A 232,993-nucleotide genomic window follows, 5' to 3' on the forward strand; every position below is an offset into this window, starting at 1 on the left:
CGGTGCAGGGTTCTTCTTCGTGTGGAAAAAAGATGGGACCCTCCGCCCCTGCATCGACTACCAGGGTTTTAATGATATCACAGTTAAGAATCGTTACCCCCTTCCTCTGCTCACCTCCGCTTTTGAGTTGCTCCAGTGAGCCACAATTTTCACAAAATTGGATCTCAGGAATGCTTACCATCTGGTGAGGGAGGGAGATGAATGGAAGACAGCGTTCAACACCCCAACAGGTCACTGAGTACCTGGTCATGCCTTTCGGCCTCACCAACGCCCCAGCAGTGTTCCAGGCTCTAGTAAACGACGTCTTGCGGGATATGCTGAACAAGTTTGTCTTTGTGTACCTGGATGACATTTTGATCTTCTCCCGAACCCTGACCGAACACACCCGCCACGTCCAACTGGTCCTCAGTCGTCTCCTGGAGAACTCCCTGTATGTCAAGGCAGAGAAGTGTGAGTTTCATGCTCGATCCATGGCTTTCCTGGGATACATTGTGGCAGAAGGGAGCATCCAAATGGACCCAGCTAAAGTCTCAGCAGTGACTTCATGGCCCGTACCAGAGAGCAGGAAAAAGCTCCAGCTATTCCTTGGTTTTTCCAACTTCTACCGCAACTACAGCACAGTAGCCTCTCCTCTCACCGTTCTGACCAGTCCCAAACAACCATTCGCCTGGACCTCAGCAGCCAATGAAGCCTTCGGTGTCCTCAAATCCCGGTTCACCTCTGCCCCCAATCTCCAGATGCCCGATCCAGACCGGCAATTCGTTGTAGAGGTGGACGCCACTGATGTGGGAGTCGGAGCAGTTCTCTCGCAACAAGCAGCCGAAGATGGCAAACTCCACCCTTGTGCGTTCTATTCTCACAGACTATCACCATCGGAACGCAACTACGACATAGGCAATCGTGAGCTTTTGGCTGTCAAGCTTGCCCTGGAAGAGTGGCGCCACTGGCTGGAGTGTTCAACTGTTCCATTCATTGTCTGGACTGACCACAAACATCTTGAATACATACGAACCGCTAGACGACTGAACTCTAGACAGGCCCGCTGGGCTCTGTTCTTTACCAGGTTATACTTTACCCTGTCATACCGCCCCGGAACACGAAACACTAAGCCTGATGGCCTTTCCCCTCAGTTCCAGAAAGACAACACTCACGCAAACAACCCAGCACCCATCCTGCCCGGTCCCTGTCTCATTGCCGCTCTGACTTGGGATGTTGAGGAACAAGTACGGGAGGCTCTTCGTGACCAGCCTGGCCCCAGTACGTGCCCTGATGACCGCCTCTTCGTCCAGGAAAACCTGAGGTCTCAAGTCATACAGTGGGGTCACAGCTCCAACCTCGCTTGCCATCCTGGGTCCACTCGCACCTGTCACCTTCTCACCCAGCGGTTCTGGTGGCCATCTCTGAAGGATGTGAGGGACTTTGTCCGTGCTTGCCCCACCTGTAGCCAGAACAAGTCATCCAACCAGCCCCCCGCTGGTCTACTCCAGCCTCTGCCCGTGCCCATGCGACCCTGGTCCCACATCTCTTTGGATTTTGTCACAGGTTTACCCCCATCTGACGGAATGACTGTCGTCCTCACAGTAGTAGACCGTTTCAGTAAAACTTCCTCCCTCTCCCAAAGCTGCCATCCGCCAAGGAAACCGCCCAGGTTGTCTTGGATCATGTCTTTCGTATACACGGGCTGCCCAAGATGTTGTCTCGGACCGGGGTCCGCAATTCACGTCCACCTTCTGGAAGGAATTCTGCCACCTTCTAGGAGCTACGGTCAGCCTCACCTCGGGATTCCACCCCCAGTCCAATGGCCAGTCAGAGCGGGCGAATCAGGAGCTGGAGAAGGCGCTCCGATGCATGGCATCTGGAAACCCCTGGGCCTGGGCGAAGCAACTGATATGGGTTGAGTACGCCCACAATTCTCTCACCTGCTCGGCCACTGGCATGTCCCCCTTTCAATGTGTGTATGGCTACCAACCACCTCTCCTCGCCAGCCAGGAGGGGGAGGTCACCTGTCCATCAGCCCTCGCCTATGCCCGACAATGCCGCCGTGCCTGGTCTCGAGCTCGTGCCACACTTCTCAAATCTGTCATCAGCTACTCTCACGGGGCCAACCGTCGGAGGACTCCGGCACTGACCTACCGAGTGGGCCAGAAGGTGTGGCTTTCGACCAAGGACCTGCCACTCAGAGTTGAGTCAAGGAAGCTGGCCCCTTGGTTCCTTGGTCCATTCCCCATCCTCAAGATCATCAGCCCAACTGCTGTCCGGCTCCAACTACCCAGGTCCATGAGAGTGCACCCCACTTTTCATGTCTCCAAGATAAAGCCGTCTCACGAGAGCCCGCTGGTTCCGGCCGCACCCCCTCCTCCTCCACCACATCTCGTTGATGGAGGCCTGGTCTACTCCGTCCGACGACTGCTCCGGTTCAGGCGAAGAGGCAGAGGTGTCCAGTACCTAGTCGACTGGGAAGGGTACGGTCCAGAGGAGAGGTCTTGGGTGCCTGCCAGACAAATTTAGGCTCTGACACTCATTGCTGATTTTCATCGTCTGCATCCTGACCAGCCCTCCATCCGGCGTGGCCACCCTAGGGGGCCCCGACAGGCTACCCGCTCGACACCTGACCCGGACCCAGAACCTGGCCTGTGTTCTAACGTGCTCCCTGCTGATGGGGGAGCAAGGCCCCTTGGCAATGTGGATTCACCGGTCCCCTCTGAGGACGAACCAATGGAGACTGATCGATCTGAGGAATTCTGACCCTCCTCCGGCTCCCCCCTCCGCCCTCCCTGCTTGGTGGTGTCTCTTGGGGACTTCTGGGGCCGTCCCTTGGGGGGGGGGGGTTCTGTCATGGTCTCTCCCCTGGCTCCTGGTAACAAGCACTTGTGCTTTCAATTACTCTCACTCTGCTCTGCTTAATTGCTACACCTGCATTCAATCTGCCGTTAACCCCTGTATATTAAGCTCTGGTTTTCAGTTCCACTATGTCAGACCGTCTGCGAACACGCTCCTGATACCTGTTCCCTGGCTAAAGTACTCTGACTCCAGTTAACAAACCCGGACCTGCTCTGAAACCCTGCCTGTTCTCCAGTCCTTGAAAACCCGACCTGTCTTCAGCCTGAAACTCTCCCTGATCACCTGCCCTGGTAATGTTGACCTGCCTTCCGCCTACCTACCACGATTCATTTTACTGATGCAATACGGCACTTTTTATTGATAGTTATTGTAGTTAATTGTTTGGGCTGTTTTTCAGGTGCTGCAACAACACGACTCTCATTGAGCTTAATAATGTGTGTTTGTCATCTATGGGGGAAACTGGAATTTTGGTACTTCTTTTTTTTGGGGCGGGTGCTGGTCTCGGCCAGTCCGACCCTGGTGGTAGAGGGGAAACATACTGATAAGCAGAGACAGATCTGAGGGGTTGAGTTCTTACCTGATTTCGTTCAAACATACTTTTGTCAATCCAAATGGCTAGGTCAATCAGACCATTTAATCTCTACCGAGCAGCCAACTCATCCTTTACTCTTTCCAACAGCCCCTTTAGAAAAATTGTATGTTGAGCCGATTCATTCCAATTGAAATCTGCTACCAATGTGCGAAACTCTATGGCATATTGAGCTACAATATACAACAAACATCCTACGGCCTCTATGGGGAAATCAGGCGTAGAACCATCAGCAGCACATGCAAGTACACAGCAACAACACCAGCAGCAAGTACATTTAACGTAACTGTGGATACGGATAGTTTGAAACCACAACTGTATGATAAGCATGTGACTAAGTGAATGAATGTATGTGTGTGTGTGTGTGTGTGTGTGTGTGTGTGCATGAACATGCAAAATATGCTGTACAGGTTTTACATGAACTGTGCTCAGTCATGAGTGCAGAGTGCCAACGCAGAATGTCCCACTTTGACTTTGAGACTTACAACATATACTTAATACACATGTTCCATTAAACTATTCAAGCCAATTGGTTATCGTATTTCAAGTATGAATACTGTGCAACTATATGTTGGGACTGTCTTGGAGGCCTCTTTGCACAGCCTGAACCTGAGGTTATGTGTCATGTAGTAATTCAACTAAGCACTTACAACACACATACATTCATAATTTACTGTTTTGTCATTTTTTTAAAAAAGGGACAATAGTTGACATAAAGCAAATGTTTCTGCTCCTGGTACTGCCTTCTCGGCACTGTAGGGTCATGACTTAGATACAGTGCTAAATAACTGTCCTGTGTTGTTTCCTGTTATGACTTATTCAAACAGACATCAACATGACAGTGTTAAATCATTGTAAGAACATAAGTAATTCCAGCTTGCACTATTCAATAAATATTGCATTCAGTATAAATTTGTTTGTTTTGTATTTATTCATGTAAAAAAAGACAGCATTAAACTTCAACTCAACATCTTAGAAAGCTTGGCTATGAACTGTTTTTTCATGATAATAGCGCTGATTTCATCATTTCAGAATATCCAGGTGCAGCTACTCCTATGATGCACAAGTAGATGTTGTTGTTTCTTTATGAAAAGTACTTCTCAGTTTTGCCATCATAAAACAGAATTTAAGTCCATTCACTTAAAAAAAAAAAAATCAAAATTCTCATTCTTGATTCTGTTAATGTGCCATCTACCATCCCTGTAATATCAAATACACCATCCAGTGAAAACCACTGCCGGATGTTATTCAGTTTTATCAATCCATTGTCTCAGATAACATTATTACAATCAAATTTGATTTGAATTTTGACAATAAAGATAAAAGAATACAGCTTAGAAATTCTCAGAAGAAACAATGGAGATGCCATTTTTCTAAAAATGCAATGATGAGGGCTTCAGTGCCCTCCTCTGTCTCTGATGCCAAAAAAGACATGTTAGTATTATCATAAAATTCTACATTTTAATTGTCTTTTTACCTATTATCTATAAAATTAAAGTTCCTTTGTAATATCAAACTCTAGTTTTCTTGGCTTTATGATGAAGATTGGTTATGTGTAGCAGGACAAATGTAACGGAAAGTTCTCCATAAAGCCTGTAGCTTACCTGCAATTCTTCATTCTTGTCATTATTAAAGATTAAAGTAGAATGAGAAAGTTATATTGAGTACTTCAATTTGCTGGAGTCATGTTTCACTCGCAATGAGGGAGAGAAGCTATCTGCCATTGATCTGGTTGTGGAGTGTTGTATTATGAGATACAGTATGCGAGGTGGACCAGTCAGTTTAACGCTGAAGGATTTTCTGAATTGATGCACCGTCCAGGTGTTTTTTTTTTTTTTTTTGCATACAGCAGATTTTGCAAAAGTTTGCATACTGACGTGCAGAAGAAAAATAAGAGGCATCATTCATCTGATGGAATGATTTGATGGGTACCTTCCAGTGGTAAACCATCTCGTCAATCTATTTCCCTATTTCTTGCAAGCAAATCTTTTGAATGACAGTATTCATAATACTTAACAAACAGGTTTCAGCGCCAACCTCGGTGCAGAAACAATCCTTCCCACAGTAATAAATGACTCGTGATCAACGGTAACTAAGAGAACCTCAATTTTATTTCAACTTGATCTCACTGCTGCCTATGACACTGTTGATAATGACATTCTAATCCATTATTCATTTGGTTTAACAGGTCAGGTTCCTAATTAGTATTCATCATGCTTAACAGACAGGAGTTTTCTTCTGTGTTTCAGTGGGTAGTCAGTAAATCAGCAGAAAGAAGAATTCTCATTCATACGCAGCTAATATACAATGATCCATATAATTTTCATTTGCCAATCTCACCTCTGTTTACAAATACAACAGTTTTGATGACATTTCTTGCTGGATGTGAAGAAACATTTAAAAGTTCAGCAGAAACAAGACAGAAATACTTGCTGTTGGCTCAAATAGTCAGAGACAGAAAATCAGTTCATAGCAGTTATGGCTAGCTCTAAAACACAATGAGAAAGTTGGGAACCGTGGCCTAATTTTTTGCATGATACTATGAATTAATCACCCAGTTCCTGTAATCACATTTTAGCATCACAAGGACTGTTTTGTGTTACTTAAAGCTGCGGTCGGCTACTTTTTTTTAGTCATATTTGCTTGAACTGTCATGGGATTCTGGAAGTAGAATATTAAATAGGCTGTTAAGGAAAAATAACGAATTCTGTAGCTCCCTCTGAAGCCTGTAATCATGCTTGCAAAAACCGAGCGCTCCCGGCTGTTTTTAACCAATCAAGTTAGGGTGGAGGAATCCTACCTGTCAATCACAGCTTGTGCACACGCTGCTGAGCGTGAGTCTGCCCCAGCTTGTGTGCGCTCACACTGGTGTGAACTCACGTGCACAACCTCGTCCACAGAGGGGGAGGGGTTTGGGCGGCGATTCGGACCTTTTAAGAGGTTTGGCGGGAGGGACCTGAAAGTTGTATCAGTTCGAATTTTCTGACTTTAGACTCGCAATTTTGAAAACCTGCCGACTGCAGCTTTAAGTTAGAATAGTCATATCTCATTCTGACTCTAGGAAATTAGTCGATGCATTTATACTGAGCAGTATAAAAGCATAAACAATGGGCCTCATGCAAGAACATTTTCGTATTTTTATTCTAAATTTCTCTTACTTTTTTTGTACGAAGGTCTCGTACGAACACGCCACCTCAGATTCAACAAACGCTCTCAATTTTGGAAAAAGTGTGTAAACAACCTGCGTAAATGATGAATGCCATCCGTGCGTATTTAAAGCTGCAGTCTGCAACTCTTTTTCAAGCATAATGCCGAAACTGTCCAGGGATTCTGAAAGTAGTACATTAAATACCCCAATACAAAAAAAAATGAGTTCTCTAGGTCCCCTATATGTCCCGCTAGGTCCCTCCAAAGCCAGCAGGTTTGTTTACAAAATTGCAGACCGGACTGGTAAAAGGTAACCAATCAGGTTATGAGCTGGGCTCTGCTGCCTGTCAATCACCGATTGTGCACGCGCGATACAAGGTAGGCTCGTCCCCACGCTTATTTATCTAGACTATTGAACTTCATTACGGGCTAGTCTACTTACTGTGTCTTCCATGATCACAAATGACAGGTGAGTTGATGAATGAGGAGTCGTGTAAGCGCATCTGGCATGCACGTCTACGTGCACGAGTTCTCATGTGTTTTGATAGGGCGGGACAGGAAGTTGAATAACTTTTTATTTTTCGGTTAAAAAATAAGCATTTCTTGCATTTTGCGACTACGGAGGTCACCGTTTTCAACTTCAAGCGTTCTGATAGATCATGTGAACTCTTAAAATGCCAAAAATTAGGACTTTACGTATGACAACAACAAATCCTGCAGACTGCAGCTTTAAGTGAACGTGCACGAGGATAGTAGACTTGCATACTCCACGCCCTAAATAATCCCATATAAGGCTATGCTTCCTCTCTCCTGTGCCAGGACTTGTTGAGAGTTGAGTAATGAAAACGGCATCAAGGAGCAAAAATAACAACTTTACAGGCTCTGAGATTGAAGTTCTTCTTTCAGGGATCTAGAAAGGAAAATCCGTCATTTTTAGCAGTGTCAGCAGGGGAATTACGGGACTTGCTAAAGTGAAGAAATGGGAAGCAATTATGAGCGCTGTTAATTCCGTGTCACCTGTAGTTCGTAATGTCACCGAAATAAAAAAGAAATGGTTTGATATGAAAATGGCTTAAAAAAAAAAATGTCTCGCCATGGGCAGGCGCTCGATGACTGCAACTAAAGCCGTGCAATCAGTTGTTGCCTCATCATGATGGCTCTTTGATGGGGCGGTTATGAGGGGGGTCTTCTGGCACCACACCTTCTGGTCTGCCTGGGCTGGTTCAGGTAGAAGGAGACCCTCGTTCATGGCAATATTGTGCAAATCTGGCATGTCTTCTCTGGCCTATGGAGCAGTTTGCCCCCCTCTGTATTGAGACACACCCACCTGGCCTTCAACTCACTAGTGCGCTCCACAAAGGCACGGGTGCTTTGATGCGTATATGTGTTCAGTCTATTCCTCCGATTATGATTGGCAGTCCAGCCATGGCATGAAAGTCCCTCTTAATTTGTACTTGTTGGACAGCGGTGTATGGGAATGTGATGTACCATGGGTGATAAACTGATGAGAGCTTTCATGACCAAGGGGAGCGCATGACTCACAGAGGACTGAGACACACCCGTTCTGTCTCCAATCTCCCTCTGAAAGATTCCAGTGGCCAAAAATCCAAGAATGGTGAGGACCTGGACATGTGGTGGAATTGGGTTTGATCGGCGTGTTTCTCTGGAGTTGTGTCTATAGCAAGCTGCATATATGCAGCAGCACAGTCCTTGGCAATCTAAATCGCGATGTCAGCCATTCGTCTGTCTCCGCAGGACATCTACACGGTCTCTTCCGAGAACATGCATCCAAAAGCATCCAAAAGTAGAAAGTTAGCCGCTGGTTACACTTCCCATTGAACTTGTTATACAGAGTCAAATTAACCTACAATTAGTGCATAATTTAAGTCAAACAGAATAATGTCAGCATCATTATGGGGTAAAATGTATATATTTATTATATTTATATCATATTTATTATTATAATATATTATATTTATGTTTGCTTCAAAGTAATTGAATTTACAATCTATTAGTCAAGCAAACATGATTGGAATAACAGCGGACTATTCTACGAAACTCCTATGACAGCTCTGGATCACTCGAAAATTCTGTTTGTACGTGAAAGAAAACGTAAAATACAAAAAGATTGGTGAATGCGCAAAATCTCTTAAATCACTCGTACGCATGATTTAAGAACAAATCTGTGCGTACGAACGGTTGTTGCATGAAGCCCATTGTTCTTATTGTAATAAGTGAGAATAGGCTGAATCAAAAGTAATTATTAATTAGGATTTGATTAAATAATCGATTAGAGTTTAGAAAGATAATTGTTTTTGCATTTATAAACCCTATATGTTAAATTATGTTAAAGGTTATAATTTGTTTTACAAAATAGCACCAACGGGGTCCTGGCTAAGCTCTATAACTAATATTAGGGTTCACCAAAGCTGTTACTTAGTTTAGATTTGGTTAACTATGTGAAGAGTTTTGGAGCTCAAATCACTATAGAAAGAGGGAAATATGAGGTCAGTGACACAATCTGAAAATAGCTATCAAAAACAAAATGTAGTTTTTCCCCCACAGTCACAACACCGAAGTGGAAAAGCAAATGTAAACCATAACATATGCAAGAGAGTTTGACAAGACGTTTTCATGGATCATCCACTGTCGCAGCCAAACAGGGCGTGAATCAGGGACTAAAAATGAAATCCCCGATTTTTTCCACACTATACTTAATTTTTGATTTTAATCATTTACAATTAACTACAAATGAGAATTGAATGATCAATATCAGTTTACTTTGATTTTGATAGCTCTGTTTGCTTGTTTTCTAAGAACTGATGGAACAGCGATTGTGGAGCTCCTACGTGCAATGGAAGTGAAGAGCTTTTGTTGTGAGGATCAAAACAAGATCTACTGGCTTTCACCTGCCTGCAGTTCACATCACAGGAGCTTTTCCCAACATTCACATGCAGTTCTTTTGTGTCCCTTTTTATATTTCCAGTGTTTATCATTTGGGGGGGATTTATTGACATAACTGCAAGATAAACGTCATAACCATGCCTTAATTGTTGTAAAATAGCTTGAAAACAGTTATTGTGGTGTTTAAAAAAATCTTACAACAGACAATTTGTATCTAAAACAACTGAAAAAACACCTCCATGTTACTACAGTGGCCCATTAAGGACAAAAACACTAGCTTCAGAGTGGGCCCTTCGTGTTTTTCATTGACACTTTGGTTTGAGGATAGGTGAGGGATATTCCCTTCATTGCCATTGGAAATTATGTAAAGCTGAATGCGACAAATCTGACACAAAGGAGTTTAAACTTTATTCAGATTGGCATTCCTTAAACAAGGACGAGCTGCTTTTGTGACTAAAACACAAAATATTATTATTTTTAGAGAGCTGCTATTAAAACGAAGAGGGTCTGTGGTATGTGGACTAAATTAGATGTAGCATGTTTGTGCTTTATATCTGCTGCACCAGATTAGGGATGGTTTGATGACAACATTGCCGTTTCATAGATATAAGACTTTCACTTTTTCCTTCATCAAAAGTTGGAGTTGGTAAAGTAAATAAGCCAGTTTTTTATTTCCCTCTGGATATGGGGACACACAGGCTTTCTATCTTTCAAAACTCTTCCCAAGTGCCCTTTATCCAAAGAGACATAAAAAGAAGATTTTTCTTTTTTTCATTATGTCCCACAACTGTAATCTATGGTTGACAGAATTGGGGATGTTTTTTTTCACGGAGAAAATTTCATACATTTTTTAAGATTTATACTTTTTTTTTAAAAACCAAAAAGTAAAATATGTACAGGTCATAGGAAGGTCTCTTACATTTTTAAGGACATGCTCACAAAGTCTACAAATGACAGGGCTGGTACTTAATTCCAAGCTGTGTATTTTATATCCTAACCATAACCAGGAAATTAATTTCATACAAATATAAACGTATTCTGTTTTCTAAATCTAAGTGGCTTTGTTGCATATGTCAAACTAAAGAAAAGTTAACAAAAGATAGAAACACAAAGACTGACGGGACTTAGCATAGATTGAAACAGAGACGTCCTTGGTAAAACATGTTAGATGCATCCACCCCACCAACCTCTTAAAGAGTCCCCATCTGTTTGATGAAGCTGAAGTAGGTGTGTGAATCAAAATTCCTTTGTACATAAAAACCCCCCCCCAAAAAACAAACAAGCATTAAATAGATACATAAGGCGTGTGGACAAGGTGCACATTTGTGAAATAAAACGTAAATACCTACATATGAAATGCACATTGTATCTATCTTTGGTTTCAAAAAACATAAATAGCAAAACCCACCAGTTGACTAGATGTCGTGCTCAGAGAGAAAAAAGTGGAGTGACATCAACTGTAAAGTTGAATATTAGAAAAAAAAAATTAGCGTTGAAAACTGCAATGATGATATGACTTATAATATATCAAGAAATATACTTCAGTGAACGGTGTTAATCCTGAGAGCTTGAATAAGAGCAACTGAACTTCTTTCACCTCTCATCAGAGGTTCATTTGTTAAGGTAAATGGTATTACGTTCAGGTGGAATAATGAGGGCTTTAGTTCCACTTCTGCGTCTGTTCGACGTAGATTAGAACATGCTTCCTGGAAGTGGAATGCAGCACACACAAATACACCTGTTCTTGTCATCCTATTTTAAGTCAAAATATCTGCTGAGAGAAAGGTCTATTTTCTACTATCTATTGTTGTTCAAGAAGACTTGACCTGCTGATATCACGATGATGACAAATTCTCTCTATATATGGCCCTAGTTGAATAACACTACACATGCAAATTAATAGGATTATCTTGATGTATGAGCCTCTTGCTCTCTCAACTCACCTTATCTACAGTAATTGTCCAAACTGAAAACCTTATAGGTTAACATTGTGAAACATCAACTTCAACACTAACAGCAAGACATGTAAACCTTTGGCTACCTGGCTACAACTATCTGCCAGATGCAGTTGTTGCTTTGGTAACAAAATGCTAATCAACTGAATAAACACAAGTACATTTGAATGAAAGGATATCAGAGTAAATATCTCAGGGATGTAAAGGATATTTTTTTCTCTCCAATATACAATACACCCCAAACACTATCAAATAATCTCAGTTACATTTCGTCAGTCTGACATTGAGGCTTTTATTAGGCTGGATTACTGTCTAACCTGCGACAGTCTTTGCCTGTGAACATCTGGTCTTGCAGACACAGGCTCCTCTCTCGCCACAGCTCCCTATTCATTATGCAACACCAATCTAATGCTCATGCTTAATAGAAGCCATTGTGTTGCTGAGCTGCTGCTGAATTAAGCAGCCGCATAGAAAAGCCCGGACTGCAGGCAGAACCAGCCGTACCATCTTCACTGTACCATCATCAGAATAAAGGAGTTAGAGAGTAAAGATAACATTTGCAATTGTAGGACAGAAGTATCAGAGTAAATATGTGAATGGACTGTCTCAGTCAGTGTCTCTAGAAAACTAAATCTATTGAGAAGCAAAGGTCCAGCTGAGACTTTTGTGTTGGATTTGTAAAGACTTCCTCAATAAACCAGGGTATACCCCTCCTTTTTGCCCTATGACAGCTGGGATAGGCTCCAGCTGCTCGGGGACCATAAATAGAATAAAGCAAAATAAAAAAGGATACGTTGACATGATCGTGGCACATGTTTCTGTAATTCTGAATATAATTTATTTTATTTTCAGTTACTCTATATATCTGTAAATGTAATGTAACAATTATCACCAACAAACGTGTTCCATGACTAAAGGAATGAACTGACATATGAAATGTAATCTGATACATCTGAAAATATTTATGTCTTACATGGTTTTTGTAAAGGGAACAAGACTTTAACTCATATATCATATGTGTTGTTTTGTTTATATACTTACAAACACACACACACGCAGACATCCGTTTTAAAATATTTTTTCATACTATATATAGAGGATACTTTTCTCTTGAGAACATTTTTCCTCAGACTTCAGATTAAGCTAAAGGATAATGGACAGAGGAAATTTAAGTCCTGCTTTATTTAAAGATGGTGTCTTTCTGCCTTTCGACTGATTGAGTTTGAATTGATATAAAGGATATTTCAATGAAAATATGGTTGTGGGTGGATAGAACAGGATAGCTTCTGTTAAATTATTCTTAGCATTGTGGATACAGAGTCAGTTATTGTGTCAATTCCATACTCTGCTCACTCACTACTCCATGCACAAACATAAGCATACTTGCGCACACACAGACAAGACGAAGCTGTTAAGTCATGATGTCACTCAACAGGACCAGAAATGTTAATCTCTGATCCTGTCTCCATGACTTCTCATGCTGATGTCAAATTGGGTCAAAAAGAAGATGGCAACAAATGCAAAATGATCACATTCAGAGCTTAACATAAGTTCTCCATCCTACAGGAAAAATAAGGACTGAAACTGAACACCTGTCATTTTGGAGCTAAAGCAAATATAGGCCATATTGCCATCCAGTGGCAGTGGGTGACATGACATGGCCTGAAATCATGTTACTCTCAGTAAAACCTTGCTACATTTCTGGGTTAACCAGTGAGGGTTTTATTTCAGGACTGAATGCAACTCTTTATGAACTGGATCAGTGGTAATCAACTTCTGGGTCTGAATATTTTTTATTTTGCTCTTCAATTTTTTCTTGCATAATGCTTGAAACTCAACGATGCTAAAGTTGCCTTCCCCCTTTTTTGGGTCTCTTTGAAGCAATTGGAGGAGGGAAGAAACTCAAAGTCTCACAGATACAAGACACATTGGCTGGAAACCAATGTTGAGGATATATCTATTTTCTTGATTTACGAAACCTTATCGAATACTAAAAGCTGCGTGACATTTTTCAGCCTTGTTACCAAAACTGCAGCAGTTGAAAGTAATTTCCTTCCAGCCTCTGTACCAAAGAATTCTGAGAAAATTGTGCTCGAGTTGAATTCCTGTTCAACCTTTAACACAGTAATACTGAACTTTCTTCTCCCAAAAATAAATATCTATACAGACATGCAATCAAAGACCACTTTATTAAGAATACCTGTTAAATGTAATTAGGTGTAGTATAACACCTGTACCATCCTTTAGTCTTCTAAATGCTCAGTTTTTCTTTAAATATGTTTGCTATTCTTGGAACATGCAGATAAACGCAGCCAAATGGAATTCTTACCTCAGTGTTCAGTCTTTAGTTTCATCATAGCTGCTTGAGAAGGAGTGAGTTTTCCAACTTTAAGTAAAACTTAAACCCAGTGGTTCCCAATTGAGGGGCCTGGGCCCTTCTAAGATGTCCAACATATGACTGAGGGGTCAAGAGATGACAAAGGGAACAAAAAGAAATATAAAATATAGCTAATCAATTGATATTTTATGACTTTATGGTTCTATTTAAAAGAAACTTTACAGAGAACATCCACATACACATCTGCAATTAAACATGGGGACTAAAGATTTACTTTATTAATGTTGATATCTTAATTTAGCTGTGAGTATGTCTGATAAAGTACTGTTGTGGATTAAAAAGTTACCCTACAATATTTCTGCCACTTTGATGGATTAAATGCAGTGGCCTACTAACGCCCACAAACTTAAATAACCTGATGTGGCAAAAAAACAAACAAACTAGGAAGCAGTTGTTGAAATACTTGCTGTCAAAAAGGCTACGTCTGTTCTTTTTCTTATCATCATCATCATCAACAACTTTATTATATAGCCTTTTAACACAGCCGTAGCTAAAACAAAGTGCTGTACAACACAAAATAAAACAAGGCGTAAAACACAAGAACAATGTAAAAACAACAATAAACAACAACAATATTAAAATAATAAAAACAATAAAACAATACTAGAAACAGAGTCTCATGCTGGGTTAAAAGCCAGGGAATAAAAATGGGTCTTAAGACGGGTTTATGTAGAACTGTTTGAGTTTGAATTTATTTATTTAAAGCAGGGACAATACATATTAATGCACATATACATGTAAATATGCAAGATTATATAGCCAATGGCTAATTTCCATCTTTAGTCCCTTCGGCAGAATGATGTCAACAACATGAGTAAAATCAATAAAACAACACTAACAACAATTAGAATAGTTAGCCTTCATGGCCAGAGTGAAAAGAGGGAATAATTACAGAGAGAGAAAACACAATAGGACAGAAAAGAAAAAAGAAAAGCAAGAACAATGAAGAGTTTAGTGGATCATAAAACACATAACCACACAATATACATGTTTAGGCAGGATTGTGACAACAGTGCTTTAAGATGTCCGCCCGGTAAAAGAGGTCAGAGTCGGGAGTTCACGTATTGTGTGTGGTTTTGAATTCCAAGTGTGAGAAGCACGAACAGAAAACGTGGTTTGAGTAAAGGCACTCTTTCTGAAAGGAACTACACAGTCAGCTCCAGAGCCAGCTCTTGTTGATGTTGATGTTGGACCTGAAAGGAAATATTTCACTTTCGGCTAATTTACTTGTACTTCAAGTACAAAGTCTGGAGAGCTTGTTGTTGCGCTGATAAATCATTACATTTGTGGATTTATGAGTTGAATCGACAGTTTAAACTGGCTCTTAAGGCTGCAGGTTGGGATTCTTTAATGTCACATTCCAGATGAAAAAAATAAATGAAAACATCCTGCTTCATAAAGAAGTAAAACCTCCTTTCAGAGTTACAGGTAGAGTTTGTATGTGCCCGACACTTCCTGTTCAGTTGGAGTCTGTTCAATAATTAACTGACCTTTCGCACACGAATAACCACCGAAAGAGCACGGGGATCTGTCATCTCCGTACCTTGAGTAGGTGGCTACTTCCTCCCGCCCCCCTTTCTTTCTTTCTTTCCTTCTTTCTTTTAACCCTTTCTGTTTATCTTCACCTTCCCGGGCGCACTTACAACATGGCGCACGTTTGCGTTTTATAAACCCGCTTGACGAGCTAAAGAAAGTGAAAGTTTAGTTTGTGCTGGTGAGTTAAAAGGGAAACTGGTGGAGTGTTTTCCCCCTAATGTTTTCACCTGAGTTGTCATTTACAGGTAAGGCGGCGCTTTTTCTGTTTTGTCGCTCAGTTAGTGTACAGTTTCAATGTACAGTATATACATTTGTCTTAGAAATCAAAGCGAGTGCTCACAGAGAGCTCTTTCATACAAATATGATGTGATATATAATAATTTTTGGTTTCTGAGTGACAGTCCTGACAAACTGTCAGACGTCGTTATCAGCAGGCAGGCAACTTCTTAAATCTTCTGAACTCTTTAATGATGCTGTATAATGTTTGATATATTTGACCAAAGTCTAAAATGTTTTGTCTGCATTTACATTGTTGAGAGAAAGTTGAGGAACTGTTTCAGTGCTGTACTTAGCTTCATAAATCATATTTCACTGAGTAAAGCTACTTTCATATTCATTCATATTCAGTCTTACCCCTTGGCAATCAGTTCATAAATTTATCTGTGATGTTTACAGTTGATGATAACAAAGGCACTACTGGCTTTGATAGTTTTGCTCTGTTTAAAGTTTAATTTGATTATTCTTGACAAAACATCTTATTCTTTCAATTGTAAGGTTAGAAACAGAAACTATGAGGCATTTATGTTTAAAAACATAAAAATGAACATAAAAACCCCTTGATTATTGATTTTTATTTGACTGACAATTCAAATAATTGATCAGTTGTTGCAAAGCTAATAAAACTACATGTAGAAACAGTTTAATAATATATGAGAGGGATTCATTCCAAAGGTCAAAACCATGTAAAGCAACTTCTAACTTTGCCTTTCAAGATCGTGTAGAAATGATGTCTAAAATCCCATCAATGTTTTATTATGACTCTATTATGGTTTTATAATGATTGAAGTTGATTTATAGCATTTTCTCTCTGCTCTTGCAATATGATCCAGATAAAAGCTGAGAGTCAGTGGACAATAAAAGGTTTTCAGTTAGAAATCCACCTGGACTACAGTAGAAGGGAACAGAGAAGGATGTTCAAAATAAGGAGGACAACACCCTTGAGTCTTTAAGTGCAGCTTTTGGTTGCTGTTGCAACAGATTCACAGTTTTTCTCGGGTTTCTTATCAGAGCTTCACAGACTGGATCTTGTGTTATCTGTAAACAAAACTGGTACACATGTCCCTGACTGTGGACCATAAACAAGGACCATAAACACCACTTTAGTGTTTCACATACTCCTGTCGAGCAGAGTGGAGGCAGACTTTTCCTCTTTAGAGTTTCATGTTCGGTTTTTATGTGTATTTATTTATTTATTTAGTTTTCATTACAGTTGGAAGTTATTTAATCAAATAATGGACAAGGTCAGTGAAAACCCAGACGAGGACAGGGTGTCCCTCCAGAGCAATGGAAAGATGGCGACCGAAGGAGCCGTAAAGGAGAACCTAGACATAATGAAGAAATTCAGAAAGAGCATGAAGATGGCTACGAAGCAAAGTCCTCTGTCACCCAAGAATTCCAAGGTCAAATTCAATGAAGGCACAACTGGCAGCGAAATAGGGTCTGCCTCTTCTCATCCACCACCGTCTCCCAGTGAGTATCATGACAGCCATTGTGAAATCTGCCGTGAAATGGAAGTTGTAGGCAAGTACAGTAACATGGCCTCTCAAGGTCAGTGGAGTGGGATTACCGGTAGCTGTATTTGGCACTAATGGCTGAAAATTCTAATTTTTCCACTCCAACGGCACAGGTGATGACATTTTATTGAACTTTTAACCCACTGAAAGAAGCCCTTAAAGGGATAGTTTGCCTCTTTTGACATGAAGCTGTATGACATCCCATACTAGCAATATCGTTTATGAACATCTTCTTACCCCCTGCTGCGTCCTGTGAGCAGAGTTCCAGCCTCGTTTTGGCGTTGATGAAAGTAGTCCGGCTAGTTGGCTGGGGTTTAAAAAATAAAGCGTTTTGCTTCTCAAAACAATATGCGTTCAAAAGAGTAATACATTTGCATCAAAAAATCGTTCTCCAGGAACAAGTAAAACCTCACAATCGCTTGGCGCTATTTTCTCTCCCTTTGTATCACTGCGTGCTGCCACCTGCCGACAGCCGCGCCTGTTACGCTGTTTGCTGCTCGGAAGCAGGGGACTGCTCGGTCTGCAAATAAGAGCTTGTAAACAACTGCAAATCTGGTGGTTTCTTGTCATTTTTTTTGACTGTCAGCAAAACTGGGTAGGCACTGTCCACAAAACTCTGCTGATGTCTTATACTTTTACATTGTGGGACTCTGCTGAAGCAGCTTCCTCTGTTTTCAACACGAGTTAATCTCTACATTCCTCAGTTTGTATGTTAGCTCACCATAAGGACAAAACCCCTTGAAGTCACCAGAACACACACGAATGCAAATGTGAGTCTTTAGAAACTGAAACTATTTCCCTGTTAAGACTGGCGTTTTCTTTCTACCAGACACAGAGAAATGTTTACAGACAGTTGTGCTGTTATTAGCCTCTATGTCTACCTCTCTACCAGGTTTGAGTGCCAGCTCACCAGCCACCTCTCCTCAGAAGAAGATTTTGGGCTTCTTCCAGAAAAAGGAAGATCCGAATCCACAGAAAGACAAACGGCTGACTCGTTCAAATACAGGTAAAGCGGTCATGTCATAGAGGACCAGTAAGCCTCTTGGCTGCTTATATTAAACTTCTATCTACATTAGAGTATTGTCCTGTTTATGTGTTTTTTTTTTGCTTAGATTTGTTCCCGTTTAGTTCTAAGTGAGCCTCATCACTGATGAGTCATAAGCTTAAGCTTGGGTGATAAGACATGTTTCAACTCATCTCAAAGGTGTTTTGAACAGAATGTGAAGGCTCATGTTTTATTTTCCTTGGCAAAAAGTCAAATGCTCTGTTTGCTTGTTGGTTGACATTGAGTCCTGTCACAACCCTTGGAAACTGAAAGTTAACAGAAAGATTTCAGACTAATTTGTGCAATTGTCTCAGCCTGCATGAAACACAGGGGGTGCTTGATCGTGAGACATTTTTTAGGTCAGTACTCCTGTTTCAAATTAAATGCCATCTCAGTGTTCTCTTGGTTTCTGAGGACAGAGTCCCTTCACTTGTTAACAAAGTTTTCATTGTGTTGTATTAATTAAGGGTAAAATCAGCGGAGAAAGACAGGACTGACAGCAGCAGCGGGGCAGGTAGAGGGAGGGAGAGTTGCTCTTTGCCTTCCTTTGCTCCCGTTGTGGTACTTTCCACACACTGTTATACTTAAGCTTTTGTTGAATCAAACCTCACCCACAAACAGACTAAAAAAAAAAATGTCATGATTGTGAGGTGTTTAGTAAGCAGAGACTCCAGTTGTGAACGCTATATGAAAACAGAGTAGTATAGTGTTTTTATTTCTCATTAATCAATCTCGAATTTTCTTTGCAAACTCAGACTATGAGGAACTTCCTACCCCTCTTTCCTTAAGAATGTGACAATGTCTTGGTTTATCCAAACAATCCAAATTGTGTTCATATTTATTTTCCAGGATGAATACGCTAGAATGTTTTACTAATAGACACACTTTTCATTAAGCATTAAGTTTTTCTCACATATCCTGTGATCCAGTATTGCAAGGTAATCAACATGGCTTACCAAGGCACATATAGATGGTGCAAAACCAGTAGTAATTAATGTTAATGAATTGTAAAAACTCAAAATGTCCACTTTGAAAAGCACCTATTATCGGTCATCTTATTTAATATTGTGGCATCATGAAAGTTTAAATCAAATATTCTTTACAGTGATCGAGTAAATAACAGTAGACTCTAAACAACCTGTCGTCTATTCTTTGACAGCTGACAGCAGAATGAACTGCTGGCTTTTGTTTGTGCTTTCCATTCTCAGATCCTAACTTTTCTAGGTTTAGTGACTCACTCATCAAAAAAGGAGAGTCCATTCGTAGGAGCCTGAGATTTCCCCAGAGGAGGGATGACAATGATAAAAGAGGCAGAGCGATGCCTCCTATAACTGACGCTAAAAGCTCGGCGGAGATGGCGGCGGAAGAGGAGGATGGGGAGATGGATGTGTTTGAGGAGATCGATGAGTTGTACACGCTGCCAGAAATACCTCACACACCACTGTCAGGTACAAACCCCTTCATATGATTTATTCCTTATTTTTCCATTGGTTGGTTCTGTAATGTCCCCCTTTTTCCCAAATCCCTGCAGCAAACGAGTACGAAGGGCTCTGATTATTCACTGGCATCGTTAATGCACTGGCAACCAACATATCGGTACATGTAACCTGTACATCCTCATATACTGAGAACACAAAAATACTTTGAGTTTATAGGGACACGAAAAGGAACTTTGATTCACTACATCTATACTTTTAACTCTGACCGCTCAAAATATCTACAGTGAATAATGCCCACAGTGGGTTAAATAGTAGAAAATGTGCGATTTTTGCTGTGAGTAATTGTTTAAATTAAGACATGCCAAATCCAAGAAAAAATTAAATGTGAAAAGTTATCTATTTAATATTTTCAAGTTTCAACATATTAGAACATAGAGTAATGATAAAAAACAAAAAACAAAAAAACATCTAGTCCTTCTGAAATAATACAATTAGGCAAATATAGCCTCGGATGAACAACAACAAATGACATATTAAATTGTATAATATATTGTACAGAATGTCACGTGCAAAAGCAGTGTGCACAAAGCTAAGTACACTGTGGTTCTGCAGTGTTGTAGAACCACCTTCAGCAGCAAAAGTAATCCTATTCTCTATTTTCACTGTTCTTTACAATGTTGTCTTAGTTAACTGAAGTTTGCATCCATTTGTTTATACACAGCTCTCTTAAGGTCCCACAGCAGCATTTCAGTCACGTTATGGTCAGGACTTTTACTTGATCATTGCAGCACCTTAATTATTTTCTTCTTCAGCCATTCTCTAGTAGATTGGCTGCTTTGTTTTGGATTGTTGTCATGTTGCATGACTCAGTGACCCATGCTGTAGCTGTCAGAACATTTGATGCTAGCATACTTCGGTATACAGAGTAGTTCATGGTCGACTCGATGACTGAAAGGCGTCCAGGCCCCATGGCTGGAAAACAAGCCGGAATCATCAGCCCTCCACCCCCATGTTTAACAGTTGGTGTGAGGTGTGTGTTCCTATATGCTGTGTTTGGTTTCGGCCAAACATAGTGCTGTGTATTATGGTCAAACATCTCCACTATGGTTTCATCTGTTCAAAATATATTATTCCAGAGCTTATTGTGCTTTGTGCAGTTTATTAAATATGAGATTTGAGCAGTCTTTTTCTAATTCTGCTGTCATCAACTTTAACATTTAACATATTTTTGCTGTTACTCTGAGCACCAAACCATCCGAGACCTGTAGAGTCTGAGATGTAGCTTTTGGCTTTTTTGCACTTTCTTCTGAGCACTGCATCATCTGACCGTGGGATGAACTTGTTGGAACGCCCACTGCTGTGAAGATTGGCCACTGACATCACTGTTTTCCATTATCTTTCTAAATATAGAATGACGAAACCAGTTTATCTTCAAATCAAGACAAGGGTTGCGAGATCACCGCGATCAAGCAAAATGACTTGAAATTATAATTTTTTTCTATTTTGTCACTTCTAGTCACAAGCACATATTCAAAGCAGCACCGGTGCTTCATAGTGTTCCCAAACCCCGAATCTGTCTGTACATGTAGCTCACCTTTTCTCTGTTTATGCAACTAGAGAATCTAGTGATAGGAATCATGTTCCTGGTGTAAATACTTTATATGCAGACAAAATGTTCACCATGGAGAGTCCCTGACTTAACTACTAAAAAAAAAGATGGTCTCTGATCTTAAGAGTTAGATGTTAGATGTAGACGAATCAAAGTTCTCTGCTGTCATTTGTCCTCTACAGTTAATATAAGAACATTATTAGGTGTAGGAAAACTTAATTAAATAATACTATTATTAATTATAGAAAACCTTTAGTTTAAAAAAAAAACCTGCTTTTAAATATAGAAAATACATTGATATATTACATTAGCCCCTTATAAATGAATTCATTGATAACTTTGATTAATTTATTGATTTATAAGGGGCTTATTTCTTTGATAAATGTATTTTTAAATTTGAATTACTGCAATGAAAAAAACACCCTACACGAGATGCTTATTAAACATAAACATTTTTTAACTAACTAAAGACAGACAACATAAACAGTCCATCTAAAATCAATGAAAGACGTGTAAACTATTTCTGAAGTGGGTTATGTGATGAACAGGAAAATATCTAAAAGGGTGAATGAAGGCTCAGAGAAAAGAAATGGATGTGATATTACTCTGGAAATTAACTTTAAGATTACCTGATCAAAGAACAAGGTACTTAATGAATATTCAATAAAATGAACCAAAAGAAATTCTCACGTCAGTTCAAATCACGGGCCAGACAGCGTTGCCTTGAAAAGGCATTTTCTGCCGTGTGTGATTTTGTGGTGAAACCAGTTTGTCTCAAATTCTTGGTTTGCATTTAGGCAAATGCACACCGGGTTGAAGTGGTTCTTTCCTGGAAATGGTGTGTCTCTTGCTCGATTGAGTTTTACCTTGGTTCTGCCAGTTCCATATCTGCAGCACCACACCTTTTGGGCCACACCGCTGTCCTGCCGGAGGAGATGGACCTCTCTGCTCCTTCTCTCAGAATCAATGATGAAGCTGACAAAACACAGTTTTTCATGAGATCGTTGGTCAACCATGGGTCATGGCCACCTGACACAAAAATAAATAGTCTTTCTTGTGAGATTGTGAGCACTTATCAACTTATAAACGGAAAAAAAATCAAATTGAATGCAGTCACTAATAGTGAAAACTGATGATGGAGATGACAACCAGTACATGGACAAGACAAGACAACAAAGGCGAGTTGGCAAGATGGGGGACAGTATGAGTTCGGAACAAAGATAGTACACGGATATAGACGCCAAGATTGCAACTGTTCCAAGTCAAGACTATGAGAAATCTCTGTTTTATGAATACATAACCCATTAGATCACCAGATACAAACAATCTGAAACAAATTGCCACTTTTACTTCAACGAGCAAATGTTTGATTCAAGTTAAGTGGTATATAGCCTAATGGTTCCCTACTAAAGTCTATGTTTAAGAAGGATATTTCCTTAGCTTGATGTCAGAAGCAGCAAAAATAAAAATATGCATATACGCATACTTTCACTGCTTTGCACAATGAGGAAAAGACATTGCACATATCTCCATACTGGTTTGCATCAAGTAAAGTTTGTGCACAGTCAAAACAGCACTGATGTGCAGGAGAGATCGGGGCTCTTCAGAATATCTTTTACATCCTTCTCTTTAGATGAGTTACTGCAAAGATCCTCCTTGGAGCCAGCTCAGCTGGTTCTTTGGCCAACAAATCTTTCCTGGCAGCCCTTTTTTACTTCTCTTTGGTACTTCTTATCCGTCTGTTGTGTTTGGCTTTCTGTTGTTTTGACATTTTGGAGTTGGATGGAGCATGCTCTCTTTTACTGGAGCGTCACCACAGCTCAGCATTCTTAATGGGGAGACCTCTCGTGCACAATTAGAAATATGTTTATGTAGAACAATATAAAAGATACCTTTAAAATGTATTGTAAAAAGTTCAAATTAGGAGAATAAAAATCGCAGTTCAGAGCAAAATAACAGTTTAAAAAAATCGTAATTTTATTTAACGTGAAAAGATGCTGTGGGAAAAAAGGGAATTCCTCTTCCATTTTTAGTTTTAACTCTGAACTGTATATATCTGAGCAGCTGATCAGAATTGTATTTTGGCCTGAAATCCTTCAAAACGTTTAATACAACAGTCAAATTTAAAATGAAATGCTTTGACACGCAGGAAGTATATGTAAAGATGGACTGATGTTGGATTGACACTGCTGGTTTATCAAGCATTTAGAGAAATTCCCCATGTGCTTTGTTTACCCTCAGTGATGGAGATCAACAAGCTGATAGTTAATGAGGTACTGGAGGAGGCTCACATGAACCTGCTTGCCCTGCGGCTGGAGTTTCAGCAGGACCAGGAACAGTCTGTCAAGGATTGTCCAGTGGAGCTGTGCACAAAAGAAAAAGACCTCAACCTTCTCTATAGAGACCTTATGAACAAAATCAGCTCCATAGTTCGTGACTCAAATTCATTTCCTGCTAGAAACAAGGGGCTGCTGGTTCATGTGGCCCGTATCATCCAGGAGGAGGAAAAGAGAGCTAAGGAACCAGGAGGGCTTTCAGACAGCTGGATGAATGCCTGGAAAGAGGCCGTGCGCCAGGGTGTGGAGGCGAAAGTGAAGAGTGTTCACCTGGATCACAAGGAGCAGAACGCTTCCTGGTTGGCTGTTCACCTGGGTCTGCTGGGTAAAGCCATCGTGGAAGATTTGGAAACAGTGAAGAGGGACCTGCGATGGTCCTACCCGCCCAGCTTTAAAGTCTTCAGCACCTATGTGAAGAGTTACCACAGAGTCGTCGGGCTGCATTTGAAGAAGCTGGAGCAGCAGGCGACGGAACTGAAGGATCTTTACCAGCTTCTGGACTGGATCCTCAACAAGTATAAAAGGTCAGTGGGTGTGGGCATGTCTTATTTACCATTATGTATCTAGGGAGTGTTTTTCAGGAACATTACTGTTCTCTACACAAATGTTGAAGATGAGAGATTAACTGTTTTACTTATGTTTGGGCAATTTGTAGAGGCATCCCAAAGGGAAATCGCCAACACAATTCCAGTGTAAATTCACCATGCAGGATACCTTCTTTCAATTTATAACACTGACTCCACAGAGGATTTCAAATGGTTTAATGTTGTAACTCCATGCCATGTGGTTGAACGTCAGGAAGTGTAGACCTGAGTCTGGATTTCACTCATCAAAATTTAAATACAAAGTATAGGTGTTTTTCATGTTCTTAGTTTACTTTTGGTTTCTGGGGGAGTCCCAAATGAAGTTTTTTTTGGTACATGGGCAAGATAATACTTCCATGGCTGAATGAATCAGGCCATCCTCCCAAGAAACCAAAAGTGTTGCAGTGTTGTTCCTTTCATTGCGTCATTGATGTCAATATCTAGAAGAATTGCTGTGTTTGGATGTTATTGTCCGAACCTAGTAGCCACAATTTCAGCTAAAATGAGTTCAGTGTTCACAGTAGAGCCCTGTGCATATTTCCTAATCCGGCCCCTGCCCACTCGTGCAGGATTTCTAAATGTTACTGCTTCCTCTTACGAGAATTGCATTGGAACCAACGAGGTCCCAGTCCCCATGCAGCCCTCTAGTGTACAACACATAACTGTGTAGGATTCCAATACCAATTCAATACCATTGTTCAGTCCTATTTGCATGCTTCGTGTGAATTATCTGCAACTATGCTTCAACTATCTGTTGAAGCATAAAGTTATCAAAATAAGAGATGGTAGAGTTAGATGAAGAATAACAATCACCATATATTAAAAATAAATCTAATACACTTTCTCTCAAAAATAATTTGTGAATCAAATTAAACTCAAACTATTAGCATAGGCATAAGTGGGCTTTAGAATGAGGCTTTCTTCCTTCTTCAACAGAAACTGAAAGTATTCATTTCACTACTGTTGTCCAAAGAAGAGATCTGGAACCAAGAAGGAATTATGTAGTGCCATCAGCGAGTAATCTCAACAAGATACACTGCAAAGCAGTTGCAATTATTGCATATTATATGAATAGGATTCAGATAGCTAATCCACAGCAAACTCTCCATGCTGTGTTTTTGCATACATAGATTATCAATATATGGCCTTCAGCATATAGAGAAAACCACATGTAAAACGAATCTTGACCACCTACATCAAAATGTATTTAAAGATGGGGAATACAGACATGTTTAGACAGTGGTCAACACAAATGTGGGACTTCAGCACCAGCTCGGGGAGGAGCAGGAGAGGAGGAAGCAGTGTAAAAACGAGCATCACTGCTGACATCTTTTGACGAATCAGGCCATGGTAAACCAACAAACTGTGCTTAAAACAACATCTGGGAGACCAAAAATAAACAGCTGATCTGATAAAAGGAAGAAGTTCAAGTCTCTCTTGAGGCCAAAATGGAAACACAAATCAGGTCATGCCCACATTTGTCACAGATTATGTTGATTAAAAACTTTCACAGACGAGTACTCGATAGCAGATTTTCCTTTTCATAAAACAAATGAAAGTGTACCCCTCTACAGAGCTGACATTGATGGCTGGATGCTCATGAAACTATCATCTTTCCTTACATTTCTGGGCCATATCTGGCCAATATTATGCAGCATTTACTTAGACACGGTTGGATTCGTAACTGCTTTGTGTTGTTCTAAGACCCTTTCATGAAACATCACAAACTGTCTGATGAAATCTGAATGAGCCATTCTTGTCACCTATTTTGTTCTGTGTCCCAGCATGAGGTGACATTCTTAGAGGACTTTATGTCGGCTTCACACGGGGAATGTGGCGTGTGCTTTGCTGAACTTCTACATTGTAATTGCATGTGTGTACCCACACCACCTACCTCTTTTGCACCTCAAATGGCTGCAGAATCGTTTTGAATACATTATGGCTTTGGTAATCACCATAAACACACTTATTTTGTGTGATTCAAAGAGTGAAGACATGGTAGTTCCCAGCTGTAGCTTGAGGGAAGCAACATGCAACTATCGAAGTAAACTAAAAGTAATTCATTATCATTATCAATAAGCAGTATCTTTTATGTCTGTGGTATGTTGCACGCAGCCTATGTGGCTGTTAACTAATCTGTTAACACGGGAGCTGAAATGAAAATCATAACGTTCTGCACACTCCACGCTCCTGGTGTGAGGCCAGCCTTTGGACCAGCAGGCCTCAGCAGCAACCTCAAATGTTGTGAATGGTATCTTGTTTCACCCCGGCAGTGAGATGATCATGGGAAGTCTCTCCCTGCAGCCAGACATGACGGATGAAAGCACAGATCTGCTGCTCGAGGAGGACTTCCTTAAGCATCTGAAAGAGAAGTACTGCAGCAGAATAAAGGTGAGGTGCTTCAGTGCTGGAGACTCCACTGAAGACGCCGCGTTGTTTTTAAATCAATTCTCAAACCCACTGTGTTTCTGTCAGGTTCCATATGAATTGAATTCCATTATTGAATATGTATGTACACGTTTGAATGTTATTTAATGTAAAATTTCCAAATAATCTTGCACCAGTATACTTGGTAATAACCAAGCTTTTTTTTTTTTTATAATGAAAGATTAGCCCGTTTTGAATTTCTAGGAAATAATACATTTACTGAGAGATTTCCTTGAAGCATTTGCTCCTTTTTTCATCAAACTGGTTCAAATAGTACTCAAAGAGCAATCTTTTCTAATCATAGAGTAATAGAATCTTCCCAAGCAGCAAACGTAACTAGTTGCTTGGCTTGCTTTAAGGAGACTGGTGTTCATTTGTTTCAGTAATGTTGCAACAATCTTTTCTTTAAATGGACGTGGCATCATTTAATTCTTAATCTTGGGTAAATCTAGATTGTTTTGCACACCTTATAACTTCAAATAGTTTAGAATAAGTTCAGAACGAGGGAGAGCTTTCTCTCAGGGGAATCCTCTCCATGAAAGCAAGAGGACTGACTAAGGTCTCTTCACATTGGTTGAATTCCTGGAGATTTTACTGATGAGGTGGGGAAACGCTACGTTTTCACGCACAACACAAAACACATTAGATTCAGCCATATGTGTTTGAGCCAGAATTGGATCCTGAATATCGAAGTGAGCAGCATGACGAGACAATGGCAACGAAGATCCCAGTAGGATCTGTCTTTTTGGTAAATTGTGCATTTGCTTGTGTGAGTTACTCCATGTTTCAGCAGATGTGAAAGAAACAAATGAGTATGTTCATTTGTCTTTTTTTTTTTTATATAGATTTATGAACACAAAGTACTGTTAGAGTACTGTTAAAAGTCTTGGAAAGCCCAGACCTCATTAAATTAGAGAAAAAATATTCATAGCTATGTTTTATATAATTGAAAGAAAAATCTGTTGCCCCTCCTTGCTTTCGAGAAAAGACTGGGCAAAGCAAACATCATCCATCCTCCACACGTTTCCCTACATGATCGGAAGGCGAGGGGATGTAAGGAGGTGTTTTATTGGATGCAAGACTGTTTACTGACATATTACAGTTTTTTGTTATGAATGACCTCTGATTTAAGGCATGGACGAAGCTAACAAGACTGTTTTTTACAGTGCTGACATCCTGCTTCTTTCTGTGCTTCAGGAGGACATGAGGACTGCACTGGGCCGAGTCATTGAGCTTGAAAATGAGTCAATTTGGAGGGACACGAAGCAACCGGAAAAAGATGACAACTTTCTCAAGTCTGAGCTTCCTATGGACATCTGGACTGTAGGACACTGTTCTTTATTGATTAAATATCTTACAATGGCTTTGTGTGAGAAGTACAAAAAAAACATTACCTTAAACATTTTTCTTGTATATGCTGCCATAAGCCTGCTTTAGGCTAAAAAAATGCTACGACCAAATGTACTAAACATGATTTACATTTTTTTTTTTATGGGGAAATACCAGTCAACACCACTAAATTCACCTGCACTACTTTATTTAGCCTGAAATGATATTTTACATCAAGAAAAAGTTTACAGTTTAGTTTAAAGTTTACATAAAAACTGAACTAAGTTTTGACTGAGATGATTTCTGAGATATGGTTGAGGTTCTTTTTTTGCTTACCTTTGTGAGCATAATTTGTTGCTATGTTTTCTTGCCTTTATTCCGTTTCTTTATTTTTTATTCTTTTGTGGCTTTTAGCATTGCTTTTTGTCTGCCTGTCTCTTTAATTTAATTGAACTAATCTGCAGGCTGAAGTTAGTTAGAAGTCTAAATAACAGCATCGGCTGTAGTGTAGTATAGGGACGCAGCCAGGAGATGGCAGCAGGGAGCTTTGTGTTGTGTTTTTCTGTTTTTTCTCCACAGTTTTTAACTGTATTTGTTTCCATCAACAGAAAGTAAAAGGATACATTCTGCATTCTCTTAGACTTCATGCTGAACTGGAACAGAGAGTGATCTCTTCCTTGCTTGAGGAGTTGAAAAACTTCCCCAAGAGGTATGTTAACACAAAGGCATATGAACCAATACACTTTTATATAAATCTATTACTATCAACGCATGTTATGATCATCATTACATTTTATGTTTGGTGTGAATCATCAACAAACAAGATCACCCATTTTAGACGGCAATATTTTCACTGTTTATGAAGCAAAACAGAAAGCTGTGGATGACACAGATAGTCCGTTCCACTATAAAAGCTGAATATGTTCCTCCATGCAGCCTTGAAATAAACATCAAGATATATATTTTTTTGCTGGACGTGTCTGCCTGAGCTTGTTCAACAAAGAATTTTTTTTTTTTCGATATTCTACATATGACTCAGTATGGGCCTATTTGTGTACCACCCCATGAAATTCCCATCATTATTTCTCCTTCATAATTCCTCTGTTGCATATAGGTTTAATAAACCCATGGGTTTATTAAACCTTCACTGTCACTTCATTCCTTGGGTTTTGTTTAGGTTGTGTGTAAGCTAATAAGAACTTGCTAAACATTTTTCTGGTTTTAGCAAGTTCTCTTCATGGTGGTGGGCAGTGTTCGAACTATGCCGAGATTTTCGGGGGATCCCATTTTTTTCTCGGATCGCGTCTGCAATCATGACTCGTCAGGGGAAATCACATTTTGCCAATATTTTAGAGACCCCCCAACATTTCCCAAATCATGTTTTCGGGGGGTCTCGTGTCAGTTTCAGGGTGTCTCGGATCCCCCGAGTCCCCCCGTAGTTCGAACCCTGGTGGATGGTTCCTGTTTTGTTCAACAATTCGTTACATTATCTGCACCGTACACCTGCTTCAGAGACAGTTTCCCCTCAAGTTAGGAAAAGTTCAATTTCAAGTTCAAAACCTCTGATGTAGGAGCTGAAAAAGACCCTGTAAATGCAATTCTATAAACAACGATGGGCTGCGAGGAAAGAAAATGTAAAGAAAAGGAACTGCGTCTAATAGTTATAAGAACTATGAAAATATTAATGCAGTCCCACAGCTCGTAGGTCCCGGGACGGCCATTGTTTTAGTCTTACGACAGATCAGTCAATGAGGGGGAATGGCGATGTCCAAAATCTAATGTCAGTGGCAGACCCAAAAAGGAAGAGATAAAGGGATATGTTGTGCAAATAAAGGTTTAGAATAGATATCAATAAGAAGAAAAAACAAAACACAGGAAAACAAACCTGTCTGAACTTTATCTTGACCTTTCTGAAAAATCCCACAGTTGAGACATTTTTGTTGTTTTGTAATCTGAGTCAGAAATGACCATGTGAGCGTGTTCCCCTCTTTTGGTTTTTATCTGATGAAATTGCAGACAGATCTGTGTTTGGTCCAGGAAAACAAAGCATAAACACACACAGTGGTATGGCAACATGAGAAATGACAAAGTGGATCAAAACAATATAGTTGTTTCTTTAATTGAACTTCTCCTGTTGCATCTTCATTACCTGTAAAATATAGTTGAGGATTTATTAACAGCTGTTAACTTGCAACCTCTTTTTAAACACAAATGAGTTAATTTTGAATTAGGCCAAAAGTATACAAACATCTGAACGTATGATTGTATAAGAACATTCATTTACTCAAGCCGCTTTTTTTTTGTTGTTGGTTTTTTTCAGAGGATTTGACAGTGAAGTTCGTGCTGTGGTTCAGCCCAGTTTTCAAGAGTTTTATTTTTATTTGCATTTCTCAGCTGTGAGTTGAGTTTCAACTCAAAAACATTAAAGCAGCAGCTTAGTTCATAATTGCGTTCATGTTTTACCTCATATTCCGAGTTAAAGTAGACCAGATCAGTCATGTGGTTCTACCTTGTGATTTGCTTTATTTCCCTTTTTGCAATACTGTCTCTTTGTTCAAAATGATTATTTCTGATACTTTTTTAGATGGTCCTTTATTAGACGGGCAGGAAGCATGAATGGTTGCACCAGGGCTTCAGTTTCAGTTACACTTTGCTGAACGCAAAGAAAAAAAGACAAAATGATAGTTTTCATAGTTTACAGTTTGTTATATCATCAATTTATCTAATTAGTTAGCATAGTGTGTGGTAATTTAACACTATTATGCTGTATCTTTTTAAGAAAGCACTGTACAATATATTCTTCTGCTTATCATCATAGTTCCTATAAACCACCTTGTCACAATGGATTTGCATAATAATATGAAAAATAAATGTATTCTACGGAAATCATTGGCTTATTTGACATGTGCCTATAAGTAAAAGTAACATTTGCAGACATTTAGAAATTAAATATGTCATTTTAGAAAATATGTGGTCTCAGAGTATTACCCCTTGAAGAAGATGTGCTTGAAGTATCTTAAGGCGCTGCTTGATATGATGCAGAATTTATATTTGAATCAGAGCTGCAAGCTGTCCAGTCCATCAAGCAGTGAAACAATCGTAAAGCACTGTATTTCCACCCCCATGCTTCACAGCAGATTAGATTATTTTCCGAAAAGGCTTTTTATTTTGTTTGTTTTTTGTCTGCATCAAACATTGTAAATTGTACTGTAAATTTGGCTTAACAACCTGCACAGAGGACATTATTCAAGAAAATATAGCCCTGATCTGTCCCTTTAGGTTAATTGGTAAACTGTTCTTTGTAGACTGCTTTATTACGGTACATGCGGGTCCATTTGGACGCAATGCTTTGACACAGAGTTGGAGAGTTATGACCTGCAAACCAGTTGAGGACATTTTAAACCTCTTTGAAGTCTTCTTTATGCACCAAGCATGATGATAAACTCAACTCAAGCAACTCTTAAAAAGTTGAGCTTAAATGTAACCATCTTAAAGTGGGACATTTTGCATTGTTTTGGCAACTTTAATTCTGCCTGAGAAATGTGCCTCCTCTGACTGTCTCTTCTGTCTCCTGCAGGTTTGAAACAGAGTTCCAGAGTCACTGCAGCGCCCTCAAGCCGCAGCAGCTTTGGACAGAGTATCAGATAACATATATTAACAGCTTCACTGTTTTACAGTAAGTCACATGACTTCCCGAGACTACCCATGATGCACTGCAGAATGAACAAGCCCTGCCAAAACCACAAACTGGCAGCATGCCTCATGTCTCCCTCTCACCACCAGAGAATGTGTGTGGGGTGAACTGTTTGTTGCCAGTTGGAGAACAGAAAAAGTGTTTTTTTTAAATTGAGGGATTTATGGGATTAGAATTACTACCTCACAGTATGCATCCATTTATTCCACCGTTCCCAAGTTATCATCTTAGTGTTTCATATTGCATGTTAAGATGTCACAGTGATGTTGAGGTTTTGTATATAAAAATGCACTTGTGTGAAATAGCTTTGTGAGTTTAGTGAGGTTGTTGGGATTTTAAACACAAAGTGTGTGTTTGAACCAAATGTGAAAAGAATCAAGGTGTTCCTGGAATGTGGGATCCACAAAGATTCAGGTGTCGTCTTGTCCCTTAAAGTGATATATATGTTTAGTTTTTTTTTCAAAGTGGGGTCTTATGAAGCACTTATGAGTCGTCAGTGTCTTACCTGGAGTGCAGAGCTGCCAGTTTGCTAATTGAAGCTTTCCTGATGGGCAAGCTAAAGCTAAATGCTACTCAGGTGGGGCTCACCAGATGTGCGTATTTTTCGCTAAAACAACTCAAACCAAAAAATGAAAAAAAGAAAGAAAAAAACCCTTTAAATATAAATTTAAAGACAATTTGTCAAATGTTTTGTGCTCTGGCAGTCCCTACAGTTGCGGAAGGTATCCTAAAAAAACAAAAATCCCAAAATCAAAACTCTATGTGAACACTGCATATGTACAGCCATACACATGAACTTGCTGTTATATTTAAGAGGCCACAACTACACCATCAAAAGTTCACAAAAATGTCAAGTTACTGAAAAGTAGGTGAGGTGTGGGGCTGGAATCCAAATTCATGAACTGTAGTATCTCAGCCCCTAGGTGCTCTGGAGCAATTTAAGGCCTGGAAATGTGCATAATTAATTCATTAATACATTAATGTATTTCAAAGCAAGTCAGAGGCACTTAGTTTAAAGCCAGCAGGGTTTACAGCTTTACAGAGTACTTTGACTGGGGTTTAGTTTGGATATGTTACCCAGTAGGCATATATCAGGGTCAATTGGAAACACAATTACATGAGTTTTCGCTTTGATAAGTTTTTGGTCATTAATGGAAAAAAAATAAAAATCAAATGCAGAGAACAACTGGTTGAAGGCCCAGTGGCAAGTATGAGAAGCTGTAAGCTTTTGTGGGGATGATTTATCTCTATGGTATGTCCTTGCTGGGAGATTCCCTGTCACTGTGCCAACCGGATGTACATTTAGATTAAACTGGTTAGCTTCCAAGAGTGAACAGAGAACTTTTTACAAGCGTGGAGTTGTTCAGAAGACGACTTCTTGATGAAGTGAAGACAACTTTAAGTGCACCTCTTACATTTCAGTGAAAGAGCCCTCACACGTGATTTCAAGAAATCAGGGCTGCAAGAGAGAAACAGGGCTGCCTAATAAGTGGGACGAAAGAGAAACTACTGAGAGCATGCATGCCTCCTGCTAAACCTCCGAAATTCTCCTAGCTGCCGCTGTCAGTCTCAGTTAAAGCAGATGTGGTTTCAGCCTGTTTATACTGAGACATTTAGACATATACTTATCAGCGAGCGTTTCTGCTGCAGCTGTCTGTGGGTGTTTCTGCAGCGATTTGATGTGTGCTTTCTGTTTTACTAGCTTTGGCATTTAAAGCAACACGTGAATCTGGTTGAATCATGTTACTAACACCGACACTGTCTTAAAATGAATGTTTTACAAGGAAGAAAGAAATTTCTACACATATTTTTTAATTTAAAGGGATAGTTTGCCTGTTTTGACATGAAGCTGTATGACATCTCATATTAGCAATATCATTTATGAACATTGACTTACCCCCTGCTGCGTCCTGTGAGCCGAGTTCCAGCCGAGTTTTGGCGTTGACGAAGGTAGTCCGGCTAGTTGGCTGGGGTCCCGAAAATAAAGCGTCTTGCTTCTCAAAACAATATGCGTTCAAAAGAGTAATACATTTGCATCACAAAATCGTCCATCCAGAAAAAGTCAGACCTCACAATCGCTTGGCGCTATTTCTCTCTACCTTCGTATCACTGCGTGCTGTGTAAACCGTGCAGACCGAAGTGCAGACCGAGCAGTAAACACTGTAACAGGTGGCTGAACGCATTGATATGAAGGGAGGCAAAAATAGCGCCAAGCGATGCTCTTTTGAACGCATATTGTTTTGAGAAGCAAGACGCTTTATTTTAGGGACCCTAGCAAACTAGGGTCGTCAACGCCAAAACGAGGCTGGATGCAGCAGGGGGTAAGAAAATGTTCATAAATGATATTGCTAATATGGGATATCACACAGCTTCATGTCAAAAGAGGCGAACTATCCCTTTAAGGCTGTGCTAAGTAGTTTCAAGTGTTTGAATATTCAGTAGGTAAAGCATTGCACTTGCACTCACAGAACATCAGTTTACATCCGAATTCGATGATAAAAGTTTTTAAGTTTGCTGACTGATAGCCAATAACAAACAAACAAAGCTGTTTCCTGTTTCGGTTGTAAAAATATAAACTTGTTTTTTTTATGAATATTTGTGTCTTTTGCTTGCAGGTCTTATTGATTTTTTGCAATTAACATGCTTTGAAAAACTGAGTGGAAGAAAATTGAGTGGATTTCAGTATGAAACTGTGAAGAGTGTTCAGTTCTACTGTGTGGATCCCATGATATTGTGACTTTACAGTTTACATACACGTGCACTGATGCATACACACTGGAAGAAAACATACACGCATACATAGTTCTGTCTATGCTTCATTCTCTTAGTCCTTGGTTATCACTAACTAACACATCCATCCATTTTCTATACCCGCTTAATCCAATGTAAGGTCACGGGGGGCTGGAGCCTATCCCAGCTGTCATTGGGCGAGAGGCAGGGTACACCCTGGCCAGGTCTCCAGCCCGTCACAGGGCCACACAGAGACAAATGACCACACACTCACACTCACTCCTAGGGACAATTTAGAGACATCAATTAACCTAACATGCATGTTTTTGGATGGTGTGAGGAAGCCGGAGTAACCACACATCCACGGGGAGAACATGCAAACTCCACACAGAAAGGCCCCAGCTGGGAATTTAACTTTTGCTCTGAGGCGACGGTCTAACACAGTTACACCCCAAATACATTGGATATTGTTATCAACACAAAAATAGTCAACAATGATCCTCTTTCTACTTTTAGATGTGCTTTGAACTCAGTGCACTCAGCCTCCATGCAGCTTTAGACTGGCGTTAGACTGGCGTAAAACTGAAATGACCTGACTTCACATGAAATGAAACACTACACATTTATTTCATGTTGCTGAAAGATTGCATTTTTTATTTCCATTTTTTACTGTTAAAAAAAAGTTTAGGCCAGCTGCACAGCTGGAACTGAATGACAGCCTGATTGAATGATCACAGCTTGTAAACACATGTCGTACTTAACTTCCCATCTTTTAATTCTTGTTTGATGGATCTTTGAGTGCCATTCTGCAATATTTTATGCTTGCCAGTGAAATGTACCCTGTGCCACTGGTTGCAGCAAAAGTCTGAACCACTTGTGTTGCTGCCAGACTTGTGTCCATAATTCCCTTAGGCTTATTTGCATATTTTGACTGAATCCTTTGATTCCATGAAAGCCAGATTTGATGCACAGTTAAATGAGTTTGTTGGTTTTTGCACCTGGTTATTTGGGAATTGTTGCATAGACTGGTAGAATATTCTGTTGTTAAATTTTACATTCAAAGTGCAGCTCTAAGGGAGGACTGAGATCCCATCAGACCTTTCTTGTGTCATTCTGGGAATTTCCTGTCAGTTTTGTTTCGCAAAGGCTTAGTTAATCCATATTGCATTCAAGCACACACTTCCGTTTTAGCTCCATTGTTATCCAGCCATAGTCATGCGAATAGTTTCCATTTTAAAGATATCATTCATCATTTTTGTCAGGAGAAAGTAGTGCCAATGCAAACAGTTGAAGGTCTGCGATTGTCCAAATAAAACAGAACACTTCGGTTTACACATATTTCGAATGACTTTTTATTTACTATTGGTCCAGACATTTCATTGTTCAAGAAAGTTAGATAGAATGTGTTGTGATGGCAGGCAATTATGTAGATAATAGATAAGATACATAAGAAACATAGCCACTGTAGACTCCAGCTGTCATCAATCTGAAATGCTTTACTGAAGAATAACAAATGAAATGATAAGTAGAACCCATGACCCAATACTGAGGGCATTTGTGACACTGTTATGCTAGAATGATGCATGATGATTCCTATTTTCAAAACATTTAACGTAGCAGTTGTTAACTGAGATGCTTCACAAACTGATGTTTTCTTGCTTTAACTCGATCCTTTTTTCTTCCTCCTGCAGGCAGCACATGGAGGGATACCAAGGCAGCTGTCCAGATGAGGTGGAAGGGTTCAGAAAAGAAGTGAAGTGGCTGATTGAGAGACTACTGCAAGGCCTGGAGAAGCAGTTCATAGAGGATGTCGAGGTTTGGAAATTCAGTGTGTGAAATACTATTGCAGTTTTATTAGGTGAAAACCCAGTTCTGGTTTTCATCGGTTCATTTCCTCACAGAGCTCAACTATTTCCAATATAGTTTCTGAAAGAGGAATTGAAAAGGAGATCCTTGCCTCTTGAAGCTCTAGTCAAGAACACCATTTAAATTTCTTGAAACAAGGCAATAAAAAGAAGACAGATGTGTAATATATAACAGACAACTTAAAAAAGAGCCATAGTTACATTGAGAGTTTTGGCATTTTGTTATTAGCAGCCTGTCACAAAGACACATCATTTGTTCCTGTTTCTTTAGTTGCATCTACACCAACTAAATTCTGAAAATAACACTGACATTAGTCCTGTCATTCACATTGAATAATATTTGGCAACAAGGTGATTCCCAAAGAGCACGTAGCTGATAATGTGGCATATCTCAAGTGGAGGGCAAAAAAAGAAGTGGCAGGCCTAAAAAACTATCTACAGCAGATGAACAGTATCTAAAAGGTGAAGGTGAAGCCTCATCAGAAATGGGCTCCATGGAAGGGTGGCTGTCAAGAAGCCGTTCTTAAAGTGATACTCCAGAGTAGATTCAACCTGGGGTCATTTGAACCGTGATATCCAGCCAAGTAGCCCACCCACAGTTTTTTCGATATTGGCTGAACATCAGCTGAGTTACTGAGTTATCCGGAATATCTTCGTACAAGGGTTAATGGATCCTGGTCCGTATCTCCAAAATTACCACACTAAAATCACATGCCATGACACCAAACTTCTACAGTAGTACAAATATGGTCTGTACTCACCAAACGATGCATTTGGAAGTTTGAAAATAGTCCAGGAGTTTATTATTATCAACACAAGCCTAATAGCTTTTCTGCTGCTAAAGCTGCGTCGACGTCACTTCAGAGAGCTGGGAGCTTCAAAGTAAGATGAGGGTTGATCTACTACTGTAGACAACAAAGCAAGGCTGCTCAATTTCTCCATTGATAAAATAATTTCACAACTCTACAACATAAAAATTCATAAAAAAAACATGTAGAATATAGCATATACTTTGTTGTCTACAGTAGTAGATCAACCCTCATCTTATTTTGAAGTTCCCTGAAGTGACGTCGGCGCAGCTTTAGCTGCAGAGAAGCTATCAGGCTTGTGTTGATAATAATAAACTCCTGGACTATTTTCAAACTTCCAAATGCATCGTTTGGTGAGTACAGACCATATTTGTACTACTGTAGAAGTTTGGTGTCATGGCATGTGATTTTAGTGTGGTAATTTTGGAGATATGGACCAGGATCCATTAACCCTTGTACGAAGCTATTCGGGATAACTCAGTAACTCAGCTGATGTTCAGCCAATATCGAAAAAACTGTGGGTGGGCTAGTTGGCTGGATATCACGGTTCAAATGACCCCAGGTTGAATCTACTCCGGAGTATCACTTTAAGGAAGGGAAACAGGGAGAAAAGGCTGAGCTGTGCCAAATGACTCAAGAAGTGGACTGAAAATCAGTGGCAACAGGTCTGATGGAGGGATGAATCCCCCCCAAAGCCCAGACATCAACATTATTGAAGCAGAGTGGGATCATCTTGACAGAGAATGGAACAAAAGGCAGCCGACATCCAAAAAAGAGCCTCACCAGCCATCAATAATCATGGCTTCTCTCTTATCTGAAACCCAGTCCTCTACTTGGATAGTGTTGTTTCCACTTTTATTCTGTGGAGCGAGAGACATTAAAGTCACGTCTCGCAGTCACAGTTTACAGGAAAAACTGTTTAACAACACTGCCCGACTCTTTTTTTTTCTCTCCCAGTGATCAAATCTAAGGTCAAAGTTCATTACAGCAACATGGCAAATTCATTCTAATGAAGACGATGTAATGTGGTGTATGAATAATCACACAAGTTTACTTCAGGTGACAGTGGTTACATCAACTGCTTCTACTGAAATGTGTTACCTGTGATGTGTTTCTGAACGTTATTTACATTATTTCACCCTTTGAATTACACAGAGAGAAAACAAAAGGATTTAAGAGGTTAATATCCAACCGTAAAGCCGTCAAATATGTGCAGTGAAGTGTAAAACTAAAAAGTTGTCACTAGATGCTGTGTTTTTGACTTGCTCTGTTTGTTTTTTTTAGTCATACCTGAGGAGAATGATGACAAGGAAGTGGCTAACCAGTGATGATGACTTTAATTACCTTCACAGGCGGATAGAGTTGCTTTCCGAGCAAAGTGATCTCATGAGGCCTCCACATGTCCAGGTGAGGAAGTGGGGGTGAGGAAGTGGGGGTGAGGAAGTGGGAGTTCTGGAAAACAGTGACGGACAGGTTACCAGCATCAGCCAACGATCATTATATTTACAGAAAATGCCAACACCCTTTAATCATAACTGGTTATGTGCCAAAAGGTTTTACTGGCTTTCGACTCATACTGACTATATAAATCCCACAAAACTGGAAGCCTCAACAAATTTAACAGGAGATTTTTGGTTTGAGCGTTGTATTTCTTTGATTTAAATTGTCTTAATAAGCACAAAAAATGCCCAAAATCTGCTAAATTAACATTTAAATGATAAAGTTTTCATTTAGGTGTTGATTTGTCCAAAGATCCACAGCCACTACAACTATAACTCACTCCACTGAATTAGATTAATTAAACTCAATTCAATTCAATTTTTTTTGTATAGCACCAAATTACAACAAATGTCATCACAAGGTACTTCAGTGATAAAATCAGATTCAAGCCAATTGGAATTGTAATCCAATCCAATTCAATAAATTCCAAATTAGTCCAACTCATACACACAAAGACAATTAAAAAAACAGTAGCCTAGCTAAGGAAACCAACAGATTGCACAGAAATGTGATCCAATCCCGTCCTGAGCGTGCACGAGGTGACTGTGGAGAGAAAAGACTGTGATCAAATTATTTCTTCTGCATGTGGTTGCCTGGATATAAAGCCTGTCACTTCAACTCAAGGCTGAAGGTCAAACTCACAATACTCTGTCTATACTCAATACTCTTGTCCACCATGGTGTCTATTCCTCAGAGTTATACCTGCAGGATGTGGAGCATCATACTGTAAGTAAAAGACGGACTTCGTGATATCACCCACTGGTTTGTGGTTTGTTTGTTTCTTTATTTGTTTTGTTTTTCCACAAAATAAACACCAGCCCACTTTTCTGAATGAGTGAAAATAGCTAACGACATCATGACGAATATTTATTGACTAATCCAAAGTAAGAGAAGTTAACCCTTTTTAAATCCGTTAATTAATTAGCATTAACGTACTCCAGTGCCTCCAGTGCTTTATTCTCATTGTTCTCATACTGTCACAATCACCCTTTTGCTTAGTTTATGTGGATTTGGAGTTGCTGTTCTAAGGTAATAATGACATTTACTTAGCTACTGACGTAATCTTTATGATGCCTCTGAAATGGAGATATTTTCCATATTAACATAATCCAGCTCTTGGAGGTGAATGATAACAGATCCGATTTAACTTGAAAGTCCCTGTGAATTTTATATGAGCACCATTGTTTTTGGTTTCTTGCTGTGACAAAAGAAAACATTTCCCACTATAGCAACAGAACAGGAATGAATAGGTGGAAGTAGAGGTGTAAGTTCACATGATCCAATGGCTGCTGGTCGTGTGACACAAAAACACACGTCCCCCCCCCCCCTCTTTTTTTTTGTTTATGTGCCCATCCTGTTATCTTGCAACATCACCCGCTCTGTGTATGTGTGTGTGTGTGTGTGTGTGTGTGTGTGTGTGTGTGTGTGTGTGTGTGTGTGTGTTTTCCGGAGATAGGAATTTGTGAGCCGACTGCATTATCATGTGGTCAGGGAATACATCGGCCAGCTGATGAAGAATAACTACACATGTAAGAATCAGAAGCATGAAAAGGCAGCAACCAAGATCCGCCAGCAGTGGGATAAACTTACGTATCTGTTTGAAGACATGGTAATAAACTTCTCTGTTTTCCCCTTTACATGAACAGCATCTTCTCCTTATATTTGTGTTGCAAAGCATATCAGCTGTCATGATGGATAAGAACGAACAATCTAATAATGTGACAGAAAGTATTTATATCGGTCACAGAGCAAATTAAACAGCATAATGAATTCTTTCAAGCATATTTTACTCACAGTATTTTTCTACAGAATTTCAATTGCAAGGCTTTTATATTTAAAGAGATAAAATGATCTTCAGAACACATTGTGACTTTCACTCCCCAGTATGGGTCAAGATCAAAAAATCCTGGGCCTTTCATTTCTTGTGATTCATCTTTAAAACATTCTCTGTCTTCGAGTCTGTGCAGAGCTGACCGATGAGTTATCACAGGACAGAATTTTACCTGCTTTGCAACCATATTCACGGGCCTTATGACGACTGAAGTCATGATCCGTAAAATTTGTGGAAATTAAATTTTTGTTATTTTCATTTTTAGCTATTTTTCTCTCATTTTGTGATACAGAACTGCAGACATCATTAAAAATCCCTCGTCATGTGCAACTGATCTCAAATATGAATTTATGAAGTGCTATTTTGTTATGTGCAGAAATGTAATCCTCAAATGATCCACTGTGTAATTAGAACTGTCGCAGTGACGCAACACGGCAAATTTCTGACTGATGTTACATTTCTCTATTCAGAGCTTCATGATAATGATATGCATGATAAAGAACATGCCATTCAAAGCCTAAATTGCTTGCATCTATTATCTCTGTGTAATAGAAAACATTCAAGGTGCTAAGTCTTTTTAGAAGAACTGAGGGCCCATCAGCATTTACTTGCTTTAAAGAGGAGGACCTATTGATTATCCAATTAGCCTGGCAATGTACAGAAGCAGCTCGTCAGATTTAACATCCAAACCTTATTGTGTAATATCTAGTTGATGTCAGCCTGACTATTGCTGTTTTTTTGTTGTGGTAAGTTTTGCTCAAACCAGCTTATAATAGCAGTAATATGCCCTGTTAAGATCCACCTGAACTATAACACTGTAAAAGCCAAAGTATTTGCTTTAATTGGAGGTAGAGGCCCACTTGTCTTTGTCAGGGTTCCTCAGCACTCCACCTACCCTGAATCATCCACTATGTTAAGCCATCTCTCCATCCATCCAGTTTCTATACCCGCTTAATCCGATTTAGAGTCGCAGGGGGGCTGGAGCCTATCCCAGCTGTTACTGGGCGAGAGGCTGGGTACACCCTGGACAGGTCACCAGTCCATCACAGGGCCACAAAGAGACAAACGAGACACACAACCAGGCACGCTCACATTTACTCCTAGGGACAATTTAGAGTAACTAATGAACCTAACATGCATGTTTGTGGAGGGTGGGAGGAAGCCGGAGTACCCAGAGAGAACCGGGAGAACATGGCAACTCCACACAGAAAGGCCCCAGCTGGGATTTGAACCTGCAACCCTCTTTTCATTCTTACATTGTTATACTTTACTTGGCTTAAAAAGCATTGTAACACAGTACTACTCAAAAACGTTGAACTTAACTGCATCTAAACTTTTGACTAATGTAGCTGCCACTCAGTCTCCCTACATATTAAGTTGCCCATAAATCTTTAAACTAAGCACCATCTTACCCGCTATCTTTCATATTTTGGTATTTTTTTGTGTGTAGAAGTCGACCCACGAGTGGCTGCACCCTGTGGGAGATGACCTGAGCGGCATTATTGGGCAGAAAAACAATAAGGACATTAAAAACCACCTGCAGCCTCTACTGGAGCATTACCCAGACTTCAAGTAAGCATTTTTAATTGCTCTTTAGAACAAAATGATTAGGCTTGACTGGGCAGTTTTCCATCATGCACTTTTTTTTTTTTCACGCATTGTTTCCACACAAGTAAACAAAACATCATGTGTTACAGCAGCAGACTAACTGTTGAATGCAGATTTTATTTTTGCTCTCTCTAGTTATAGTTGAAATATACTGCACTGTCTTTGTCAACACTAAAGCTTAGCTACAGTGATATTTGCAGTTTAACATGATTAAAATGTTCTCTATGTTAACATGGTCCTAGGAGAGGATCACTCAAACCCTAAGTATGTTCATCTTTTGAGGGACGTTAAAGGAGAATTCCATTATTTTAAGATCTGAGTCCTGTTTATCCTTAACTTTGGGTCCAAATAGTGTTAGTGAACAGTAATAATTGTTTGTCTATTTAGCAAGAGCACTAAAACCAGCAACATTTGATGCTGATGATCATGTGCCAAAAATAATGTCATCATTCAAGATGACAATGACAGGATTCCCTTTGGCTCAGATTGTGGAAGAGTGGTTCAGGGAGCACGAGAGTTCATGTTAACACATGGATTGGCCACCAAAGAGTCCAGACTTTAACCCATTGAGAATCTTTTGGGGTGTGCTGGAGAAGACTTTTAGTGACAGTCCAATTTTCTCCATCATCAGGACAAGAGCTCGTAATGCAACTCTATGGAAATAAATGTTGGGACATTACATGGGCTAATCAAAACTATACCATATATGTGCCAGAATCAAAGCCTGTGCGGGGGCAGGCAGTGGAGGTTCACAATCACAACATAAAAAAAAGCTGAGGTCCAGCCTAACATTAGAGCGAGACTCGGCTTTCCGGACCATAAGATTAACATCAACATTTCTCAACAGTGTGGAAGGTCCTGATTAAGATAATACACTGAAAATGAATTATGTCAGACCTCAAGGGAGTGATTGGTGCATTAGTGTTTGCGTGCAGCAGCTCAGTGTCACCCAAGGTCATCAAGTTTTAAGAGAGGATTTCCTATCCACCGTGGTCTGTTTCTATTAAACTGGGTAGGTTTGTCAAAGTCAAACATTCCTGGATGTTACCACAGTGTGACATGATATGTTGAAAACCAGTGGTTTTGCTGTAAAAATAATCACATACGCACACACACACACACACACACACACACGCACACACACACACACACACACATACTAACACACAAAGACAAAAAAAAAATCGAAAATGAAGACACAAATGATGTGTCAGAGCTTCCCTTTTGCGGTTGTGGAAGCACAAAGTGAAACTGTTCCATTCAGATGGAAGACGGGCAAATACACATATTAAAGGGGTACTTAAAGTCACAACAGTGACTTTCTGAGAAATAATTTACCCAAAACAAGGAGCAGTGTACGTGCTGCTGATTTTTATGTTTACATAAAACCTATTTGTATTTGCCATGAGGAAAGTCTCATGTTAGCACAGACACACAAAAAGTCTACGACTCCAATTATGTATTAAACATCCAGAAATAATGATGAGATATTATGACACGTTCGCTCAAAAACAAAAGTAGACTATGGGTACAGTTGGAAAAGTCGGAAAAATCCCCTATTGTCTTTTCCTTTGCACCTCTCCTTTAGCCTGGGTGCCAGCCAAACTTAGCCCCGCCCATAAAATTTTTGGTCGGGAAGTTTGGTCTGGCTCTGCTCAGTTGGGAAATCTCTATGCTCGACATCAAAACAGTCGACCCAATCAGATTGCCAGGGCGGGCTTTATACGATGATGGACAGATGATCAACAGGGACATTATCGACTACGGCACTAAAGAGCGCTTGGTTTGAATTCGTTTGAAACAAACATGGCTGCCGCTGGAGAGCTAGGGTGTGTAGATTCTGCCATCGAGTCTGTTCGACAGGATCTCCACATTGCATTCATTTTGAAAGACGAACAGAGGAACGCGATAAAGGCTTATATCGATAGAAAATATGTTTTTGCCGTCCTTCCTACAACAAGTGTGTGTCGCTTAATCTACGTCACATACTACATTGCTCTGATTGGTTGTAGGTCTATCCAATTGAGCGAAGAGGCATTTTTTCTCCGGTTTCGGATGAAACACGCCCCATACTCAAAACTCTATCCAGCGGTATCAGACTCACATTCTGACTAGAATCGTGAATATGACGTAGTCAGGCTATCTCTCCTTGGCCTTGGTGGAAAACATCCTTGGGTTAACAAAAGTAGGAGGAGCAATACTTAAGAACCGTGCTACAGTGGGAAGTTGACCAAATTTACACTAAGCTGTAATATGGGTCTGCTGCAGTGAATATCTACAGCTGTTAAAAGGAAAAAAAAAATTAATTATTTTGTCCAATGTGTTCACAAAGAGTCCACATGAGATGTATGCAAAAAACAAAAAGCCACAGAAGGGAAATATAATGTTCTTTGCATTTCAACTATAGGAAGCTTTTTTCCAGGAACTGGGGTCTTTCAGAGGGTCTTTTCCTCTGCCCCCTTCTTTTCAACTGCAAGAACCAGGGCCTAAAGTGATATGTCAGGCCTGGTTAACACTTCTTAGGCTATCCTGAAACTTTGAGGTGGGGCTTGCAACACTAAACCATTCTGATAAGCCAAGTATTTCCAGTCTTTTATTTCGCTTTCCGTCCAAGTCATGTCAGATTTAATATCCACCATAACTCATAAAGTCTCACTTGAAGTTGTTCTGCAGGAACTTTGTGAACGGGACACAGCTGAGGAGACAGTGCAGACCATGAACTGCTGTAGTCAAGGGAGCTCCAGAGTGAATGATATGCATACATATTTATACACACATACATACATGTTTTTTTTTTTTCCAGTCTACAGAGTAAAACCAAAGAGGACGTAAAAATATCTTCACCGGCTCTGTTGCCTGCCAATTTACCACTGACCCCTTTGATTTATCTGGAAAAAAAGATCTATGGAAGAAAAAATCACGTGTGATAACAAGAAAAGAGCTGACTCGCCATTCAATGACCAGATACGAATTTGAACTGAATGGTGATACTATACGGGTCGGTCATCATGACACAGCTACCTTGTGTGTGTACAGTTATCTTCATGCAATTAAAAACATCAACACAGTTGCCCTTTTCACATATGGGTTCTGCCTTATTGGGCAAAAAAAAGAGATGTCCTTGTTAACCCACCGCTGTTCCACTGTGGTATTTCACGCATTCTATAGAGAGGAGGCTCGGCACCGCATCATCGTGTCCTAGCTGTGAATATGGTTTCAGTGTTAGAGAGGATGGTGTTGAAGGTTATGTTTTCTTGCCATTGCTGTTTTTAGTCTGCTTTTCCCCAACTTCTACAGGCAGACAAGTATGCTACTGTTAGCACCAGCTTCTGCTTCGGCTTCTTCTCCTATTGGGCCAAGGAGACATGAGACACCACGGTGACTCATTTAGTGGTACAAAGTGGTACTATAGTTAAATGTAGCTCCACCCCAGAGGATCTTAATTTTATATATATATATCATCTGAGTAGTGTATAGGCGTTTTTATGTAATGTCTTAGGTAGGGCTGGGCAACGATTCAATTTTTTTATCTAATTAATCACATGATTTCCCTGATTAATCACGATTAATCGCATTTGTACGCAAAATCCAAAAATGAATCCAAAAGTAGTGTATAGCTTTTAGCATTTAGTTTTATTTTAAATGTGCTGCCATATGAATGAAAGTGCCATAACATTTATTGTGCAAACACACTTTTAACATCAGCATCTTTCTGTAGTTTTTATGTAGAAGCCTCGCTCCACTGTCTGTTTCCTTGAATGACTTGCTGCTATCAGTTGTGTGTTTTGCCTTTAAGTGATATTTTAGACTGGAACTACTACGGTGAGAAGACAATTCAACTTGGCAGTGTTTACAGATGACTTTGGTTCTGTCGACTCCGCCGTCTGGAAGAACTTTAACATGAAAATGGCCGAGTAAAAGTTCCGTACCCTTCTCCATGTTTGGTGGATCCGCCAATTACTTTCTTTTCTGGTTCCGCAGCAGACAGCAACAGACTTTAACAAAATAAAAGCCTGTGAGCAACAGACTTTTACAATAATAAAACAGGGTGGTCCGTGGCGTAGTCTGTTGAGCAGGCGCCCCATGTACAGAGGCTATAGTCCTCGCTGCAGCTGGCCCCGGTCCTGCATCGGACGGCCCTGTACTGCGTGTTCCCCCTCTCTCTGAACTTTCCTATCCATTAAAGGCACAAAAGCCCCAAAAAATTATATATATTTTTTTTTAATAAATAAAGTAAAATAAAACCTGCGTTAATGTGCGATTAAAATATTTATCGGCGTTAAATAATTAACTAGTTAACGCGATAATAACGAATTAACTTGCCCAGCCCTAGTCTTAGGGATTGATTTTTTTGTTATATCTGTCATTGATTTTTTTTAATGTTTCAAACAGGTTTTACTACAAAGAACACCTTTAAGAGAATAACTCCTATCGTTCAGAAATTCACACTGGCTGAAGTCAGCAGCAAATGAATTATCAGTTCTTAAACACCTGTGGTGCCAGTTTATATCCTGGTAAACTGGCCATCAAATGCAGTTATCAAAAAGCACGACGAGATTAAATATGTTTGTATGTTTCTGTTCTCCATCTGCAGCAAGAGGCATCTGGTTGCTGTTCTTCACTTCAGGGGCCTTACGAGTGGCCGTGAACACCAGCTCATCCTCCAGCGACTCATGGCGCTGAAAAAAGAAATGGACAGCCCCAGCAGTGTCAGATCCCAAGTTTTATTTGGGGACATGCAGGTCACAAGCAACACTGACTGCCTGCGCATCCTGCCTTTTTCCTGCCTTAGCTTCCGGCGGACAGACAGCTAAGGAAATACTGCAGTTGAAATGCTGGGTGCAAGCTCAGCATGTGGACCTGCAACAGGAAAGATCATAGTGCAGTTTATCTCAGGTGATTCGAATTCAGGTCAGTCATTGTTTATGTATCTAACAAGGCTGACATATCTTTCTCCTCTGTGCTGGAGAACTCATTCATTGCTATATATAACAATTAAAGAGACACCACTTGCACATGGTGACAATCAGGGCTCTAATTTGACACCAGCCAACCGGCCAAATGCTGATGAAATTTCAATTTGGCTGGTAGAAAAGACCAACTTACTAGACACTTTAACCCATTAGTGAGTGTGCGTTTGGCTGGTAAGTTTAACATCTACTAGCCATTTTGGCTGGTGATGAAAAAAGTTAATTTAGAGCCCTGGTGACAATCCAAACATAACCTCACTGTTGTTTATTTGGACTCAGTGCCGCATCCAGTCACACTGTCCAAAACTAACATTACAGCACCAGATGTGGACTATCCCAGAGCTTCAAATGCATTTTTTCTATTAAACACCATTTAAAGATAAAACTACATGTTTATGCTGTAATAATAGAAAACAGAACAATAGATTAATATGGTTGGGGGTCACTTTTGTATTTCTACGCTCAGAACCAGTACTTGGTGTTGAGTAAAGATAGGCTAAAAGAACACTTAATGGAAGAGAGCTCTTAATTCTGTCCTTCCATTAGTTCAATGTGGTCATTAATGTTGTAGATGTTGTGACGAGCAACTTGTGGTATCACTTCCAGAACTTAGTTTTTCCGTCTTTGCCAGGAATTGTGTAATTGTTTTCTGGGATGGAGATTTCACTGTTTGGATAACATTAAGTTGAGGAGACAAACACTGAAGCTTAATGTGCAGATGAATATGAGGTAAATTTATAGGATGATGGGGAAATTGTAAAGCCCACTTGTATAATGTGACTCTAACAATACTAAATTCTGTGAGACCTAATTTTAAAGCGCCACATGTGATTGCAAGAACCTCAGCCACGAAGGTGACATGTTTCAGGCAAGGATTCTCCACCTTTTGTAAAATATGAACGGTTCTATTGTCTTTCTCTTATTTATGCTTTCTTTTAATCATTCACTTCTTCCCATTGTGTTGTTTGTTTTTGTACAGTATGTATGATCAGCAGAATGAGGGTTTCAATCAGGGCTTTTCAGCTATTTCTTATCTGTAACACTTGTTTTAACACTAGAGGGTAATTTGGTAATGTTTTTTTTTTAAAGAAAAACTTTTTTAGTTTGAATATAGTGAACAAATGACCGTGACATTGTCAACAAACAGACACTCCAGAGACACTTTGCTTACATGACAATCAAGATCAAGTTTGCAGCCTAATTAAACTGTAATATCTTGTCATCTGTAACCTTTTCCCACGTGAAAATTTGTCGTGACCATGTTGGTTCACAGTACAAAACCCAAAAATAAAGGTTGTAAAATTGTTCAATGGTTTTTTTTCTCTCTGGTTGACTCTGTTGGTCGAGGTTCATGCCACACAATTATTTTTGCAGATAGAAAAACAAACAAAGAAAGACCTCCCAAAATCAGTGAATTGCTGTATATCAGACTTAGTTGTCTTTTCAGTGCCACTGTTTATTAGAAATCTCTTTGGACTCTGTCTTGACATTTGCTTTCACTGCCTGCTTACCTTGGTTATAGGTTTAGGAACGGATTACTACAAAAATCACACTATCTCCTCAAGTCAGCTCTGACTTCAAAACAAAAGACTATGATGACATGATCATTTGGAGGAAACTGAAGACCAATTGATAATCATGAGTCAATAAAGACGAGCTCTGTATGACATTAATGCAAAACATAAAGCACACGCTGCTATGCAGTCTTCCAGTTGCCTTTTTTGCATAACATGCATACTGCCATCCCCTTCCCATCTGGTGAATTATGTCTTCTTTCACAGGCATCGATATAGGTCCAGAAAGGAAGAAACAGCATCAGTTACGGTGCACAATAAGCTGAGCAGTAAAACGTACTCTACAGCAGAACTTTATGGAAAAAGAAATGGACAAAAAACACACTTTAAATTTGTTTGGATTGTTTGTCAGAGTCTTTTGTTTGAAGTGGAGCACTCTTCCTTGTTAGCTGCTGCAGATCAGAAAAAAACATCTCTTCTAATCATGATGTGTCCTGAGCAGGTCTGGCTTTAAATAAAAAAGGGGAAATTAAAACAGTCTTTGTTTTAGTGTTTCACCATCTGCTTCCACAGGTATTTGCTGATATAACAAGTTATATTAGTATAACCAATGTTATACCAACATATATTAAACTAAATGAGATGAGACACCACTCAGATAATGTTTCCTCCATCAGTGGAACAAGCAGCAACACTGAACAGTCACCAACAGTGAAGAAGACACTGGATCTTCTCACCAGCTTCCTGCTCTGAAGGAAACATCTTCACTCATCATCGTGGGCAGCGAGACCACACTCTTTAGAAACACATTCCTCAAGTCAGAAACTAAAGAAATGATCCCTGAAAGTATAGTCTTAGTTTGCTTTGGCTGTTGTTTGGCATCTTGTTTCTACAGTCATGGGTTTTTGCTCCTGGTGAGCTCCTGGCTTTCAGAAAGACTCCTCCTCTAACGTGATTAGAGGCTCAGCCACAGACAGCTGTTCTGTTTTGAAGTGGAGCAAAGCCAACAAGGCAGGTTTTAATCAAAATGTAGCATAAACTTCAACCATATTAGCACAAAAATGGCCAATGCAGCTCTTTACACCTCTGCTTTATGAAGCTTATTTAAAGGGAGAATAAAACAGAATAAAACTGTGATGTATTTCCCCCAAATACCAACTTCCACTGTGGGTCTTCAAAGGTCATAACCTTGAAAGATGTCAATTTAGAGCAGTTTTTGCATAAGAAAAACACAGCTTTAGGGGTACCCTTTGCCTTCAAATTGAACGTACAGAGACAGACAATAAACATATTGATAGGAAATATGGCGGAGAAAGAGGGAAAATGACATAAATGAAAGGTTTTGTGGCTGACAGCTGACCTATTCTTGACCCAGTTTATGTTGATAAGCTGCCAAGGCACACATACAAGCATATGGTTTTGGTATACTGGTTTTACTGGCAAACAATGTTGAAATACTGTCAGGGTTTCTCATTATAGTCATACCCCAGATACACCAATTTCTCTATTTCATGTGCCCTCAGATGACTTTTTGTTTTAAATCGGAGCTAACATTCAAATGCACTAAAAAATGTTCGATAACATCCTACATGACTGTTGTATTAAAGTTTGATACACACAACTAAATAATCACAGAATGTTCAACAAAAATAGTAGATAAGAGCCAAAACAAACTAAATAAGAAGAAGGCCTTGAACAGGGATACGGTGTGTGGTCAGAGTCAGGCTTAAACTACATTAAAGCAGATTCCCCATAACAAATGAAACCAGAACTAAAACGGGACTGGACGCAACCCCAGACTCAACTGATACAAATACACTCTTAGAATTCACACTTCTACAAAGACTGAGAAAAAAAAAACCTAATCATCATCATTATTTACAACAAGCAGTGGTTTTTTTTCTTTACAACAAACTAAAACAGTAAAAACAAGTCTAAGATGTTAAATTCAACTTTACCGAAATTCACTGGGATTGATAATGGACGAATGCTCAATACTAAACATACAAACATGTGCTGTGGAGGTCTACATAAAAAACAGCCTCTGAAAAGACAGAATATAAATTGTCAGCTGTCCATTTGGAAGAAAACCCAAAACTAAAGTTCTACTATATGATAAAAGTTTGTCATTGATTTCTTGTCACACTGGAAAATTATTTATTTTGAAAAACAAAACCAATACTGGGTGAAAAAATGAACACTTGATTATTATTTGTTTTTTCTTTAATCGCCACTCAGACAATGTTTCCTCCATCAGTGGAACAAGCAGCAACACTGAACAGTCACCAACAGTGAAGAAGACACTGGATCTTCTCACCAGCATCCTGCTCTGAAGGAAACATCTTCATTCATCATCGTGGGCAGCGAGACCACACTCTTTAGAAACACATTCCTCAAGTCAGAAACTAAAGAAATGATCCCTGAAAGTATAGTCTTAGTTTGCTTTGGCTGTTGTTTGGCATCTTGTTTCTACAGTCATGGGTTTTTGCTCCTGGTGAGCTCCTGGCTTTCAGAAAGACTCCTCCTCTAACGTGATTAGAGGCTCAGCCACAGACAGCTGTTCTGTTTTGAAGTGGAGCAAAGCCAACAAGGCAGGTTTTAATCAAAATGTAGCATAAACTTCAACCAAATTAGCACAAAAATGGTCAATGAAGCTCTTTACACCTCTGCTTTATGAAGCTCATTTGAAGGGAGAATAAAACAGAATAAAACTGTGATGTATTCCCCCCAAATACCAACTTCCACTGTGGGTCTTCAAAGGTCATAACCTTGAAAGATGTCAATTTAGAGCAGTTTGTGCATAAGAAAAACACAGCTTTAGGGGTACCCTTTGCCTTCAAATTGAACGTACAGAGACAGACAATAAACATATTGATAGGAAATATGGTGGAGAAAGAGGGGCAATTACATAAATGAAAGGTTTTGTGGCTGACAGCTGACCTATTCTTGACCCAGTTTATGTTGATAAGCTTCCAAGGCACCCATACAAGCATATGGTTTTGGTATACTGGTTTTACTGGCAAAGAATATTGAAATACTGTCAGGATTTCTCATTATAGTCATACCCCAGATCAACCAATTTCTCTATTTCATGTGCCCTCAGATGATTTTCTGTTTTAAATCGGAGCTAAAATTCAAATGCACTAAAAAATGTTTGATGACATCCTACATGGCTGTTGTATTAAAGTTTGATACACACAACTAAATAATCACCAAATATTCAACAAAAATAGTAGACAAAAGCCAAAACAAACTAAATAAGAAGAAGGCCTTGAACAGGGATACGGTGTGTGGTCAGAGTCAGGCTTAAACTACATTAAAGCAGATTCCCCATAACAAATGAAACCAGAACTAAAACGGGACTGGACGCAACCCCAGACTCAACTGATACAAATACACTCTTAGAATTCACACTTCTACAAAGACTGAGAAAAACCCCAATCATCATCATTATTCACAACAAGCAGTGTTGTTGTTTGTCTTTACAACAAACTTAAACAGTAACAACAAGTCTAAGATGTTAAATTCAACTTTACCGAAATTCACTGGGATTGATAATGGACGAATGCTCAATACTAAACATACAAACATGTGCTGTGGAGGTCCACATAAAAAACAGCCTCTGAAAAGAAAGAATTTAAATTGTCAGCTGTCCATTTGGAAGAAAACCCAAAACAAAAGTTCTACTATATGATAAAAGTTCATCATTGATTTCTTGTCACACTGAAAAATTATTTATTTTGAAAAACAAAACCAATACTGGGTGAAAAAAATGAACACTTAATTATTATGTGTTTTTTTTCTTTAATCGCCACTCAGACAATGTTTCCTCCATCAGTGGAACAAGCAGCAACACTGAACAGTCACCAACAGTGAAGAAGACACTGGATCTTCTCACCAGCTTCCTGCTCTGAAGGAAACATCTTCACTCATCATCGTGGGCAGCGAGACCACACTCTTTAGAAACACATTCCTCAAGTCAGAAACTAAAGAAATGATCCCTGAAAGTATAGTCTTAGTTTGCTTTGGCTGTTGTTTGGCATCTTGTTTCTACAGTCATGGGTTTTTGCTCCTGGTGAGCTCCTGGCTTTCAGAAAGACTCCTCCTCTAACGTGATTAGAGGCTCAGCCACAGACAGCTGTTCTGTTTTGAAGTGGAGCAAAGCCAACAAGGCAGGTTTTAATCAAAATGTAGCATAAACTTCAACCATATTAGCACAAAAATGGCCAATGCAGCTCTTTACACCTCTGCTTTATGAAGCTTATTTAAAGGGAGAATAAAACAGAATAAAACTGTGATGTATTTCCCCCAAATACCAACTTCCACTGTGGGTCTTCAAAGGTCATAACCTTGAAAGATGTCAATTTAGAGCAGTTTTTGCATAAGAAAAACACAGCTTTAGGGGTACCCTTTGCCTTCAAATTGAACGTACAGAGACAGACAATAAACATATTGATAGGAAATATGGTGGAGAAAGAGGGGCAATTACATAAATGAAAGGTTTTGTGGCTGACAGCTGACCTATTCTTGACCCAGTTTATGTTGATAAGCTTCCAAGGCACCCATACAAGAATATGGTTTTGGTATACTGGTTTTACTGGCAAACAATGTTGAAATACTGTCAGGGTTTCTCATTATAGTCATACCCCAGATCAACCAATTTCTATATTTCTTGTGCCCTCAGAGGACTTTTTGTTTTAAATCGAAGCTAAAATTCAAATGCACTAAAAAATGTTCGATAACATCCTACATGGCTGTTGTATTAAAGTTTGATACACACAACTAAATAATCACAGAATGTTCAACAAAAATAGTAGATAAGAGCCAAAACAAACTAAATAAGAAGAAGGCCTTGAACAGGGATACGGTGTGTGGTCAGAGTCAGGGTTAAACTACATTAAAGCAGATTCCCCATAACAAATGAAACCAGAACTAAAACGGGACTGGACGCAACCCCAGACTCAACTGATACAAATACACTCTTAGAATTCACACTTCTACAAAGACTGAGAAAAACCCCAATCATCATCATTATTTCAGTTTCATATGTAAATACCAGAGGTAAAATGACCGATGTCACGAGTGTAATGAAGACTTAAAAAAGAAAAATCCAGAACCAGAGATGTGCAATGACACAATCCAGTAAAATTGAATGCTACCATCCATAAACTCTTTAGATAATCTTACAAACAGACCAACAGAAGCAACCACCTAATCCTACTCCATTTCTAACTTAGACTGAAAACAACAGAACAGGACAATAGTTGATGGAGGAGAGAACATTCCTCCTCTGCTCTGACTATTCAGGTATAAATAGGAAAAACATGCATTATGTGAACACAGGAGGCCTGGAATAACCAGCAGGACCCAAGTGACTGACCGCTTGGTACAAAATCACAAATAATAGAAATGGAAGAGAAAAGTAGAGGAGTAATAAAAAGTAGGAATAAAAAACAAGGGATGAATCGACTTAATGTCAGAGTTGTCTGATAAAACAGTGAAATGTTTTGAGTGATGTTTATTAGAGCTTCAGCTCACAGTCAGCAACAGTTCTTAAAGATCACAGTGAACTCCTGTAAACCAAAAAAGACAAACCTGTTCTAATCAGACTGTCTGAACAGGTCTCATTTTAAAATGGACACATTTAAAGATAAAAACGTGATTTTATGAAAGCTGAAAATCACATCACAACAAGCAGTGTAGTTGTTTTTTCTTTACAACAAACTAAAACAGTAACAACAAGTCAGAATTTCACTGGGGTTGAAAATGGACGAATGCTCAGTACTAGACATACAAACTTGCTGTAGAGGTCAGCATTAAAAGAAAAGGCTCTGAAGAGACAGAAAATGAATTGTCAGCTGTCCATTTGGAGGAAAACACAATACAGAACCTCTACTATCAGATAAAAGCTTGTTATTGATATCTTCTCACAATGTAAAGGTTATTTATTTTGAAAAATAATACCAAATAAAATAAATCAACACTTGATTATTATGTGTTTTTTTTTTTAATCACCACTCAGACAATGTTTCCTCCATCAGTGGAACAAGCAGCAACACTGAACAGTCACCAACAGTGAAGAAGACACTGGATCTTCTCACCAGCTTCCTGCTCTGAAGGAAACATCTTCACTCATCATCGTGGGCAGCGAGACCACACTCTTTAGAAACACATTCCTCAAGTCAGAAACTAAAGAAATGATCCCTGAAAGTATAGTCTTAGTTTGCTTTGGCTGTTGTTTGGCATCTTGTTTCTACAGTCATGGGTTTTTGCTCCTGGTGAGCTCCTGGCTTTCAGAAAGACTCCTCCTCTAACGTGATTAGAGGCTCAGCCACAGACAGCTGTTCTGTTTTGAAGTGGAGCAAAGCCAACAAGGCAGGTTTTAATCAAAATGTAGCATAAACTTCAACCATATTAGCACAAAAATGGTCAATGCAGCTCTTTACACCTCTGCTTTATGAAGCTCATTTGAAGGGAGAATAAAACATCTGACAGATAGTATGTTTATGGTTTTAAAATCCAATCATACATGGAAATTTGAAGAAAATTCAACCTTGATAAAAACCTAAATGTTCAATTTAGTTCCATTAAATCACTTTGACATTCATGGCAACCACATCATGTTAATTAAACTTTCAGATAAGAGCTCTTAAAGTTGATAATTATATGAAAAACAAGAAGGTGGAATGTGGGTACACCTACTTTTCCAACACATTCAGGAAAAAGTAGGCTTATGCAACACAGTCACTTTCTTTAAGCGTCCACTGTTTCCATAGCTGGTTAGCACTGTCGCCTCACAGCAGGAGGGTTGCAGGTTCAATTCCCAGCTGGGGCCTTTCTGTGTGGAGTTCTCATGTTCTCCCCGTGTATGCATGGGGTCTCTCTGGGTACTCCAGCTTCCACCCACCCTCCAGAAACATGCATGTCAGGTTTATTGGTGACCCTAAATTGTCCCTAGGAGTGAGTGTGAGCGTGCATGTTTGTGTGTCTTGTTTGTCTCTGTGTGGCCCTGTGATGGACTGGCGACCTGTCCAGGGTGTACCCAGCCTCTCGTCCAATGACGGCTGGGATAGGCTCCTGCCCCCCCGCGGTCCTAAATTGCATTAAGCGGGTATAGAAAATGGATGGATGTTTCCATAGTATTGTTTTCCAGCTACATTAAATCTGCAGTTTCATTGACTTGGATTTGCACATTTATTTTAGCTGATTTACAAAGCCAACAGCTGTAGTTTAGGAGTTTTTTGTGCAGTTCAGGGACAATCAAGCAACTTTATCTTGACTAAAATGTAATCTTTTTATCAGTATTTTAGATAGAACAAAAACTTTTTGACATAAGGAAACCAATCACTCAGAAGATACAGAAAGGAAGAAACAGCATCAGTTACGGTGCACAATAAGCTGAGCAGTAAAACGTACTCTACAACAGAACTTTATGGAAAAAGAAATGGACAAAAAACACACTTTAAATTTGTTTGGATTGCTTATTAGAGTCTTTTCTTTGAAGTGGAGCACTCTTCCTTGTTAGTTGCTGCAGATCAGAAAAGCACATCTCTTCTTATCATGATGCGTCCTGAGCATATCTGGCTTTAAAAAAAAGAAAGTGAGATTAAAACATGGTCTTTGTTTTAGTGTTTCACCATCTACTTCCACAGGTATTTGCTCACTAAACAAGTAGTATCAGAAAAATCCATGCTTTACCAATATATATAATTCTATACTAGATGAAACACCACTCAGATAATGTTTCCTCCATCAGTGGAACAAGCAGCAACACTGAACAGTCACCAACAGTGAAGAAGACACTGGATCTTCTCACCAGCTTCCTGCTCTGAAGGAAACATCTTCACTCATCATCGTGGGCAGCGAGACCACACTCTTTAGAAACACATTCCTCAAGTCAGAAACTAAAGAAATGATCTCTGAAAGTATAGTCTTAGTTTGTTTTCTTCTTCTTCTTCTTCTTCTTCTTCTTCTGTTTAATGGCAGGTCATATCTTTTCGACATATACCGCCACCTACTGAACAACTTCACAGGAGTGTGTAATAAGGACATAGCTTATGGCATTTCATTTCAAATCAACAAAGTAAACTAAAACAAAACCAAATAAACAGAAATAAAATTAAAAATATAACATTATTAAATTATTTTCAATAAACCTGTATCATTTAGATACATAAGTAAATATCTGATTCTTATTTCTTTCATTTCTTGTTCCTGCAATACATTGTTACTTTCATTTTCTGCCTCAAGGTTTTTCCATATCTGTCTGGATTGATCAAACTTTTTACATTTAAATAAAACATGTGCGACATCTTCTAACACTTGACATTCTGAGCACATGCCATTACTTTTCCCTATCAAATATAAACTAGCGTTAAGGCCTGTATGACCCAATCTCAGTCTGGTAAATGCGACTTCTTCCTGTCTGTTAAGACCCAATGATGTAATTCTTTTCCCTCCTATACTTCTCTGGTTCTGATGGTAGTGTCTAGCATTACTCTCTGCTTCCCATTCATCTTGCCATCTTTTCATAAGTTCTGCTTGGATAAATGCTTTAATATCACCTTTGCCCATTGGAACTTGAATCGTAACTTGCTCTGATTCCATTGCCTTTTTAGCTAATTTGTCAGCCATTTCGTTTCCCATAATGCCATAATGGCCTGGAATCCAACAAAACTGAATTATTAATCCTAGGTTAGTAATATTTAATAACAGGTGCTTCACTTCTAATATCAGATCCTCACGTGTTGTGTTTCCTGTTATGAAACTTTGTAGTGCTGCCATAGAGTCAGTACAGATAATTGTTCTAAGAGGCTTGATCTCTTCCACCCATCGTAGGGCTGTTATTATTGCAGTCATTTCTATAGAGTAAATTGATAGGAAGTCACTCACTCTGTATTTGTATCTCTTATCAAATTCTGGGATGTAAATACCAATACCACACCGACCATTGAGGTCTTTAGATCCATCTGTAAATATTTTCATATATCCATAATAATTATTCAAATAGTTTAAGCAAGCATTAGTAAAACTTTGTTTGATACTATGTTCTCTTTTTTATGCCAATAAATCAATGTTTACTATTGGATCAGGGAGCACCCACGGAGGAATACAACTTAAAGCTAATGCTGGTCCACATTTTATCTCTTTTAAACCATAATTATTAGCTAATTTATCAATATTCCAACCAAACCCATTGGACTTTTTAGAATATTCCCAACAATCATTAAATACAGAGAGAGATGGGTTGTTAGAACTTCCCTTCAGCCTGACCCAGTAGATTAATGACAATTTATCATATCTGAACTTAATAGGAGGTTCCTTGGCTTCTACTAATAAAGCACTTATAGGAGCTTAGTTTGTTTTGGCTGTTGTTTGGCATCTTGTTTCTACAGTCATGGGTTTTTGCTCCTGGTGAGCTCCTGGCTTTCAGAAAGACTCCTCCTCAAACGTGATTAGAGGCTCAGCCACAGACAGCTGTTCTGTTTTGAAGTGGAGCAAAGCCAGCAAGGCAGGTTTTAATCAAAATGTAGCATAAACTTCAACCAAATTAGCACAAAAATGGTCAATGAAGCTCTTTACACCTCTGCTTTATGAAGCTCATTTGAAGGGAGAATAAAACAGAATAAAACTGTGATGTATTCCCCTAGCCTGATAAACCAGCCTAAATGGATTGGATGTCTAATTTAGTCTGGCACCGATCAATGGATACAACGGAACATTGTTGATGAGCACAACCCGTTGTCTTTCAAACCGCGTCTGTGCCTATAGGCCAACGCTCTGACCAATCAGCGCAACTGACTGTGACGTAGTAAGCGCGACAGAAAGCTTTGGTGGGAGGGGACTCTTCCAAAACTGATGCCAAGCACATACTCTATAATAGGACAGATACGCCACTCACGGTGCATTTCCGGTTTCCAACGAGGCGATTTTGGTTGCAGTTCCACCCTCTTTCCACGTGGGGCGCCCAATTTTGGAGACCAGAATGAATGGAGTCCTATGGAGCTATAAGCCCTTTCGTGCCCTTATCTCAAGATATAATTTTTTCTCTAGTAATTCGAATGTTGTTTTCGAAAAAGGGTGTTTAGAAAATACCCATGGCTGAGTTTTAGATTTTTAGAGCCACTCATTTGCTTAAAAAAAGGATTTGAAGTGTATATGACGTCATACATAGCGGGTCGACCAGCTGTCATTAGCACAATGCTAGCGCGTTGTGGACAACAAGAAGCCAACCAGTAAGAAATCAAAGCGATATATGTACTCGTTCAGTAGATTTTTTACTTGAAACCCATGTTGAGCTCTCAGAAACTACATTCAAATCTGAGCGCTCTTGAGGAGACTTAGGTGAAACTGACCATTTGTAGCATCTAGCTCCATAGGGCCCCATTCATTCTGGTCTCCACCGACGCTCCCAGTGGAATTCTGGTGGAACTGCAGCCAAAAAGCCGGTACAATGGGGCTTAATACAGAGTGGCAAGGCTGTTCGTTATAATGGCTGTGTGCCAAGGCTGAATCAAACGAGCACTGTTCCATTGCCGCCGCCATCTTTCTTGTTGTGCTTTCGCTTGTCTATGTTCGCTTCCACTGCCCAACGTCGCACTGCTCTGTCGTCACTCCCTCAAAACCCCGCACCAGAACCCTCTGCCCCGCCCGCGTTGATTCAAAACACATCTCTGCGTTGTGATTGGTTTAGTTGCCATCTGCCAGATTCAGGGCAGTATTTTCAAAATGACAAGTGGATCGAGGCCAGACCCAACCGCAGGCAAAACATTTTGCCGTCCAGCAGTTGGCGCTGGTTTTCCAGGCTAGTATTCCCCCCAAATACCAACTTTCACTGTGGGTCTTCAAAGGTCATAACGTTGAAAAATGTCAATTTAGAGCAGTTTGTGCATAAGAAAAACACAGCTTTAGGGGTACCCTTTGCCTTCAAATTGAACGTACAGAGACAGAAAACAAACATATTGATAGGAAATATGGTGGAGAAAGAGGGGCAATGACATAAATGAAAGGTTTTGTGGCTGACAGCTGACCTATTCTTGACCCAGTTTATGTTGATAAGCTTCCAAGGCACCCATACAAGAATATGGTTTTGGTATACTGGTTTTGCTGGCAAACAATGTTGAAATACTGTCAGGGTTTCTCATTATAGTCATACCCCAGATCAACCAATTTCTATATTTCTTGTGCCCTCAGAGGACTTTTTGTTTTAAATCGGAGCTAAAATTCAAATGCACTAAAAAATGTTCGATAACATCCTACATGGCTGTTGTATTAAAGTTTGATACACACAACTAAATAATCACAGAATGTTCAACAAAAATAGTAGATAAGAGCCAAAACAAACTAAATAAGAAGAAGGCCTTGAACAGGGATACGGTGTGTGGTCAGAGTCAGGCTTAAACTACATTAAAGCAGATTCCCCATAACAAATGAAACCAGAACTAAAACAGGACTGGACGCAACCCCAGACTCAACTGATACAAATACACTCTTAGAATTCACACTTCTACAAAGACTGAGAAAAACCCCAATCATCATCATTATTCACAACAAGCAGTGTTGTTGTTTGTCTTTACAACAAACTAAAACAGTAACAACAAGTCTAAGATGTTAAATTCAACTTTACCGAAATTCACTGGGATTGATAATGGACGAATGCTCAATACTAAATATACAAACATGTGCTGTGGAGGTCCACATAAAAAACAGCCTCTGAAAAGACAGAATATAAATTGTCAGCTGTCCATTTGGAAGAAAACCCAAAACTAAAGTTCTACTATATGATAAAAGTTTGTCATTGATTTCTTGTCACACTGAAAAATTATTTATTTTGAAAAACAAAACCAATACTGGATGAAAAAAATGAACACTTAATTATTATGTGTTTTTTTTCTTTAATCGCCACTCAGACAATGTTTCCTCCATCAGTGGAACAAGCAGCAACACTGAACAGTCACCAACAGTGAAGAAGACACTGGATCTTCTCACCAGCTTCCTGCTCTGAAGGAAACATCTTCACTCATCATCATGGGCAGCGAGACCACACTCTTTATAAACACATTCCTCAAGTCAGAAACTAAAGAAATGATCCCTGAAAGTATAGTCTTAGTTTGCTTTGGCTGTTGTTTGGCATCTTGTTTCTACAGTCATGGGTTTTTGCTCTTGGTGAGCTCCTGGCTTTCAGAAAGACTCCTCCTCTAACGTGATTAGAGGCTCAGCCACAGACAGCTGTTCTGTTTTGAAGTGGAGCAAAGCCAACAAGGCAGGTTTTAATCAAAATGTAGCATAAACTTCAACCAAATTAGCACAAAAATGGTCAATGCAGCTCTTTACACCTCTGCTTTATGAAGCTTATTTGAAGGGAGAATAAAACATCTGACAGATAGTATGTTTATGGTTTTAAAATCCAATCATACATGGAAATTTGAAAAAAATTCAACCTTGATAAAAACCTAAATGTTCAATTTAGTTCCATTAAATCACTTTGACATTCGTGGCAACCACATCATGTTAATTCAACTTTCAGATAAGAGCTCTTAAAGTTGATAATTATATGAAAAACATGAAGGTGGAATGTGGGTACACCTACTTTTCCAACACATTCAGGAAAAAGTAGGCTTATGCAACACAGTCACTTTCTTCAGGCGTCCAATGTTTCCATAGCTGGTTAGCACTGTCGCCTCACAGCAGGAGGGTTGCAGGTTCAATTCCCAGCTGGGGCCTTTCTGTGTGGAGTTCTCATGTTCTCCCTGTGTATGCGTGGCGTCTCTCTGGGTACTCCGGCTTCCACCCACCCTCCAGAAACATGCATGTCAGGTTTATTGGTGACTCTAAATTGTCCCTAGGAGTGAGTGTGAGCGTGCATAGTTGTGTGTCTTGTTTGTCTCTGTGTGGCCCTGTGATGGACTGGCGACCTGTCCAGGGTGTACCCAGCCTCTCGTCCAATGACGGCTGGGATAGGCTCCTGCCCCCCCGCGGCCCTAAATTGGATTAAGCGGGTATAGAAAATGGATGGATGTTTCCATAGTTTTGTTATCCAGCTACATTAAATCTGCGGTTTCATTGACTTTGATTTGCATATTTATTTTAGCTGACTTGTAAAGCTGTACTTTAGGAGTTGTTTGTGCAGTTCAGGGACAATCAAGCAACTTTATCTTGGCTAAAATGTAATCTTTTTATCAGTATTTTAGATAGAACAAAAACTTTTTGACATAAGGACACCAATCACTCAGAAGATACAGAAAGGAAGAAACAGCATCAGTTACGGTGCACAATAAGCTGAGCAGTAAAACGTACTCTACAACAGAACTTTGTGGAAAAAGAAATGGACAAAAAATACTCTTTAAATTTGTTTGGATTGCTTATTAGAGTCTTTTGTTTGAAGTGGAGCACTCTTCCTTGTTAGTTGATGCAGATCAGAAAAACACATCTCTTCTAATCATGATGCGTCCTGAGCAGGTCTGGCTTTAAAAAAAAGAAAGTGAGGTTAAGTCATAATCTTTGTTTTAGTGTTTCACCATCTACTTACACAGATATTTGCTTATTTAACAAGTTATTTCAGTAAAAAAACATATTATACCAATAAATATAACTCTGAACAAGATGACACACCACTCAGACAATGTTTCCTCCATCAGTGGAACAAGCAGCAACACTGAACAGTCACCAACAGTGAAGAAGACACTGGATCTTCTCACCAGCTTCCTGCTCTGAAGGAAACATCTTCACTCATCATCGTGGGCAGCGAGACCACACTCTTTAGAAACACATTCCTCAAGTCAGAAACTAAAGAAATGATCCCTGAAAGTATAGTCTTAGTTTGCTTTGGCTGTTGTTTGGCATCTTGTTTCTACAGTCATGGGTTTTTGCTCCTGGTGAGCTCCTGGCTTTCAGAAAGACTCCTCCTCAAACGTGATTAGAGGCTCAGCCACAGACAGCTGTTCTGTTTTGAAGTGGAGCAAAGCCAACAAGGCAGGTTTTAATCAAAATGTAGCATAAACTTCAACCAAATTAGCACAAAAATGGTCAATGAAGCTCTTTACACCTCTGCTTTATGAAGCTCATTTGAAGGGAGAATAAAACAGAATAAAACTGTGATGTATTTCCCCCAAATACCAACTTTCACTGTGGGTCTTCAAAGGTCATAACGTTGAAAAATGTCAATTTAGAGCAGTTTGTGCATAAGAAAAACACAGCTTTAGGGGTACCCTTTTCCTTCAAATTGAACGTACAGAGACAGACAATAAACATATTGATAGGAAATGTGGTGGAGAAAGAGGGGCAATTACATAAATGAAAGGTTTTGTGGCTGACAGCTGACCTATTCTTGACCCAGTTTATGTTGATAAGCTTCCAAGGCACCCATACAAGAATATGGTTTTGGTATACTGGTTTTGCTGGCAAACAATGTTGAAATACTGTCAGGGTTTCTCATTATAGTCATACCCCAGATCAACCAATTTCTATATTTCTTGTGCCCTCAGAGGACTTTTTGTTTTAAATCGGAGCTAAAATTCAAATGCACTAAAAAATGTTCGATAACATCCTACATGGCTGTTGTATTAAAGTTTGATACACACAACTAAATAATCACCAAATATTCAACAAAAATAGTAGATAAGAGCCAAAACAAACTAAATAAGAAGAAGGCCTTGAACAGGGATACGGTGTGTGGTCAGAGTCAGGGTTAAACTACATTAAAGCAGATTCCCCATAACAAATGAAACCAGAACTAAAACGGGACTGGACGCAACCCCAGACTCAACTGATACAAATACACTCTTAGAATTCCCACTTCTAGAGAAAAAAAGAGAGAAAGCAAGCCTAAGTTTCAGGAGGCCATTTTTATGGCTATTTATTTTTGCCTTTTCCTATCAATAGGCTGACAACAATTTTGAAGATCACATATTGTTCATGGTATCCCTAGGAGGATCCACAGTACTTAAGTTTAATTCAAATTGGTTTGGTTAGGAATTCTATAACTGCAGAGTTACTAGAATGAAGAGTTTTTCACTGTTAGTTGTTTAAATTAGAGTATATTCTCTTTTTGGAAGGTTCCTATCTTGCACTAACTGCCAGGTTGACAATATGTATTTTATTTTATTATTATTATTGTTATTATTTTTCTATGTGTCTGTATGTTTCTAAGGGGAGAGGGGGCAGGGTGGGAAGGAGTGCTACCTAGTTTATGGTCGTATGTACCAAGCAAGAAAGGGGAAGAGACTGAGGTATGCCTTCATTCTATCTATATAATGCATGCTGGGAAACAGTTTGGGAAGAGTGGTGGTAATTTAAACTTCTGCCCATGGAACGTGAATGGTATTAATGAACCGGTTAAAAGAGGTAAAGTGCTTGCTCATCTTAAATCATTACAAGCGGATATTATGTTTTTACAAGAAACACATCTAAAGACTGACTCACACGGAAGACTTAGATGTAGGTGGATACAGCAAATATACCACTCAAATTTTTCCGTAAAGCTAGAGGTGCAGCAATTCTAATTCGAAGGGGGGTTCCTTTTAAACAAATGTCCACAATTACTGACAAGGATGGGAGGTATGTAATTGTTGTGGGGGAAATTCATTCCACCCCAATGACCTTGCTTAATATATACGGACCAAACCATGACGACCCGGAATTTTTCAGAAAAGTCCTAAATTTGATACCAGACATTTCCAACACTAGCCTAGTCATTGGTGGTGACTTTAATTTTGTTTTAGATACATACCTGGATAGATCTTCTACCATTAGAATAGAACCCTCAAAGGCATGCAATCTCCTTAGGTCATATACAGAGAATATGAATCTATCTGATGTTTGGCGGCTCTTTAATTCTTCAGGTAGAGAATACTCCTTCCATTCCAAAGTACACAATGTCTACACAAGGATAGACTTCTTCCTGGTTGATGGCAAATTGTTGCCCTATTGTTACAATGCCAAATACCACAACATTATTATTTTTGACCATAGTCCAGTGTCATTTGCAATTAAGCTCCCTGGGCATTTACCCACACAAAAATCCTGGAGATTCAATCCAGAACTCCTTACAAACCTCAAGTTTTGTGAATACATAGAAACGCACATAAAACTCTTCTTTGAAACTAATGATAAAGATGACATTTCACCCACACTATTGTTGGAGACCTTTAAGGCGTATTTCAGAGGCTGTGTTATCTCTTTTCAATCATCACTTAAAAAGAGTAATAAGGAACAACAAATGGAATTAGAAAAACAAATTAATCAGTTAGACAGAGATAATGCTCAACAACCCTCTTTGGAAAAACACACAAAGATCGCTGCACTGAAATACGAGCTAAATAAAACACTGTCTGCTAAGATTAGCAGAGCCTTTGTTTTTGCTAAACAAAAACATTTCGAATTTGGTGACAAACCGCATAAATTACTGGCAAGACAATTACGAAAAATTGAAAATGACAGAGCAATTCATAAAATCAATTCAGGAACGGGACCTGCCCTCACTTCACATAAAGACATTAATGACAGATTCATGCAATTCTACAAACGTTTATACACATCCGAACATAATGCATCGCCGGACGCAGCACAGTCATTTCTGGATAAATGCAACCTTCCATCTTTGAGTGAAGCAGAGCGTAAGATCTTAAATGCAGACATCAGCTGTGAGGAGCTACTAGCAACTATTAGATCACTGAACAATGGCAAAACCCCAGGCCCTGACGGGCTCAGTAATGAGGTATACAAAAAATTTGGAGCATTGTTGGTTCCATATTTGCGTGCACTATATACCAGGTCATATGAGGATGGTGTGTTACCGCAAACTTTAACTGAAGCCACTGTCACCCTACTATTAAAAAAAGGAAAAGACCCAGAAGAAGTGGGCTCATATAGGCCAATTTCCTTATTAAATACTGACCAGAAAATTCTAGCTAAGACACTAGCCAAGAGGCTTAATGCCTTCATGGGCAAACTAGTGCATCCGGACCAAACAGGGTTTATCCCAAATAGAAATTCTTTTCACAACCTCAGACGTGTCCTTGATATTATGCACTGTAATAGGCCACCCACACAAGACCTTATCATCCTTAGCCTAGATGCCGAGAAGGCATTTGACCGGGTGGAATGGCCCTACCTCTTTGCGGTCCTGGAAAAGTTTGGGTGTGGCCACACATTTCTGTCCTGGATCAAGCTCCTGTACAATAACCCCTGTGCTAAGATACTTACAAATCGGACACTGTCTGCCCCATTCCACCTGGGTAGAGGTACTAGACAGGGTTGTCCACTTAGTCCGCTGCTCTTTGCTCCAGCCATAGAACCGCTTGCGGAAACTATCCGTGGACATCCCAGGATACATGGCTATGAAACGGAATGCACTAGGAACAAGATCTCTTTGTATGCAGATGACATATTGTTATATATTACAGAACCCCCAATAACTATCCCTTCAATATTGGAGGTGGTTGGCTCTTTTGGAGTTTTCTCTGGGTACAGGATTAATTGGGGTAAAAGTGAGTTGTTACCAATACGATTGGGAGATCAGGAGTGGCTCAAACAGCTTCCTTAGCGTGTAGTCCAGGACAATTTAACTTACTTAGGAGTGACAATCACCAAGAACTATAGCGCCCTTTACAAGGCCAATTTCCCAGCCTTGCTAAGAAAACTGGATCACAACATTCAATTTTGGAGAACGCTACCAATTTCCCTTCTGGGAAGAGTCAATGCCATTAAAATGATTTTTCTCCCTCAGATACTCTACCTTTTTCAAAACCTACCCATATTCCTCACTAAATCTTTCTTTAAGAAGCTAGACTCCATTATTCTTCCCTTTATATGGAACTATAAAACACATAGAATTAAAAAAGAACACCTCTGTAAACATAAATCTGTTGGAGGGCTAGCTCTACCCGACTTCAAGCATTACTATTGGGCAGCTGGGTTGCGCTCTATCGGACACTGGTTGGAGGACGCTCCTTCGCCTTTCAATGGGCTAGAGATGGAGCGTGAGGACTGTTTACCATATTCAATAAGAGCAATTATATTAGCACCTGTGAAGATCAAAAGAAAACATGTTACAAGAATAACCCTATCATTCATGACACTATCAGGACATGGAAACAACTGAAAAAGCATCTCAACCTTAGTGTGCTGTCCTCTCTATTGCCAATTGCAGCCAACCCCACCTTTATCCCCTCCACCTTGGCTGGAGAATTCAATGTGTGGAGGGAGTTGGGGATAGGAAACATTGGGGATCTGTACATTAGGGGCACATTTGCCTCTTTTCAACAACTCCAGGAGAAATTTAAATTACCAAATAATAATTTCTTCAGATATCTCCAGATTAGGAACTATGTTAAAACATATCTTATAATAACGGTAACACAAAATGCTTTGGAGATCTCCATTAAAATGTTTGCCAGGTCACACTCCATGATCTCTCAACTGTATGACACATTGCTGAGCATATGTTCACCCAAAACGAACGCCCTAAAGGACATATGGGAAACAGAACTTGGAACCGAAATATCTCAATTTGTGTGGGAAGAATGCCTTGAACACATACATGACTGTTTCATTAACACCCAACACTGTTTGATACAATTTAAAATTCTACATAGGTTACATTACTCCAAGGCCAAGTTGCATAAAATATTCCCAGACGTATCGCCACTGTGCGAGAAATGTGAATGCGCAGAGGCTACCTAATCACACAGTAATGCCATATGCCATAAACTACAAAAATATTGGGGTGACATATTTCATTTCCTGTCTAGGATTCTGGAAGTCCAGATAATCCCAGACCCTGTTTTGATCATTTTGGGAATATCTGATGAGCTCTTAAAGCTGAATGTAGCACAACAGCGTCTACTGTGTTATAACTGCCAAGAAACTGATCCTTCTACATTGGAAGGGAAAAGAAGTGCCCTCATTTAAACACTGGTTATCAGACATGACCAATACCCTCCACCTGGAGAGAATCAGATTCATCCTAACAGATAAGTTGAGGGAGTTTGAAAAAATTTGGGAACCACTGGTCTCTTACCTTGATTCAATAACTGACTAACATGACCAACTGCGGGGCACTCCTAGGGGAGGTGGGGGGTGGTGGTGGAGGGGGGTGGGACTTGGGTTTGGGAGGGGGAGGGGGAGGGGGAGGGGGTGGGGGGCTTGTCCTTTATGTCTTGTAGGTCTTGTTTTTCATGTTTAATTTCTTACAGCGGACAACTACTGTCTATTGTCTTTTATTTTCAGTATTATTATTTTTGTGTTAACGCTATTGTTTGTGTTTTTATTATTTTTATTTCTATTATAGATGTTGTCACAATGCCTTTTTTGTTGTTATGTATATGTCAAATTTTCTTAAAAGAAACATGTTAATGTCAGACCAAGTGCCTTGTTGAAAGAAATGTTTCACAATAAATATATTTGAAAACAAAACAGAATTCCCACTTCTATAAAGACTGAGAAAAAAAAAACCCAATCATCATCATTATTTCAGTTTCATATGTAAATACCAGAGGTAAAATGACCGATGTCACGAGTGTAATGAAGACTTAAAAAAGAAAAATGCAGAACCAGAGATGTGCAATGACACAATCCAGTAAAATTGAATGCTACCATCCATAAACTCTTTAAATAATCTTACAAACAGACTAACAGAAGCAACCACCTAATCCTACTCCATTTCTAACTTAGACTGAAAACAACAGAACAGGACAATAGTTGATGGAGGAGAGAACATTCCTCCTCTGCTCTGACTATTCAGGTATAAATAGGAAAAACATGCATTATGTGAACACAGGAGGCCTGGAATTACCAGCAGGACCCAAGTGACTGACCGCTTGGTACAAAATCAAAAATAATAGAAATGGAAGAGAAAAGTAGAGGAGTAATAAAAAGTAGGAATAAAAAACAAGGGATGAATCGACTTAATGTCAGAGTTGTCTGATAAAACAGTGAAATGTTTTGAGTGATGTTTATTAGAGCTTCAGCTCACAGTCAGCAACAGTTCTTAAAGATCACAGTGAACTCCTGTAAACCAAAAAAGACAAACCTGTTCTAATCAGACTGTCTGAACAGGTCTCATTTTAAAATGGTCACATTTAAAGATAAAAACGTGATTTTATGAAAGCTGATAATCACATCACAACAAGCAGTGTAGTTGTTTTTTCTTTACAACAAACTAAAACAGTAACAACAAGTCAGAATTTCACTGGGATTGATAATGGACGAATGCTCAGTACTAGACATACAAACGTGCTGTGGAGGTCAGCATTAAAAGAAAAGGCTCTGAAGAGACAGAAAATAAATTGTAAGCTGTCCATTTGGAGGAAAACATGAAACATAACTTCTACTATCAGATAAAAGCTTGTTATTGATATCTTGTCACAATGTAAAGGTTATTTATTTTGAAAAACAATACCAGTAGCCTACTGGATGAAATAAATTAACACTTAATTATTCTGTGTTTTGTTTTCTGTCCACTCAGACAATGTTTCCTCCATCAGTGGAACAAGCAGCAACACTGAACAGTCACCAACAGTGAAGAAGACACTGGATCTTCTCACCAGCTTCCTGCTCTGAAGGAAACATCTTCACTCATCATCGTGGGCAGCGAGACCACACTCTTTAGAAATACATTCCTCAAGTCAGAAACTAAAGAAATGATCCCTGAAAGTATAGTCTTAGTTTGCGTTGGCTGTTGTTTGGCATCTTGTTTCTACAGTCATGGGTTTTTGCTCCTGGTGAGCTCCTGGCTTTCAGAAAGACTCCTCCTCTAACGTGATTAGAGGCTCAGCCACAGACAGCTGTTCTGTTTTGAAGTGGAGCAAAGCCAACAAAGCAGGTTTTAATCAAAATGTAGCATAAACTTCGACCAAATTAGCACAAAAATGATCAATGCAGCTCTTTACACCTCTGCTCTATGAAGCTCATTTGAAGGGAGGATAAAACATCTGACAGATAGTATGTTTATGGTTTTAAAATCCAATCATACATGGAAATTTGAAAAAAAAAATCAACCTTGATAAAGACCTTAATGTTCAATTTAGTTCCATTAAATCACTTTGACATTCGTGGCAACCACATCATGTTAATTCAACTTTCAGATAAGAGCTTTAAAGTTGATAATTATATGAAAAACATGAGGGTGGAATGTGGGTACACCTACTTTTCCAACACATTCAGGAAAAAGTAGGCTTATGCAACACAGTCACTTTCTTGAAGCGTCCACTGTTTCCATAGCTGGTTAGCACTGTCGCCTCACAGCAGGAGGGTTGCAGGTTTGATTCCCAGCTGGGGCCTTTCTGTGTGGAGTTTGCATGTTCTCCCTGTGTATGCGTGGCGTCTCTCTGGGTACTCCAGCTTCCACCCACCCTCCAGAAACATGCATGTCAGGTTAATTGTTGACCCTAAATTGTGCCTAGGAGTGAGCGTGCATGGTTGTGTGTCTTGTTTGTCTCTGTGTGGCCCTGTGATGGACTGGCGACCTGTCCAGGGTGTACCCAGCCTCTCGTCCAATGACGGCTGGGATAGGCTCCTGCCCCCCCGCGGCCCTAAATTGGATTAAGCGGGTATAGAAAATGGATGGATGTTTCCATAGTTTTGTTATCAAGCTATATTAAATCTGCGGTTTCATTGACTTGGATTTGCATATTTATTTTAGCTGATTTGAAAAACCCAACAGCTGTAATTCAGGAGTTGTTTGTGCAGCTCAGGGACAATCAAGCAACTTTATTTTGGCTACAATGTAATCTTTTTATCAGTATTTTAGATGGAAAAAAAATTTATTGACATAAGGAAACCAATCACTCAGAAGATACAGAAAGGAAGAAACAGCATCAGTTACGGTGCACAATAAGCTGAGCAGTAAAACGTACTCTACAGCAGAACTTTATGGAAAAAGAACCGGACAAAAAAGACACTGGAGCACTGCGGAGCACTCTTCCTTGTTAGCTGCTGCAGATCAGAAAAAAACAATCTTCTAATAATGATGTGTCCTGAGCAGGTCTGGCTTTAAATAAAAAAAAAGGAAGATTAAAACATAGTCTTTGTTTTAGTGTTTCACCAACTGCTTCCAGAGGTATTTGCTGATTTAACAATTGATATAAGTATAAACAATGTTACACCAATATATATAAAATTAAACGAGATGAAACACCACTCAGACAATGTTTCCTCCATCAGTGGAACAAGCAGCAACACTGAACAGTCACCAACAGTGAAGAAGACACTGGATCTTCTCACCAGCTTCCTGCTCTGGAGGAAACATCTTCACTCATCATCGTGGGCAGCGAGACCACACTCTTTAGAAACACATTCCTCAAGTCAGAAACTAAAGAAATGATCCCTGAAAGTATAGTCTTAGTTTGCTTTGGCTGTTGTTTGGCATCTTGTTTCTACAGTCATGGGTTTTTGCTCCTGGTGAGCTCCTGGCTTTCAGAAAGACTCCTCCTCTAACGTGATTAGAAGCTCAGCCACAGACAGCTGTTCTGTTTTGAAGTGGAGCAAAGCCAACAAGGCAGGTTTTAATCAAAATGTAGCATAAACTTCAACCAAATTAGCACAAAAATGATCAATGCAGCTCTTTACACCTCTGCTTTATGAAGCTCATTTGAAGGGAAAATAAAACAGAATAAACCTGATATGTATTCCCCCCAAATACCAACTTCCACTGTGGGTCTTCAAAGGTCATAACATTGAAAAATGTCAATTTAGAGCAGTTTGTGCATAAGAAAAACACAGCTTTAGGGGTACCCTTTGCCTTCAAATTGAACGTACAGAGACAGACAATAAACATATTGATAGGAAATATGGTGGAGAAAGAGGGAAAATGACATAAATGAAAGGTTTTGTGGCTGACAGCTGACCTATTCTTGACCCAGTTTATGTTGATAAGCTGCCAAGGCACCCATACAAGCATATGGTTTTGGTATACTGGTTTTACTGGCAAACAATGTTGAAATACTGTCAGGGTTTCTCATTGTACTCATAACCCAGATCAACCAATTTCTATATTTCTTGTGCCCTCAGAGGACTTTTTGTTTTAAATCGGAGCTAAAATTCAAATGCACTAAAAAATGTTCGATAACATCCTACATGCCTGTTGTATTAAAGTTTGATACACACAACTAAATAATCACCAAATGTTCAACAAAAATAGTAGATAAGAGCCAAAACAAACCAAATAAGAAGAAGGCCTTGAACAGGGATACGGTGTGTGGTCAGAGTCATGCTTAAACTACATTAAAGCAGATTCCCCATAACAAATGAAACCAGAACTAAAACAGGACTGGACACAACCCCAGACTCAACTGATACAAATACACTCTTAGAATTCCCACTTCTAAAAAAACTCAATCATCATCATTATTTCAGTTTCATATGTAAATACCTGAGGTAAAATGGCCAATGTCACGAGTGTAATGAAGAATTAAAAAAAGAAAAATCCAGAACCAGAGATGTGCAATGACACAATCCAGTAAAATTGAATGCTACCATCCATAAACTCTTTAGATAATCTTACAAACAGACTAACAGAAGCAACCACCTAATCCTACTCCATTTCTAACTTAGACTGAAAACAACAGAACAGGACAATAGTTGATGGAGGAGAGAACATTCCTCCTCTGCTCTGACTATTCAGGTATAAATAGGAAAAACATGCATTATGTGAACACAGGAGGCCTGGAATAACCAGCAGGACCCAAGTGACTGACCGCTTGGTACAAAATCAAAAATAATAGAAATGGAAGAGAAAAGTAGAGGAGTAATAAAAAGTAGGAATAAAAAACAAGTGATGAATCGACTTAATGTCAGAGTTGTCTGATAAAACAGTGAGATATTTCAAGTGGTGTTTATTAGAGTTTCAGCTTTCAACTAAAGTTTGAGTATAAATAAGGCAAGTCATCGATGAAGAAATGCCAAAGCAAATCTGACCACAAATGTGAGGTTATTTCTTTGATATTTCCATCTTGACCTGACTGAATCAGAGTGAAGAAAAAGCTTTTGAAAGATGGAGGAACATGCAACATTTACTCTCTTTATTTCTGAGAGTGGATACTTCAACAGTATGAGTTATCTTACCAACAAAAACAACTTTTTTTAAAACTCTGGGAGGGAATAGTTTTTTCAGGGCTGCTGATAGTGCAGAGACTCGAGCAGTCAGAGTGTGTATTCAACAGAGAAGAGGCAGAAATCCAAACTCTGGATGACTTCATGTGTGCTACAAAGACAGAATGAACAGACTTGATAATCAGTCTCTTTCATTTTTCATTTGTTTCTTAATGTTGATCATCCACTCTCTCCATGCTTCCTCCTTCAGCGTAAGATGCACTGAACAGTCACTAACAGTTCTTAAAGATCACAGTGAACTCCTGTAAACCAAAAAAGACAAACCTGTTCTAATCAGACTGTCTGAACAGGTCTCATTTAAAAATGGACACATTTAAAGATAAAAACATGATTTTATGAAAGCTGAAAATCACATCACAACAAGCAGCGTTGTTTTTATTCTTTACAACAAACTAAAACAGTCACCACAATTCTAAAATGTTAAATTAAACTTAACCGAATTTCACTGGGGTTGATAAGCGACAAAACTCAATACTAGACATACAAACGTGCTGTGGAGGTCAGCATAAAAAAAAGGCTCTGAAAAGACAGAAAATAAATTGTCAGCTGTCCATTTGCAGGAAAACACAAAACAGAAGCCCTTCTATCAGATAAAAGCTTGTCATTGATTTCCCTCTCACACTGCTAAGGTTTTTTATTTTGAAAAACAATACCAATACTGCACAAAAAAAAATTAACACTTAATTATTATGTGTTTTTTTTCTGTCCACTCAGACAATGCTTCCTCCATCAGTGGAACAAGCAGCAACACTGAACAGTCACCAACAGTGAAGAAGACACTGGATCTTCTCACCAGCTTCCTGCTCTGAAGGAAACATCTTCACTCATCATTGTGGGCAGCGAGACAACACTCTTTAGAAACACATTCCTCAAGTCAGAAACTAAAGAAATGATCCCTGAAAGTATAGTCTTAGTGTGCTTTGGCTGTTGTTTGGCATCTTGTTTCTACAGTCATGGGTTTTTGCTCCTGGTGAGCTCCTGGCTTTCAGAAAGACTCCTCCTCTAACGTGATTAGAGGCTCAGCCACAGACAGCTGTTCTGTTTTGAAGTGGAGCAAAGCCAACAAGGCAGGTTTTAATCAAAATGTAGCATAAACTTCAACCAAATTAGCACAAAAATGGTCAATGCAGCTCTTTACACCTCTGCTTTATGAAGCTTATTTAAAGGGAGAATAAAACATCTGACAGATAGTATGTTTATGGTTTTAAAATCCAATCATACATGGAAATTTGAAGAAAATTCAACCTTGATAAACACCTAAATGTTCAATTTAGTTCCATTAAATCACTTTGACATTCATTGCAACCATATCATGTTAATTCAACTTTCAGATAAGAGCTCTAAAAGTTGATAATTATATGAAAAACATGAAGGTGGAATGTGGGTACACCTACTTTTCCAACACATTCAGGAAAAAGTAGGCTTATGCAACACAGTCACTTTCTTTAGGCGTCCACCGTTTCCATAGCTGGTTAGCACTGTCGCCTCACAGCAGGAGGGTTGCAGGTTCAATTCCCAGCTGGGGCCTTTCTGTGTGGAGTTTGCATGTTCTCCCTGTGTATGCGTGGGGTCTCTCTGGGTACTCCAGCTTCCACCCACCCTCCACAAACATGCATGTCAGGTTAATTGGTGACCCTAAATTGTCCCTAGGAGTGAGTGTGAGCGTGCATGGTTGTGTGTCTTTTTTGTCTCTGTGTGGCCCTGTGATGGACTGGTGACCTGTCCAGGGTGTACCCAGCCTCTCGTCCAATGACAGCTGGGATAGGCTCCAGCCCCCCTGCGGCCCTAAATTGGATTAAGCGTGTATAGAAAATGGATGGATGTTTCCATGGTTTTGTTATCAAGCTACATTAAATCTGCGGTTTCATTGACTTGGATTTGCATATTTATTTTAGCTGATTTGAAAAAGCCAATAGCTGTAATTTAGGAGTTGTTTGTGCAGCTCAAGCAACTTTTATCTTGGCTACAATGTAATCTTTTTATCTGGAGGCTGTTTGGCATCTTGTTTCTACAGACGGGGATTTTTACTCCTGGTGAGCTCTTGTAGATCATAAAGACACACCTCCTCTAATCAGACTATATTGTGACCAGGAAGTGCTATAACATGTTTCTAAAGTCGCATATCACAAAATGTTTTTAACTAAATCTGACTGATGACAAGAAACAATGTTACCTTTTTTCTTTTGCTTTGGGAGAAGCTATGGAACACATATTCTCGTTTAGAGTAGGAAACACTGGACCATATTTTATGCCAGAAAGGAAATACATCCATCCCACCATTGATAGCACAATTTTGGCTTCTTGATCTTTATTCAAATATGACACTGAAAACCTGCCTTCAAAACTAATTGGACTTACCTCTACAGCTATAATAAACAAAAAAGGAAGAAGACGATGAAACACATCTGTAAGCTACTATGCATATCAACAGTTTAGCTATGAATTGTTAGCTGGCACTTCAGAGAGGAGATTGTGTAAAGGCGAGGGAGCGATAGTTCTACTGCTGGAAATGACTAAGTGACAAAGATTCTAATCAGACTGTATCTTGACCTGGCTGATATCTTATATCCACAGACAACTTCTGGGTTTTCAGATAGCAACAAAATCATCACTGACAAACGTGTTTTCTGTTTTGAAGTGGAGCAAAGCCAAAATTAGCTCTAATACTAACTCACAAGGCAAGTATTTATCAAAATTATATATATTTATACCAAATTACCAATAATACTTTGTAAAACTCTGCTTTATGAAGTTCAAATGAGAGCTCATTAAAACTCCAATGGTGGTTGAAAGATTAATGTGCTTTTTACATCCAGTTGTATTTTGTGAATGATAGAATAAAAGTATTTAGATAAACAACAGTGGAAAGAAAAAAGGTGCCAACCACATTATCAAAAAGCTTAAGTAAAAGAAAAATCAACCTGATTCCATCTTTAGTTTTTTTTTCTTCTGTATTTATTTATCTTTTGATTTTCTACATATTCAATCCATGTGGGAACGTATTCTGAATAATAACAGCTGGTCTTTTCTTTTAATTGCAACTTTTAGTACATTTTAGATGTCAACTATTGTACTCAGGCTGTGTGAGCAACTGAGCAATGTTGTTCAAAAATGAAAAATGTTCATACTTTTGCGACTTTCATGGTTTTTTTGTGTTTGTTTTTACTGATGTAGCCTGAACATATTGGCAGTGTTAAACACATCACCTCTTTCTAATGAAAAAGGTTTTAAAAAGACAACTTAACAGGTCAAGTGCTATGTTCTTCCTTGTGAACTTCTGTGAATCACAAAGACACAACTCTCTAAAATCGTTCCATCCAATAAAGCTTAATTTTTTTTTTCAGTTGGCACTTTGAAGTGAAGCATTTGTAAAAAAAAAAATAAAACTGGAAAGAACCTAATGCTGGAAAGATGCTTCATAAACATACAAGGATCAGCCATAACACAATGACCACTGACAGTTAAAGTCAGCAGCACTCATCTTGATCTAGTGTTTTCTGCAGAGCAATCAGACCCCACAGTCATACAGTATGGCAACGCCACTCCCATAACAAGCAGCTTTTCCCAGAGGGACAGCACTGAGCCTTGCAAAAACAGCTTAGAGTGCTAAAATGCATGTCAAAAAGCCTGAGGTCTCTAAACTCTCCAGATACCAATCTGATGGGATCTCACAATACACAAAGACCCTCCCCACAACCCACAGGGCTTCAAGAATCCTTTTCAGGTCAGATCACTTTTGGCAGGATGAGCAGAGCACATTCTATATTAGGCAGGTGGTCATGTTATGGCTGATCGGTGTATCTTCACATTTCCAGGTGAATGAGACATGACCACAGCAGCATTTTCAGAAAATTGTTTGACATTATAACACTCAAGCACTATCTGATCACATTCAAGGAAAATCAAACAAAAACTTTGACTAGATCAGTTTAGATGCAAAAAAAACTGCCTGTTTGAAGAAAAAAAAATTAAGTATTTCTGTCTCAATTTCGAATACACCGCAGAGAACTGACACTGCAATATTTAAAGTGATCAATGACCTCCTTATGGCCTCTGACAATCATCTTGTCCTCAATACTGCAATTGACACTGTAAACCACAACAGAGTCCATCTAACCATACTCAAAGCTCTATGTTTGTGGCTGGAACCAAAACGTTTTAGCCATTCATTGTCTTATATGGATAGCTGCGGGCAGGTTTTAGGTGTGACTACAATTGACAACGGTGGTGCGTTCATAACAATAACAGACAGATGCTTTGTCCACTCATCTGCTAATGTTTTCTGCAATACTACCTATTCCAGTTATTAACACGCAACTCTGGCTCTTACATCATGGTATATGATACTTATTGCACTTCTCTTTCTCTTTTGTTTTGGCATTTTACAAAGGTTAGTGTGTGGCAACACTGAGGTTTCATGTGAAAGCAGCCATTTTTATTGTGACATTTTAGAAAGAATTACTGCCAGAAACCCTTTTCATGCAATCTGCTTGAGTTACAGAAAACATCGAAATAGAAACAGCCTCTTCCTCTGCGAATGAAGAGGAAAGAAAACAGTGCTATACTGTATAAAATACTCGAAATACTCAAAGCTTTTATTTAGATGATCCATTGAAATGGAAAAAGCTGTACTGGTTTGTTATAGTTAAAAGAGCTGAAAGGCAAAATTTTCAATTTACCAACGAGTTTGCTTTCCAACCCACACACACAGATTAGTTTTGATACACAGACTAACAGAGGTCAAGTACATCTTTATTTTGATATTTTAGGTTTGGTTTGCTTAAAGTCTAAAACTCATTAGTGACAGCGAATTTGAGAACAACCTCACCATAACCTTGGAGTTGCTTAAAATTTTAACATTAAATTTGTTTGTTGCTGGAGCACTACAAGGACTTTTTTATCTTTGTGGGAAATGTGAGAAGGAGGCTAAAATCTATCTTACTAATAATGATCATGTGGTACAACTAGTTGACATACCTAATGTTAAGAGTGTGGTGTTTTTTTTCACTCATGATCGAAAACACTTTATTTCTGCTGCATGTGTGCACATTACTCAGGGTAATATGAAGGAGAACAATCACTGACTTGACACCTAATTCCCAACGTTGCTACGTTGGAAATTTCTGTCTAATATCACAGTCAGCCAACATACACACACACACACTCCTACACACACACACACACACACACACACACACACACACACACACACACACAAGCACACGCACTTTTACTCTCATCCTTGAAAAAACATCCTGTGCCTGAAAGCTGGAAGAGGTTTTGGAAATCAAAGGTAGATAGACAATAGGCGTCAATCATATTGCTTTTCAAACCTGACACACTTCCAGTAAAACATTTTACAGGATAGAAACAGCTAAGAAACAGAAAGTTAACATTGAAGTAACTGCCCCTAAAATGAAACCTTTCAAACAGGACCACACTGCATCAAAATGACTCCTACTCAGCAACTCACCATTCAATCATTTTTCATTGAGTCAAAGAGCGGAGCAGCAGTGTTTAACAGAGGTCTAACAGTGTGCAATCCACCCATTACACTTACACTTTTAGTTCATAAGAATATAGCAGCTCAGCTAAATTTCTATCATTAATATGAAGTTTTGGTAAAGGTTCCATAAGGGAGATCTGATATGTTTCATTCAGTCTTTCTTGCCGCTTCGGTTTGCCACCACTTCCCTGCCACTCCTTTCTTTGTACACCAAACGTTTTCTGATGACTGCAAACAAAAAAAATTGTAAAAAATCTCTCCTTATTGAAATGACTGTCAAAAGCCGTCAAGAGAAAGCTCTTAGATACTTTCTAATGTGATGCATTCTTGAAGGAATTTTGACAGCTTTTCAAGCTGTGAAGATATTGTTGTCAGATCAACTAGATCAGAAATAATTGCGTCATTTTCTGGTTACTTGCAACAAAACTTTACATATTACATTTGTTTGGGTGAGAAACATAATCTTTAAATTCATGGCATGACTGGGCAGAGAAAGAGAATCAGAGCGTGTTGAAAGTCCAAAGGGCAAAGGTTAATTTGGGACAATCGTTGAAAAATCAAGCAAACAAATCCGAACGGGGGTAAAAAATCCAAAAACTGAAGATCAAAACATAAACAAACACTCAATCAAACACTGTGGAAATTCATATTCGAATGAGTACTTGAAAGAAATTAACATTTTAAAAGAGTGTACGGGGTTATCTGGGGCCATAACCGAAGGCAGGTGATTGGAACAGGAACTGAAACAAAAAAGAAACATAGGAAGTAGCCTAATTCTAATTAAGGTGTTATCAGATGGATGAACTGTGAGAATCAGCACCAATTATTTCTTCACCAGCAATGTGTGTGGAACAACTGCAGCATCTTGTTAGAAATGTACAATTATGTACTGTTTTTTAAGGAAGTGAAAAAGTGGTTTGCCTGATTTATTTGTGGGCAGTTTGTTGAATGGATCACAGTCAGTTTTTAAAGTCCTTTTTGTGAAAATAAAAGGGCTGTTAATGAAATGAAGTTTTGAATAAATGTAGAATTTTGACTCTAAAATTCCCTTTACATATTCAGCTCTTATCAGTATCACCCTTTTAATACCTGATGTATGATTTTGAGTTGTTTTTCTTTAGCATTTCCCCTTATATTAATTGCAAAGTCTTACAGGAAATGTGAACGTGTACAGATGGCAAGCAGGCGGACTCAACCAACATCCTGACATCAGAGGTTATTTGAACGCAAACCTCGATTCGGTTGAGTCAAACACACCTGTGAGCTGTGCTGCTTGTGGTAGCGATGTGCTCGAAATTTTGTGTCTGTTTTCCTGGAAGATCCTGCAGATTAAAAGGTAAGATAAACTGTTTGGTATATTATAGAATCTGGTTTGAAATCTACTTATCTTTTTATTGAATAAAACTGATCCACAAACTGTTCCTTTTATGAGCATTTGATTGATTAATGTGATATATTTTACCATAGGGCGCAAGAGTATGTTTGAATGGTTTAATTGTATGATATAGTTACTATGCATAAGCATATGAAAAGGCAGGTATCTCAAGTCTTATTGGTCAGAGCAGGTGGTTTAGATATTAACTTTTTACTAACGTCAATCATCAGAAATGCAACTAAAGAATCCTTTGAGTCTTGCAAATACAAAGAACTTAATGTGTTCAAACATATTATATCAAACCTGAATGGAGCAAACTGTAGGGGGCTCATGCAGTTCTTTATAAGGCTGCACACAAGAAAAGCATTGTGGGTTTGAAAGTTCATTGTGTAGTTTTGGAACACATGTGGAGAATATGTTGTGAACTGCAATCCTTTCAGAAGTGGAACATGGTTTGATGGTACAGGGAATATCCAAGATTGACAAAAAATGACAAACTTAAAATCCATTCGGTGTCACTTAAAGGAACGCCTAAATCACCTGACCGAGGAGATGAACAAACTGTAACACTTTATACAGAGACTACAGAGATTATAACCTCAGTTTAAACTCTCTGCATACAGCTTCCACTGCAACATCTGGTCTGGCAGATCTGCAGATTGGGAATGTTGAAACCATTAGTTGTCACGTTACATAAGACTAGTGTCATGCCAAAACAGAGCCAAGCTGCTGTTTGTGAGAGACTTTTTAGCTGAAGAATGTTATTTGCTCTTTGGAGGAAAATCAAGACGTTCACTTGCTTCTCCTGATAAGGATAAGGATGCATGTGCAACCAGACCAGCTACAGCAACACAGAGATCATCACAGAGACTGTGCTCTTGCAAGAACATAATTAGTTTTTTGTGTATGTTATTGTACTCTTGAGGCAAATGTGGCCAGAAATGTAATTGTTTGACTAATGTGATATATTATATGTGTCATTTCTGGCCACAATTTCTTCACGTGTCTCTTTAGAATTACAGTACCTGTACCCAACTTGATTGGGAAGTAAAGTTTTAGAGTATGTTATCTCTGTGTTTCCTAGGTGAGTCTCGGTACTTACACCACAGAGTCAGTTCCAACTGAAACACAGTTTTCAAACGACCGCTTTCTGATCCGTCACCATACTGGTTCATGGTTTGGTTGGGGTTTAGGTCTGCTTCCTCACTGAGGAAAAAAAAAGAGCATCTGTTGTCATGATTTCTGGAAACCAAATCATTGCTGGTGCTATCACAAGATATTATTATCATTCACTTTGCCACATTATGTTGTACAGATAAAAGTAAATACAGAGCAACTCCTTTTAAGTTTGAAAAGTTCGAATAAGTGATTAGTGACGTTTTACTTCTATTCGGATACAGTCTGTCTTCACATAAACATATAAACACTTGTTGGTGGTGTAAGACTAAAAGTCAGGGGATCCACAATTTTGCTGGGCAGCATAAATGTTTGTACAAAATTTCTTAACAAATCAAAGAGACCAATCAGCTGCAGACTGGCGCTTGCGTCAGTGCTGGTGACTAAAAACAGCCTGGCGTTTATGTGTGTGTGTGTGTGTTTGTGTGGGTCTGGACTTTCCGCTGCAGATCATTTTTAAAGCAGGAGGAGCTTGTTAATGCTTATAAGAGGCCCACTCTGCAGTTAGACAGAGCAGCGACTCTGAGATCAGGGTGAGTAATATCTACAGAGGGGCTGGATGAAAAATAATGCATGTGATTGTCTGCCTTTCTGGTTGACAGCATGCTGATTCTCAAGAAAGTTTCCTTAAAGCTTTATTGTTCTTATGGGTACAGTTTTAGAATTGTTGTTTTTTCAACATTCTTTGCTAATTCAGTTTGCAAAGAATCTGTAATGCTGTGTTTTTCCCTTTATTCAAATATGATGTTTCTGTTAATTTTCACTTTGTTTTATGCATGAAAAACATCATCTGCTGTGTATTCTTTGTTAACTGGCTGTGGTTATTCTGGGAAGAATGCCTTTGAATGCCACTCTGTGATGTTGCTCTCTTTTTTTCTTTTGTTGTGGTCCAATTTCATGAAGGCAACTTTCTTGGAAGAAATTACTTAAGCTGGTTTACTATGTGTGTGTGTGTTTCACACAGACATTTACTATGCTAAATCAGACTTTCAGACAAACTAACTAACATTTGGCTACGTTTTTTTCTTTTCTTTCGATGCCTAGATTTATCAGCACCTTTCCAGCTCTGTTGTTCCTGTTTCTCTGCCTGTGTTGGCAAAAGGATCCAGTCAGATCCAGAAATGCGGATTCGCTCAGACTCAGATGGCTTGAGGAGTAACTTTCTCCCACATCCAAGTGGGATATCTGCGGGAGCAGGATGGTTTAGAGAAAGATTCCACAGGTTTCGGAGGCAGTCCACTCCTAATGTTGTTGTGATCAGTCCCGCTTCGACAGATGGACATCCGGCACCTGTTGATGAAATTGGTGAGAGACAGTATAAACATTCAGTGATTATATAGCTTCACCCTCATCATCCTTAGTTAAGCTTAAGCTCCAGTAGAATATGAAGATCCAAATAGGGAATTATTTGTCTCAATATGATGTAATTTTGTAAGAAATTACAAACACTGCGTGAAAATGGCCTTGTAGTCACTATTAAAGATTAAAATTACAATCACCCTTTTCAACTTTCATGAAAGACGATGAGTTGTGGTCCAACTTAGATGTTCTATGATTTTTTTCTTCTGTAGTGATTCACACATTTGAGCAACTTCTTGCGGAACGGGACTTACACAAGGCCAGCCTTCTGGTGAAAGACAGAGAGAATTGTCTTTTTGGGGAGATAACAGAGAAAGAGGCACTTAAAAATCATGTGGAAGAGGTAGACAAGCTTGCTGCAGATCGTAGAGCCCTGCAAAAACTTGTTCTGGAGACTGTACAGCAGAGTTTGTCACTCAGCCCGAATGAACTCAGCAATGAGGCAGCAGTGTCTGGTCTGACTAAAGCTTTAACATCTGCCGTGAATGCCATGAACCAGGAAGAGGAGCAGGACCAGCTTTGGAGGCAGGTGAAATGTCGGAGTCCCAGCAACTGGAAGAAGCTCCATGACTCAACCCTTCGCACTCTGGTCGAAAGTCGAATGGACAACCCGCTGGTGGGCCCTGTTGGCCAAGAGGAGAAGTCTTCTATCCAGTCAGACATCCAATGCATGGGCAGGCAACTGAAGGAGGACTTGCTCATGGTGGTCCAGGTGGTGAAGAGCTGCTACCAACCAGAGGCGGACATCTGTAATTTTTATGCTATGCTGTATCACAAAGCCCTCAGCTCCAGACTAAAAAAGATTGCAGACTTTGTTCTGGAGGACAGGGATTGCATCTTTCTCCTGCGCTGGGTGAATGAGTTTTATCCAGGGTAAGATATGAATTGAATCTATGTTCAGTATATTGAGTTGGTGTACTTTTCTCTTTGTGGGTACAGCTTCTAAGTGTGTACACACTGCTTTTGGGTGTTTATCTTACAGCTGTTAAGTATCATTTTGAAAGCAGTACTCACATAACCATACATTTGATCCATGATTTCAAACAAACTAGATATCAATGATTCCCAAAAGATAAACCTTTATGTTTTTGGTGCACATCTCTCCAAACCCTAAATGCCCAGGCACAAAAATTTCCTGAGTTGATGTACACTCCTTTGAATTGTGGATACTTTCTAACATAATTAATCCCACTACCTCATATCATTCTGTTTAATAGTGCCATTTTCTAGGTGAAACATTATGGTTAAATATACTGACTTAAATCCATAGGCTATGTGTATGCAGCCGGGCTTGTTGTGTCCAAAGTGGGGTTACAAGCCAAAAACATTGCAGCCCCTGCTCAGGGTAGCAGCTATAACACTGATTTTTGACCTTGTGTTTTATTCCTGATGGAGACAGATGTATGAAGAAACTTCTCTCAAACAATAAGGAATCTCCACGTGTAATTGGGCCTTATTAAAGTTAATCCATATCTGCATATGTGATTATTAGCAGAACTACAGCATTCTTTGCCCATGTTGTCTTCTACGTCAACACCCAGCTCAAAATTCAACTAAACCTCAAAGTTGTGTCATGAAGTGTTGAAACAGACAAGAGAGGCACAAATCCTCCAGTTTTAAAGCCACAGTACAAAAAGTAATCATACAGGTTTTCATTGATTTTAGAGTTTGCTTGGAATCAATTAGACATGGTCACATTTAGATGTTCCTGAACCAGTTTAAATTGACAATTTGCTGTCCGGTCTTGATATGGAAACCAGTGGAAAAAAACGTTAATTAAAGTTTATGTGATATCTCTTTTATGTGTTAGAATCCTTCAAAAGCCAGAACTGGCAGCTGAGATCGACGTTGCAGCACTAGGAAAGCTGCTCCCTGAAGAGTTACTGGAGCCCCTGGAGGAGCAGTACCTTGACAAGCAAACGGTAACCTGAGCTCATTTAAAGTAATGCGAGAGAATTTTGCTCATTTTTTTTCTTAAGCTCTTCCTACAGTTGTGGGATGTCAAAAAAAAAAAACTCTATGTGAGCCCTGAAAATGTACTGTAGAGCTGTGCACATGCAGTTGTTTTCATGTTGGAGAGAAGTGATCAAAAGTCCACGAAAATGTCAAGTAACATGAAAACAAAAACAATGTGGTGTGGGGCCGGAAACAGTGGTGTCTCTGCCCCCAGATGCTCGTTAGTTTCAGAATGTGCAAAACAAAAGTCAGTGTGCTTCAAAATGAGTCAGAAGCACATAGTTTTATGATTCACAAGCTTCTCAAGTGTTGCTTTAAGATCAGTTATTTGTTATGTTTTTTTCTAGATTTAAGTTTTCAACAAAGTGCAGTTTAGCAAACCATCTTTTTGTCTGCTCAAATGTGGTCTCTAATCTTAAGTGTTGCGTAAAGTACAGTTCTAATTCAACACGAGTGAAGATCATCATTGATTTGGTTGCAGCCGTGCTCTCTTTTACAAACATAGGGGCGCAAACAAGCATTTTAGCACAGTAAAATCAGCAACCTGTTTGACAGATTAGCAATTTTACAGAGACTTAAAAAGGTTAAATTACATAATTGTAAGCTTAAATGACGTTTGAAACGACATTTTATGCACATAAAATTGTTAGGTAGCCAAAAATATACTCTCTGTATGAATTATGTATGAAAGACTGTACAATCATTCATGAGAGCGGAATGTTGTTGTGTATTCAGACAGAGCTGTCAGCTTGTATGAACCGAGTCCTCGAGGAAGAAATGAATAAATGGAACCAGGGAGAGGAACCAGCAAGGGATTATAGCTGCTACACCAGTCCTCTGGCCTTCGACATCATTCAGGTGCAGAAGCAACATAATGACTGTGAAAGCAGCAATATTGTATCTTGTTAAGCATTGCGAGAAGAGTCTGTTGTGGTGGTTGCCTTTTCAGTCTTATTTTGGCTGAGTTTTGGCTCAGTTTCCGCAGCTCTGTTGTTGGACTCGCTGCTACACCTCGTGCCCTCATAACGGTCAAAGGGCTACTGAGAAAACAAGGCAAAGAAAAATCTCTTTTCAAAAAATCGTCACTGAACCTGCTAAATGGGGTTCAGATAAACTAAAACATATCACACGTCACACAAAAAAAAAAACAAATCCATGTATTTTTCATAGATCACCACATATTTTCCTCTCTGTGATTTAAAGAGCAGAGAACATGTTATTGTCTAACCAACACAATATTTGCTTGCCTGGTATACATTAACTGGGGTCAAACTAAAATAAAGGATCAAAGAAAGATAGTTAACCAACATGAAGGAAGGGGATTTTTGTTGGAGGAAGAAATTTGAATTTTTAACAGTGACTTTCTGTCAAAGATCATACTGTTAAAGGATAAGACCGGTTTTTTGACATTGGGCCCTTGATTTCACATTATAACATGATGTTCTACTCACCCCTGCTTGTTGTTGGTCATTTGGAGCTGTTCCGAAGATATTCGCGAGGCGTCTGGCTGCTCTCTTGAGATATTCGGCCATGAAACGGTTTCCTATGGGCAAGCTTATACAGGCACAAACTATGCTGTTTATAATTTATTAATTACTCTACACTAGCACTGATAACGTGGAGGTGCGTCGCTTACTTAAAAAAATCCGGGTTACTAATTTTGAATTTTAGCCGAATGAATGAATAGGCAGCAGGTCTGTGGGCTGTCTGTGGTAGTAGCACGACGATGACGTCAGTAACACCCACTTTACGACAAAAAAATCAAAATTACAATAACCCGGATTTTTTTAAGTAAGCGACGCACCTCCACGTTATCAGTGCTAGTGTACAGTAATTAATAAATTATAAACAGCATAGTTTGTGCCTGTTTAAGCTTGCCCATAGGAAACCGTTTCATGGCCGAATATCTCAAGAGAGCAGCCAGACGCCTCTCGAATATCTTCGGAACAGCTCCAAATGTTCAACAACAAGCAGGGGTGAGTAGAACATCATGTTATAATGTGAAATCAAGGGTCCAATGTCAAAAAACCGGTCTTATCCTTTAAGAACCTGTTATGTCCCACTTGTTAACTGAGTGTGACCACTGCTGATCACTGGGTTCAGTTAGTTTAAGTATATGAGATCATTCTGAGGGTACGGGGCTGTGTGAGGTACCTTAAAGGTTTAGTTACGTTCACTGATTTGTGTCCGTCATCTGTCTACAGTTCATCAATGGTCGGGTGACTGGATCGGAAAAAGTTTTAGGAAGCCTACACAAAGCCCAGAAGATAACATCCCAACTCCCAGATTTAATGCAGAGGTAACAAGACCAATCTTTTTCTCTGAAGTTATTCTAAATAGCTTCTAATTTTTTTTTTTGCACTTAGCATGACAAAAACTATAAAAAGTGATAACTAATCTCACTCAAACACAAACACCTGCAGGTTCAAACGTTTTCAAGAAGATATCATCAAGCAAAACAGACCGAACAGCAAAGCACACACCAAAGCAAACCTCAGCTGCGTCGAACAGTTCAGGTATGTTTCAGATCCGATGACAGGGAGATCCAATGTTATTTACCACAATGAAACATTTTGCTGTGAGCTCATCTGTCTTGTCCTGTCTGCAGGGACGTCCTCGATAGGAAGAGTCATTTGTTTCTAGCAGATGTGCAGCAAAACTGTTTGTGTGTTCTGACTGTCATGAAGGAATCTGCCCATATGTACTTATTAAGCATTGTGCATAAGGTTCTTAAGGTAAGTGTGTTTAACACCTATTCACATTAATCTGATAGGTCTTTAATTTAAGGGTTTGAAAAAAAAATTTAATTTGTATTTTTATTACTTTAATTATCTCCATGGGAACAAAGATGTCTTTATTTTGATACAATCCCATAAATAGCAGTGATAATGTTTTGAAGTAAAAGTTTTGATTTTTTTTTTAACACAGCCACAATACCAGAAGTTAGGAACAAGCGACTGGCTGAAAAGGAACGCGTTTGAGATGCTGCTGAGCAGCCTCGAAAGACAGTTTGAGGAACTTCAGGGCTTGTCTCAACCCTGTCATCAGGTAAAGAAACATGAAACACACTCTGACGAACAACACCATATTATGTGCGTCTACCCCAGTTATGTGTTAGTTTTTAGTAAATGGACTCAAATCTGCTGTGCTTTACTGATGAAAAAATGTGACTATTATCAGGAGCTGATTGGCCAGCTTTACCAGGAAGTTACAGAAGAGTATGTCAAGAGGCTCCTAAGAGGAGATGTTAAACTGAAGGACAAGGAGCAGCAGCAGAAGGCTTGCACAACTGTGATGGACAATGCAGAGAGTTTGCGCATGCTATTCAGCACAATGGTGAGATTTAATCGTAAGCAAACACTGGAATTTAGCCCAGTACACCAGTAAACCCAATAATCAGAACCAAAACTAGAAACAGCCAGATCTAACAATATAGCAAAAATTTGGTTTAACATGCTTGATTTCTTCCATATTAAGTGGTCGCGGGGCACAGTTTTTTGGTTTTAGTATTTAAAACTCACAGAGAAACACAATGTACAGCCAAGAGTTATATTTCTAATGGGAATAAACTAAGGGAGAGTGAGTAGCTCATGTCCATGAAAACCAGACTGAGACACCAAGGACAAATATCTCAAATCCTGTCACCTGGGAACAACAAGAAAATAATACTTTTATCAACGACAGAGTAAGCTGTCCTGTCAATGAAATACATTTATAGAAAATTATTACAATGGCCATTTAACTTGAGAGGATGAATGAAACATCTGGGAAATACCCATAGCACGTGATCAGAAAGTGATCCTGAGCAAAAAGAGAAGTGCAGGAGCTCTGCCATAGAATGTCCATAAAAAGGCTGACGTAACTGCTCTGTTTCGATAGGGATCAAAGGAGGACTGGTTGAAGGAAATCTTGACCAAGATGGCAGAAGTGTTGAAACTCCAAGATATCCCTGCCATACAGATGCAAATAGCTTCCCTGGGATCTGCTTATCCTGACCTCAGGTAATCTCCACACTCTTTTTTTTTTTGGATTCACTTCAACATACTTTACTTTTCAAGCAAACAAAACCATTTGGTCACTCATTTGTGTAGGTTTGCTGCCACGAGTGTAACTGGCCTAACCAGGCCAGAATAGCATCATAATATATGTAGTTTATATAACAATAATTTGAGGATAAACAAAGTTGATAGCTGATGAGAAACAGGAAATGAACTGTGCCAAACATCTGAAATGTTTTCTTGGTAACAGGATTAGCTTCATCATGAGTACACTGTGAGCTAAAAAGAGACTCACAATAGATAGCTTTTCTCTAGAAAAAGGTTTGTCATTATCTCTGTCTGTGGGAGTGCACGGAAACAAAAAGAATTTCTGTGGCCAACTACAACAAGTTTGCAAAAGTTGAGAGGTTGTGTGCCATTCTCTGAGTTCTAACCTTTGACAAGCTCTTGGACATTTCTCTGAAAATAGTCATGTCAACATTCTTGCAATGAATTAATAGGAAGGTCGCCTAGCTCTATACTAAACGTTCATACTGAAGATAAAACCACCCCCCAGTGAGCTTGGCTTAGCAGGAAAACTGGAAACAAGATGAAGCAGTCAGCCTGGACCTAACTGGAGGGAACAGCATGCTCCTATCAGCAACTCTGAAACTCAAAAATTGAAATGTGTAATCAAATGTGACAACCTGAGCTTGACAGTTATGTTTGAGTGTCTCTAAGTTTGTGATCTTAGATAATACGCTTAATGCAATACATGATGAAATCTATTTCTCCCTACTTTCATCCACAGTGAGAGACACGTTTCGGCTCTGCTCAAACTCAAGACGAACATCTCCAAAGCTGAAAGGAGAATGGTCAAAGCAACTCTTTTAGACACTTTGAAAGAATCAGGCGCTGGTGTTGACTCTCGGCCGTTTTTCTCCAAAGTTGAGGTCAGATGAGCTGCACACGTTTCTTCGGTGGAAAGCGTGGCGTGTGACACTGGTGTTTCGAGTCCATTTGTTTGAAGATGTAAAGAAGTGAATGTAATTGTGTGCAAGAATGTATATGGCAGAAAAAGATGATATATTGCGTACCTACTTAATGATGGGATGAACGTTTTAGTTACTGTCTGAGCCTTCTCAGTTCTCAGTTCTCAGTAGTGCTGCTGTAAATTCTACTGCGAAATACTTCTTTGTGAGACTGTGTTTTCATAAGATCCAGGTTAGTGCTGGCAAGTGTAAGTCCTTGATGGTTTATATTTTTAAATCAAATCAGTGTTATATCTTTCAATTATTTATAATCTACGTCTTGCCATATTTACAGTATTATGTATGCAAAATGTAAGTTACATTTACAAATAAATATGGTGAAACCTAAAACCTGAACTTGTATTTCATATTTTCCCTTTTTCGAACATCTAAATGCATTCAAGACAAATCTTGCTATTATATAAAAACTGTTATATTATTGCTATTATAATACCTGAATAGTATTTGGAGACTAGAATCATCCAATAATACAACACAAAGATGACACAGTAAATCTGCTTGTACAACACAAAACAGATACTCTGAGTTAAAACCAGAAGAAAGTTATTTTGGATCAGCCTCACAGTAAAAGTCTCTGGACATGTGCTAATTTGCACAAACACAATGCACAGCTGAGGCAGGTGAGACCGGTGTTCGTTCGGAAGGTGTTTGGTCATAAAACAAATGAATGGTAAGTATTTATTTCATGCAACATGAAAAGGAGAAGACATCATCCTCTGGGTGTCATCTATGAAGAATTTTAGCTCTCACAAAGGAATAAGAGAAAGCAAACTTACAAAAAAAAAAAGAATTGTTCTTTTTTCTGAGAATCACAGTTCTAGCAAGGCCAAAAACATAAAATGGCAGTTAAAGGATGCCTTTGAAGTCATTTTCCCCACGGGGAACTAGACCGCAAAACGAAAGAGTTCATCTGGTATTAATTAAAACCACTGATCCTACAGTTATTTACTGTGAATTAGTTACTAATGCCACAAGCAGCCAAAAGTCATTGACCCCCGCTTATGTGGGAATTGAGTTCGCTCTTCCTGGTATAAGGAGATTCCAGTTCATTTGTTCTGCCTAACAATGAGCAGCTAATGGACATTTCTGAAAGCCAGGGAGGACATTAATCTGCAGAGGGTGTTGCAACAATTTAGTTAGGCAGTGTGTTTTTTTTCCTAGCAGACTGTCGGTGCGAGAGGAAGGATATGTCTCTTGTAGAGGGAGTAGAAATGAAAGATGAGTGAAGGACGAGAAGCCGCTGGCAATCAACTTACAGGAAATCACCAGTCTGGAAACTCCATGGTGTTTTCCTGCAGTTCCTAACTGTAATCTTAGATAAGTTTTTATCTTTTCACTCTGTCTGAAAGGGTATGTGGACAAGCTTTTTACTGTTTGCTATATCAGTTTGAGGTAAATAGTTAAAAGCATGCAGACATCATCATGTTCACATCACGTTCGCATTTAACATAAAGCTTTTCACATGGCTGCAGACATACTGTATGTCGACAACAGCAGACGGATTGCCACGCCATCTTGTGCAAATATTCACTGTCCCCACAGGGTGAAATTAGGTTATTATGACTTATCTTTGAGGTAACCTTTCACTTATCCTGTAAAATTTTACAGCAAGAACAGGCATGTCATTTGGTATAAACAACAATGGTTCCCATGTCAACCTTTTTCCTATCTTGAGATCTTGAGGTTGACATTTGTGGTTTTGGGTTATAGTCTCTGTGATTGTAGTGTCCATAACAGGTAGGAAGATTCACCAATTCAAATCAAAATTCAGTTTTAATGTTGAGAATGTGTTGAATTTTAAACCTGTTAATGGCGTTGTTCTACCTTTAAAAGCCAGTTTAGCAAGGTTTTTCTGCAGATCTCGCACAGAAGTAACATGAGATTTTCTTGTATGTGTGTCAGTTAAATGCAGCATGGCATCTGCACCATTATCATGATGATGCATACCATTTGTGTGACCCACCATCATTGTGATAGAAATAAACACATCTGGCATCACTGTGTCACTTGTTCATGCACGATACTGTGCAATGAAACATCAAATCCAAAATCTGTAGTGAATCAATTAAGTACATGAACCATTAATAAGTAAAATTCAGATTGTGCAAAAGTAATCGTGTCATAAATTTGAATAGCACAGAGTTTGTTTCCTTTAAAGTGAAGATTGTTTTGTTTCCAAATCCATGTGACCTGTTTTACTTGTTTCTTGGTACTAAAATGTAAAAACTATTTCAGATGTATCTTAATTGATATCTCATAATATATTTCTAAATTGCGCTGCACTGTGGTCTCGTGAGACCTTTGGGGAATCTGTGGATGCTAGTACAGCACAAAAAAACAACAGAACAACATATGTGATAAGACATTGATACTCAGGATGGATTTCCAACCACAACTTGGCCCCAACTTTGCAGGGTTACAGATCATTTAAAATCATCTTAATATTATCCTAATGGTTTTAGTCCTAAGTATTTATCCTCCCAGAACCCTCAGGTCATCGCAGGGGCGTGGCTACGGGGGGGCTGGGGGAGGCACTGCCCCCCCTGGAACAAGTCCTGCCCCCCTGAGAAATACCCTGTCCATCCAAAGAAAACAGGCCAGAAAAAAGGCCACAATTTATTATCTCTGTTTGTGTCTTGTATTGATAGTGTAAGAGTCTTACACTGGTGGCAGCGGGTTTGTGGTTTGCAAAGTTTTTGCAAGGTTTTGCCGGGGATTAACGAGCCGACTGCCTGCACGACGATGGCGCCTAATTTGCTTTCCCTCCTCACCGTGTGCTGCTCCTGCTTCAAACTAACGCCAAGCAAGCGACTCAGACAGTGTGCTGGAGGAGTGCAACGGACTCTAGTGGACATTAAATCTTCTGGATAACAACGAAGCGACATAACAGTGATTTACTGAGAGTGACAAAGTGGACACAACTTTTCTGCTCTCTTCGTGGATTTTCATGCTGCTTCATGTGGGAGTACTGCTGGTGATCTTCTCTACGTGGGACAGTTGCATGGTAAAGTTGTTTATGTGTCACTCTGGAAACCTCAAGTGCAAAGTGGACTGGCCTAGCTCACCAAAGCTAAGTCTGTTAAGCAACACTTGCCCATTCAGAACTTTCACTGTACTGTTAAGAGCCTTGCCCTTGCCAAATCATAAAGTGGAAAATAAATATGGCAAGTCACAATTACCCCTGGAATGAACTGCCCTTTCCTTCTAGCCATGTTATGCCACAATATTGTAAAGGGGATTTTCCACATGTTTTCATGGGCGATGGAAAAGAGGATTTTTCAAGATGGTGCAGACGGTTTGAAGTTGCTGTTGAGGCTACTCCTAATTATGATGAGGACAGTTTGGCTAAACTTCTGCCCACACGCCTTGGTGGTGCTGCTTTTAGTTACTGGGATAGTCTACCTGATGCAACAAAATCTGACTACGATTCTGCGAAATAAAACCTGAAGGATGTTTTTGGACAGACTGCATACCTGTCCACATTTCAAAGTTATGTCAATGCACACACTCGCCTGCCTGGAGAGGCCCTTCCTGTTTTTGCTGCTGAAATTAGCCGACTAGTGGAGGAAGCTTTTCCCACGAATGGACAAAATGCTAAAGATGGAGAAAAATTCAGACGTTTCATTGCTGGAATTGAGCCATACCTTCAGCTACGTTGTCATGAACACGGTGTCAAAACACTTGATTCTGCACTTAAGTTTGCGGTACAGATTTAGACAGCTCATCATGCTAGCAGGGTGTTTTCATCTCCAAACACACTGCTGTCTTTTCCTCAGGCACCTGCCTCACCTACTGTCCCTCCCTTAACCACTCACCTTTCAGCAACTTCGACTTCTCTTGGTGTCCACTCTGCCACCTCAGATGATCTTCGCAAAATACAAGCCAAGACACACGACGTGGCTCATCAGACCACAGATCTCGTCAGCGGAGCCTCACTCCTGATGGTGGACAAGGCCACAGCCATTATTACTCCTCAGACAGAAACGCCTACAGAGACCCCTCCTATGACCGGTACTCAGCTCGTGATAGCTCCTACAGACCTTCAGGGCAGGACAGAGGCCACTTTGGCAAGAGGGATTCCTACCCTCATTATTGATCATCTGAGCATCATACACGTGGTTACAGCCCATCACGCAGAGAGTACACAGAGCGTGGCCGCTCTCTTGAGCGCCGTGAGGACAGACATCCTGCTCATCCTTCTCAACACTCTCATCGCTCTCCAAGTCCTGGACATGTACGCTTCCACTCTCCTCACACGAATAAGGTAAACAACAAGTAGTTGACAATGCGGGCCAATTGCCAGCTACAGACATCACCCAGGCCCATAAAGACAATGATGCCCCACCTACTGATTTTATCAGAGACTGTTTATCTGAAGTTGATGTTTCAAAAAGATGTGTCAGTTGTGATTGAGGACACTGTTGTGCATGCTTTTGTTGACACTGGAGGTGACATTTCAGTCATAAGTGAAGAGTATAGGATGTCTACAACTTCTCTCTACAAAAAGCCCGTTGTGAAACAGTTTGTTCCTCTCACTGGTGTCACAGGTGATCCTCTGGACTCAGTTGGTTCAATCTCAGTCAATTTGAGTATTGCTCACAAGTCAATGACACATGCCCTTCAAGTTGTCAGAAACTCTACTAAAACTCTGATTTTAGGCTGGGATTTTCTGGTTGCTAACGGCATTATTGTAAACACACGCAACATGGCTCTTATAGTAGATGACAAAGTAGTGCCACTAGTTAGCCCACATCAGTATGTCCCAAAACTGACTGATGTTACAGTTTCTTCCACAGTAACAGTTCCAGCCATGTGTGAGATGGTCATCACTGCTACACTAGATGTGCCACTCAAAGGACTAGTACCTCCTGACTATGCAGGTGTGTTTGAACCACACTACACTGACCATTCATCTGCTGGTTTTGCATGGACTGTAGCAAAAGCTGAACAAGGTTCCATCTATGTCAAAGTTGCAAACCCTTCTAGTGAGGAAGTCATGTTACATTCTGGCACTCAGATAGGAACTTATCATGCTACATCTGGAAACAACAATGACAAGTACACTGTGATGGACAATTCTGTGTGTAATATCAACATTCAGCAACCTGTCATATCCAAGCCACCTGTACTGCCTAAGATTTCAGACCCTGACCTCACAAGTGCACAGCACCAGAAACTGAAAAAGACTCTAACCTCATTCTCAGATGTATTCAGTCAGCACTCACTGGATTTTGGGAGGACAGATCTGGTCACGCACAAAATCTCAACTAACTCTGACACTCCCATCTCACAAAGAGCCTATCATACATCTCCATCCATGAAAGCAGAAATCCAACGTCAAGTTGAGGGACTTAAAGCTCAGGATGTCATTGAAGACAGTACAAGCCCCTGGGCCAGCCCAGTGGTCATGGTGAAAAAGAAAGATGGCACATACAGATTTTGTGTTGATTTCAGAAAACTGAACTCAGTTACCATCACTGATGCACATCCTCTCCCAAGAGTCGATGATAGTTTGGATGCACTATCTGGCTCTCAGTTTTTCTCCACCATGGATATGTCAAGTGGGTACTGGCAAGTTGAAATGCATCCTGCAGACAGACCCAAAACAGCATTTACAACAGGCGATGGTCTCTACCAATTCAAAGTGATGCCCATGGGTCTGAAAAACTCCCCACCGACTTTTCAGAGACTGATGGAACTTGTTTTAAGAGGTCTCCACTGGACAACCTGTGTCATTTACCTCGATGACATCATTTGCATGGGACGAGACTTCAGTGATCACCTTCAGAACCTGACTGACATTCTCACACGCTTCAGACAAGCAGGTTTGAAACTAAATCCAAAGAAATGTGAGTTTTGCAAATCTGCGGTCAAGTACATGGGACACATTGTTTCACGTGATGGACTGGCACTGGACCCAGTAAACAGTCAACGTATAAGTGACTGGCCTGTCCCAAAATCACCCACTGAGATACGAGCATTTCTGGGACTCTGCTCTTATTACAGACGGTTTGTGCACAAGTATGCTTTCATTGCTCATCCACTTCATAGACTCACACAAAAACATGTGCCATTTGAATGGACTGAAGAGTGTACAAGTGCATTTCAGACATTAAAAGACGTACTCACTTCCCCTCCATTAATGGCATTTCCCAACTTTGATCAGCCATTCATTCTCAGTACGGACGCATCTAACTATGCTTTTGGCTCAGTGCTATCTCAGGTTCAAAATGGAAAAGAACGGGTTATAGCATATGCAAGTAATGTTCTGACCCGCACGGAGAAGAAATGGTCCACATATGACAAAGAACTTTGGGCTATTGTCTGGTCTGTCAGACACTTCAGACACTACTTGGGTTGTAATCCATTTACAATCATTACTGATCATCGTCCACTCCTCAGTTTACGCAAACTGGATGTTACACATGACCCAACAGGACGAAGAGGTCGTTGGGCTTTGGAGTTGGATCCTTATCAATGGACAATACAACACAAAGAAGGAAAGAAACACACAAACGCTGATGCAATGTCTCGCATTCCCCTCTCACAAAAGCACCTCCCTCCCAAGATGATCGCTCCTCTCCTGTTAAAGTAGAAACTTCTACTCCACTTTCCACAGTTGCACAATCCTCATGTGCAGCCTTCTTCAGTCTCCAGCGCAACAGCTCAGGTTTGCTCTTCAGAAAAAGACACTGCTGTGGTTCAGCTGACGAGCACAGGTGTGGAAATGTTGCAACACACACTTTCAACTCAAAGACACAACATTCTATCCGAACAACTTTCTGACCTCTTTCTCTCTGAAGGGTACACATGGGTACAGAATAACAAACAACCATACCTGAGATACATTAAAGGGAAATTTCTGAGAAAACTCTGGTGGCAATTCCCCAAACTTGTACTGTGTAATGACTTACTCTGTTGAAAGGCACACATTGCGCCAGGAATGCCAGTTGTGTACCAAGTACTGATTCCCTCCTCACCAACTACAGAGACTATGAGCATTCTCCATGGCAATTCCTGCTCAAGTCATTACAGCGCTGATCGCACATTCAAGAAAGCTCTAATTATGTGCTAATGGCAAACATGAGGTCTGATATTGATCCTTTTTGTGATAAATGTCATACATGTGAAGCTTATAGAAAACCTGTCCCACAACACAATCCATACAAGCAGAGAGACCATTCCAGTTTGTATGCACCGATATTACTGAGCTCCCAGTCACCTCACAGGGACATAGGTATGTGCTTGTGGTTCAAGATCATTTTACAAAGTATGTTACTGCTGCTACAGTTGCACAATTATTTTGTGAGAGATACATTCCTGAACATGGAGTACCAGAAGAACTTTTTTCAGATCAGGGAAGACAGTATGAATCTCAGATTATTCAAACAATATGTCAGAGACTAAACATCAAAAAGAAAAGAACATCTCCATACCACCCCCGTGTAAATGGGATGGTAGAGAGATTTAACCGAACTCTAAAACAACAGTTGGCTAAACTCATTCATCAAAATGGCGGTGAATGGGATCACTATTTGCCAGCAGTGGTTCTCTCCTTTAACTCTACTCCCCATTCTAGCACTGGATACTCACCTTACTTCCTTGCTCATGGGAGAGAGCCTCGTGTTCCAGCTAATGTTGATTTCTCTACGCCACTGATCTCACAGACTCCACAGAACTATGGCACAGAACTGGTAAAACGGCTTGACACAGTGTTTCAGGTTGTTCACTCTCATCGTGAGGACCAGAGACTCAAGCGTGAGTACTACTTTAACAAACATGTCAAGTTCAAGCCTTATCAGTTTGGAGATTTGGTATGGATGGACTACACTAAGAAAGAAACTTGAACCTAACTGGACTGGACCTTACAAAGTCATCTCATCAGATAACGATGGACTTGTATACACACTCTTGGATTTGACACGTCCTCAAGCTGCATCAAAAGTGATTCATTATGACAGACTGAAGCCTTATCGTTCCATTTGGGACACATCTTCGACACCTGTGAATCACCTTGTACCTCAACTACCTATGACCACTCTCCCGAGGTATACTTCATTATCTGGTTCACTCCCCAGACACCCTCGATTATCCGAAACTGAACAGGCTTCTGCCCCTGCCTGCCCCTCTGTTCCTCTAATGCGCAGACCTTCAGGAAGGATGTCACAAGGCCACTCAAGACAGAACCACAGGACTGACACTGTTCTTGCAGCATCTGCTGAGACACGCTCTGGGGCCCAACTAACAACACGTTATGGACGGATTGTTAGGAAACCAGAACCGTTCATCCTTTGAGCAACCCCTCCTCTGTTCATGGGGACAGATATGGACTGTGTATGTGCATTTATTGGGACGCTGGACATTTCTTTGCTGATTGAGGGTTTGCACCCAACATTTGTAGATGGACTGTGTTTAACCAAAACCCCCAAAAAATTTTAAAAAAGGAAAGAAAGATGGAAAAAAAAAATACAGTATGTTACTGACTTCTGTTGTGTGTTGAAATACAAAGGTTAGATGTGTTGGTTTCATAATTCAGGTATTTCAGTGTTGAAGTAAAAGTGGTCAAATGTTTATTGAATCTCTGTGTGGCATATATGATAACATATGATACCGTTTTCAGGAATTCATAGTAGATGGTTTATTTTTTTCTTCTGTATTTCAGTGTTAGGAAGAGATTTATTTTTTCATAAACTGAAATGAGGACATTTCATCTGAAGAAAGGGAAGAATGTAAGAGGAGATTTATTTTGGTGTGATTCCATATTCAGCAGATTGCCTTTATTTGCATTGTTCATTATTTTGAGTCCACATAATTTAATTAATTGTTTCTACATTTAAAAATATTATATTCTGCTGCTTAATCTGGAACTATATAATATGGCGGATTTTATGTGCAGTGATGATTAAGATTGGCGGAGTAATATGTAAGAGGTGAGAGTTGACGTTTCTTGTGGTGAGAGATTAAAACTTCTACGGCCGAAGTTGTCCTCGTGCTTTTGACTTTACCCACAGCCCTCCGATAGTTCATGTAAGACAATACAAACATCCAAAACCCGGTCTTACAATAGAATAAATGCAGGTGGTGATTTTAAAAAAGCGTATATCTGCAAAGTTTATAGCTTTATTTATTTTTTTGTTATCGTGTTTCCCCCCCTCCGTAACCTTAACCTCTTGCTGCTGAAAAAAAAAAGGCGATTTTCACATTTTCGGATGTTTTTCTTGTATATAATGATCTGAAATGTAGACTTAATGAAGGTAATAAAAAGCTGGAGTTGGCTGGATGTCTTGCCCCAAGTATCTACTTGAATTTAAACCCTCAATGGAGAATGTGGAGCATGTTAAACAAAAACTATTGCATCCTAAAGTCCTGGTCTAAAAAACTCTCCAAAATAGTACATATTTGCAACATGGCGAAGGGGTTAAGGGGCAGAACAATCGTCAAAACTGCTTTCCAGTTGGTTCGTTTGAATAGGGGGTGTGTCTCTCAGTCCTCCTCCGCCCATACAGTGCATGTGTCGGCAGCTTGAGCTTTCGTCAACCAAATTTAAATACCTGACAACTTCGATTCATGTTCCTATTTCGTTCTTCTCTGTCATCTTTTCACAAAGTAGTGGTAGTGGTTTTTGTTGAGTTGAGCTTGTTTGTTTCATTTACTTGTTGATTTGTTCTAGCTCTCCTGTAGTAATCATATGTTGTATACCTTTGATTTTATTGATAGCTTGCTGTTGGTTGCATGCATCATACAAGTTCTACATTTCTTTACAAAAACAAAACAAAAACAAATAAACAAAAAAAAACCTTCATAAAAATAATTCAACTGAGCCACAAACGAGATCTGACATAGGCCTACTCTGAATAGTTTATAAACAATTTAAAAGTATTCCAGATGGATGTGACTGTCTTGAAATTGCCTAGATAGAGTGGTAGTTGGGTTTCATCCTCTCTTACCTTAACCATGCCTCTGAGGCTACGGCTACACGAAAATGTTTTTCACTGTAAACGATACTTTTTCTTATCGTTTGGCTGTCGCGGCTACACGGAGCCGGCGTTCCAACTACCCCAAAACGATAGTTTTTGAGAACGGGTTCCAGAGTGGGAAGATTTGAAAACGGCGTCGTTTCGTTTCCATTATTACAGCGAAAACGGATTTGTTTACATCTGCGTCAACCACATGGCTAACGCCAGTGACGTATACACATACGTCAGTGACCAGAACAAAAAGCGGCTTCTATTCAATATCCGGAAGAAGAAGACAACACAACAAGGACAGACAGCGATCATCATGGACCCCACAACATTGATAGCAGCACTGCTGCAGACACTGCTAACTACAGCGGCGTTGTTGAAGGAACAACGTGAGCTTCGTGCTGGTAGAAGTAGGGGCGTACACGCGTGCGCATTGCTTCTTCTATTGTTCTGGTGTAACCGGTGGGGGTGGCTTACAGCGCACCTAGGTGTTTCGTGTGTACTGCATCGTTTTCAGCAAGCGTCGTGTTTCCATCTGGACAGAGAAGCTCCCCTGTGTTCGAAATCGTTTTCGTACCCGTTTTCAAAAAAACCCTCGTTTCGTTTTCGTGTAGCTGTAGCCTGAGTGTTGAACACTTTGTTCTTCTGCTGGACAATGGATGTAGATTTTAGTTCAGGTATACAACAGGACTGGAGGGTAATAGTATTCTGGTACTCTCAGCTTTATTTCTTCTCTTTAGCAGTTACTTGGTGACCACATTTCTTGTGACCCTGATGGCGTTGTAATGGTGCGTTTGCATGCATCATACAAGTTCTACATTTCTTTACAAAAAAAAGGAAAGAAAAAACTTCATAAAAAAATTCCACACTGTTAATAAAATTGACAGTCATGATTTATGCAAGTGTGACCATATTTTCATTACCGAATTGAATTATTTCTATTATTATTATTATTATTATTATTATTATTATTATTATTATGCTTGAAGTTGTAGTAGTGGTTTTCCACCGATTTTTTTTCAGGTATTGTTTTCTGCCCCCCCAAATGAGCTAACTGCCCACCCACACATGCCATTCTGGTCACACCTCTGGGTCATCGGGGGCTGGTCTATTATTTATTCCTAAAGTGGCGACAAAAACATATGGAGAAGCATATTTTAGTTTTTATGGTCCTCGCTTCTCGAACAACCTTCCTGAAGACCAGGGGGGTATTCCTAGAAGCTGGCTTAGCGGAAAGCCTGGCTTATTTCGCTACTTCTAGCTAAATTTAGCGAGAGTTCCGTTTCATAAAGGTGGCTTATTTGAACTCCCGCTGAGTAACCATGGTAATTTATGCTGCTGAACTAGCCTGGTCCCGGGCAGGCTAAAGTTGAAGCTTAGCTTAGCTGCAACTCAAAAAATGTCCGACTAATCAATACCTAACAAACATCCGATCTACACCCATGTAGGACCAGACTCAGAAAAATGGGGGACAGGTAATAATGTTAATGATAGAAATTATTGACAGCTCCTTTCAAAACAGTCAAGGACACTGTACAAACAAGATATTACATATTCGAACACAGGGGGGGGGAGGGGGGACCTCTGTCCTTTCAGGCTGCTGCTTCACGTTTACAGTGGCCGATTATGTAAAACAACCTACAGGCTGAAGTATTTGCATTAAGTTCATCATCTCCCTCAGGCTTCCCTAATGTTATCGGTGCACTACACTGTACCCATGTACGCATCCAAGGCAATTTGTAGAGCACAATTCGTACACAAGGCAATTCAAAGTGCTTTACAGCTACATAAAATCACAAGAAGGCAATAAAATCATTCCAAAAAACAAAAAAATCATTCATTAATTAATTTAAAAGTGAAGAGTGCAGATAAAATACTTTCAGTTGTCATATGCACATCTAAATAGAACTTTCAGTCTTTATTTAAACATTGTCACATTGTCCAGGCCCCTGCTGGACCAGTGGAGGCTGACTATGTAAATCGAACATTTTTCTATATCCTAAATGTACAGGTACACTTAGGGATAATTGTCCATAGACTCTGAACTGGATTTCTCATTTTGAAAAATACCACATCAACCCCTTTGAGTAATGCTGAGCAATGTTACATTTATGCCCTGTGAAACCTCATCATTGCTCCGTGCATTCAGATGATCTGTGATGGAGGTCATTTCACTTCCAACATTGAGGCTAAATGGCCGGGATCAGTTCATGATTCTAGGATCTTCCGAGCATCCTCACTGGCACAGAGGTTTGCACAAGGCGAAATATTTTACTTACCTGAAGGAGTGTACTTTTGAAGTAAGGTGTAGCATAGGCAGAATTTTTTGGCCAAATTAAATACCTGTTCATTGCTTAAAGTTCTCAGGCACCATGGCTGACTTCTGACAGAGCCATCTTAAATTTGATAGTTAATATTTTATACATTTTGTCTTGTGGACAACTTTTCAGGCTGAAGTCTGAGTCCCTGGAGGTTCCAGTGCCTGAAAGGACTCAGACTTTCTCCTGACACAGTGAGGGACCTATACAGGGACACATATTTCCTTTGATCCTTATTGTTGTGACCTTTGAGTTAGAACTTCTTAGGTATTGATTAGGGGGACCAGTGGGATAGGGGATCGACTATGGGAGATCTACCATATTAATGAAAGAGAAGAAAGTCAAAAGTTACGTTGTCATTTATGTCTTTTTTAAACACTTGGCCGTAATATTTTACTTTATTATAGAAGAGTTATGTTGCTATAATAAGGTAAAAGATTACGGCCAAGTGTTTAAAAAAGACATAAATGACAACGTACCTTTTGACTTTCTTCTCTTTCATTAATATGGTAGGTCCAGACACCCTAGTGGCCTGGCGAACTTCCGTTGTGTTTTGATGTTTGCAGCGTTTCTCTCTTGCATGTGTTTCGCCGTTTGCAGCGCGTTTGCACGTGTCGGCCACCGTAGTTTACAGTGAGATCCACCTTTTTAGTAAAGCTTTTAATTAAATATCTTTTATTCATATTCATTGTAAATATTTTACTTGCATTTATTTCCTCCCTAGTCTCTTGTGTTAAAACTAGTTTTATCATTTATGTTTGTGTTTTAACAATTTATCTATTAATCACATATGTAACACATTTATATTTTTGTACTGTTTATGAATTTCTTTTATACAATATTTTCTATTCCATTCTTATCGTGTTTTTTATTATATTTTAATATCTTATCCATTTTGTGTGTGTGTGTGTACAGTATGTCTATGTGGGACTTGTGGTTTGGGTAATTGGATGGGTAAAGTGGCGTTTTTTAAAAACTTATATATATATTTTTTTTTTTCCTTAGTAAATGTGCATAAATGTGGGATTCTCTGGTCTTTCATTGATACATCTTTTTGAAGGTAGCAAACCAATGCCACATTTCTAGAAATGGATTATTTTCATTTAGAATTAATATCATGAATGTAATTATAAATGAATATCTATGTTTAACAAATGTTAAGAACTGTATAAATATGTATTACATAAAACTGTTGTGAATTCTATTGTTTAAAAAATGTTTTGTTCCTGAATTATATTGTACCCCATGAAACATATATATCAGATCATATCTGCTAACCGGCATTCATTTGCCAAGTACTTCATAACAAATACCTTCAAGACTAAGGGTATGTTAGGGGTATGTTTAGATGTAACTGTATAGAATAGTATGCTCATAGCGCTAACATAGGCCTCTTTAAATTTAGAGTTGGTTAGAGTTGCAGTTAAAAGTATGGTGTCAGACTTCATCAGCGGGCTTGAATGGGCCAAAAGTCACCAACTATGAACAATAAAGTCGGCAGTGGCATCCATTTTCTGTCCCTGCTTAATCCAACTCAGGCTCACAGGGGGGCTGCAGCCTATCCCAGCTGTTATTGGGTGAGGGTTTGTCATGATCTGTATTGTTTTGATGGGTTTTTTTATGCTCGTTTTCATTCTGTTTCTTGTTTGGCTTCTGTCATTCATTCACTCACATCCTCAGTCTCTCTCCAGTCCAGTCATCAGCTCCATTCCCTTCGTCTGTGTTCATTTATCCTCAACTGCAGTCACTCACTAATCAATCTCCCCATAGTGTCCCGGTTTGTTCTCAGCATTTGTCAGATCCTCACTGTTTCTGACCCCTGATACCATTCCTTGTGTCTAGTCAGTCTGAAGGTTGCGTTGCGTTCTGTTTTTGTTTTCCCTGATTGTTTTTTTTTTTGGTAGTTCCGTCCTTTGCTGCGTCTTTTGTTTTATGATAAACTAGTTACCCTTTCATTCTGCCTCCTCGCTCTCACTTGGTGTCTGCGCCTGGGTCCTCCTTCCCCGTCACCGCCTACATCCGTGACAGGGTGAGGGTACACCCTGGACAGGTCACCAGTCCATCACAGGGCCCCACAGAAACAAACAACCATCCACACTCACACTTACTCCTAGGGTCAATTTTGGAGTCACAAATTAACCTGATGTGTGTTTTTCTCATTACAACATGGTTTTTTTCATTATGGTTATTGGTAGGACATTTAAGACGCCCTGAATATGTCAGCTGTTGGGGTCACCCAGTCTCAGTCTGAAGCAAGTCTCATTTTAGTAACCCCAGTCCAGTGGTGCTTCCAAATAGCACAATGAACACACAGGAAACTGATATTTTTCTTTCAATAATACAGACATTTATTAAGCAGAGAAATGCTTCCCAATTTCCTGTAAAAACAGAAAAAAAAAGAAAAGCGCTTCCATATCAAGAAAAGCATAAATTAAGACGGATACCCAAGGATTAAAAGCCTTACAGCACAGCTACACTTACTCATACAGTCTGGTTTATGTACATAGAAAAGTTTAGGTTTAGCAAATTATGTAGATACCACTGTCTTTTGCTAATTTGCTCAAGTACTTTTAGTGTTTCAAGAACTAACGGAATGTGTGGTTCAAGGATAATGCTGTGCTTGTCCATGTTGCATTAGGTCATTTTAATAAAAAAAAATTCCATTCATTTAAATAAAGCTTAATAAATATCAATATAAAAATATTCATCCATCCATCCCTTTTCTGTACCCCCTTAATTCAGGTGGGGGCTGGAGCCTATCCATCCGCCACTGGGAGAAAGGCAGGGTACACCCTGGACAGGCTGCCATTCTATCAAAGGGCCACACAGAGACAAAAGGTGGGCAGAAGCCGGAGTACCTCGAGAGAAACCATAAATACAGAGGGAGAACATATATATTCCACACCTAACGGCCCCAGCTGAGAGTTAAACCATGAACCCTCCGGCTGTGAGGGGACAGTGCTGAGCACCACACCACCGTGCAGCCCAATTTAGAAATATATTATGAGATATCAATTAAGATACATCTCAAATAGTTTTTAAATTTTAGAACTGAAAAACAAGTAAAACAGGTCATATGGATTTGGAAACTAAACAATCTTCACTTTAAAGGAAACAAACTCTGTGCTATTCAAATTTATGACACGATTACTTTTGTACAAACCGAATTTTACTTATAATGGTTAATTTTTCATCAGCAAAACTCTACCAAAATATTAAAAAAAAACACACATACAGATATGTAAACAACAGAGTTTAAATTAGCTTGTCCTCTCTTAATCTGCATGTGTCTCGAGACCCAGTTTAAGAGTAACGGAGCTCAGAAACAGATTCTTTTACAGCCATTTCAAAAGTTCAGGAAAGGCTCCAAAACATTTCGAGCTTTGTTGTTTTTACAGCGTAGAGCGGTTCAGCAACAGCAGAAAAGGCCCGAGAACATGGATCCAGAGCTGGTTTGGTGGATTCTGTCAGGTAGAGCTTCCACCACCTCTCTGACTTTCCCTTTAGAAAGACCCTTCCACCTCAGCAAGGCAGGAAAGAGCTCCAGGTCCTTGCTGAAGATAGTGGAAAAACAACATGTTAGTAATACGCAGATCCTCTGATGACCCTCCACATGCACGGAAGTATAACGAAAACTTCTTGATTGGTTGGTTCCAGGTTTCTATATTAGATATTTGAGAAACAACAAAAGTCAGTATCTGTTAAATGAATTCAAACTTGTGTTGTTTTACAATGTTACACAAAGAACTGATGTTTTAGTCTTTCTTGACAATTCAGTTGACACTAAATATCTGCTGTGAAGTCAAATGTGCTCAGTTGGGAGATTTTCTTTGTTTCCCTTTTGTCAAAAGCTTAAAACAAAACTGAAGACATCAAAACCATGAAATAATTACAGTTCAAAACGACGGGGTTTTTATGCTATAAGAAAAATAGAAACAAAGCTAAATGTGGTTAATAGCCATCCCGCCTAGTTGTAACTGTTTCTTTTGAAGATGCCTTTGGCTTCTTTAAGTTACCTTCTGGGTTGTTTTAGTCAACAGGTGAGACTTCTGGCTGAATTTCCTGCTTACTTAACTGTGTTATAGTGGTGATGACAAACAGCTCTCAGCCCTTTCCAACTACTGTACTGTACAACCAAGTAAAATAAATGACGGATGATTATTATGACATGAAGATTATTCAAGGGCAGTCTTGGATACCCTTAAAGGCTCTGCTCTGTCCTGTCTGTATGTGCTCAGTAAGTCTTTTAATTTCATGCCACAACGTCATTAGTTTAATTTTACTATTGTGTGCAATACTTGTTTTTTATTTATTTTTTGAGGAACATCAAACCTGTCAAGGGACTAAAGATGGAAATTAGCCTTATGGCTACAATCTTGTAGATTTTGCATTTTGTTTTAAATGCTAGTAATAAATGTTGTCCCTTTGTTAAATAAATAAACTCTAAACTTGAGTTAAGAGTTTGTTTATCACAACGTGAGAATAATGGACGGGTGATGTGGGAGAGTTAGAAAAGAGTAAATTATTTGAGTTTCACAAACTGTGTGTGTGTTTGCCAAATGGCCTCTAGGTGACAGTGCAAACAGTACAAAGCAGTTCTAAAAAAGAGGAATAGTCATGAAAACTTAACTGGACACAACAAAGGAACACACAGTCACCACATTTAGCAAAATTCTCATGAAAGAGCAGCTGCATTACGTTCAAAGTTCCCTTCCACTAAATATTAAGTTGTTAACCTCGTTAACATGCCCCTGATGCTGTTTTTTCACTGCTTTACAAACGACTTGGTTAAGATTAGGAATTGAATACTTGGTTGAGGTTAGATATTGCTGGGTGGATTGCTTATGGTTACTTTTCACCCTAACCTATTATGCTAAAGATAACTTGCTTAATCTCAACCAATTCCTATGTTATAGAAAGGCCTCAGAAATGACTTGGTGAAGGTTAGGAAAACATCACAGTTTGTGTCAAAACAGAAACGATAAACGTCCTACATCACTTTGAAAACCTCTGAATTTGTGTCTATGGATACGAACACAAAGGATATACAAATATTTCACTTTTCTATTTTCACTTTTTTCTAGTATGCAAACACTAGTGACAAAATAAAGACCTATTGAATGAGAAGATAAAACTTTTACTGGTACTGCACGGTATGTATTGTAAGAGCTTACAAATGTGTAGCTAGGTAATTTACCTTTGTCCCTTGGTCTGTATCGTTGCCATGGTGATCTTCAGCCCGTCGATGGATTCACATTCCAACACCTCGGGTATACCGAGCAGCACCGAGTTCCAAGGTTGTACACCGGGAGCCTGATTGAACGCATCACATACTAGTCAGGAATCTATAATGATGTTAAGATTAAGAAAAAGACCTTCTGCTTGCAAGTGACTAAAGTGTTGAGCTCACCAGATCTGAGAATGTTTTGTGAAGCTTATTTGCATCTGAATAGACTCTTTGTGCAACATCAGTATCCCAGCGCTTCAGTTTCCGCTTACTGGTTTGTATGAGATGTTTTAGGTAAGCATGAGCAATGAATTTATAAGCCTCATCCATCACCATCTGAGACGGAAAGATACAAAGAGATGTAGTTTCATTTGAGTTATCTTTTTTAAAAAAGAAAAAAAAACTATAACTTGATAATTATGCATGTTTTGCAATTTATTTGCAGGTAAAATCATCACCTTTTGTTCATCCAAAACAAATGTCAGCTTTGGGAACTGGGTCTTTAAGGGAGCAAGCTTGAGGGGCCACCCAGAACCTGTTTTGAAGTAATCTTTAAAGTGTCTCTGCCGGAGAGAAAATGCATGTCTTTATTTATTTCTTTTCTTTTTCATCTGAAGAATAAATGTATTATCTGTTCCATGTTCTAACTGTCTAAAAAAAACAAATGGTTAACTTATACCTCTGCGTCATCAGCTATTACTTCCATCAGAAGTTTTAAAGTTAACGTTTCCATTTTTTCTAACATGTCCAAAGTTTCCTCAAGAATGGAATGCTGGATGCCAGCTCCTTCAGTCTGGATGTATGTCCTAAACCCAAACAGAACAAATTCTGTAAGAACCATCATCAGTTATAATCATCAGTATTCTCATTTTCTTCCTTAGGTGCTGAAGTATTTTAATTCATATTCTACATGGCGTTGCCCGCTTCAGCCATGTGTTACTGAAGTGACCCTCAAGAACATGAGCAGATTCGGCAAAAAGACACTTATCTTAGAAACTCACTTGATTTCTTTACATGTTTTCAAAGTCTTGAGGAAGAGTATCGTTTCAAGCTCATTCATTGATTCCTTCCCTCTCTGTGTGCTTTTAGTGAGAAGCTCCGCTTGCTCTTCAGTGTACCTTTACAACAAAAAGAATGTGTGGTCAAACTCAAAGAATGCAACATGCTGTGTTTTCATTGGTTATAATGTCATCACATCACAAGGGAAAAAACAATGTCCCCATAGTTTCCAAATCTGTGGAAATAAAAACGACAAATCACCACTCACCCCTTCACAAACGTATGCAGCTCTTGGAAACAAACCTCCCTCACTTTATCAAATATTCCTGAGCTCAGTTTGCCAGCTTCTTTGAGCACGGCATTAATGCACTTCAAGAGGGACAAAAATAGGGAACAAGACTTATTTTTCAAATAAGCATTCAAAAAACATACAACACACACATTTAGGTTCACTCATCTTACCTGAATAATGTCAATATAAAGTCCAACATAAGTTTCCTCATTAGCACATTTTTGGCTTCTATCGGCTTGAAGGATTTTGAGCAGGGACTCACTGATGTCTTTCTGCAGGCAAAGAAAGACACAAATGCTTTTCAAACAAACATTCTGTTTAGTCTGAGATGTGACTCTGGAAAATGATAGTGTTGGAAAAGAGAAAAGTTCAAAGCTCTTTAATTCAAGCATTTTATATCTCTGACACTACAGTTATGAGACACTAGAAAGTTTTTTCAGTTAGGTTTTCCACCACCTTAGTCTCCCCTCAATATCTCAACCGTTATTGGACGGACTGACAAAACATGATGTGCACGTTCATGATGCCACAAAATGAACCCTGATGACCCTCTGACTTTTTCACTGGGAGTTAGAATGATAAAGTAACAGCATAATTCTTCAATAATTCCCTGAACTAGAAATTTTGTAACATTGCACCAGTAGATTGAAGAAAACCCCTGGACAAATAAGGGATATGAAATATGAATAAAAGAATAAGATTTAAACTAAGAAATTACTCTATAAAATAAACTAAATAAGGGCAAGTGTGCACACATGGCTTTTTTTTGTATAAAATCTCTGAATTAGAAGGCAACATAGGAAGTAACTATGCAAATAAGAAAAACTGCTTGAATAGATGTATTGTATACTACAGAAAAACTAGAGAAATAGTGTCAGCAGTATGAAAATATTTGGCTTTGATGACACCTTATGGTCATTGAAGCTACTGACAGTTATATCAGTTTAGCAGATTCGCAAATCATTAACAGTAGTTTGTTTTGGACAGTGCACTCTGTATCTTGCATGCATTCCCTTAAGACCTTAAGACGGGAATCAAAACAATATACAACATTTTTTCTTACCTGTACACTTTTAAACAGTTTGTCTTTTGCTTTTGCTTCCCATTCCTCCAACAGCTGTGGATCAGGTTTAACAAGCACCTCCTGGCTGGGAAAGTACCACAAATACCAACATCAGAACTGAGTACCAGCTTGTTTTTGCTTCCATATCTAATATCCTACATGTCATAAATAGTAAAACAGTTAGAGCATCAGGGGCAGAATCAAAATCTTGAACATCATAATGTAGGTCCCACATACAAGGCCTTTCAAACCTGCTTTACTCTTTTCATTTTGAGATGTGAACATTACGATAAAACCTAACTCCACACCATTAACTCAAAGAAGTTTAAAATAAAGGCTGAGAACAGGAATGAAAGGCAAAAATCTTGCAAACAAGTGTGAAAATGCCAATTCACTGTTTTGAGATGGATTCTGTGCTGCGTTGTTTTAGCAGATGTAACACAGCTGCACATGAATTCTTGCACAGATTGAATAAATAAGTGATGACATGTTCGGTAGCAGGCGGAGGATTAAGCTGTATTTCCTGTTTCCAATTTCCTTTCATGTCTGACTGATGGCAAACAAAGAGGCCAGTATGCGTGTTCAGAAGTCCATGATGGCGGAATAGATTTGGAAAAGACATCACCTTATACCTCTCTGATGTTCATACCTTTTTTACTGTGGATTTATTTTTGGCTTTTTTCTCATTTACAGCGTGATAAGGAGACACATTGAATGAACTACTTCCCTTTTATCTTTACCTGACCTGGTTCATACCAAAAAGGTATGGATGACATAGTAAGCAAACATGCATGAGCTGACAGATACATACCTTAGGTATGTATGTAAGACCCAGTTCATCAGCATCAGGGTGTTTTTGGACAAGGTGATGTTCTGAAGCAGGATGTGCAGGTAAGAAATTATCTGATGATGATAACGATCAGTGGCCCATTTCCTACTCTCCCCAGTCAATGAACAATTGAGGCACTCAGGCACATTAAACACAGCTTCTTTCAAATCTAATAAATGCTGCTTTAGATTCTGGTCCAGGTCCGGAGGAGCCTTTGGGAAGTTCTGGGACAAATCTGATTTAGGCTGCACAGAGTAACGGTTACCATCATCACAGGATTGGTTACATCTCTGCAAAAATCGCTCTTCGTCAATGTTGAAGCAGTTATGAACCGTGGGGTTTTCCTCCAAGTAACCTGCATAATTACAAAGAGGCCAAAGTGTGTCACAATTCTTCACATTCAGTACTATTGTCGCCATTGTGTTTAACCGAATAGTGACAATATTTCAGTTTTGAATTATCTTGTACCCATTACAGTTGCAGGATAACAGAAATGATAAAAATCTTGATTACGCACGTACTGACAGTATTTTTCAAATGTGGATTTCCCTCTGATTTAATGTGATTCTATTCCCATTAGATTTTATAGCAACAGGTATAGCAAATTGATGATATCAGCTATTATTTGAATTTCTTTCACCATATACTATGTAGATCGGCATAAAACTGTTATGAGCAGTTTTGGCAGATGGTGAGTCCTAATCCTCTGATATACAGATACTTAATCTAACCACAACAGCTCGGAAGTCTTTCTTTTTTTAAACAATGCATGATTTTGCACTAATAGCACTGCAGAAAGCAGGTTTGTTTTTTCAGAGGCATAAAAAGAGGTGGCCACACCCAAACTCTGAATAATAGCAAGCTGTTACATACCATCTTGTATGTCGTTGTTGTTTTTCTCAATTAAGAGTTCGGTGCCGTTGCGCCTGCGATATTTACTCCCTGGAGTGATACATTTTTTTATCTTCACCCTGAGACGATCCATCTGTTCACGCTGACTTTTCTACTGAGCTGAGCCACACTCCTCCTAAGAGCTGTTCTGTGAGACACAGGAGTGCGGTTCTCTATAAAGGCTTATCACTGTAAGGGGTTTTCCCATAACATCACAACCATCCCAACTTACTTTCATTTTCATTTTCAATTTCAATTTCTTTGCTGGGGTTGCATCATATTATGGAAACAATGATCATCATCCATTTTCTAAGTGACCGGTCCTGGTCCTCTGTAGGAAAAGGGTTTTTGAGAAAAGAGTGAGGCCTAATTTCCTAAGTTAATGTGTTTGTATTGCTAATCCTAAGAACTTGAATAAGGGCAACTGGACTTCTTTTTTCTTGGTTCTTGAAAACATTCCATCTCTTACCTAAAAAGCTGCTTCAGTTGATCGGGAGCATTGACTTACAAATAGTTGAAGGGCCGTTCACACTTGGCGGGGGCACGTGGGGGGGTCTAGCACAGAAAAAAAAACGTTTTCTCTCACCAGCTTACAAGTTATAAAGTCAGGAAAAGAGGCTAATTTGGTCAGACTTTTTGTTTGTTGGCCCTTTAGGACTCTTAAAGTAAGGGGTAAAAAAATCATTTTGTTTCACTTAGTGAATGGATAAGCCCAATTTTTTTCCTTTGCTTGCCTCTCAGGGCTTGTTGAGGAGTCCCAATTATAATAATAAGAAGATGAATAAATAAATAAAATGAACACTTATGCTGCTATCAATGTAACTTTTTGTATCCATAATTATATAATTGTGGCCGAGTCAGATTAAACCTCAAAAACCCAGAATAAAATGGAACAAGAGACCACTATACTAAAGAAAAATCTATTTTATTTGCAATAAAATAAATTGCTTTAAAAGGTTAAATTAACAAAGACATGGACCACACAAAAATAAAGGCTATCTGGCATTACTATGGAGGCTGTGGTAGAGAAACAGGCTAAAACTAGCACCATACATAAAAATCAAGAAAGCAAAGAAAACACCATAAATAATGGCAATTCACAACACAGCAAAAAACATGCAAAAACACTACTCTCCTAATTAATCCTGGTTAGGGTTAGGGTTAAATAAGCCAAATGACTAAAAAAAAACTAAGAAAAAGGCCCATTCAATTGGTCGGCTAAGAAAAAAACTCCAAAAACTAAAAGTGGGGGGAAAAAGTGGGTAGCACCTCTGATGCTGTACTGACTTAGCTGGAGCACAGCCCCCCTCTTTTCTTCCTCCCAACCAGAGACACGCAGGTGACTTATATCTTGGCCGTTTTGCTCAAGCAACGACTCCAAGTTTTGTGATCCTCACCAAACATGACTCAAATCAACAGGCAAAGGCTGCTCAAACTCTGCTCTCATGTGTGTCAAGTCAAGAAGGGGGACCCAAATTAACTTTTATAGCCTCTGCCCCTTGGCTCAACTCTACTGCCATGCATACTAGTAACCCACCATTCCATACAATCATAATGTACTGTAAAACAGTGAAAGTTGCAATATCGTGTCAATATCTGTCATTCCTGACAGAGGCTGAAAACAGAAGCCGGCAAATCAGTTTCATCATAGTGTCTACACTTTCTCAAATACTCTAGGGACCATATTATTGGATAAAGATTTTTAATCACCTGAGCTCAGACTTTATGACTAAAAAATATTAATCTATTTTGGTATGTTATTTATATATTTTTATTTATCATATTTATTGTATGTTAACTTTCACTTCCCAACTGAACTGATGAGTATTGTCAGGTTTGTGTTGGTGGCTCAGCTGTGGCATTCAAAGGTAATATCACCCTTGAGGCATGAGGAAACAGCCGTTGGGAAAAGATTTGGGGTATTCCCGCACAACTGAGGATAGAGGAGAAGGATATTCCCCACAAACAACAAACAGCCAAACGTTTGGGTGATAAAAGAATGTGTTTCAACACTCTGCTAGTAAAATTAGAGATAAGTGAATCATTAAATGTATCACAGTCCAGAGTCCACTTTCTGTAGAAGAACTGTGGACTGATACATCTGACAAGGAGTGGAAAACATCAGAAGATAACAAGAGAAAAAGAAAAGATCAGTTTATGCAGTGAGGGTTTGTAACCACGCCTGGTTTTGTTAATCACTGATCTTTATACAGACAACTTTGAATCCTTTCAGACTGTCAGGGTAAAACAGGTGGGGGAAAAAAGCTCATATCAAAGTGTTACCTTATAGATATTACAATAAAGAAAAATTGAACAGTTGCAGAAAAATATAGCAAGTTTTGAAATGAAAATATGACAGTGAGCGCTTTGAGATACACGATAACGTTTAGCTGAGCAGACTGATTTCATATAGTCATATTTTTGGGTTGTGTGGAAGGTTAAACGTGTTAATTTGTGCTTAAGAACCTAACTGCGGTGAAACGGGTTAATTATTCTAATGACTTTTTGTTCTGCCACTGTCAGTCTTGCATCCTCACTTGCTAAACTTGTCTTTAGTGTATTAAAAAAAAGTGCTACCAATCCAACACATTTCATATTACTGGCGCTACAAAAAAGTCTTGTGATCACCAATGTCAGAATGATTCATCTTCAAGAAATCTTGAATATCTGTATAAAACTCTACAGGATGGAAAGCTATTTTGACAATATAGCAGTAAATACAGTAAATCTTTTTTTTTTTTTATGGCATTCGGCACAATTCCTCGCCTTGAGTTTAGCTGAACAGTGAGTTTTCATGTTTTTGACTGTGTGATTCAGGACATTTTACTGTAAGACTGTATTCAGCTCATTTCAAGATCAAAGTGGGAGCCTCGTGGGAAGGACACACCCACTGCTCCTTATTGACCTGGGCGAGCTCATACCGCCTCCTTTCTTTAGTTTTGACTGTGGGCAGTTATAGCTTCACAGCAGTTAAACTGGGTGCTGCCGTTGCCTGTACAGACGGTACCTGCCTTATGAGTCATCTTGCAATGAGAAAACAAGTGACATTTGCAGAAAATCAGATGGTCCACATTCTCCATCATGATGAAGCCTTACCAAGGTAATGATTAAACTTTAGTGCCTACCAATACAAATATCCTGTTGTAATGATATTATCCTGTACCTGAGTTTGTTTTATTTTAATTTAGTAATTTTTCTCTTTCTGTTGTAGGAGCACTGGAATTAATCAGCCAGAAATGGGTATGTACACACTATTCAACAAAAATAAGCAATCGGTAAAGCAAGATATGAGCAGAAAGTTAAAAAAAAAATTGAAATTACTCCATATGGTTCATATTCCATTCATTATATTGAATTCACTGTATTCTGTCTATTTCAGCGTTTTTTTCCTGGGTCATATTTCAAATATGCAAGCACTGCCTGTTTGTTAAATAAGCAACATGTGTTTGGCTTTGAAACCTTAGAGCTGGGCTGTTTTTTTGTTTCTTTGGCACAGCAAAGTGAGGGGGTCAGTTGAAACCAGGTGAAACCACACACCTGAACCTGACCTGGGTCACGCCTGATAAGTTACAGGAAGAAAGCCTCCTCGCGCTGCTTTACAATTAGGTGCTCCCTGGTTTGACAGTGTAACTAAGCCCACTTACAAACCTCTGGATTGTGCACACGTGTACCAATAAATAAACCAAAGAGCCTATTTCCATTATCAGATTTGACCTGTTATATTGAAAAGAACATTGCTTGAGCACTGTAACGAGTTTAATAATTTACATTTAACTTTGAAGTCATACATCATTAAATTGTCTATTATCTTTATGATTCTTCACTGGGACATAATTGAAGGTGCTACATATAAAGTCTAGAATTCCATAAGTCAGCATTTCAAAAATTTGATCTCAGCTGTGTTCAAACATTTATTTTTCAGATCACAACTCAAAATGAAACACATCATTGTCATTTTGCAGATCTTCAATCATTCTACCTCACTTTGTGGTCATTTTACATCTTGTTGTCATTTGAACTTTATGAACAGTCATTAAGTGTCCATGTCCACTTTGCATGTCCTTGTGTCATTTTGTGTTTCTCTGCGGCCTTTTGCATATTTTTGCCCGTTTTCTTGTTGCTTTTGTACAGCTTTGTATGTAATTCATCTCTTTGTGTCCATTTCACATCTCCTCGTGGTGATTGCATCTCTTTCTGAATATTTTAAATATCTCTGCGTTTATTTGCACCTCCTTTTCGTTTTTCTTCCTTTGTAGTTGTGTTCATCTCTTTTTTCTTTGCTGTGTCTCTATCTGATCCTCAAAATTAAAAAAAACTTCTGTTTTGTTTGGTAACAGCATTAAATCATGTTGGCGTGAGCTTCAATGATGAATTGAAAATCAACAGACCGAGAGCTGCAGGAGGCAAGCCACAAGTGTTACAACTAACATCCATACAAATCCCAAAAACCATGACTGCTGCCCCGTTCTTGAAGGTGAATTAGGATCCTTTAATGTGTTGATGTATCTGATTTTCATCTGCTTTGCTCACAGTGATCACTCATCACAGTAAAATATCGAGAAGCACAGAATCAAATGGAAATGCTTCAAGTTTAGTGATGTTTAACTTTACAGTAGAACTTCCTCACAAAAGACAGAGAAAAACAGACCTTTGCTTTTCCCTCAGCATGCTGCACTTACACCAGCTCAGAGGGAGTATCTTTACACCATCGCAGCTTCCTACAGCACTGCACATGTCCGCAGCCTCATCAGCCAACACTACATGAATGTACTGCACAGGAGTATACAAGCAGGTGAGGACTAAACAGTTGGAATCACACAGATAGCACTACCAACTGCTTACGACTTGACTTTTTTGCAAAAATAGGTCAAGTAAAGCACTGTGCCAAACACTGATCTTTTCATTGTTGTCATTGCTTTTTATGAAACACTTTTTGTCAGTGACTAAATCTGATGCTCATTGTGATTCTGTTTTAGGCTACGACACTGAAAGAGACAACCCTCTCATCACATCTGTAACTTCAGCTGAGAATGAGAACAAAAAACATCAATCAAAAACACAGTCAGAAAAAATGTCCAGATCAAAACACATCAAGATAAATACTGATGCGGGACATTCTGGAAAATTCTTCCTGCCAAACATCCCACACAGAAAAGCCAGGTGGGACCCGTCGTCTCTCTTTGACGATAATTCTAGTTTATTTCACCTCTGCATATTTGCCATTGAAGGGTCTAGTGTGGCTGGGCCACGCTGACTTTGCACCTTTCCATTATGTTGCAGATATTCAGGCAAACAAAGAGTCAAACAAAACAGCTTTTACAGTCAAAAAGAGAAGCCAGAGGCCTTCCAAAATAATTCAGAAATGAACCTGAATGATTGCTCAGTCTAAATAAATGGTGAAATATTAAACATTTGATTCATATCTAACATTGCAGGCCTTTTGATACATTAGCTTCAAAACACAAAAGGAAGTAACAAGCAACATCCCAACCAGTGGAGAGAAAAAGCCCAAGAAGTAAGTCAACAAAATATATTCATCTCAAAAGATTTGATTTTATTCATTTATCAAATTGTTTTTAAGTGGGTTTGTGTGAAGCACTCATCAGTAGTTCCTGTCTTACCTGCAGTAGACAGCGGTCAGAGCGCCCTCAGTTTGAAGAATCAAAGGGCTGATTTACACCTTTAGCCATCTGACAAAAATATGTAAATAACAGCAGCTTTATTTGTTGTTGGATGTATTAGTATACACTTACACTTGATTGTCTTTACAAAAAAGATGCAAATAAATGGGACATTGAAGCATGTACAGAGCACCTAGGCCCATTTGAGTCTGATTGAGAGAATACATTCAGAAGTAATTTGAATACCAACTGCGTTATCTGGATATGTTAGTCTGGTTTTAAGAGGTTCGATTTCCATTGATTTTGGTTCGACAAACGTGCTTACATGAATTTTAAAGGTCCGGTTTTGGTCAGGGTAACATCATCATTTTTCTCTAGTTTTATGTAAACAAGCTAACTGACTACTCAGAAGTACTACACACAAAACCACCCCCCCAAAAAATCCTGTAGAGGTAAATGTTTGAGCTCACTTTCAATGGGAGACTGGGATGATGACAACTTCTCAGATTTATAAATGTTTAAAGTTGTGATAGAACACCCTCTTTCTTTTCTTTGCTTTCTCTTAGCACTAGAAGTTGACGTTAAAAACTTTAAAAAAAACTAAATAATTAAGCAGGTGGACAGGTGGAGTTTATAATGGGTGCACTAAACATGGCATGGCATTTCACTCTGATACATCTAGAAGCTGTTCACAAAAGGAAGAAAACATATTAACATGATTATCTGAAATATGTACCACATTTAGTTTCTGTGTATTCATATTTGTATATGTGTGTTTCTGTGGAAAGTTTTAGTGTAAGATCGGTTTGTCTAAGATGTCCCGATGAAGTTTGCGAGCAGCAGCTGAGTTTTCATTCTTGACTTAAGTAGTTATCTGTCACCAAAATATTTGATGCCCTCCAGTGTTAGAAAGCTTACACCTTTGGAGGACCAGGGGCCCGTTGCACAAAAGTAGGATAAAGGATTAAGCCGGGATATGTTAGCTATCCTGGATCAACTTATCCGTGATCCAGTTGCACAAAAGTGGGATAGAGGGAAGTGGGATATGTTCAGACCTAAGTTACCATGGAGATTTATTCTGTGAAGCTAGCCTGCTCCAGACCAGGCTAAGTTCCAGGATCTGTTTAATCTCATTCCTTATCTCAGTCAGCGGTCGCCACAAATGGAAACCAATATTTATTCCACTGCCTAGAACATATTGTTAAAACATTTAACTATACCCACTATCATTATTGAAACATTTGTGATCATTAATTACAATCATTTTAGATAACTGATGATTTTAGATGAACCACTAGATAATTTAGTTTCCCACAGACTACACATAAAGTACATCACCATATAAATATAAATACACATTAGAGAGTACCATGATGTTCCTTTATTGAACAAGGATGAATCAAAGCAAGTAAACCATCAGCTCCTTTCAAAACTGAAGTCACACAGTGCTCTACAAGACAAAAAGCACAGAATCAAAGCATGCAGTTTGAGACAAACTGTTTGTAAAAATGGGCTATACAAATAAAATTGCCTTGCCTATACAGCACAAAAACCTAACAAAAATTCCTCTGCCATTGCAGGCCCAACTTAAATAAACATGCAATATTAATTGAAATAATTTAACACATATTGGTCTCTGACCAGCCGACCACAGTCGTCATCCGGGAAGATGGCAGGATTGTCCCAGTCTATGAGAGCTGGCACTCTGGGGGCCCTCTCCTTTCTCAGGCAGGCCACATTGTGGAGGACAGCACAGGCCACAATGATATAACATGCCCTGTCTGGGCTGACTCTCAGGTGGTTCAGACACTGAAAACGTGCCTTCAGTAGGCCAAATGTAATTTCTATCCGGGCCCTTGTTCTGGCATGGGCATGGTTGTATGCCAGTTGTGCCTCCAGAGGGTCTGCAAATGGAGTGAGCAGAAAAGGCTGGCAGGCATACCCTCTGTCACCCAGCAATACACCCAGGAATTCACCTGTGAATACAAAATGTTACCATCACAACCTCATAAGTAGTGACATTCTTAACACAGTCATTATGTTAAAAGTGGTTATCAATAGAGGTTCTGTGGCTCACCTTGTGTTAGGCGCCGATAGATCTCTGAGTTCCGAAACACTCGGGAGTCGTGGACCGAGCCGGGCCACTTTGCCACAACATTACTGATCAAATTGTCAGCATTGCAGACCATCTGAAATGATAAGATGTTAAACCAATTAATGCACAGTACAGGCAATGCGTGGGCAGGCACATTCTTAATAAAAAGTACACTTGTTCATTATTTGTCAGGGGACTTACCATTCTGCAGGATGTTCTTATATTTCACTTTGACTTGCTGCCATGTCCGTTTTGGCCCAGTCATGTTAAATCTACATGCACAAAAACTCACACACAATGAAACAGTGGAGGAGCATGGAGTTACATTTAGATAGTTTCACTCACATGCAGTCAATTTCAACTTATTCATAATCAAAGTAGGCTACAAATATCTTTTCAAATATCGTCACCTTCCTAAAATAATCGCATAAGTCATTTTTTCAGGTTTTTCAGGAAACACAAAAAACTCCCCCCAAAAGTGAAATTATAGCATAAAATAATAATTTCAGTCAGTAAGTATGTATCAAAGGATGCTTGACATAAGAACACTTATTGTTTTTCATAAAAACTAAGATTAAATAAATGACTTAGGCATTTTTTGGACCACACCTTTGATGCCAAAAAATGACTTGGGCGATTATTTTAGGAAGGTGACGATATGTTAATTAACATTTTATTTGGATTGTAGCCTAATTGGGATGGTTTCAGTGGAGTGGTGAGTGTGTATTTGTGCACTACTTCCGCATTCAGGCGGTCAGCAATGGTTTGCCACGCTTGCTCCCTTTGTTTTTTGATTGTGGCAGTATTTCCTTTTTGTTTTATTTTCTCCTTCACCTCTTCATATGCTTCCATTAATAGTTCTTGCTCCGCTGGGGAGAAATACGCCGCCCTTGTTGCCATGGTGAATCAGTGAATCTATGATCGATCGTGGGGTCTATTTAAGCAAGCCGTGTGCAGCACTTATCCAGGATCGCTTTCACCTGGCTTAATGAATCCGTGTCTGCTCATCCTGGCTTGGCCTTTGTGCAACCAACTAAGCCCGGGCGCACATGTTTTGGATTCCTTGAACCTGGCTAAGTAATTCATCCTGGATGTCTAAATCCTACTTTTGTGCAACGGGCCCCTCGTTTCCGGGAAATCACACTTCTTGTTTGAAAGGGACAATAACAATGGAACTACGCCCCATCGCTCCGAGCTATAACTGCTTACCTGCTTGGCATTTTGGACTGGCCTCAACCTGTGTTTTTTTACACACACACACACACAGGTGTCTTGTCTGTTACAGAACAACTCTGAAACCCAATTCCTCTGCACATACTAGTAAACAAAAGGAAAAAAGAAAAGAAAAGCAAGGCAAGAAACATGGGAAATATGATTTTCTTTCCTTTATTTTGTCAATGAATAAATAACTCCCTGGCAGCCATTCTTACTGAACATTTAAAACTCCTCATTTAAAATACCTGCATATTTACTTGATTTATGTGCATTGAAAATAACCAAATCTACTTTCTACAGGTATGGAGTGGAGGAAGGAACTTGCTATGACCCATATGTGTTAATCAAAGGTTGTCTGTGATTGGCTCTCCAAAGAGATCTTGTTTTGCTACCTTTAAGTACTTCCCTTACAAAAGACCCATCCACTGATTTGGAATAATTGTATCATATATATTATAAATTGTATCTTAAGTTCATGTTGGTGTTAATTTATCATTATGTGCTTTCATATCAACATCAGACAGGTCAGCAGCCAGGATTTTAGAGATAGTGTTCAAATGTATTGTTTCTTAATGTGGCGGCTTCTCCACACCAAGGGGCACATGTCACAGTCATGAAAATATTTCAGACCTAAAGAATGACCCGTCTTCTGTAAGTAAATTTTCACTCCATGACCAAAACCATTTGGACACCGCTGCTCGTACTATTGCCATAAAAAAAAGCCACAGGTGGAACAAAATTTGATCTTTATTGTGGAAATGAATTAAGAAGGCTGACTTCAGGAAACTAAAGGTCTGTTGATTACGTGTACAGGATATATCAGGGGTGAAAACAAACAACAACAAAAAAAAAGAGAAAAAAAAAAAAGAGAGAAAATGGCACCAAACATTTCATTTTATTAGCAAAACATGTGACATGTGCAACTCTCTCATGACAACTTGGAAATAAGTGAATGCTGATGACTTATAAACAATATAATACACAGATCTTCTGGAGTTACGTGACTGAACAGTTTGTTACAGCATCAATATTGTGGTTGGACTGAGAGAGCTGCTGCCCCCTGGTGGACAGGAATGAAAAGATACATGGAGCCTTGTTAACCTGACACTCCTCCCTTTCCTCCTTTAAGATTTCTTGTACTCGATTCTCTCCACCTTGACGTCATCACCAATCAGTTGATAAACGTATGTCACCACTGTGGAAGCCTGGATGTCCATTAATACAAAAGAGGGGATGATGTTTCTGTAATGAAAGAAAAAACATGGGTCTTTTGCAAAAGCTTTTCTCAATGACAATGCCTGCCTCAGCTTTTATACTGGTTGAACTAATCATGTTTGTATAATTAAAACACAACGGCTGTCACAGACAGACATTCTGATTAAAAAAAACATGTAATAGTTGTAAATAATTCATTTTATGCTCCTTTTCCTCCTGCTGTTGTCCTGTTTGTTGCTCAGCTGACAGCTGATTGTGTGACGTACGCTATCATTTCCACACTGAGTGGATAATCTGATCACACAGGATGCACGTGAGGATGCATTTTAATGCCAGCTATGAACATGCATACCTGGGCACTGTCCATACTAACAAAACAAACTCTTTCCTCTATGTTTGCGCCTCTCATTCATATGCAAACAAAGATTTTAGTCGGACAAACAGATTTTGAAAAACTGTTCTCGGTGTATCTGTGTGTACAAGGCAAACATCTCAGCCTTCTTTGTGCATACCCCCTGTTGCAGTGTGTTCTGAAGACGTGCTGGAAACTACAACAACAATGTACCTATATACAGGCATGCAGCCCAACAGCACATTTGTGATGGTGCAATGAAGTGTTGTTTGTTTCATTTCCCATTTATTGCAGCGTACACAAACCATAACTTTTATATTTATGCCACTGCCAAAATATTAAGTGTATATGTTTTACAGACACCTACCGTTCAAGTGCATTGTAGGCTCCAGTAGCAGAACCAGGGTTGATATAGAACTTGTTTTCATTCTCGAACGCCTCGAACTTGTGCGTGTGCCCGGAGATGAGGATATCGACATCAAGTTGTCTCTGGAGCAGTGCCAGGCTAGCCATGTCACCCCAGGGGATCACTTGGTGGCCGTGGATGAGGCCAATCTTGAACTGGCCCACTGTGACCACCTTTTGCTCTGGGTAATTCAGGTTCTGAGAGAAAGGAACATTTGAGGAGAAGGAAAATCAACAAGCACAGTAGGGTCTCTGGACTTTTGCTTTCATTAGGAATAATAAAAAAAAAAATAATAAAATAAATTCAGCTTAGGTTGGTTAGTTTAAACCAGACTGCAAACACTGACATCCGCTTTAATAAAAGGTTGTCAATTCTTCAACAAAAGTGGTCAAAGTAGGTAGAATATTTAGATTTAATGTAATATTATTTTGTGTGGCTCTTATGCCTAATGGTTAATCTAAAGAAACCTTATGCGTTTCCTTTTTTAGTTCTTCTGTAGTATTGTGGTATCCAATGAATATGTTAATATTTAAAAGGGCGACATAGGCCGTCTGCCAAAACACACGCACCTCATCAAAGTCTCCCCTGACTATGTGGACATCTCCTGCGAGGGTTTTCAGGTAGTCATAGCTCTCCTTGGTGCAAAGGTTGCCTGTGCAGAGAATGTGCTGGATCTTCCCCGGAACCAACAGCTTCTTAAACTTGGCTGGCAGCGTGTTGCACCGGTGGGGGATGTGCAGATCACCTAACACCAGGACCAACTTATAGCATCGCACAGACATACAAACACACACGTTAGTCACCCATTGATAAATTCAGTCTATGTACTAAAGTTTCTGAACACTGCAAAAGGAAGTGGGCCAAGAGCAGAGCCCTGCAGGACGCCGCTGGTCAATCCTGCAGTGGAAAATATTGCACACACACTCAACTATAACCACTGTGCACCTCAGTTAGTTATTGTTAATTTCTTTTGTCATTTTGAAAACAGGAAACGTAATCTGGAGTTTTAGGTTATCTAGTACAGTGGATAAACAGCCTTTGTTCACAGCATTCAAACTAACAAATCAGCTGCATTTGTGAGTAAAAAACTGAGTATCTTAAGTGTCTGAATTCAAACTGGCTTCTGAATGTTACTTCATTGTACATATTCTGAAAATAAGCCATGATATAAAGGTTTATTGAATCTGCACAGTTGGATTTCAGACACTCTCTGGACAGATGAGAAAGTTTATCATGTGTTCACACAACACGAAACGTCGGAAGAAAAACAAACAACCCAAAGGATTTAGATTAAAATCCACAAATTACATTTTAAACTTCACCAGCCACCAAACAAATGGCTGGTACAACTGACTGGTTCTGACTGGTATAATTTTAGTGAGTAACAAATCAACATTTTAAGGCCCAACTAGAAGCCAAGTATAAGTCAAACCAGAAACTCTGACTGGTGCACTGAAGTTAAATGTGTGACATTTATAAGAATAATTTTTTGTCACTTCATTGAATACTAATCAAAGGTTTGGAAACACCAAATCAATCATTTTGACTTACTGTGTGTCCAAACTGTAGCCTTTCTAAAGTATGCCTAAAGCCTAAACTACACTATAGTGTAAAAGTCATGATGCATCCCTAATTTCATCAACTTCATAAGACCCGTTGCCACTAATTATACCTCAGCCTTTTCTCCCCGTCTCCCCATCAAGCTTCCTTAAGAATGGCTTCTTGACAGCCACCCTTCCATGGAGACCATTTCTTTACAAAATGGTCTTTATGTAACACAGCTGCATTATTTGACTTACTTTCTATACTTGAGTGTTTAATAAGTCACTGTTAAGTGGTGTAACAAACAAAGAATAAAAATGCATTCTTCTAACGATGGTCAGGTACAAGGACTGGAGTGAATATAAATGGGGAAAAACTTTGAGAGATCATCAGAAAGCCTGGAGAACTAATACTCAAGAGGGAGCCTGTATCTGGGGTGGCTCAAGACCTTTACATAGAACTGTAAAAATCATCTAGAAAGAAAAATTCAATTCATCTTTGAACATTTTAGAGAAGGGGGCCTTAAATCCTGCCTGAGTCAAATATTTCTATACAGATCTAAGATGTCTAATTTAGGAGCGTCAGACTACTCTGTCTAATTTCAGGGACATTTTGACTTCATAAGTAATTAGTGATACCATTTTAGTGGAAAGAACTGAGAGCAGCCGTAAAAAAAAAAAAGAGCATGAAACAAACATGCTCTGCAATTGTTGAGCAAGCAGCAGTTAGCTGTGCTGAGAGAGGCAGAAACAGCAGACCTCCGCAACCCATTCTCGTGTTAGAGTGCCAGGCAGAGGAGTGATCAGAAAACAGCACAGAGCAAGAACACTTACCCGATGACCAGCCTGGTTGGTTGAAGATGGGCAAAGAGGGGGGTGGAGGTGGGAGGTGAGGGGAGTGGGTGAGATAGGGAAAGAAGGTAGGTTGTGTGTGTGGAGAGCGACACGAGACGTGATCAAAGATTGGGGTGAAAAGCACAAAAAGGAAAAACAAAAGACAAGAAAGAATTGGGATAAGAGAGAAAAACTGAAATTAGAAAATTAAAAAAATGAATGGATTAACAACAAACAGGAAAAATTAAACGACAATGTGGTGGAATCAGTTGTTAATGGTTGATGGTTAGTGATAATGACAGGCCAAAACAATTACAGGAATCTAACTAAATGGGAGCAAATGCAAAATCATGTGCTGAAGCAAATCATGGCGCTCAATGGCATTTAGGGCAGTTTTAACAAATCATCTGTGTAGATGTAAACTCCACATAAACTTGCTTTTACAAAAAAATAAAAAATAAAACTAACTCAATAACAACCTGAAAGTTGCAAAAAGAAAAGGATGAATGAATGTCGGAAGGGATGGCTGGGCAGTCGGCCTTCATATCAAAATAAATTAAACAGACAGGTGTCATTAGTTTGCATGTCTGCAATAAACAAAAACAACATAAACACCAACAACAAAGAAACAAAAAAAAAACCTGACGGTTAATGCGATAATAACTGGGTGATAAACCCTCATTATTGAACCACAGGAAAGTGCATCTTAAACTGAAGTTATCTTTAGCCTGCTAGCCCTTCTAGCTAACTGGTTGGCAAATAGGAAAAATGCAACATTCCCTGATAATAACCAAACAAACCACAAGAATGGATGAGGAACAAACATGACAAACAGAGAGACCACCGTGCAAAGGAAAAGAGTGATTTAAAGGGTGACCGCAGCTTGCAGTAGTGACTTTTTGGGGACTAAACTGCTCAGCTGTCATGTGATCGATGATCCATCTCGGAATCGAGCTTCACTACTTAACACAGTGGCTGAGACTGAGGACGCCATGGAGACACTTTGTTTCCGTCCTTACGTAAATTGTTAATCTAAGAAAACACCAAGCGCATGATACGCGCGCTGTAAATGTGGGAAATGGTGGCCCTTTCGCCATTTCATACTCACCATCTTCTCTGTTGCTGTTTGCTGCTAGTCAAGTTGAGGAAGCGCCTACGCAAATATAGCGTCAAGATGTCAGCCAATGGGAGACGGGATGCATCAAGCTACTAATTCAATACTTCCTTTTAACCTTTCAAAATAAAACACATAAACCCTTACATATGTACAGTCATGTGAAGACATTACATAAACAGCTACATTAGGGTTTAAAAGTAATATCACATGACTAAAAAAAATCACAGTCATGAAGAAATGTATATTATTCCCTTATTTCAGATGTTAAATCAGTAAAGTAATATGTATACATGACGCATGATCTTAACAGACTTTTAATTCAAAATAAATGGTAAAACCGGATGTTCTTCACTTGGTGAATCGGCTAAGTCAACACTCGTTAGTAAAACGACGGAAGTAGCTGCATTTCGCAGAACATTCGAGAGGTACGTGTTAAATAACTTCATCATATCTTTCTCTGCTCGTTGTGTTTTAGATTTCATATTGATAGATAAAATCCCAGAGACATAATTTAGCTAGCTAACCACCATCGAAGACACGACTTAATGACACTCTCTACACGAAATCGCGTCGACTTTGCTTGGCTAACTGTGTTAGCTTTAGCTGCGCAACGTCAGTTGGCCTTCCTTTATCATTTTGAGTTTGCCAAATTGTTTGGCTTTGGCGTTATTAGCGAATATTATCACAACTTACATAAATAAATACTAGTCGATGGATGGATCACTTTAAGAATAAACATAGTTTTCTCACCCCGTCTTTTATGGTAATTTTTGAAGAATTAGGCAATGAAACACGTGTATCTTTAGCCAGTTAGCTGGGTGTCGCTACATTTTTTTTAAATTAAGTTTTTATATTTGATGATTTTAGAGAGCGTTTGCAGATTGTTCTGAATTTTAGCCTTGTGACAGTAACGTACGTGACGAAGGAGTTACACCCAATGAATGCCAACGGCTGTCACACCTGCTGATGCTCGCGCTTCACTTCGCAGCTTGTGTTTAACGACCGTTTGTTCTCCCAAAGGTTCCCCAACCCCGAGGACGTTCCAAATAACCTTTCTCTCTCTCGGAGTCTGGCACCTGCACTGTTTGGACGCTCCAGTGTGTTTTAACTGTGCATCTTTGAGAGCCATATTACCCCTTAGAGATCCTGCTGCAATCAATATAACACCAGCCATCGACCACCGTTCACTGCGGCAATAGGACGATCAGCGTTGTGTTTATGTCTTTGTTTTGCAAAAACGGTAAGTCGTGGGCTCCATTCACAATCTATTTCAAGTGTATACGAGTTTTATTTTATACAATTATAGTTTTATCAATTGTAATGAGACGTAGTTTTTTGAGGTTGGGGAATATGCCATGTTTTCGGTGGTACTGTATCAAAATGGCGTCTCCCAGTCCCTTCACTCGTGTGCAGCGACTGTGTGACGCACTCTGCACCAAGTAGTCAGCTACGCTAGTTAGCAAGCCTCCACCTGAAACGGTCTCGGCCTTTGCCTTCCTAAAACTAACTTACTTCAAACACCACTGTGTGTGTCAGGAAAAATAACTTCTGAGTCAGTTCATGTCGAGTCACACTGATGTGTTTGAGACTATAATCGCTACAGCTGGAAGGTTAATATGAAAATCATTAGTTAGGGGGAGAGCTGTTTGGCAGCTTCTAGGCCTCATGTTTGTGACCTATTAAAAAGTGCAGGCCTTATATGACCAAAGCCAGAGGCCCTCATATAAGACAAAAGGCTTTCACAAAGCCATTTTTGTGGACATGGGCACAAAAGGAGGTTAAAGCATCCCGTTCTAAGGGTGGCTTTTATTTTTCTCCTTTGGACATGTCTGTTATGCTTGCTCACTGTTGGATCACATGTACGTTGGTCGTTTAATACTTTAATTTTTTTCTTCATGGATTTGATTGTTATATAGTAATTTGAGTGTAGAGGTTTCCACCCTGTCCTTTCATATTTGTAAATCTTCTGGTATTGCGGTGAGCTCTACTAAAACACGAAAAAGGCCCATTTGCTTTGAACTAAAACTCTGACATCTGGCCTTTGCCTTCAGAAGGAAAGGGTACAAATTGGTAATTTGCTGGGCGTTTTTTTTTTTTTTCCTCCCCATGGCTGCAGTGGCAACAAAGGCTCGTCATCTCTTAATCCCTACTATACTTTGCCAGCCTGAAATTTCATCATACCCAAATGAAGCAGTACTCTCATGTCATGAGTTTGTAGAAACTCAGGTGGGCTCCATGCTGTGTTCCTTTTGCTAGACCTGTTTCTCAATGCAGGTTTTTTTTTCTTCTTTTTTGTTTTAAATTGAAAAATTCAAATTTACTCCCAAAAGTAAGGCACCTTTGGAGTAAAACTGATATTGGCTTGCTGCTCTGTTACATGACTTCAGGGTTGGATTTTTGTCATGACACATTCCGCTTTGTCTAAATGGTGGCAGTCACTCAAGCATGGTCATGCGGGGCAGGAATCTTCTCCATTATATCCCTGTGGATGGTGGGCTGTGAAGAGCCCCATATATGACAAAGTAAACTGCAGTCAGGGTTTTTGTATTCCAGTTGTTTTAATTTTCATTTTGAAAACATTTTCAAACTAAATGCAGTGAAACATTTTCATCAGAATCAAATCACATCTTCACAATATTTTTTTTTTCTCCGGCCAACAATCTGATTCCCTAAGTATTTATGTTTGAACATTTTGGTCTTACGTATTTCAAAAGAATGAGTTGGTCATCAGAATGCAGGCAATATATGAGAAGCCCTCCTGAATGCTGGCACAGACTTAATGTGTCATCTCTAAGTCTGTGCCCGTATCTAAACCTGTTACTAGAATACACACTTTTATTTCAGCTTTTTGTTATAATCTCTGTTTAGTCAGGTTGGACAGAGTGCGTGTACTGGTGGCTGTATTAATTATTGATGTTTGTTCCTCTCCTCTTTCAGAGCTGTTGCGCAGCCGTTGGAACCTGTGTGGTGGAAATCTAGCCTTCAAGCAAGGAGCTCGCGGCCATAGCGGCACAGCGTTTTTCATGTCAGAGACCGAGCACGCTTGCAGTCGTTTATGTCATCCCCTCTTTTCCAGACAGAAGATCCCGAAGAATCCCCAACCAAGATCCTTTTATCTTACTGATAGTTCCAACATCCAGCCAAAATGTCTGTCAACGTCAACCGCAGCGTGTCAGACCAGTTCTATCGCTACAAGATGCCCCGTCTGATTGCCAAGGTAACAGCACGCTGCCAATTATAAGGTGTAGTTGAGAGAATTTACTTTACCGTTGTGAAAAAGTCTAATTGAGGTTGCTTAAGATGACTGTTCTGATGTGGGAATGATTTTAGACTGCATATTCATGGTGAGATGTTTTTTCCCATTAACCCAGGTTGAAGGCAAAGGGAATGGAATCAAGACGGTCATTGTCAACATGGTTGATGTTGCAAAGGCTCTTAACAGGCCTCCAACATGTGAGTCATATTCCCAATTAATTGATTTATTTAACCATATAAGGTGCAAATAATTCTGCTTTTAATTTTTCTATCTTTGTGTGTGTTCTTTTGTAAAGAAAATACTTGCGATGTTTGGGAATTGACCTCGTTTTTGTGTTGATTCTCATTTCATCTGCAGATCCGACCAAGTTTTTTGGTTGTGAACTCGGTGCTCAGACCCAGTTTGATTCCAAAAACGATCGCTACATCGTCAACGGATCCCATGAGGCGAACAAGTTGCAGGATATGCTTGATGGGTTCATCAGAAAATTTGTGCTGTGTACCGAGTGTGACAACCCTGAAACTGACCTGGTAAATGTCTATACTGCATCGACACGGCACTCTTTAGAGAAGCTTGCACAATTAGCAGAGCCAGAAAATATGTACTTTACTTGATTGAACCAAATGGGGGCACTTTGGGATGGTTTACTACTTTTTATTTTATTATTTTTAAATCTTTTAAGGCAAAAAAGTGACAACACTCATTTTGGATAGTTAAAATTAGAATAATGGGTTTTATTTGAATAAACTTGACCTGTGTAAGGGCAAAGTAAATTCTGCATTAAATATCTTAATTGGTACATCTTGGTGTCCTCTTATTGTGTTAATTGATTAAATGGTACGATTTTCATTGTGCTTTTTCTATTCCTCACAGAATGTCAATCCCAAGAAACAAACCATTGGTACCTCCTGTAAGGCCTGTGGAAACCGCGGCATGCTAGACACTAGACACAAACTCTGCACGTTCATCCTCAAAAACCCACCAGGTGAGATTTTCTTCTCTAATTGAGAAGTTGCTGCAACACAACAAGAGCTGGTCACTGAGTTGGCTATCAGAGGAATTTGCTCTCATTCAACCGTAAATCCAACAATGGGTTTAGTGACGCCTGCTTTGCTTTTCCTGTAACAGAGAGCAATGATAGTGGATCTGCATCTGCAAAGAAGGAGAAGGAGAAGAAGAACCGCAAGAAGGACAAGGAGAACGGTTCTGGCAGCGGCGAGGCTGGAAACCATGACAACATTGATGCTCCTCAGGCTGTGGTGTGTTGTCATTGTTCCTGCCAAGATGCCTTTAGATGGAGCACTTAAGTGATCCCAAAAGGGAAAATACATTGTTAAAACTGCATGTCACATAGATGTCTAAAACACTGTCGGTAAAATAACTGTTGGAAAAAGTACTGGTGGCGTTTTCTTGATGAAGATGCACTGTCCTAGCTTGTCATGCTGTCGTCGACATTGCCAAATTCAAAATAAAAGGATAAAAAGTCCTTTTCTGCTCCATGACCTTTCATTTTTATCTGATCTGACTCTTCTGTTTGTCCTTCCTGTGTTAAGGATGGAGATGATGATGATGAGGACTGGGCAGAGGAGACTACAGAAGAGGCGCAGAGGCGGCGAATGGAAGAGATCAGCGACCACGCCAAGAACCTCACGCTCAGCGAGGACCTGGAGAAACCCCTGGAGGAGAGGGTCAACCTCTTCTACAGTTATGTGAAAGTGAGGCTCCTCTGACAGTTTGACTTACCTCACATCACCCATTCTTTTTCCTCCTGCTCCGTGTTGGCTGTTGTTCTGTACGGCAGGATTGTTCAGCAAAATAACACTTTTTCCCTCAGCTGACATTAAAATTTATTTTAAATATTGATAATGTAAGTGATAAATCTCAACTAAGGAATCATTTTTCTTATTGTTTGAATAATCAGAGAATTTATATGTAGACATATGTGACATTTGGTGAGCAGAAAAACATCAAGTATCCGCCTCTTATTTTCCCCTTGTTTCTCATTTCCAGCAAAAGAAGGAGAGTGGAACCATTGATGGGGCTGATAAGGATATATTAGCAGAGGCAGAGCGTCTGGATGTGAAGGCCATGGGCCCCCTCATCCTCAGTGAGCTGCTCTTCAACGACAACATCCGTGACCAGATAAAGAAATACAAACGCCACTTCCTGCGAGTAGGTTTCAGTGGAATCTGTCTCAGGCGAAAACACAATCGCCTGACTGATTATTTATGTGATAAATGATACTAAAACACTAAACTTAGGAAGTTCTACAGTTGTAATTAAAAGATCATTTGTCAGTCGCAACAGTCAACAGAAGGGGGCTAAATTTGTTGTAGAAGACACAACTACACGATGGAATGACATGCTAAATAAACTTTGCAGTGTCTCCTGCAACTCGGGGCCGGGTCAGGGACACGGTGAGGTGTTTGTGGGGGAAGTCCACCATTTTGTCTTCAAGCATCCATCTCTTTGTTTGTTGCGTTTTAAGGGCTAAAGTATTTATTCCCTTTTAAATCCAAACATGGTTGACGAGAATTTGGAATTAAAACGAACTGTTAGTGCTACTTGTTCTCATTTTGCGCTGAGTGCACGGTTCTGTGTCTGCTGTGCGTAGATGCGTTTGTTTTCCAGCAACATTTGGCTTTTTTAACTTTCTGCTCTCTTGGAGGCAGTGTCATATGTGGCACAACCTGGAATGCAGGTGTCTCTTTAGATCCGGTCAGCAGTCTGAGTGAAATGATTTACAAAGGCCCTTTTTGTTTCAAGACTTGGACTGATGCACCCTCGTTGTGCATTTGTGTCGTGTCAAAGTAAAGAGGCAGAAGGGATGGTTGAAGTGCGCCTCTGAGCCGGTAACGAGGGAGTAACAGGAAAAAAAGGTCTCTGTCAGGGAGGGTTGGTGTGGTGGAAACGCTTCTCTAACCAATGACAGTGATGTCACTCAGCTGATTACTGTACTAGCCATAACTGGCTTTGCATTTTATAAGTGGAATGAAACAACCCATAAAGACCTGTTCTGAGAGATTTACCCTGTACATTTAGCAAACTACCAGGGGTCAGGAAATCAATGAATATGGGATAGTTTCACATTGAAGTACTTGGTGACAGAAAAGACCCGCGTGGGCGGCAGCATTACAGTCCAGATCGGGAGCTTTGTGCATTTGATGTTTTTGTGGCGGAATTCTCCTTTCAGCATGGTTTTCTTCATTACTTACTCCTACTGTGATCAAGTGTTCAGGAAGAGATGCGAGAAGCTATCTCAATCTTAATCGCATAATCTTTCACATGGTGTCAGGTCAGAGCTCCATGAAACGATGCTAACAAGCATCCATAAACCAAGCATGTGACTTAGGATCCTATATTTGGATACAAAGTGGTGTCACCCGACGCTCTGTGACATCATTCATTGGTTTGGTTGCTGAATTACCTTTTTGCAGATTGGAGTTTGGCATTCGGTCGTTACCGTGTTCTATTTATAGCCAGAAGCATTTGGACTAGAAAGCGGAGCTGAAGAGAGATGGTTGGAAGTTGATTGGACAAAAGCGCATTTCTTTGAGGACTCGGATCCAATGCATCTTTAAACTACTTTTCAGAAGGCCAAGGGCACACTAATGGGGACAGTGAATCTTTTCAACAAGGCCTTAATGACTGATCCTTTATGCTTCTGTATCAGCTTCATGTCTGACAGCAGATGGTTTATGCCAACATTTTAAGTTTGTTTGAACGATCTTACTGATTGGATATTGAAAACTTCCTGAAATTGACCTTAAACCTTGTATTTTACAACACCGTCTTGTTTTTATATATTTATTTGATATACCCCCCCTAATGATTGTCTGTGTGAATGCTCCCTCAGTTCTGCCACAGCAACAAAAAAGCCCAGAAGTATCTGTTGGGAGGCTTTGAGTGTGTCGTGAAGCTGCACAAAGTTCAGCTGCTGCCTCGCGTCGCCGTCATCCTCAAAGACCTGTACGACGCTGACCTGCTGGAAGAAGAGGTTATATTCGCCTGGGCAGAGAAGGTGGGTGTGCGAGACTTCAACTCGGTACAGCTTATGAGTTCATTCAGATATTTCTTTCTAACAGTTTTTTATTTTTGTTATTTGACTTTTCTCCCCTCCATGTTTTTAACTATTTATTTTCCCATTTCTCAGTTGCGTTTGCCGTTTTCATCTCCCTCTCAATTTAATCAGAGCTTTTTTTCCCCCTCCAGGTTTCTAAGAAATATGTCTCCAAGGAACTTGCCAAAGAGATCCATGCCAAGGCTGCTCCTTTCGTCAAATGGCTGAAGGAGGCCGAGGAGGAGAGTGAGGGCAGTGAAGAAGAGGAGGACGAAGATTATGAGAATGTTGAGGTACAGTTTATCTAAAGTGGCCACTTGTCTGTGTGGTCTGTGCAGTATCTTTTTAATGCATTTACTCATATACCCATGTTTTTTCCTGCCAAAGTAATCTGTAGTAGCATGTCAGGGTAAAGGTAAAGCTGAGGGTGGTTTGTTAAACGGCTGTGATGTGGTCTGTCCTCAGGTGGTGTACTCGCCCTCTGCCAATAAGCTCAAAGTTGAGACTGTGAAACCTGACGCACCAGAGAAAGAAGAGGATGACATTGACATCGATGCTATCTGAGAGATTTAGATGATGATGCTTTTCTTGTGTTGTGGCTTTGATTCACGATGCCCTGTATGACCTAAATGGCTGTCCTTTTCATCCTTTACTAGCTTCCCCACCATCCAAAGTCCCTCATCTGCTTTATGGCATGACTTAATATAGCGCTTTACTTGCTGCTCAGTAACTGTACTTTTGAGATGTATTCAGTTGATTAAATGAAGTCGCTTCTGGGATTTTAATCATGGGTGTTTTGGGATAATTTTGACTGCACTTTCTTTCTTTTGGGGTTCCTGTATTTTTCTTTTTTTTTTCTTTTTTCCAGTCAAATAAAGAATTTTTTGCTATCCACTACACTTGATTTATTTATTATTGTTATTATTTTTTCCCTCTCTGGTAGTCAGTTATGTTTTGTTTTTTCATTTGGCTTGTTGAGATAAAAAATCATTTGTGATCAAAAGAAGCCAAAAAGCCTCCCTATAGCTGTGTAATGATGGGATCAATGTGAAATGCAACGCTGGGCTCTGAAAGGGCCAGGGAATGTCCTTTTATTTAAATTTTTTTTATATCAATTCTGATGTTAACTGTACAGTCCGGTTTGAGATATTGACCAAACATATCTGCCAAAACAAGGGTTAGGGTTAAAATAGTATGGGTTTTGTTGTGGTATCCATAATTTGTTAAAACAAAGCCGTCTTTGCCTGTTAAAGTAATGACTACGCAGTAAATGATTAGGGCAGCAGTTCTGAGAAGAAAACAAAAACCAGACAATACAGTGCTTGATGAACTTTTTTTTTTTTTGTCTCACCAGTGGCTTTAAATTCCCCTGAATGGGCCGTTTTAATTGTGTAATAGTTGGTAAATTACCCGAGGATTAAATCAAAGTCTGCCGCAAAAATCTGTGCTGTTGTACACTAAATCACTGCACAATGCGTTTTTTTTAATTGGTTACAAACCATAAATAGATTTTGGTGGAAAATATTAAAGCATAGTTGCTCGTTACAAACAACTGCAAGCCACACAAACATTGAGAACCAAATCTCTGTTGTTAAAAGCATATATTTAAAAGAGGACACTAATCATTTCTGAACTACTTACAAAGCCAAACTGATATTGGGGGGGAAAAAAAGTCACATTTAAAAACTCATTTGTTACTTTATTATGACTTTTTAATCTTGTTTGTCTCGGTAATATGTGAAACGGTGAGAGGAAAAAGCAGCACAAACGTTTTCCTTTGAAGCAAACCGACATTACCGTTTCCTCCTGGTTCTGTATGATGACAGTCGGAGCTGTGCTAGGTGGTCCAATGGGCCTGGGGTCAGCCGGTTTCCTCACTTCCTCCCGTTCAGCTGGACACGCTCATGCTGCTTTAAAGTGCTGTCGAAAATTCACCTCAGTATCTGTCAGCAGGTATTGTGTTGATTGGTATTAGTGTAGTCGTGTATGAAATTATTTTAATTTCCTCTTACAATCAAGGAAATCATGTAAAAGGGGTGTGTATATTTCACGCGAAAAGATACAGTTAAAGGGTTACAGAAACTCCTCAAAGCCCAGAAGCCATTTAGTGACTGGAACTTAATTTAACAGAATGCACCTTACTCTTTTATGTATCAGTTTAAATTGAAACCAGAATGATACAAAATTAAATTTTAGTATGATCATCTAACCTCAGTTTCACTGGAAAATAGAATCAAGTCGTCAGTAACGTTTTTATTACCAAATGTAGGCCTACATATTTAGTGCAACTGTAAAAGTTGTATTTATCAAGAAAAAATTATCTTTTTTTAAAGCTTATTTATGTGTTTATCCTATGTGAATTTGGGAAATGTATTTCTATGAACAGCTCTGAATGTGATTAAACATTTATTATGTGAAATACATTCATCTAAAACATTTTGTGCACGTGCGGATGACGCGGTTGGTGAAGAATACGAGTAGCAAAATACTTCATTTGACAAACTTTTGTTTTGACATAAACTGTCCTTAAGATTTTCACATTAGCTTCAGAAATGCATAGAAAACGTGTTCTTTGACACCGGTTTAGTAAATAGGACATTTCCTTTGACGTCAGACGTTTTAATTCTAAAAATCGGGTGATTGGTTTTCGACGTTGGGAAGAAAATTGTTTGATATCTGAGCATGCGAGCGGTCCATGAAGGCAGCGTAATCCAGCCCAGCCGCTGAGTAGCCATTTTGGTCCCACCTAAAACAGACGGAGCCGCTTCACTTTGGGCCGCCGGAGATGGCAGAAACCGAGCCGACGGCAAGTGTTTCAGTCATCTGGACCTTTTGAACTCCAGCGCAAAATATCCACCAGTGACACTCGATGCCACCTATTTTTTTTCTAACCGGATTCGTAAAGTGAAAGAAAAAAGAAAAGAAAAAAAAGCCAGTGGCAATTTTTTGGAAGTGACGACCGACAGCGCCTTCTCGTTAGTTTAGTTAGCTTCACTGACTCAAACCCAAGCGGACACAGATTTCGTTTGTCTATCGAGTTCAGCACGGGCCACGAACGGTGTATACACGCAATGTGAACACTGAAAACGAGGTTATTGCATTCTTTAATTAGTTTTTTAACGCTCTTTAACAGCTCAGGTGCTCGGCTTTAACACGTCCGGTCTGGTTTGAAAATTGTCACGATCCATGCTGACACTGTTTCCCCGGAGAGAGCTGCAAAGCAAAACAATATTTCCATTTATCGGCCGTCGGGCTGAAGACTGTAGATTTTGGACATCGGACGACGACTGCTTGAGAAAGGCCGTTTAAAAGATGTCAACAAAAACTCCTTTACCGACGGTCAACGAGAAGGTGACGGAAAGTGTAAGTATAAAGGGGCTGTTTATCTGTCCATGTTTTCTGGATTCACTGCCGTAAAATGTCATTAAATGACCTTTTAGGTGGTAAATAAACGTGTCTGCTCAATAAGGTTTTGTTGCTCGTTGGATTTGATGATAGCTAATTGTTTCGCACGGAGGTTGCACTTTGTGGTAAATCGTAAACAAGCATAAACCCCTACGTCAAACACACCCTGGATTTTTAATAGGAGTTATGGTTGGATTTCAACCCAGAACTTGATCATTTTTATTGCCGGTAAACAGTAAGCGTTATTGTGACTATGGGTAATTAGGATGCACTCAGGATATTTAGGCCCGACCACGAACAAAACTACAGTACTTTGCCTGCTGATTCTGGCAGGCAACAGTAGTTTCTGTCCTGGCTCCCAATTGGCTCTCGCAGCTGTCATGTCAAGGTTTCATCCGCTCAGCATCCAAACATGAGCCTGATTTGTCCCGCCCCCTCCCGGCTAACTGAATCCCCTGTGTAAAAGAAGTTGGTCAAGTTCCTTTAAATGTACACGTCAAGCGCCCGGACAGGACCTTCAAAATTAAACGAATATTTATAGAAATATTCAAGCTTTTTCCCCATTGATTAAACTCCATAAAGGTTAATAATTCTCAGTACTTTTATCGCATTATCTTTTTGTTGTCTTTTTTAACAAAAACGGCGTGAATACGTGTTTGCATTGACAGCTTACCAAGTACTCCTTGATGTGGAACCCAAATCTTGTCCCGCACCTTCACACTTCTGTTTTCAGTGATTCGCTTTGGTTTCCTTTTGGAAGGAAGAATCCCAAAATTTGAAAATGCCTCAAGACAAACAGTTGGTGCTGTTAAACCACTGAAGAAGAACAGCGTTCACACAGTAGGGAAACAAACGGGCATATGTGGGTTTTTTTGTTTTTTTTTAAATGAATTGCAGTCAGTAATGTAATAATTGACAGGCCTGGGTAGCACAAGGAACATTTATTTTTTTTCTCTACATTTGATAAATATCTAGGAATTCTTGCTCAAATAATGGTCCCCAGTAATAGTTTAAATAGTAGCATGTCATTTATAATTACTATTAATGATCTTATTGTCCACTTTTTATATTTTATTAAGTCATATTGAGTTACTCTAACTAGTGGAGCCTGACTGATCTGTTGACCTCCTTGTGGACAGATCAAATCGGCAACAGTTTTCGTAACATTGTAGTTGTTGAGGGGTATTTATTTTTTAATTTTCTTTTAACAGAACTCTTCAAATCAACTGCTCTAAGTCATCCAAATTCTTCGTGATGCACACTGCTCACTTTTTTTTAATTGACCGACTTATCATCGGTGAATTTTCACATTTACGAAGATTTATTTGTCTTCAAAGCTAAATTTTTGCAAATGAACCCTTTACAGTCTAGTTAATAAAAAAAATTATTATACTTAAAAATTTCTGAGATTTCTCTTATGATTAGTTTTGTCCAACCAACAGTCCAAATTAAAGGGCAGATAAAACTGCACCTGTCCCGCAGTGCCGGGGACGCACATCCTTTAGCTAAATGCGAAAAATCCAGGGAACATCGGAGACGACGGAAAACATTTGCTTCAAAATAGCTGAAATGATTAATTGATAATTCACTCGGGGTTTGACCCTGTTTTTCCTAGAGAATACCGCAGTGAGCTACTAATTTCCTCCTCTTTCTACAAATGTTTCACAAAGTCTCTGAATCAGGCAGATTGCACACTTTACATTCTCAGTTCTTCTGCCATACATTCCCTCTCCCTCCACTATCTCCGTATCTGAGTAACTGCAAACACGTAACGTCTACATGTGATGTCCTCGGTCCCATGACTCGTCACGGTAGCAGCAGTGGATCAGTCGGAGATAAGACTTGTACTTCACAAACAGTGCTGAGCCTGATAAGGTGTGGTGAAATTGTATTGATCCTTTGGGGGAAATTGGGCCATTTCTGTGGCTGTTAACATAAAGAGTCAGCAGCAGCTGGAAGACTAAAAATCAGCAAAAAGCCAGCTTGTAAGATTTGTGCTATGATAATGACTTGATCCAAGGTAGATACATTTTTATTCTTTTTCTCTCGAATTGATCATTTGGGTAATTTTAAGTCACAATTTGCAGGGTTTTTTCTTAACCGTTTTCTAATTAAACTTAATGTATTGCTTTGTGCTCTTTGGCATTGTGATGGATGGATATATTTACTGATTTTTCTTACAAGAATGACATGAATAATCCAAATAACTGCAGCTCTAACTGAAACGAGGTGGAAACAGCAAAAGTTGTCAGATTAGCAATACTCTGCCGATGCACTTTAGTCCTGTTAAAAGAAATTTAGGGCTCCATGTTCCCGATCCTGAGGAAGCGACTAAGTGAAAGCCTTTATTTTGAAAGGACATCCTGTTTCTGGCTTGTGCGTGCCTGATATAGAGAGCTTGACTGGGATCAGTGCTCGCCCCTTCTGTTGTCTCCCTCTCTGGTGCTTTGAGTTGGGGAAAATCTGTTTGGGGGGGAATCTCTATGGGCATCATCAGCGGGGCAGAGCGTCTTCCTGCTGAAACATGACGGGCTCACAGGCAGCCAGGAGACACCGCAGCTGTGTGAGTAACCGCTAAAAAGGAAAGGATGGAGTTAAACCACATTTGTCTTGTGTTTCTTCTTTACAGGAAGTTGTCTGCTGAAAAATAGAATGTTTGTTTGTTTTTAAATGCACATGTTTTTGTGTGATATATATATATATATATATATATATATATATATATATGATTATCAATCTTAATGTGGATGCAACCAGAACCACAACCTAATGTTCCCACAGGGAATGACAGTGTTTTTTGTTTTTTTTCCAGCCTGCGGTATTCAACTGTGACCTTATCCTAGTTGATGATATTTTTATCTCCGCTGCTATCACTGTAGGAGTCCTAAAATATTTCTGTAGTGACTTAAAGTGCGTCTGTGCTGCTTAGTGGAGTTAAAGTCACCATAACATCTTCAAAAGGTCCTGATTTGTTTTTTTTAAAAGATGTATTTCCAAACTGTGATATTTGCAGTGTTGACTTTATAGTGATCTTGTGATATTTGCGCGATGCATCTTCTAATATCTTAATGAATTCTGTGACAATTTCCGCTCTTTTAGTTGATTTTTCTGAGCATTTTTTTTTGTTTGACCTCGATCGGTTTCCATTGAAGTCCCCATTCCGCTAGTTTCCCCCCTTTCTGGCCATCTCTGTCTGTCTGCAGGGGAAATGGGGTCGGTTAGGTTGGGGCTGGGAGAGGAGGAGATGGGTCGAGCCGGGTGGGGCAGAGAGCATCATCGCTGCTAATGAGGCCTTGGTAGGGCAGTCGATACCGAAGCCGCACAGAGTATCTGTCAGATTTAGTTGTTGTAGGGACACAGAGGGAAGCTTTTGAGCACAGTGAGGGAAAATCAATCTCTTCATTGGTCGTGCTGTCGCATCAGCGTCATAACGCTGAAGTCATTTGCTTTTTCTACGCGTTGTCTACATTCCTGAGTTCAGTGTCCCGAACAGTTGGTTCTCCACTTGATTCCAGAAGAGGTTCTTTCTGCAACTTTAAACAAGAGTTACAACCCATGCTGTTGGTTGCAGTCAGAGCTCATGATGATGTGAAGATGACCCATTAGGATCATTTAGTCCACTTCTGCTTGCATCATAAAGGAAGTGGTAGAAGTTTATTAAGATGTATAAATGCCACTTGTGTAACAAGTCTGCACATTGTTTAATGTCTCCATAAACATCACACGGGTTTATCTCTAAAAGTCCCCTCAACAGTTTCCACCGCAACTAATGTGGTAGCAGATTTGCTATCGGCCTTATTTTATTGATTGACCCTTTAACTTTGAGGTACAAATTTGAAACCAAAGTAAAAAAAAAAAAATTCTCTTTTTTGTCTTTGTTTTTTGGGCCAGTTTGTCTGTTTTAAGCACCTATTAAAGTACAGAGGAACATGGAGTGCTTTAGCAAAGCAAAATTACATACTGAGAGTTCATTACTGTGGGGGGTAATTGATATGCGTCACTGTTTCAGTGCTGTTAAGTCGGCTAACCTGTTAAGAAACCTGTTTTTCACAAAGGACGAAACAAGGAGCAGAACAGTTGTCAGGTTCAGTATGGATTTCTGCTCCTCAATCTGACTTTTTTTTTTTTTTTGTCTGACTGCAGTGTGAGCGTCTGTAACATCTGGGCCCTAGTTTGGAGGCAAGTTTAATCTAAAATCAGCTGGATGTACACAGCAAAGAGTGTGACCTCATTCATCAGTTTTGTTTTTAATTCATAAATCTGAAAACCCCGTTTAGTATCTAAAAGCCAGAATTGACTTAACGATGGCTGAAAAACGGGCTTAATCAGACATCTGTAGCTGTTGGAAGAAAAGCAGAGCTATAAATATCCAAAGTATTTTTTCCTGCAGAGCCGACGTGTGTGTGTGTGTGTGTGTGTGCAGTGGGTCAACATGAGTCACGGCTGATCCAAGTAGATGTTCCGCAGTAAAAAAGGATTCAACTCGTCTAACAACATGTTCTCTCTGCAGCACACGTCTCACAGTAACGGCCGCACGGAGCTCGGCACGCGCTCGGGCCGGACGGGCGTGCGATCCCGCAGCACCGATGAGGCGCAGCAGCCGCACGTCGGCAACTACCGGCTCCTCAAAACGATCGGCAAGGGCAACTTCGCCAAAGTCAAACTGGCCCGGCACATCCCCACCGGCAGAGAGGTGAGCCGCAGACACACTCAGATTGTTTTGCGAACACCAGGTTAAATCTGCCATTCCTCATCATTTTGTTTGAGGTTTGCCAAAGTTTAAAAATAACAAAAAACAAAACAAAGCATGCCTGTAGGTCAAACAAACTGAAAGCAGGTAAATTAAAATGGAATTTACTACTGAAGATGAAAAGTTTTAGATTTACACTCTTGTCATTAAAGATGAAAAAAGCATCCCATTTTATGTGATATTTATTAACAAAAATCACTCCGATACGATGAAGTAGTCCAGTTGCAGAACTACCTTTTTGCCTGTATATTATGCTTTCAATTAAAACCCATAGGGGAAGCAAAGTGTGTTTACATGCTCTTCGCGCATTGCTCGGACGTGTTCTGTCTGCTTAAGTAAATAAGTCAAAGCGCCTGTAGGGGAACCTGAGCTCATTACATAAGGAATAAAAGTCTCCTTTGAACCACGCATCAGTGTTTAAAGCTGATGAGCAGATCCCTGTGTGGTTGATATTATTTTGCTCATACTTACTCTTCAGGCTTACAACCGTGGCTGTGAACCTCCATTAAATCTGAAACTGACCCACTCTTGTTAAGTTGTTTTTTTTTTTTTTTCTTCAGCTGTTAAGTACTAAAAGCTGACTGTGAATGTTTGGTCAGGTTTGTAATCTTGTTTCCCTGTTCTTTGATTAGATGGTTCCTTATTTGAGTCGACGCTTTGCCAATTTCAAACCATTTTACAAGGCAATGTTCTTGTAAGCGTGATTGGGTTTGGACAGTTTACAACCTTTTTTTTTAAAAGGTCTGTGCTGTTGTATCGGAAAGATTTCCAACCAAACCCAGACCTGCTGGCTGTGTTTACCAGCTGCGACGGGGCTTTAAATCTTGTTTGGTTTGCAGGACAAGCCGCTGCTGCCGGGCATTTGATTGATTTATTCATTTTCATAATTGATAAACAGAAAGCGAGGAAGAGGAAGCGTTGTCCTTACGCAGACTACGACCCCTTACACCCCCTCTAAATTCTGCCTTAATGCTGCCTTATCTGAGTCACTTTGCTTTTGTGAGCTTTGCCAGTTTTGCCTCTTGGTTTCAGTGTTATATTCCACACCCTCTTTTTCACACTTTTCCACTTCTCATCTGCCGTTATGTCCCATGTAACTAAGTTTCAATTGTTGTCTCTCCCCACAGGTGGCAATTAAGATAATAGACAAGACTCAGCTGAACCCGAACAGCCTTCAGAAGGTAATGACCTCTCTGGTTTTCGGTCTCTGCTGTTAAACTCTCATACTGTGTTTTTAATATTCATGTACTGGTACACGAAGCACAACTGATTGAGTAGTAGTTGTGTAAATGGGGAGCGAAGAGGTTTTATTTTAGTTTGAGGCTATTGCATTGGAGATTATTCATCTACATGTTGACTGTTGTGAAACTCGAATCCAAAAGATGAGATTGGATTATTTTCATTGAACAAATGAATGAAAATGGTCACATCAGTTAGCCACTGCTAAAGATTTCTAAGTGCTGAATCGTTTTGATGTATTACCCTTCAGGAGAGACAAAATGTCATTTTCCTTTGCCTTTTTATTCCGCTCAGTTGCGAGTGAATGTTTAGTTCTCCTTGTTAAATCCACCAGCGCAGAAGTGGGTCTGCTTTTAAAATGCTAATTTGACAGACGGAGTGAATGCCCCTTTTGCCAGTTGGTGAATAGCGGTTTCACTCAGCATTTGGAGGCCAGATAGTTGAAAATGCCTTTAACTGTTTCTCTTTTCTTATTTTGGCATACACTCATTAGCTTGATAGTTAGAGGTGTGTGTGTTTGTGTGTGTATGTGGCTGTTTTGGTCCTTTGTCTCTGCCTCCCGGCCTGGAAGTGGTTTCAGGGAAGTCAGGGCAGTATCGAGAGGCAGAGAGCAACAGCTGATGTTGCTGGTGATGATGTTGGGGTTCAGCTGGCCCCCGCCGCTCAGCTCCACTCTCCCTTGTCCCTCTCAGCGGTCGGCTCGTGGTTTTCCATCGGTTTTTCCAAAGCCCTATTGATTGTGGCCTTCATATGTCGGAGGCCCGGGCCCTTTGCCGTTGGCTGTGACAGTACGTTGACAGAAAAACACTGAGTCATGATAGCGCCGTTCACAGAAACACAAAGCGTGAGGCTTTCGTTGTCAGTCCTTGTTTTTAGGTAACCATTTTGCCACTGTCGAGGGAAAAAAAACAAAAAACTCTAGGTGTTTGTCAGATCATTTTTTTTTCTTCCTTTCTTTCTTTTTCTGCTGCTCCACAAGGGATTGTAATATCTTTTCATGTTTATTTTAAGGAAGCGGAGCACACTGGAAAAAATAAACCACATTGAAGTATTTTGTTGTACTTTTTCATAAATCAAACATTGAATGCTCTTCTACATGTCACATTTCCATTTATGGGTGTATGTTAAGTAAGTTTTTTTTTTTTTTCCTCCTCCAGGCTCTAAGCCCAGCAGTTCTCTGTAGCTTTAAACCTGAGCGGAGAGTCATTTTGTACCAGAACGCTTTTTAGATGCCACTATTCAGCCGAGAGTTGCGTTTTTTTAGATTTGTTTTCGAAAGTGACCTGTAGACACGGAGCTGAGAACCTAGAGGACCGCGGATTATATACACAGAGATTTTCATTGGATTTGTTGACACTGAAATAAAAAGATTGAAAAATATCAGCTTAATCCTCTGAAGCATCTGACTGAATGTCAGTGGGTAACTTCGTGTTTATGTGTTGAATGACAAGGTTCTGATGGACTTATAAGAAAAGAATCTTAACTTTTTCCATTTGAGCTCATGCTGCCCGAAATAGCCACGCAGAATCACATTTATGTAAGTGGATGAATTGAAGCGAGGCTGACGGTGTTTGGGGGGGCGGCTTGTTGTCTCTGAAACCTAAATGTGTGTTTTCAGTCTTATAACTTGGCAGAGCTGAGTCGGCGTTTGCGTCGGTCACTGGGATCTGTAAAGCTCTCGTCATCGGGGTCAAAGATCAGGGAGGGAGCATGACTCTTGGAAGCCTTGATTAAATGTAAACAGACCTAAAGCTTTCTTTGTGCCTGCCTCCGCACTTCTTTTTTTTTTTTTTTTTTTTTTTTTTTTTTTTTTTTTTTTTTTCCTTTGCCATTAAGCAGTGGCTGTTATTAAAGCTTTTAGCATCGTTGTCTTTTTTTCAGCCTGGAAGAAGGACCTGTGCAGTGCATTTCAAAAAATGAAAATAGTATAAGATTTGTCTACATCTACCTTCAGTGAGCATTATGTAACTTTAGCTGTATCATAATCATTGTCTTTCCAAATGATGTCATCATGCTAAAAATAAAAAAACTTTCTAAGCTAAAGCCAGCATGCTGACCCAGTAATGGCTCTGATGCCCCAGTATCTACTAACATGAAGCAACATTAGCCCCCTAACTGTAAATGTAAGACCCAAATAAAGTCTTCTGCTTATGATTGAGTCCTAAACCGTGTGGGGGTTGAAGTAGTGTCTGTTCTCTCGGACTGATTTGTTTTGTCCAGATCGGTGCAGTAACATTTAAGCTGTTGTGGAACCAAACAACTCCGTTGAGTGGCTGAGCTTAACAAATTGTGCTAATAGAGAGCCTCTATCTGGATAGAACCAGCACCCAGACATTCGGCTTCCTGAGCTGAGGTTCCGAGGGCTGCGACCTGATTCGTTGTGACTCATCTGAAACTCTAAACTGCTGGTGTGGACATTTACAAATAAAAGGGAAAAACTTCAGGAAATGATCTAATGTTTAGCCCACAGCGTTTTGTTTACAAGCCTCGGATAACTTGTAGCAGAGGCAGCTTTACCCTTAACAGGAAAACGTGCAAAGGTTTTTCCACTAAGACTTCAGAATTTCGAAAACCTCGAGCTGTGTGTAATTTGGCCTAAAGGTGCCTTCTATCAATCACAAGGTGGATTGCGTAATCGGGACAGCTGTGCGTCACTGCAGTGGTATAAGTGGATCACCTGAAGGTTTACGTCCTTGACCTGAAGTACGAATAATGTGGTGAATTTGACCTCCCCCAGACTAATTCTGTTAGCTGCATGATGAATGGACCTGTCAAGTATTCCAAAGTACTTATTTGTATGTTTTTGTTTTTTTTAAACCCTGCCAGGTGTCTGATGGCGTATATCTTCATTGTAGGACAGTACAGACTGTGCCTTTTTTTTTTTTTTTTAAGAAATAAATGGGTATACTTTACTGCCGGTGACAAAGAAACTGTATTTGCAGATTTGTTCGGAACAGCTGCTTCTCGTACACCCATGGAAGATGAAGTCTCTGAGCAGCAGTGAAGAGGTTTCAACTCTCGCGTAGAAAACCAGCTCAGATTTATACCCCTGTACTTTAAGAGCTTAGAATATTTTCAGTATAATGATGGGCAGAGAGTTTAATGACAGTGAGACCCAAAGCTCACTCCAGAGCTGCTCTCCTCCTCCTCCTGCTCGCGGCAGCCAGACTCATCCTGGTTCAGCTTGTCAGCTCCAAGCAGATTGGCTCCTGAGAGTCTCCCTGACCAAAGTCAACCCCTCGGTTGTCCCTGAACTGGGAATGAGAGGCTTTATACAAGTAAATTCTACATCCAGCATTCATTGCAAGATCTGTTTGTTTCAATTTGCTTTCACAAGTTGAGGCTTGAAGTGATTTTATGAAGTTATTCTCTAAACTAATTAGTAAATGGCTCGCCCCGTATGCAGCAAAGAGAGGAGGAAAGAGACTAATTACAAGTTCTTAGTGGCTTGGTAATGTTAACACTTCTTATTATATCAGATCATCTCTGAAAAATGAAAAGATATCAAGACATAAAGAGAATTAAATAATCTGTTACTTGTCAATGGTGAAAGGTTTCATGATCGTCTCTTGTACAGCCAGCCAGATTTTGGACTTTTAAAGATGATGTCCTGAGAAAAGCCAAAAAAAAAAGGATTAACTGTGTGGCATCCCTAGTAGTAACACGGTGGCCCCAATACAGATCATTTAAAAAAAACACCTTGATCAGAAGCTGAGATTGGTTATGGACATCCCTGCTGTTTACTGGCCCGCTAAAGTTCCTGTGGTGTTTCAAATCTGAGTCGACTCCAAAAAGCCAGAGTTGATAACCACTCTACGCAGTTTGGATGTAGAACACGAGCTGGTGCATGACAAACTGTCGTCAGACGGGTTTTACCTGGCTCAATGTCTGACTCATCCTGCAGGATGAATTTGTAATATCAACGCTGTAATTTTAAGTCTGCCTTCGAATCACCCATAACAACAACATGAGATCTTCACTCAAACTGGACTTCCGAGATAATATTTAATTGTTTCACTGATATTTGAAACAGCAAATGCAACTCCTAGATTGTGTTTTTTCTTTTGAAAGAAGCTTTAATTGGCAGGAAACATCTGCACCACAGGATGCACAGAGCTGATTCACAGTTTAGGCAGGTCAGTATAAAGCATGAAAGAATGTAAATGACACGGTCTATTCCTCCACATTTTTTAGAGACTTGTGGAACATGTGTGTGTTGAGGCATCCTGGTGTGCAGAGCGTTGCTGAGTTTGAAAACCACACCTGCTGTTTGTCTCCACCTGTTTGCCTCTCGGGCAGACACCAGCAGTGCAAGGTTTAGGGCAGAAGGTGTCCCGGTAGATCTGCGAGCTTGAATCTGTCAGTGGACAATCGTGCGTTGCTCGGACTCTCTGCCTGCCGTATTTCCATAATTTATATCCCTCCCTGCTGAGGGAACGGATACAACCTCAGAGATGAATAGAGAAAATGTATCAATAAACAGCAATTAATCATCTCAGCTAAATGAAATGATCAACAGAGAGAAATGTAATGACAGTTGTGCTGTTTGTCTTCACTGTGTATGCATAAGCACATATGCACTGTCATGGTAAAATATGTTCCTGCTGAGGCAGGAACTGCCACAGAGGCAGTTCTGTTAGTTGGACAGGTTGGTAGTATGTCTGTCTGTGAACATAGTGTCACAAACAGTCTCAAATCTTTACAAGTGTGGACTAGATGTTGGTGGGGTTTTAGTATTTTTGTCTCTTGTGTACTTGCTAAGTATCCAGGGGTCACAATGTCGACATGTTATGGTATGTGGCTTTTTTAAAATGTATTTATTTATTTTTTTTTCTAAAATCATAGTGTATCCACTGACACAGCAAGGCACAGGTGTGTTTTTTGTGTGAGTGCAGAGCATCACATTATACATGAGGCTCTTATCACCTGCAGCACAAGCTGTCGCCTGCCTCCAGTTCATTTACAAGTTACAAATTTCTGATAACGGGACATGAAATGCTCAGTTCATAAGGTCAAGATATTGCAAAGAAGGTAAAGCCATGTTTTTAATGTACTATTCTTTATGTGGCCAAACACTGGCAAAGAAAAGCAGTTGGTGGACTGTCCAGGGACAGATTCACTGATGGCAATACAGCACTGGTATATAAATTTACTAATCCATCTGCAAAAGGTACTTCTTACCGCATTGTGGAAAAAAAGAGTTCAGACTTTATGGGTTGCGTTCAGGCCAGATAGTGCACAGAAATGGAGTTTAGGTGAGTCATGCTTACAGAAAGGACACAATGTGCAGTTTATTGTGAGACACTGATGTGTCAACCAATAAAGTTAAATCCACATTATGTTTTTAGAAAATCAGTTTGTCTATGTATTGGAAAGTATAAATATAAGCATAATAAGTATCGACTGCCTCAGGCAGATGCTGACAGTGTATAATTGTATAAAGTAAAACTCCAAGAAGAACTCGGATAGCACCGCTCTAATTGGCTTTATTGATCATTTAGGGGGAAAAAAATCACTATATTGATCTTGTAAACAAGCAAACATTTGAAGACTAAAAATGATTTTTCTCCCCCCCAGATGATAAGTCATTTTAAATGTACTCTTAACCTTGTGATGAACAGGGGAGCTAAACACTTTAACAGTGATTTATTGACTATTTTATGGGACAAAATAAGGTTTTCATTGTTTGTTCTTCTGAAACAAGTCAGACATTAAGGATATTTTTGGATGGTTTGTGATTCTTGTCTCTTCCTCAGCTCTGATAATCTAAATGCAGTAAAAACACATTTTCTGCCACATAAATTTGTTGATTTGATTGAAGGTGTGTTTTTTTTTTTTTTTTTTTCTGTCTACACAGTGCTCTGATTTGTCAACAAGCCTAACCACCACCACACTGTAGGAGCTGGTGCCCTATGAAAGAATGATGCCTTTTATGTTCTTTTTAAGAAATTGGAAAAAAGTGTGGAGTATTTACCAGCTGATCAATAATAAGCTGTTTAGGTCTCTTATGGCAGAAAACTAAACCCTCTTTTGTCAGTTTGTTTGCTCATTCTGAATGCTGATGGGTAGGAGTGTGTGTTAACATTGGTGTGGGTTGGGGAGCTCTGGTGCATGTTTGACTTGATTCATATCCCCCTTTTGTGTTTTTTGAAGGAATTCCTGTTGTCATGGTGCTGTGCCAAAGGGTTGACCGTGATGGCTCTCCTTGAAAAATGTGTTGCTTTTTATTTTATTTTTTTTGCGAGGAAAGATTCTACAACCCTTTTCACTTATCAGTTGTGGCTTATTAACGCAGAAAATAAGTCGTCATCAAGTTGCTGTTGTTCCTCTTTGGTCATTTGCTCTTGCCAGACATGGGTGTCTCGGCCCCACATCAGTGTGTGCTTAGACAATCATTCAGCTGATTCTGCCAAGCTGATTTAATAACGGTATTGGGCCACGCTGGAGCTTATTTACTCCGTGCTCTGACAGTCGGCTAACTTCACACGGAGTTTGCTACTGCTAGTTTTGTGCAACATGGCAGGATATTTATCAGATTTTGACGACGTGGACGACAACTTTGAGTACGATGGACGTCCTTACCGGAGTCAATGAGCTGTGCTGCAGCGGCGATGAAGTCATCCCACTAGACGTGTGTGTAGAAGGCTCCCGTGAGCCCCCAGATAATGAACCAACAGTGCAATAGTACGCATTCATTCATTTTTTCGTCTTAAAGTATTGGTGAAATAAAGACAGATAATGCCTTATTTAGAGGCTGTATTGTCTATGCCCTTTTCTCCCGTTATATGGATATACTCGGATCTCGAGTGATCTAAATATCTTCCGAAGGACGCCCACTTTCACCAAACTGTTATCGGTGAGTAGATGAATTTATTTTATGGTGGAAATAAGGTCCAGATTTGAAAAAAAAACAAACTTCCCCTTTAAGTGTTCAAGCTTTGATCACGTAAAACTGTTCTTGACTGTAGATGTTTCACTGCACAGCGTTCTGTAACGCCACCCAGAGGGCAGGAGTCGGAACATGTGGTTCCCAGGGTGTGAGGGGTCTGCAGAGATTTTCTCTGCTGATGTCCTGGACACGTAAAAGTCCTGAATGGAGGGCAGGTGGCACCGATTTATTTTCTCTGCAGATCTGACGGTCCGTCTGCTTCAGTCTTTTGTCTTGGCTGATCTAAACAAGGCAGTGATGGAAGTGGTGAGAACAGACCGTATTATTTCTGTGTAGAAGTCGTGAGTCAGGTCAAGCTTCCTCAGCCGAAGCAGGAAGTACTTCCTGTGCTGGGTCTTTGTCACTATGGTGTTAATGTTGAGGGACAAGTTTCAGACAAGAGATGCACCGTTCCACTTTTTTTTTTTTCTTTTTTTTTTGGGAATCAATTCCCTAAATTTCCGTATCTAGCGATGCCAATATATTCCCATACTAGAGGACTTAAACTTGAGCTACAATATTAGGATAAGATCATCCTTTTTTTATTAGTTTCACTGTGGGAAATGACCAAGTTATAGAAGCAAGAGGATTGCAAACGGCAGCATGGAAAAAGTCACATGTAAAAATATAAACAAGATGATAAGAATCAAACATGAGCAATATAGAAAAAGGTAATGGACAATAAGGGGAGTGTCTCAAAGTGAACACTATAATTTGGTTAAAAGTTTATTTAGTTGAACTGTGTTGTTGGTGGGGGTGGTGGTACTACGGTCATGGGGCTTTAGTTAACTGTGCATCACTGTCATCTATACCATCGCAATTTTTGCCTGTTTTTATGTTTCCATCAGATGATTGCATTAGAAGGAGCAAAATGATAATTTCATACAGTCCGTGTCGGCTTCAGAGCTGCTCTGTCCTCTTCCACCCTGAACACGCGGAGATCACATCGGCTGCCGCATCAAGTTTGTTGCTGACAAACTGCGAACACTGATCTTTATGGAGCCATTTTTCTACACGCCTGCACTGGGGGTGGAACTGCATAACAGACTTCCACTGGGGAAAGGGAAAAAAAGTGGCATGTTCATAAAATTGCGAGGCGTTTGTAACCATCTCGGCTTTTAACACCATCTCGGCTTTTAACACTACATCATTTAACATTCGTAGAAGCTGTTTAATCCAGCGGAATGGAATGTTTTAGAATGTTCGCCCCTTTTACACAAGTTTTCTTTCTGCTCACTATGTCTGTCGCTCTCTGACCGCTGGGTCGGAGTAGCAAGCTCCGCCTCTACCTGTACAGTATATTTAAATTTTAAAAAGTCAAAGTATGTCTGGAGACTCTGGAGTGATGTTTGATCTATATATTGAAGCCACATATTAGACTGGATCAGGAGAAACTTGAATTTCTCAACAACACAAAAAATTTTGTGGGTACTGGAGAGGGGTCCAGTAGTCTCATCGCCATCTTGGATAAATTAAAAACTCCTGCTTTTAGTGTTGTCCTATAGAGGGCTGGGGTTGATTATTTGCTGGTTTTAACTGCTTGATTTGCGTCTTAGTGGACTGTGTGTGCTGTCCTGACATTTGATATGAGCGTACTGATTCTGAATCTGAGAAAAATAAACTTCAAATTTCTCTCTGTCGTTTTCAGCTCTTCAGAGAGGTCAGAATAATGAAGATCCTTAATCATCCCAATATAGGTAAGTTGATCTTGAACAGTATTTTAGCACAAAGACTTAAAAGGCTCAGGACATGAGACAAATGTGAGTTGTTGTTTTTTTTTGCAAGTTGAAATTCAAACATTTAACAAACCAATGTGCTAAGGAAAAAAAAAAAAAAAAGGGATTTAAAACGCTGACTTTTCTGTTCCTGCACATTCAGACGAACCACCAGGCTGACGCCATTTTGATGTAGCCTTTCTATGTTTTTTGGATCACAGGAAATCTGAGCAGATGGAATATTCTGTAATGTTTTTTTTTATACAGCAGCCATCTCCATATGTATCAACCCCCGTTTTTACAGAATGCATGTGGAATAAAATTGGTAAACACTGCATGTCATATGAGACAGTTTAATTTTGTCATCTGTGGACAGATGGGATAATTAATGAGGCCTCGGGGCCATTTTTTAACTGCTCGTCTGTTCTTATTGACAACTCAAAAAGCTTTACAGTAAACAACCTCGCACACATGTGCATTCATATGCTTTCACTTATGTACATATGGCACCTTTTTTCTTTTAAAATTCTCACACACACACACATTCGTACACCAGTGAACGCACCGGATCAGGGAGGTTGAGTGTCTTTGCCAAGGACATGACATGCAGACTGATGGAGCCATCGACTGTCCGATCAATAGGTGACACACGCCGTCTCCTGAACCACAGCCACATAAGACGGCTTGCTTCTAGAAGCAGTGGCAAACATTAGCATTACACATCTAACTGCGAGAGGAAATGCCAACAAGCACCAAACCACTGCAGCAACAAGAAGTTAAGATCACAAAAACCACCGCCGTACAGAGCTTGAACGTGGACTCTGTGACACGTGATGCGAAATGGCAAATTTAATTCTGCACTAAGATACCAAGAGAGGCAGATCTGGTCTGCAGATGGCCTCCTCCAACTAGCTGCAGTCAAAATGATGCTATAAAGCCCATTAAAATGGCGTTTCAAAAGGACCCAAACACATTCAGTGGAAGAAGAAAAAATGACAAACATAGCTGGTTATCTTCAATAAGAATTAATTTAAAAGCAAATAAAGAGTCAATTAGTTTGAAATATACTAAACTTTTAATAGGATGTTTTGTTTTTGCTTAAAATGACTTCAATGATATATGTAGATATTCAATTACTTGATTGTATTTACCTCCTAAAACAACTCTGTTCCAAGTGGCATTTGTAAGCATTTAATTTGCATCTAAAAGGTCACTTTTTTGTTTTCCTCTTTTCTGACGAACATGTATACATTCATATTCCATTAAAACGCACATCGGACAAGTTTGGTGCATTAGGTTTTAGGGCTGGGATCCCCCGATGGTGAATCTTTGATTCCCATTCCTTTCACCTCATGATTTCCTGCAGAAATGTGATTAGAATAACCAGGATGATGGTAAGCACTTACCAGTGTGTACCCTCTATTTACCTCTTTCTCCTCCCTCACTCTTTGTCTTCCATCCCACCTTTTCTATATTTAGCAGTGCAGCTCTCAGCTGCTCATCACAGTCTTTTATATCACCGAGCTGCTGCAGTTTAAAAAAAAAAAAAAAAAGATCTTTTGGACTGTACTGTAAATATTGAGCGCTGCTCTGCTCGACTCTGCTGTGCTTACATGGTCACGACACACAGATCCACGTGACTTCACTTTTAACTCTCCGTGTTAGGAAGCAGTTTTGCTGTTCATGTCCATGAATTAATAAGGGCCTCCTTCAGACCCCTCCTCCTCCCACCACCACCATTTTTCAACTTAATTGAATTTATAATTTTCTGTGTGTGTGTGTCTCTCTCTCCTGCAGTCAAGCTATTTGAAGTGATTGAGACGGAGAGGACACTCTACCTGGTGATGGAGTACGCTAGCGGGGGTGAGATAAAGTAGTTTACATGTTATTGTTGCACGTGTCTGTGACACACAGCTGTTAGGTGTGTTACTTCTGATTTGGGATCATAAATTACCGTCGCTGTCCATTTATTTGAATGTACTGGCACCCCTGGGGCATACATTTATCTAAAGTTTATTAGCTATAGCATATTAGCAGGATCAGTCTGTAAAATATGTGGCAGAGGCACATTTTTTTCTTCACCGATTCAGTTCACATTGGACGTTTTAACTGGCAGTCAGTAGCTGTGCAAGGATCTGCTCAGACTTTACCAGCAGTCATCATTTTGAAATCGGACTCGGTGTAAACACCAAACCTCACGCATTTTGTCAACTGGCAGTTGATTCAAACAAGATGGCAACAAAATGGATGATAAAGGTGCAGTCATGGGTTTCTTTTGTTTCCTTTGCAGTACCTAAAACTAACTCCAAGACACGGATACATACCAAACTGTGAATTGGGTGCACCAGCATTACAACTGGGGGGGGGGGGGGGGTCGTTTTTTTTAAGAATTAATAAGCGGTTTAATTAATGATGAAGTCAGTCAGCCAAAAAGGGAAGCTTTTGTCCTCGTGCAGAAATGCAAATGGGACATAACCGTTCATGTTTGCACTTTCAATGAAACACAAGAACAAAAAATATAAAAGCACTTACAATAAAAGATACAGCACACGAGATTAAATGCAGTCCCCAAAATATCTGAACACAGTGTGCCGCTCCCGAGTTTAATTTCTTAACAGCAAATGTGATAAATGTGCATGTTAATAATTTATACATCCGGGGAGCAGCGCGTAGTCTGCAGGCTCTACTTGTACCTGAAAGAATGTTGTTCCATGCTGAGATTAACAGTAGTTTTAGGGCAAAGAGAAGAAAAAAGTCACCACCTGGATTTAGCTAAGCAAATGATCGGGGGTCAGTAGATCAGGTCCAGGTCAGCTTACTACCTGACTATACTGAATGATCAGGTTTTTCCACAGGCATATTCAAAGATGATAATTCCAGAATACATCAAGATTAGATTGTAAAAGAGTGCTTTAGGATCATGAGACTTGGCCACCACACAGTCCCTGTTGAGTACCTTTGGGATGTGCTGGAGAAGATTTTTGGAGCGGTCCGACTTTTCCATCATTGGAACAAGATCCTCGTGAAGAATTAGTGCAACTCTGGATGGAAATAAATGTTGAGATATTGGGGGGAAAAAAAAACTTATGGAAACTCTGCCATGACAAACGTGCTGTAATCGAAGCTAAAAGTGGTCTGACAAAATATTAGTGTCACTGCTTTGGCCAGGCAGGGCAGGACTTTAGTTCAGCAAAAACCCAAGCGCTGCATAAGTGGTGAAGACTGGTCTCTTTGCAACGCCTACCTTTCAGTGCTAGTTTGTTGAGGTTTGAACTGCTGGGAATGTTGTTCAGTTCAGCAACCAATTACCAGCTGTGACTGGGGATCCTTTGGGAATCAGTGCGAGTTTGTTTTTATTGGACCGCTGCCTGCCAAAATTCTATTAAAAAAGCTGACTTGCTTCTCAGCCTACCCAACCACCTTATTAAAGCTGCAGTCGGCAGGTTTTCAAAATTCCGAGTCTAAAGTCGGAAAATTCGAACTGATACAACTTTCAGGTCCCTCCCCCAACCTCTAACAAGCTCCGAATCGCCCCCCAAACCCCTCCCCCTCTGTGGACGAGGTTGTGCACGTGAGTTCACACCAGTGTGAGCGCACACAAGCTGGGGCAAACTCACGCTCAGCAGCGTGTGCACAAGCTGTGATTGACAGGAAGGATTCCTCCACCCTAACTTGATTGGTTAAAAACAGCCGGGAGCGCTCGGTTTTTGCAAGCATGATTACAGGCTTCAGAGGGAGCTACAGATTTCGATATTTTTCCTAAACAGCCTATTTAATATTCTACTTCCAGAATCACATGACAGTTCAAGCTAATATGACTAAAAAAAAAGTTGCCGACCGCAGCTTTAAGGTGTTCTTGCACGATTGGTAATCTTTATGACTTTGTGGCACCAAAAGCAACTACAAAGCCCAAACTTCCTCCCTCCAATGTCTTCACTGTCTGGAATTTTCTGGTCAGAAACGCTTTCCTAACTTCATATTCAACGCTCATTTCGCTAATGACTGAAAAGGCACTTCTTGGCATCTATTTCTTGGAAAGGTAACGATCATGCTGCTCGTCGAGAAACTGATCACATTGCAACTGAGATGGGAACTCTGATCATAATTCAATTGCATTAAGTTATAATGGCTTGAATCTAATATGTTTCATTAGGGCGCTGAACTTTCCCAGAAGTCATGTAGAATCTTAAAATGACCCCTCCGCTCGCTCTTTTTTGCACATTAGATATTCTGTGTAACAGGGCCTCGTGGATCTTTCCAGGAACTTGTACAGTTCATTTGGAGAGAATAATGTTGAGACTACAAACTCACCAGGTGGTAATAAGCCTCCTGGTTAACCAACGAAAATAATTTAAGTTACTCAGAAAAAGAGAACTTTATCAGAAGAGACTTCTTGCTACTGCGCTAAAACGAATATCAGAACCCAGCGGAAGCATGAAATCCAACTGCTAATCATGGCTGCCACAGGATGGTCCATGCTTTAGATATCTGCTTCTGCTAGTTGCTCTGTAACATGTTCTAGTCTTGAACTTGGTATCTCAGGTGCTGTGAGATCATTTGTGGTGTGCTTATGTGATGTGATTTAGGGCATCTTTTTTGTTCACTTATCTGATCCTTAAGTGTCTAAAATGTTTTGCCTTGTAATCCTTGGTTTATGTTTGTTTTTCGTCATCTTTGATTTTAGTCAACTGTTGACAATGAGGAAAAAAGGTAAGGCAGGAAATGGGGGTTTTAAAAGAGCACACGACATTAGATGGTGAAGCTCCTTGTCTGGAGTTGCACCTGTGTAGTTCGGGGCTATAACTATTCAGCCACTGAGGCGCTCCCGTGTGTAAACCTTCAGATATCCAGTGACAAAGAATAACATTAAACTGAGATTTAATCTGAAAATACTATTTCTCAATTGAGTTAGAAGTTTGAGAGAGAAAAGGCCCGTGGCTACATTTTTATTGTCTTTGGAAATAAATCGGGGTCACTTTGAGCGGATTGGACATTGTTTATCTGGTCTCCAAAAGCACTGCAGCACAATCTAGGTGGTCACATGACGCGATGCGACCTCCACACAGCTGGCACTTAGGAGGGTAACTTTCCATAACGTGGACGACAGAAGGTGCAGAATATTCAGGAGAACTTCATTCGGCAGTTTGACTCAGAGCTTTTTGACTGTGCCAGAATTTGATGATGCCAACATGTAAACAACGTCCGAACCCTTTTCATAGAATTTCTACATGACACCAGCATCCTCGGCATTCTTTTTAATGCATACATTTGTGCCATGTCTGAAGAGCAATCGCAGTACGCTGGCTTAATTTCCTGTTTTATTCTCTAATCTCATCCTCCAGTGCAGCATGAAGTGTGCCCCTTAACTCGGACGAGCGGAGTGTTGCTTGGCTCATTCCGTCTTTAGCAGTTGAGTCAGAGCACGCACAGGAGCTGTTACTTTTTCTAGAGCTCTGAAGTACAGAAACGCACATTTCCACCACCTCTGCAGGTCATCGCTGAGCGAGTGGGAGGGTTTTGAGGATTCAGGAGGGAAGCATTTTTTATTGCCGGTTTTGTTGCTTATTTTGTTTGCTGTCTGTTTTCACATTAGTATGGGCATAGGCTTACGCGCGTGCACACGGGCCACTCGAGTTCAGTTAGCACACGAGCGACTGTAGTCACGTTTTTCGGCTGGCAGTGGGTAGAAGTGTAGACCGAGGGAAGGGTCTGCTGCTGGAGCTCAGCGGCAGCTTTGTGCCTTCAGGAGAGGCTCAGTGTGGAGGAAGTAACGCCGAGCTCGTCTCGATGTGTTCCAGAAACGCCCTCGAACCATCCACATAGGTGGCGGTACACGCCAGCTGCATGAAAAACTTCTGTTTCTAAGTTCCGGCGTGTCCTTTACTTTCCTCCGTCTCTTTTAATCTAATTCTCTTTCTCTGTTTTGCAGGAGAGGTGTTCGACTACCTGGTTGCACATGGAAGAATGAAGGAAAAAGAGGCCAGAGCTAAATTTAGACAGGTACCCAGCTTTCCCCCCCTGCAGTGTTCTGGTTTCACACCTCTGCTCCCGGCTTCGCTTTAGACGAGACGCCGTCCTCTGCCCCTCCTCAGAGGACAGCAGCGTCTCTGTTGTCGAAAGACTGATGAGAAACGTCCAAACCGGCCTCCTCAACCATCACTCACCCTCGGTGACGGTCACAAACTGGCCTTTCACAATTTTGTGAGGAGAGGACACCGGTCGGATGATATTTGGCCAGTTTTGTGTATAGTTTCAGATGAAGTTATACTGCCAAATCCCTGGTGCTCCATGGAATCTGAGTGTTATCTGAAATATTATAAAGTGGTTTCACATGACATCATTACATAGCAAGAAGCTCCGACGAGAATGGGACTGATTGGAGCAACAAACAGACATGCTAATTATTTAACATGTTTATTGGAAGTTTTCTGTTATTATTTGAAAGGCAATGGCTTCTGTTTAGACTGTACACAAAATATTTTTATTTCTACTAGCACATCAGAGCTTCAACCCAGAAATATCGAAACTTTGAGCGACTCTTTTGTCTCCAACATTAAAATTGCTGTTACAGCGAGATGGATGAATAGAGCAACACTCGGAGAGAGAACCTGTTTTCTCACCCTCTGGTGTCTTTGGCCCCACCTTCTCTATGCATTATCTTTCCTGTTAGTGTCAACCACATCTCCTCCCTCACCACATCCTTGATCACAGTCTGACAGCACAGCTCCAGACGTTGTAGTGAACTCTGTTTGTCTTGTCTTTGTGCAGATTGTGTCAGCAGTGCAGTACTGCCACCAGAAGCACATTGTTCACAGAGACCTCAAGGTGAGTTCAGAAAAGCCACACTGCTTTGGAGTCAGACCAGTAGCTGTGGAAAATGATCTGAAACAGCAGTCGGTGCACTGACTGAAGTTAGAATTGACATGACTGCAAAGCAGCCACATGTTGAAAAGAGTCACATCTGCAGCCAGAGTGGTAGAAGGATGTGGACTTCAGGAAAACGCAGCAAAATACAGAAATGTCAAAAGACGGTAGTCTGAACAACCTATTCAGGGCCTGAGAATTTGTTCTAAAGAGTGAGAGAATGCAGGAAATCTTTTCTTTTTTTCTTTTTCACAGCCCTTGAAAAAACCAGAAAAATGAACTCCGGCTGTTGTAAATTACTTACTTTGCCTTCATGTTAATCAACAGTTTTTAGGTCATTAATTGTTCCTTTATGTCTGGAACAATGACACTTGCACTGCAGCAGGCTTCAAAGGTAAAAACATGCACATGTTTCATCAGGTGCGAGTGGGTTGGATAGAATTCTCATATGCTTTATTCTGGTCAAACACGACTGTCTGATTCAGTCATTATAGAAAAGGTCAAAACAGCTGCTGAGAGAAGTGTTAAACCACCAGAATGCAAGTAAGAGTGGATGCAAATTTGAATGCCTCCCACTGTAACCGCAGCAGGTTTTGGCCTTTCAAAAAACATTCATGTTTGTTTAGGATATTTGCACATATCAGTCATGTTTCAGAAATTGAGATGGGCAATTGTCTCAACTTTTAATGACTACCTTAGTTTGTCCCAATGACCTGTCAGTGACTTTCTGAGGCAACCTGTTAGGTAGTTGTTTTTTTTTTGTTTTTTTTTTAAAGTTGTCGTCTGTCCACCTTCCGTATGACTATATGTAACACTGTCTGTAGTTGTCACTAGTTCATACATGCTCCTGAATCCTGAGAGCTACCTTAGCATACTGTTGTGACGACTGCAATCAGCTGATTAATCAGTGATGGGAAAAAATGTCTTGAGTACTGCATTAGCAGTTTCCAGAGTAGGGATTAAACATGTTAGCCTTTAAATATCAGACTGTGCCAATCTGTAAGTATTTTGGGAGATTTTTCAATTCAGACTTTGACATTTTGTATCCTGATGATGACATATAAATATACTTGGCAACATTTATTTATATTAGTAGCAAGAGTTTGAATTAGAAAAGTATCCCCACCTCTGAAGCTAAATACTTCTGACTCATGTCTTCTAGAGAAAAGGTCAGCTTGTAGAGAGCTGACATCATTGCTGTGTGTTCTGACACTCATCATAACTCTCGTGTTCTTGGTGATGACTCCAACAAACCACACCTTAATTCCAAAACACTACTTGTCAACGAAACTCCTCATCGCACCTCCCTGACCTGAGTCGTACTAGCATCTTGAATCGGATCATTGCACCACAGTCGGAGGGGAGTGTCTGTAAAGGAACAAGTGGGCAGCTTTCTCGTGTGTTTTCCAGCACATCGCCTGCTGGAGTGGAACTGCACTTCCTCCATTTTGCAGCTGTGACACTCTTTTACTTCCCCTAGCATAAATATTGATGCTTTGGTATTTTAAACTCGGCGTTGGGGAACATCACTCGGCTAAACGAAGGCTGCGTGTCTGCTCTGCTTGCAGCAGCATGTCCGTGGTGTTTCTTCTGCTGAGCTTCATCAATGATCCATGAGGAGGGAGATGAGAAAGGAGCAGCGTCTCTCCTGCTTGATTTAAACGTGCAGAGAACACGTGTACTGTGTGTGAGGGGAGCAAGTATATATATGTGTCCATATGTCACATGTGTCGTATTGAGGAGGCGCATTGGTTCAATTTTAACCCTCAAACAAACTTGAGTCCCCTAGGGTTGTTGTCTGGTTTTCTCCTGAGATTCATCTTAGCCTGTCGTGATTTTAGAATCAGCTGCTGACATTAAGTTTGTGTTGATGGTCAGTCATGCTCCAATATGTGTTGTTTAGCCTTTGTGCAGCTAAAAGGTTCTCAGTGGGTCTGCTCTTTTTCCCTTTTGCCGGTGCTAAAGCCGAAAAGAGGTGATAAACGGTGAACGAGGAGCATATCGCTGTATTTGTTTTTATTTTCTTTTTTTAAAAGGGAAAAACCTATGCAAGCGCAAAATCTGTCTGTTTTATCGTGTCGTTAATCATTGAAAAGATAAATGTAAAACAAAATGACCCACAATCATTTGCTCTACATCGAGGAAAGAAACTTTGTTTCTTAAGTAAAGACTTTCTCGTTTGGCAGCCAAACAGTTGTTTGTATCCACCATATGATTGAGATTTGCATGAATTTCCCACTGGTGTTGAGTGGGGCCATTGTATGCCATTTAAATGCTGTAAAGACTCCACCCACTGGATGTGCAGCTGGCATGTGCCAGCATGTAAATGGTGCAGACCAAGTGCAAGTGTTAACTGCTTTGGCTCGATGGAAGCTCAGTCTCAGCTTGTGGATTAGCTGTTTGGGAGTGGAAAGGTTGAATTTCTTTAACAAAAGAGGGGTTCCTATCTTTGTTATCGGTAAATAAAAAGGCAGCTTATAGCGGCTCAGATGATGACGTGTCCTTGGACAGGATGCTAAACTTGCCTTTGTTCTGATGTGACAGGTCACTACCTTGTTTGGCAGCTCTGTATTTAATAAGTGCAAACCCTTTTCTGCTTAGATGTTATAAACTGGTTTGTTCCATCAGAATTTCTTTGACCAGCTAATTTAGTTTGTAGCACAACACTGCAGATCTAGTTCATTTTTAATTATTTTGAATGGATGATTTGAATGATCATCCATAAAAGCCTGATAAAGAGTTACGGTGGTCTCTGTATTACCTTTTAAAAAAAAAAAAAAAAAAAAAGTCTTATTTGATGGTGTTCATTTTTCCATGATGTCTGTCTGAAGGCTGAGAACCTGCTGCTCGATGCCGACATGAACATCAAGATAGCTGATTTTGGCTTCAGCAACGAGTTCACTATGGGCAACAAGCTGGATACGTTCTGTGGCTCCCCGCCGTACGCAGCGCCGGAACTCTTCCAGGGGAAGAAGTACGACGGGCCAGAGGTGGATGTCTGGAGTCTGGGTGTCATCCTGTACACGCTGGTCAGCGGCTCGCTGCCCTTCGATGGACAGAACCTTAAGGTGGGACAGTGTGTGTCAATGTCATGATGCCGCAGTAATAAAAAGCCCATCTTTGATGTCATGTTATTGAGCTACTGTGTACTTTCTGACCATTTTAAGGCCCATCTCTGAAGTATTTTAAAAGCAGTTAAACAGATTTTTACATTCCCCCGAACTTAACTGCCATTTGTAACAGAGTGAATGTGGTAACGCTGCCATGTTGCTTTCAGCTCAGGACAAGTTTGAAGCAAAGCAGCCACGGGCACACGCATCACAATGCGTTGCTGTTTAGTCTGCATGTACAACTCCAAAAAAGTTGGCTGTAAAAACCAAATTTCATTCAATATTTTAATCACGATAGAACATGGAAAACGTATTGAAAGTGAGGCATTTTACTGTTTTGTGAAAAATATTAGCTCTTGAATTTGATGTCAGCAAAAAGATGGGACAGGGGCATGTTTACTGTTTAGCAGTCTTTTAGAAAATGGTCCATAAACATCTGGGAACTGAGGAGACCAGTTGCTAGAGAGGATTCTAGCTTTGTCAAATTCTGTCTTCCATGTTGCAACAAATCTTTTCAGTTGGTTTAAAGTGTGAACTGCAGGCCGGTCGGTCCAGCACTGGGACGTTTCTACTGCAAAGCCTATATATGCAGTATGCACTTTGTCATTGTGTTGCTGAAATATGCAAGGCCTGTCTGGAAAGCAGCATGTGTTGCTCTAAAACCTGTACACGCCTCTCAGCACTAATGGTGCCTTTCCAGATGTGAAGGTTTCCAGCACTAATGCACCCCCATACTTTCAGAGAAGCAGGACTGAGTGCTGATAACAACCTGGACGGTTCCTCCCCACGTTAGTCATGACCGTGTTCTGGATTATGTTCACATTCGACTTCTTCTTGTCATGATCGTTTGACCTGCGTTTGTGGATGTCACAGTGAACGGTGTTCCCGATCTCCATAACAGAATCATCTTTATTTTGAATGCAGTGCTGCCTGAGGGCCTGAAGATCACAGGCATCCACTATTGATTTTTGTCTTATGTCCCTTGCACAAAGGGACATCTCCAGATTCTAAATACTTAATTTTTTACTTTTACGTTGAGGAACATGCAGTGTTACAATGTTTTCTCTTATAACGTGTAACATTATGTTTATGTGTGGCATCGTGTTTGAGAAGCTAAACCTGAACATACACGGCAGATACGAATTAGATGGTCCATCACCGAGCTCACGTCATAAAGCTGCAGTGGTATGGTACAAAGGGTCCCATGAATTATATACAGCATCTTCCTTTACTGTCTTGTTTCCCGTGTTGGATACAGAGTATCATGCTATGTCGTCTGAAGCAGCAAAGTGACGTTTTTGTACAATCTACCGTCTCCAGGCTCTTTTGATGGATCTGAATTAAGACGTGTGCTACATATTCAATCCTTGGCACACCGTCCATTTCTTTTGGAATTGCGTTGAGAACTGCATCTGTTACTTTGACACGCATTCGGGACGCTTCAGTGTTTGTTTTTTTTCAACAGCCTTGTTGTCTCTCTGCAGGAGTTGCGGGAGCGTGTGCTCAGAGGGAAGTACCGCATTCCTTTCTACATGTCCACAGACTGCGAGAACCTCCTGAAACGCTTCCTGGTGCTCAACCCGGCCAAGCGGGGTACTCTCGAGGTGAGGGAGGACGCAGAAAATGTAAATATACCTCTCAGTTATTAATGCACTCCCCCAGCACGTCTGCATCATCGGAGAATGCCATCTATCCCCCCCCCTCCTTCTTCTCCACCATCCTCTCTGTCCATGCATCTCCTCACTGCATCATCTCCTCTGACGCCCACGATGTCCTGTTTTCTGTGTGCGCCCGGCCCACACTCTCCTCCTCTATGATGTCATCATCATGAATAATACGTTGTTGGATGTTAGTTTTTTTTGTTTATTTATTTTTTCCACCGAAATAGTTTGTTCTGCCTCCTGATCGTTACAGGAGGCAGAACAGCTGACTTCAAGTGATGAACCCAATTTGAATGTGAGCAGTGACACTAAAATTATAAATGTAAACATTTTGATAATGGATCAATGATGTATCTGTATGTTGTTTACAGACATTCATCTCAGATACAAGAATTTACAGACGGTTAAATATTTGTGTGACAAGGCTTTAGCATTTTAGTGATTTATTAATCACCTAAATAATCTGATTTAATCTTTAATTAATTATTAAAGCTGTTGTTGCCCTATTAGTAGCTCAACATACTTGGTATCAAAGTACCCATCTCACAAAATGGATCATAATAGTGTTGTATTGGATAGATATTGAAAAATGATTAATTCAATACCTATAAACACTGGATCAGCAAGATAATACTAGGGACTTCAGGAAGTGATGAGGCGGGTGCTTTGTCCAAAATAATTTAAGTTTGTTGCTGTAAACTATTAACTATACAATATTGTAACTCTGACAACAGCTACATAATAATGGAAAACAACATTATGGCTACAATTTCTCTTAAAATGTCCCAAAAAGCATTTAATAAACGATAAAGATGTTGATATCATCTATTTCTGCTGATGAAGATGCAGTAAAATCCACTGAATAAGTCTGTATATGTAACAAAACTATTCCTAATCTTACAACAGTTGAATACAGACCTGGTAATGGTGTTGAATATGAAATGCTGCAATTATTACTGGTTTAAAGGGTATACATTTTTGTAGGCAAAGCAGACACCAAAAGACTCAAAACTCCGGCAACGCGAATGGTATAAAGAGCAGTTTCAGTCGGTCGCGGGTGATAATGGGGGGGGGGGGGGGGGGGGGGGGATTCCTGATATATCCTGGTTGAAGAATTTGACATCAGTACTCACTTTTTCACAGCTTCTAGCTGCAGCATCATCAGCTGATGTTGAAGCGATGAGTGAGAGTCACAGAGAATTGTTCCTCAGATCAAAACTGTAGTGATCACCTTTAAGCTCTCTGACCTTTTACTCACTGGTACATCATTTACATATGAAACTCTTCTTCTCGAGATTATTTTTGGAGCATGACATCTCAACTTATCATTTTAATAAGAAAAAAAGGAATAAATTAATTTCCTTATTTCATTTCAACGGGATGCCTTTTTATTGCTTGTTGTTGTATTCGGAGCCAACAGGATGGAATTAAAGTAATTGCGGTTGGCCTGACTCTGAGGGTCACATCTGTCGGCTTCAGATGTTACATGATTGACCCGAACTGTGGCAGTTACATCAGAGCCCCATCGGTGGTAATTAGTTTGGCTCGGCATCTTATTAAAACCCCAGAGAGCAATTGATCAGCTGCAAATTAAGAGAAAGGTGCTAACGAACGGGGCTGCAGCACAGTTCATTATGGAGGTCAATGTGGGAGGGCAGAATCTAGACTCGCGTGATACCTCAGGCGGTCAGTTCAGTGCTTTAATGACTTGTGAAATGCAGCAGTATAAATGCGTGCAAATAATAAAAGTAAACTGGTTTTATTTGTCAACTGTGAAACAAATTTATTAGATGGAAATAAATGAATACACATCTGTGTATGCATGCGTTCACTCGGAATATTATCTTGATTATGTTGAACCAGAGTAATCATTTAACCTCATAAATCCTCCATCAGTCCGGCTCTGATTGTCTCCGTTCAATTTGCAGCAAATCATGAAGGATCGGTGGATCAATGCAGGATTTGAAGAGGATGAGCTGAAGCCTTACACCGAACCGGAGCTGGACATCACAGATCAGAAGAGAATAGGTAAAGTACAAAAGATCAATGCTCCTCGAACTGTCCGTGATTTAGTCGGCTGCATTTATTTTTTTCCCCTCCTTTTTATGAAAAAATGTCTCCGTTGCTTCTCAAACACCCTGCTGTGTTTTTCCAAAAAAAGTGCACACTTTGTCCTTTATTACGGTTTCCAGTTTTTCCTCCGTCAGAAGAAGATGGTGTTTTTAGATGTAAGCGAAGTTGCAGCTCCGCCACACAAAAGCGGTCTCGCTATTTAAGTGCTGAGAAGCTTTAAAAGAAAGGACGGGACGTGCTGATGAATAAATGAGCACGAGCAGTGCTGCTGCCTGCAGAGGGAGAAGAACAACGGAAGCCTCCCTATCGTGGCCCAGATGAAAGCTGTAAATGGAGGGGGAGCTCTTACGCAACAGCAGCTGTGGTTGTACATGAGCATGTGTCGGTGCAAACTAAGTCACCAAGAAGAAGAAAGCTGAGGAGGGGAACGGGGGGGGGGGGGGGTCTTTACGCTGCTGAGGTATCTGGACTCTAAAACGATGCATGAAAAATGTCGAAAACTTCTCCCAAAATAGAAAATAATTAACTTTAGGTGCTTTGTCTGAACAGTCATGACTGCTGTCGGGATGAGGAAGACCTAGAGAAGCGATTAAGGCGTGCACCTTGAAAATTTGTTGATGGTTTTCCATCAACAAATTCCATCGTCAAGTCTAAATTAAGCTCCGAGTCACTGCAGCAGAAAGATCACGATGCCAAGTGAAAAAAGCATTTATCTGTGCACAGAGGAAATGAAATCCAGAAGGAGCCAGTGTCAGCTTGTCAGTAGACAACAAATGTAGCATTAACCTGCTCATTTTTTTAATGATTGATAAAATGCACGTCGTCAAACGTCACGTGGGCTCAGGTTTTGTCCACCGCTTGGCAAAAATGCATTTTACTCGACTACTGTGGACTGTTTGACTGGTGCGTTTCACAGAAAACAAGGTAAAATGACACAGAGCATTCGTGCAGCTGATTATACCGACAGATTCAGCAAGAAATTCGAGATTTCAAAAGGGAGCCGACTGGTTTGCTGCAATTCAGAGCAGCTCCTGAGACCCGGGATTGGAAATGTGGACCTACACTTACGTAGGTGCATTCCTTCTATTATTAAAGGAATTTAAATATTTCTTTAAGTACTTGTGCTAATTCTAGCCTTTCCGAGAGCTTTAAAGATTTAGCTTTGGGAAAAATGTGACTTTACATTTTTCACTTATCTGATGCGGGTATATTTAACAGTAAAAATAACCTTCAGTTTTCAGCCCCAGAAGAGCTTTCCCTGATGCAGACTGATTCCATAAATGCCCCGACTGTGTTGCCGTTAGATACCCTCCTGATCACAAGAACGCATCACAAACCTCCCTGTGTACATCCATTTTATTTTCAGTTTTCGTTCTCGTCAGCTGCTCCAGTGAATAAATGTTCAGCTTTACATCAGTCAGTGGGATTCATCTCGTCTGTCAGACATCCCAAAGCAGGCGGCAGATTTTTGCTCTCGTAATATTACCATCAGTGGATTTACTATGCAAAGCAGTAGAATCATCCCTTGTAGTGACTAATTTTGTCTTAAAACAAAATAATAAAATCGCTTCTGCAGCCTGAGAGATCTCATCGATGCATTTTCAACTCTGTGTTAAATATCAGGATGCGCAGAGGCTCTCCGGATTTCCAAATGTCCTATTGGATCCGAACAAAGCAACGGGGAACGTTTATGTAACTGGCCTGATCTTTGTGACGTAGAAAAAATGTCAATTTCGCTGATAAATCAGGGCAGCAGTGTTCCATATTCCATTTTTATATTGTTGTATTGATTGTTTATTGGAAAAATGATTTTCTTCTCATAAATAAGCACGTCCATATCTGATAGAGCAAAGGAAGAAGGAGTGTTAAATGAGCGAGAGGGTGAAAGTTAGAAAGATGGAAGATGCGATTCTGCCTGGTTTCTCGCCCTTTTTCTCTCTTCCTACACATGGAGCCTCATGTAGCACAGAGAGTTAGACTGACAGTGTCACTTTTCACGCGTAGTGGACCAATATTTATAGATTCCTAAATCGTGCTTTCCAAATCGGTTTATACTTGGATTTGATTCATCTGGCAGACTTGATTTAATTTAACAATATTCTATTGTGTCCACCACTCAAAAATCAACCAACAAAAGCAGTTAAGCTAAAATGGCTTCAGAGCAGTTTTTATTCATTTATAAATGAAGTCTTCAGATTTTCAAAATGTCGACATTTTAGCACAAAAGCAGCAACCGTAGTTTGGGAATAGATGTTTTTATGTGACAAAACATTCGTGTTCAAAACTAAAGAGCTTGATCTGAAAATGGCCGCGTTGCCTGAACACAGATCACGTGCGCTGTCAGATTATTGGCAGGAAATCTGAGCACATTGCTGGTAATGACACTCATTACTCATTTTAACACCTTTCCTCAGAGACCAGCAGCTCTGTACCGAAGATGGAATCAGCCAAGAAACTGTTTTCAGAGTTTTTTTTTTTTTTTTTCTGTGTTCAGCTGTGTGAGGATCGGTCGGGTTTGGACTTTGGGAAGGAAAACGTTGGTTAGAAGTGGTTCTAACATTCACATTGTTTTGGTTCAGGAAAGATTTATTTATTTTTTTTTATATCTCTGAGCCCGCAACATTCCTCTGAAACCAGAAAACTGCAGCCAAAAATCTCGCAGCTTGAACTTTGCTTCAAGGTACATGTTGAGGTTTGGAATGTAGTTGAGACGAACCAGAGTCGTCGCAGAGATCCGAGCCGCAGAGATCCGAGCCTGAATTAACACAAACTCCATGTTTTATCGTGCAAGTGTTGCACAACTTATCTGTTTACCAGCCGGTTAGTTTACAGAGTATGCTGGAAGAAAACACTTTTTAAATATTTGGAATGTGTCTTTGGTTGTTGTGTCTGCAGATGTGATGGTTGGGATGGGCTACAACCTGGATGATATCCAGGAATCTTTGGCCAAGATGAAGTATGATGAGATCACAGCCACCTACCTGCTGCTGGGCAGAAAGGCTTCTGAGGTACAAACATTAAACCATGAACACAACTTGGCTTGATTTTAAATGAATAGAAAACTGGGATGAAGATGAGATTTATTCTGTAGCAGACCTCCAGCAGCCTCAACATGCTCTCCGTTCAGTATAGTTTGAAATAATAGAAATGATTGTTTTTTTTTTTTTTAAACTATGAAGTCCTTCTGATCAGATATCAGTGGCCAACTCACAACTGTTACTTAATGTGCTATACATTTGAAGTCTTTAGGGCATTTTTAAAAAAAAATATAAATGCACATTTTGTAAGGTGTTAACAAGTAAAATTTCATGTCTTGAATATTTTTTACCCTCAGCTGGAGCCCAGTGAGTCCGCCTCCAGTAGCAACCTGTCTCTGGCCAAACCAAGGCCGAGCAGTGAGCTCAACGGCCAGTCGCCCTCCCACCTCAAAGTCCAGAGGAGCGTTTCGTCCAACCACAAACAGAGGCGTCATAGTGAACAAGGTGAGAAGGCTACAACCACTTGTGTCATGTCAGATTTATAAAAAAATTAAAAAAAACACGAACAGAACTCAAACTCTCCCTTCCTGACAGTGTGGTGTCTGTCAGTGGCTTGTTTTCGAGCAATTAAAAGCAGTTCACCAAATCAATGCAGTCACATGGTTTGAGTTGAGCCTCTTTAGTCTTTTACTGATTTTTATTTAAAAGTAAAAAAAATTTAAAAGCTGTGCACTGTGAGATAATACTGTCATTAAGCTAGGTTTAGCTGCTTCCTTTCAGTTAGATTCAGGTTAAATATCTGCACTCTGAATCTGTTTCCCCCCCTTCCATCTGTGTGAGTGGAATATGGGAAAAAAATTTTGTCAATTTTTGTGGTGGGGAAAAATTGGTCTTAATGTCATTAGTTTACAATGCAACATGGAGAAAAAGACATTGCATTTCAATCGTAGACTAACTATACTTCCTTTTCAATATGAAATATGCTTTGATGCGCTGATGATCATGTCCTCCATCTTGCACTCTGAGTCAGATGTATTTTTCCACATGTAGGTCATCTCATTTTAGATGAAACCATTTAAACTGACGTTTTTGTGTCAGTTATTTATTTTTTTGAAGCCATCTGAGGCTTGTTTGCTTCTGTTATTTTTTTTTCCCTATAGTTGGTCAGAACGTCCCTCCAGGGATGGCTCATCCAAAGAGGAGTCAGACCACCACTGCGGACAACAGCGTTAAGGAGGACGGTGGAGTTCAGCTCCGTAAACCCAGCACCCCCGGGAGCCGTGGCGCTCCGCCCTCCAGCCCCCTCCTGGGCAACGCCAACAACCCCAACAAGGCTGACATCCCAGACCGAAGGAAAGGAGCCACCACTGGGCCGAGCGTGAGTGTTCAGTTTGCTGACTGTATTGGCTCTTACATTAGATGATTCCTCTGTCAGACTGTTCTCCACTCCTGAAGTCTCTTTTTTTTTTTTTTTTTTTCTCTAATAATGTGAAACATGATTTTTTTCCATTTGAGGGCCCCACATTCTGCTGTCAGGCTCTTTTTTTTGTTTTGTTTTTGTATCGTTTTTTGGCAGTTGTTCCAGACCAGTTGTCTTCCAGTCACAGTGGGTTTCTGCACTAATATCACACATCACGTTTCCTACATGAAAGAAGTTGAATAAAGCCTGCATTGTCGACAGAGGAAGCTGCGTGATGTCAACTGAAAATGAAAAAAGAAAAAATCTGGGTTGGGAAGAAATGAGCTTAGTCTACTCCTGAAGTTCTGTGCTTATTTGATTTGAATAATGGGTGATGTAGGCTCCGTGATTTAATTAGACAGAGAATGCTGTTAAGAGCTCCATTGTAAGAGATGATTCAGTCCTCTAGTCTCGAGGTCAAGAAATACTTTGGACTGGTCAGGAATTTATTTCCTTTGGCAGGAAAAGACATTCCACAGGCTGTTGGAAAAGTGATTCGACACTTTGAAGCTTGACGAACTGTAACATTGACGCAACAAAACACCGTGAAGCACACTGAAGGAGTCGCCGCCAATACCTGCAGTACTGTTGAAAAGTTTGGACACGGCTGTTCTTTCAAACTGAATGGGTCACTTCAGTCATGGACAGTGGAGCGTGACAGCAGTGGCCATTCACGGCAGCAGTGTGGATTTTTGCTGCTGGTCGGGGAGATGACCCGATGACCTCCCGTTTCCAAGCTGCTGCTTTAGTCTCTGAGGCATGACTGCCTCCAAACACAAACACAAGCTGCAGAAGTTTCTCTTTTCGGAAACTCCCAACAAAAGCAGCAAAAATCCACTTATTCTTATTTAAGCGTCATCCCAGAATCAACCCCCAGTCATTTATGGGTCAGGGGCTGATTTAAGACCAACATCATGAACCCTTGTCTGCACTGTATTCGCATCACCTCGTGCCTTTAATTGAAAAATCTTGCTCCGCAGAACAACGCTGCTTCTGCGGGAATGACCAGGAGGAACACGTACGTCTGCAGTGACCGAAACAACACGGACCGCCTCTCCGTCATCCCCAACGGGAAGGAGAACAGGTGAGCGCTGAGTGTTTGCTTCCTCCCAGCTCGTTTCATCACATCTTAACGTCTCCGTCAGGACAGAAGAGTTTGGGTTTTTGCCTCTTTTATTAAGTGCGCTTCGTTCCCTGATTTTCTTCTTGTTATTCCTCCTATTTTTCTTGTACTGACCTTTTCCTTTTTCTCATGATCTTATTTATTATTTCTGCCTGTTTGTTTGTGACTGGGGGTGTTGTGGGTTGTTTTTTTCTTTTCTTTCAATTTTGTTTCCCCCCCCCGTTATGGCATGACCAGCATGACTGAGATGGCTTGTGCCACTAGCCCCTCTTCTGCCTTTGCGGCCGCTGTGTTCGGTGCCTCGTCCAGTTCGATGCGGCAGAGGTATCAAACCGTCGGCCCTTTGTACGCTTGTCAGGCAGGCTGGGCCACACTGCCCCACTCCTACTACGCTCTGGACTACTGCTCGCCCAAGTAAGACGGCAGGGCCTCCAAACCCCCCTGTCTGTCTCCTCTCATGTCTCAGCCCCTGTTTGGCCCCTCGCTAACCCACACATCTAGCCAGCTTCACGCTCTGTAACCTTACAACTAAACTAAAGCATGGACATCATTTCCTCCACAAAATAGAGAGCAAAATGGTTTTTGGTGACAGTCTGAAATTTATGCTCATCTTCTGCAGGTGCAGATTAAAAAAAATAATAAAAAAATTAATCAGTTAGGGTAAGTGGTGATTGGGAGCGGAAGACTCCTACAGTTTCTCTTCACTGTCAGCAACTTGGTGACTTAGTTTACATGTTGTCAAAAAAAAAAAAAAAAATCAATAGCAACTAGTGTTTTATTTAGCAGTGCTTCGGACACTTTTCCGCAGCACAAAGTAGTTTTCACAAATGAATGCCGGATCCTTTTTCCACAGTTGCCGCTCACACAAGCACATCACCGCGGGAGGCTTTCTGCTGGAGATGCGCTCTCCCAGCTGGAAATGCGAGGGGGAGGGAGTGTGAGGTAATAGGTGTATCGAGTGGACGCAAAACATGATGTGGAAAGCGCTGTTCTCTTTTCGGCGCGCTGATAATGGCAGATGGGGCTCCTTTTATTGAGTCGACATGCGTGTACGGCATGTGTCTGTAACTGTCGTGCTTAGTCTTCAGGTGAGAAAGCGACAGCAAATGTTCCAGAATATTTGCCGACACGTTCATACATTGCCTCATGTTCAGAAGATTTGACGGAGGGGACTGTGTGGAAACTCAGTCCAGGCCGAATGTTGTGGACTCTCGCGTTCTCGCACCACTCTGGAACATAGCTTAAACATTAAGACTCCGGTGCATGTGTGAAATCATCTTAAGTCTTATTTGTGTTCAGATTAATGAAGACCTGATCATTTTAGACCTAGTGTCACTGTTAATACAGAAGCACAGCACAGCTTCTGTTTGCATAAACGGCCATGAAGTGTTTGAAACCTGAAGGTTTTTAAAGATGTTGATGAGTCTGCCAGATGTGATCATTTAGTGCAGTGTTCCCCTAACTATGGCCCTTCACGTAGTTTTTTTTATGGCCTTCCAAAATATGTCCGTAATGTATTCCATCCCTCCAGCATCGGACTTCAACACCGTCAATCTTATTTCTCCATGTTCATTCTCTATGGAGACTCCTAACAGGTACATATGTAATTCCTTTTTTGGCGCTGTTGTGCATTCTTTTTCAGAGACGAACTCTGGCATATTTATCGAATGCTGCAAATGTAATATGGCCACTGTATTTAGAATCCCATGCAGTCATCATAACATAACGTTCACACTGCTCTCACCTCAGTGTTGTGTGTCACTAGCCTCCTCACCTAGTCAAATTTCCCCTCAATTCTAAGCCATGTATTTATATGGCATTAAAATGTTCTTGATGGTCGTTCACTCTTAGAAGTTTTATTATGACAAATAGAATTGTGAGTTCACAAATGTTGGAATAAAATATGATTTTTAAAAATGTTTAAACAGGCTTTTATCTAACATTAAAACATTTATTATTTATTTATTATTTAGTGATTTCAGCTATTTCCATTTAAGACTATGCTATATCATTTTAACATAATAGCAGCCTAACATAAATAATAACTATGGCCTGTTGTTGATGTTAACCAACCATGATAACCTGGAGGGTGAAGTTCATGTAGGTCCCAGATAAAGCCTGACAATGAAATAAATTCAGATGTTATCACAGAAGTGCTGTGGGTGCCGATTTTTAAATTAAGTAATAATGATAATAAAATGAGTAATAATTTTTTTTTACCTGCATTTGGCACATGCTGAGCTTTGATTTCAGACACTCATAAAAGCAGAGGAACAAGTAGTGAAAAATATTTCACATTGCACACTGGAATCAAGCTGCCACGCTTTGCCCGATGACATGTTGACCTCTGTGTGTGACCATATTTTTCCATGTTTCCATCGTTCCTCTGCCAATCCTAAACCAGACGATCTCTTGCCTCCGCTGCAGATATGTGAAATAACAAACTCTCACAGCTCTGCTCCTGATCTCACCTCCATCCTCTGCTGTGAACTTTGAGCTCTGATCTTCTCCGCTTGGAACCCCTCGCCTGTTCACCTCCTGCAGGACTGCCGGGCTCCTCTGCTCCCCTGCTGTCCCAGCTCCCTCCGTTAAAAGTCTGTTTCTGTTTAGACTCTAACTGAGCAGGAACGCAACTCACTCTTTTCACTGTACACATTTGCAGCTTCATGATCAGGGTGGGAAAACAGACACATTTCTTTTCCAAGTTGCCTCTTGATTTCATTAAAAAGTATCCCAGACATTCACTGTTCTATTACCTTATTTTTTTTCCAAATATCTACAATTGCCCAGAGAAGCTTGGTCCCCTTACAAAAGTTTTTTTTTTATGCAACTGTTCCAATGTTTTTCCATCGCAGTCGTATGCTTGTGTATGTAGGTTGCTTCTCTGTATAGTTTGTGAACAGATAAGTGAATGAAATGCTAAACCTGACCTACCAGCTGGGTACACTGCAGTAAACGTATGCAATGGAAAACCATAAACCTGTCTAGGTCTCAGAGCCGCTTGGATTCTAATCTTTACCCTGCTGCCATCCACCTCAGCAGCATTGCTGTGTCGCCCAGCGGCCAGAGGAATCCGGTGGCGTCGACCCACAGCATCACCAACAGCACCACGCCCGATCGCCTCCGCTTCCCCCGAGGCACCGCCAGCCGCAGCACCTTCCACGGCGGCCAGCTGAGAGACCGTCGCACGGCCACGTATAACGGGCCGCCGGCCTCGCCAACCCTCTCCCACGATGCTACCCCGCTCTCCCAAACCCGCAGCCGTGGAACGAGCAACCTTTTCTCCAAACTCACCTCCAAACTCACCCGCAGGTAGGCGAGGACACACCTCTCCTCAGATTAATCACGGCTGGAGTTGGGCTCTTTCTTTTCAGTCAGATTAAACCTCAGAGGTACACTGAAACAATCCTTTTTGCAAGTTTCTTTTACTTATTTGAAAGTTTATACTGAAAAAGAAAGGATAGACCCCAGCCCTGCTCTGTACAGCATCATTTCTGCCAAACTCCTAGTCTGTTCCATTTAGAAGCCAATAAACAAGGTGCCTTGTAGAGTTGGGATAACTGACTACATGGTGGGGGAAGACTTCACTGTCCTGCTCAATGTGATTTATTAAGTCTAAATTGTCTGTCGCTGCCTGGTTGCCTGCCAGAGAAACCAGAACCTCTGTGAGGGAGCTGCAAATTGACCTCTTTGCATGAAACTGGTGACTCCTGGGTGTTCCTCAGCTCTAACACAACCGATCGTTTCCTTCCTTTTAAAATGAGAAAGGGCGCATTATTTTTTTCACATTTCAGTTGTGCTTCTAGGCATAAAGTTTGGCTTCACCGTCCAAAAAATAGTCGAAACCTAAAACTTTGCATGGGGAACTTTGGTGGTTTCCAGATACCTTGAATTCATCAGTTGAATCTAAATTCTTCCATCTTGGCAGGGACGGCGGCCATGTTGCTGCCTCTGGCGGTTACACAAAATGACCCACTTACAGTTGATGTGACGAGTCAGGGTCAAAGTTATTAATAAAGCACATTTACCGTTACAACAACAAGAAAACAGACTAAGAGTTAAAATCACAATAAATGGGAAAAGATAAGCAATAACAGAGCAAAATGATGTACTCTAATTGACTGGAAAGCCAAAGATAACGTGAGTCTTTAAGTCTGACGTCACATGAGCGCAGCGCTCACTAAGTCCAGCTTTACAGCGACAGTGGACCAGAGACTTACTCAGTCTGGTAAACGTGGAGATAACTGTACACGTTTTAATGCTGCAGGTTTGGAACTTTCAGTTCTGGCTGTTTGGTTTCTCTGAAGAGCACCTTAGTGGATCTGGAATGTTTAATGCACGCACTCTGTTCTTCCGCTTTCACCGACGTTTGAATTTACGTTGCCTTTGGCAGCTTAAGATTAGTGTTAGCATTTTCTGTTGCATTCCTGCCAACATGGCTGTATAAACCAGACAAGTCATGTGACCACAGAAGTGAAGCTGCTTACATATAAGGACGTAAGGATTTAACAATGTTGCAACTTTCGGATTCATGCCAAATTTGCAAGTAGTTAAGTTTTAAAGTTTAAAGTCTTCTTAGTATGTGTGATTTTGTAATAAATAACATGTGACAAATGGCCGGCCAAGGCTGCTTGCAAACTGTAGCCTACTTTTGAAGGTAAAGCTTTTATTCCTGTTTAAAAAATACGATATGTTTTGTTTTTTTTCTGTGATCTGTAATGTTTTGATTGGCATGCAGTCGCCCATCAAATGAATTAGCCTCAGCTCAGCTCGGCATTATAGGGGAACTCTAGACCCAGGTGAGCACTTTTTACTGTGGAACATGCACAGCTCACATAAAGGGTCTGAAGCAGACTACAATGACATACGGACAAAAATGGATTGTATTGATCTGGATTGTAGCTTCTCCCCTGACCCGCTGTGTGGTTCTGGTGTCCACAGTCTATCCAAAAGCAGATAACTGCCAAAACGCACTGCAGGACAATAAGACTTTGGTTTGAATCTGATGGATCAAACTTCAAGTACATCTTAAACTTTGTACAACTACTCCAGATCTGAGTGCAGTGCAGCCTTTGTGAGGTCCCTGTTGAAAATTTGTTCGAATTGACGAGGGAAAAAAAACCTGCGAGACTGCAGACATTTTGTGTGTGAAGAATCTCTGGAAGCAGCAGCCAGGTCAGCGACATCACTCCTGCAGCAGCTGACCTATGAGGAGAAATGAGGAACTGAAATCGTTTGATTAATAAGTTTAAAAAGAGAAAAAAAAGAAAAAATTCCACTTTCATTGCTGATGATTCCAATCACCCCATTTTTGTTCATTCAGATTCCTCATGCCCCCCTCCCCTCCTCCCTCCACTTCTTTCACCATTTTCACTGTTTCTTTGTCTGATTCTGTTGTAGAAACATGTCATTCAGGTTTACGAAAAGGTAGGACTCCTGTGCTGCCTTTCTGTACCGAAACATTAACCAGACCAATCTCACTGAAAAGTGGGGCTGCTGGCGCTGAACTAACACTGCTTAGCAGGAAATCATCTCTCTCTGGGTGCATCTACACACACGGGCTATAATCAGATTAATGGGACAGATTTCTGCTCTCACGTGGCTCAAGCAGACATTATTTTATTGGTTGGTTGGTTTTCTTCTGAGAGGAAACGTTTGATTGTTACTTGTTTGTGTTTAAAAATGAAGCTGCAACCAGTTAAGAAAATGCCTCCCAGCACATCTACAGCTCCATGATTTGCAAGGTATAATGGACACACTGGAGGGTGTAGTTTGTGGTCATTTTGAACAGTTTTTGGGTTTCACATCCCTCAGAATGAGCTCACAGTTGAATCTGGACAGAATTTGCCGATTCACTGTTTATATCTGAGTTTAGATGGTGGGTTACTGTCTGTTAGACTGATCCGAGAGACCTGCTGCCTATCAAAGGCCTTCGTGCTCGTATATACCAAACAGGACCGGTGAGTCCTGCTGTGTCTTCTCATGGACACACGTAGTATACCTTGAACACATGCAATAACGACCTTGAACTCTCAAGGAGTTGTGTGTGTGCGTTTCACAGAGACGATACAAGAGAAACAGATGTTCACAGACACTCGCAGTACGAGTTCCCTCAGAAGCTGTCCAGGCATGGTATCATCATGCATCCTGGCTGATGGAACCACAGGCGGACAGCAGAGAGTACGTGTGCTCATACCTGACAATAAAATGTGTCCCCTGAATGGACACCTGTGGTCGGGTTTCACAGGCCTCACACAGTCAGCTGAGCGCCTAACGGGACGCGTTCAGTCTACATCACATTTCAGATTCCCCAGACTTTTCATTTAGCTGTTGAGCTCTGGAACAGGCGTGTTTAGTAAAGAAGTGAAAAGAAAATGGATTTGGATGTGGAGCTCGGTGTCGGCACACCTCAAACTGAAGCTTTTAAACAGTCGACTTTTCATTCTGAACCAGCCTGATAGACAGATTTGCTTCCTCTAATCCATCCATGGGTTGGGGGTGCCTTGTTAATGCGCAGCAACACGTTCCCCTGCTCGCTCCAACACTCCATGTTCTGCTCTGTCCCAATAAAAAAAATAAAAAAAACGGCGGAAATATGTGCAGCTAAATATTCGGAACAAAATCAGATTCCGAGCTTTGGAGCTATGCTCACAGCTGCTTGGACTCAGTAGAAGATCACTTAAAAGAGGAGTAGAAGATTAGAAAAGTGGAGTTAACCTCGTTTTAAACTCAACTTCTTGCGCAGAGTGACGTCAGTTGAGCAGATGGTCCTTCATTGATGTCCGAGACATCAATGGTCTAAATAGGTTGTTATTGCAGGAAGGTACTGACCAATGCATGCTGAGTGTTGTAATGTGTACAGTACTTGGTGGGTAATTCATGTATTTAGTTGAGCTCATGAGTAACAGGTGTCATAATACTAAGTTCTCCGTCTGCTGGCTGTAGCTTCATATTTTAAAGAGAAATAAAGTGAATCAGAAACTTTACCTGAAATGTCAAACGATTCCTTTTAGAGGGCTGGAACACAGTAAAAAAAAAAAATCAGCCAGAATAACAAGTAGGTTGTACTGACTGATCATCTGCCATTAATCTGATGTAACGTGTGTGTGTGTGTGTGTGTAAATGCACTCAGGCTGTGGTTGGTCTGAGTGGGGAAAGGCTGATTGGGAGAGCGGACCAGAATCCTCGAACAATCAGTCGATTAACCAACAAAGAAGCGGGCTTGCCACTAATCAATCGCCAATGCATGCATGGGGTCGCTTCTTCCAGCTGCCATTGATTGCGGCTTGTTTTCTCACCACAGTGATTGTTGTTTCTAACTGAACTTTCTGTCATTAGATGGTGCTGTAGACATCATTCTGCTGCATTATTCGCCACAAACCTGATTTGTATGAAATGCTCTGTGGTCCCTCTGTGATTCTTCCTTTTTCAGAGCCTTTTAGAAACATACCGGTAAATAACAGATGTTTGTTCATTAGGAAATGCTCCCTCCGAGTGCGTTGAACTGTCCGTGTAGGACTTGGTTTATCATTCTGTTTATGGTCCTCGTCTCGTTCAGCCTTTCACTGCACAAACTCGTAGTGATGGGAACTAAAACGCTCTTTATTTTTTGTATTTGTTCCTTTTTTAATTTTTCTTTTTTTTTTTTTAACATGTAATTATTCACTCTTATTGTGGTTTTGGAGACTTAAAGGTTTTCAGACTACACTTAAGTCCCTGAATGGTTTGGGCTGGTTGACTTTCAGTTTGCTTACATTTGAATATAAATAAGTTTTTTTTAAATTAATTAATTAAATGCACAACTATCTTAAAAGAACATTTATTATATATCTATTGACTGCAGCATCGTCTCAGAACCCCGCCCCCGTGTTGCATAGCGGTTTATCAGTCTTAACGACACTGGGAGTGTGCAGACTGTCAGCATCTTGAACCTCCGGTGGCTCATGGAGCGTGTTTTGCTTTGGGTAAAAATCTAGTTCTATAAAAAAAAAAGGAAAATTGGCCAAACGGGGACTGAATTGCGTGCGAGGAAAATCGGCGACTTTGCTTTTCCAGAGTCGCAGAGGAGAGCTCCAAAAGGGCTTTATTTGAGTTCCCTGCCAGAGAAAATGGTTTGGATCTGGTTTTGGACTCGCATGATGATTTAAGGGTTTTCTTTTTAAGAGAAGAGACTTGAGCGATGAGCGCTCTGAATCTCTGCCAATTTGTTTTTTTTTTTTTTGGGGGGGGGGGGGGGGTTCTAATCGGGATACGATTCTGTTCAGGCCAGTATTACGACCTCAAAGTTTCCCGTTATTGAGGTGAATAAACTCCCCTGGATCCAAAACTGTTTGAAGTCACGCTTCGTTCTGCTTCTGTAAAACCGTCTTGTTCGGCGGGTGAGCTGCTGTGCTGCCACATGATGATGCTAGAAACCATAAATAGTTCATCTACAGTAGCTCCAGTCCTTTCAAGGATCAGAGTGCTGCATGCAGTTAAAGCCAGGCTTGATTTTACACGTCATAATGGACATAAAATATTAACTGGTTGTTTATTGTGGATGCTCAAAAAGAGTCGGCTTGAGTTGAGGATTCCTTCTCGTGTGTGGGTGTGTGTGTGGGTGTGGGGGGTGGGGGGGGGGGGTTGCCAGGGTTTAAGAAAGGAGGCTTGGTCAAACTAAATCAGTACACAACAGTTGAGGAGCTCTGTTGGCCTCGCAGGGTGCTGTATCGAGGCTCATAGCACCCCCTGGTGGCTGATTTGTAGACATTCGTCTTCATCTGGCAGCTTCGTCATGATGCAGAGCCTCTCGTCATCCGGGCCGGAGTCACCATCTTCTCATTCTCACAGCCTCACTTTGTTTTTTTTGTGTTTGTCATAAACTCTTTGGAGCCTCAAAGGTGGAAAAATGTGGTAAAAGGTTTAAAGCTTTTATTTATTTTTAGGAACCCCAGCCTTATGATTGAAGCAACAGTATTATATGTCATGCATTCTGTTCCATTTTGACCCGTCTGATAACCTTTTACTACATTTTGTCTGCTCTGGGCCTCTATACATTTCTGCTGTATACTGCTCATCACATCTCGGAACTTGATCAGTGAGTTTTTGTCATTTTTCCTCCTCCTCAGGATGTTTTAGTTTGCGTCACCTCCTGCTCTCACCTCCACTCCTCTCCTCACAGTTGGCGTGTTTTTTTGTCTTCCTTACCTTCTTGTGTCCTTAACCTTTACCTCTTGCTGCTCTTCCTCTCTGCTCAGGGTCAGTATTGACCCGACCAAACGGCAGACGGCCAAAACAGGGCCTGCCAACCCTTCTACCCAGGGAGGAAAGACCCTTAGTAAGTCTTCTGCCCTTCAGTCTCTATCAGCTTTTCCTTTCTTCCTTCCTTCCTTCTCGCCATCCATCCATGTTTTTTTTTTTTCCTCTTTTTTTTTTTTTTGGCCTGTTTCCACGCCATTCATGCAGATGTTCTTTCCTTCTTTCTTTCTTTTCTCATCATCTGTCCATTGAGATTCTCGCCGTTTCCTCAGATTCCCATTTTTTATCTTTCAGATTCACAAGCAGAAGATATAGAGAGTTGTAGGACGATGAAGATCTAGAGTAAGGGCTGTTTCAATCTCTCAACTTTTTTTCCCCCGAGAGAGGAAAAAAAAAAAGCTCTGGTTTTCAGACGCTCCTCCTTCCCCGCCTCACCTCCTCGGTCTTGTGATTTTTCACAGCCTCTCTGGCCGACTCGAGACCAGCTTGTCAGTCCTGTCTGTTCACTCGTCCTCTTGTTGTCGAGTCCCTCGAGCTGTCAGGAGTTCGGAGTCTCTTCCTCCTCCACCCGTCTTGTTTTTCTGTCCTGCAGGCTGCAATGCATGATGGGAGCCTGTCACAGTACACCCGTGTTGTCAGAGGAGCAGGGAGCTGGCTGATGACTTTTCCTTTTGATATAATCTTGTGTTACGTCACCGAGACATTTTTCTGTTTGCAGAGACGCAGCAGCTGTTCAAGGCCTCAACAACCTGTTTGTTTTAAGTTTAAACTCAAATAAGTCTCCATGAAGAGCCAGGGGATGGGCTTAGATACACACCAAACACCCATTTCATTTATTTACTTGGTTTTGATTTGAAGGATGTGGGGATTTAAAAAATTAATAGATTTAAAATTTATATCATGAAATAGTAGATTTTCCCAAAAGTCTGTCAAAAACTGATTGGATAAAATAATCGGAGCAGGAAAAACCGTTGATTCCAAAGCGCATTGAGAAGGAAAAAGGGACCGAAGAAGAAATCCTTTATCGATTTGTTGCCTGTTTAAAGCGGCACCTTTTGAATCGGCTGCAGTTTGAACTGGGACGTTTGAGGAGCGTCATTATCGGTTATCTGCTGTGCATCTATTTCTGGAATAAGTTCGTTGAAATGTTAGTCTGCAGCTGCGCTTTTTTTATTTTTTTTGTAGCTTTTTCCCCAAAGAAACAGCACCCGTGCAGAGCGGTGGGACCGTGTCGCTGCTTCGGTCTCGGGAGCAGATTGCAGTTAGAGGAACATTTGGTTTGATTAATTGTTTTCATGTTTTCGGGAGTATTTGCTCTCTGTTTGGACCCCAGCGTCTGACTGCTCGGTGTCTGTTCTCGCAGCACAGACGAACACACAGGTCTCAGTTAGTGGAGTTTGAACATGCACAGAAAAAAAATAAACTACATCTTTCCAAGTTTTTACATTTTTTTAACATAACTTTGTATACCTTTTTATTGAATTGATGGAAAATGTACATATCGATGTCTTAATGCCACCATTTCAAACCTCCAAAGAGGCACAAAAAAAAGAACAAATAAAAGAATACAGTTTGGGGCTGACTGCAGCTCGGATGTGCAGCTCTACACAGAAAACCCAGCAGATCCTCTGGCTGCTTATCTGCCGTTCTTCGGTCTCTGTCCCACCTGTTATTTTGCTGCCATTTTGGGTCGACACACCGCTGCTGCACTCTCTCTCTCTCCCTCTCTCTCACTCTCACTCTCTCTCTCTCTGTGTGCTGTTGTTGGTTTCAGTTTGGGATGAACATTCGTCACTGTTGAGTTCTCTCATGACCCTTCGCTGATCTTGATGGAAGTCTAATCTTCCATTTCTTTGTATTTCCTCTTTTGTTGTTGGTTTTTTTCTTTTTTCGGTGGTGGCTCACCTCGTCGTACACGTGCTCATCACACTCCTTCTTTTGCATCCACTGGAATTGATCTGAAATGGTTTCTGTCATACACGATCTACAATCTTTTTTTTTTTTTTTTTTTTTTTTCTCCCACCCAACCCCGATTTCCCCCCCACCCCCCCGCCTTCGTGTCTGATCTTCTCGTGCGCCCCAGAGTCTCAACCGAGTTTGAGAGAAACGGGAGACTTGAGGGCTCAAGGTGAGGTTACCGGCCCCCAAACCCAGCTTCCAATGTGCCCCCCTTCCCCTACCCACCCCTGCTGGGATGTAGGCTTTCAGTTTGTCTTTGTCTGCAGCATCAAATCTCCAAGTGGCTTAACCCAGATCTGTGCATAGGGACCCCCTCTGTTTCGTTTCTCCTGGGATGTTTGAATGCCTTTCAGCGATGAATATTTCCAGCTTTACCTTTTGAGTGATCTGGCTTTTGTACTGTTGTTTTTACAGCTGCATGGCGCTGTACGCTGCTCTGTTAGCATGGCATGTTTGTTGTTTATTTTTGAAAAATACCCCTGAAACCCAAAGCCTGCCATTAATTCAGCAGAGATGTGTGTTTTTTAACATCAAGGTTTATCAGAAAATAAATACCTTTTATGTAATCTGTGAAAAACCCAGAAACTTATTCAGGACTTTTTTTTTTTTTCCCTCTTTTTACTTTTGTTTCAATGATATTTTGTGGAGCGCCTTTTTAACAGCTTTGTGGGCATTTTAAAGGCGTGCGTGAAACCTTTTGAGAGAAGAATTCAAGCGAGAGGGGGGGAAATGAAACTTTAAAGTTGATTTCAAAACGAAAGGAGGAGTGGAACCTTAAAAAAACACTAAAACTGATGATATAACTATAATCATTACTCAAATTTCTTTGGGTCTTCTGAAGTTGTCTCGTGGGGTTCGTTTAATTGGTTGATCGGATCCAAGAGAGCCTTCAGAGTGCCACGGTTGAGTAACCAAGACTCTAAAACACAAAGGCATGTCGTACTACAAATGAATAATTGAAACTGGCACGTTTTAGGACATAAATGGTGACGTAACTGAAGGATGAATTTAAAAACAAAATAATTAAAAGCCTTAAAACGAGCGAATACGAACCCAAAGAAAGACGACTGAAAAACTTCAGATGTTTGAGTAATGTGGAGGAGTTTGAGTACTGAAGCGAGTAAAGCTCATATGTTGCAGGGGCTGAATGGAAATGTCGCAGAAAGTTGCAGCAGTCTTCTGGGTTTTTCAAAGATCTTTTTTTTGTTTGTTTTATTTCATTTTAACTTTTTAAAAAAAGAAGAAAAAAAAGCTAAACCCAACAGATGTTCAGTTTGAAGTCACAGACAAAATGTAGTAAAACTATCTTCTAAAATAATAACCACACATGTCGATTGGAAAAAATAGTCGGACAAATGATTCAAATTTACACTTGAATTGGTTTAAAAAAAAAAAAAAAACTGGGTAAACTAAACACAAATTTAGCGCATTACTTTCTATATGACATCATCGATCAGCTTTGACTACATTTTGTCAGTTCCGCGGCTCTGGGCTGTGACTCAGATGTGTCGTTTATACAGCACGAGTTACAGACCGGGGCGGGGAGCTGTTTCAGGTGGAGACACTAAAGACTTCAGCTACACGTTTAATTTTGACTAATTCTACCAGCTTCATTGGCCTTTTTCATTTTATTTATATATTTATTTTTTTACAATAAAAGGTGATTTCTTTCTGACAAATCCACCAGGCATCACTTCACAGAAGCGAGTCGTGCTGTAAGGCTGACCTCTCTCCTTCCTGTTTTTCTCCCGACAGTCGCCATGTACCTGGGGATCAAAAAGGGGAAAATAAAGACGGTAAACCCCGCTCCCTCAGATTCACTTGGAGTATGAGGACCACCAGTTCCATGGAGCCTTGCGACATCATGCGGGAGATTCGCAAGGTGCTCGACGCCAACAACTGCGACTACGAACAGCAAGAGAGTTTCCTGCTTCTTTGCGTCCACGGAGACGGGCGAGCTGAAAACCTGGTGCAGTGGGAGATGGAGGTTTGCAAGCTTCCCCGTCTCTCGCTCAACGGCGTCAGGTTCAAAAGGATATCCGGATCATCGATCGCTTTCAAAAACATTGCTTCCAAAGTTGCCAATGAGTTAAAGCTATGAACAAAAGGTTTAAAAGTATACATATATAAATAAATATATATATCGAGAGGTATTTAAGCTGTACAATCATCCAAGTAGCAGTTTCAAAATGTCTCCTTTTTTAAACAAAATACAGAGTATGTATTGAATATTATAATGTATAGATAAAGGCTTTTGGCAATAATCACTGAATTACCTACTAATATCTCAGTCTGTTCTGACCACACAGGGTCGACATTAACAAGTTGAATATGATTTGTCATGCTGTGAATGTGGACAAAAAAAGCATTTCTGGTCTTATTTATTTCATCTTTTGTTTTCTTCTCTCCTGGAAAAAAGGAAAATGACGTAGCGTTCTGTTTTCTGTGTAAATAATGTATCTTACTTTCAAGATGGCTTCACCGCAATACTCCATTTGTTTTCCTTTTTTTCTTTTGTATTTTGTTAAAGTAGAGATGATGGGGAGTCCATGTAAATGCCCTCATGGTTAAGGGTCACTCATGTCTCAATTAAAGTGTCTGTCAACTTGCACGTCCCTTCTGATCATTTGTATTTGGACACCATCAGATGATGAAATACTTTAAGCTTAATGTGAAAAATGTTGGTCAACTTTGGTAAGATTTTAAAAAACAAAGGTGGGTCCATGGATGTGTCAAACACCACCCTGATGCTTTCAGGGACACTTGAGTTAGTGTTGAATGTTCAGAGCTCAATTTCTGTTGGACAATCTGTTGCATTGAATCAAACAACCAGGGCTCTTATGGGTGCTTAAATGCTAGAAACTAATTGCTCTGTTTGCATAAGGCACTATACGCTGTAATTGTTGGCTATTTAGATGAAGACACTGAACCCCATGTTGCCTACATGAATGTGTGAGAGAATGTGGTTTCTAGTGTAAAAGCACTTTGAGGTCAACTAAACTTGAAAAGCACTAAACAAGTACAAATATGGCCAAAAACCGGCAGGGTTGCAGTCAGTGGAAAAAAACATTGCTTTTCTGCCATCGTTTGCACTTGAACCATCTCAAGTAAATGGTTTTGATTAGCCAGTGTGTTGTATGCAGTTAGAAATAGGAGGGCACTTTAACTCCAGTTTTATTCAAAAGATCAGGAAGATGGACTTCAAAGACTTTCACATTTTCAATAAAGAATTTTAGTTGCAAGTTAGATCTAAAGATTGGGGACATTTCAAGTTTTGTTACCCTTTGGTAGAATGCCATCACAAAACAGTTTGTTCTTTATAGCATGTGATGATGGGAATACTTTGGTTATGCAGTTTATCACCAGTGAGGTGCTGGAAAATCTTAAGTTAGACTTTAATGTGTAAGAACCCTGGGGTGGAGACCAAGACACGTTCGAGACCAGATAAACATGAACTTCTTACCAGGATACTTCACTTCCCTGGGAAATGTTCCGTACAGATTAAGTTCAATGACAGGACTTGACACTTGAGCCAACATTTCCCACAATGCAGCTTAAATTGATGGAATCTTCTGGGCCCAGGTTTCCTAAACTAATGCTTTAATGGCTGCTTCCGTGACTCCATAATGGTTCCTTTTCAATCTTAAAGACCTGTCTAATGCAAGGGAAGCAGATCACAGAAAAGCACAAACAGTGTAAATTGTAGCTTTGAGGCAGATGGCCAGTAGATACCTCAGACTACTTTCCAGAACCAAATTTACTTTACAGCTGAGGTGCAGCTTAAATTAGACACTCATGACAGTCCTCATGTAGAAACTCAAATACCTCTGTTTAACAAATTCAGAGCAATAATCAATTCAGCATGAACCAGAACATTTTATTTCATTTCAGAGCGTCACCTCAGAAAGGTTTTCATTTTAAATACACAAATCCAAACTGATACCGAGTGCATTCCAGGTCAGTCGGCCATTCAGAGAGGAAGGAAAAAGGGGGGAGGGAGGGGAGGTGGTCTTAGGATGGTTTTACTTCTGGGAAGGCATTAGGTCGTCAATGGACTGGCCCTTCTCCAGCTTCTTCTCCATCTCAACCAGGAGTTTGATTCCATCAACCACCATCTGCACCAGCTCCACCTCAGAGAAGCCCAGTCTGTCTGCGTTGGAAATGTCAAACACTCCTCCAACAGCAGCCGTGTCCACACCACCTGACGGCAAAGGAAACATCTGAAGTTTAGCCCACTTTTACTCCAAGTTTGGATGCACCATTTCTCTCGCTTTCTGATCTAGACATTTTACTGCCAACAGTTTCAATTTAGAAAACGCACAGAACAGGTAGTTTTAAATCCTAGAAGCAAGAGCAGCACTGGCAGAAGCGCGAGTAGTAAGGCACACTGACGGCATGATGGCCAAGCTCACCAGTTCCACGTTTCTGGAGCCTCAGTCTCTTGAGAACCTCCTCAAACTTGGCATGTTTGCTCATGTTTGGCAGCTTCACATGCACACCTGCACGCAGGCCAGTGCCCAGGTTGGATGGGCAGGTGAGGACGTAACCCAGGTGCTCATTCCACATGAAGGGATGGCCCTTCTCCTTGAACAGGTTCTCAATCTAAACAATAGCTTGAGGTTAATCTTTTAAACCAGTTAATGCTTCAATAAAGAAAAATTTCACAAGCTCATGAACGACTCGTGTTCTATTTCCTACCAACCTTTGTGAGTCCAGTACAGAAGCGAGTGAACACTTCCTTCATATTGCCTCCCTTCTGCATAGAGATCACACGCAGGTGGTCCTCCTCATTCACCCACACCAGGAATGTCTTGTTATCATTGTGCCTAAAGGAAATACAAGTTTAGTTCCATATCAATATGAAGATTCACAAATTAAAGTTTAATGGCATGATGGAATTCGGTCTTACCAGATGCCTCGGCCATCTGGCCAGTCACGGGCCATTCCTGAGGCCAGCAGCAGAGGAGACACCGGCTTGTCAAACAGGAAGTGATCGTCGATGAGCTGCTGCTGCTCATCGTCTGTCATGTTCTTCAATGCGTAGTATTTACCCTTCAGGTCTCCAGACAGAGAGTCCAGAGCTGCAGGGACAAGTTTAATGGACAGACGTCAAAAGTCAGCTCAGGCTAGTGTCGGCTGCAACTTCAGCCTACGAGGAACTGGTTTGGCAGGTCATTTGTGTTTAAGCAGAAGAGGAAAGTATTCACACTCCAGCCTTTAAGCTGCAATAAGCACATTGAATTCTTTTCATCTCAATTTTTGAATCTTTAGGATTTGGACAGTTAGACTAAAGTAATCGTGTCACATTAAGAAACTGAGGAATTTTCACTTAACCAAGTAAGTAACCATAAAGATGGACTAATCAGTTAAGAATTGTAACTGCAGCACTTTTCAGTTTTGTAGTTTAGCTTTACTTCTGACGGTGCCATTATCTGTTCTTCCACTTGAGGGCGTCAAATGCTATACCAATGAGTTCCAAAAGCACGTTTCTCTTCATTGGCCAACATTTTGGCCTGGGGACACAAACCTGTGCTTTTACATAATCATCCGTCTACAGTCATGTCTCCATCTGTGTGGATGACGGTATCTGACTCAGCCCCGACGATTACCACCTTCCTCCACTTACATTCGACAGAGAGCGTCTCCACGGCCCGCCTCTCTCCTCGGCTGCAGTGTGGTGGCAGACAGAAACCGCGGATGCTGCGGCCTGTTCTGACTCGGGAGCTCAGAACATAATTTGGGTCAAGGTCGTCACCACCCTTAAAGAGAAAAAGACACATTGGACTCCAGCCTCATAGTTATCCTAGTGTAATAATGGTAGAGCTGAGGTACCTTCAGGTTGTCTGAATTGATGTCAGTCTTGTGTTTGTCTGTGGGTTTGTATCCTCCATGTCTGTCCTCAATCACAGGGTCCAGCAGCTCTTTGAACACCTCATATGTCTCCTCATCCCCAGCGACGCAGCCCACAGTCATGATGAAGGGGTGGCCTGAACACAGTGTCAGCGGGATCACAAGAGAGACAGTGGGCAGAGTAGGCAAACATACATCCTCACTGACTCAATGTGCAGAGTGTCATCTGTCAGGTTGGGCCTGTTACTGTACCAGGATTATCAACCCCTGTCTGAATGACACCATCTATGGTGAAGCCGTTGGGTGTCGCCCTCTCTCTCAGCATCTTGTACATATCCAGGGTTAAGAACTTGGCCATGTGGTTGTTGTGCTGACTGAAATCTGGGAACTCATCCTCAGCTGACAGCCTCTTCAGTGTCAGCTTTGCCATACTCTCAGAGCTAAACAGAAACACTGACTACAGTGAGGGTGAGTTGCTTTCCACACTTCATTTAAACAGGTTATCCCAGCTTCCTCAATATTCTAACCATGAACAGCACTGGATATTGTAATACTCGCACTAGATGGAATAATAAACCTGTAGGCAGCATTGGATTATCAGCTGCTGCCTTTCATCCATTACATAACTTTGGTAATCTTCAGCATTTGCTGTAAAGCTGTGGAATATTGTCCTGATAATGGAGGCCCGTTTAGGGGAGGAAGGCAGTTTTTTTAATAGAATCTAATCTCCATATGTCTGGAAATGTGGGCCGTAGTTTATTCCCTTGACTAGGTCACAGTGCACAAAGCAGTTCGCGTTCTTCAGCAGGAAGATGAAGGACAAGGGCGCCGCTGCGGTCATGAAATGCGGTTGATCGGGCACAACAGAGGGCAGTTTGGCTGAAAACCCGCACGATTTGTTTTTATATATATATATATATATATATATATATATAAATAAAAATTCATTTATTTATTACCTGGGTTATCAATCCCAGTCTGAATGACATCATCCAGAGTAAATCCACTGGGTGTTTGCTTGCTCCTCAGCCGCTCGTAGATAGCAGGAGTCAGGATCTTAGCCATATGATTGTTGTGTTTACTGAGGTCCGGGAACTCCTGCTCCGAGGCATATTTCATCTTCATCTGGTTGTGCGTGTTACCGAAAGGCATGGCTGTTTCCTGGGCGTATGGTTAAGGGAAGAGACGGTGAAAAGCAGCAGCAATTGACAGCCTAAACCAGAGTCAGTATCAAGCCTACAGCTCACACCGCGATTAGGATGAGTTACAGAAATGCGATTACATCTGCTGCATTGGACCGTGTGTTCTTAATACAGACGCATGCTGCAGAAACGTTAATCGTCTTAAAATTAATCATTTTATGAAACTGTTTAACATTAGTCCTTGATGTCGAAAGCGGTCCAATTATATATATATATATATATATATAAAGAACAGTCTGTCTGTACTGCCCAGCTATTTCTTCTTCACCAAAAAGCAACATCATCTTCCATGCTGACCAACATTAAACACAATCTAATCAAAAAGGCCCCTACCTGTTGTTTTCGGATTTGTGGACTATTGTTAGTACTTCCACTGCTACCACTACTACTTGGGGATGAAACAAAGATCCCTATTTTTCCGACCGAGGAGCTCACAAACAAACCACCAGCAGCGTCCCAGCAGCTCTCCAGACCGACTTGCGACAAGAGATGGAATTTATAGCACACCATCTCTACTCCCATTGGCCAGTTATTTGTAGTCCATTCATTCAATTGGACGCGCGGAATTGGCTCCAGCAGGGACCCTTTATTGGTATTTCTATCCTAATTCAATTTTTTATTCGTTTGAGGGTGAGATAAAAGTCTTTGATCCAGTTCAAACGCCTTCATCTTTTTCAGGACCGTGCCGCTGTTAAACACCTCTGTTTAGCTCAAAGAGAAGAAAAATATGCGTTCAAGTGAGCAGATGTAAATCAACAAATTATGTTGCGTTCTCACACTTTTCTCAAGTGCAACCATTAAAAATCAGACACCTGCAATAACAGATTCACAAAGCATCTGCAAAGCGTCTCTGATTCGGGTTTGTCAGTATTGTTGGTTACTGATTAGTGAGGAGGAGAATCATCCGGTCTTTTCCACTCAACTTCCTGTGAAAACAACACCACGTGTGCGGGTAGTCAATGGGTTGCCGTCACCACTTTCCACATGCGTGTAGGACAGCAGTTTTTGTCGCTTATCGATGCCGGTTTTTGCTTGTTTTAACTCAGCAGACAAAGAGTAACACTTACGAAGAACAAAGGTTCAGAGTTTCCAACGGTTCTTTTTGCTTGCTTAGCCAAGTTAGCGAAGGGTAACGGAAACTAGCTTTGCTAACGTTAGCATACACTTAGCAAGCCGAACAGTGTTTAACGTTCAAACGCTAAACTGTGGTGAGTTATCTGATGCGAACCAACTTTTTTGCCACTGTGACCTCTCTGTGTATCTATGGTTAAACGTTGTGCTGATTTCTAAGCAGTAGTAAAATATGACTTCATAATTTTGGTGGACGTCTGTTAGGCTAACGGCTACGAAACCGTTGTCGAACGTTAATCTCAACAACGGTTAACCGACTACTGTAAGCGTCAGTTTTAAAAGTGTAATATATTAACCAATTTTACTGTTTGTTGCTTTTCCTTCCCCCTTCAGTCCACAGTAATTTAGCTTTAATAAGCTCCAGGTGGCTGGCTAACTAAATACTCAACCCCGAACCCTTTAACATTCCCACGAACTGGGGTAACCAAACGTTAAATACTGTTTCAAGGCTAAAAACCGTAAATTCCCCTTAAAATACTAGAAATGTAACAAATAATTACTCTCACTCACATCTTCTCTATGTTGTCTGACATATTGCCGTCTATTTTTTCCTTCAAGCACCGAGTTAAAGATCCACTGTGTCCGTCGTCTTCAGATTAATTAATTTCAACTGTTCGTTAAACTGTTGATGGTTTGAATGTACCGGTCAGTGCGCGTGACATTGGTATCAACCGGCAACTGTGCATTTCAGCGCAGTTACTAAAGCAATGACTACTGTAAGCGTCAGTTTTAAAAGTGTAATATATTAACCAATTTTATTGTCTGTTGCCTTTCCTCCCCCCTTCAGTCAACAGTAATTTAGCTTTAATAAGCTCCAGGTGGCTGGTTCATTAAATACTCAACCCCGAACCCTTTAACATTCCCACGAACTGGGGTAACCAAACGTTAAATACTGTTTCAAGGCTAAAAACCGTAAATTCCCCTTAAAATACTAGAAATGTAACAAATAATTACTCTCACTCACATCTTCTCTATGTTGTCTGACATATTGCCGTCTATTTTTTCCTCCAAGCACCGAGTTAAAGATCCACTGTGTCCGTCGTCTTCAGATTAATTAATTTCAACAGTTCGTTAAACTGTTGATGGTTTGAATGTACCGGTCAGTGCGCGTGACATTGGTATCAACCGGCAACTGTGCGATTTCAGCGCAGTTACTAAGGCAACGCTGACATGTTGCCAAAAGGAGATGTTTTTTAAATCATATATATATAACAGTAGCTCGATGGAACAAAAACCGAAGCTGGATAAAGTTATGAAAACTTGAGAAATACTGACAAATTAATACAGTCATTATGAAGGTCAGCCAATGTGTTGCTACAGCCCTGAAATACAAGGGGAAGGTGTACAATGTACACTTAAATTATTCGACCAAAATTAAGGATCCAGGTCTTAGATTCCCTGTTATGGGAAATAAATTTGGATATTTAAAGTTCTTCAAAAAAGGGTCACCTTCACAGACAACTGCACTATATGTGCTGGATGATTTGATTCTAAACTAGACCGCTTGAATGCAATAACTGGAAAAACTGCTCACTCATTTATCTGTGTGTCTTGACGAAACATCAACATGATATTCTCAGACGGTTAGTGAGCACTCAATAGCTACCTGGCAGGGACAGACTGAATAAAGTATTCCTCACACATGGCTCACATGACCTCTGAACTCATAGCCAAAGATATTGTCCCATCACAAACTTGTCTCAAATGAGTTTAATCAAACTGCTCTTTTTCTATTCTTCCACCCCTTTGAGAAATGTAATATTTTGGTCTGCTGTGACATAAACACACTTCTTTCGTTTATTTGTAAAACACACTTAAATTAATGTTTTACTCTATTGCAGAGAGAACGTGTTCACCATGAGCTTTGTAGAATATTCAGACCTGATCCAAGATGGGGATGTTGCCATTGTGTACCTGAGCCACAACTCTGCGATGCCAGTCAAGGTGCAGCACGGCTCCCAAACACAGACGCGCTATGGAGTAATTCGCCATTCCACGGACCTGATTGGTCAGCGTTACGGATCAAAGGTAACTTGCGGTAAAGGCGGGTGGGTCTACGTGCTTCACCCAACGCCAGAACTGTGGACAGTCTCCCTGCCGCACCGCACCCAGATTCTGTACACCACAGACATCGCCACCATCACCATGATGCTGGAGCTGAAGCCGGGTTCTGTCGTTTGTGAGTCAGGTGAGGGCCACTTTATATTCACGTGAAATATTTTTGTGGCCGTTCAAAGGAAACGGGGGCTGTCACTTTTGTTTTTCACACATCATTTAAAGCGACACAAATTGCTACATAGGAATGCTGTAGTTTTATCTTTGTTTTTAGATATTGAACTTCAAAATCTCTTTTTTTCTTTTCTTTTTTTTCTTTTCTTTTTTTTGTTGGCCAAATGTTATAATCCTATAATAAATCTGACTAGGTAAACTTGGTCAGAAAGCAAATTCCTTTCTTTTGGAGAGAAGGAAAGACGGATGCCTATTTAGTAGTTAAGACCCTGTTGACTGTACCTGGAATTAGGTCTGGTCTTCAAAACGAATCCATCTCGTAGCTCTTGTTTCTTGAACATTTGCTGACAAATGAGACTACTTTCAAGGTAGTTAATGATGAAAATAAACTCCTCAGCAAGATTATAACGGGAATAAACTGACATCAGTTAATTCTATACCTCTCATTTTGTGACATGCTTTTAATCTCTAGTTACTTCTTTAGTTTCTCTGCTCATTTCCATTCACGCATTTATTTTCCATACCTGGAGCCTATCCCAGTCCCTTTGGGTGAGAGGCAGGGTACACCTTGAACAGTTCGCCAAGACGAACAACCACGCACATTCGCACTCACTCCAAGGATCAAATTTCGAATCACCAATTACCTAAGATGCGTGTTTTGGACTGTGAGAGGAGGCCACAGTACCTGGAGAGAATCCACACATGCAAGGACATTAAAACTCAACTCAGAAAGGCCCCAGCTGAGATTTAAACTAGAAACGTTCTTATTGTGAGGCACACCACTGTGCACCCCAATCCTCATCCAGTCATCCATTCTTCTAGAATGAAAGTTGCTTATGCCTGCACATTGAGATCTGGGTACGTTAAACATTAAAAAAGAAGTGTTCAATGTAGGAAAAAGAGCAGTGGGCTGGTTTGACAGGTGGATGATGCAACATCAGCAGGAATGCAGGTGATATATGTGATTGTTGTTGTTTTTTATCAGTTGAAATATGTTCCAACCCTGACTCATGTTGCTGAGCTTAGGATAGTGACAGAGTGAAGGAGCTTGTGGACATTAACGTATGGTGCATAGGTTCACTCTTAGAGACGGGATGAGGAGCTCAGACACTCTGTTGGGGGTTTTCCAGGCACGTCGGCCACTGAGGAGATGATTGGGTAGAACCAAAATTTGCTTTAGAGATTACACCTCTCAGCCTTTCAGTCCTCCAGGAATAGATTTGTTGAATGCAGAGATGTGCACTGTGTACAGTCCATATTGCGTAGTCCTAATTTGAAATAAATAAATACGTTGATGTGACTCTTCAGCTCTTTTCAGACATGATTAGTTAGTTGGTGGCTTCATCAATTTGTTAAAGCATTGGCAGTGAGTTATTTAGACCTGTTAAACATTAATTAAACATTAATGTTTGCCCTTCAAGTAAGATTGAACAGTACATTAAGTGAGGTAGTACAGCACTAAGTCCTCGTAGAGTCTCAGTAGTACCAAGCATGCAGCGGTTGTGTGAATCACAAGCTTATTGAACAGCCACTGTCACTTGTGAGAATTTAGTGGCACTTCAGTAACAGCGCAGTTGTTATTTACTAAAAATATGATCTTCACCGCTGATCATCTCAGATGACGTTTTGGTGCAGAAAGTGTCTTTATAATTACACAGTCAGTTTTAAATAATTATTATTATGACAAATATACATTTGTTTACCAATTCTTTGTTTATTCGTGTGTTAGTGAGAGCAAAAGTAAGCCTCTTGTAATCATAACAGCACAGGTTGGGAACAACACGCAGTGCCACGGTATCCATTCAGTAAAAGGTCGACTCTGGCTTTGCCTGACCGTTTTAACTATTGGTTAGTTTTTTTTTTGTTTTTTTTAAAATAAAAAATCATTGAAACCCTCCTGTGACACTGATCAAAAATTTTGGATGTGAGTCAGCAAATGATTTTGGCTTGATAATGGCAAAAATCTACATAGTGATATGACTGAGATATTGCAAAATGGATGCTGTGACCACAAACTTTAAACATTAAAAAGTCATGAAGCACAACAACAGTCCGAAGCATTAACTAGAGCCGTTTTCAAACATGAGCACCAGAGATGTTCTCACAAGCACATCAAATGTGGGAACGAGTGTCAGGAGGCAGCATGTGATGCGAAAAACACCGCTGTGTTTACAAAACATGAAAAAAAAGCAGATGAGGCTCCTTATTGTGTTGATATAAGTACCACTGCATCTGTACGTGTCCAGCAAGTGGAAAACAGCATAGAGGTCAGCAAAAAGGTCAATTTCACCAGCGCACACACACACACACACACACACACACACACGGTCACTAACTAACACAGTGGCAGTTGCTTATGTTCTGGAGGTTTTGCTGGGTGGAAAATCACTGCAAGAAGACCAGAGCAAATGCTGTGGACTGAGCCCTGTTAAATAATAGCCGCATTCGGACAGAGCAGTTCTAAGAACGGTCCTCCTCGAATTTTGTTCTGATAACTGTCCTTCCCCAGTGGAACTGTTTCAGTTTGCATTCGCACATGAGTCAGGACCTTGATAGGGACTGATGCGACGCAACCGTCTGCGACAGTGACGTGTTACTTTAGCGCCTCATTCAACAACAAAACAAAACAAAATAAAACATGCGAAAAGTAAGGAGAGAAGAAAAAAACACCACCAAGAAGCTAATATGGAGAGCGCCACCGTGTTCATGGTCTGCATGATGGTGATATTAATCATGGACGATCACATCGGGTGTCTAACATGGAGGCTGGAAGAGCTCACAGAGAGTCAGGAGACGAAGGATCGAGCGCAGGCCATACTTTTCATTTCATGACGGAAGGAGAGCAGAGCGCCGCAGACAAAGGAGACAACGTGTAAGTTTAACTTATTAAACACGCGCCGGTTCTGTCCGTGTCGTATGAGTAAACATTTCAGCCGTGACAACATGACAAGGGGCGGAGCTACCGACCACCAAACACCTACGTCAGATGTGTTCCTATGGAACCCAGAAAAGACCCAGCCTCGGAGAAGGAGCTAAAATGATTATAGGAACTGAGGGAGATGGCCCCGAGTTCCTGTATGTCCGAACACGGGAGAAAACGGCCCAAAGGTTCCTACAGTGCGAATGCGGCTATTGTCTGGATTCAGTGGGTTTTTTTTTTTACCTTGTCATGATCATGTCATTGTCTTAATTTACTCCTTATGATAAATGTGTTTAAGGCAAGTTAAAAAAAAATCCATATTGAGGTATTAGCCTTCAAAGCTTGTTTAAAGCTATCCAGCTTGTGGCTCCAAAAAAAAGTCAAGATTGTGAACTCAGGTTGACAAACCGGCGGGTGGTGGCTGTGTCTGCGCTCATATACATACTTGTGACATACTTGAAACAAAAAAAAAGGGACTGAGTCACAGCTGTACACTAATCTACGAGTGAAACATAAGCCTCTTTGCTGCCTGTGTAGACTGCTCGATTGATTGTTCTCACACACTCATAAAGATAAGATGGATAATAGTTCACTAGTTCTCTGTTATGAAAGAATGAAGGAATAACTCTGTATTGGCATCATTTGCTTCTGTCATCTGTTTTGAAGTAGTTGAAGCTGGTCCGTTCCACTTTTCACATTTGTTGAAGAAAACGTATTTCTTCTTTCCAAAAAAATTGTCTAACGTGAATAAACAGAATCCGCTTTGTTCTGTTGGACTTTTCTGGGTACTCTTGGTTAGATTACACAACATGAACCTTTTATTTGAAGGATTCTTCTTTCAGAGGATGAGATGTTTTGCTGTATTACAGCTTGCGCTTTATGAATTAGTTTGGCCTCAAATGTTTTCGTCAGGCAGATGAAGTACGTAGTTTTCTTTTCCTTTTTCACACCTTCCAGTTTCAGCCAGATGTTTTTCCCTCACAGAGCCTCAGCTGTGATGCAGGATCATGGGGCTGACACAGATGTGTTTCAGAGCATTCAGACATTATGTAATCTTTTTTTGCAGCGACATTTTGTTGTCTCGTTAACTCCCTTGGTATTTCCTTCAATCACTACTTTGTCTTTAGCTCCATTTCACTTTGTTTGATTGCAATCACTCAGAGTATGTCGGAGTGTTTTGGCTGCCTATCGCAGCTTCTCCAAGTCCAAGGGCAGAGGGGGGGGGAAGGGAGAGGATGATTGTGTGTGTATAGTGCAGTGCGTCATCCTGTTTTACTGCTGCCTGTGCACCGCATGTCACGTTATTGATCGTGCTTGGTTTAGATTGTCCAGGGTGATGAATGACTTGGGTGTAAAGTTTCTTTAGTCAGCACTTACAGCAGCTCTATGGAGAGGTCTGCCTGGCCCAATCTGTATTGGTCTCACGTTGCTTTTACTTTATGCAAACATGCACGAAAGCGAAACAAGCTCTCGAATTACAAGTGCAGATGAGCAGTAGCATCAAATAACAGATAATTGCCTGATTGATGTTATTACTTTATGAATATAGCATTTTATGAGCAACACGTGGGTGTCATTATGTGTCATTGAGGTGCTAATCAGCATTTCACCAATGACTCATAATGTTCAGGCTAATGGTTGATAACCAGTGTGAGCTTGTGGGGAGGGCAAATCATTTGTTAGTGAAGTGTATACACATGCAGAGATTAGAGGTGATAATGTTGTTGTCTGTTCACATACCATCATGCCAACCAGGCTCAAGCTTTCAGTCATGTGAGAGTCACTTTAGAGGCTGAGCGTTCTTGAGGATTTTTGGAGCTTATTATTTACTGCAGTTCTCTTTTTTTTTTTTTCCCACATCTGTTTCACCTTCACATCGGGCAAGTCCAATGCACATATACATGACAAATATTTCCTAATGTTAATGACATTCATGCCAGAAGGAGGAACTTGTTAGTGGAAAAACTAGTGCAGCCTCCCAAATGCAGAGGATTCAAACACTGATTGAAGCCCACTCTGTAAAGCAAACCAGGGGCAAATTTTCAAAATGGCATTTATTTTTCTCTTTCAATGTGGACCAGAAATAAATGCAGCACGGGCGCCTCTATAACTCAACTGGTAGAGCATGCAGCCCATGCAGAGAGGCTGGGGGTTAGAATTGATTAACTTTTGACGTCCATCTGGATCCAGGATTTATTTCTAATTCCGCTTTGGTGGAGGCATGCGGTCTCAGAGCTTGTTGTGGAAATGTGATCCAACTACCAGCCATAATGCATGTCCTAGGAAAACAGACTTTTATTATGAGCCATACCAGGATGTAGACGAGTTAAATTCAAATAGAAGCCACAATCCCATTTGATTGTAAAAAAATGCTAAAAATCTATGTATCAGTTTTTTTCCATCATCACCCAGTAAAAACCAGCTCCAGACCATTATTGCTACATGACAACAGTTACTCTCAACATCAACCAGAATAACTGAAGTCACCTGTATTTAGCTATCAAGCTGCTGCACTGCAGCATGTAGGATTAAGTGCTTTACTGAAGCGTTCAGAAACCTGGTGGGTTAATGATGGCAGCTGTTGCTTACACTTTCTAAGTTGTCACCTTATAATTGAAGTTGTTTAACCTTTGTCCTGGTTTTGGCTTTTTTGCCAAATGTAACACTTTAGGGGTTTGGTGGATTTTAGAAGTCATGTGTAAGGTTAAAAAGTAACGTTTCATCTGAAAAATGAACCCACCACTGCTGTACGTCTCTGTCCATTAATGTGACCGCAACAGTTCACATTTTCAGTTGCCACCAGATGAATCGAAATCAGAGCATGTATGAAAGGGGCTGTACAGTATAAACTGAGCGCGTACTTTAATTGATAATTTACGCGTATTTTTCATTACATCTTAGAGAAAACTCTGATTTCTTAGGATCATTTATTCACCTGTTCATTTATGAAGGGAATATATGTTTATTTGACTAGCCTGATGGAAATTAGTGCTTTTTAGAGGGCTTTTTTGTACAATTGTTATGTTGCTGACTCCAGTCGACACAACCTCTAAGCTGAACTAACTGTTTAAAGAAGGCAGAAAAGAGACATTTTCAGCTGCTTCCATCCACCAACTTGGTTTCACACAACCATTGTGCGCTTGGCATGCGCTTTTTATTACTATGTTGATATGACCAGTTGTTCTGAGAAAACTGAGTAGATAAAGATTATTATGACTGAATGCCATTGTTTTGACAGGTTGAGGAATCTGGTAATGTTGCATTTTTTGCATGTGAAAAAGGTTACAAAGTATAGATGGCTGGAATTGAGTGAGAGAATACTGTACATATTAAAGGATAAGACCGGTTTTTTGACATTGGGCCCTTGATTTCACATTATAACATGATGTTCTACTCACCCCTGCTTGTTGTTGGTCATTTGGAGCTGTTCCGAAGATATTCGCGAGGCGTCTGGCTGCTCTCTTGAGATATTCGGCCATGAAACGGTTTCCTATGGGCAAGCTTATACAGGCACAAACTATGTTGTTTATAATTTATTAATTACTCTACACTAGCACTGATAACGTGGAGGTGCGTCGCTTACTTAAAAAAATCCGGGTTACTAATTTTGAATTTTAGCCGAATGAATAAATAGGCAGCAGGTCTGTGGGCTGCCTGTGGCAGTAGCACGACGATGACGTCAGTAACACCCACTTTACGACAATAAAATCAAAATTACAATAACCCGGATTTTTTTAAGTAAGCGACGCACCTCCACGTTATCAGTGCTAATGTACAGTAATTAATAAATTATAAACAGCATAGTTTGTGCCTGTATAAGCTTGCCCATAGGAAACCGTTTCATGGCCGAATATCTCAAGAGAGCAGCCAGACGCCTCGCGAATATCTTCGGAACAGCTCCAAATGTTCAACAACAAGCAGGGGTGAGTAGAACATCATGTTATAATGTGAAATCAAGGGTCCAATGTCAAAAAACCGGTCTTATCCTTTAATGAGTGATATTTTCTTTCAGTTGACTTTGTGTCTGTTTTTCAGTCTTTAAAACTAATAACTTAAGTTTAATCTTGTGTTGGTCCATTCCTAAGCTGAAAAACTGCGTTGCAATCTAGAAAGGAGTGCATCCAGATGATAAGCCGTCATTGTGTAGCGCTGACTGCCCTCGCATAGGCAGTGTAATAATTTGTCTCCAATTGGAGACACATTTTGATCCAATTTTTGTCTTCTTTCATGTAGTTGCCATTTTTGGTGGGGAAAAAAAAACATTTTTAATAACTACAGTTAAAAAGAAGAAAAGAAACCCAATCTTCTCTGTGTCCATGTCATGTTTTGTACAAAATCCCTGATTTTATCATGCACAGAGCTGCTGATGGCGAGTGTGTTTGGCAGACTTGGCAACTGTCCATCCTCACCGGGATAACTTGGATGGAAACTGAGCCAGTCAGCCTCCTGACTTGAAGTCTGAGGTCCAGAGTTTGTTCTTTGTTGATGGATCATCTGTGTATGCAGACTCAGGATCCTGCCATCACTAAGACAAAACTCTGCTTCCGCCAGTCAGTTAACTTAACTTTATAAACAACTGTTTCACAGTTGGAAAGTGCAAGTTATCACATTGCTGTAGCATCATTTCTAATTGAAATGCATCAGAATTTTTGTTTAGTGCTCTGAAATTGGTTTATTTCTCATTTAGTTGGTCAGCAGCCTTTTCGACAGTCAGTCATCGAAATGATTTTGCACAACATGCTCAGGTTTAAGCTTCTCGGTTGTTTGTGCTTTTTGTGGTTTTCCAATATTGTAAATATAATATATTTAGTGTTTCTAAGAACTAATAAGATATTACCTGCATATTTGTAGTTTTATCGGATAGCCCTGAACGCAAACAGCACCTGTTGTCATACACACTCCAATCAGGGGAGTTCTCGCATGAAAATGCATTTACAAAAGTAAGAATAATGGTTGGACACCATGAAAAGTGATAAAGAGGAAAAGGTGTGTGTGCAGCCTCTTAAAGCGAACCGTAGAGGATGAGATTTAGATGCAGAGAGCATAAAACAAACATCCAGTTTACTTTCACAGACCTTTCAGACAGAGGGACTAAGATTCGGCCTAAACTCACCACCTTCAAGATCCATTTTTAACTGAGCTATTTCTCTGGAACAGTCTTTTCTAATTAATGCATTATACATTTTAGAGTCATGGTAGTTGTGTGACAAAGTTTCCAGACTTACTGAAGAACAATTATAGTAATATAATAATAATAATAAATTTTATTTATAACGCACTTTACATTTACAACAAAATCTCAAAGTGCTAGGGATTATGGTATCTTTAGTAGCAAATGTACCAATCAGACTGGCATTAAAAACAATAGTCTTCAGTCAATAACTTATTTAGTCTTCTTACACTATGTTCCAGACCTGTCATATATACGTCATTCACTGTTTGTCTGTGACCAGCATGACTTAGAAATTATTAGGCTTTAATCGTAGAAAAGGTCAAATGTAAAATCGATATCTTTATCATATCAGTGATATTGATTGTGACTTGACAGTCTCTTATTCTCTGATCCAAGGTCCAGCTTTCCACCAAATTACACAGATACTTAACAAGTTGTTACTAAGGAAGACGCACAACAAATCTTCCCTCGTGGAGATAAAGCAGTTCAAACAGTAAGACAGAAAGTATGGCCTTAAACTTCATCTGGGAGTCATGCTTATGTTCCCAGGGTCCTATATCCCCCAGATTAATGTCACTGAGAATAGGAAGCTAAAAAACATCTTCCACAGCTCTGTATTCACATGGGCATTTGTGGGAATTCATCAACGGGCTTCGGGTAGGATTAGGGTTAACCCGTTAGGACCTGAGGCACAAAACTTTCAGAAATTAGAATTAAAAAATGATAGCCATTGCTTTTCTTGTGTTCATATGAATATGTTTCAGTTACTGTGGGATTTAGGACCCTGGGAACATACAGTAGATGGGCTACCATTGTCATACATGGTTTCTATTTTTGTAAGATGTTTTAACATCAGTCCAGTCACACAGAACTTCCAGATAAGTGACAGGCAGTCAGAACTGTAAGTTCCACAACCGTGAGGATAAAAAACGTTGTCATTACTATGATGCTGTAATAAATTGGGCAATTAAACATAGCTGTCTCTGCTCCTCATGGGGCGGATTTTTCCACAACCCTCAACTTTTTATGTGCTTCCTCTCATCTGTTAATTCTCTGTCCTGCTGCAATCGTCAAATCCATTTACTCTTGTTTGTTAGCAGCCACTCACCATCCGGTCCAACCGTGTGAGCTTTTTAGCAAGTCAGAGTGCTGCTGTCGGGTAAACACTGCCTTCTTTGTCGCCTCAGTAACAAAGGCGGCGCTGACATAATGTCAGGAGAAGAAGGAGGAGGACGGGTGGAGGATGGGATCTGCTGGCTTCTCGCTGTGTTTTTGACACTCCATTACCCCGCCTTGACTATGAGTCACGTGACCACTGTGACTTTTCTTCCCTCTCACATCCCTTTCTCGCAAACTGTACATTAGCAGCCATTGTTTACGGCACCAACTGGACTGCGACAGGGACAGGAATGTCCTCTTGGAAATGGAGCATCCACTTATGGGCCAGAGAGGAGAGAAAAGCAGTGTGAAAATGTGGGAGCGTGATGGCTGAACAGCTGTGAGCTGTTGAGACTCACTCAGGATGGAGGAAAGCATCTAAGTCAGCACCTCTGTCTGAACCTGGAGTGAAGATTTATTTCTATTAAAACAAAATCTGCATTCATACAGCTTACTCAGTACAATGAGACTAACATTAAGTGTCATCAAAGGCTGATGATGCTTCACACTTATACAGGGATGGAGTTTAATCGTAATTCCTAGTCTGAATTACTGTGAGCAATCTGTTTTCTGTCACAATACTTCAAATATTTGAATGTCTGGAACAGTTTGGAGTGTTTTGTGCCATCATCAGGTCCTTCGATGGATTGAAATAGTTTTTCTCAGCCCTGTTGTTTTGATCACGGCCTCCCTGTTGTCTCCAGGTACGGGTAGCGGCTCCCTCTCCCATGCCCTCCTTCGCACCATTGCCCCCACCGGTCACCTGCACACGGTGGAGTTCCACCAGCAGCGAGCACAGAAGGTAGCCGAAGAGTTCAAGGAGCACCGCGTGGATCATCTGGTCACCGTCAGGAACCAGGACGTGTGCAAGGACGGGTTTGGAGTGACGGGTGTGGCCGACGCGGTCTTCCTGGACATCCCCAGCCCCTGGGAGGCAGTGGGACATGCCAAGACTGCCATGAAAAAGCATGGTAAGAGGGAGTGTGTATGACAGATCTTTTAACTTTGTGTATGACTCACTGTGCCTCTGAGTTACATGGAAAGTGTTCATGTTTTCCTTCTTTCTTGAGCCATGACCAGATTACTTGACCTCGAAATGTAGCAAGATAAACAACAAAAAGGGGTTTTTCTGTCATCTCAGTTTCTGGTGCAGTACCACTAAAACCAAGGCTGGACAGATGCACAGAGCTAAGCTACTGTTGTCTATGCAGCCTCTGCCTGAGTATTTCTGATTTTGATCTGCCCATGTTTGTACATTCAAACATTGGTCTTACCTTTCATTTGTTTATCACTTTGAGCCATAAAGGTAAGATTACTTTTAATGGGGAAAACACTTTTTTTTTGTGGATGATAGAGGAAATGAGGTGTGTTTATCACATAGTAGAGCTTCGTTAGCCGCTCAGGTAGACGGGTTTTCCTTGCTGTGCAGTGTAAAAGCACTCAACTGAATGTGTTCCCTCACTGCTCAGCGTGGAACAGTTAATACGCCAGTATCTGACTTATTAACATGTTTGCACAAGTTTTGTTTCTATCAATGAGAATTATGGCCAATTGCTGTTCGAAACCGATGTAACAGAGCAGCTCTGAGGTTCACTTGGCCCAACTCAATGCACCGCAGCTGTTGTTTTCTACCTAATAGCCAGTGAACCAGCTGTGTCTTAATGCACATTAACTCCCCTCTAAAGCAGGACTTGTATCTCATTCACTCCCCAAATCGATTCAGATCCACTTCTCCAGCCTCACCTCTCAAATCTGTCTGTATAGTGTTTACAGTGTGCTCTTCAAAACTTGTAAAGAGCATGAACACTTTTTATTTTCATTTTCAGTTCAGAGGAATTGGTGGAGGGGAGGGACAAGTTTTGCCGCTCGTTCCTTTGTTCCGTCTGTCCAAAAGAACCAAAAAGTGAATCCAGAGCAGAGAATATAATGTTAGTGTAAACTCTGCCTTTGAGCTCATGTTTCTGCGCTCAGTTAGTTATTTATTTATTTTTTTTAGTCTTTGGATGCAAATGTCATGCCGTAGCTGAGCTCACTGTGGTACATTTGCGTATCTATCTTGACTTTTATGTTCCCATGTTATTTCCCGCGAACATTTCAAAGTCGACAATGAAGGCAATGAAAAGGGAATCGGTGAAGATCCTCCAAGAGATTTTTCAGTACATGGGCCTTCTGACGATCATCACCAGCTGATGATGACTTTTCTATGACTCGTCCTGGAACAACAGGGGCGTGACTGTGACTGAGCACAGGCCTTGACTTGATCCATCACCCCCAGCTGAGATGCTCTGCACTGCACTTAGAGAACCGCCATCAATCCTTTGCATGTCGGCCCTTAGTAACCAGAACACAATATAAACTCATCCAGTGAGGCGCAAAGCGTTGTGGGCTCTCGGTGACAACTGGGACATCTGCTGCAAGCCCAGACAAGTTGTCGGTGGCTGAGGCGGTCAGTTGAGTTCACGGTCATTGAGCTTTTAGCCCTCAGTTTGGAAAATAAGTTGGAATTTGTTGGCTCTGACTTCACAGCCAACAAATAACATATTTTCTTTTTGTTTAATTTATACAACCCCAAATTCCAAAGAAGTTGTCTCAAAGTTTCTGAGTAATTCCATCTTAACCATGTTTAAGGCTGAACTACTGAACTTTTTCTCTCCTGACGCCATCGGTCCAATTCCAAAGATGGAATTTACTTACATTTGTGTAGCTTTCACGTCATGGTTTATACCTAATCCATTAAAAAGGTCAATTGTGGTGCCGGCGCTGTTATTGACAAGTATGATCCATGAACATTGTCACTGGCCCTGAATGTGTGAAGCGTTTTTAGTGCTTAGTTTAAGGGTAACATACTTGTGTTTGCAGCGATCAAATGTTGCAAAACATAACTATTTACTCTTAAGAAATAAAAATAAATAATCATGTGACTCAGAGTGGTTAAGATGTACAGGATCTGTTGTCTTAAAGAGAGAACATTCAGAGATTCCTCACAACCAAAGAGTGGTTCCTATGAAGAGGAATTTAAGGAGGAGCGAGGATGATGCCCTGAAACTCTCCCACCTCTTCTCTTACTCCTTTTATGGTGCCACTGCTACATATTCCTTTCATGACAAGCTGGTCCTCACATGCAGGCGCACACTGATCCAGATAAATAGAGTGCTGCCAGATCCCTGTTGTAGCAGCAGTCCCATGACCATACTGGGTATTGCTGCAAGCGGAGAGCTGCTTGATGTGGCTTCCCCTGCACCAACTGGATGTTTTCAGCAGTTTACCACTGCTGATGCTTCAACTGAAGCCCAAAATATGGCAAAGTTGGCAAAATCACAGAGAGAAGTGAATGAGGAGTCCTGTGCTTTATGGTGGAAAGTTAATTTTTCCGTTGAATGAACCTTATGTTCTGTGATGGTCAGTTGACTCGCATGAGGAGCCACTGAACACTGAAACTTTACATTTTCTGAGAATGTCATTATGTCTGATGTGTGACTCGAGGATTGTAGGAATAAAGATGCTTTTCGTACCTCCAGAGCTACGCTGAGCATGTTTTACAGGTTTTTCCCAGTGTCGTAATAGTTTTGAACTAGTTTGTCTCTACATCTGTTGAATGGGAGAGCCATGAAGTGTTAATTCAGGCACTTTTACTGGTGCCACTTGGCCAAAATGGCAACAAAAAAAGAGCTGGGACTTTCTAAACTTGTTTTCTAAACTTGTGTGTTTGTTACGCAAGAATTTCTTTATGGCGTGACTGTGGCTTGAAGCTTCTCTGAGACTCAGGGAACATTTTCTGTGGGTTTTTTTTCAGCAGAGTATTCAGAGTAAGACCAGAAGGAGAGAAATATTTCTTTTCCTTCTTTTTTTTTTTTTTTTTCTTCTTTCCCCGTGTAAGTTGTAATTTTCCCAGTGTCTTGGCCTGCATCCCGGGGCCGGTTCAGCTGCTCTGCGAGAGGGACCCTGAATCCTAGCAGGCCACCCCTTCCGCCCTGCTTCTCTCAGACTTATAGCTGTTGTTATGTAAGCATGAAGCAGACGTGGCCCATGAACTAATCCACTTGGAACTGTGAACTTCAGGACAAGGAATCATAGATTTATGCATTTATAGGTCCCAGGATGTGAACGTTACGTTGATATTCGACGATATTAATAACTGCTGGAGACACGCTTGGGTAATGATCAACCCAACCTCTCTCTCTGTGTATTGTCCTGGTTGCTAGGAGACCATTAAGTTTGTGGCCGTTTCGAGGAAGAGTGGTGGTCCTGTTTACCAAAGGAACGACAGTAATCCGAAACATGCTGTGGTTTAATATAATGTTTACCAGACGCAATTGACTCCAGACTCAAGGCTGCCCTCTGCAGACTTAGTGTTCATTTCATAGGAAAGGGTTGATCACACACACGACACGATCTCTCATCAGGCTTCTCTTTAGCGTTTCCGTTGTAAAAGTTAAACTGCAATACCTTTTCAACCTTTGGATGCACTGCAGATTATAAAAACTATCATTTGAATTTCTTTAATTCAAGTCATAGAAATTGGGAGAGGTTTTATTCGTTTAAGTGCGTTTGTGTTGCTTGGAATAAAGAGTCAGTCCGTACAGTGTTTTCTGAGTGGGAACACCAAAACATTTAAGGGTGTTCTAAGTTAATGTGGGCTCAGCAACACATTCAGACTTCAGTGTGAGCCAAACCTACTCACTGATGAGTTCCTGTGGGCATAGTCCAGAGATGCAGGGCGGGGTTATTTGCACAAGGTCCGCACTTATAAAGTGGCTTTCAGGTTCTGCAAAGCACTTCTACAATGTTTTCCTCACTCACCCATACAGCACAGCTGCACCTTTTTCCTCTACAATCAAACACAGATAAGCTTAACTGGGGCAATGTGGAGTTTCAGTGCCCAAGAATTTAAACACATGAAGCAGCTGGGGACCTTTCAGTGGGTGAACAACCACTCTACCTGCACTCGCTCATGCTCAACAAGGCTTAAGATACCACAGTATTTAAACAAGTCTTTTGACCCTTCACTGGTGTGGCTTTTGGAATGCATCATCTGTCCTTTGATCCATCTTGTTCAGGCTGTAATATCTGGACAATTGTTGGACTGATTTCCATCCAATTTGATGCACATTTTCAGGTCCCTTAAAGCTTACTTTCAGCTGACTGTAAAGCTGTCTGCCTCCAACTTCATTCTTTTAATTTACTCTTGGCTCTCTGCGGTTTTGGCTGCGGCAGGAAGCAGTTTTTCAATCACAAGGCTTTAAAAAGCTTTTGTTCCCAATGTGCCCGGCCCCAGCAGATAAACACAGTTGGATAATAGCTAAAGAACACAGTGGACTGTTTAGGAGTTAATATTTAATACCACAATGACAGCAGAGAAGGAAGGATTCATCGGATAAATGAATCCGATTAAAAGCATCACTAATGAAAAATCTTCCTGCTCCATGACCGCTGGATGAGGAAGAAAACGTTTTTTCTCAGCTGGCTGTGATGGGTTTATCCACGACACAGATCAGCTAAGAGCATCTCTGCCTACATTATCTCAGCTTCTTTTTTATAAATACCTCTCTGCACTTTAAATTTACAGTTGAAGAAGATGGTTTGTGGTTTGAACCGGAACTTCAGTCCTCTGCAGCTGCAGCGCTCGGTCACATTCTTTGCTCCTCAGGTCAGCCAGTGAAAGTTTTCTTGGCTCCCTGCTCCGACCTCCTGCTGCGGTCACTGTGGGGTTTCATTAAAAGACGAGAGGCCGCTGCCCATAGGTGATATCTGTTCATTAGATCACCACCTCGTCCCCCGATGATCCACAAACTACAGCCTGGAGCCCAGCGGATCACGGGAATGCTTTCTTAAGCTTGAAATATGCTTTGATAGTGTTTTTTGGTGTAAGAAAAGCACTTTATTGAGTGAGTTGTAATATCGTGGGTTTCCCTGGAGTTCGTCTTTGAAATCCTGACTGAGTTAAGGAATCTCGATTATTTATATTTGGTCAGAGATGTTTTTTTGATGGAATTCTCTGAAAGTAAAACCCCTTCTTATACTGATGGTTTGAGAGAAACTGATTTGCAGACAAATGTGATTATAAGTGTCTTGGACTAAGTCGTCATGCAGTGAGTAAACGGGCTTTAATCCTCAGACATTCTGTTCGTAACTCGGTCTGTTCCCAGAATACCTAACTTTATTGTCTTCTAAAATAAACAGAGATCAGCAATGATCTTCATGTGAAAAAGATCTACTTTGAGTAAATTGCTCCTTCTGGTATCTATATGTCTGATGGTTTGACATTTTGACACCAAAGAAAGTAAAGAGCTAAATAAATTTAACTTTGTTATAATTTTTTTTTTTTCAAACTTTTTAGCAAATTCATTTAATATACCAAAAACAAACCCTACAGGTGGGGTAACGGTTGCGACGTCCCAGAAACGTGGGAGGCCAGTTAAATGGAGGATGTGCTGACCCTCATGAGGTTCTGTGAATCGTCAGAATTTGGCAACCCAATTTAATTGAAAAAACAAAGTAAAAAAAAAAAATCATGCTTAAAAGAGCTGTGCACATTTGTTACTTCTGATCTGCATAAATCTTGGGGTGCATTGTGCTCACAGCTGTCTCTGTCTCCCGCAGGAGGTCGGGTGTGCTCCTTCTCTCCGTGCATAGAGCAGGTTCAGAGGACATGTGAGGCGCTGGCCGATCATGGCTTCGAGGAGATCAGCACTCTGGAGGTCCTGCTGAGAGTTCACGATGTCCGAACCGTCTCCCTACCGCTGCCCGACTTCGGCTCAGACTCCTCTGCTCAGACCGAGCAGGACGCCGCGGAGAAGCCACCTCCTCCTGCCGCTCCAAACCACGCCTCCGTTACCCTGAAGACCACCACACCACCCAGAGAAATACCCGGTCACACCGGGTACCTCACCTTTGCTACCAAACCAAGATCTTAAAGCTCAGAGCAAGGTTTTTTTTAGTTTTTTTTTTTTTTTTTTACAGTCCAGTTTATAATCCCCCTTTCTCATTTCCAAGACTCATAATCCAGCAGGAGTACCAGGCTCCTCTAGGTCCCAGTGTGCACTGCAGCGTCAGGAGGATTTACAGTTTTGTTACTTAATGTTTTTTTTTGCTCCACCTCTTGGCACCAATTTGTTGCTTGAATCAAGCAGGAGTGAAAATCAAGCTGACACAATTTTTAATTTGTGAATAATAGGATTTCTAACTTTGGGATCAACAACCTCCACTTTTATTAAAATATCTTTTAATAACTAATTTAATTTGTAGTTGTTTTCTTCTCTTTTTGCAATTTTGTGTTGGAGCATTTGAAATAAATGTGTAAAAGGATTCATTGTGCTGCTGCACCAGACAGCAGCCTGTTCCAGTTTGATTTATTGACCTGAATCTGTCCTTGAAATCTATTCATCAGCTCTTTTTTTTAGAGACCAGGGATTTATTTGTTGAGCTTGAGATCAGCAGCTGTTTTAATTTTATCTGCAGCGGTTGAAGTTCTTCTTCTTCTAAAAAATTCATTAACCTTGGAGGCGTTAGTTAGACCACATTTAATTCTCCAGCTCCATTTCTTTCTTTATTTCCTCTCTTTAAGTGACCATGGATAAGTAGAACAGAAAATACAAAGAGCTACATACAAGTGTGCGTGGCAACTGAGGCGAAGTAAGTCCTCTGAAGAAGACTGATGTGGTCTAAAGTTTTGGAAATAGTAAATTAGGGAGCCTAAGGGAATTTGATTGGTTTAAGTCTTTGTCTCTTTAAATTTTCCAGATAAAACCTTCATAAATGTTTCACCTCTTTTGTCTCGAGGCTAGAAGTAAAGATGGCGTCTTTAAGGTTTGTACACTATTATTGTGTAACGTATTTAGATCTGATGCAACATCACTGGACAGATTGTAACAGAGGGAACGTAAAAACAAACAGCACGAGCCTCTAGAATTTACTCTGATAATCTATCAAGTAGTTGGTGAAAGGGCATTAATTTAATAACCAGACTAAATAAAAATTAATTTGTTTAAAGACCTCTAAGATGTTAGAAGTCTAATTTTTTACCGACAAGCTGATGGCACTGCACAGGTTCTAGTCCGTTTCAACACAACAACCACACTAAAGCAAACTTTTACACAACATGAAGAACCTTTGGACCCAGTCCACCTCAGCTCCTGGGTCCCTTTTTCTCAGTCTCGAGGTTTTTGTGAAGGTTCACATTTAAGATGAATACTTCATTCACAAGCAGCTCACATTCCAAAGGTGCATGAATATATGTTTTTTTGTCAGTGTTGGAATACTCCTATAAAGTAAAGACCCTTTTTGGTCTGTGTGTGTTCGAGACAGACTTAACCAGCTCTTGCTTTTGGAGGTAGAAGCCACATCTATGCAAAAGCTAATTGAAAGCAAAAAACAGGAAGCATGAGAGCAACTGCAGAGATGAGTCCCGTTAACCTGCGGATATCATCCGTCTGTTTAGGCTCCACTCCAAAATAGGCAGACATTTTGTCTGAGGTGCTTTTATCACCACCCAAGCAACCACACATCATCTTCAGTCTGTTGAGGTTTCCCACTTCCTTCTTTGATTGGAGAGGTCCGGTACGCCGGAAAATCATTACTGCTGTATTTTATTTGGACTGTTGAGAGCTCTCATTTGTCATCTCAGGAAGGAGTTTGTCTTTGCAAAGCTTTACAGATTGTGTTCACCGAGAAACCTGACATGCAGAAGGTCTTTTGACGTTCTATGTGTAGGTGACATGACGTTTTCCAATATCTTCAAAAGTCTTGTTGATATTGGTCAAAGCTTCCTGCTGTATTTAGAGTGGCTGGTTTATAATATAATCCTGGGCTTACTTTGGGTTATAAAAAATCTCTGGCTGTTGGTGTTTCCTGGGTTAAGACAAGTGATTGTCTGCAGGATTCCACTCTAGTAGGAAAATACTGTTACCCTGAGTGTTTCCACTAATGTATCAACAAGGCAGGAGCAGAAATTTAGATCAAAGTTTAGTGACATCAAAAAAAAATTCTTTTGGACTAAATTGTGCAGCGACTGATGCTAAATGTGTTCTGCTAGTCCTGCTAAATCATATGACTGTGAATGTTTTGAGTTGTCTGGCTTGTATTCCCACAACAGCGGGCAGTATGGGTAGAGGATGTGAGTAACAGACCCTGTCAGAGGTGGGTGTTGGTAGCTGATTCATTCTGTAAAATTGAATGGAATCTTGGTAAGATTTGGGAGTTTTGAATGAGGTTTAGTCTGCTTTGATACGCTGCTCGGTATCGCCAGTCTTCATCTTTATTTTGTTAATGTTTAGAAAATATCTTCACATATTTCAAATAGCTATGTGCACTTGGAGAGGTGGTTCAGATTTCACTCAAATAAATAGTTTTTGTAGTACGTGGGTCTCTTTCCTAATCAGGCCTCAGCAGTCAAAGGTGCACCATCACACTGTAGGACAGACATATAAATAATTTTATTCCAACCAATAACTTCGTACCAAATTTTATTTTCTCTAAATTAGGAGGCCTAAATTTCTTTTTGCTTTGTAATTATAATGTTGAAAAAAATCCCCTCAAAACGATCCTACTTTCATGAACAGATGCTTCTTTCTTGGTCATTGATCTACAAACATCATTTTTCCCCACATAGATATTACATATGGAACAATATTGGTATGAAGTTCCAAATTGAAGATGGGTTCATGATGAATTGTTTAAGCCAATTTATTTTGAAAGTATTATTGTTTACACTTTACACTTATTAGTAAGTGTGAAAGTCTAAGAAGTTATGGCCACCATTATCATATGAGTTCATTATTACAGATTTTTTAATATAGTGGTTTTTGTTCCTCCATATAAAGTTTAATAACATCTTGTCAATATCTTTTGAGATCAAACTCTATGCTCACCTTCTAACGGCAAAGGGAGGCGGAACCATAGAAATAGCGAATTATTAACCTTCGGAATAGATTTTAGCAAAAAATTAAAACTGCAGAGTAAATAAAAAACAGAAAAACCATTTTATTCAAATATGTAATTGCCGGACAAATGTGTAAATGCATATTAATCTGAAACAATCACTTTATATTTGATTTTCAAGAACGGCTGACAAAATACCTTTAAAAACAATTGTATCAACCTCCAACTCATCAGACTGTGAATGTACATGGACATTCCCAAATGATGCGGTTGTGTTGGCTTAATTAGGAAGAGACCTCCAACACTTTGCAGGCTAATGTGAAGTAGTCTGTATGAGAATTAGCACCTTCAGTTCTAAGGCCATGGTTCCTCATTTGGAAAAAGGGCGGAGTGACCACTCAAATCGACTCAATGAGTTGTTGCTTCAAGTGGATTAGTCTAAGTATTGTGGGGGCTTGTTCACGAGTGGAGGTAGAGCGGCTTGGCAGGTGGATTAGGCCAGTGTCTGCAGTGAAGGGAACACTGTACTGGTCTGTCATGATAAAGAGGGAGTTTGAGTTGAAAGGCAAAGCTGTCAATTCACCAATCAGTTTAAGCCTTGTTCCAAGCCACACCTATGGTCAGAAACTGCGGCTAGTGACCAAAACAGGAATGAATGATTGTAAATGCAAGGAATGGAAATTAGCTCCCTTTAAATGATGTCTTGGCGCCGTCTAAAGGGGACAAATCAAGAACTGGTACTCGACAAGGCCTTTCTCATTTTCCTGACCACTCTAGTCTGGGAATTTGTGGGGGATGTTCAGTTGGTTGCAGTTTTAGCCAACTCATACACTCAACCTTTAAAAGGAAATAGAACGTACAGTTCTTTCAATAGTCACATTAGTGGCTTCAAAAGACCGTTAGTCAGCTTAGTTGTTTACAGAAGAGCCTCTGTAAAGTCATCCTATCAAACCTGTGCCACGTTAGATAAACTTTGTAATTGGCTCAGCATAAAACTGAACGGGAGGGGGGCAGTCAGATTCTGCCAGAGCAAAATAAAAAAGCTCTCAAATTTGTCCCTTTCTGGGGTGGCACATTCCCTTTGAAAACACTTTTCAAAACAACAATATTAATCATTTCAGCTTTGTGAAAATTTATGTTGGTCCATTATATAAAATGTAGCTTTTTTTTGGTCTGCTTCCAGAAAATTGAGTCTTGCAACTGAGTTATGAAATGAAAAAATGCTTGATCAATCAGCCAATCGTGCGACCCGCAGACCAGAAGCAGCGGCCTCCCAAAGAGGGTCTAATCTGCCTGGCCGAGGCTGGGAATAGCAGCTTTTAGCTGCTGGAAATCCTGCTGCCTAATCAGCTTGTCCTCTGAACTCTTGAGCTAAGTGCAGAGACCCAGCAAGTATCCAGGCCTGAAACCTTGCAGCCACAGGGCACTGTGAGCTGCACGGGACAGCACGGCACACGACAAGATCAGAAGGGCATGTCAGGCCTCTGCAGGTCAGCTGACTGAGGATGACAAGAAGGAGGAGCAAAAAGTTGATTGAGTCCTTGTTGTCAAATCTAACATAGCCAATGATTTAAAGACTATTTCAAAAGCTTAAACAAGTTTTTTGTCAAAGGTTGTTTGAATATAGATATAGGAGAAGATGTGATGTGCAAAAATGAATAAAGATAACTTGAGTTGAATGGTTATATCATTATATCACAAGTCACTTTACCATCTAAAGTACACCAGATTACAAGTACACCCATTCCTTTGTTATTTCTGTAAAATGAGCCTTTAAATTTGTGCCTTGCTGTTTTAATTCGACCCTGTGTGCTCCATAGAGGCCTCTTTAGTTTTCTTTTAACCCTTAAATCCTGGCAGGACTAAAAGAGAACGAGAGCGAGATTTGAGACTTAGCGATGATGAGCTTAGAGGCTGAGAAGAGTAAAGCTATGCTACTGCTCAGCTGTTTGATTTAAGCTCTTACGTAAGTGTCACAGTTGTCAGAGCTTCAGCGGAGATAGATATGTTCAGATCAATAACTGGCAGAATTCCTCTGCTGAAAATCAGTCCTCTCGAATGGTGTTTGTTTGAACCCAAAGACATTGTTTCCATTCTTATTTGGCACATCTATACTACAGTTCGTCTGCAGGAGTCGTGTTTTTTCAGGGTTTTTCCAATCGGTAGTGACCCAAATAGATGCTCTCTGGAACAGAAAAAAAAGGATTTCTTTCATGATATGTCTGCATTCGCTAAGGTAGCCAAGGTGTAGAAATATATCTCAACAATTTTAGAAAAGGTAGTGCGTAACTATTACTGACTCATAGTTGGATATATCTTAAATGTCAAACTATCTTAAATGTTAATTACCCATCAAGGAGAAAACAGTCAAATTTGGCATCATTCTTTAGACTTTTGGTTTTCATCAGCTCTTTACATCTGAGAAAAGCCATAGAAGTGTTTTTATTCTTGTTCTCTGCCTCCTCGTTTTTTTGCTTCACTAACGATTTATGTGCCGTTGACTCCCTAACATAAAAACACTCATCTGATTAGATACTGTCAAGCTTTTTGAAAATACAAGTATTTTCTTCTCAAAATTGTTATTATTACATACCATAATTTGAAGGCTTGAAAGTTTAATCTAAAAAAAAGCCTCCAAATATGGGATTTTGATGAACACAGAGGAGTTTTTAGGGCTTAATCTATGCTTGCAGATGGTCTTTAATGCTCCTTAGGTGCACATCCCAGAACCAGATTGATGATGTCCACTCAAAGAAAATCATCATATAGCGCATATTAAAAAGAAAAGAAATAAAACAATTCAGAGAATGCTTCTTCTGTCTTTATTTTCTATATCTATAAACAACAAACTGGAGAGGTTTTAACTTGTCATGTCAATTGGTTTGTTTCACAGAACAGTTTGTGGAGAAAAGGACAAGTGATTTTATGACGTTTAGCATGAAGTTGGATGTAGGAACTGTTCGTCAAAGTTATGAGCAAACTTCAACCAATCGTATAAAACAAACCGAACTTTGCAAAAGTGCTCTGTGAATAGGAGCCACCATTGTTAGTTGTCGTCACATTCTAAATGCGCCTGAAGCTGCCAATAAAGATTAGTCCAAACTTTTGTGTTTTGGACACTAACGGGTAGCTCAGAGCAATGGATTCTTTTGTGCTCGTGATCTCACAAATCTCTCAGAATCTAGCCACTTTGATAAATTAACAAAGGTTTTACTACACATGTTTTGATAAAAGTCAAAGAAGAATTGGATAATGATCTAAATTGAAATACAAAACAGCAGGGGTTTTTACACTGGTCAAAAATCTTAATACCCTCTAATGTCTGGTTCCTTGAGTACAATGACAAAGTGTTTAATCAGCATTCAGTCCCACACGGTGGTGTAGTGCAGGGAATATGCAAGTATAATGAGTATACCCACTTCTAATCACCAGAGAAGGGCATTACATTCAGCAGTTTGTTCTCAGGAAGGCAAAGACATGACATGGGGCCCTCTTTGTCTGTGGCTAGTAGTAGTTGCCTTCATTGGATGGGTTGGTAAGGTTGAGGCACAGATTTTGATTGTAGCAGAGGATATGTGACAATGTGCAAATACTACTGATCAAGTTTGAGTTCATCATTTTTACATGTCAGAGATCCTAGATATTAAGGATATTCCTACTTCTTTGGGTGCTACAACACGACTGGTCTCAAAAAAGATTAGCATCAATGGGAAGACAACACCCCAGTGTTCACGTCAAAGTTCACTGAGGACGCTGCGGCCGGAGCAACAGAAATGGGCATAGCCCTCTTTTTCTTTATGGAAACCATGGGCAAGAAGAGATGAGATCCATCTTTTTTTGCAGTTGTTTTTCGTTATTTTGTTCACTTTCAATTACCAGCTTCTTCTTTGTCCCGCTGTGTGGTGCTGACGTCCACAGTCCAGGCCTGCAGGCCTGTATTTGATTGAAACAGTCATGTGAACGAACCGAGAGACTAGATGCAGACATCTCCAGACAAGCTTGACATTCTGAAATTAAGCTTGAGAAAATAGCCATGTCACTTTGTCTTTATTTCAACATTTTCTAATACTTCATCAACTATTGATCAGAATAGAATGAACTGTGCTTTAAATATTCACGGTGCTCTGATGAAATAGCCTCCTGACTGCCGTTACCCCTTTAAATACATATCTACTTGTGTGGTGATAGATTTGGGTTGGTGGTAGCATTCCTGCTCAGATGATGAAGCTTTCAAATTCATATCAGCTTTTGACCGTAGAGATTCATTGCAATTGCTGAGCATCTTTATTTTTTTCTCGGGGATAGAGCCTTTATTTCATGATTCCTGAGACGTTTGCATGTTAGCATGCAGCCATGAGAGCAAACCACTTGACCTAGTAAAATTTGAACTGAAGCAGAGGTGTTACCTGGTGCAGGTGGATTTATTTTATTTGTTCATTTTTGATCCTATCGCTCAGGAATATGTGCAAAAAAAAAAAAGAAGCTAATTCCTATTTATGGTGTGTGAAGAGGCAGAGAGGCAGTTTAAAAAAAGACACTGACGGAGACATGTTGTTCATCTAATCATACACCAGTGATAAATGTCTGTGACCCAGTTTGTCTCACAGTGAAGTTCAATGAAGGACAAAAGTTTCCATGCTGGCCTGTGATCCGATCACTGTATGAAATATTGATTAGAAACTTTTTCCAGTCATTTCTTATATTACAGTTAATCAGTCTTTGGATAGAAGTCTGATGCTGATTAACATTTGAACATGAAATTATTAACCTTATGACACATTACATTACATAAATAACCTATCTATGAAATCATTTATTAACTGTAATACAAACTGTAACACAATACTGCAACCTGCCCCATTTGCATATTGATTAATTATTAATTGTGTTTCCAGGAGGGCATAACCTCAGCTATAATAATACAGCTCATGAATGTAGCTCCACTCCAGTCATTTTAAGAATTTAAAGTGGGTGACATTCTGTACTTTTGTCTATTAAAGTCTAATGTGCCTTACTCCCCTGTGTCACAGAGCTCCATTGTTGTCAATACAATCAGTGACAACACTGTCATGATTCATGGTTGGAGTAGCAGGGAGGAGAGGACCCAAATGCAGGACTTAAAGGCTAAAGACTGGCAGACGAGGAAAATAGTGATTTTACTGGTCAAACTAACTAAAGGCACTGCCAAGGGACGGAAAGCATGGTCCTAATTTTCAATAATTAACAAGGAAACAAAACTCCAGGCAATAAGGATCTGGCAATGAACAAAGGCAACTAACTCAGTATTTATACTAAGGGAGCAAACCACTAACCAAAGGCAGAAGGTGTTGATTAGGTAAATGAATCCAGGTGTTAAACAAGAACAGGAAGTAACCTTTACAGAAAAACACAAGGAGGCTCGATAAAATGAAACAGGAATAAATTCAAAATGCAATTCAAACTAAACCAGAACATGGGATAGAAATAGAAAAATAGAAAATAGATGGCAAAAAACAGACCACAACATACACTGCTGCACAAGGAACACGTTCTTTTATTGATATGAATGCACTGGGTTTATTTAGCACCGTCCCGCTGCCCAAATTACTCACAGGTTTGAACTGATTCTCAGCTGAATATAGTCCTGAATAAATGCACTGTTTCCATTGGTGTCATATTTTCACAGCCACACTATAGCATGTCAGATCAGTATGATCAGTTCAGTGCAATCTAGAATCCAAATGATTATTGTTGGAATCTCTACATGGTGATGCACTTACCTTGTGAATTTGTTTTGCCAATGCACCACTGACTGCTAGCTTAGTTAGTCTTTAAAAGAGCAGACATTGTATTTTTTATGAATCTAGTAGAATGTGTAACTCATACCATACAACATGATATTCTGCTTTTCTGCAGCCAGAACTTGCAACTCCTCTGCTCTCACAGTACAGAGCACTCAGTCCCATCATGTGGAGCTCACATTAAGAAGCGAGCCTCCACCGACAGTTCAATAAAGGTTATTGAATGCTGATGCTGAAATGACATTGCTGACGTTTGAGGTTAATTTAATTATTCACATTTCAGTGGCATCACGCACTTCGATGTCAGGACCCCTTGCCACAATAAATCAATACAGAAGCAAGTCTTTAGTTTCAGCCTTCAATGTGGCAAGTAACGGTAGTGAGCTGTATTTCTCCCTGATCATTCAACACATCAGACTGTCACAATGAAGATTAAGCCAAACATAATCTTTTTCGATACTAAGGGATATACTATGAAATGTAAGTTTTGAGAAACAGTTAGTTGGAGTCTATCCATTTATTTGTTTTATCCATTTATATCAGCTGTGTGGATAAGGTGTGTTTTGGCACAACACCTCTCCTCTCCTCATTCTTGTTGCTACATTGAATGCCATGTACCACTGTCTGTTAACTTTGCATTATCAGAATGTTTCTAATAAAGATGTAGGTCTCCAAGAACAACTATTTAATTACATTTATATATACAAAATGTTTAAACACAGTAATTATTGATGAGCATGCATTACTTTGAGTTATGCTGTGTGCATCTCCGGCGTGGTCCATGACTATTGATGTAAAGACATTGTTTACAGGCATCTGTTGCTAACTTACAGTGCTATTTACACTCTTGGTGTTTTCATTCTTTTAAAAGCGGCTACATTTATTTGTCTTTTTTGTCTGTGTCTTCACAATATTTGTTTTATCCAGCTAGCAGTTCATAAACCACATTTAATGATTTTTTTCTTCTTTTTTATCACTTTAACTGTTACTGTATCTTTATCACAACATAATCATTATTTGTGTTTGTTCCTTATATTAAGGTCAGAGGAGGCCTTTTGTTTTTTTCTGGGTCAAAATCTAAATCCTCAGATGATAATATCCATCACATTTAATACTTGAATATGAATAGGGATTAAAACTGTGGCTAAAAATAGGCAGTTTTTAATTAAAAGACGGTTTCGATGTTTTCAACTTTCCACTGAGCTTTAAGGGACAGTTTTTGTTTCCCTGGGAACCAAGCTCATTAAAACTCAGCTCCACTTGCCTTGTTGCAACCCTCAACCTGCATTCCTTTAGCACAGTTTGGCCACCAGCCAGCCGTTTTAAATGTGATGTGTGGGGTCGCACCAGAGGGGGACTGCAATTGAGGCTTCATCAGTGCTTCACTACAGCAGATAAAAGAGCTGGACTCGTTTTCACTTAATGGATGAAATGGCTGGCTGGGCTCCACCAGTGAAAATGGTGGAGCCATTATGAGCCTGGGAAAAGAGGGGGGGGGTTGTTCTGCACATTTGAAAAGATGCAGTGCAACACATTTAAAGTCAAATTTGCATCATTAAAGCCACAGTTTTTTAGATTGCAAATAAAAGTAAACATTTGTTGCCGTCTTTTTAAGCTGTGCATCCTCTGTCCTGAAATGAAAACCTGCAGACAGGAAGTATCCGCACCTGCAGATAACAGCCGCATTTGACTGAGTGTGTGCTGCACTGCGATTCTTTGTATCTCTGGCAGCCTTGTGGTCAGAGTGTGTTATCAGTGGTGATTTCTCAGAGGTCGAAGGCAAGGCTTTGTTCTGCCTCGCTCTGACGTCACAGAGTCATCAGCTGAGTCTTTGTCACAGTTTCTGCAGCCCTGAAAATGCCTCCTGTGTCCTGCTCAAAGTCAGCACAGAGCTCTGAGAGGATTTCCAGGGCAAGAGATTAAATATTTCTGACAGAATTTTAATAACATCTTTTATAAGTACCCCTTCCTTCAAAATGAAAGCCCTTTATGCAATGAACAGCTTTTCTAGCTAATTCACATACTGTATTAATTTCCCATTAATATATTAATATAATGAAACTGTTAAACTGAGCGAAATGTGTCCATTAGAAATGGTTATAATGGTTATCTAATAGCTTTAGAGGGTGAGAGGATAAACAGCTCTGAAATTATTTAGGCATCTCATACAGACAAAAAAAAGATGACAACACTTTAAAACAACACTTTACTAAAACAAATTTGTCACTTCCTTGTTGGGTTTAGACAACAACATTACTTGGTCAAGGTCAACGCAGTCATGATTACAGATAAAATACATTCTTTTTACAACAAAACTATCCCCCTCAAGAACCCCATTGTGATGGTTCCCTTGGTTACACATAAATACAACATATAAGGACTTAATCTCATCATCTCCTAATTGGATATAGGCAATATCGTCACTTAGTTCTAGTTAGACAAACATCATAGTTGAGACTTAAATACATTCTTTGACCTACACCATTGTCTCATTGATAGACACCATTTTGTCACTTCACATGCAGTTTTTCTCACTACCACCAGAAGTGGTTTGAACGTTGTTACAGGTCGTTTTTCTGCCTGCATGAACAAACACTCCATTGGATCATTTGTGGGAAAAGGATAGTCACCTGTGTCTACATGCTCCAGTCTCTGTTTTGCATCTTCAGGAAGACAGATAAATACTGCAGTAAGATCAATTTGTTGCTGAGCTCATATATTGAAAAAAACTTGTAGGTAAAGTACTGCAGTCATCCACATCTTATCTGAGCAGAATGCAAATGTCAGGCCTGTCCCATGGCTGCTGATAGAGAACATAAGAGCAGACATGCTGCACGTATGCTGGCTGTTATCTTCACCTACCTCTGCAGAGGTGACAGTGTTATTAAAGCATTAAAGCCTGGAAAGGTGATTGTAAATTAAAGTTAGACTACATCATACAAAATAATCAGTTTTTACACTGAATTATTTTTAGTACATTGTTAGAGTTACTTTGAGTTTTCAGAATTGTTTACCTAAAACTGAAAGTTCAATGCTGCCTTACAAATATAATTTAGCAAAACCTAAGTTAAACAGTACTTTATTACTGTCTCATGAGATGTAAAAATATAAAAATTATATAAAAAACAGACTATCTTGCTCTAATCTATTTCCAATAAAACTTGGCATGGTGTGTAAAATTAAGATGTTTATAGAACTGAATTAATTGCAAATTAAATAAAAAAGTAAAGGGTTCCATGCGTGGGCTCGAGAACCCTTCTGGAGACCACTGCACAGTTTATCAATGCATCCACAAATACAAGTCCGGCTAGTTGGCCGGGGCCACAAAAATAAAGCGTTTTGCTTCTCAAAACAATATGCGTTCAAAAGAGTAATACATTCGCATCACAAAATCGTCCGTCCAGAAAAAGTCAGACCTCCCAATCGCTTGGCGCTATTTTTGCCTCCCTTCATATCAATGCGTTCAGCCACCTGCCGATAGCCGCACAGTTACACAGTGTTACAGTGTTTACTGCTCAGAAGCAGGGGACTGCTCGGTCTGCACTTTGGTCTGCAAGGTTTACACAGCACGCAGTGATACGAAGGTAGAGAGAAATAGCGCCAAGCGATTGTGAGGTCTGACTTTTTCTGGATGGACGATTTTGTGCTGCGAATGTATTACTCTTTTGAACGCATATTGTTTTGAGAAGCAAAACGCTTTATTTTTGTGACCCCAGCCAACTAGCCGGACTACCTTCGTCAACGCCAAAACGAGGCTGGAACTCGGCTCACAGGTTGCAGGGGGTAAGTCAATGTTCATAAATGATATTGCTAATATGGGATGTCATACAGCTTCATGTCAAAAGAGGCGAACTATCCCTTTAAGTAGCCTGTCTGCAGACGATTTTTCATTTTTGCTAAATTCATACAAGGTGTAACTGTTTTTGCTATATGAAGATTTGTGCTTATGAAGTGATGAGAGTAAAATATCAACCCCAGTTATTTTCAGATGAGTATTTCTTATTTACCAATGATCTCCTCTTAGCCTCTGAAAGTGGACTTGTATCTGCATCTGTCCTCTTGGATCTCAGTGCTGCATTTGACACATCAATCATAACATTCTATCAGAAAGGCTTAAACATGTTATTGGGATTAAAGGAACTGCAGGTTAGGTTGGTTTAGGTCATATACATCTGATAGAAGAATCTTCCTCACACACCAGAGTAAGTCATGGAGTTCCACAGGGTTCTGTGCTTGGACCGATTCTTTTCACTTTAAACATGCTTTCATAAGTTAACATTATGTCTAAAAATGTATGCCATACATTTCCATTGCTATGCTGATGATACCTCAGCTGTACTTATCTATAAAACCAGATGAAACTCATCAGATTGTTAGACTACAAGCATGTCTAATAGACATAAAGACCTGCATGACTCAATTTTGAATTTTCTGCCTCTAATTTAAGACAAAACTGAAGTTGTTGTCTTGTCACACTGTTCACATAGTTACTCTAAATCAGATTCAAATGAATGGGTCATCCTCAGCCTTCTGCAGAGCTTAATGACCTGACACAATTATTTGAACCAGGTGTGCTGGAGCAGGGAAACATGGAAAACACGCAGAGTGGTGTGCCTTGAGGACCAGGGTTGGGAAACACTGCTCTAAATGGTGCTGCATTGGCCTCTAGTACTACAGTGAGGAACCTTGGAGTTATTTTTGACTAAGATCTGTCTATTAACTCCCATATAAAACAGGTTTCTAGGACTGCCTTCTTTGTAATATTGCCAAAATGATGAATATTCTGTTTCAGAGCGATCAGGAATCTGGTCCTTTTAGGATTTGTGTTTTTTCTTTTTACTTTGTTTTTGTTTTTCAGGTTTTTGTCATTTAGTCATAAGCGTTATTAGGATATATTCTGTTTGTTGTTAATCTTATGTTTTGTCTTTGTTAGTTTTACTTCGGCTCAAATAGTCTTGTCTAATTTCTGTTTTGTTACTTGTTCCACTTCTCTCCCATAGCTTTCCTCAGTTCCCTCCTGTCTGGTCATTAGCCTCACTCACTCACCTTTATTCAATCCGTCTCAGCTGCCCTCACTCTCTAATCACTTTTCCCAAAGTATTCAGTCTCGCTGGTTTTTGGCAGAGCCTCACTGCTACGACCTCATGTTCTTCCTCATGGTTTGTTCTGTTTCTTTTAAATTAGTCATTTCCATTTTGTTTGCCCATAGGGTTGTGTTTTGTCAGTTTAGTTTCTTGGTGTTGCGGCTTGGTCGCGCTTTAATGTTGTAGTTTCCTTCTACCTCCGGTTTTCCTCGGAGTCTGCATTTGGGTCCTGATCTCTTCACCACCACACAACTGTAACAGGTCCATGGATCTGTTACTTCAGAATGGATCACTGTACTTCTTCATTGGCTGTCCAAAAAATTCTTTGAAAAGCCTGCAGATGATCCAAAATGTTGCAGCGAGAGTTCTGATGAGAACTAGAAGGAAAGCTCATCTTTCTCCAGTTTTAGCTTCGCTTCTCCTCATATATGAAGCTCTTATTGACCAAGGTCCATATCTTAAAGGTCTCATAGTTCAATATTTTCCTAAGTGCCCAGAGCTCTCAGACAGCAGGTTTACTTGTGGTTCCTAGATTTTCTAAAAGTAGAATGGGAGGCAGAAACTTCAGTTATCAGGCCCCTCTCTTGTGGAACCAGCTGCCAGCTTGGATTCGGGAAGGAAACGCCCTCTCTACCTTTAAGATTAGGCTTAAAACTTTCCTTTTTGATAAAGCTTATAGTTAGGGATGGCTCAGGTGATCCTGAAACATCCAATCCCATGTGTTGTTATAGGCTTAGACTGCTTTCCTCACTCTGATCCCTTTACTCTACTTACTAATTTATGTTACTCTGTTTCAGAAGGTATCACTGGCCTGGTGTTGTGGTGTTCATTGGTTTTGGTGCAGTCTGTTGGTTTCCTGAGCTAGGCAACTTTATTTGAATTGACACTGCATGAATTGTACAAATTTGTATTTTGATAAATTTGATTTGATAATGATTGTATTACAATGTATTGGATTATAAGTGTGAAGTGTCTTGAGATGATGCATTGAGGTTTAGCACGATGTAAGTAAACTGAATTGAATTTCATTGAACAAAAGAAAAAAAATCAAGACTAAAATATTTTGGGTTCAAACAATAGAATGAATTAGAGCACTATAAAAGGAAAAGTCATAATCAAACTGAAGTTGATTATCTTCAGCAGCTCAGGTGCCTTTAGTTTTACAGCAAGTCTGTTTTAACTAACCTGCAGTTCATTATGCCACGTAACAGCATTGTTACAGGATCTCTGATTGGCTGATGATGATGTCACATGCCTAAATTCTCTCTTACTGAGGAAGTTAAGTGTCATAAACAATCGATATGAGACAAGAATCCATTAACTTGAGTGTTGGCTCAGCACCTATCTAATCTCTGCCATACAGTAGTTTCAAAGGGCCAAAAATTTGTCAGGCTCATAACAACTGCTACAGCAACTTTTCAAAAATGATAGAGAAGAGGACTGAACAAAATAACCAATATAACCGTTTCAGTTGGAGGACTTGTTGCCACCACATAAAGCTTTTAGAAAGCTCCAGCAATGCCATGTTGTGAAAAGCTGAAAAAAGAGACAACGGCTGGTTGTCCAAGCAGATGTATTTCATTTTCCTCTGGAGCACATTTAAGTGACAAGTATAAAATCAACAAAAGACATAGTGATTACATAAATCACACTTCATGAACATCTGCATCATTGTTTGCAAGAGTCTTAATTGCTGCTTATGCAGACTAAAATGCAACTCCTGTACCAACTTTCCCAAAGTACTATGTATCTAATTTTATAAGTAAGATACGCTGTGCTTTTTCTTGTTCTTATTAGTCAAAACTTTGTGAGGCATGAGACCACGGTAGAAATGAAAGCGTTTGGAGCGCAGAGGAGTGCTCAATTCGTTGGAAATTTCCTACGCAAGTTATGGGACACGTGGTTAAAACTCAGCAAAGGTTCTTGGTTAATATTTACATACTCTAAGATGGTGATATGTGATTTAAGTGACTTTATGTTGTCATGTGATGCAAGTGACAATAAACCAGTCAGCATTTCTATCACAAGAGCAAAAGTCATTAAAAATCTACAACATCAATAAGGAGATTACCCAGACTGCATTCTTTGTCGAACGACAAACAAAATTGCAGCAAATTTTGCTCTTGTGCAGGATGAAACAACACTGAATCAGATTGACACATCTACCAATATGAAGGCTGTCACAGCTGAGCTGCCAAGAGTGATAATCACATCTATATTTTCCAGGACTCCGAGTACATGCAGCCTCTGTGTGAGTCATTGTGTCATGGGATGCAGTGAGTAGCATCCAGAGGATTGTGCTTTTCTCAGAAAATAGAAACATGGGCACAAGCGCTCTGACTGAATAACTGCATGCATTGACAGCTGACATCTGGCTAACAATAGAAACTACTGTATTTAACCAATCCAATCCAATCCGGCTTTATTTATAAAGGACTTTACATTATCACGAGGACCACAGTGCTGTACAGAATACATAAAAACACTAAAATTACAAATGCCATCAAACAGACACAAACACATTGAATACTAAAATACAAAATGCTTTAAAACACATTTAACCAGCCATGCAATAAAAAACTAAACTAAAATAACCACACACTACAATCGACATCTCACGTGGTGTCAAAAGCCAAGGCAAAGAGATGAGTTTTAAGTGGTGATTTAAGTCGTAACCCTGTAGAGCCAAACTTTTGTCTCCGTCTTGTGGCAGCAACATTAACTACACAAACACAAGTATTGAATACTCATGACATTTGTCCTGAAGGTATATTGATTTATTCTTCAAATTGAGTTTATCTTTCCATCACCAGCATTTCTGATGCTGCAGAAATCATTTTTTGAACTCCAGCAGACTGTGAAATACAGAGAGTGACCTGCTGCTGGTGGGATTTGGCAATGGTTTGAATGTGATAGATGCATATCTATTAAAGTCCTTTAAGGATTCATTATACTCCTCTAAAAATATATTTATCATGCGAGATCTCCACTATTTGGGAAACAAAACTCACACCAAACACTTGCAGGCTGCAGAAAGATTGGATCGAGTTTCATGCAAGTTTCTCGTACACAAACATATATTCCAGCTTGGTCTTATGACACGATGTAAGAATGTGTGACCAAAAACTTTCAAAGTACTGTTTTTAAGTGCAGGTTTATGTTGCGTCGACACCACTTTTTGTGGCAGGACTCATATTCCAGTAACTAACCCCAACCAATATGTTTTTAATCCCAAGAGTTAACAGTGCAGCGAACAAAAGCAGAGGTCAACGATGTATTGGGTGTCCACTTACTGTTGAAACAACTCTGAAGTCATATTTTGAAAGGTGCAAAGACTGGTTTGAAGCGAGTAAACTAGGCTACGTAGTGACATCAGAAGGTGACAGTATGTTCTCTGTAGACTATCCTCCAGCCACTGCAGTAGGAGTAGTAATAGTCCCTCCCAGAAACAAAACTCCAGGAAGAAAATACAACAATCACTGCAGTGGACATCCAGCAGAGGAAAATTGAGTCAGCTCAAGATGTCCATCAGGACAACAAACACATCAAGGGTATAAGTTGTTTCTGTGCAATAGTGGATTTTTTTTCATACACCTTTTCTTATTAACTTATTCTAAACAAGAATCAAAAACGGCATTAGAAACCCTGGTATTTATTGTAATAGAGGAGATGTTTCTGTCATTACATCAGCATTACTGCACTATAAGCTTGTGCTTTTAGTTTTGTGACTTTCCTTGTAACCTTATAACCTGTACCTTGATTTTCCTGTACATTGGCCTTCAATTACACAATTGCCCTCCGCACAGATGTCCAGTTATTCCAGTCAGTTGCCAGATCCATCAAGTTACTGCTGTATTGCTTGAATTTCAGTAGCTCAGTTTAAAAATTTTATGAGAGGTTTTATGGTGCATTACAGTCAGAGGGTAAAGTAAAATATACTTTATGGCTTTTTATGGTACCTAATACACTTTCCTAACAATCAGTTGCCAAAAAGATGATATGATTAATAATTTTTCTTGTTTCACTTCCTTGGTTGTTGCACACCATATCGACCACATTTACCTTTATACTTGGATTCCCAAACTCTTTTGGTACTTTTGATGAGGTTGAATCCTTGCACAGTCATAAAAAGGATCATTTCCCCTCTACCACCCTGTAAACAAGTGAAACATTATTGTCAGGAGTTACAGAAAAAGAGCAACAGCTTCTCTTTGTGCTAAAAACAAACTCGGGTGATGTCTTGTTGAAATTAAGCAGATCTGACACGAGGATCGGTTGCCCCTAGCAGCTCAAATTTTTTTCAGTCACAACATGCGGCTGCACTTTGTATCCTGAAATAGAGATGTAGGCTTAGAGTAGACTCCATGCCACAGTAACTCTCCATTGCAGCAAATGGTACTTTACATTAGAGCTTATGGATCGGAATAAAGTATGACAATCCAGCTCTCACTGGCTTCAGGCTTTTCTTGCAAATGCCAGCATGCATGAAAAATGCAGAGCGAGAGCTGTTTGTTTCCACACAACAACACGTTTTCTGGTGAGGGGGTTTAAGGTGAAGGTTTGATAGCTATACCTGCTTTTATTTCAGGAGCGGCAAATTTGATACCCACAATGACATCTACAACTGACATTATTTTATTAATACGTGTCGCGTTGGGTAACTACTACCTCTGACAGGGCTGATGTACTCTGTACAATCCTCAAATTGCACAGCTGGCTTAATGGAATGAGGATGCAATATGTGGGAGTGGAGGCAAGAAAATATCTGCGGCCAAATGGAGGGCAGCTGCTGTGGAGGACTGAGTAATTCCTGCCGTTACCGAGGCAACCAGCCAAATATGGAACAGTCCCCATCACTGTCAGGTACCACTGTTGCAGCCACAGAGATATGAAACTAACGTGGGCTGTTAAACAATAGAAACCACATTCACGGGGTGTTAACAAACTGATGGGAAAGCCTTTAGTTCTGCAGGTATTTGGTCATAATCAGACATAAATATTTTGCCCTGAGAATGGAGCTTGATCAGTGTACAGATTTAATGATCTTCGTGTCTCATTATGTAAGGGTGTTAGACGAGAATCATTTATATTGCGGTTATGATGAGGAAAGATTAAAATACATAAAAGCAGGCTGTTGACTTGTACCCAAAAATAAGAAATATTAGTCCGCATAACAGTGAACTACAGAGGATTTCAAAAACAGTGCATATAAAAGACAGCCATATCCTGTCCCATACCCCGTCTTTGTCCCCTCTGTCTGATCAACAAACAAAACAGTTTCAAAATCATCTCTTGTACATCAATACATTTTGTTCGATTCTTTCAATTGATCTTTCCTTGTTGAACCACAGTTGGCCGATGCCTTTTTACTTTCTGTGCGTGTTTCATGATTGATTGCTCCTGTGTTGGCCTTTGGTTCCGCAGCTTCACTGTCTGCCAACATAAATGAGTCAGAAAATGGCACTCCAGTTATGGGGAATGTGTCAGATTTAGTTGACTAATCCAGAGCTCTTGAATCTGAATTAAGACTAAGCACGAGATCACTGATGTCCTTTTTGTTCTCTATTCACCTAAACCTTACCGTCAAACATTTCCCCTCCTTTCAGCCAATGTCTCCCCAAATACAATTTGAATCCACCTGGCTGATGTTGGCTGATGTTGCCCCAGCTTCAGAGTCCGTACCCCCCACAGCTGCCTTTCTGCCTGGCCTCCATGTCGTCGTTCAAAGATCGCCATCATTCGTGTTGTCCTAACTGGATCTTTCTTTTGGTCGTTTTGTTTTGATAAAAAGGTAAAAGATTAAATATGTTTGTATCATGTATTAATTTCATGGCACGTTTCACATTTTAGCTAAGCTTCTTTTTATTTGTCTCTCCAGATCTTTGTTACATATTCCTTTGACACAGGTCAGACAGACTTTTAAACATTTCATATTGACCCCCACAGCTGTGCAGTGGTGACAGCTGACACTAATAACGCAAGGTTTTCTCACTTAGGAGGCTCTGGGGGTATTACTTAACACTTCTCCTCTATTTCTGCTCTGCTGCACAGCTTACAGCACCAGGGACACGGCTGCATACAGCATGACATAACCTTCCTCACATCTAACTACACCCCGCCCCCCTTCATTGCTTTATGTGTTCCTCTCTGTTCTCCCCTTCAGGCACTCTTTGCAATCCATTGCCATCCTCCCCGTTCACATGTGATAATTTTTTCATTGAAAAAGCAGACAGATGCTTAGTTTATTAATAGAAATTCATAGTCTACCTCAGGCTCTGCTGCACCTTCTGGATGTCTTGCTTTTCCTGGTCTTAGCGTCTTCTGTTCATCACGTTTTGCATGACATAACCCTCACTCCACAGAAGACACCCTGTGCTCAAAATATATCTGTTTGGCCATTTGTCTCATGAATTAAAATGAACAATAGATGGAGCAAACAATAAAATGAGGGGCTGGACTGCAGGCCCGTTGCAGTTAAAGGGAGCTATAGTTCTGACTAGTTCTAAATGCAATAACACATACAATGAATGGGCTGAGAGAAAAGTAAAAAATATAGAAAACAATAAGAATAAAAAATAAATCAGTAAATGTGCATGGCAAATGTGTTTCTATCCAAACTTTTTTCAATGTGTAGCTACCATCGATTTTTCAAGAAGTTACTACTGTGTGCAGATGTACAAACTCTGTATTGCATTCTGTATAAATGTAGAATAACAGTGTTCAGGTCGAGCTGAAATTGTGCACACGACACTGAACTGGGCAACTGTTCATAAAGCTTCAGTGGCATTGCTTTAGTGGCCCCGGCTGATAGTGTAGTGAAATTATATAAGAGATTATCACCTCCATGCTACAGCTTATGCAGTCAGCACAGCCTCACATACAACACGCCACTGACTGCTTTCATAAACACAGCTCGTTTGTTTGCAGCCTCGCCCAATTCTGTCCACACACATTTCTGCTGCCTGACAGCATGCCTGCACAGCTCAGGCAGGAGCGCCCCCTGGTGGTCACAAGTGTTAAGTAAAAAAAAAAGAAAGAAAGTAAGTCAAATTTGATTCATATTGCACCTTTAGAGATAAAAATCACAAAAAGCTTCACAATGAAATACATAAAAAATATTAAAAAAAAACATAACAACAAAAGCTAATCAAAAGCCAGTTTAAGAAGATGGGTTTTCAGCCGCTTTTTAAAGCAGTCCAGGGATCTCAGACTCAGAGGAAGGGAGTTCCACAGAGTGGAAGCAACTGTTGCTTTGTCACCTTTAGTTTCCAACCGTGTGTGCTGCACAGCCAGCAGGCCCTGATCACATGACCTCAAGGACCTGCTGGGGCCGCATGGCTGCAAAAGTTGTCTGATGTAAGTTGGTGCTTGTCCATTGAGAGCTCTAAATGTTAAAATACAAAATTTTGAAATGTACTGTAGTGGACGGGGAGCCAGTGCAGTTGAATTAGCAACGGAGTGACATGAGAGTACTTGGAAGATTTTGTTAGAAGCCTTGCAGCAGCGTTCTGTACAACCTGAAAACGTTCTAGTGATTTTTTACTCAGACAAGTGACAATAGAATTACAATAATCTAGACGTGACACAATGGGAATTAGCTTGGCAATATTTTTTTTAAGTGATAAAAACAAGAGTGAACCAGTGATTTAACATGAGCGTCCAAAGTCAACGCTGAGTCAAGAGTTACCCCGAGGATCCTAACTGAGGGTTTAACAAATGAGGCGAGCAGGCCGAGAGTCTCCATTATCTTAGGTAAAAACCTACCAGGGGCACAGATAAGTTTTGTCTTCATTAGAACCGCCTTTCCGTGATGGGACAGTTCTTTGTGCTTTCACCAGCTCCTCAGGGGGGCCAGAGTCAGCCTCACAACAACTCTGAGATCAGTTAAGTGCTTGGCAAAGGCAGCCTAAATAAATACAAAACCATGACAAAATGGCAAGAAAAATACAAAATGACACAAAATAACCCCAAAGAGAAGGAATCAAAATCAAAAAGACAAAAAATAACTATAAAGTAAGACAAACTGGCTACAGGGACACAAAACAAATCTAAAGAGACCCAAAATAACCTCAGAAACAGGCAACATAACAACAAAGAGACAAAATGAGCAGAGACAATAATAATATCTGACAAGATAAATACAAAATGATCTCAGAGAAAACCACAAAGAAATGAGAAATGACCCCAGAGAACAGAGAAAGCAGACTGAAGAGAACAAAATAAGTGTAAAGTGACTGTAAAAAGACCATAAATCAACAAGAATCGAAACAACCTCGGAGACAAAATGACCAAACATAATAAAATTACCACAGAAAAAGTGCAAAACAACAAGACAGACACCAAAAGTGAGCGTGAAGTATGACTCAATGACCTCAAAGTCATGCACTGCACACAAAGATACCGAAAATGTTCAGAAAGCTTGACTGAATGGCTTCAAAGACACAAAATGACTAAAAGCAAGACAAAAAGACCAAATACTTGATATAATAATAACTACAAAAGACACACACACACAAACATCCACAAAAACAGAGGTGTTGTTGAGGTACTGAAACATCAGGGGTTTGGCTCAGCCCTTACCCAAGACAAGAAACGTTTGGCCATGAAATAATCATCTTATTCAAACAGATTTTTTGAGTATTGAACGCTCTGACGTTGGGGTGAACTTGCTGAGATCTCCACTGCTGGGAAGACTGACAACAACCTGTCTTACAGTCTGGAATTTTTTCCACTTGTAAATAATCTTTGTCACTGTGGAATGATGGACTCTGAATAGTTTGGAAACGGCCTTATAACCCTTCCCGGATTAATTAGTAGCAGCAGTTGCTTCTCTAAGATCACTGCTGAAGAAATAGAGGCTCATACTTGTTGTGTATTATAAGGCAAAGTTGTGTGGGTGAGCCAGACAACCCTGTGCACTAACCTAACCTAACCTAACCTAAACTACTAGTGTTTTAAACCAGTGGTAACTGGAGGTTGGAGGTAAATGCAGCACCCAGAGAAAACCTTTTTAGGCACAGGGAGGACATGCCAACCTCCCTGTGATGGCCAGCCACACGTGGTAGTGGTGTTATGGAGTGCACACATGCCAACACTGCAAGGTCAAATTCTGTTTACATTGTATTCATACTCTTTTCTTTCTTTTGATCTACCTGTGATTAAGCTTCTCCCTCCTGGTGCAGCAGAGGGCCCAGCCAAGGCCTCAGGACTGCTGCAGCCAGCCTTATTGGACAGATCCCTTCACTGCATGGTCATAGGTGTGTTTGGGGTTTATTTTGTGTTTCCTCTGTTTGTTTAGAATGTGGCATTTTGTTTCCCCTTTGTGTTCTACATGGTTTAGCTGAACCAGTATTTAAGTTCCCCTTATGCGTCAGTTTAAGGGGGTCAGTTTGTTATGTTCATGCATTTGTTTGAGTTTTTTTAGTTCTGAGTCTGTTTGACTATAGTTCTATTAGGTGGACTTATTTTATATGCCTGTCTAGTTGGACTTTTGATTTGCCAACATTTTTCATATTTTTTTGGGTGAATGAAAAAAAAACTAGTTTTGATGAAAAGCTCCTGCGTCCTTGTTGCCTTACTGCTTGGTCCCTGACACTCCCACAGAAACACGCAGCTGAGGTTTGATTCAGGAGTCTTCTTCTAGCTTATGTTTTGAATGAAATGAGACAACCTTCCTTTCAGAAGTCATACCTGAGGACAGTTCATATGGCAGAGGGCTGGAAACAGTTTTTAAGTTTATTTGAACAGGTAATGTGATGCGCTGTTTGGACACTGAAAGCACAGACCGACTTGTTTATGATTATGATTTGAACTTTTGGCTTTTTTTTTTAGGAGTCTCACAGAGCTGCTGTTAATAAGAATCAGTACAACTTGCTACAAACTCAAACAAGGTAACCCATCACCCCGACTTATCCCACTTTATTGCTGCACCCAAACCACATTACCTGCAATACCTTATAATAATTCTGTGTCCAAGTCTCTTCTTGGAATTAACGTGTGTCTCAGTGTACTGACAAGGTGTGAGAGTGCAGCTGAGTTGGTTACCTGCCCTAAAGTTACTCTCTCTGGTGCTTCACTAAACCAAGAGAAACCATTCAGTTGCAGAAGCTGTGACATGTTTGGTCTTCATAATGATTTGGACATACACATAACTTGTCTGTGTTGATTGTGGTGCAAGTTTTTCATGACAGAAAAGTTTGAAAATACACACACACACACACACATACACATACACATTCACATACACATACACATACACATACACATACACATACACATACACATACACATACACATACATCCATACAGAATAGAGACAGCATAGATAGAGGGCTTGTTGAGATTAATTTTGTGTAGTGTGGAAATGTGTTGTCATGTTATTCTTGGGCATACTTAATATATCTTAAAATATACATCATTGTATTATACAGAATATAAAACATTTTTGCTTCAAAAGACGTTGCTTAAAACTTGTCTTATGAAAAGTGCCTATATTTAACTCACTGATCATTTTGTGCACTACTTGTTACAACATGCTTGTATTTTCCTTTTGTTCTTATTTTGACCTTTTGCTTTTACTGCTTTTAATACTGTATTACTATTTGCAAACTGATTCTATAATCATTGCATATAACCATATATACATATACATATATATTATACCCATAACCATTTTGCTTTTGCTCAGTAAAGCACTCTGATTTGCACTTCTGAGTGAAAAGTGCTGTCTGAATGAAGCTGAGTTGAGTTAAGCTGAGTTCCCTCAGAAGTGACAGTAGGTCAGTGCTTGCAGAGTGCAGAGGGGGCAAAAAGAAAAGAAAAAGAAGGCTCTCCGGCTCTCACCCTTAAAGTCCGCTCCACTGCCTTCTCCATCTCTGTGATGGCAAAACGGAACTTCCTGAGGCGAGGATGCTGTGCATACAGTGTTCGCTGGTGACACCTACTGGCTGTAATAAGAAAGAGCACCATCAATCCGGAGGATGACACATGTAGGCTGGTTTGGCACAAAACCCAGACTCTGGGCAGGACTTCATGTATGCTGTGGTGTGAACTTCAGGTTCATCACCAGCTAAAACCATTCCTACAACGGATGCACACATAAAATGGCCAAATATTGGTATTCGATATCAGCGTGTTGATATATCGGCCTACCGGCAAATAGGATAATTTGACAGTGGCCGATATTCACTGTGTCCTGGTAGAGTTGCATAGACTCTGACCTAAAATAAGATTTATGTACATTAATTTTGTTGGGAGCTAAAAAATGTTGCTGGTTTATGTAAACACTGTAAAATCATTGAACCTGCAATGATTTAACAGGCTATAAAGTCTTTAAAAACAGTTTAATTTATTTATCTCAAATGTTTTTTTTTTAATATACATTTGCCTGAAAGAATATGTGCAAATTTCATTGTTTCCCAATTAACTAACACCATATTTGATTCTATTTATTTTAGTACCGTAAAAAACTGTGCACCTTACATCCTCCCTTTTTTTTTACATTACGTATATATTTTTATATTTTATATATTTGCACTCTTTGCACTGTTTTGGTGGCTTTGAATTTCGTTATACCACGTATGATGACAATAAAGGCATTCTGATTCTGCCGGTTCAGTCCCTAACCCACCCAACAAGTCAAAGTGTGTCAGTGGGTAAGATACCAGACCCCACTTTGCCTTGGGTGTGATCAGCAGTGTTAGTCTGCATGACAGAGACACAGTCCTGCATTTAAAGAATTAGAAACGCTGTAGAATGAGTGCGTGAATGGGTGCACAAGAAACACATCAAGTACTTTGTAAAATTTAGCCATGATTAAGAAGGTGCTTTAT

General features: G+C 40.1%; 8 protein-coding genes and 10 non-coding genes across 51 annotated transcripts; 5 read left to right on the forward strand and 13 right to left on the reverse strand.

Moving 5' to 3' along the window:
- The first annotated feature begins 15,353 nt into the window (after window positions 1-15,353).
- On the forward strand, window positions 15,354-48,249 carry exoc3l4 (exocyst complex component 3-like 4). 4 transcript variants are annotated; one of them, XM_075448750.1, is made up of 14 exons: window positions 15,354-15,615; window positions 16,848-17,119; window positions 18,056-18,169; window positions 19,417-19,656; window positions 23,498-24,116; window positions 26,450-26,567; window positions 27,801-27,926; window positions 28,541-28,641; window positions 31,510-31,608; window positions 36,048-36,171; window positions 38,315-38,437; window positions 39,987-40,139; window positions 41,812-41,933; window positions 46,564-48,249. In XM_075448750.1, exons 2-14 carry the CDS (start codon window positions 16,882-16,884, stop codon window positions 46,781-46,783), a joined length of 2,397 nt encoding a protein of 798 aa, XP_075304865.1. In that variant the 5' UTR covers window positions 15,354-15,615; window positions 16,848-16,881; the 3' UTR covers window positions 46,784-48,249. The 4 variants fall into 4 exon arrangements, with proteins under 4 accessions (XP_075304865.1, XP_075304864.1, XP_075304866.1 ...); XM_075448749.1 differs by having other exon boundaries at window positions 16,860-17,119; XM_075448748.1 differs by lacking the exon at window positions 15,354-15,615 and having other exon boundaries at window positions 16,706-17,119.
- Window positions 48,250-49,102: 853 nt separating this feature from the next.
- Window positions 49,103-49,309, reverse strand: LOC142366979 (small nucleolar RNA U3). Its single transcript, XR_012766956.1, has one exon. It is a non-coding gene; the product is annotated as a small nucleolar RNA U3 (small nucleolar RNA).
- A 1,373-nt stretch (window positions 49,310-50,682) lies between these two features.
- Window positions 50,683-50,889, reverse strand: LOC142366988 (small nucleolar RNA U3). Its single transcript, XR_012766965.1, has one exon. It is a non-coding gene; the product is annotated as a small nucleolar RNA U3 (small nucleolar RNA).
- Window positions 50,890-52,263: 1,374 nt separating this feature from the next.
- Window positions 52,264-52,470, reverse strand: LOC142366985 (small nucleolar RNA U3). The gene has a single exon (XR_012766962.1). It is a non-coding gene; the product is annotated as a small nucleolar RNA U3 (small nucleolar RNA).
- Window positions 52,471-54,466: 1,996 nt separating this feature from the next.
- LOC142366980 (small nucleolar RNA U3) lies at window positions 54,467-54,673 on the reverse strand. Its single transcript, XR_012766957.1, has one exon. It is a non-coding gene; the product is annotated as a small nucleolar RNA U3 (small nucleolar RNA).
- A 1,508-nt stretch (window positions 54,674-56,181) lies between these two features.
- LOC142366986 (small nucleolar RNA U3) lies at window positions 56,182-56,388 on the reverse strand. Its single transcript, XR_012766963.1, has one exon. It is a non-coding gene; the product is annotated as a small nucleolar RNA U3 (small nucleolar RNA).
- A 3,965-nt stretch (window positions 56,389-60,353) lies between these two features.
- Window positions 60,354-60,560, reverse strand: LOC142366987 (small nucleolar RNA U3). The gene has a single exon (XR_012766964.1). It is a non-coding gene; the product is annotated as a small nucleolar RNA U3 (small nucleolar RNA).
- A 1,502-nt stretch (window positions 60,561-62,062) lies between these two features.
- LOC142366981 (small nucleolar RNA U3) lies at window positions 62,063-62,269 on the reverse strand. Its single transcript, XR_012766958.1, has one exon. It is a non-coding gene; the product is annotated as a small nucleolar RNA U3 (small nucleolar RNA).
- Window positions 62,270-68,908: 6,639 nt separating this feature from the next.
- Window positions 68,909-69,115, reverse strand: LOC142366982 (small nucleolar RNA U3). The gene has a single exon (XR_012766959.1). It is a non-coding gene; the product is annotated as a small nucleolar RNA U3 (small nucleolar RNA).
- Window positions 69,116-70,586: 1,471 nt separating this feature from the next.
- On the reverse strand, window positions 70,587-70,793 carry LOC142366977 (small nucleolar RNA U3). The gene has a single exon (XR_012766955.1). It is a non-coding gene; the product is annotated as a small nucleolar RNA U3 (small nucleolar RNA).
- A 2,473-nt stretch (window positions 70,794-73,266) lies between these two features.
- On the reverse strand, window positions 73,267-73,473 carry LOC142366989 (small nucleolar RNA U3). Its single transcript, XR_012766966.1, has one exon. It is a non-coding gene; the product is annotated as a small nucleolar RNA U3 (small nucleolar RNA).
- Window positions 73,474-79,317: 5,844 nt separating this feature from the next.
- Window positions 79,318-89,292, forward strand: LOC142366438 (tumor necrosis factor alpha-induced protein 2-like). Of its 2 annotated transcripts, none has more exons than XM_075448326.1 (12): window positions 79,318-79,403; window positions 81,663-81,923; window positions 82,190-82,850; window positions 83,788-83,899; window positions 84,669-84,791; window positions 86,138-86,232; window positions 86,357-86,449; window positions 86,542-86,668; window positions 86,862-86,981; window positions 87,114-87,269; window positions 87,813-87,934; window positions 88,722-89,292. In XM_075448326.1, the coding sequence occupies exons 1-12, from the start codon at window positions 79,352-79,354 to the stop codon at window positions 88,870-88,872; spliced, it is 2,073 nt and encodes a 690-aa protein (XP_075304441.1). In that variant the 5' UTR covers window positions 79,318-79,351; the 3' UTR covers window positions 88,873-89,292. The 2 variants fall into 2 exon arrangements, with proteins under 2 accessions (XP_075304441.1, XP_075304442.1); XM_075448327.1 differs by lacking the exon at window positions 79,318-79,403 and adding an exon at window positions 81,113-81,151.
- Window positions 89,293-103,657: 14,365 nt separating this feature from the next.
- On the reverse strand, window positions 103,658-110,692 carry LOC142366157 (uncharacterized). Its single transcript, XM_075447968.1, has 11 exons — window positions 110,529-110,692; window positions 109,638-110,010; window positions 108,827-108,911; window positions 107,934-108,035; window positions 107,740-107,840; window positions 107,474-107,590; window positions 107,152-107,278; window positions 106,931-107,035; window positions 106,656-106,808; window positions 106,443-106,558; window positions 103,658-104,799 (listed from the first exon to the last, which is right to left on the reverse strand). Exons 1-11 carry the CDS (start codon window positions 110,638-110,640, stop codon window positions 104,655-104,657), a joined length of 1,536 nt encoding a protein of 511 aa, XP_075304083.1. The 5' UTR covers window positions 110,641-110,692; the 3' UTR covers window positions 103,658-104,654.
- Window positions 110,693-120,206: 9,514 nt separating this feature from the next.
- On the reverse strand, window positions 120,207-125,011 carry vps29 (VPS29 retromer complex component). Of its 2 annotated transcripts, XM_075448071.1 has the most exons (5): window positions 124,934-124,951; window positions 123,826-123,837; window positions 122,020-122,211; window positions 121,412-121,647; window positions 120,207-120,719 (listed from the first exon to the last, which is right to left on the reverse strand). In XM_075448071.1, the coding sequence occupies exons 1-5, from the start codon at window positions 124,934-124,936 to the stop codon at window positions 120,602-120,604; spliced, it is 561 nt and encodes a 186-aa protein (XP_075304186.1). In that variant the 5' UTR covers window positions 124,937-124,951; the 3' UTR covers window positions 120,207-120,601. The 2 variants fall into 2 exon arrangements, with proteins under 2 accessions (XP_075304186.1, XP_075304187.1); XM_075448072.1 differs by lacking the exon at window positions 123,826-123,837 and having other exon boundaries at window positions 124,934-125,011.
- A 290-nt stretch (window positions 125,012-125,301) lies between these two features.
- eif5 (eukaryotic translation initiation factor 5) lies at window positions 125,302-133,152 on the forward strand. The gene is made up of 12 exons (XM_075447616.1): window positions 125,302-125,367; window positions 125,963-126,182; window positions 127,880-128,159; window positions 128,314-128,395; window positions 128,556-128,728; window positions 129,072-129,183; window positions 129,327-129,457; window positions 129,752-129,913; window positions 130,209-130,370; window positions 132,055-132,219; window positions 132,411-132,551; window positions 132,724-133,152. The coding sequence occupies exons 3-12, from the start codon at window positions 128,088-128,090 to the stop codon at window positions 132,820-132,822; spliced, it is 1,299 nt and encodes a 432-aa protein (XP_075303731.1). The 5' UTR covers window positions 125,302-125,367; window positions 125,963-126,182; window positions 127,880-128,087; the 3' UTR covers window positions 132,823-133,152.
- Window positions 133,153-134,979: 1,827 nt separating this feature from the next.
- Window positions 134,980-183,370, forward strand: mark3a (MAP/microtubule affinity-regulating kinase 3a). Of its 29 annotated transcripts, XM_075448184.1 has the most exons (21): window positions 134,980-135,621; window positions 140,174-140,356; window positions 141,541-141,594; window positions 150,229-150,277; window positions 152,093-152,158; window positions 156,225-156,295; window positions 157,064-157,120; window positions 159,991-160,227; window positions 161,754-161,894; window positions 163,859-163,958; window positions 166,899-167,011; window positions 167,338-167,485; window positions 168,142-168,359; window positions 169,421-169,524; window positions 169,801-169,977; window positions 172,603-172,875; window positions 174,964-174,990; window positions 178,800-178,879; window positions 179,095-179,142; window positions 180,884-180,928; window positions 182,515-182,559. In XM_075448184.1, the coding sequence occupies exons 1-19, from the start codon at window positions 135,571-135,573 to the stop codon at window positions 179,139-179,141; spliced, it is 2,196 nt and encodes a 731-aa protein (XP_075304299.1). In that variant the 5' UTR covers window positions 134,980-135,570; the 3' UTR covers window position 179,142; window positions 180,884-180,928; window positions 182,515-182,559. The 29 variants fall into 29 exon arrangements, 27 of the variants coding, with proteins under 27 accessions (XP_075304299.1, XP_075304291.1, XP_075304300.1 ...); XR_012766789.1 differs by lacking the exon at window positions 178,800-178,879; XM_075448176.1 differs by lacking the exon at window positions 179,095-179,142 and having other exon boundaries at window positions 182,515-182,686.
- A 1,245-nt stretch (window positions 183,371-184,615) lies between these two features.
- On the reverse strand, window positions 184,616-188,285 carry ckba (creatine kinase, brain a). Its single transcript, XM_075448882.1, has 8 exons — window positions 188,145-188,285; window positions 187,569-187,770; window positions 186,592-186,746; window positions 186,386-186,518; window positions 185,669-185,840; window positions 185,462-185,585; window positions 185,172-185,361; window positions 184,616-184,960 (listed from the first exon to the last, which is right to left on the reverse strand). The coding sequence occupies exons 2-8, from the start codon at window positions 187,759-187,761 to the stop codon at window positions 184,782-184,784; spliced, it is 1,146 nt and encodes a 381-aa protein (XP_075304997.1). The 5' UTR covers window positions 187,762-187,770; window positions 188,145-188,285; the 3' UTR covers window positions 184,616-184,781.
- A 452-nt stretch (window positions 188,286-188,737) lies between these two features.
- trmt61a (tRNA methyltransferase 61A) lies at window positions 188,738-207,727 on the forward strand. Its single transcript, XM_075448883.1, has 4 exons — window positions 188,738-189,019; window positions 190,784-191,130; window positions 201,127-201,393; window positions 207,023-207,727. Exons 2-4 carry the CDS (start codon window positions 190,800-190,802, stop codon window positions 207,334-207,336), a joined length of 912 nt encoding a protein of 303 aa, XP_075304998.1. The 5' UTR covers window positions 188,738-189,019; window positions 190,784-190,799; the 3' UTR covers window positions 207,337-207,727.
- The last annotated feature ends 25,266 nt before the right edge of the window (window positions 207,728-232,993 follow it).

This window comes from Odontesthes bonariensis, chromosome 17 (assembly GCF_027942865.1).
Source record: "Odontesthes bonariensis isolate fOdoBon6 chromosome 17, fOdoBon6.hap1, whole genome shotgun sequence".
NCBI classification, from domain to species: domain Eukaryota; kingdom Metazoa; phylum Chordata; class Actinopteri; order Atheriniformes; family Atherinopsidae; genus Odontesthes; species Odontesthes bonariensis.

Excerpts from the sequence above, each read along its gene's own strand:
- eif5 (XM_075447616.1), top strand. The coding sequence starts at position 128,088 with ATGTCTGTCAACGTCAACCGCAGCGTGTCAGACCAGTTCTATCGCTAC. Across the intron at positions 128,160-128,313 it reads TGCCCCGTCTGATTGCCAAG|GTTGAAGGCAAAGGGAATGG; the intron begins GTAACAGCACGC and ends CCATTAACCCAG. Across the intron at positions 129,184-129,326 it reads CATCCTCAAAAACCCACCAG|AGAGCAATGATAGTGGATCT; the intron begins GTGAGATTTTCT and ends TTCCTGTAACAG.
- exoc3l4 (XM_075448750.1), top strand. The coding sequence starts at position 16,882 with ATGGACAAGGTCAGTGAAAACCCAGACGAGGACAGGGTGTCCCTCCAG. Across the intron at positions 24,117-26,449 it reads ATCCTCAACAAGTATAAAAG|TGAGATGATCATGGGAAGTC; the intron begins GTCAGTGGGTGT and ends TCACCCCGGCAG. Across the intron at positions 41,934-46,563 it reads GAGCATTACCCAGACTTCAA|CAAGAGGCATCTGGTTGCTG; the intron begins GTAAGCATTTTT and ends CTCCATCTGCAG.
- trmt61a (XM_075448883.1), top strand. The coding sequence starts at position 190,800 with ATGAGCTTTGTAGAATATTCAGACCTGATCCAAGATGGGGATGTTGCC. Across the intron at positions 191,131-201,126 it reads TTCTGTCGTTTGTGAGTCAG|GTACGGGTAGCGGCTCCCTC; the intron begins GTGAGGGCCACT and ends TGTTGTCTCCAG. Across the intron at positions 201,394-207,022 it reads GACTGCCATGAAAAAGCATG|GAGGTCGGGTGTGCTCCTTC; the intron begins GTAAGAGGGAGT and ends TGTCTCCCGCAG.
- LOC142366438 (XM_075448326.1), top strand. The coding sequence starts at position 79,352 with ATGTGCTCGAAATTTTGTGTCTGTTTTCCTGGAAGATCCTGCAGATTA. Across the intron at positions 79,404-81,662 it reads AAGATCCTGCAGATTAAAAG|ATTTATCAGCACCTTTCCAG; the intron begins GTAAGATAAACT and ends TTCGATGCCTAG. Across the intron at positions 87,935-88,721 it reads TCTGCTTATCCTGACCTCAG|TGAGAGACACGTTTCGGCTC; the intron begins GTAATCTCCACA and ends TTTCATCCACAG.
- mark3a (XM_075448166.1), top strand. The coding sequence starts at position 135,571 with ATGTCAACAAAAACTCCTTTACCGACGGTCAACGAGAAGGTGACGGAA. Across the intron at positions 168,360-169,420 it reads GAGCCACCACTGGGCCGAGC|AACAACGCTGCTTCTGCGGG; the intron begins GTGAGTGTTCAG and ends CTTGCTCCGCAG. Across the intron at positions 174,991-180,883 it reads TCATTCAGGTTTACGAAAAG|AGTCTCAACCGAGTTTGAGA; the intron begins GTAGGACTCCTG and ends CGTGCGCCCCAG.
- vps29 (XM_075448071.1), bottom strand. Across the intron at positions 121,648-122,019 it reads TCAGGGGAGACTTTGATGAG|AACCTGAATTACCCAGAGCA; the intron begins GTGCGTGTGTTT and ends CCTTTCTCTCAG. Across the intron at positions 120,720-121,411 it reads GCCTACAATGCACTTGAACG|AAACATCATCCCCTCTTTTG; the intron begins GTAGGTGTCTGT and ends CTTTCATTACAG.
- ckba (XM_075448882.1), bottom strand. The coding sequence starts at position 187,761 with ATGCCTTTCGGTAACACGCACAACCAGATGAAGATGAAATATGCCTCG. Across the intron at positions 185,841-186,385 it reads GGAGACGCTCTCTGTCGAAT|CTCTGGACTCTCTGTCTGGA; the intron begins GTAAGTGGAGGA and ends TTGTCCCTGCAG. Across the intron at positions 185,362-185,461 it reads TCTGTACTGGACTCACAAAG|ATTGAGAACCTGTTCAAGGA; the intron begins GTTGGTAGGAAA and ends GCTATTGTTTAG.
- LOC142366157 (XM_075447968.1), bottom strand. The coding sequence starts at position 110,640 with ATGGATCGTCTCAGGGTGAAGATAAAAAAATGTATCACTCCAGGGAGT. Across the intron at positions 110,011-110,528 it reads CAACAACGACATACAAGATG|GTTACTTGGAGGAAAACCCC; the intron begins GTATGTAACAGC and ends GTAATTATGCAG. Across the intron at positions 107,841-107,933 it reads TTTATATTGACATTATTCAG|TGCATTAATGCCGTGCTCAA; the intron begins GTAAGATGAGTG and ends TCCCTCTTGAAG.